General features: G+C 45.8%; 4 protein-coding genes across 7 annotated transcripts; 3 read left to right on the top strand and 1 right to left on the bottom strand.

Annotated features, from left to right (window-relative positions):
- Positions 1-13,542: 13,542 nt before the first annotated feature.
- mybpha (myosin binding protein Ha) lies at positions 13,543-45,752 on the top strand. Of its 2 annotated transcripts, XM_052034754.1 has the most exons (11): positions 13,543-13,818; positions 14,524-14,658; positions 20,066-20,233; positions 23,982-24,070; positions 25,917-26,112; positions 31,495-31,634; positions 33,757-33,916; positions 38,348-38,484; positions 41,002-41,188; positions 42,815-42,869; positions 45,516-45,752. In XM_052034754.1, exons 1-10 carry the CDS (start codon positions 13,794-13,796, stop codon positions 42,832-42,834), a joined length of 1,257 nt encoding a protein of 418 aa, XP_051890714.1. In that variant the 5' UTR covers positions 13,543-13,793; the 3' UTR covers positions 42,835-42,869; positions 45,516-45,752. The 2 variants fall into 2 exon arrangements, with proteins under 2 accessions (XP_051890714.1, XP_051890713.1); XM_052034753.1 differs by lacking the exon at positions 42,815-42,869.
- Positions 45,753-49,668: 3,916 nt separating this feature from the next.
- On the top strand, positions 49,669-84,778 carry LOC127580929 (choline/ethanolaminephosphotransferase 1-like). 2 transcript variants are annotated; one of them, XM_052034903.1, is made up of 8 exons: positions 49,669-50,175; positions 61,667-61,814; positions 69,191-69,332; positions 70,995-71,079; positions 74,084-74,215; positions 75,017-75,175; positions 75,917-76,042; positions 81,449-84,778. In XM_052034903.1, exons 1-8 carry the CDS (start codon positions 49,798-49,800, stop codon positions 81,584-81,586), a joined length of 1,308 nt encoding a protein of 435 aa, XP_051890863.1. In that variant the 5' UTR covers positions 49,669-49,797; the 3' UTR covers positions 81,587-84,778. The 2 variants fall into 2 exon arrangements, with proteins under 2 accessions (XP_051890863.1, XP_051890864.1); XM_052034904.1 differs by lacking the exon at positions 70,995-71,079 and adding an exon at positions 69,791-69,875.
- Positions 84,779-86,658: 1,880 nt separating this feature from the next.
- sycp3 (synaptonemal complex protein 3) lies at positions 86,659-154,604 on the bottom strand. Its single transcript, XM_052035114.1, has 9 exons — positions 154,557-154,604; positions 151,969-152,203; positions 130,581-130,677; positions 111,117-111,151; positions 103,879-103,996; positions 99,212-99,311; positions 97,917-98,015; positions 89,421-89,525; positions 86,659-88,417 (listed from the first exon to the last, which is right to left on the bottom strand). The coding sequence occupies exons 1-9, from the start codon at positions 154,602-154,604 to the stop codon at positions 88,364-88,366; spliced, it is 891 nt and encodes a 296-aa protein (XP_051891074.1). The 3' UTR covers positions 86,659-88,363.
- A 381-nt stretch (positions 154,605-154,985) lies between these two features.
- Positions 154,986-208,893, top strand: dram2b (DNA-damage regulated autophagy modulator 2b). 2 transcript variants are annotated; one of them, XM_052034953.1, is made up of 8 exons: positions 154,986-155,294; positions 162,869-163,055; positions 182,706-182,773; positions 189,856-189,995; positions 198,314-198,491; positions 200,908-200,990; positions 203,558-203,650; positions 208,191-208,893. In XM_052034953.1, exons 2-8 carry the CDS (start codon positions 162,925-162,927, stop codon positions 208,299-208,301), a joined length of 804 nt encoding a protein of 267 aa, XP_051890913.1. In that variant the 5' UTR covers positions 154,986-155,294; positions 162,869-162,924; the 3' UTR covers positions 208,302-208,893. The 2 variants fall into 2 exon arrangements, with proteins under 2 accessions (XP_051890913.1, XP_051890914.1); XM_052034954.1 differs by lacking the exon at positions 154,986-155,294 and adding an exon at positions 162,611-162,773.
- The last annotated feature ends 8,637 nt before the right edge of the window (positions 208,894-217,530 follow it).

Genomic DNA, 217,530 nt, shown 5'->3' with positions numbered 1-217,530 from the left:
TGAGTGGGGAGGGAGGGATGGGGTCCCAGAAAGTGAGGAGGGAGGGTGGGGACCGGCGAGTGGGGAGGGAGGGTGGGGACTGGTTAACACATTTATCCTGACTCTCAGTTTTGCGTTAGGCTAATCCCTGTCCATATCAGTATATCACCCCTGCCTCCCCACCCCTGCCTCCCCCCTCACAATGCCATGAGTTCTCATCTTGAGCAGTAATTTTCTATGTTGAACTTTTGGAAACCACACTGGGACCTTTTTAACCACACTTGTTTGTTGCATCCTAATAAATTTGTCAGACGTGATTTCCCTTTCATAAAACCACAGTGACCCTGAATAGTGGAGTTTTGAGTTTCCAAAGGTCCTGCTGTAACGTCCTTAATAATAGAATCCAGCTACTGTTTCAATTACAGATGTTAGGCTACTGACCTATGGTGTCCTGCTTTCTCTCTCCCTCATTTCTTGACAGAGGTGTTCAGTTTGTGGTCTACAGTCCTCTGCGAGCTCTCCAGTATCCAGGAAATTGTGGAAGATCACGAGCAACGCCTCCACCATCTCTCAGCCCCTCGGATCAGGGGATCAGATTCAGGGCACACGTCAGCATTTAGCACTGTTGCTTTGCCGAGTACTTTTTCTCCAGCGATGGATACTGTCTCTTTATTCCCTGATCTTCACCTATCGTGGAAAGCGTTGATGTCTTCTACCACAGTTACAAATTACCTGTTCACTTCACAATTCCCATTATTAATTCCCTAGCCCCATCCTCTAAGGGGTCAAAGATGACTTACTATCTTCCTCTTTATATACTTGTAGAAGCTCTTGCAGCCTTTTTATTTTTCTTCCTAGTTTACTCTCATGATCTGTCTTTTCCCCTTTTTTTCCAACAGTTTTCTGAAATATTCCTCATTTTCTGCCCTACCACTTTTTTGTGTGCACTTTTTCAATTGGATACCATCCTTGCCTTCGTTATTTTCCTTAGCTTGCCCTCCCAGTCACCTTTAGCCCACTCTACCTTCATATTTCTGTAACTGCCTTTATTTAAGTTTAAGGCACCCTCAGACTGAATGTGAGATTCTGTCATGTTATGATGACTCTTCTCAGGTGGACCCTTTACTCTGAAACCATGACCAGATCCAAAATAACCTGTTTTCTGTTTGTTTCCAAGAAACTGTCTTGAATACATTTTATCAACTCATCCTCACAAATATTTTTGCCAATTTGATTTGTCGAAGTTGAAGATTTGAAGGGACTTATTGTGAAGATTAAGGTTGCCCACAAGTATCGCTGTACCTTTCCAAAAGCTGCCATTATTTCTTACTTTATAGTCTATCCTCTAGCAACTGTGGGGAGGGTCTGTGGCAGTACACACACTCCACCAGTGATTTCTTTACCTTGCTATTTTTTAATCTCCTCTCAAACTGATTCTGCACCTTAATGTTCTGAGTCTGAATCATTTCTCATTGATACCAATCTCCTTTAGTAATTGAGCTACCCTACTTCATTTTTCCTCTCTGTCTGTCCTTCATTAATGTACCTTGGAATGTTTAGTTCTGACCATCGGGCACCATGCATCCAGATCTCTTCATTGGTCTCACCCTATCAGAGATATTCCCTTTGTTCTATCCATCCCTCCCCCAACTTCTCTGCTACCGAAAACCAACTTGCTGTCTCTCTTTCCCAGTCTGATGTAGGGTCCAGAACCCGAAACGTTAACTCTGTTTCTCTCTCCACAGATGCTGCCTGACCTGCTGAATGTTTCCAACATTGTCTGTTTTACCTCTGCAAATGGCTATTGGACCATCCCCGTTTACTTCTGTTTGCGTCCATCAGTGTGTCTACCTTCTTACAAAGGCAACGTGCATTCAGGGAAATTGTTCTTCCCTTTGTCCTTTACCAGTTTCCCCTAATCTGGTCCTATTTGCAGGTGCACTGTTCTGTATGAATTCTCCATCCCTTCCCATCACACTCTGGTTATCATTACCCATATCACTACCCTATACTATTGCCTGAACTTGGCCTCCCACAACTATTCAGTTTAAAGCCTTATCTACAGCCCGAGCTATTCAATTCACCATTACACTACTTCCACTATCTCAATGGAACTCTTTCCTCATTCCCCAGTACTGGTGCCAGTTCCCCATGATTAGAAACCCATCAATCTTTGAGCCACACTTTGAACACTCTGAGTTTATCAGTCCAATGCCAATTTGCATGCGGCTCAAGTAATAATCCAGAGATTATTCCCTTTTGTGGTTCTGATGTTTAATTTAGATCTAGCTGCTCATACTCTCTCAGCAGAACGGTTTCTTCGTCCTATCTATGTCACTGGTACACACTGGATCTTTCTCCTCCCAATTCAAGTTCCTCTCCTGCCCCAAGGAGTGGTCTCACACCAACCTGGCTCCAGCAAAAGGAGGGTTCACTGTTTAGAGGTAGTTGGAAGGCTGCCACTGAGACACACAAGGGTGAATAGTTCATATAGATGCAAGGTTGGTACATTTCATTTGACATTAATGCTCTGAGATTTATGATCCTCAAAATAGTTTGCTCAAATCATCCTCACCTAAATATAGAGAAGCTGTTCCCATTAGTGGATCGTTCAAGGCCAGTAAATTCATCGGCAAAAGATACAGGGGGGAATATGCAGAAGAATTGTTTAATCCAGAGAGTGGTTCTGATCTGGAATTCACTGCCGGTGAGGGTGCTGGAAATGGAGTCAGTCAGGGCTTCGAACAGGATTGTTCCTCGCCCACTCCCAGTTGCTCTCCAACCCCAAGCAGATGCTCTTAACCCTGGCACCTGGCAAGCAGCACAGCCTTCAAGACACACGCTCACAGCTGCAGAGAACGCTGTCTCTCCCCGCCGAACCACTCTTGCCCTCGTCATTATTACATTCCTTTTCATTCCCCAGAACAGAATGGCCCCCTGCACTCCAGCAAAAAGAATTGGCGAGGAAAAGAGAGCGGGACGACTGTGATTGTTGTACATCGAGACACCGTAACGATGACATGATAAGGTGTTCTTACGTAAGGAGCATCAGTGACTTTTCCAATGCCAGGCATGCATGGCGGGGAGCTTGGTATAATCAGCCGCTGCCTGGAATTGTTTGGAAGCCAGTAAATTCAGGGAGGCAGTGACCTTGTCCTCAACAGGCGGGGCAGCCCTGATAGCGGAGCGTGGCTGTAGCTTTACTGGGTCTCTGTTCACATTGGAATGAGAAGACCTTTCTCTTTGGAGAGCTGGAGGGAGCACTGTGGGCTGAGGTGCCCTGTAACCATGCCACTGCAGTGAATAAACCTTTCTTAAACAGGGGAGTGTTGCTTGAAAGACGACATTACTTGGTGCACAAATGATCTTCCAGATGTCTGATATTCTCTGCCACCAGATGTTCTGGGTCAAATTTTGTCAACTGGAGGTCTCACAATTTTCTCTTATAATAAATGAAATTTCATCACAGAACATTGAAGCTGCCATGCTGCACGATAATATTCAGATGCAAAAGACACCGACATGTACCAGCAAAAGGCAGCCACGTGTCAGAGAGAGAGAGGGAGATACATCACCAAGGGATGGGCAGAAAGTGTCTGGAGTTTAATCCAGACAAATATCAGGTGATGCATTTTGGGAGCACTAATGAGATTAGGACATACACCATGAATGGTAGATTGTTGGGGAGTATTGAGGAAGAGGTATGTCCATAGATCTTTGAAAGTGGCATCTCAGGTAGATGATGTGGTCAGCAAGGTACATGGGACACCAGCCTTCATTCGCCAGGGCACTGACTACAAGAGCAGGGAGGTTCTGCTCCAACTTTATAAAACATTGGTCAGACCTCAGCTGGAACACTGGGTGCAGTTCTGGTCACCGGACTATAGGAAGGATGTGATAGTGCTGGACAGGGTGCAGAGGAGATGTTCCCTAAGGTGGAGCAGTTCAGTTGGGAAGAGAGACTTGAGAAGGAAGGTCTGTTCTCCCTGGAGCAGAGGAGGTTAAGAGAGGCTATATAAAATTATGAGGGGTATAGATCGGGTAGACTGCAGGAAACCTTTCCCCATACCAGAGGTAGATAATACTACAAGACATAGGTTTTGGGTAAAGGGGAAGAGATTCAAAGGGGTTCCGAGGAGGACCTTTCTACCCAGAGAGTGGTGAGTACCTGGAATGCACTCCCTGAGAGAGTGGTTGAAGCTGGATCGCTGGCAACAGTTAAGAAGTGTCTAGATGAGCACTTGGATCGCCCAGGCATGGAGGGCTAAAAACCAAGTGCTGGGCAATGGGGTTAATACAGAAGGGTGCCCACTGGTTGTTGTGGACAAGTTGGGCCGAATGGCCCGTTTCCCTGCTGTACGATTCAAAGATTCCGTGAGGGAGACGGCTAAACAAATAACCAGGGACGCCTGTACGAGAAGTAGAGAAACCTGCATCAGAGAGAAAGAAAGAGATTGAGATGCACAGAGAGGGTGAAAGGTGGGGGGTGGCGGGGGGGGGGGGGGGTGGAAGAGAGAGGGAGAGAGGAAAACAGACACCTGTACCTAAAGACAGTGATAGAGAGAGAGAGAGAAAGCAATGGGTGTACAGAGAAAGACACATCGAAACTGGGGCAGCCACACCTGAGAGAGAAGGGAAATGGAAGGTTGGCTCTTGATATGAGGAAAGAAGTGCAAGAGCATAGATCCTTTATGAGACCAACCCTATAGTCCTGGCCTACTTGTGGAAGCTCAGGGAAGGTTCACTGGATTGATTCCTGGGATAAGGGTATCATCTAATGAGAGATGATTTTTTTAGAAGCATAAAGAATCGCGAGGGACCTGACAGGGTAGGTTCTGAGGGAAATCTACAGGAAGGGTCACCATCGTGGTCCATGCAGGACTGAGATGAAAGGGAATGTCTTCTGCCCAGAGGGTTATTGTAGTTTCTGTATTTCCTTCCAATGCTCAAGGGGCCATTTAGCCCATCCAGCCTATGCTGGCTCACAAAGCAATCCCATTCCGTGTTCATTTTCCCTGTAACCTATTTCTCCCTGCGTTCCCATCTGCTCCTACCAGATTACCACTCACCTGCACACTAGGGGCAATTTACAGCAGCCAATTAACCCACCAACCCGCACGTCTTCGGGGTGTGGGAGGAAACCAGAGCGCCCAGGGGAAACCCACGTGGTCACAGGGAGAACATGCAAACTCCACACAGACAGCACCGGAGGTCAGGATTGAACCCAGCTTGCTGGATCTGTGAGGCAGTGGCTCTGCCCTATGCACCGCTGCGTCACCAGCAGTGTAATAAGTGTTGCTGTGAGGCTGTGGCCCATTTAAGGATTGTGTCGTGTAACTAACTGCTCTCTGAACTGCAACAATGTACAGAGAACATACCCTGGGGAAAAACTGCACACACCTTTGCTGAGCTCCATGTTTCTCACAGTGTATCACACCATTCACTCTGCAACGGAGTTAGTTTATAGTTAACAACCCACTGAGCACCCCTGTTGGTGACAGGACGAACAAAGAATGCAGCCCTCAAAGGCGATGGAGGACATCGAGCAACAACTTGACTGCGTTGACTCTGAGAAGGTCACGGTTGAACGCAGCACGACTGAGGTGCAGGTCTGAGCATGAAGGGGGGCTTGCACCTGCAGTGTGGTGTGAACAAAGGCAAGCCTGGTGGCTGTCAAATTAGAAGCCGGCCCAGTCACAGAGGGGTCACAGTGGAAACCTCAGGAGTTAGGTTGAAGCACACACGTCACTTTATTCGTACAGGCAATAGGTGGGGACATTTTTTCAGGATGTGTAACATCACTGAAGCAGAGAGAAAGGGCAAGAATGTTCAGAGTGAGACACAGGGCAATCTGGTTGGTTAATACTGCGACAAATACTTTTGCAACATTGGAAACTTGGTTAACAATCGATGTCCCACTTAACAAAAAATACGCAAAAGCCTTACAATCCGAAACTTTTGGCGGTCTTGAGGAGTTGTAAGTTTGGAACATGCCATCAGAGATTAGGAGAAAAGATTCGAGATTTTCAAATAGAAATCTGTCACAGCTTTGCAACTTTGGTGCATCCTTGGATTGCGCTCCTGGGTACGTTTGTGTAAGACTGCCTGATGAATGCGTCCAGTCCAAGTTGTTCAATAGGCAAATAAAGTCAGAAAGTGCTGGAAACACTCAGCAGGTCAAGCAGCATCTGTGGAGAGAAAAACAGAATCTTAGGTCACGTGACACAATCCTTAAATGGGTGACAGCCTTGCAGCAACAACTGGGTGTTCAACCTAAAACATTAACTCTGCCTTTCCACAGACGCCGCCTGACATACTGAGTAATTCCATCATTTTGTTGTTTTTGTTTCAGATTTCCATCATCTGCAGGTTTTTGTTTTGCAGATGCTGGATGTCTGAAACAAAACAGAAATGGTTTTGTAATGGTTTTGCTGTTTTTCTGTTACTTGGTTAAATGGGACATCAATCGTTAACTGAGTTTCCTATGTTGCAAAAATATTTGCTGCAATATTTACTAACAAGTTTGTCCTGTGTTGTTTTTATGAAACCCACATCTATGGATTTGGCCTCTGAGGACACAAAGGGATTATGTCCAGCACAGAATGTTGGTGTAAGCATAGTATACAGACGAAACGACAGGAGCTCTGACAGTGGATCCAAGTCATGTGAGCATCAGTGACGTAAAAAGTGGATCTGGCTGGAAACCCTGCTACTATTGCTGTGGGTATCATTCAGCACCACTGAGTCAGCAAGATGTTTTAACTGTAGAAAGCAAGGGCACATCACCTCTGTGTGCAGAGCTAAAGAGAGTAGAGCAAGTTATGTCCCAGCAGAGGAGGTACAGGGGGAGACTGGGCAGGTTGGGACTGTTTTCCCCAGAGCGAAGGAGGCTGAGGGGTGACCTTATAGAGGGTTATAAAATCATGAGAGGCATAGATAAGGTGCATAGTCACAGTCATTCCCCCAGAGTAAGGGAGTCTAAAACTAGCGGGCCATCGGTGAGAGGGGAAAGATTTGAAGGGGCACGAGGGGCAAGTTTTTCATACAGAGGGTGGTGGGTATATGAAATGAGCTGCTGGAGGAAGCAGTAGGAGCAGGTACAATCACGGCATTTAGGAAGTATTTGGACAGGTACATGGATAGGAAAGGTTTAGAGGGATATGGGCCAAACACAGGCAAGTAGGATTAGTGTAGATTGGCATCTAGGTCGGCATGGGTAAGTAGGGCCAAAGGGCCTGTTTCCGTGCTGTATTCTCCATGAATCTGTGAGAAACAACTGCAGTGGGGAACCACAGAAAGAAGTTTTACACAGCTGTGCAGAGGGGGAGCAATGCAAGGAGCACATTTTATGTCACAGATATTGCACTAGTAGTGATTATAAAAAACAGCTACTTCCAAACTAATGATGAGTTATCAAGACATCAATGTGCAGAGTGAAACTTCTGCAACAGAGCCATGGTGGGAAGGGTTACACTTCACCAGAAGTTTAGTAAGGTGCCATTAGCAAAAGAACACATCAAAAGTTGAGAGCATATTCTGTTGAAACCCTGAATATGCAGTCATTACGGGGCAAAAGGCAAGACTAATGATTACGATGGCTCTTTATTTGAAGAGACCAATTCTGCTGGGGAAAGACTGGCTGTGAGAGGTGAGGATGGATAAACATATTTAGCATGAATACATCATAACCATGTCTGAGAAAGCTTTTGGAACAATTTGAAGAACTTACAGGCATTAAGGACCACCAAGCTCCCATATGGAGCCAAATACCAAACCCATCCATTGTAACATGTTTGACCCAAATGCCCAGATAGGTACATGGAATGACACAAGGTATTGGTGAGCGATTGGGCAGCACCCATCATAAGGGTACTTAAAGCTGTAGGACCATCAGCTCCAGAGAGGTTACAAAATAACTAATCAATGATGAGCAATAGCCTCTGCCTACAACTCAAGCTCTGCATGGCAGATTTGGCAGGGGCTGAAAACTTCACATCATTAGACCTTCTCTTGCTATTGTAGATGATGGAAGACAACACTTAACAAGGAGTTGTATTCATGTACCAATTTCCCAAATGAAGTGAAATTGTCACCAAAAATATTCCAGGCAACTCAGGAATGATACTGCAGAGGGTCTGTTGTCGGTTGCGCTGCTGTCAAGATGACATCCCAAGTGCACCCATTACAGAGGAAGAAAATTTCGGCCTATCTGAAGTGTTCAGGAAGCATTCAGTGAGTCACGTTCGGCTCAGCTTGGAAGGTAAAGTGGAGGAAAGGCCTTTGGGCAATGTAAGCAACAAGATGTGGGATGGAAGGAGTTTGTATCATAGAGCCAGTGTGCTGAGATCTTGTAGATCAGAGAAGGGATATTGGGGAGATAGTGGAGTTAAGTGGTTCTGGGAATTATGTATTAAAGACTGGCGAGCGTTTCAGAGAAGTCCATGTAGCCTGTTTGATCCTTGTGCTGTTCCTGAAGTGAAGCCTTTCATTGTTGAGGTAGGGCAGGGCAGCACAGCTGGCAGATCCGCTGCCCCACAGCTCCGGCGACCCAGGTTCAACACTGATCTCCAGTGCTGTCTGTGTGGAGTTTGCATGTTCTTCCTGTGTTAGTGAGGTTTCCTCCCACATCCCAAAGAAGTGCGGGTTGGTAGATCAATTTGTCACTGTAAATTACTCCTAGTCTACAGGGTGGTGGTGGAATCGAGGGGAGTTAGTGGGCATGTGAGACATTCCTGGGGGGAGGGATTGATGGGATTGCTTCAAGAGCCTGCATAGACTTGATGGGCCAAATGGCTTGCTTCTATGTCGTAAAGAAATATGGAAAGAAGCAACACATAATATTTCTGATGAGAGATGAGATGACATCTTTGCAGCAGAAATTAGGTGACCCCAATAACATCTGGTGGGTCTGTGAGTTCTACATGGGTCTAGAAAGTTCCAGAGGCAGTCCATGAGGAACCTGTGAATAAACTTTACCCACCTTGTGTGATTTCCTCTGATCTCACCTGTGTCAGTGAGGCTCAGCAGTGGGGCTCATCATTGGCCCAGAGCTCACGGTGCACACTCGCTCCACATGTGAATCTTGGGAACCTCCCACCCTAGAGGTCAGTGTTCTTCTGACAGACCTGAAGCAGAGGAAGGAGAAAGGCAACCAAGAAACAGAGGGAGAGAAAGAGAGGAAGATAGAGAGATGCAGAAATAGAGGGGTTGAGGGAGGAAGTCACAGAGAGGAGACAAGAAGAAGGAAGATAAATGTGTATGAGAAAGTGAATTCAATCCACGGAGAGACAGATTCAAACCAGACAGAGAGGGAGAGATGGGAAGGGATTACTACACCAGAGTGGGTGAGGGACAACTCTACCAGAAAGAGAAATATTGCCAGCTGGAGAGAGAGGTACAGAGGGGAAGAGATTCCTGTCGGAGAGAATGAGCAAGACAAAGAGAGACACACTACAAGAGAGAGGATCTACGGCTGGATCGGAGAAGGGTGTTGCTTGCATGAGAGACAGTGGGAGACTACTGTACCAGAGGGAATCAGAAAAAGTCAGTACAAGGGAGAGAACTTTATGGGGGAATGAGATTTGTATGAGAGAGGGAGACCTGTAGCATTCAGTGAGAAAAAGACACAGGAGAGCCTTCCTCTTTACACACAGAGCAAGACTCCTGCGACAGAGAGTGAGGGAGGGGCTCTGTGTTAGAACCTCAGAAGAAAAAGCTGCAATGTACCAGAAAGAGAGGGAGAGAGAGAGAGAGAGAGAGAGAGAGAGAGAGAGAGAGAGAGAGAGAGAGAGAGAGATACTTGTACTGGGAGGAGAGGGTCAGAGACATCTACATCAGAGACAGAGAAATAGACTGAGAGAGGTGACAGTACCTGAGACTGAAAGAGTGGGAATTCCATCAGAGTGAGAGAGAGAGAAACCTGTCTCAGCAAGAGAGATCTGCTGCAGACTGAGAGAGAGACCAGACCTGCACCAGAGGGAGGCGTCCCTGTGCCTGTCCCCTATTACTTGCCCCTCACTTTTCACCGCACTTTCACTGTGTCATAGAGTGATACAGCAGGGAAACAGGCCCTTCTGCCCAACTGGTCCATGCTGACCCATGTCAGCTGCTTGTTTGTAAATTTTACCCTGCACACCCACACCTGAGTCACTGATATATATCAATGACTCAGCACCGACCCCAGTGGAACACCACAGTCTAGTATCCACCAGTCTGAAAAAAAAACATTTCCCAGGACTCTCTGCTTTCTGCCGCTAAAGCCCCATCCATGAATGTGAACACAATTTGTTGTTTGATTGTCTCTGAAAGCCTCCCTGCCATAAAGGACTGGAGTTACTGGGCATGTCCTTGGACCCATTTGGACCAAGAAGGCCACTCTTGCCAGTTTCCAGTCCTGGATCTGGGGAGGACTGACAGATGATGTCAAGGCCTTCAGCAGCTTTTCCTCTCCAACAACCTGAGGCACATCCCACCTGGAGCTGGTGACTTGTTCATCAGTCTTTCCAATGAACTCCTCCTTATCAAATGTCCACCCCATTCCATTACTTTGACCACCTCCTGTCTGTATGAATATATGGAGCAGGAATGGGCCCCTCGAGCCTGCTCCGCCGTTTATCGAGATCATCACTGATCTACCTCAGCACTATCCCCATAACCCTTTGATTCTCCCACCCCAGAAATCTATCAACCTCTCCCCTGAGATTTTGGCAGCATCTACATTATTGGGTCTGCTCCCCTGCCTCCCTCCACCTGAGCGTCCTGAGCCCTGAACTTCAACCTGTATCCCAATGCTCCACCTCCATTGGTTCCCCTCACCAGCTGCACACACAGATGTTTGGCCACACATTCATTGTCCACCTCTCAAGTTCTCAATGTCAGTTGGGGCATCCATCTAATTGGCTGCCCACCTCATTGGACCTCATCTCTCATTGCTTTGTATGGTCCTTATCAACTCTACATTAGCAGCATAAAAGTCATTCACTGCACAAAACCCATCGGCTGTTGTATCAAGTTTGCCATACGTATTTCATTGCTAGTAGGTGCAATACTGACTGAGATTTTCATTTTGATTGTCTACGTTGGCTCTCTCCGTGGCTGCACATATCTTATCAACTGTCCATTCCTTGTTGACTATACATGCCTGATTGGCTGCATGTCTCTGTTTGCCTGTCCACTTCTCAATGATGGAAAATCTCTCATTGTTCCTATCCAGTCACATTGCAATTATGCTGTTTACACATTTCAGTTTCTTTACGTTTCTGATTAGTTACTTATTTTCTTATTGAATATATATATTTCATTGGCTTCATCATCCCCAGAGGGTGTGCAAAGCTCATTGGAGGCACACATCCCGGGAGGTGAGCAAATTTCATTGGCTGTACATTTCTCATTGGCTGTAATTCTTATTGTCCATTTCTTAATGCTTGTATCTCATTGGTTCCAGATTTCTCATTCTTCTTATTTCAATAGAGTATCAGCTACACACATCTCACTGGTTGTAAATATTATATCGGCGGTTTAAGTCACATATCTCATTATAAGTTGTTATCTCATTGGCTGCACAGATTTGCACCTATCCAGTTGGGTGAACACATCACACTGGCAGTCTGAATGTCCTTAACTGTACTTTTCTCATTGATGGTACATACATACTACCCTTTGGCTGTACGTTTAGTATCAGCTGCATATATTTAATTGATTGTGGCCCTTGTACAGGCTATGGATACCAATCACTGCAGCTGCCCCACAGCTGCCTCCACTGACCCAGGTTCAATCCTGACCTCGGGCGCTGTCTGTGTGGCGTTCCCTGTGACCACATGGGTTTCCTTCAGGTGCTCTGGTTACCTCCCACATCCCAAAGACGGGTGGGTTAGTGGGTCAGTTGTCCACAGTAAATTATTCCTGCTGCAAGTGGCCTCTGGGAGAATTGGGTGGTTAACAGAGGTGTGAGAGAAAATGGGTTACAGGGAAATAAGTGGGGGAATGGGATTAATGGGAATGCTCTGCAAACCAGCATGGACTGGGTGGGCTGAATGGCTTCCTATATCGTTGGGAAATGTTCCACTGGCTGCACTCATTAGCTGAAGAAATCAGATTGTCTGCGTACTTTTCATTGGCGTTATCTGCCTCACTGGCTGCACTCTCGCATTAGCTGCATGTATTACACGACAGTGCTATCTGCAGCAAACTCCCCCTGGCACTGCTCGCTGTTGGCTGTGTATACACATCAGCTGCCCATTCCTAACGCTTCACATATCTCGTTGGCTGTTCGTCCATCATGTGCACACCTGCCTGATGGCACATGATGCTTCATCTGTGAATCTCTCACCTATCTCTGCACATGTGATGCACAGGTCCAAAGATCCTTGAAGGTGGCAGTGCAGGGAGATAACATGGTGAAGGAGGCATATGGGACACTGGCCTTCATTAGCTGGGCCACTGAATACAGGAGCTCAGAGGTTCTGCTCCAACTTTGGTCAGACCTTAGCTGGAGTACTGTCTGTGGTTCTGGTCACCACACTATAGGAAGGATTGTAGATTTAGGGCAAGAGGCTGGAGATTTGGAGTGGATCCGAAGGGGAGTTTTTTCACCCAGAGAGTGGTGAGCACCTGGGATACACGGCAGAAGATAGCCGTGGAAGCAGAGTCACGCTGACAACATTTAAGACGCGTCTAGACGAGCGCTTGGATCACCCAGGCACAGAAGCCAAGGACCAAGTGCTGGGAGATGGGATTAGTAGGGATAGGTGCCCACGGATCGGGGTGTACACGGTGGGCCAAATGGCCTGTTTCCATGCTGTCCGACTCTGTGACTCTATATTCCCAGGGCTGTACATATTGCAGTTTCTGTACTTTTTCAATGGTCACATCTCTCATTGTTGATGCACCTCATTGACGCCAGAATCCTGCAGCTGCACAAAACCAGTTGTACATTTCCCATCGCCTGTAACGTCAACGGCTGCACAAGACCCATCGCCACAGAGTTCCTCACTGGTTCCATGTACCCCAAAGACCGCCAGCATTCCGCCCCGGGGGGGGGGGGGTTTGGCTGCACATTGCTCGGTCTATTTCTGATCAGCTCCACATTGACACAAATCACATGAGCTGCAGATGTTCCATTGGCTGAGCGTCGCCAATTTATTACACTCATGTCAGATTCACATATTTCAGTGACTGCAGAAATCTCATCCGTCAGGATCACGTTGATCGGACGCCTCTACGGATTACATACTTTCATTAGTTGTGTTTATCTTATTCCAAATCCACTCTGGGGTTCCATGTTGTGTTATTTGATGTTGACTTTGGCTGCAAATATTTTCATTGGCTGCAAATATTTTCATTGGCGACATCCACCTGATTGGTTGCAATGCATTGCAACTGTCCCCTGCAAAACTCACGCCGTGTCTACCCATTTCTGGTCGGCTGCGTTTCATTGGTTGCGGATCTGTTATTGTTTATAGATCTCCTGACTGGCCGCAGGTTGGTTGTGTGTGTGTGTGTGTGTGTGTGTGTGTGTGTGTGTGTGTGTGTGTGTGTGTGTGTGTGTGTGTGTGTGAGTGATAGGTGAGAGTGAGCGGGTGGGTGTGGGACGGGACCAGGGTCCAGGGTCCAGGGTTAGAGTGGGCTGACATCGGGGTGGTGTCGCCCACCACTCCCCCAGCGCCCTCGCCCCGCCGGGGCAGCGTCAGTCCCGCTGGGCGGGTCCCCATCTGCCTGCCGACTATTTAAAGAGACCACTTGCCTCTCCAGAGCCGTGGCAGTCCCCCTTCCCCAGCCTTTCCTGCCGCTCGACATCCACAGCTCCCTCACCGCCCATGGATCCAGAGACCCCGAAAGGAGGTAAGAAAGTGGCCGGAGAGAGACGAGGACAGTTCGGTGACTCAGTGTGGAACTTTCTCCCGCTCGTCTCGGTCCGTTCAAGCTCTTTATACATCTGTCTCCGCAATAAGGTCACCTTTCCCTCTGATACCGAGCTCCATTCTTCTGTCTAACAAAATACCCAAAATAACAAAATCAAATTTCCACCAATATATTCCCCTTGATGTTTACAACCACCTCCTGCTGTGATTGTATGTGATCTCCCTCCCCGCTCTGGACATGTAGAACAGGTTGAGTTTCCTTTCTCATAGATTCACCACTGTCCCTCTCTCCTTCACGTTCCCTCCTATTTCGCCCTCTCTAACTCGCTCTCTCTCCCTGTCGCGCTCACTTTCTCTCTATCTATTCTGCTCACTCCCTATCTCTCTCTCTACCACTCTCTATCGCACTCACTAGCGTTGTCTCTCTCTGTCTATCGCTCTCTCTTGCTTTCGCTCTTTCGCTCTCTACTGCGCGCTCTCTGTATTGGGCTCTCTTTCTCTCTCCCCCCACCCCCCCCCCCGTCTGTCGCTTTTTCCCTCTCTGTTGTGCTCTGTGTGTGTCTCTGTCTGTCTGTCTCTCTCTCTGCCTTTCTCTCTGTCTCTCTCTGTCCAAGTGTCAGTATCAGTGACCCGGCAGTGAGCCTGTGACTGGAACCCTGCTGTACTCTCTCTTGTCCCTGTGTAGTTGCTGATGGGGAGCCCACGGACCTGACGGTGGAGGATGTGACCAGCACTTCAGTGACCCTGAACTGGAACTCCCCCAAACACATTGGCACGAGTGGCTTGGCAGGATACATTGTGGAATACTGCAAGGAAGGCAGTGAGTGATGTGCCTCTACCCTCGGGTGAACTTGTACTGACAGCCGTGTCAGCAAGTGTCGGATCAGACAGCAGAACAGCCCAGGGCTGGTGTGAGAGTGTCAGGGGTCAGCCTGGTGCGTGGGGGGGGGGGGGAATGATAAAGGGGTCATGCCTGGGTCTGGGGGCTGAGTGTGAGCCATGGATCAGCCTGGGTGTTGGGGGTTCAGAGGTCACTCAGGATGAGAGAAGGAATCACTCTGGGTGAGGGGCATTCAGGAGTCAGCCTGGGTGTGAGGGTCAGCCTGGGTAAGAGGGAGTTCAGGGATCTGTATGTGTGTGAAAGTCAGGGGTCAGTCTGGGCATTGAGGGGTCAGTGTGTGTTAGGGGGTTCAGGGGTCATTCTGGGTGTGGAGGGTTTCGGGTGTTGGTCTGGGTGTTTGGGGTTCAGGGTTCATAGAACAGTACAGCACAGAATAGGCCTTTCAGTCCACAATGTTGTGCCGACATAGCTAATCCCTCCTACCTACAGAATGTCCATATCCCTCCATTTTCCCCTCATTCATGTGCCCATCCAAGCCCTTCTTAAAAGTCCCCAATGAATTTGCCTCCACCACCCTATCAGGCAACACATTCCAGGCATCCACCAATCTCTGAGTAAAAAAACACCCTTCACGTCTCTTCTGAACCTTCCACCACCACCCCCCTGCCGCCTTAAATGCAAGCCTTCTGGTATTGGATCTCCCAATAATGGGGAAAAAGATATTGCTTGTCCACCCTATCTATGCCCTTCATAATTTTACACACTTCCAACAGATCACCTCTCAGCCTCTGCCACTCCAGAGAAAAGAGCCCAAGTTTGTCCAGCCTCTCCTGATAGCACACTGATGGTTCATTCTGGGCCCAAAGGGAACCATTGGTGTCACTGTTGTCCTGGGTTTAGCCTGGGTGCTGGGGATATGGGGTTGTCCTGTGCTCTGGACTGGGTCGAGGCGGTTCAGATCGGGATGTCAGTTTGCACCAAAGGAATCTCGGAGCACAGGTGGTGAAACCCTAAGGCACAAGTCGGACTTCGTACGTTTGAAGCTGCTGCCCAAGTCCGCGGTGGGTGGAATGGGTTAAAGGAGTCACTCACCTCTTTTAGAAGATGACTGAGCAGAGCAGACTGCGATCTGGAACTGCTGGGTGTCCGCTGTCGACCGTGGTGTCCCAGCACCGGGATTAGAACCAGCTCAGAAACCATTTAAATAAATAATTATATCTTGGAGCCTGCAAGTGGATATATTACTTGGACTAGGATCCCCCACAACCTGAGACCTGTACGTGTGTCCAAGAGGTCAGAGCACCTACAACACCCCATTTCCTGAGAGATCAGCTGGTGATCACAGCTGCAGAATGCGCCCCCTTCACCACCATCCACAATCTGTATCCTTTCTTACATTTATGAAAGTATCAAATCATGTTGCTAGCTTCTCGGAAGCTCTGAGTTAGCTCGGGCGCAGTGAGTGGTGTGGAGGAGAGGAAAAATTGCAGCTAGTGACAGATTCATGTTTCAACAGAACCGTAGCAGAGATGCAGAGACGTGGGCGGTGATCCACTTTGGACCTCGGAAAGATAGATCAGTGTACCCCTAAAAAGATCCAGGAAGTAGATGGAGCAAAGAGGTTCAGGGTCCAAGTAAAGATGTAGCTAGTGAACGAACACAAATAACACCTGTTTTCATTGCTTCATGGGGTGTGGGCATCGCCGGTGAGTGGGCGTTAGATACTTATCCCAAATTCCTCCCGAGAAGCTGGTGATGAATTGCATTCTTGAACTGCTGCTGTTGGTTTAGTGAGCAGACTCCCTCAGAGCTTGGGCAGAAAGCTCAATGACCTTGACCCAGCCACAAGCAAAGAACAGATGTTATTCCAGGTCAGGGTGCTGTGTGACTTGAAGGAGAACGCTGGGGTTGTATAATCCCATGCCTTTTGTAAGTGGTGGAGGTCACATGTTTGGGGGAGGGGTGTTATTAAATAAGCCTTGTGTGTTTCTCTGTGAAGCACTTGCTGTCCATCAGTAATTGCCCTTGAGAAAGTAGTAGTGAGGCATCTTCTCAAACCAAAGCATTCCTTCCAGGGAAAGTACCCCTTCACAGTTGCTGGATAGAGAGTTCCAGGTTTTAGACCCTGTGGTACACATTCCACCCAGGGTGCACCAGAGGTATGAATCTTTAGGTTAGAGGAGGGTTTAAGCCTGATTAGTTGAGGCCACAGTATCACAAACAATGCCGAATGCCTCAACTAATCAGGGTTAAATTGCACGATCAAACAAACAAACAGCTGAAAAAGGCTGGATCCATGGCGCTACCCTGTGGAACTCCTGCAGTGTTGTCCTAGGGCTCGATGAGTGACGTCCAACAACTTTGTGTAGGGTTGGACTCCAACCGGTTTTTCCCCTTGACACCCATTCACTTCCCCTTCAGTGCCACACTTGGACAAATGCTGCCTTACCGCCAGGGGCAGTCACTCTCGCCTCACCTCCAGAACTCAGCTCCTTGGTCCACATCTGGACCAAGGCACCAACAAGGTCTGGATCCAAATGGTCCCAGTGAAACCCAGTCATCACGGACACCTTCCATCACTGCTGATGACTGAGTCGACATTGGCAGAAATATTCTGATGGGGGTTATTCTGCTATTGGTGGGGAATCATCCACTGTGTCTGCGAGGCACCACTGATAGAATTGTCATGGAACAGCTTGGCTGGACAATGAATTCAGCAGGCTGACGTCAGTCTGATGTGACGACACAGGCAGGAAGAGAAGAGCAAGATGGATTAATGGCTTAAGGATGGTTGCAAACCCTTTGGTCTTATCTGTTGGTTTCCGGCATCATTGAGGACAGGGATTTCTACAAAACCTCCTCCTTCTTTACACGTTGATGTGATTGGATCAACTCTGCAGAGCTTTAATCTGATCCATCAGTTGTGGCATCATTCTGCTCTGTCCGTCTCTGTGTTTGCTCAGCCTCGAGTCTTGGATTACAGCCTTTGAAAGTTTGACATATGCCTGGTGCAGGTCCTGGTATGCTCCTCAATGAACCTGTGTCGTTTCCCCTGGCCCTACTGTAGCGGTGGGATGAGGGACGTGTCCAACCACGAGGTTACATATCCAACTGGAATACAGTTCTGTTACCACTGATGTCCGCACTGTCTCACAGCTGCCAGTCATGAGCTGTCGTATCCACTTTGAATCTGGGTGTGGCAGGCTGGAGATGAATCTGTGCAAGACATGACACTGGTAGATTATCAAGGATGAGGCCTGGTATGTTCTGCAGTACCATTGACTACAGCAGCTCCAAGGCCTGTGACCTTGATTACCAGGAAGGATCGGTTACAGAGCACAGGCTCTTCAGCCCATCGAGTTGCGCTGACCACTCAACACACAAAGAGACAAATGCCTTTTGACTCTAGAACAGACCTCTCCTACACTAACAGATGAACTCTTGATCTCCCAATCTACCTCGTTGTGGCCCTTGCACCTTATTGTCTGCCTGCACTGCACCTTCTCTGTAACAGTAACACCATATTCTGCATCCTGTTTTCCTTTTCTACTACCTTGATGCACTTGTGTATGGAATGATCTGTCTGGATGGTACACAAGCAAAGCTTTTCACTGTATCTTGATTCACGTGACAATAATAAACCAATCTCGATCCAGAACCAGTTTTTATTCTCCCCACATCCCCATCAGATAAGGGCAGCACGAGAGTGGGCGGCCACCAAATGCATTGCTTCCCCCAAGTCCCACACGTTACTGTGTTGGACATGTGTCCTCTTTACTTCACTGGCGGGTCAAAACCCTGTGGGTTGTCTTCGAGCCGAGTACATTCGCCAGACCTACTGCCCCATCCTCTTCTCTGGGGCAACTGGGGATGGTCATTAAACACCAGCCATGCAAACAACACCCAGAACCCAAGAGAGGATCTGGGTGTAAACCATAGTTTCTCTTAACTTAGCGCTGGAGAGGGTGCAGAGGAGATTCACCAGGGTATTGCCTGGGATGGAGTGTGCCAGTCATGAGGAGAGACTGGAGAGGTTGGGTCTGTTTTTCCTGGAGCAGAGGAGGTTAAGTGAGGTACATAAGATTATGTGGGGTGTAGATGGGGTCGACTGCAGGAAACTTTTCCCCAAATCAGAGGTAGACAAAACTAGAAGACATAGCTTTAGGGTAGGGGGGGAAGACATTCAGAGGGGGATTCTTCTTCACGCAGAGAGGGGGAGTACCTGGAATACACTGCTGGAGAGAGTGGTGGAAGGAGAGTCACTGACAGCATTTAAGAAGTGTCTGGGCAAGCACTTGAATCACCTCGGCTATGGCCCAAGTCCTGGAGATGTGATTAATACAGGTGGGTCCCCACTAGTCAGTGTGGACGTGATGAGCCGAATGGCCTGCTTCTGTGCTGTATGACTCTGTGACTCTATGAGTACCCACCACAAGCCCAGTTTGGCTGGTGTTCTTCAGGGATCAGTGAGTGATGCTGTTCCTGAACTGTCCTTGGTGAAAGATATTGAAGTGACCTTGCTTCAGTTTACACATGGAGTGTTGTGAGCTTCTACAGCCCATGACTCATATGAATATCTGTAGTCCATGACTTAAAGATCGTCCATGTTTGACCTGACGTTATGAGACTTGTATGGTGCCCGGAGTGATACTGGGTCACCTCTCCAGTGTTAATCTGCCGACTGAGTTTCGAAGTCTATTCAAGAGCCAATCACTTTCACTGTGGATCAGGACTGGACCTGTGACTTATTTCAAGAGGGCTGGAATTTAAAGGGAAAAAGTTTTCATAAAACTCTGGTTAGATCACCTGGACTTTGTAATCCAGGTATATATTCCCTGAGAGAGGGTATAGCTCAAAGTGTTACAGGGGTTGAGAGTTAATTTAAGGGGACAAATCTCACGGATTTAGACATAATTTCTCTTAAACGTAGTAGATTAAGAAATGATTAAGTGGAGCAGTTTAAAATATATAATTTGTAGATAGTTTCTCCCCATTCTGTCCCTTCTGAAGCAGGAGTCCAGAACAAAAGGGCATGTCTTCAAAGTTGGAGCTTGGATGGTTTGCATGGTGCATCAGGAAGTACCCTGGGGTCAGAGAAATCCACCAAACCAGCTGATGATTCGTCATTTGAAACTTGAGCAAGGGGATTGTTGAGATGTGGATCATCTGAAAGTATTGAGACAGTGACAATATCTTTGTTACGAACCATTTTTCAAATTGTGACGAAAGTGTGCGGTGAATTTCCCCAGGGTTTAGTCCAACGGTTCCCACTACTGTGTAGCTGCCCACTTGTGACCAAACAGGCTCTGAGGTTTCCCCAACACATGCAGGAGCTCCTTCCACCACAGCTGAGACGATCTATTAATCCCTACATTTCTTTTCTAAGCTCAGACCTGGGTTGCTGCCAACAAGGAACTGACCACGAAAAACGTCCTGTTGATTAAAGACTTAACGGAGGGAGACAAGCTGCAGGTCCGAGTTAAGGCAGTTCACGGCAGTGGCGGGACTGCCATCGCCACCTTCCCGGACACCATCGTCATCAAGCAGCCCATTGGTAAGTGAAGGGTTAATGCCGGGGAGAATTGGAGCATTTGGCCAAAAACCACTGCTGAAGGAGAGACACCAGGAGGGTGTCGTGTTTCCCTATTCCCGTCAGACTGATGGTGACAAATGGAGAAAAATCCCTCTGCAGATTCCTGAGTCAGGGAGAACGTGTAATCTCAGCTGGCTAAAATACCGGCTGGATCAGCAAAGTTTAAATATTTGCTGCAGAACTTCCGCGAGGTTTCCAAAGGACCTCTCCAGAATTATGAACAGCCCCCACAAACGTACAGCGAGGGACCTCAGCTTCCTCAGGGACTGGGTTTTACCACTCTGGGACGGACTAGGATCGGGTTTCTGGGAGCAGGTGTCAGAGACGCAGCCACAGACACAGGCCCGTTGGCCCTCTGAGTCCGTGCTAACCGTCAGTCACCCATTTACACAAATCGACACCAATCCCATTTTATTCTCCCCACACTCCCATCAACTTCCCTCCCCTCCCCCCAGATTCTACCGTCCACTTACACACTAACGGACATTTACAGCGGTCAACTAACCTACCAACCCGCACGTATGTCTTTGGGACATGGAAGGAAACTGGATCACAAGATCACAAGATCACAAGATCACAAGATCACAAGATCACAAGATCACAAGATCACAAGCCCATTTAGTCTGCTCCACTACCTCACTATTCCCATCTAGCCCCAATTCCCGGCACCCTGGCTACTTAGATACCCACGAATCTCCTCCTTAAATGCCCCCAATGATGGGGCCTCCACAGCTGTATGTGACAACAAATTCCATAAATCCATGACCCTCTGGCTAAAGAAATTTCTTCTCATTTCTGTTTTAAACCAGTACCCTCTAATTCTAAGACTGTGCCCTCTAGTCCTAGACTCACCCACCAAGGGAAACAACTTGGCCACATCTACTCTGTTCAGTCCTTTCAACATTCAGAATGTTTCTATGAAGTCCCCTCTCATTCTTCTGTACTCCAGTGAGTACAGTCCAAGAGCCGACAAACGCTCATCGTATGTAAGCCCTTTCATTCCAGGGTAACCCACGCGGTCTCAGGGAGCAAACTCCACACACACACACACACACACACACACACACACACACACACACACACACACACACACACACACACACACACACACACACACACACACACACACACACAGACACACACACACACACACACACACCACCCGAGGTCAGGATCGAACCTGGGTCACTAGAGCTGTAAGACAGTGGCTCCACATACCACACCGTTCCCCGGCGTCCATCAGTCGGAGTGTAGCGCAGCGCCCCAACTGCACCCACTGGTGTCCCCTGCACCGCCCAGGTGCACCACGGCCTGCAGAGGAGGCTGGTCACATCCTTCACAGCCACCAGCTACCAAAATCTTGCTCGGGGATGCGGCCTACACCGAGGGTTGAACCCATGAGAGGGATCCAGCATTCAACAGCCGGCAGGCTCACACTGTGGACCTCCCTCAACCCACCCCACCCCTCGTTTTAAGGTTCCCCTAATTACTTGCAGGTTTTGCTGGTGATTGATTGGAAGGGATTTTTTTTATTATTATTTCTCGCTTCCCTTGGGCATCGCCACCAGCATTTATTGCCCATCCCCAATTGCCTCTGAGAAGGTGATGGTGAGCCGCCCTCTTGGATGGCTGCAGTCCCTTTGGGTGAAAGTGCTTCCCCACCCCCCCCCACCCCCGGGGAGGGAGTTCCCTGGGATCTAGACCCAGTGGCGATGGCGGGTATGTATTTTCCAAGTGGCTTGAAGGGGAAGCTTTGGGGTCGTAGAGAGTTTTCAAGTTGCACATCTGAGCAACGGCTGGTTACGTGCTCCCTCCTTGGGCAGTGGCTGGGCACAGCCCCAGCTCGGGTGCGCGGCCTACACCGAGCGTTGAACCCATGAGGGGGAATCCAGCATTCAGTGGGACCCATTTCCTTCAGCCCACCCCTTCCACGCCAACCTTTGCGCCCATCTAACCCTTTAGATCGTGGTGCTCCCCTGCAGCTGAGCCCCTTGCCCTTCCTGGTGGTCCGGGTTACGGGTTCAGGGGTCCAGGGGAGCAAGGGGCACTGACTGTAATGTATCTGAATCTTTCCTGCTCACTGTCAGTCACCGTCTCGGATTTATTGTTTTGCACTGTCTGGACTGTCATCTAACTTGGGTCCAAGTCACCACCGTTCGATGATGGATCTCATCGCCTGCTCGCCCCTTGATGTGTGTGACCCCGCAGGATACCACCACTGTCCCCCGTCAGCAGACGCCAGCTGAAGGGCTGCCTGTGGCATCCAAACCAGTGGATGCAGCGGGGCCCACTTTGGTGCCCGATGCACCCACTAACGCTGCACGCTGCACCTGGTGTCCAGTAATACTCAACCACCAGTCAGTGACTTACATCTTACCCTTTGATAACATACATCCATTGACCAACTTGCTGCGTTAGAATAGCCAGTGAGTGCCTGGTATTCCAGTGGGCATTATAGCTGAGCCTCTGGATTAGAGAGCTCCAGCTTCATCCCACTTCAGGTACACCAGCATAACTCAGGCTGACGCTCCACTGCAGTACGGAGGGAGTGCTGCACTGTTGATCAACTGGGAAATCCACCTCAACCTCTGGCTGCCCTCTCAGGGCATGGAAAGGATTCCAGAGGAGCCTTCTCTCCCAACCTACAGCTGCTAACCTGGCCACGATATTATTACTGAGCTCAAGTACTTACAGGCATAGATAAGGAGGATGGTCACAGTCTATTTGCCAGGGTAAAACTAGAAGGCACAGATTTGTGAGAGAGGAAAGATTTAAAAGGGACCTGAGGGGCAGGTTTTTCAGAGGTGGTGGGTATATGGAACGAACTGCGAGAGGAATTAGTAGAGGTGGTACCATTACAATGTTTAAAGGGCATTTGGACAGGTAAAATAAGATATCTTTATTAGTCACATGTAAATCGAAAGACACAGTGAAATGCATCTTCTGTGTAGAGTGTTCTGGGGGCAGCCCGCAAGTGTCGCCACGCTTCCGGCGCCAACGTAGCATGCCCACAACTTCCTAACCCGTACGTCTCTGGAATGTGGGAGGAAACCGGAGCATCCGGAGGAAACCAACGCGGACACAGGGAGAACGTACAAACCCCTTACAGACAGCGGCCGGAATTAAACCCGGGTCGCTGGCACTGTAAAGCGTTACGCTAACCGCTACACTACTGTGCCTTCCCTGGGTAGAAAAAGTTTAGAGGGATATGGACCAAATTCAGGCAAATGGGACCAGGTCAGGTGGGCAAGGACATGTTGGGCTGAAGGGCCTGTTTCCGTGCTCTGTGACTCTGACTCTAGAAGTACCGCAGTGTCTGTAAAGTGCTCTGAGAGGTTGCATAGTAATTAAGCACAGAGACAGGCCCTTCAGCCCACCAGGTCCATGCTGACCATCAAGTACCCATCTGTACTAAATTGCACTTACCAGCACTTGGTCTGTAACCTTCTACACCTTGGCAATTCAAGTGCTCATCTCGATACTTCCTGCATGTTGTGAGATTCTCTGCCTCCACCACCCCCTCAGGCAGTGTGTCCCAGATTCCAACCGCACTCCCGGTGGAAACATTCTTCCTCGGATCCTCTCTGAAACTCTTATCCCTCACCCTAAACCCTCTAGTTTTAGAAATCTCTTGAGGCATATAAATACAGATCTCTCTTCCTTTGACATTCTGACCTTTGCTCATTGCTTCCTTCCTCTGGTTTTGCAGTTCGTCCCAAAATCCGTTTACCCCGCAATCTCAGGGATACTTACATTCGGAAAGTTGGCCAGAAGTTGAACCTGTCCATCCCCGTCCACGTGAGTAACTGGGACTTGGGTGACCCATCGCTGTCTCCACTCCAACCCACGGTTTACACCGATTGGTTTGATCGACACCGTGCTAAAGATGAAACGTTCATTATTATTTGCGTGAAAGTAGTTCCATTGGGACCTGCTGTCCCAACATCTGGAAGTAGTGGACCCAACGTGAAGGGAAAATGAACCTATTTACCCCTGAGCTTGCACTGGATACAGAATGGTCTGCACACTGTGATACCCAAACCTCTTCAAACCAGTGGCAAGTACTGCAGGGTCAGGCTAGAGCTGCCAACTGGCTTTATAAAGTAAACTTCCACCACAGCAAGAATGTATGAGCCCATGAATGCAGCAAACTCAGCACTTGCCAACACCCATACCATAACAATTCAGAAATGTTAACAGTTCAACAACATTTCAACTTGATACAAAGTCTTACATTTGAAATAAACTTCGTAAATCCTTTCCCCAATTAACAACCAGCTATCCAATATGCAAAGGTACGTTATTGAATTCCTTAAAATTTGAAATTAGGTAGATCCTGACCTTCAAGAAAAACACATTTCAATTAAAAACAAATATTCAAGCAAATTCCTGGAACAAATTTTTCTTAGTGGCTTTTATTATCATGGATGTGCTGTCTCCTCATGATCTGTGACTAACGAGTGTTGGACTGAATCAGACTCAGGTTTATGATGACGTGAAATGTGTTGTTTTGCGGCAGCAGTACCGTGCAAAGACATAAACTTCCTCCAAATTAGAAAAATAAATAAATAGTGCAAAAAAGGAGGTGGTGTTCATGGACCATCCAGAAATCTGATGGCGGAGAAGAAGAGGCTGTTTCTGAATCGTTGAGTGTGGGTCTTTAGGCTCCTGTACCTCCTCTGCAGTGGTAGTAACGAGAAGAGGGTCCTGGGTCATGAGGGTCCTTTTGGGTTAGAGTTCCCTGTCCACAGACAGACAGGAAGGTCAGGTGCAGCAGGAAGTCCATCGGAGATGATAGGTGAACAATTAGTGATGTTTCCAGGGAGTGGGTGGGGAGATATCACTGGGCCAGACCTTGTGTGAGGGCGGATCTGTAAACTGCAATAAGCTGTGTTAAGCTATGCTTCGTATCCCAGTACAAGGTGCTGGGTTGAAGACCAGTGCGCTTGCACACACTGGGGGAACTGTGGCAGCCGAAGAGGTCACAAACCTGTCACTGGAGCTGAGCAACGACTGGGTCAGAGTGGGTCAGGTTGCTTACAGGGACGGGTGATGTACTGAGTCATTTTAGTGAGGCCGATGGGTCGGTGTGGGGGTGCAGAGGGGGGCATTGTGGGGGGCGTGGGGTGCAGAGGGGCAGAGGGGGGCAGTGTTTGGGGGATAGAGGGGGCAGTGTGGGGGGGAGAGAAGGGTCAGTGTGCATCAGTGTGGTCTGGGATAGAGTGAGTCAGTGGGTGTGAGTGTGGACAGATATTGACAACCGGGAACTGCACTGGGCCGACTGTAGTTTGGGAAGTGTGTTGGTGAGGGGAAAGGACGGGCTGCGGTCAGAGAACATCACTGACTCCAGCTCAGTAAACACAAGGACACAACCAAACAGCAGCAGGAGCAGGCCCCTCGGCCCCTCGGCCCCTCGAGCCTGCCCCGCCATCCCACATGACCATGGCTGATCCGTGCTGCCCTCGACCCCTCTGCTATACCTGTCCCCCGTTGATTGGTGGGGGTGAGGTCGGCCTGCAACGATCTCCCGGCTCCCGTGAGAGGGTCCTCGGCCTTCCTGTGGCTGTTGTTTTGATCGGAAGCGGAGGGGACCATCCCACCCATCTCCCTCGCTGACAGGGCCTTTGATCTGCCACCCGTACAGTGCAATGCCAAACCCTCCATCTCCTGGAGCAAGGATGACCAGCCTCTCCCTTCAGACCGGGTGAACATCTGTAACAGTGCCACGGACACCATCTTGTTCATCAGGAAGTTGGAGAGGAAGGACTCTGGCAAGTACAAACTGGTGGCCCAGGTGGACACTGCAGTGGATGAAGCAGTCATCGGCATCCAGGTTGTGGGTAAGCCAAATACACACGCTCAAAGGCACGGTTTATCAAAGTGTTGACAAACAGGTCGTCCCCGGGTTACAAGAATTCACCAGGATCCAATAACCTTGTAAATACCATACACCCCAGTGCATGCGAACAAGTGTCTGGAAGATCAGTGGGGTGGACGGGGACGGATTTGCCAACTGCCGCGGGCATCGTCTGCTGGGTGGGAACGGGGGGCATTTCTGTGTGCCTCCTCTCCCCACCACCCCCAAGCCCCAACATTTGGGGGGGTGGGTGGAGCCCAGAGGAGCCGGGCAGAGCCGGGAGTGCTAACCCGCGCCTGGCCGCTCCCCCTGTCACCGCTGTTTCCGTGACCCTCCCTCCAACACGTTGTTGCTCACTTCCGACTGGCGAACGGTTTGGGGTACGAACGGTTCTCAGGAATGGAACCCCCATAACCTGCACACTGCCCGAACATAGAACAGGAACAGCACAGGAACAGGCCTTCGGCCCACAATGTCTGTGCTGAACACGATGCTGACTTAAGCTAAACCTCTTCTGCCTGTGTATGATCCATGTCCCTCCAGTGTACGGAAGTGTACGGTCATGCACTTTGGTAGAAGGAATAAAGGCACAGACTATCTTCTAAACGAGGAGCGAATTCAGAAATCAGAGGTGTAAAGGGACTTGGGAGTCCTGGTGCAGGATTCCCTGAAGGTTAACTTGCAGGTTGAGTCAGTAGTAAGGAAGGCAAATGCAATGTTAGCATTCATTTTGAGACAATTAGAATATAAAAGCAAGGATGTGATGCTAAGGCTTTATAAAGCATTGGTCAGACCACACTTTGTAGTATTGTGAGCAGTTTTGGGCCCCATATCTAAGGAAAGATGTGCTGGTGTTGGAGAGGGTCCCAGAGGAGGTTTATAAGAATGATCCTGGGAATGAAAAGGTTAACGTATGAGGACCGTTTGACGGCTCTGGGCCTATACTCGCTGGAATTTAGAAGGATGAGGAGGGGATCTCATTGAAACCTACTGAATATTGAAAGGCCTGGATAGAGTGGACGTGGAGAGGATGTTTTCAGTAGTGGGAGAGTCTGGGACCAGAGGGCACAGCCTCAGCATAGAAGGATGTCCCTTTAGAACAGAGATGAGGAGGAATTTCTTCAGCCAGAGGGTGATGAATCTGTGGAATTCATTGCCACAGACGGCTGTGGAGGCCAAGTCATTGGGTATATTTAAAGCGGACGTCAATAGGTTCTTGATTAGTGAGGACATCAAAGGTTACGGGGAGAAGGCAGGAGAATGGGGTTGAGAGGAAAAACAAATTAAGCTGCAGCACTGGTGAAAGCTGACGGCCATTCCAATGTCACTGCCATGTTGGTAGAAGTGTCTGACCCATACACTGTAAGTTCACAGGTCTCCTATTCCCGGCTTCAGAGGTGGCAGGGTCCAATGGTGGGGCCATCGGCAGCCACGTTGACTGCATGACTGTATCCCCTGCCTGGTGGGTCTCGGTGCACCGTCTTGTCCTTCTGGGCAGTCGGACAGTCACCGGCAGTGGAAGGTGGCCGAAGATTTAAGCAGGATTGACGTGGTTGGTGTGTGGGGATCCGTGACAACTGAAATGAGTTTTCCAGGACTCCCAAAGGGGCAACCCTTAAAGCTCGGGGACGTCGGACACTGCGGATGCTGGAATCTGGAGCAATCACCCACACACTCCCCCCCTGCCCTCCCTGCCTCCCTTACCTGGTCCCAAGCTCCACCTTTCATTCTGAAAGTTGCACAGAGTGATGTGCTTGGGTGCCTGTGCTTCTGGGGTGAGGAACTCTCTTCCTGTCCCGCCGGGCAGTCTACAACCCGAGGGCATGGGCGGTGAATTCTCCATCTTTGGGTAAACCGTTCCCTTTCTCTCTCTCCTCCTGATCTACCCAGTTCCTCCGACACCCACCCCAGCCCCCCACCACCGTGTCTCCAACCTGTCCATCTGTCCATCGCCCACACACCCCCCCACCTGCCCTCCCCACCTCCCTCACACAATCCCACCTTCCTCTCCCATCAGATTCCACCCTTGGTCACCTCCACCAGTCACCTCCCAGCCTCTGTCGCTCCTCCACACTCCCCTCTCCCCTCCTCCATCTGCCTATCGCCCCTCCTCATCCGGATCCACCTATCACCTCACCTGCCAGCTCTCAATCCACCCCTTCCCCCCATCTTTTTATACCATCTCCCCTCTATGGTCCAGTCCAGATGAAGGGTCTCGGTCTGAAACATCGAATGTCCATTTCCCTCCACAGACGATGCCCGACCCGCTGAGTTCCTCCAGTGGTTTGTTTTCTTGGTCCGAGGTGGGACCCAGTGAGAGAAGCAGCGGACGAGGTGGTGGGCCCCACCAGAAAGTTCCCTGTGCTCGCAGAGGTACCCAGGTGCTGGCATGGAAACATGCCACGGGTCACGTTGTTGACACAAGAACGCAGGAGATGTGGGCCCAGCCATTCAGCAGGATCGTGGCTGATCTGATCTCGGCCCCTGCTCCAGTTTCCTGTCTGCCCCCCCATGACCCTCGACTCCCCTGTAGACCAAACGTCCGTCCGTCTCAGGGACAGTAGGTTTCAGGGAGCCGTGAGAACCTGGAACACACTGTCAGAGAGGTGGAAGCAGAGTGGCCAACAGAGGCGTCCAGATGAGCACCTGGACCAGCCAGACACAGGAGGCTAAGTGCTGCAATGTGGGAGAAATGCGGGTGGGTGCCCACTGGTCGGGGTGTTGATGCAATGGGCTGAACGGCCACCTTCCATGCCGTTATGAGTCTGTAACTCACTGAGTACTGCCACTGCCCAGCCGTTCCGGAAACCAGGGTTCGATCCTGACCTCTGCTGCTGTCAGAGCAGGTTCACCCTGTCAGCGCCTGGGCCAGGTGCTCCGAGTCCTCCCCCGTCCCAAAGACGTGCCAGTGGGTGGGTTAACTGGACACTGTGAATTGCCCCTGGTGTGTTAGTGAGGGGCAGAGTCCGGGGGGGGGGGGGTAGATAGCAATGTGGGATTAACGTAGGATTAGTGTAAATGGATGGTGGATGGTCAACACGGACTCGATGGGCCAAAGGGTATTGGTATTGGTTTATTATTGTCATTTGTACTGAGGTACAGTGAAAAACTTGTGTACCGATCCTACAGATCAATTCATTACACAGTGCAGTTACATTGAGTTAGTACAGAGTCCATTGAGGTAGTACAGGTAAAAACAATAACAATACAGAGTAAAGTGTTACAGCTACAGAGAAAGTGCAGTGCAATAAGATGCAAGGTCACAACAAGATAGATCGTGAGGTCAGAGTCCATCTCATCGTATAAGGGAACTGTTCAATAGTCTTATCACAGTGGGGTAGAAGCTGTCCTTGAGCCTGGTGGTACATGCTCTCAGGCTCAGAAGATACAGATCTTCTGCCTGATGGGAGAGGAGAGAAGAGAGAATGACCCAGGTGGGTGGGGTCTTTGATTATGCTGGCTGCTTCACCAAGGCAGCGAGAGGTAAGTTTCTGGATTCTTGGACGTACTCAATGATTCGACCCCAACAGGGTTAGAGAAATCCAAAGATCCATGATAAGATAAGATATCTTTATTAGTCACACATATATCAAATCACACAGTGAAATGCATCTTTTGTGTAGCGTGTTCTGGGGGCAGCCCACAAATGTCGCCACGCTTCCAGCACCAACATAGCATGCCCACAACTTCCTAACCCGTACGTCTCCGGAATGTGGGAGGAAACTGGAGCACCCGGAGGAAACCCACGCAGTCACACGGGGAGAACGTACAAACTCCTTACAGACAGCAGCCGGAATTGAACCCGGGTCACTGGCACTGTAATAGCATCACGCTAACCGCTACACTACCTGCCCCATAGTCGTCTGGGAGAAGGAATTTCTCCTCGCTTCCATCAGGAATGGACAACCCTTCATTCTGGAATTATGCCCCCTTGTTCTAGGTTTGCCCCCTGAGGGGATTTATCCTCTCAGTACTCACATCCCCCAGGAATCTTCAATCACCTTATTTCACCAAACTCCAAAGTACAGAGGTTCAACCTGCACAGCTTTCCCTCCCAAAACATCCCCTTCATCCCAGGGATTAACCTCCGTGAACTGCTCCCACCACATAGATCCTTCCTTAAACAGGGAGACCAAAGCTGTACGCGGCCCTGCGGGTCTGGTGTCAACAATGCCTTGTGTGGACGCATCAGGACTTCCCTACATTTCCTGGAGTCACAGAGTCATACAGCACGGAAACAGGCCCATTCTGTCCATGCTTGACCACCAGCCACCCAATTACATTAATCCTGCACTAATCCCATTCTACCCTCCCAACATTCCCATCAACTTCCCCCTCACCTACCTACTCAGGGCAATTTGCGGTGGCCAATTAACTTACTGACCTGCGCATCTTTGGGACATGGCAGGAGACCAGTCACCTGGAGGATACCCACATGGTCACCAGGGAGAGCTTGTAAATTCCACTCAACGTTGGAGGTCGGGATTGAAGCCAGGTCGCTGGAGCTGTGAGGCAGCTGCTCTACCAGCTGCACCACGGTGCCAGCCCTGCTGTTTCATTTGCCTTCCTAATTACTTGCTGTAACTGCTTGCTGACCTTCTGTATTACATATCCAGGTCCCTCTAGACTCCAGTCTCCAGTATCTCTCCACGTAAATAATGTTCTGCTCACCTGTTCTTTCTGCCAAGGATAACATCACATTTCCCCACACTTTGCCCAATTGTCTAAGCTATCCAATACCCCTATGACCTCCTGAAACTTCATTCAAGTTCAACTGATTGTGCAGAGGAGATTTACCAGGATGCTGCCTGGATTGGAGAGCATGTCTTATGAGGATAGGTTGAGCGAACTAGGGCTTTTCTCTTTGGAGAGAAGGAGGATGAGAGGTGATTTGATAGAGGTGTACAAGATGATAAGAGGCATAGATCGAGTGGACAGTCAGAGACTTTTTCCCAGGGCGACAATGGCTAACACGAAGGGGCATAATTTTAAGGTGATTGGAGGAAGGTATAAAGGGGACATCAGGGGTAAGTTTTTTACACAGAGAGTGGTGGGTGCGTGGAACACACTGCCAGCAGAGGTTACGGGGACAGATACATTATGGACATTTAAGAGATTCTTAGATAGACGCATGAATGATAGAGAAATGGAGGGCTATGTGGGAGGGAAGGGTTAGATAGATCTTAGAGCTTGATAAAATGTCAGCACAACATTGTGGGCCGAAGGGCCTGTACTGTGCTGTTGTGTTTTATGTTCTGTGTAACCGACTCTGCCCCTTCATCCAAGTCACGGATGCAGATTGCGTGTGACTGTGGCTCCCCCCTGTTGTAACTCAGCTGACGGGGCCGGTGTGTTTGACCCACAGAGAAGCCTGGACCTCCACAGAACTTGAAGCTGGCGAGCGTGTGGGGATCTAACGTGACTCTGGAGTGGCAGCCCCCCAGGGATGACGGGAATGCCGAAATCAGTGGCTACACCATTCAGAAATCAGACAAGAAGACGGGGGTGAGTGGTGAGGGGGGGTCGGGGGGGGGGGTGGGGGGGGCGCAGGGTGTGTGACCGAGCAACCGCTGTGCTCATTAGTCATGATGGGGTAGTGCAATTGCCCAGTGTTCACTCGTTCTCAGAAGAGCCGGCAGTTTGACTTAACCCTTTGGTTGATCTAATCGGTCCCAGAAGTCAACAATCACCCCCTCACCTCAGTGTCCTGAGTCTGGGACTTGGGCCGGTGGTTGAGACACACGGTGAGGTGGATCTGCACCGATGGACTGCCCTGCTTTCGGACGACATGTTACACAAAGTGGGACTGACAACCCTTTCCGTCCTTCTCCCGGTGGAAACAGTAAGACCCAATCCACAACTCCCGGGACAGGAGCAGTGTTGATGTGTCGGTCCAGAGGCCTGCAGGAGAATCTGCTGCCCCTCCGGCCCAGTCCCGGACACTCTGTTGCTCGATCTCCTGACTGCGCCCTCCGGTCCGCATTGCCCTGGGGACCTGGGGCTTCCTCACACTGACCAGAAAGGCCTAGACCATCAGCTGGGTTCCCTATCACGTCAAGAATGGGTGCGTCAGTGAGAGAAGAGACTGGAACCCAAGTTAGGTCTTGCATTCAGGACAGCAGAAAGAGGTAGGTCTTATGAGGATAGGTGGAGCAAGCTCGGGCTTTTCTCCTTGGAGAGCAGAAGGATGAGAGGTGACTTGAAAGAGGTGCAGAAGATGATAAGAGACAGATCGAGTGGACAGTCAGAGACTTTTTCCCAGGGCAACAATGGCTAACACGAGGGGGCATAATTTTAAGGTGATTGGAGGAAGGTATAAGGGAGATGTCAGGGGTAGGTTTTTTACACAGAGAGTGGTGGGTGTGTGGAACACACTGCCGACAGAGGTTGTGGGGGCAGATACATTAGGGACATTTAAGAGACTCTTACGTGGACACGTGAATGATAGAGAAATGGAAGGCTATGTGGGAGGGAAGGGTTGGATAGATATTACAGCAGGATAAAATGTCGGCACAACATTGTGGGCCGAAGGGCCTGTACTGTGCTGTAGTGTTCTATGAGACGGCAGGGTCCTGTTGCCTTGGCAACCTCCAATATAAGATTTGAATGTGGTACATTGTAAGTGCGTGACTATGTTCACACAAGTGCACCCTGTCCTTCCATGTGGTTCTGAGACTTAGACTACCTGCAGTGGTCAGTCTGAGGGGGGGGGAGCAGCAATTAGTGACACTGCCTCACTGCTCCAGAGACCCAGGTTCCAACCCCACCTCCGGCGCTGTCTGTGTGGAGTTTGCATGTTCTCCCTGCGACCGCACAGGTTTCCCCCCTGAGTTCTCTGGTCTCCTCCCACATCCCCAAAACCTGCAGGTTGATGGGTTAATTGGCCGCTAGTGTGAGTGGTAGAACCTGGGGCGGTTGCTGGGAATGTCAGGGAGGATAAAATGGAATGAGATAAGACAAGATTTCTTCATCAGTCACACGTACATCGAAACACACAGTGAAATGCATCTTTTTGCGTAGTGTTCTGGGGACAGCCCACAAGTGTCACCACGTTTCCAGTGCCATCATAGCATGCCCACAACTTCCTAACCCGTACGTCTTTGGAATGTGGAAGGAAACCAGAGCACCCGGAGGAAACCCACGCAGACACAGAGAGAATGTACAAACTCCTTAGAGACAGTGGCCTTTATTGACACAGCACGACATCACGACATAGCCCGTTTCCCCCCCCCCCCCCCCGAAACCTATCCAGCACGGAGATCCTGGAGCCCACGCTAGGGTCGTACTTGTGCCACTGTGACCCCTTCTCCCCCCTACCCAGGAGGAAACTGGAGCACCCAGTGGAAACCCGTGCAGTCACGGGCAGAAGGTGCAAACCCCACACACATAGACAGCACCGGAGGTCGGGATCAAACACGGGTCTCTGGGGCTGTGAGGCAGCGTCTCTAACCGCTGCACCACCGCGTCACGATCAGTGTCAGGTCGGTGTAAATGGGTGGTTGATGGTCGGTGCGGACCCGATGGGCTGAAGGGCCTGTTTCTGTGCTGTGTGACTCTGATATTGCTGCAAACATAAACGCTGTGGTAACGAAGTCTCAGATGACCATCTCTCCTCCTCTTGTGCCAGGAGTGGTTCACTGTGATGGAGAAGTCCCGTGCCACCACCTACACCATCTCCAACCTGGTGATGGGGAATCACTACAACTTCCGCGTCTTCTCCGAGAACCTGTGCGGACTCAGCGAGACAGCAGCGCTGTGCAAGGACACCGTCTATGTCCCTAAAATGGGTAAGGGCCAGACTTGCCGAAGCGGCTGCTGATCAAGTTCTGGCTGCACTTCAGACCGACGCTGTTGATCTACGGTCACCCGGTGCGGCGAAGGGGTGGGTTGCGCAGGGGGATCTCCTGGTGGGTCTTATGCTGGGCCTGGCCAAGCTGGCCACCCATGGGTTGCGGCGGCAGGTGGCCGAGGGTTCCGGCCAGTCTGCCTGCCTGCCCGTCTTCTTTGCTTAAGTGCGCGCGCGGGTGTCCTTGGAGAGGGAGCACGCGGTCTCTGCGGGCACCCTGGTTGAGTTCCGTGCTCAGTGGGCCCCTCAGGGAATCGCGTGTCTCGTGGACAGTGAGAATGCGCTTCTTCTCTGAAGTGGTGCGTTTAGCAGGTGTTGTGTTGCGTGTGTGTTTCGCGGGTGTTTAGTTAGTGTTATTTTGCTGTAGTTACGTAGCTGCTTAGTTTGTTTCTTCTCTTCTGTGTTAGTTGTAGTGTATTGACACTGGTTGTCCTTCTTTGTAGTGCTTTTAGTTAATAAACGTTTATATATAAAGAAAAGGGCCAGATTTGCCACGTGGACCTCTGGCCGAAGATGGGGAATGGGAAAAAGGTGGGGGGGGGGGGGAGGAGGGGGAACGCCGTCCCAAAGCCGCCACTTCCAGTTATCCACCTCGCCCCCCCCCCGGGGCCGAGTGGGCACCTTGCTCTCTGGGGTCAGGCCCGTCACCAAGGAGACAGCGTGCCACCATGTTAGGTTTCTACTCGTGGAGGCTGGAAGTCCTGGTGAGCGAAATGAGGCAGATGATTGGTTGGATGTTCGCCTGGGGTCTTCCCTGGGCCAATGTGACGCCCTCAGTCCCTCAGCAACGTCCTCCACCCGCACACACAAACTTCTGTTCCAATCCGATTGACCCACCTCCCCTCTTACCACCGATGCCCATGGAGCGTTTCGACACTCCCTACTTGTCCTCGCCGCCAGTCTTTCCTCACCTTCACTGCCTAAACACCAGCCCCCAAACCTGCCGTCGACCTTCTCACCACCCTCCCCATTGTGTCTCCTCTTCTCCTCCCACCTCCCCTCTTCCTGCCACCAGTCACATCCATGGGTTGGTTCCCCTCCCTGTTGAACCCTCACCCTGCTGCACTCAGTTCTATCCTCCCTCCATCTTTCCGTCCGGATGAGGGGTCTCGACCCCAAACGTCGACTGTCCGTTTCCCTCCACAGGTGCTGCCCGACCCGCTTGTTCCCCCGGCATCTTGTCTGTTGTCCCGCACAGCGATGTTTGAGCCCTCCTGCACCCCCTTCACCTCCATTCTCGGGTGTCCACGATAAGATCGCACTGACCACCAAGCACCCACGGTGGCACCCGATGAACATTGTCTAGCACCCACCTCGATCTTGGCCTCGGCTGACCCCTCCCACAGGCTCCTGCAATCCGCTTTGCCCCCTCCTCCCACGAGCGGAAACATCTCAACATCCACCCCGTCGTGTTCCCTTCAGATCTTTTATGTTTCAAATAAGATCACCCCTCGTTCTTCCAGAGTTCAAAGTAAACAGAGTCTTGCTCGCCATGATATGACAATCCTCTCATCCCAGGAATTAGCCCCATGAATTTCTTCTGCACTGTCTCCAATGCCAATATAACCTGCCTCAAATAAAGGGAACAAAACTGTACGCAGTACTCAGGGTGCATCCTCACCAATACCTGGTACAATTGCAACAATACTTACCTGTCTCTAACCTCCAAACTCCTTGCAATGAAGGCCAACATGCTACTTGCCTTCCTAACTACTTGCTAACTGATGAAGTTTCGAGCACTACAAGCCCTCAATTCCTCTGTAGCCAATGCATTTGCAGTCTCTCTCCAGTTAGATAATATTCTGCCTTTCGATTTCTCCTACCAAAGTGCAGGACTTCACATCTTTCTGTCCGAAATTTATTTTCCATAGATCTGATCATAAGATTACCATATCTGATCAGGACGTCTTCGGTCACTGACAGACTAACCTGGAGTAGCATCCAAAGCCTTGAGAGAAACATTCCAAGTTTGTCCAACCTCTCCTTATAGCCGATACTCTCTAATCCAGGCAACACCCTGGTGAACCTCTTCTGCACCCTCCCCAAAGCCTCCACATCCTTCCTGCAGTGCGGCGACCAGAACTGCACACAATATCCAAATGTGGCTGAACCAAGTTTTATACAGCTGCAGAATGACTTCCCGACTTTTACCCTTGATGCCCTGACCGATGAAGGCAAGCATGCTGTGTGCCTTCTTTACTACTCTATAATGATGCAGCTCCATAAAGCTCTGGTTAGACCACACTTACTGTGTCCAGTTCTGGTCACCTCGTTATAGGAAGGATGTGGGAGTGTTGGAAAGGATGCAGAGGAGACTTACCAGGATGCTGCCTGGTTTAGAGAGTATGCATTATGAGGAAAGACTAAGGGAGCTAGGGCTTTTCTCTTTGGAGAGAAGGAGGATGAGAGGAGACATGATAGAGGTGTACAAAATATTAAGAGGAATAGATAGAGTAGACAGCCAGCGCCTCTTTCCCAGGGCACCAATGCTCAATACAAGAGGGCATGGCTTTAGGGTAATGGGTGGGAAGTTCAAAGGAGATATCAGAGGAAGGTTTTTTACCCAGAGAGTGGTTGGGGCATGGAATGCGCTGCCTGGGGCGGTGGTGGAGGCAGGTACATTGGTCAAATTCAAGAGATTGCTAGATAAGCATATGGAGGAATTTAAACTAGAGGGATATGTGGGGGGAAGGGGTTAGATAGTCTTAGGCAAGGTTTAAAGGTCGGCACAACATTGTGGGCCGAAAGGCCTGTATTGTGCTGTACTGTTCTATGTTCTATCCACTTGTGTTGCCACGTTCAGGGAGCTATGGACTTGCACCCCAAGGTCCCTCTGTAGATCAGTGGGCAGAGAGGGTTGTCATATCATGGAGAGCTAGACTCTGTTTACTTTGGGGTCTAGAAGAATGAGGGGCAATCCTATTCAAACATAAGGGCCCTGCCATTTACTATACAATTTCCTCTTGCATTTAACCTCTCAAACTGCAACACCTCACACTTGTCTGTTTTAAGCTCCATCTGCCATTTCTCTATCCAAATTTCCAACTGATCTACATCCTGCTGTATCTGTTGACAACTCCTTCACTGTCCACAACTTGTTACAGGGACGTAGGTCCACATGTTGACCATGGGCCGTAGTCAGACACAACCCTGCTCTGGCCCATACGTGAGCCTCCTAGAGGTGGTTCTCCACTGATTATTAAAGTACTAGTCTCTCCATTCCTTCTCCTAGCCCCAGGGTTGGGGCCGTCTGGGAGCGGTAACCTCAGGCAACATCTGGGGAAGGAACCTGTCCACCTCCTGGTCTGCACAGCTCAACAATACATAACAGCTAATTAATATCCTTTTCCCTGGTCCCACCAGGGTGACACAGTGGTTCAGTGCCTCACAACTCCAGTGACACGGGTTCAATCCTGACCTCCGCCGCTGCCTCTGTGGAGATTGCACGCCCTCCCTAAACTCCCGTCGCCCTCAAACGGGGGTCACCTAGATGTCTCCCCGTCGGGCACAGCCGTAGTTTCGTCCGGGTGATCCGGTCTCCTCCCACGTCTCAAAGGCGTGCGGGTTGGCGGATAAGTTGGCTGCTGTAAATTGCCCCCCCCCAGTGTGCAGGTGACAGGTGGAATCTGGGGGGAGCTGATGAGAAAATGGTACGGATTAAAATGGGATCTGTGTAGGATTAAGTGTTGACACAGGAGACTGCAGATGCTGAAATCTGGAGCAAGAAACAAAGAACTGGAGGAAACCCACCCCTTCCTTTTCTCCTTACCTTTCTTTCCCTCTTCCCCCTTTGCCCTCCCTTATTCCTGTGGCTCCCTTCCCCTGCCTTGATGACCTGCCCATCTCCTCCCCTCCCCTCCCCCATCCTTTATTCCCTGGTCCACTGCCCTCTCCGACCAGATTCCTCCTCCTTCAGCCCTTTGCCTCTTCTACCTGTCACCTCTCAGCTTGTTACATCTTCTCCCCCTCCCCCACCCACCTCCCTTCCCCCCTCTCACCTGGACTCACCTCTCCCCTGGACTCACCTCTTCCCCTGCCTGCGTGTGCTCCTCCCCCTCCTCCCCTCCACCTTCTTATTCCGGCTTCTCCCCTCTTCCTTTCCTGTCCTGATGCAGGGTCTCGGCCCGAAATGTCGACTATTTATTTCCCTCCATGGATGCTGCCTGACCTGCTGAGTTCCTCCAGCACTGTTGTGTATTACTGGAGGAACCCAGTGGGTCAGGCAGCATCTGGGGAGGGAAATGGACTGTCGACGTATCGGGTCGTGACCCTTCACCTGGACTCAGTGTGAATGGGCGCTCAATGGTTGGCAGGAACTTGATGGGCCAAAGGGCCTGTATGACTGTATAACAGCTGTCCATCTCTGTCTCAGGTAGGGCATACAATCCCCCTGTGTATAAAGAGAAGGACTTCACCGAACCCCCTAAATTTACGCAGCCACCAGTGGACAAGACCGCAACAGTGGGATATACCACCAAGCTCTTCTGTAGTGTGAGGGGTAATCCCAGGGTAAGTTACGTACAACAGTCCCCAGGTGGAACACCCTTACCCAGGGAGCTACACTCGAGGTCTCACGTCACGAGAGTTGTAATCGTACAGTTGGATGTACCACATCCTATAACCTCACAGTCAGACACTCACACCCCGAGTATAACCGTCTCACATTACACAAGGCAAGGAGGAATCTTGCTTTCATTGCACAGACTGATCTCCCTCAGTTACTGCTCCATGTTGAACTCCACTTGGAAGAAGCAGGGGCACAAAGCTGCCTCAAGGTCAGACTTCAGTACCTATCATCAAGAGCCGTTCTGTCGTACAGCGCAGACTGAGTTATGAAGTGTTTTACCTGAGAACAAAGGAATCCAAGCCAAGAGATAATTGAGTGTGTAAGTTCTGAGAGGCTGAGAGAGGGCTAGCACAGAGGATCAATTTAGCAGAGAGATCAGTAACTAGATTTATGTTCTTTGATAAAAGAATTACAATTAAAAAAATTAATTCACTGAGTGATGAGGTTTGGAATTCACTGTCTAGTGGCTGGTGGGAGCGATCAGATTATAACCAGTTGCAATGTGATGCATTTAAACCAGTCATAATACTTATCCTTGCAAAGCTGTAACCTGCAAGGCTGTGGACCAAGATCTGGGAACCAGGGTTAATAAGAAAATAGGAACAGGAGGAGGCCACTCGGCCCCTCCAGCCTGCCCCACCCTTCAATAAGGTCATGGCTGATCTGCCCCAAGCCTCATTTCTGTACCAGTTCCCCACGGTCCTCGATTCTCTGCTCTCTCAAAAATGTGTCTACTGCTGCTTTCAGTGATCCAGCCTCCAAAACCCTCCAGAGCAGAGAATTCCAGAGCGTAGCAGTTAGCTTGACGCTATTACAGCGCCGGCGACCAGGGTTCGATTCCCGCCACTGTCTGTCAGGAGTTTGTACGTTCTCCCCGTGACTGCGTGGGTTTCCTCCGGGTACTCCAGTTTCCTCCCACATTCCAAAGATGTACGGGTTAGGAAGTTGTGGGCATGCTATGTTGGCGCCAGAAGTGTGGTGACACTTGCGGGCTGCCCCCAGAACACTCTACACAAAAGATGCATTTCACTGTGTGTTTCGATGTACATGTGACTAATAAAGAAATCTTAATCTTAAATCTCAAAATTCCTGCGCACCTCAATTTTAAATGACCACTTCCTAATCTTTTAACTACATCCCCTCTTTCAAGATTCTCCCACAAGCGGGAACATCTCAACATCTCACCCGTAAAGTCCCCTCAGGATCTCTTTTGTTTCAATAAGATCACCCCTCATTCTTCCAGACTCCAAGGATTACAGAGCCAATTTCTTTAGCAGCTCGAGACAGGACAACCCTCTCATCCCAGGAATTATCCCAGTGGATCTGTTTTGGACTGCCATCAGTATATCCTTTGTTAAATAAGAGGGCCAAGCAGAATACGCCATGTGCGGCCTTACCAGTACCCTGTACAATTGCAACGATGCTTCCCTATTTCTAAACTCCATTGAATTTAAGGTCCATTTTGGGAAAGTATGGACCCAATGGGCTTAATCGCCACTTGAAAGCCATGAATTTCTGAGATACACAGTGTCAGGAAGGGTTGGGAGCACGTGATGAGGCACACGGGCACAGCTGGTAGACTACAAAAGACCACTGCACATTGTAACCGGTTATATATTGCACTGTAACGAATGATAAAACATTGCAACACAACTGCACATCATAACTGCTGTAATACATTGCACAACAGTTGATTACAATACATCACACTACGGCCAGTTATTGTAATGTGCATTAAAGATCAATGTTATACAACTGCACCTGATAACTGTTATAATGCATTGCTCTACAGCTTGTAATTCATTGCCCCATAACTGCAAGCTAACTTGCATACAATATATTGCATCACAACTTGTTCTCCTGCCTCACAAGATGACTGCCTGTTACAAATAGTTAAAATACTTCCCATTACAACTGGTTCTAATACCTTGTGCAGCGGCAGGTTATCACTGCATATTACAGCTGATCACAATACCATTGTACTACGGAAGTATATAATCTATTGCTCTATAACTGGCTGTTAGAGTTGGTTATGATTCATTACATATGAGCTCCATATTATGGGTGAGTTGAAACACCGCACTACAATTAGTTACAGTCTAATTGCATCTCAACTCTGTATTACAACGCACTTCACCATAGCTGCAGATTATAATGGGTTATAATATTTTGCACAATAACTAGTTCTAATAAATACACTGTGTTGCAGTTTGTTATAAGCTGAATTATTGCAATGGATTATAATACATTGCATGGCAGCTGGTTATAGCATCAGAGCTGCTCATTCCACTTGGTGATAGCATACCATGTTATTACTGGTTGCAAGATGTTTCAACAGAACTGCATATTAGGTCTAATTATAATACATTGCACCACAACTGGTTATAGTACATTACACTTTGCTACATAACACATTTGGTTATGTTATAAAGCGTCACTTAATTTTTGGTACCTTGCAGCCCAAAATCATTTGGTTGAAGAACAAGGCATTGATTGATGAGAATCCCAAGTTCAGGATCCTGACCAACGAGGGCATCTGCACCCTGGAAATCCGCAAGCCAGGCACTTTCGATGGAGGTGTCTACACCTGCAAAGCAGTGAATGCGTTGGGGGAGGCAGCTGTGGACTGCAAGCTTGATGTGAAGGGTGAGTGAGAAAGGCCTGGAGTTTCACACAGCCCCAGGGTTCCTCAAAGCAGTTCCAAGCCAATGAAGTGTTACTGAGCTGTGGTAATACTGGGGGACCCTTCAAGCACACATAGATGGTTGCCCAGAAGTTGGATAGCGTCTTCCAATGCCATGTGATGGAAAGTTGATGTCCTTCGAGGTAAATTTTGAAAACTTTGTATTCCTTGAGAACCATGCAGTTTGGGAATTTAATCCAGCACGTCTGGTTGAGATGCACTCCAGTACACGTTGTAGCAATTGACACATAGAACACGCATAAAGAAATTATGGGGAGACATAGACAGGGTAGACAGTAGTAACCCCTTCCCCATGGCATAGACTGAAGGGGAAAGAGTGAGAGCTTCAGTGGGGACGTAAGGAAGAACTTCTCCACGCAGGGGGTGGTTGACACTGCCCGAGAGGTGGAGGAGGCAGAGGCTCTCACAACATTTGATAAATATCCAGACGTGCACTTGAATGGTCAAGGCATCGAAATGCTGATAGATTAGTGTAGATGGGTGCTGGATGGTCAGTATGCATGGGATGGGCTGAAGGGCCTGTTTCTGTCCTGCATGGCCCAGTTAGAGCAGTGCCGGGAAACTGGGTCACATATTTCCATTGAAGACAATTATTAGCTATTACTGAGGATAATTGCCAGCAGTGTGATTTAAAGGGACACACACACGCACGTGCGCACGCACACATATACACACAAGCACACACACAGACGTGTGCACACATACACACACATATACACATGCACACACACACATGCACGCACACACACACATGCACAAATACACCCACATATACACATACACATGTGTGGGCACACGCACACGCACATTAGACGCTGACCTTTGCAGTCTGCCAGAGCAGACGTGAGCTCCCACTGACCACAGGGGCAGGGACTCAGATCCATCACCAGTTCTCCACGCAGAATGGTGCACCTGCAGCGTGCTGGTACCACAACCCAGTTATCACTGGACGGACACAGTCCTCTGCTATTGGGCGACACGGTGGCACAGCTGGTAGAGCCGCTGCCTCACAGCACAGGAGACCCGGGTTCAATCCCGACCTTGGACGCTGCACGTTCTCCCTGTTACTGCATGACCATGGAATATGCCCTTAAATCCATCCGTCTCCTGCGAAAATCTGATAATCTGGCAGTCTGAGAACGAGCAAATTTTCTGAACTATAGGATGTTATCATATTATTTCATATTTTTCACATGTTACACAGTATATAATAAATTTTCCAGTGAATCCGCTGAGTTTAAATGGAGCAGGAAATATACAATCACTCCGGACCCCGGATCCAGCTGCAAACCTGCCCACCTTGCTGATCCATGGTATTCTGGACCCCAATCCCAGCTCTGGCCACACCCTCGGCCCACAGCCTGGACCCGGGGTTCTGGCCACACACACGGCTACACACTGGACCCTCGGCTCCCACTCCCACTGATGAGGGAGCCAGATGCCAATCCATCGGGATTTCCCAACAATCGGATGGTGGATTATCAGAGTTTGTCCTCTCTTTCTCCCTCCTCTACCTGTCTACCTGTCTCTCTGTCTCCTCTAACTGTGGCACACTTTTCTCCCTCCAGCTGTTTCTGTGGCGCAGTGAGCAGTGGACCCGTTGGAAGCAGCTTCCTCAGGCAGGTGAGGCTCCCACAGGGTGCGGGCAATGAACCGTCCCCCAGTTGTAATTTGGTTTAAAACACACACACACACACACACACACACACACACACACACACACACACCCAGACATGCACGCACACGCACACACACACACACCCACCCCCAGAGACGCACGCACACACGCACACACACCCACCCCCAGACACGCGCACACAAGCACACACACAGATACCTTAAAAATGAGGAAGGAGGAGGCGCTGTCAATTTGCTGGAATTTAACACTGGAAGAAATGTCAATGGCCCAGAATTTCCGGGAGGGGCCGTACACCTGGCTGGTGACTCCACACGGGCCTTGAGTGGATTGTTAGAGACTGATCCACACACCACCATGTCCTGGCTCCCGTGTCATCAGGAGGACAGGTCACCAGGCAGCCAGAGCACTCTGCCGTCCCCTTTCCAATACAGAGGCCGGGCCCTGTGTGCTGGCTGTCCGAACGTCCCACGCTGCACTGTCCCAGGCCAGCAGGCAGCAGACAGAACTGAATCACTGCCATCCTGACAGGAGGCCGTAGGTTCCTTCTTCCCAAGCTTCACGGCAGCTGTGGCCTCTTGTCACTGGGAGCTTGTGAGGATGGAATTGGCCAAGATCCCCACACTGTGTCGGATTGTGGGCCAGGATGGAGAAAGGCCCCTCCTTCCCCAGGTCTGAGCAGAAACCTAATAAGTGGCCATCCCTTCCACTGAAGATCCAGTTTGTGAGGCTATTGGCCTTCCTTCGAACTCAGCCGGTCAGGCAGCATTTATGGAGGGAAATGGACAGTCAACGTTTCAGGTCGAAACCCTTCATCTGGATTCCATCCTTCGCCTGGACTCTGCCTGACCCAGTATCCTATGTGCTGCTCCAGGTTCCAGCATCTGCAGCCTCCGGTGTCTCAGACCTTCCTCTGAAGCGAATTCTGTTCAGTCACCTGACTCCTCTTCCCTAAAACTAGTGTGTGGCCTTTACCTTCTGCTTGCTGGTAGCTGGTGCTTTTGCACTGTGAGTGTTCATACTTTGCACTAACCTCGACAAAGCACCAGTCTCAGGCTCCTCTGTTGGCGAAGGAAAAGGATGGAGTTTGTCAATAACTGCATTGGCTTTTGTGTGCGCGCGCGTGTGTGTGTGCACGTGTGTGCTCATATGCCTGTGCACACGTGTGCATGTGGGTGTGTGCATGCATGTGCGTGTGCATGCACATGTGTATGAGTGTGCACATGTGTGTGCACATTTGCACACATGTGAGTGTGCACGTGTGTGTGCGCACGTGTGTATGAGTGTGCACATGCGGGTGTGCATGTGTGTGCACATGTATGTGTGCATACAAGATGCCTCAATAGCTGAAGACCCTTGAGATGTGTCTGAAATGTAAGCTGTGCCTATAAAAGGATGCAGTATTCTGTGTGAACTTCAGTGTTAATGCTGAATGAACTGTGTTGAACTTGTGATCTGCTGTGTCTACTGAAAAACATGTTTGTAAGATGGGATCTTAACTTGACCAAGCATGACAAATCATTTCACTTGGTCTGGCACTGGAGACATTGTCCTGCGGCATCGCTCCTGGCTGTGAGGCCCCCAGCCATCTCTGTCCGTATCCATCACAGCTCCCTCCCCATCACCCCGACCACATGTCCCCAGCCACAAACCACTTTGTTGACTTCCTCAGTGGCCCCCTTCCCCTGTGGATGCAGGACCACCCCTCCCCGGGACCCCCGCTGGGACCTCCAGTCCCACATTCGGAGCTCTGTGAGCCCTCACACTCGGTCCCCGAGCTACCCTGGTAAGCGCACACACGTGGCCCACGCCTTCCACACGTGGAGGCTCTGTACAGCAGTCCAGGAAACTGACACTCGATCAGTGCATGAGTGTTAAAACCACAGGTCTCCACCTCAGCGGCTCTTGCACTAAGCTGCAGTGGAGGCTTGTCTTATCAATGCAGCATCCACTCCACCCAACCTGTCCCCAGAATGACCCCATTTCTCTTTTAAACTGATGGGACCTTGTGTCTACCATACAACATCACAGCATCAGTAAATGCCCATAATCAGTTGAACATGCAAGTATACAGCAACAAACAATCTTTTGCTGTTGCTGTATACTTGCATGGTTGGTTGGATGCTGGTTGGTTGGAGAGAGTGACTCTGACCTCACGATCTATCTTGTTGTGACCTTGCACCTTATTGCACTGCACTTTCTCTGTAGCTGTGACACTTTACTCTACTGTTATTGTTCTTACCTGTACTACATCAATGTACTAACTCAATGTAACTGCACTGTGTAATGAATTGACCTGTACGATCGGTATGCAAGACAAGTTTTTCACTGTACCTCGGTACAAGTGACAATAATAAACCAATACTAACCAATACCTTTCCTCCCTCCATCCTAAGACCTCATCTCAATCTCCAAGCTGGGTCAGTGCCAATGGATGACGGTGCCACGTATCCTCACAGCATTGTGCGTCTCACCACTGTCGACACTGTATCTTGTGGATCTGCAATGGGAGTCGTTCCGTTTAAGAGGGGGCGATGAATATGCAACCTGGGCACGTTTTAGTTGGATCGTTGTACAATTGCATCTCAGTGTGTTTGGATGTGATTTTATGTTTTTTTGTTTGTTGTTCACAGATGCGTTCTTTGTCAGCTTTGTAACATCGAAGGATGCGCTCCAGCTATTGCGTGTGAAGTCGGCCGATATTTAGAAGCACAGAGAAGGTTGTGTGTCTGTGAGCCGCGCTGCTGGTCGAATCTCTCTTCATGCGTCCGTTCCCTGACATTTTAAACAGTGTGTGACATTAGTACAGAGTCGTGACATTGAGACTTGGCAATGAACAAATGTACAAATAAAAAAAAACTATAAAAAGGTCCAGGCATGTGTTTATTAAAAAAAAGTGCACACAACACATTCAGCTGGACCGTGCACTTGGTCAGGCAACTTGCAATTCCTGGCAATAACATGTCCACTGTAAGAAACACTCCAAGATCCACAGGGGCAATTTTGACACTGAGCCACATGAAGAATCATTTGGAGAAAAAGTTGATAAAATGATAGACTTTCAAGAGCATCTTAAAAGAGAAATAAAAGTTGCGGAGAAACCTCCAAAGGGAACTCCAAAGCCTTGGTGGTGAGAGGTGACGTGTGACTGGAGCACAGTGCTAGACTCACTGCCTCAGGGTGCCAGAGACCTGGGTTCGATCCTGACCTCCGGTGCTGTCTGTGTGGCATTTGCACATTCTCCCTGTGACCGTGTGGGTTTCCCCCGGGTGCTTCGAGTTTCCTTCCATGTCCCAAAGACACGCAGGTTGGTAGGTCAACTGGCCGTTCTAAATTGCCTCTGGTGCGTAGGTGAGGGGTAAAGTTTAGGGGCGTTGATGAGAATGTGTGCAGGATTAGTATAAAGTGAGAGGCTGATGGTCAGCATAGTCTTGTCAGGCCGAAGGGCCTGTTTCCATGCTAAATCACAAGAACATAAAATAGGAGCAAGGGGAGGCCACTTGGCCCCTCAAGCCTGCCCTGCTATTCAATACGATGATGGCTGATCCGTGCTGACCTCAACTTCTCTTCTGTGCCAGTTCCCTATGACCCCCAACTCTTGGATTGATTTATTATTGGTTGGGTTAGGGTTAGAGTTAGGTTTCCTCAAATATTCTTTTAAATATCTACCTCCACCTTAAATATATCCCATCATCCGGCCTTCACCACCCTTGGGGGCAGAGCAATCCAGAGACCCACCACCCTCCAAGAGAAGGAATTTCTACTCACCTCAGTGTAAAATGACCATTCCCGTTGTTCATGATGCCACCTGTGGTGAAAATACCTCAACATCTACCCTGTTAATCCCATTAGGATTTTATACACTTGAATAAGGTCACAGCTCATTCTTCCAAACTCCGAGGAATACAGAGGTATCCCTCTATGACGCCATGACAACGGTTACAACAGGAGGAGGTGTGAATGGTCCCGCGCAAAAAGAGCCGACACTGTGACTGATCCCGCCAGCCCAGCTCTCAAACACTGCAGGAGGGCACATCCCACCCAGCCACACTCCAACTCTCCAGAATAAAAGCAGAAAATGCTGGAAACACTCGGCAGGTCAGGCAGCATCTGTTGAGAGAGAAGCAGAGTTAATGAGCCTCCGATGAGTGAGTAGCTTTAAGAGTGCTGCCGGTGTGACTGGGCAACGAAAAACTATAAGGTTCAGCCATGTGGTTATTTAATTTAAAAAAACTGCATACATCACACATTCAGTTGGACTGGCTTCCTTCCTGAGGACCATGGCCACACTGCTTGCTGATCTTGCCGAACTCTCGACTAACTTTGGCAACCTCTCCTTTCAGAGAATCCACGTCATGCAGTGTCACACTGGCACCCGCAGAAGATCAGGTGACTGGTCCTCATTTGTTGTGACCATGTCGAGTACACAATCGTTACCAGGACTCGTCACTTCCTACCCCACCTCCACCCCCAGTCCCATCTGCCCATCACCCACACACCTACCTGGGTTTTGTCTCCCTTGGTTCACTTTTCCCATCCCCTCCCCCAACTGGTCCCATCTGCCCATCATCCACCTATAACCTACCGGCCTCCTGTCTCGCCCCTCCCTCACTTCTATGTACTGCCTACACAAGCAAAGGAATGAAGAAGCCGTGAAATGCAGAGCTGTAGCAAGTGGCCAAACACTCCTTTCAGGTGAGACAGAGATTCACCTGCGCCTCCCTTAACATCACCTACTGCATTCGGTGCTCCAAGTGTGGCCTCCTCCACATTGGTGAGACCATACACAGACTAGGTGACCGTTTCGCAGAACACCCGCGCTCTGTCCGTGACTGTGACCTGCATCTCCCCGTTGCCGGCCACTTCAACTCCCCCTCCCACACTATCACTGATATGTCAGTCCCCGGCCTCCTCCGCTGCCAGAATTCCAAGCGCAAACTGGAGGAACAGCACCTCATTTTCCATCTTGGAACCTTGCAGCCTAATGGCATGAACATTGAATTCTCCCAATTTAGGTAATCCCCCCACCTTTCCCACAACCACCGCCCCCCCCCCACCACGCTTCTTCTCTTCTTCCCTTTCCTAGCCTCTTTTTTTTTCCCCTCTCTCTCTCTCTCACCTTTGACCCACCCCCTGGTGGATCTGCTCTCCCCTCCTCCCCTGCCCATCACTATCTCTTACCTGCATCTACCTATCACCACCCTGTGCCCACCCCACCTCCCCTCTTTTGTCCACCTATCACTGCTCTGCTTTTCCCTCCTATATATCGGGCTTCCCCTTTTCCTATCTTCAGTCCTGAAGAAGGGTCCCGACCCCAAACGTTGACCGCCTGCTTTTCCCCACGGGTGCTGCCTGGCCTGCTGAGTTCCTCCAGCATCATGGTGTTTTTCATGTAGGAAGTGGCCAATGGTTCAGGCTGGGCTGGTGGAGAGAAAAAAGTGCGCTCATATCAGAGGGTATCCGAGATCGGGCCAGGGTTCCAGGGAATGAGGCATCAGGAACCGCGGATGACTGACAGAAATGGTCAGTTCTGATGCAGAGAAAATGAGTGACTGGAAGTTGTAAAATTTGATATTGAGTCCAGAGGCTGCAACCTGCTCAGTCGGAAGATGAGGTGCTGTTCCTTAAGCGTGTGTTGAACCTTGTTGTAACGGTGCAGGAGAGCACAGACAGGAGGGCATGCCCTCATGACACAGCTCTTATGTTCCTTTGTTCATGTGGTCTCTAACTTCCTGCATTAACCTATCAACCAGATGATTTAATCTACAGCTTATCCCCATAGCAACATTAGCCTCAACCTATCAGAGATATCCCCTTGGTCTGATTCCCCCTCCCTCATTGTCTGCAACTTAAAAACTAACTTGTTTTCTCTCTTTCCCAGTTCTGACAAAGGCTCTTCAATCCGAAATGATTCTCTTTTGACAGGTGCTGCCTGACCTGCTGAGTGTTTCCAGTGTCTTGTATTTAATTCCCTGATCAAATGCCTGTTGCCACATTCACTGAAACCCCAGCTCAGTGCCTGATGTCCCATTCCCTGAAACCCCAGCACAGTGCCTGATGTCCCATTCCCTGAAACCCCAGCTCAGTGCCTGATGTCCCATTCCCTGAAACCCCAGCCCACTCCCTGATGCCCCATTCCCCAAGAATCTGGTGCAGACGCTGATGCTCCTTCCGATACCCTGCCCATTCTTTGATATCCCATTCCCTGATCCCCTGCTCCCTTCCCTAATGTTCCATTCCCTGACATCCTGCCACATTCGCTAATGCTCCATTCCTTGATATCTGCCCTATTCCCCCATGTCCCATTCCTAGATCCCTGCTCTATTCCCTAATGTCATATTCTCTGATCGCCTGCCCTATTCCCTGATATCCCATTCCCTGATCCCCCACCCCATTTCCTGATCCCCTTCACCATTCCTTGATGATCCCCGTCCCATTCCCTAATGCCCCATTCCCAGATCCCTACCCATTTCCCTAATGCCCCAATCCCAGATCCCACCCCATTTCCTAATGTCCCATTCCCAGATCCCCATCCCATTCCCTAATGCCCTATTCCCAGATCCCTGTCCCATTCCCTAATATCCTTTTCCCAGATCCCATGCCCCATCGGTAGTCCCATTCCCAGATCCCTCCCCATTCCCTAGTTCCATTTCCCAGATCCCTGCCCCATTCCCAGATCCCCGTCCCATACCCTAATGTCCCATTCCCAGATCCCACCCCATTCCCAGATGATCCCTGCCACGTGGTCTGGCCGGATGTATCACGTCACGTCCGGCGGGCCCAGCCTCGACCCGCGGCGAGTGTTTCCGGGGCGCAGGGCTGTGTCCAGGGAGACGGCGAGCGGCGGGGCCGGGGGTCGGGTCGGGTCCCCGGGCGGTGAGCGGGTCCGTCCGTCAGTGACCGAGCGGCGGCCCCATGAACGCGCAGCGACGGCCGCTGCGGCGGAGCGAAGGCGGCGGGGAGCCGAGCCCGGGGCCGGGCCGGGCGCCGGCTGGTGTCTCCCGGCCGGGCGGCGGGGGCCGGAGCTCGGAGGCCGGCCTGGGCCTGGGGCCGGGGCTCGGCGCCCTGCTGCAGCGGCCTCTGTCCCGGCAGCAGCTGAAGCGGCTGGAGGAGCACCGGTACCGGAGCGCCGGCGCCTCGCTGCTGGAGCCGCTGATGCAGGTGTGGTGGGAGTGGCTGGTCGGCCGCCTGCCGCTCTGGATGGCGCCCAACGCCATCACCATCACCGGCCTGGCCCTCAACGTCTGCACCACGCTCGTCCTCATGCTGTACTGCCCGACGGCCACCGAGCAGGTAAATCACCGGAGCGGCGGCCGTCCACATCCCCACGGCACCGCCTGCACGCCGAGCCCCGGACAGCCGGGGTTCCCGGGGTGGGGTGGGAGGGCCCGGGGGGAGGGTGGACGGGGTCCAATGCACCGCCCCACCTGGCCGGGGGCGGGCTGGACGGGGTTGGGTTGGGGGGGGACGGGGTTGGGTTGGGGGGGGGCGGGGCGCCGCCCCACCTGGACGGGGTCGGGTTGGGGGGGGGCGGGGCGCCGCCCCACCTGGACGGGGTCGGGGTGGGGGGGGGGCGGGGCGCCGCCCCACCTGGACGGGGTCGGGTTGGGGGGGGGGCGGGGCGCCGCCCCACCTGGACGGGGTCGGGTTGGGGGGGGGGCGGGGCGCCGCCCCACCTGGACGGGGTCGGGTTGGGGGGGGGGCGGGGCGCCGCCCCACCTGGACGGGGTCGGGTTGGGGGGGGGGCGGGGCGCCGCCCCACCTGGACGGGGTCGGGTTGGGGGGGGGGCGGGGCGCCGCCCCACCTGGACGGGGTCGGGTTGGGGGGGGGGCGGGGCGCCGCCCCACCTGGACGGGGTCGGGTTGGGGGGGGGGCGGGGCGCCGCCCCACCTGGACGGGGTCGGGTTGGGGGGGGGGCGGGGCGCCGCCCCACCTGGACGGGGTCGGGTTGGGGGGGGGGCGGGGCGCCGCCCCACCTGGACGGGGTCGGGGTGGGGGGGGGGCGCCGCCCCACCTGGACGGGGTCGGGGTGGGGGGGTGGCGGGGGGTCGGGGCGGGGGGGGGCGGGGCGCCGCCCCACCTGGGCGGGGGGGGGAGCGGGGCACCGCCCCACCTTGGCGTGGGCAATGGAGAATGCACATAGTTTAATGCAATGTCCCACCTCCATAGTGGTTAATGGAGAGTGTGCAGGGTCTCAAGTGTTGTCCCACCCCCAGTGGTTACTGGACTATGCACAGGATGTCATGCACTGCCTTACCTCCACGTGGTTAATGGAGAATATGCATGATTAAATGCTCTGCCTGACATCCACAGGATGTACTAGCTCCACTGCACTGCTTGCTCTCAAGAGTAGGTAACATGTGCCCCAATACTTGGCCCGATCTTTACAGAACTTCTGACTGTAGAATGTAGAGTGTTTAACACACCACCTGATTGTAATGTGGGTGATTTATGGGTACTTGAAGAATATATGGGATCGATTATACTCCATAGACCCACTATGAAATGTACATGTTCTAACATTATGCCTCTGGACCCCAGAATATATGACTTAAAAAATACATTGGATCCAATATCCACCTTGACCTCATTAGTTTAAATGACTGTTGAAGTTGTATCTGTTCCATGGCCTGGCCTCAACATAGCAGTTGTCTGTCAAAAGCGTAAGATCAAACGTACTCCCTCGCCTCTAGAATGGGTGACTTTAGGATATATGGGATCAGTTACACTGTCACATCTCCATAGAGAAGGTGACTGTGGGATATATAGGATCTAATCCACTGCTTGGTCCTCACAGTGAGGGGCCATGGGGAAAAGAGGGTCAAATATTCTGTCTGGCCTGTGTAGGAGAGGTACTCATGTCCTGTATGGGATCCAATATGTGACCTGACATTCTTGGTGCAGGTGGTCTTAGGATTTATTGGATTTAATACATTTTTCTCCAGTGTGTGTGACTGTACAACACAGGATCCACTGCTGAGGATCTAAATCACTTTTCATGGAGCAAGTGACAATTTGATGTACAGGATTTATTACAATGTCTGACCTCCACCTTGTGGGTAATTATACAGTGTGCAGGATCTAACAAGCAACGTGAGCAGATGACAGAGTATACAAGATCTAGTCCAATGCCTGACCGCCACAGTGAGTGATTGTAGAATGTGAAGGGTCTAGCCCACTTGACTGCTAGGGAGGGTGATCACAGGAAATATGATCTCATAATTGACCTTCAATGGTCAGGTGACTGACTATACAATTTTACACTGCTTGAGCTACCTGTATGCTTAATTGTAGAGTAGGATCTAATACACCACCTGCCACCCACAAGAGTAGGTGTCTATTCAATATATGTATTGTACTACAGTCCCTGACCTCCACAGAATTCAGTACACTTCGTGACTTCAAATAGAGTGCATAACTGTAGTAGACATGGGGTGATTAACATTGCCTGATGGCTACTGAGTGAGTAAATTTATGGAATACCAATGTCAGATCACCATTGAGCTGGTTCATGTAGTCCAACTGTAAGCCGTAGTGTGCAATGTGCCTCCCACTGATCGGAAACCCATGAATAGCAGGATCCCATTTAAGCTCCACTCATCTATTTTGCTGTTCTGGAGGATTGCAGCATATTTCTATGCAAGACTGATCCATTTTTTTTAAACTTTTTTTTTCAACACCTTGCCTTGTAAAAATCTATTATTTAAATTTAGTCATTTAGCTTCTAGTGCTTCTGTGGGAGAGAATCCCATAGTTCATACTTTACATGAAATGCTTCCTAACTGCTACCCTAAAATGAACTGTTTTTGATGATAAAGTTATACCCAGGTGCCTGAGATTCCTTCACCAGCAGATAGGTTCTCCATCTCTTGCAGTGGTTCTCAGACTTGATGTATGGGCAACCTCTTGTGCACATCGCAGAATGTGACCCTTTGATATTGGTTTATTATTGTCACTCGTACCGAGGTATAGTGGAAAAACTTGTACATAGTGCGGTTACATTGAGTTAGTACAGAGTGCATTGAGGTAGTACAGTAAAAACAATAACAGTACAGATTAAAGTGTCACAGCTACAGAGAAAGTGCAGTGCAATAAGGTGCAAGGTCACAACAAGGTAGATCGTGACGTCATAGTCCATCTCATTGTATAAGGGAACCGCTCAATAGTCTTATCACAGTGGGGTAGAAGCTGTCCTTAATCCTGGGGGTACGTGCCCTCAGGCTCCTGTATCTTCTATCTGATGGAAGAGGAGAGAAGAGAGAATGACCCGGGTGGGTGGGGTCTTGGATTATTCTGGCTGCTTCACCAAGACAACGGGAGGTAAAGACAGAGTCCAAGGAGGGGAGGCTGGTGTCCGTGATGCGCTGGGCTGTGTCCACAACTCTCTGCAGTTTCTTGCGGTCCTGGGCAGAGCAGTTGCTGTACCAAGCCATGATACATCCAGATAGGATGCTTTCTATGGTGCATCAGTAAAAGTTGGTGAGAGTCAAAGGGGACAAACCAAATTTCTTTAACCTCCTGAGGAAGTAGAGGCACTGGTGAGCTTTCTTGGCTGTGGCATCTATGTGATTTGACCAGGATAGGCTGTTGGTGATGTTCACTCCCAGGAACTTGAAGCTCTCAACCCTCTTGACCTCAGCACCATTGATGTAGACAGGTGCATGTACACCGCCCGCTTTCCTGAAGTCAATGACCAGCTCTTTTGTTTACGTTCAACTTCTTGAGAAGTATGAGATGTGTTTAATAGGAAATGATGAAGATTCTTGGCAATCCAGTGGATATTCACTTGTAACCTGACACCAGAATTGGTTTGACTAGTGTTGAAATTTGCTTTTGCATTGAGGTCATTGATCATGTCAATGAACCATTCCTATGTATGAATATCCTCAGGAGGTAGCTGCTCAGCTATTGTGCTGAAAGGGTTTTTCATGATGTTCTAAGAAGTGTGTGAGGGCTCTTACTGTAGATTTTAATGCACTGAAAGTTGACATCCTCTCTCTGAATGAGGAATGTGTTGAAAATGCACTGTATCCAGAACTTAATCTGGAAGGCTGATTTTATTCGTCAGTCTATTAATGTCCATCACTTTCCCTAAAGCAAATCTTTGTGCAGATTGAGGGTATCAAAGCTATTAACCAGCTATAGCTATGCTGAGCAGAGAAGCCTTTTCTTGTCACTAAATGTTTTGTTCAGATCATTTTTTTTACAGCAAAGGATCCACCATCCAGTCAAAAAAGCACTTAAAACCAATCTGCTAGAAAAGTGCTGGAGTTCAGCACGGAAAAGTAGGGCTTTGTATTCACTGAAGGAGATGAGGGTTTAATGAAGTTAACTGTATGACAATATCCATCACACCATTAAGGCACTGTGGCAGTGTTTTAGCTGATGGATTCCACAAATTCTGACAGTAACCTGAGGCAACGTGTACTTTACCTTTGGATGTAAGCCTGAATGGTTGAAGTACTCTTAGTATATGTACTCCAAAGATTTCTTCATTCAGTGCCATTGCCTTTTGGAAAGTACTGACCTTATTGAAAATGTCCAGTGCTCTAGGGGTGATTTATTCACAGAATAAGGCTTTTTATTTACATCAGTTGAACACTTTCCATTGTGTAGAGTTGGTAACATCAGTAACTTCAAGTTGTAGGCCGAACACACCAAAACACAGAATGCCTAATTTCATCTACAACTTGTTCTTTGATATCTTCTGACTTTCTGCACATCCTTTGTTTCAGAGTTTCATTCAGGAGAGAAAGCATTGAGTTCTGGCAGTATCCCCACCCAGCACAAGTGACTTTGCATGCTGGCAGAACAAGTTCTTTGTTTATTTCACGTGGTTCCTTGGCACAGGCAGTTTGTAGCGACACTACCCAAGAGACTCAGGCAATGATGTTTGTAGTTGGGATCATTGATGTTGGTTGAGCCTAGCTTTCTTTGTTGCTGCTTTGTTTGAAAAGTCCTCATTTTGATTTTTATACTTGTGCTAGCTAGTTTGTACATGTTGGTGCATTTTGCATGGTTTCATCAATGAAGCAGACAGAACTTGGCAATGATTGATAAATAGTCATTTTTCAATAGCAGAGGTAATCCCAAGGCAGATAAGGGATGGTCAAACAGTGTTTAATCTTGCATCGAACCACATTTGGTATTAGGTTTGAGATGCTTTCATTTTTTTTTAGCAACAGCATCCATTTTGATGCTTTAACTGGTCTGTGGTTTAATGTGGCTTTTGATTTGCTGAGCCCTTCAGTTCCACCTTTTAGCTGCAAGCCAGACATGTGTGTTTTACTTATTTATCTATTAAATATTTACTGAGCTTCAAACACTGTCCTTCCCTTTTGATGTTGCCGAATACACCCTACCTTTCAGTTCGGTCACAAGCCTTCCTGTTTTTTGATGTTAACTGTTAGAACCTATTGGGTTAATCCATGCTGACCTGCCTTGGTTTGCCATCATCTCTTAGCGCCAAAAGCATGGAGGGGATGAGGTGTAATTTGTATGGTCCTGAAACCTTTGGGTGGCAGCGCCTGCAGCCCCACTGAGAAACATGATGACATCAAATCTCTTAATCAGATAACATCTGCCACTTCAGGGAATCACTGGCTGTTTGGCTGGACTCTTTGTTCCCCCACTGCCATCACCTCCAAGTTGAGCACTCTGCCACTGGGAACTGCAGGCTCCTGCATGCACTGGCATCCCCCATGCAGTAACTTTGATTCCTTGCAGTTCTTTAAAATATTAAAAACTTCAGTCAAACCATTTTAGCCTTCTGCATTCCGGGGGTACAAGTGTTTCCCATGCAACCTTTCCTCATGCTCGAACTTGTAAGGGTGTTGTAATATTCCAGTGAGCCATTGGACACCTTTTAAAAGATGCCTATTCTGTGCTGTACTATACTATGCTCTATATTAGAGGGATATGGGCATCCTGTGTAGGTAGGAGGGATTAGCTATGTCAGCACAACATTGTGGCCTGAAGGGCCTGTTCTGTACTGTTTTATGTAGCATATTCTTTCAGAAGAACTCCAGGTGTGTTTAGCCAGAGCTTTGTACTACTGCTGTAACTTTTCTCCTTGTTTCATTTTATTTTTTGACTGCTGTATTTTAGTTATTTGTGTATATGGACCCTGAAACTCTCTGGATTTCTGTTTCTTGTTCCTCATTATTTTCTTTTTATTAAAAAAAATTCTACCTCCTTACTGTAGGATAAATTTCACTAAACTGAATATTTCAGTAACTAATTAAAAAAAACAATCTGGAAATACTCAGCTGGTCAGACAGCATCTGTGGGGAGATAAAAGGTCATCAGCCTGAAACATTAACTCAGTTTCTCTCTTTGTACATGCAGCCGGGTGTATTTTTTTTCCTTCATTCATAGGATCCTTGTATTGTGGGCCAGCATTTGATGTCCTATCCTAATTGCCCTTGAGAAGGTGATGAGCTGCTTTCTTGAACTGCTACAGCCTTGTAGTGAAGGTATTCCCCCAGTGCTGTTTGGTAGGGAGTGCCAGGATTTAGCCACAACATTGATGAAAGACTGATGGTGCATTTCCAAATCGCGATGGTTTGAGATTTTGGGCACTCGGTGGTGGTGTTTCCTAGTGCCTGGTTCTTGTCGTCCTATTAGGAGGTAGAGAGCATGAATTTAGGAGGTGCTGTTAGGGAAGCTTTGGCCGGTTGCTGGAGTGTGTTCTCGATATGGCACACAGTGCACCAGTGCTGAGTGTGGTGTTGGATGGAACCCAGTCAAATGGGCTGCCTTGTCCCAGATGATGCTGAGCTGCTCGATTTATCCAGGCAGGTGGAGAGTATTACATCACTATCCTCGCTTGGAGCTTGGGAATAGACGTGTTGTATGTGGATTGTAGCAACGATGTCCAGGATTTAGAACCAGGTTGTGATGTCAGAATTGAAAAGCTGAAAACAAAATGCAGATGCTGGAAATTAAGAAATAAAATCAGTAGTGCTGCAGGTATTAGGGTTGGGCAGTATCTGTGGTACAAGAAGCGGCATTTAAGCTCGGTTGAGGTTTGGTCAGTGATGTGAATCCTGTCCCCCGGAGAAGACTAGAAGTGAAGCTTTTGAACGTGTTGCACTTTGCAAATCAGGATGGTGAGACTGGGAGGGACATCTGTGGCCTTCCATTCCATCAATGTGAAGGGTGGTCACACCTTCCTTATGTGGTTCATACCCAGTTAAGGGTTATCCAGATTTTGCCTGAAATGTCTAATCCAGGTACTGGTTCTGTAGGGCTCTGGGTTAGGATTTTACCTGGAATGTTGACCCATTGAGCCCTCCCTTGTCCCTCACTTTGTATTATTGGAGTCTCTCCACAATGGTTTCCTGTTTTCAGCCGTGATCTTGGCATGCCTTCCATTCTGTGGGGTAGATGTGATGAATTTGCAAAGGTGTGATTAGCAAAACAAGTGACAAAAGTTTCTTTCCTAACGTCTGGGGGAGTGAAGCTCAGCAGTGTTGGGAGTCAGTTCACCTTGGTGGTTGTAGGTGTGGCTTTGTTCAGTTACACATCCAGTGCGTTGGTTGTGGTGTTCAGAAGCACACCAAGGTCAAGTCAACTGTTCAGAGGGTCTTTGCTCCTGATACTGTGGTTCTTGTGAATTTCTACTGAAGGTTTGTCCAAGCCTTTGTCTTTTCCCTGGGAGTAGAAGGCTGCGGTATTTGGCAGGATATGACCTGACACCTTTGTGTAGACAGGATGTATCTGGTCATTTTTTTTTCCAGATCACAGAATGATTACAGCTTGAAAGGAGGCCATTCAGTCCAGTGAGTTTGTACTAGCTCTGAGGGGAATTCATTAGTTCCATATTCCCGACCCTCTCCTCACAACCCTACAAATTCAATCCTTTTGGAGACTTGTCCAGCTCCTCTTTGAACATGACAATTGAATCTGTGTCCACTACCCAGGCACCATTCCAAACCCTAACCATTCAGTGTGCTTCAGAATAAGTTTTTCTTTCTAGAAGAACACCCCTCGTATTCCACCCAATGGCATGAACACTTAAGTTTTCCAGTTTCAGGTAACCCTTGTTTCTCCTGCTCCCCCCTGTCTGACCCACCTCTGGTCCTCCCATTTAGTTCCCTTTCCCAGACCTTCATGCATTTTCATCCCATCCACCTACCACCCACACACACCTCCCTTATCTGGTTCCATTTTCCCTTCATCTCTCCCTTACGGTTCCCATTATCACCTACGTTACATCAGATTCCAGTACTGGTAGCCTTTGTGTTGCTGCTTGTCACCTTCCAGCCTCGTCTTCACCTGTGCCGTCCCCTCCATCTGCTTTTCTCCCCCCTTGTCTGCTTCCACCTATCACCCACCTGCCTCTGTCTCCCAACTCCACCGCTCTTCCCCCACCACCTGGCTCCTTCTGCCCCTCATCCCTCCTCAGTCCACCTATCACCTGCTGGCCCTGTATTGCCCCCTCCCCTCTTTATACCAGCCCTCTTCCCTCTGTCCTGCTGCAGGGTCTCGACCCGTAACGGTGACACTTCCTTTCCCCCACAGTTGCTGCTCGACCTGCTAAGTTCCGACAGATTGTTATTTGGTTCTTTTGTTGATCGCCTTTATTCTACATCCCCTCGTTCTTGGCCCCTCTGCCAGTGGGTACAGTTTCCCTTTAGCTATTTATAGCCTTCATGGTATTAAATACCTTGGATCCCTTCGTGACTTCCTCTGTTCCAAGAACAAGTAACATCTTCGTGCTTGGATCCATTTTAGTAAATCTTCCACGACTTCTCTGAAAGCCTGCCTGTCTTTTCTGAAGTGTGATGTTTGGTACTGGAAGCAGTATTCTGGTTGTGGCAGTATTTCATGAAGGTTCATTATGCCCTTCTTGCTCTTGTTCTGCCCTCAGTATATAAAAGTCTGGCTTGTGTGCTTTTTAAACCACTTTCTCGAACCAGCCCACTTTCACTGAGCATATACCCTCCCTGACCCTGTACCTAATTATGCCCTGGATTTTGTTGCCCCATTCTGATTCCTCCAACCAAAATATAAACTCTTTGCATTTCTCACATTATCTGCCAGCTTTCCACCCATTCCACCAGTTTGCAATTTGTTATTATCGTCTTCACAGTTTACCACCTCCAGGTTTGTGTCTTCTGCAAATGTGGAAATTCTGGTTGTGTAAATGCTAGTGTTGTAATTGTACTGGAGCAGCTGTTGAGAAGCAGATATCGGTAGTGCATTCAGGATGTTGGGCACCACAGTACTTGCACCTTCCAGTATTTGGTGCTGTGGTGCCCAAATTGTGTTTCTCCTGGGAGTGGAATGGGAATGTATCCAGAGAAGGTGGAATATTGGGCTCATTCCAAAATTATTTATAGTTATACCCACAAAATCAGTGAACCTTTCAGGCTGTTGCTTTCCTAATCTGGCTTCCCCAGTGTGGGTTCAAATTCCCATATCATTGAGGACTTTTCACAAACGGTTAGGTTGTGTCCTCTATTTCAGAATCCATATTAGGCTGATTTTGGCTGGTCTGCTTGCTTTTTGCTTTGATACAACTGGCTGACTTGGCCATTTCAGATAGGAGTTTTTAAAAAATCTATCACCTTACTGTAGACCAGGCTGTGTAAGGGTGGCAGATTTCCTGTCCCGAAAGATATTGGTGAACAAGTCTGTTTGCAATAGCACCTGGTAGTTTCACATTTATCACTATTGAGACTGGCTTTTCATTTCCAGATCACTGAATGGAGCAAACCATCCATTGCCCCAGTATGGCCAGTTGCCTCTACCCCAGGCCATGCTGTCTTGTTCCAATGTGCCTCTTGGTGCTGTCTTCTGCTGGGAGCCTGCATGCTAGCACTTCGTAGCCCAGTGCAGCACGGGGTGTCTCAGCACAGCTGTTCACAGAGCCACCTCGACAGCTGATGAGGCCTCATCTCCATGCTGCAAGGATGTCAGCTTTTGCAAATATCTTTGAACTTCACAAACAATAAACACTTAAGAGTCTTTAGGTTAAATTTTAACTTTTTGCAGAGAATGGAGGGTTATGGGCATTGTGTAGGCAGAAGGGTTCAGTTTAGCAGTTAAGTACTAGTTTAATTAGTTTGATGCAACATCGTGGGCTGAAGGGCCTGTCACCGTGCTGTATTGTTCTGTTCAATATTTTACAATTAGAACACATCCACACATTTAAAAGCAATTTAATGACACTGAAACTAACTTAAATAGGAGAATACATACACAGCTTTTCCCCAGCAGCTGACTTCTATTTGTTTGAATGGGAAGTGCAGTGTTGGTGCCAGATTCAGCAGCTAGTTTTCAAGCTGGGAAGCCACGGAAGGTCACACTGTTCTTTTGGACTCCGGCAAGGAATCCACTGGAGCAGCATGGGTGTGGCAGTAGAGTGCAAAGGCTCAGGCCAACACCAGCACTAAAAACTGGGATACCCACAAGAGTACCAGGGTGTCTTGTCCTCTGAGTGGAAGATCTGTCCCAGTAATTGAATTCAAATTTCTCAGCGGCGGAGATTGAATTCAAGCTTGTATCTGGGCCTCTGAATTACTGAGCCATGTAATTAAATTACTGGCAACATTCCCATTAAATGGAAACCTATTGTGTTCTTAAGGTGCATTTGCAATATAGGAACGGGACAGGCCATTTATTTCATTCACTTACAATGTGACTTCAATCATGTTTATCCCCTGCTAAACCAAATCCTTTGAAAGCTTTTTATTATGAGCGGACTGGGTTGCCGAGGATAGGAACCTGTGCTTCAATTTTGCATAGTCTTGCTCAGACACCATCTGCATTTGGTCTGGCACTGCTCTTTGAGAGGAGTATTCAAACAGATTTATTGGAATAATGTGGAGATCTAAGAAATTTTAGTTTCAATAATCTTTTGACATTTTTAAAATAAAAGACCTAATAAAGATGTGTAGATTTTTAAGCAGATGGAGAAACTGTCTTTGGGATAAATCCTAAATGAGAGACCAGGTTTAAAAATTGAACTAATTATAGAAAATGGAAGAAGTTTTCCACAAGTTCTGGTTTCTTTTGAGTACTGGGGGCCAATTGAAGTTTGAAGGCATGGATTGGGGGGGGGGGGGTGTTGAGGGATGAGAGTCTGAGAGGCGTTCCATGTCTTGTGTTCCACCTTGCTTTTAGTATTGACTAACTTGGTATTTTGATTTGGTTGAAGAACTGAATTATCACTGTGCATGAATTGTATCTCCCACTTTGAATAGTTTCCTACGCTCCCCAAGCTATTCAGGCTCCTTCTTTGCCTCCAGTCCATTGATCACCAAATTCAGGCAATTTTACTGTCTTGCCTCTCATCACCTTTGTTGTAGCTCATCCTATTAGGGCTGTACTGGGGCAACTGTTTGCAATGATTGGGTGAATCTGTTCACTTACAGGTGCTGTGATAGGGTGAAGGAGGGGGAGAGAATGTGCCATCTAATCTCTCATTATTTGGCATGCCTTCAACTCAAAAAACCTAAGTCTAATAAAGTTGATGACTGCAGTTATTTAATGGAAAAGAGAGATCATCCTGCATTTCTATAGTGCCTTTCAGGGTCTTGGGGCACCCGAGCATTACGTGAACCTGTGTCTTCTGTAAGAGTTATGGGGAAATTAAGCTGCTTTTGATTTAATGTGTTTACTATATGGTGAAAACTGGTGCTACTTTAAAGTTATGCCAGTTTTCTGCTTGTATGATCTTCATCCATTCCTTTTCTCTCCCGGTTTGAGGCTTCTCAAGAATATCTGTAATGTTGCTGCTGTCTTCTGGCTCACTGTATTTTCCATACTCTACAGGCACCTCTATGGGCATATCTGGCCTGTGCTCTGGGACTTTTTGTGTACCAGACACTCGACGCAATAGATGGGAAGCAGGCAAGAAGAACACATAGTAGCAGTCCTCTCGGAGAGCTGTTTGACCATGGCTGTGATTCGCTTTCCACAGGTAGGACCTTGTTCTTAATTGGTTGCATTTCACATACAGTACACAGAAATATCTCTTGTGCAGCTACCCCAGTCACTGTAATCAGCATGTTATAAAGCAGTGTGAGCAATATTAGAACCCTAAGGAGGGTGCAAAGAGGAACCAGTGTGGTTTAGACAAGTTGGGTGGGTGGCGCAGGTGTGTGGTAGATGCAGTTAAATGTGAATGTTAAAAGTCCAAGCTCGCTTTTCGTCAGTTGTCAAAAGCAAGCAGTTGGGAAGGCAAAAGGTATGTTGGCCTTCATTGGAAGAGGATTTGAGTACAGGAGCCAGGATGTCTTGCTGCAGCTGTACAGGGTTTTGGTGAGACCCCACTGGAGTTTGTGTGCAGTTTTTGCCTCCTTGTCTGAGGAGGGATGCTCTTGCTGTGGAGAGTGCAACGTGGGTTAACTTCTGGGGCTGATGTGCAAGGAAAAATTGGGTCATTTGTGGCTGTATTCACTGGAGAATACTAGAGTGAGAGGGGATCTCAAAAACCTGTAAGATTCTCATGGGACTTGGCAGACTAGGTACAGGATGTTTTAGGTGGCTGGGAATGCCTGAACCAGAGGTGACGGGCTGTGCATCTGGGGTATGCTAGTTAAAACTTTCTTCTCCCAAAGAATGTTGAACGTGGAATTCTCCACTGCAGTGGCCAAGTCTCCAAATGTATTTGGAGGAGGGAAGCTGTATTTCTTGGTGCCAAATGGATCAAGGGGTATGGGGAGTAGGGTTCTGAAGTGGGTGATCAGCCTTGGTCGTGGTGGAGCAGAACTGATCTGCTTACTCCAACTCTGATCTTCTATCTTTCTGTGAAACAGGGACAAAGTTAATTTTGGGTGTCAGATGAGGTCTTTTATTCCCACTTGGAGGGGAGAAAAGTGTACTTTGATTTTAATCCTGGGTTTAGTGCCATTACTGTTTGTTTTTACATTCACTGCACCATTCGGTTCTTGAACCAACCAGCAGAACACTAATCACTACAGCTTAGCAACACTTTGACCATTTTGCACTAAAATGCACTTTGTTTTTGTTCTAATTGTGCTCTTTCTTGTAAAATTATGATGTTTAGTTTGCTTTTCTTGTGAATGCTGTGTATCTGATGTTATGTGCCTGTGATGCTGCTGCAAGTAAGTTTTTCATTGCACCTGTGCATACATGTACTTGTGCGTATGGCAATAAGCTTGACTTTGTCTTTATTCTCACTGAATGAAGTTGGTCTGTAGAATTCCTTCACTGAACTCCTGTCCTTTTGTCTCCATTTCCTTTTTTTTAAAAAAAAGTGCTTTTAACCAAGGCCCTGGTTGTCTCTATCTCATTTGGCTTGACCTCTACCTTTTGGTTACACCTTGGCTGGCACAGTGGTGGAGCCATTGCCTTGCAGTGCCAGAGATCAGAGTTCAATCCAGACCTCTAGTGCTGTCTCTTTTGGAGTTTGTGCGGTCTCCCTGTGACTGTGTGGATTCAATCCCCCCCAGATGCTCTGGTTTCCTCCCTCATCCCAAAGATGTGTGGGTTGGGAGGTTAATTTGCCACTACAGATTGCCCCTTTTGTGTAGGTGAGGAGTAAAATCTGAGGCAAGGGGATGCAAATATCAGGGAATTGAAAAAAATGTAGGATTAATGTAAATGGGTGATTGTTAGTGTGGATTGTGGGCTGAAGGGCCTCTCTCTCTCAGACTATATGAAGTTACTGAAACAGGCCCTTCGGTGGACTAGTCCACGATGACCTATGTCTTCCTGAACTAGTCCCATTTGCCTACATTTGGCCCTTATCCCTCTAAACCTTTTCTATCCATCCTTGTATAAAGCAGGGCTGTTGGTGAGCAGGGTGCAAGGGCTCCAAAACCAGGAGGGAGGGAGATGGCAGGTTGGGATCCAAGCTTCTGGTCCTAGGGACAAGGCTGATAGTGAGCTGAGTGCTGAGCCTCTGACCCTCTCAACTGGAGCAGTGGTGATCAGGCCTCTGACTACTAGGAGCGGAGCTGTTGGTGAGCCAGTTACTTGGTGTCTTTCTCTGTAAGCTGAGCTGAGGATGAGCTTGGCCTCTTAGTGCATCTCCTGGAAATGTATGGCTCTGTGTGTTCACTTGTTTGTCTGTGTAGTCTGAATCCAATCTCCATGTTGGAAGAGTAGTCAACTCAACGTAACATTTAAAGCAAATCTTGTTGTGGAAAACACAGGTTTTGAGATGGTGCCTTTTAAAAGGCATCTTATTCTCACATGGCTATTTGTGGCTGTAACTTGCCTAACCTTAAATCATATTTTGCATCCTTACTTATCCATTTTCAATCTATTTCTGTCCTTCTCATAGTCACACTTGGGTGGTTACCATACAAAACTGTACCATCTACAATAGTGCTCCTTAATTCCTCTTATGTGCTGGAGCTGCTCCACTTGCTAATTAGCATTCAGCCTTTCCTAGTGATGTTAGTGAACCTCCCAGTTACGATCTTGGCACCATTTTCTCTCCTGCTGCAGAACTAGTTCCAATACCCCAAGACTGTGACACCTTCTTTCAGCCACCATGTCTCCAGCCAGACATTAACCTGCCTTTATTCTTCTACTTCTGTTCTCACTGCTGAGTGGGCACTGGAAGGAATTGAGTTTGCTACCTTCAAACAATTTTTTTAAAACTCTGGAAGCCTGACTGCAGGACGTGAGATTGCTCCCCTGCCCTTGTATCGTTAGCTTTGTCATGGCTTCTGTGTCACTCATTCCCACTCCACTGTGAAATACTCTGACCACCACCCCCCCCCCCCCCCCCCCCCCATGATGTTTGTTTACCATGGTTCCAGGCAACAAATCACCCAGAATCACATTGACAGCTGCAGAATTCCTGTATTGTCCCTGAACTATAGAATTCCCTCTGATTACTACATTGGTGTCCTGCTGAGTCCCATGGTGTTGTGTTCTGGGCTGCACTCCATCACTGTTTAATGTTGAGGCCCATTTTGAGAGAGAGGCACACACCTTCGAGATTCAAAAACATAACAGCTGCTGGAAATGTGATATAAAAACAAAAAATGTTGGAAATACTCAGCAGGTCAGGCAGCATCTCGAGATAAACTAATTCTATGCAATTCTGGTCAGGAAGGTTTACCAGGATGCTGCCTGGGTTAGAGAGTAGGAGCTACAAGGAGAGGTTGGACAAACTTTGGTTGTTTCCCTGGAGTGTTTTAGGCTGAGGAGAGACCTGATAAAAGATTATAAGATTATGGTAAGATTTCTTTATTGGTCGCATGTACATCAAAACACAGTGAAATGCATCTTTTGCTCAGTGTTCTGGGGGCAGCCCCCAAGTGTCGCCATGTTTCTGGCGCCAACATAGCATGCCCACAACTTCCTAACGCGCATATCTTTGGAATGTGGGAGGAATCCGGAGCACCCGGAGGGAATCCATGCAGACGTGGGGAGAACGTACAAACTCCTTACAGCGGCCAGAATTGAACCCAGGTCGCTGGTGCTGTAATAGCGTTACGCTAACCGCTACACTGCCATGCAACATAGTTAAGGGTAGACAGTCAGAATCTTTCCCCCAGGGTAGAAATGTCAAATACTAGAGGACATGCATTTAAGGTGAGAGGGGGAAAGTTTAAAGGAGATGTGCAGGGCAAGTTTTGTTTAGAGTGGTGGATGCCTGGAACAGGCTGCCGGGGGTAGTGGTGGAGGCAGATATCATAGTGCTGTTTGAGGCTTTTGTATAGACACATGAATATGCAGGGAATGAAGGGATATGGATTATTTGCAGGCAGAAGAGATTTGGTTTAATTTGGCATTGTGTTCAGCACAGATATCGTGGGACCAAGGGCCTGTTCCTGTGCTGCACTGTTCTCCGGTCTAAGCAGACTTAACATTTCAGATCAGTGGTTCTTCAGGACCTTCAATTGCTGCTTTCCCTGTTCTTTTATCGTCTGTACTGTACACCACTTACTATCTGTGGAATGGTTGCCTCCTGGAACTTGTGATACAAGAAATCCTCAACCTCCCTGATGCTCTGCAGTGACTTCAAATGCCCCTCAAGCTCAGAAATCCTGAATGCAGTTTGTTGAACACCCTTTTGACTTGGAAAGTGGTGGCTTCATGTTTCACTCGAGAGTTGAGTATGGATTCTGGATACTGTGCTAGTGTAGTATTGGAGATGTGGGCTTTAGGAGCTGTTAAACCAAAGCTGTCTACTAGAGGTGGGTGTAAATGACTCCAAGGCACTGTTTGGGAAAGTGTTAAGGATTGGGGAAGTACTGAGAGGCACAGTCCTGGCTGATGTTTATCTGTCAATCAGCATCACCGGAAAGACCATCTGGTCATTACTATATTGCTGTTTGCGGATCTACTTATGTGTAAATTGGTTGCAGCCTTTCCTGCATTGTAGTAATGACTTCACTTTGTGTACATCACTGTAAAGTGCTTTGGAATGTCCTGTGAAAGGTGCTACATGAATGCAAGTCTTTCTGTTTGTAATTGTTTGACTACAAGAATGGTCTGGGTTGCAGAGGTCACATGGGTACAGAACAGGTGAATATACTGAGGGAACAGCAGTGTGAGTGAATTGATTGAAGTTGGATTTTCAGAAGGCGTTAATTGAAGTTCTACAGCCGAGCATTTCATTCAAACTAAACTGTGGGATTGAAGGTAATTGCTGCACATCTGAGTGAAGAGTAGAAAGCAGGGGTTGTTTGTGTTGGGGGTTGGGAGAGCACTAACTGGGACGCTGCTGTAATGTGCACACAATTTGTATCAATAAATTTCATTCCGAAACCCAGAATATGGTCAAATCAGGGGCTGTAACTCCCTCATCAGAATCAGCAGAACTAAAAATGTACGTGGGCGGTAATTTGTTTCACGCAAGAGTAAAGAAAAATATGGGCACTGTGCGCTTATTTATTCTTTCACTTTTTTTCTTGGGATCTAGGCATCATTGGGAAGGCCAACACCTATTGTCCATCCCCAAGTGCCCAGGTGAAGGGTGGTGGTGAGCTGCTGCCATGAGGCACTGCAGTCCTTCCGGTGAATGTGCTCCCACGGTGTACACCATGTAAAGCGTTGAAGTGGCAAACGATGAAGCTGTGACTGGGAGTTTTGGACTCTAATGGGCCTGACTAGTGCAGTGCTGTCATAACATGGTCGATATGTAAACCATGGAGGAAGTGTTGCTCTGGGGTTATTATAAAGCAACATGAAATTTGCTTATTGCAGACATAAGATGCTCTGCTCAGCATTCAGTGAACCTACCAAAGCAGTGGGGATGTGAAACTTGCACTTTGGCAGTCTCTGTGGCCCAAGATTGCAGGGAGATGGTCCAGTTTTTGTTTAATGAGGAACAGGGAGGGTGGAACTGTCCACAGTGGACCTTGAATGAAAGGATTTGTGTGCAGAAACTCGTTATCTGTGTTTGATTTGAGTGGAAAGTGAACTTTACCCTGTAGATAAGATCCTAAGGATTGGAAGAGTAAATGAGCTTCTCATTAGGACAGATAGGTCACTGGGGCCGGATGGGATCTCTCCAAGCTTATTACAGGAAGCGAGGGAAGAGATTGCTTTGCCTTTGGCGATGATCTTTGCGTCCTCACTGGCCATAGGAGTAGTGCCAGATGATTGGAAGGTGGCAAATGTTGTTCCTTTGTTTAAGAAAAGGAGTAGGGATAACCCTGGGAATTACAGACCAGTGAGTCTCTCTTTAGTGGTGGGCAAATTACTGGAGAAGATTCTTAGAGACAGGATTTATGGGCATTTGGGGAAGCATAGGCTGATTAGGGACAGTCAGCATGGCTTTGTGAGGGACAGGTCGTGCCTCACAAGCCTGATTGAATTGGTGTGACAAAGCACATTGAAGGTAGAGTAGTGGATGTGGTGTACATGAATTATAGTAAGGTGTTTGATAAGGTTCCTCGTGGAAGGCTTATTCAGAAAGTCAGGAGGCATGGGATCCAGGGAAACTTGGCTGTGTGGATTCAGAATTGGCTCGCCCATAGAAGACACGGTGGTGGTAGATGGAGCGTATTCTGCCTGGAGGTCGGTGACCAGTGGTGTTCTGCAGGGATCTGTTCTGGGACGCCTGCTCTTTGTGATTTTTATAAGTGACTTGGATGAGGATGTGGAAGGGTGGGTTAGTAAGTTTGTTGATGATACCAAGATTAGTGGTGTTGTGGATAGTGTCGAAGGTTGCTGCAGATTACAACAGGATATTGATAGAATGCAGACCTGGGCTGAGAAGTGGCAGATGGAGTTCAACCTGGAAAAGTGTGAAGTGATACACTTTGGGAGATCGAATTTGAAGGCAGAATACAAGGTTAATGGCAGGACTCTTAGTGTGGAGGAACAAAGGGATCTTGGGGTCCACGTTCATAGATCCCTCAAGGTTGCCGCACAGGTCCATAGCGTTGTTCAGGAGGCATATGGAGCGTTGGCTGTCATTAGTCGGGGTATTGAGTTCGAGCCGCGAGGTGATGTTGCAGCTCTTTAGAACTTTGGTTAGACCACACTTGGGAGTATTGTGTTCAGTTCTGGTTGCCTCATTATAGGAAGGATGTGGAAGCTTTAGAAAGGGTGCAGAGGAGATTTACTTGGATGCTGCCTGGATTGGAGAACATGTCTTATGAGGATAGGTTGAGTGAGCTGGGGCTTTTCTCCTTGGTGAGGAGGAGGATGAGAGGTGACTTGATAGAGGTGTACAAGATGGTAAGAGGCATAGATCAAGTGGACAGTCAGAGACTTTTTCCCAGGGTGAGAGTGGCTAACACGAGGTGACATAATTTTAAGGAATTGGCAGAAGATATAAGGGGGATGTCAGGGGCAAGTTTTTTTTTACACAGAGTGGTGGGTGCATGGAACGCACTGCCGGCAGAAGTTGTGGGGCAGATACATTAGGGACATTTAAGAGACTCTTGGATAGACACATGCATGATAGAGAAATGGAGGGCTATGTGGGAGGGAGGGGTTAGGTAGATCTTAGAGCAGGATAAAATGTCAGCACAGCATTGTGGGCCGAAGGGCCTGTACTGTGCTGTAATGTTCCATGTTCTGTGTTAAATAGACCAGCACCATCTTCTCAACTTCCACAGCCCTCCAATCTTGCCCTATTCTTAAGCCAACCCTTGGCTTACTAAGAGGAAGAAAGCAAAGCTTTTCCGCCTCAGGACACTTATTTCCCACCCCCACCCCCCACTTCCACCTGTCCCTCTCACTACTGCCTGGTTTAATCCTAAATGATTTGGGAGCTGGATTGACTGTGAGGGATCAGGCCAGAGTTGACCACCTCTGGAGATGGGTGGTGTGTTGGAATTCCAGTGCTCACTGCTGGCAGGATTGCTCTGAGCGTGTTTCGTTTTCAATAAACTCTGTACCCGTTTCTGTCTGCAGTCTTCGTGGTCCTGGGAATATGTATAGCCGTGCAGCTTGGCACCAACCCAGACTGGATGTTTTTCTGCTGTTTTGCTGGAGTTTTCATGTTCTACTGTGCTCACTGGCAGACATACGTCTCTGGGACACTGCGCTTTGGGATGTGAGTATTGTCCAAGTGCTGTGTAGGTAGCAAGACGAGGCATACCAGCTTAGAAAATGCACCAACTTCCCCTGGTGCCTGTCTGGGAGCTCCATGAATACACAGGGTGTAACTGGCCTGTTCTTTCAACTTTGAGCAGTTGTGTTTAACACAGTTGCTCATGGATCCTCAGGCAGAAAATGTTGTTCAAGCACAAGTGATTTCTGTGCAGATGTTTCCTTTTTAACTGGACACACTCGCTGATCTGGCCCTTGCTGCTTGTGTTAAGTCTCTACCTTTGGTAAGGTTACTTTTGTTATTGCCTACTTTGTCCTCTGGGACCCTGTAGTGGGGAAATGGACCCTTGCAGTCCATTGCACTGAGCGAAGCTGCTCAGTGCTGTTTTTTCCTCTTTTATTGGTCTGTTTTTGCTCTGTGTGCGTTGTTTCATTGAATTATAATTATTCCCTAACTGACAGATTCGACATCACAGAAGCTCAACTCTGCATTGTAGTTGTGCAAGTTGCGACGGTGGTTGTGGGGCCTTCAATGTGGAGTATGCCGGTAAACAGCAGTCTTTTGGGTGAACGCACGTTGACTGTAGCCAATCAAACAGCTGTTCTGTCGTGCATCTCAGCCAACCGCTAACGTCCTCATCCCCTCCGATCCACCAGCTGTTCCAATAAACCAGCTAAATCAATAATTAACCCTTGAACAACCAGTAGCATCTTCCATGCAGAAAGGCATGGTTTTCATTACTGCAACACTGTGTCTACACTGTTAAAAGTTGGCAAGGTGAAGTACTCTAATACATTTGAGGCTCCAAGTGTCCCCAGGTAGAGAAGGGTGCAGTAGATGCAGCAGAGAAGGAGGCCTTTCAGTGCAATGATCTGCCACGAACATCAAGCACCAATTTTTGTTCTCCCCACATTCTCATCTACTACCCCCTGGATTCTACCACTTACCTACTCAAAGGGCAATTTATAGCAGTCAATTAATTAATCAACCTCTGCGTTTTTGGATGTGAGAGGAAAGCAGAATACCCAGAGGAAACCCACTCTTTCACAGGGAGCACTTGTAAACTCCACACAGACAGCACTGGGTCATTGGAGCTATGAAGTAGCAGCTCTATTAGTTGTACCTCTGTGCTGCTGGTAAGCTGTGTGAAACCTTTCAGCTATTGCCTCAGCCCTTGGTAGAAAGTGTGGTTCTTCGATCTCTCTCCCTCCCTCCTTTGGAAGTGTTGAGCCCTCTCCTAGGCTGCTTCACCCACCTTGCCCATCCTTCTGGGGCAAGCATCTGGTTATGGGAGCAGGAGAACATGTTAACAACCAAGCAACTCGTCCACTTTGGTAGAGAATGCCTCAAGGATCAGGATCCCTTTCCCCACCCCTGTCAGCTTCCTCTGGTTTAAGGACACTGAGATGCCTGCAATGGTCCCTTCTCTTCCTCGAGCTGAGATTGATTAATTTGGCACAGAGCCTCCCTTTTGGAGGGTTCTGGAGCAGCCCATAAAGGTCAAAGTTACTGATGTCTGGGGGGAAATTGAGCCAAGGAGGAGGGTCTAATGGAGCAAGTTACTCTTGGCGTGATGCATGGCAGAACTGCAGCTGCTTTGCTTGGGGTGAACTAACTTTCACTGAATGGCTCTAACACTGATTTATGCTTTTCTCGCCCAATCAGAATTGATGTGACTGAGGTGCAAATCTTCATAATTGTCCTGTTTTTGTTGGCCGCGAGCGGAGGAACGGCATTTTGGGAATCAATGGTAATTGATCATGTGGCTTAATTCTAATTTGCTTCTTCCTTTTACTTGGGAGGGGGGAAGGGGGCAAGGGAAAGGATAGCAGCAAACAGCAGGTGGTGAGTGGCAGGGGTGGGAGGCAGACCTTTGAGACGAAGGAGATTCTCCAACTCTGCCTTCAGTCTCCAGAGAGGAAAGTGAAGGAAACCTAATGAGTGGTTTCAAAAGCTGTGTCAATTGCCTTGAACCCCTGAGTTTGCTGTTGTCCTTCCAAAATGCATGGAAATCCTTCTCCTGATTCCCACTTGTTCACGTGGATAGCTCTACATTGTGTGATATTTTCTTTTAAATTATTTTAAGCCTTTGCTCTGGTCTTTTAAGTGAAATTTTATAAAATGTGATGTTTGGTTGTTGCATTTTGAGTGCTCTGACTTCTGACGTTTTGGAACCAAGTTCCCAAAGTCTGAGGCAGAAAGCTGTCACCTCTAATTCCTGGTCTGGGAAATAGAAAAACCAGGACATTAACAGTGTGTGGTTCTGGTTGCCCCATTACAGGAAGGTTGTGGAGGCTTTGGAGAGGGTGCTGAAGAGGTTCACCAGGATGTTGCCTGGATTAGAGTATTAGCTATAGAGGGCACAGGTTTAAGATGGGAGGGGGAAAGTTTTAAAGGAGATTTACGAGGTGTTATTTGTAAGAGGCATTTAGACAGGCAGGGAATGGAGGGATGGAGACCATGTGCAGATAGATGTGTGGTTTAAATTGGCATCATGGTCAGCACAGACATGGTGGGCTGAAGAGCCTGTTCCTGTGCTGTACTGTTCCAGCAGTAATGGGAAAGCTTCAGCAAACAGATCAGGAAAATTCAGTCCCTTCATTTGAAAGAATAAAATGTGGGTTACGGACTGGCGCTCTTGAGGCACCTGCTGGTTGAAGTTTCCTGATGCTCGCTGCTCCTTCACCAACACAGACCCCACCACTTGAGCAAGTCTGTGAATATCACCAGCATTGTCATATCTGTATCATGCATAAACCATAGTAAAATATCTCAAAGATTTGAATAATATCTAATAACAAACCATGTGGATGTAACAGGACAGATAATAGAGGGGTGAGCAGAGCTGTAGAGAGGGTTTGCACATCTTGTGTGTCTCCTCTCACAGCTTCCACACCGCCGCCCCCCCCCCCCCCACCCAACCTCAGATTTGCTCCTTGCTCATTGATCTTGCTCTACATCTGGGATCCATTGTGAGACCGTTGTTGTTCCCTAATAACAAATCTGGGCTTCTGTGTTTGGTCGCCGTCGCCTATTTGTACGGAGCACATTTCCAAACCTGGACCATTAAATGGAAACTGGTGTGCCAAGTGCTATTGTACAACAAGCAGGGAAGCTTTGTTTTCCCCCATTCCGGTGGTCCGGGGTGGTGGTGGTAGCAGCTTCCTTATTGTTTTGGCACTTGTCAGATATGACCTCTGGTTTCATTTTGATCGGATATCGGCTCTGAGGAAGGCAGGCTGCAACTGGTTCAGGACCTCCAGCACAGCAGTGGGGGGAAGGAAATATAGCTCCAGTTTCTATCTCCCAGTGTGCCGAAGGGCCTGTTCCTGTGCTGTACTGTTCTATGAATTGCAATTGGTAGTGTTGCAAAGTCTTAGTCCTGAAGGGAAACATTTATGGAAAATAGCCAGGCCGTCCTGCAGGGGTCTTGGTGAATATATGGAGAAGTCTTTGTCCACACCAGTGGAGCTTGTGTATGGGGGCTGGAAGCCAACACTCCAGCTTTAGTGTCCAGGTGTTTTCATGGGTTTATTGACAGATTGAAGTGGACTCTGGGAGCCGCTCCCTGCTGCTGGATATACTGGGTCAGGCACAGTACAATGTAGACAGGGAACGACGTTAATGGCAGCTCCATCAGTTGCAGCAATAGCATTGATTGCGGTCTATGGGCAGCCGAGAAATTTTATCTCCACTTCAAATAGCACAAAGCCTGCTAAATATCACCAGGGCCCAAAAGCTGGGGATGGGCAGTTTGTGTAGTTCACTTGCTGTGAGACTGGGGGCAAAGGGCATTCACTTTGTTCCAAAAAACCAAACTGCTGGAGGAACTCGGCAGGTCAGGCAGCGTCTGTGGAGGGAAAGGGATGGTCGACGTTATAGGTCGAGACCCTTTTTGTGACTGACAACGTAGCAAGATGGCCAGAATAAATGGGAGAGGTGAGGCGGGCTGGCAGGTGATAGGTTGAGGGATGATGGACAGATGGAGCTGGGGGGGGAGGGATGGAGATGGCAGACAGGACGTGTGTGATAGGTGGAAACCAACAAAAGGGCAGGAGCCGCCAGGTTTGGGGGAGAGGAGGTGGAGATGGAGACTGGAGGGTGATAAGTGGAGGAACAAGAGGTGCGAATGTTGGACTGGGTAAGGAAGGTGATAAGTGGAACCGGATGAGAGATGCGCAGCTGGAACTAGATTGGGGAGGGGGATGAGACTGGGCAATTGAAGCAGGACTGGAAGTGGGTGTAAGGGGGAAAAGGTGGGACATCTGAAGTGGGTGGGAAGGAGAGGGGGAACACAAGGAGTTACCAGAAGTTGGAATATTCAAAGTTCATACCATTTGGGCTTGGACTACCCAGATGGAACACGAGGTCACTGTCCAGGTGACTGAGAGCTTTGTGCAAATGGTACCCAGTACGCAGCATGGGATGATGTGCGCCCTTGCTGCCAGTTCGTCAGCAGTGACAGGAAGTAAGGACCATATGACCTCACTACTGATGTAACGGGTGGACGTGTGGTCTGTCATGAAAGAGGGGGAGAAGCCAGTTGAAGTTCCTCACATTGGCGCCAACTGACGTTGTGCCCCACACTTTGGAAGATGTACTGATAGACGCATCACTGTATGATTTGGATGCCTAAAAATTCCTATATAATTGACTTGTATGCTGGAATTTATGGCTTTGTGCATTTTGAACAATGAATTTCTGATGTTTTCTGTCTTTTTTTATATAAAAAAACCTTTTTTGCTCCTGTAAAGATCCCAGTGTTGGAAATTCAAGTTAAAATTGTGCCTGCCCTCTTTGTGGTGGCAGGTGCCATCTTCTCCTGCACCAACTACTTCACCGTGATTTTCACTGGTGGCGTTGGCAAGAACGGCTCAACCATTGCGGTAAGGACACTGGGACTGGGGCGGGATTGGTCTGTGCAGTGTTTGACAATTGGTTAAGTTCCAGAGCTCCTGAATGTGCTGTAACAGCTGTGACGTTGAGATTATCTGGGGACTGAACTTGAGAAGGGTTGTGAGAATGAGGGAGTGTGATGGGCTGTGGGGAGGGGAGGGTTTATGGTTGGTCGGGGGCAGAGTGTTAACATTGATATTGGGGAGCTGAATCATTCAGAAAGGAAACTGGGGGGCTACATGTTAATTCTGATACATGATGCTCCAGGAGGACTGAGGGGAACAGGTGTGTGTACAAACTTCAAGAATTTGCTGTCTCTCTGGAAATATTACTGATTACTGCATAGCTTCCTGATGTGAGTGCTGGGTCTGGGGCGAAACTTCCAAATCTCTGCCCTACCACCTTCCCATGGCCGTGCTGAAGGTAACATCCAGGAGAGAAAATCAATGGATCAAAAGCAGGAAGTGAATTGAGGGCTGGACATGTGTGAAGAAACAGGGGAAAGAGATGCAAAATGAGAGCACAGGAGGTGCCATTCATATTGTGGTGGTAACAGTTTGTTGACAGTTCTCCCTTGTTTCATGTTGGACTAATGAGGTGCAGCTCATTTCCCAGTTGTGAGCCAGTTCCCCAAGGCGGGAGCTGTCTGGACTCAGTGTTTCCTGTCACTGAGTGGGTGCAGAGCTGGACCAGGTCACAAATGCCACTGTCAGTTCTCCCTGCAGTGGTTATGTTAAGGATGTGTGTTCACTGACTGCTCTATTAATCGCATGGATCTTTTGTTTTAACAGGGTACAAGTGTGCTGTCTCCTTTCCTGCACATAGGGACAGTTATAACACTGGCATTGATGATTTACAAGAAATCCACCAGCCGGCTCTTTGAGAATAACCCCTGTCTCTACATCCTCACTTTTGGCTTTGTCTCTGCAAAAATAACCAATAAATTAGTGGTAAGTACCTGCAGTGTAGCAGCTGCCCCAACACCTTCGTTTGAGGACTGGCAGCAGGAGCATCCACTGAACTTTGGGGGCTGTCATCACAGTAATGCACAGTGACAGATGGCCTGTAATAACAGCCACAGGATGGATTGTTGTAGTCTTCAGGCAGTGGGAATCCTCATTAAAGCCTTGACTTTGTAACCTCCAATCTCTGCAATAATGGCTTGCAGCTGAACTGCGAGATTATTCGATAATAAATCTCTCGGTGCAAACTGTTACTTTGAGCTAGCTTTGCCTTTTTGTATTCTGCTTGGCACCTCCACCTCTTTAAGTTGGCAGTTATGGGTTCAATTTCCCTGCCAGGATTTGACCCTGTACACTGGGCAGACCTTTGGCAGGGTAGTGTCAGAGCTGTTGAATTTTGACTGATCCTGTCTACTATTCTGAAGTGCAGGGATATACTCTGCCCTGGCTCGCGTTCACCCCCTCACTTTTTACGTGTAAACAAAAACTGCCATCCTGAGCATTGCTGCTGTTTGCAGAACTTTGCTTTGCACAAACCAGCTGCTGCATCTCCTAAGCTGCAATGGTGACTACACTGCAGAAAAGGCTCCAAGGCCGTTTAGGGCAACACGGATGCATGAAAGATGCTGCAGAATTATGTTCATGTATTCATCTAATAGTTTTGTTTGGCTGACTGTCATCTCAAACCCATTCTGAAGGTAGTAAATAGGTTTTCCCTTCTAATCTCAGGTGGCTCACATGACGAAGAGTGAAATGCATTTGCAGGACACCGCCTTTGTTGGCCCAGGGCTCCTTTTCCTAGACCAGTATTTCAACAGTTTTATCAGCGAGTATTTGGTGCTCTGGATTGCTTTGGTAAGTCGCAAGTATTGGGGCAGTAACTTGTGCTGCCTTAACTGGTGTTCATTTCGTTGCTTTTAGAAGCTTCCAAATTCGGTTGCTTTCAGGTCCACAGGTTAACAAATTTATTGTAGTCGATGCAATTACTTGCTGTTGCCTTGCAATTGGCAGTCGATTTGCAGTGTGGATCTAAAGCTGGGCGTGTGATGTTTTCTGATGTGAATTGGTACTGTGACAGTTACCCCCTCTTGGAACTGCTACAGCAGGAGATAGGTGTGGGTCAGCATCTGGCCTTGCCCTCTTGGGCTCCCTCATTTCCAGATGCCAGGTGTCCCTCACTGCCCACAAGGTGAACCCACCTGGTCATTTGGAGCAGGGAGTTTTCATTAGTTAAGTGGATTTAGATTCAGAAGTTCAGTTATACAGCACAGGACAGGCCCTTTGGCCCAACTCGTCCATGCTGACCAAGTTCCCTATCTGAGCTAGTCCCATTTGCCTGTGTTTGGCCCATATCCCTCTAAACCTTTCCTATCCATATACCTGTCCAAATGCCTTTTAACCATTGTAGTTGTTCCCACCTCTACCACTTCCTCTGGCATTTCGTTCCATATGCCCAGCACCCTCTGTGTGGGGAAAACTTGCCCCTTGGACCCTCTTTAAATCTGCTGTCACCTTAAACCAATGTCCTGTAGTTTTAATCTATGCCCATCATTTTATAAACCTCTGAGGTCACCCCCCGCCCAGCTTCCCTTGTTCCAGGGGAAACAGCCCAGCCCATCCCATCTTTCCTTAACTCAAGTCCTCCGGTCCAGATTTCTGTGGCCAGTAGTATGTCTTGAAGTCCTTTTTCTGCAGAAGGAATGATACAAAATCCCAGCCAGTTCTAGGAAGGATCACAAGTGATTGGGGCAGTGCAGTGGATGGCAGGTGTGGTCTTTTGAATGGAGCCCTGGATTTGTATGGTATTTTGTAATTGGACCTTAGACTTGGTACAGGAATGCTCTTTAGCAAAGAGGCCTTGGACTTCGTACAGGCATGTTCGTTTGTGATTGGACCAGGGCTTGAGACAGAGGCTGGTAAGATGAGGGGGAGGAAAAGAATCGGCAGATGGAAGTGGTTGGGGGAGGGAAGAGTCAGAGGCCGGTAGGTGGAACCAGATAAGGGAAGGATGATTGGCAGATGGATCCAGGGTGATGGGTTGGGATGGAAAAGGTGAACAAACAGAGAGGGGCCGGTGGGAGCAGCAAGGTAACCTGGGATATGGGTTACCTGAATTTGGAAAATTCAATGCTCATACCATTGGGTTGTAAGCTCCCCTGGCTGAATGAGATGTTGTTCTTCCAATTTGTGATTGGCCTCTCTCTAGCAATGGAGAAGGCTGAAGACAGATGGGCTGGTGTGGAGAAAAGAAAGGTGAGTTAAAATGACATGCAAATAGAAGCTCGAGAAGGCTGTTGTGGATGGAGTGCAGACGCCCTGCAAAACAGTTGCCTAGTCTACGCTTGGCTCCATGAATATAGAGGAGGCCACATCACGAGCACCGAATGCAGTAGACCATGTTGGAAGAGATGTTTGGCTCCCTGGATGGTGGTGAGGAGAAGGTGAAGGGACCACCTACAATTGCAGGAGATGGTGTCAGGGAACGGGGAGGGATAACTGGACCAGGGAGTGGTGGTGGGATCCCGTCGGAGCTGGCGGAAATGACGGAGGATATTGTGTGGGTGAAAGGTGAGGACCAAGGGAACTCTAGTGTGCTTCTGCCTGGAGAAGTGGGGAGGGGGTCAGTGGATGTGTGGGAAATGGAGGAAATGTGTATGAGTGCTCCCATCAACTACGGCAGGAGGGAAGCCATGTTTACCGGAGGAGGACGCTTCAGAAATCCGAGAGCAGAAAGCTTCATCTTGAGATCAGATGGAGCGGAGACAGAAATTGGAGATGGCAGGATGGGAGCTGCAGCTGTGGGAGTCCATGGGTTTGTAAATTTTAGAGGCAAGTCTTTCTCCTGAGTTGGAGATGGATCCAGAAGAGGAAGAGCTGGGGTGGGGGTGGCCATCTTGACCTTCCAGTTGTATGTCGCTTTAACTCTCCTTCCCACTCCCACACTGACCTGTCTGTCCTCTGCCTTCACCATTGCTGTGGAAAGACTAACTGCAAATTGGAAGAACATCTCATTATTCTGCCTGGATGGCTTGCAACCCAATGGTATGAACATTGAATTTCACAGTATCAGGTAACCCACACCCCTGATGCTCTCCTTCCACACACTCACCTGTCCACCTAGTTTTCTTCTGTTCATCCTTCCTGTCCCTTCTGTCTCCTGGTTTCATTTGTTCATCATCCCCTCCCCATCTGGTTCCACCTATCACCTTCTCTCGCCCCTCTACTTGTACTGCTATCTACTGGCAATCGTTCCTCTTTCCCTTCTCCTCTTCCTCCTCCTTCCCTGCCCCCACCCCCCAAAAATCCTGATGCAGGGTCTTGACCTGAAATATCAATTAACACCTTTTGCCTCCATGGATGCTGATTGACCTGCTGAGTTCTTCCAGGGTTCTTTTTTTTTCTAGATTCCAGCATCTGCAGGCTTTTGTCTTGGGGTTCTGGTATATTTGGTTGGAAAGGGGTCCTGTAAATTGTGTAGGAAATCCCTCTGTTAGTGCAGTTATCTACACTAATTGATCAATTAATTTGTGGGGCTGGAGGAATTCTACCATGAGTATTGTTACTCACCTCATTTGTTTGCATTTTTCTCCACCTTCCCAGTTGGGTGATTTGTAGACTGTTCCTTTTGTGTGACTGAATGCTGTAATGTGGTTTTGAGCCGGGGAAGGGAGGTGCACTATAATTTGCCCCAGTAGAGGGCAAATCTGTTTTACTGGACTGCTGGCTATGGTGAGCAAGTAGTGGCAATATGTCAGGCCTTGGGCTTGAAGGAGGTGAATGGTGTAATGAGTTCAGGGGTTTACTGAAGAGATGTGTGGAGGAAATGCCATCAGGGGCTTGGGAGTGGGGTTCCGCCCAGCCTTGAAGGAGGGGTATGCCCGGGTAGGGCTGATAGAGGAGTGGTGTGTCCTGCCTTCTCCCATGCAGTCCCAGCGAGTTGTAACTAATTCCTGTCTTTAACATCTAATACCAGGGCTGTTATTGGGAAATAGTTATAAAAGGAGACCACGTTTATTGTTTCCACTGGACACTGATCTTGAATATCCCGGGCTGCCTAGTCTCTTCCTGTCACTGACTGAGTCACAGCACTCTTTGTACTGGTTCACCAACAGTCCTGATGAGAAGGTGGAGGTGCTGCCATCTCAGACCCAGTCCCTCAAACGGGCACATCCTTCATCCTGGATATCTAATGGGCATTTCATTGAATCAGCAATGTGTAGAAGGCCGTTTGGCCTTTGATCTTCCACAGTGCCGGCAGATTCAGTCTGATTTGAACCTTACCTAATCCCTGTATGAATACAGCAATCTAAATGGAGCTTAGCCCAAATTGGCATGGTACCAGTTTAAAATACTGAAATGCCAGTTCTCAACAAAGCAGCCTGCTTGGTTGGTCCCCGACCGCTTCCCTCATCTTCAGTTCCCTCCACCGCAGCACGCAGTGGCTGCATTGTGTGTTGCCTACAAAATATATTCTGGTTGCTCATCTGGGTAACTCCAACACCACCTAACCTGTGACCTTTACCACTAAGGGAATGGGCTTCCTGTGCCCAGGGACAACACCTGCAGCTTCCTCTCTGAGGGCAGACCTTCGTGTCGCAGAAATGTATCACGTGTCCTTCATCAACACTGGGTCTAAATCCAGGAAATCCCGACCCAACAGCACTGGGAATAGTCTCACCAGGAGCACTGTGGCAGGGTTCAAGACAATGGTATAAACTTTGAGGACAGTGGGTTGGGCAAATAGATGCTAGACTAGCTAGTGATGTCCAGATCCCAAAAATAGAATGAATTAGAAAGAAAATCTAAATGAACAATAAGTGGACTGAAATGTACCTATTACAGTCTCTAGCCAAGAATATGCAAAGCCACAGATGCACCCAAGCCCGCAGGCAATTGGTTCATTCTTGCATAAAAGGTGCCATATAGGGAAGGGATGTGTGCTGGCAGATCATTGACCTAAGGTGAAGTGTGCAGTCTGGTGAGAAAATCAAGGACCTCTAGCTGCTGCCAAAGTGAAGATGGACAGTTTTGCTGTGTTTCTGATGAACTGCTTCTTGGCTGGAATAAAACACCAATTCCACGGGAATACAGTCGTTGGTCTGCATCAGGATACTTTGTGTGACACTGTGATTCTCTCACTATATCTCATCTTTATTAAATGTACAGTTAAAATGAACAGTGCTCCGGGTGTGAATAGGATTGATTCCAGTGGGGAAACAAAGGACTGCAGATGCTGGAATCTAGATGAAAAATACAATGGCGCTGGAGGAACTTAACAGGCCAGGCAGCCTCCGTGGAGAAAAGCAGGTGGTCAACGTTTCGGGTCAGGACCCTTCTTCAGGACTGAAGATAGGAAAAGGGGGGAAGCCCGATACATAGGAGGGAAAAGCAGAGCAGTGATAGGTGGACAAAAGAGGGGAGGCGGGGTGGTGATAAGTAGATGCAGGTAAGAGCGATAGGTGCGGGGGAGGAGGGGAGAGCAGATCCACCGGGGGATGGGTCAAAGGTAAGGAGGGCAAAGAGGAGGTAGAAAAAGAGGCGAGGAAAGGGAAGAAAAGGTGTGGGGTGGAGTTGTGGGGATTACTTAAAGTGGAACAGCACCTCATTTTCCGTCTTGGGACCTTGCAGCCTAACGGCATGAACATTGAATATCTCCCACTTTAAGTAATCCCTAAAACCCCCCCCCCCCACACTCGCCCACAACCATGACTCTTTTCTTCTCTTTCCTAGCCTATCTTTTTTCTACCCCCATCTCCTCTTTCCCCCCCCCCCCCCACCTTCGATCCATCCCCCAGTGGATCTGCTCTCTCCTCCTCCCCCACACCTGCCGATCACTATCTCTCACCTGCATCTACCTATCACCACCTTGTGCCCACCGCGCCTCCCCTCTTTTGTCCACCTATCACTGCTCTGCTTTACCCTCCTATATATTGGGCTTCCCCTTTTCCAATCTTCAGTCCTGAGGAAGGGTCCTGACCAGAAATGTAGACTGCCTGGTTTTCTCCACGGATGCTGCCTGGCCTGCTGAGTTTCTCCAGCATCATATTGATTCTAGTGGGGCAGCTCTGTGGCAATTCTTTGTAAAATTATGATCACCTTGAGATTGTAGATACCATTTGAATTTAGAGCTAGGGAGTGAGTGGTCTCTGTCTCTGCATGTTAGGATGTCAAGGGGTTGATTTGTCTGTCCCATTGTGGCCAGTGATGGAGGGGCCACTGCACTGTTTTCCCACTGACTGTTCTCTCTGCTTTGACCCTCAGGCCTGGTCTCTCTTTGACCTAATCCGTTACTCTGTAGGTGTCTGCAATCAGATCGCATCCCATCTTCACATTAACATCTTCAAAATCAGTTCCATCTCCCCGCCAGTTGGCTCCCAGGAGCAAAACCATCATGAGTGACTTAACCACTGTGCTTGACGAAGCAACCCCAGGACGTGACTGAGGAATGTACATAGAGAAAAACACCGAAATGGAAAGTGAACAAATTATTAATTTATGGTTCAATCATTGTGTGCACTTTTGTTTTATTTAAGCCTCAGTTTCTGAATGAAGTCTAGCACTCCTAAAGTAGCAGACTGTGGAAAGAACTGTCTTGCTGCTGCATGCATGTCTCCCTGTAACGCTGGCAGGTCAGGAAGGGACATGGTCCTATACAGGACTTAGATGAGCACATGGGGTATGCTCAGTCTTTTCAGCCCATTTGCTCGACTTGCTGAGTTTCCACTGGTGTAGTACAGTGCTGAAGTTTTGGGCGTGAGCTTAATTTAAGTTCCTACAAGTTAACTGTCTCGAAAACCAGATGAGCCATATTGCAGGTAAGGACTGCAAGGGGTGGGGTTCTTTGTGCCAAGCCAGAGCCTCATGGCTGAGGTGAGTGAACTGCAGACTGTACAGAAAAAACAAATTGTTTAGGCACGTGATCTAATGGGGTGTTTCCTAAAATGAAAAGTGTCAGAAAGGCACTAGCACCTGTGGGTTAGTTTTCCAATGCACTATTTTGTAGCTTGTCCTAATTACACCAGTAAAGCTGTATCAGATTCTGGTATTAACTGCTCAACAATACAGGAGTGTGTAATTAAAGAGGCCTTGGTTGTGCTGGGCTGCCACTTTAAGGAGCAGTGTAATGTGACTGTTTTGTTTGCTATGCTTCATTTTGTTTTTACATGCCAACATGTAAAGGAGTAAATAGCCAGAAACTTTTAACAAGTGCTTTCACTTTCAAAAAAAAAATCATCCCACAAGAGTGAGCCCACAGCTTCCTGACATTCTGAATGCTATTCCTCGTGAATCAGAACTTGCCAAACTAGTCTTAAGCTTGTGCTACTACCAATGGAGCAAATCGGTAATATTCACTGAGGATCCTGCACTGAACAGTTTCTGTTTGGGAAATTCTTCAAATGAATCAAATCACTTCACAGGGTATCAGACTAAGAAAATGTTTCTCCCTTGACCAAGGCTTGTTTTGCACTGATTGTAGAATGACTTATTGGCTTAAACAGTACTGGAAACGTGCACACTAACTACATTAATGCCTAAGGTTTGTAACTTTCTGGCAATGAGAGAATTCCTTGCTGCAGACCCTGGGTTTAACCTGATTCCACGCACCTGCTTATTGCCTGTCAAGTAAGATCATCGTTCATGCTGTGTGCCAGAATAAAGTGCTCCTTTCTACATGTGGGTAATGAGTCAGTACCTTTGTTTAATAAAATGATCTCTACAATGAGACTGCAGTTCATCTCCTGTTGCAGAAAATGGTTTGTCCATCTGAGTTTGGTCTGTCAGCATTTACACCACTGCTGAGAACAAACTTGGCCTTCAACTGTTTGGTAGTTGTCCAGTTACCAACAGCTCACTGACACCTGCTGCACTGGCATGGACAGCACGGGTTTTTTTTTCCATTTGGAAATAAGATGCCAAATATTGTTGAATAATGGTGAGGGTTTTAGATGGGGGACATGGCTTCTCACTTTCAGTACACACCCCACAATGACTTGGGCTCTGTCTAACTTTGAGTATTTCCAATTATTTGGAAAGTGAGTGGTTCCTGGGTTGGGTGTCTGGGATGGATTTGTACTGTTGTACATCAGACACTGCTGTCTTGTGTTCTCCTTTGGCTGTTGGTTTTGGAAAAGCAGGAAGTGACCTGAATAATCAGCTCTTGTACAGAGAGATTCAGTGCTTCTAATAGTTGGTACACAGCAACCATATTTTCATTGGTATCTATCAACAATTCCAATGTTCTCTGGTGCTGAAGGTCTGGGATACTACTATGATCAGGAGAAACAGTGCCTACTCCACCCTGTATCTGCCTGTTTTCTGTAGCAGAGGATTGGTGCTGTAAAATTAACCTGTACCTGTGCACATGCAACTTCTTTTCCTGAGAAATATTGCTATATACAATTTTATGTAGTTTCTTTTGTTTAGGGAATGCCACTTAAAAGGACAATGAAAATGGCAATAAATGGAATCAAAATTTTCATCAGTCATACCAGGGACTTTTGGGTGACCTTTTGTAAACTCCTGTGAATATCAGACAGTAACACAGGAGAACCTTTACCTGATTTGCCTGTAAAGTTTGATCTGTTAAGATTTCAGCTTTGCCAGTAATAACGGCTGACTTTTTTTGCATATGTAATTATTTTGGTAAATATACACAATACTTTTTTGTCCAATGAGTTTTTTTGAGCATATTCAGCTCCTGGTATTATGAATAATACAGGAGTTGGATGAATAATGTATTCATCTTTTGAAGTGAATCCTGAGAGTTTGAAGAGATTTGAAATGATAGTAAATTGCTAAAGACTTGCTTGGTCTCTGAAGAATTTGTTTTAATATGATTTAACATCCTGAATTGTGGGGAAGAAGGCTGCTGAGAACACACAAAGCCAGTTCATGTGAAAATGCCCAAACTATGCAAAAATTTGAAACTAGTATACACATAGCACTGATACTATTTACAGTGGGTTGTTACCATCAATCAGTTGCAACAAAAGTATTATGAATGGATTTGTGGCAGTACTTTAAATCCTTTCTGCAAGGTGTAGGGCTGCCTTGCAATGTTTTCAAGAGTATGGGTGGGAAGGGGCTGTGGGGTTTGTGGATATCTGGGTCCCTGCTCACATTTTGTGTACTCCCAAGAACTTTCCACAAAGGTTCCCTTTGATAGTTAGCAGTGAGAATGGGCTCCTGACCTCACTGACCCACATCTAACCATCTCTAACTACATTTCCAAATGCCAGTTATGATTTACAGAATGAACCAAAGCTTTTTTGCCTTTTCCCCTTTTTCTTGGGCTTAGCTGTTTCTGAAAAAGGTGTTGTAACTGGAAAAATCTATTAAGTTGTCTTGTATCAGGAATAATCTGCTATTTGGGACAAATAAATAATCCAATGAGCAGGCCCTTTTATTGACCACCCTCATTCACTTGGAGCAACTGGATATAATGGCAATGTAATTGTTTTGCACAAATCTAGGTTTATGAAAATACAGAAGGCTTCACCTAATTTTGCCTTTAGTGTAACTGAGCCTCTTGATTTTATTCTTGTAACTTTTCTGTTCTTTCTAAATAAGTGCTGATGTAAATAAAGATTGCTTTATTCATGATAGATGTGTATGTTGTGGTCATTCTGTTCATTTGCATCTTTTTGCTCATAACATGGTGCTGCTTTCTACTGTTGGCCTTCCTTGCCTGTAAATGGCCCTGTTCCCCTTGTGTCTGTGTGTGTGTGCTTTAAAGTGCTTCTACAGTCTCATTCCTCTGAAATCCAGTGTGAATCTACTGCCCTGGCTTCAAATGACCATAATGCATGATTGTTAACATCCTATGTATAAATGAGTGCTAATAAATGTAGCTTTGCCTATGTAACCAGAATTCAAATGGGAATTCTGCATCATTTCACTTTAGCTACCTGATGGAAAAGTGGTTCAGTACCTTATCTATTCCCAGCAGGCTGTAACTAGATCTGGCTTTGGGAAAGGCAGGGCCCTTGTGCCAATGACACAGCTGGCTCAGTATTAGTGAAAATAGGAAACTAAGTGATTTGAGACAAGGTGGCATGGTGGAGCTGTAGGTAATGCAGTTGTCTTGCAGCTCCAGTGATCTGTGTTTCATTCTGATCTTGGTTGCTATCTGTATGGAGTTTGAATGTTATCCCTGTGATTATGGATTTCCTGCATTTCCAGATTCCTCCCACATCCCAAAGGTGTGGTTTGGTAAGTTAAATGGCACTTAAATTACCCCAAGTTAAGTGGAGTGAGGTTAGGTTAAGGCAAAAAAGTGGGGAAATGAGATTGCTCTGCCTGCATAGACTTGATGGGCCAAATAGCCTTCATGGAAATGAAAGAAAGCAAGTACCATGTTATGAAAAATCAAGGGGATCCTTTCCCCATGTCAACATGAGGCTATGGTCCAATCCTGTGGTATTTCCCAGCTTGGGTTGACTACAAAAAAAAAAGCATCACCTTTACAATGAACTGGAGGCATTGTGTGAGCATGAGAATTTTGAACCTTTTGCATTGGTCTGGTGGAAACCTAGTGTGTAAGAGATGGCAATCCTACTGAAGTTAGTGTCAAGGTGGGAAAACCTTAAATTTGGGGTAGAAGAAGCCTATGCCATTTCTTGCAACTTATCTTTTTGACCATGATTTTGGTGATCTGTCCTTGTCTCTTAAAATGGCTTCATGTGAGATATTATTTCTTAATACTCTTGCATTAAAGCAAACAAATTGAGAGCAGCAGAAGTCAACTTGGCCCCTCAAGCCTGCTCAGCCATGACTGATTTGATTATAGTCTCAACTCGGCATTCCTGTGTAAACAGGGTAACCTTTTATCCCCTTGGTTTTAAAGTATCTATCTACCTATCTCTCCTTTAATATTCAAAGATACTTCTTCCACTGCCCCTTTTGAGAGAAATATTTTTGCCTAGAAGGCACGGTAGTGTAGCGGTCAGTGTAATGCTATTATAGTGCCAGCGGCCCAGGTTCACTTCCAGCCACTGTCTGTAAGGAGTTTGTGTGTTCTCCTCGTCTCTGCGTGGGTTTCCTCCCACATTCCAAAGACGTATGGGTTAGGAAATTGTGGGCGTGTTTTGTTGACACTTTGGGCTGCTCCCACAACATGCTATGCAAAAGATGTATTTCACTGTGTTTCAATGTACAGTGGCATGCAAAAGTTTAGGCACCCCTGTTCAAAATTTCTGTTACTGTGAATAGCTAAGCAAGTAAAAGATGACCTGATTTTCAAAAGGCAGAATGTTAAAGATGACACATTTCTTTAATATTTTAAGCAAGATCACTTTTATTTCCATCTTTTACAGTTTCAAGATAAAAAAAAGGAAAAGGGGCCCAAAGCAAAAGTTTGGGCAACCTGCATGGTCAGTACTTAGTAACACTCCCTTTGGCAAGTATCACAGCTTGTAAACTCTGTAGCCAGCTAAGAGTCTTTCAATTGTTTGAGGGTATTTTCACCCATTCTTCCTTGCAAAAGGCTTCTGGTTCTGTGAGATTCTTGGGCTGTCTTGCATGCACTGCTCTTTTGAGGTCTATCCACAGATTTTCAATGATGTTCAGGGGACTGTGAAGGCCATGGCAAAACCTTCAGCTTGTGCCTCTTGAGGTGTGTTCAGGATCATTATCCTGTTCTAGAAGCCATCCTCTTTTCCTCTTAAGCTTTTTTACAGATGGAGTGATGTTTGCTTCCAGAATTTTCTGGTATTTAATTGAATTTATTCTTCCCTCTACCAGTGACGTGTTCCCTGTGCCACTGGCTGCAACACGAGCACAAAGCATGATCGAGCCACCCCTGTGCTCAACAGTTGGAGAGGTGTTCTTTTCATGAAATTCTGCACCCTTTTTTCTCCAAACATTGCAGCCAGAAAGTTCTATTTTAACTTCATCGGTCCACAGGACTTGTTTCCAAAATGCATCAGGCTTGTTTAAATGTTCCTTTGCAAACTTTTGACGCTGAATTTTGTGGTGAGGACGCAGGAGAGGTTTTCTTCTGATGACTCTTCCATGAAGGTCATATTCGTGCAGGTGTTGCTGCACAGTAGAACAGTGCACCACCACTCCAGAGTTTGCTCAATCTTCCTGAACGTCTTTTGCAGTCAAACAGGGGTTTTGATTTCCTTTCTAGCAATCCTATGAGTACTTCTCTCGGAAAGTTTTCTTGGTCTTCCAGACCTCAACTTGACCTCCACCATCCTGTTAACTGCCATTTCTTAATTAGATTACAAACTGAGGAAATGGCTACCTGAAAACGCTTTGCTGTCTTCTTATAGCTTTCTGCTTTATGGGCATCATTTATTTTAATTTTCAGTGCTAGGCAGCTGCTTAGAGGACCTCATGGCTGCTGATTGTTGGGACAAGGTTTGAGGAGTCAGGGTATTTATAAACCTTTGAAATATGCATCACCTGGCCTTTCCTAACGATAACTGAACAAGCCATAGCCCTAACAAGCTTAATGAAGGTCTGAGACCTTAATAAAAATTATCTGAGAGCTCAAATCTCTTGGGGTGCCCAAACTTTTGCATAGTGCTCCTTTCCTGTTTTTTCCACTCTAAAATTGTACAAAACAAAAATAATACACAATATTGAAAAGAATGTTTCATCTTTAACTTTGACTTTCGGAGATCAGTTCACCTTCTACTCACTTAACTATTCACAGTAACAGAAATTTTGACCAGGGGTGCCCAAACTTTTGCATGCCACTGTATATGTGACTAAAGATATATCAAATCCCTTGGTGATTCCTAGTTCTAGCTTCTCTCACATAAGGAACTATCCTCTCCACATCCATGTTGGCAAGACCTCTCAAGATTTTATAAATTTCAGTTGGGCCCCTGATCACAGTTTTCAAATCTGGCAAAAAGGTGTTTTACACCTTTAATCCAACTGAACAATAGTGATGCATGTGGGAGGTTGGGGTAGGAAGAGGATAAGGACAGAACTGTTAACAAAGTGGCAGAGTAAATTAGTTTTTATTCTGCTTAACAACTTCAACATAATGACTGCATTGAAGAGAAACTTCCACTGTTATGTTAATTAAAGGCAGCTTTAAAACCAAGCAGAACTTTGAGAGTCTAACGATAAACTGAGTTTGCTGCTGCAACGTCAAAAAAAAGGTATTAATGGAATGGCTCCTGGGCATTGTGGAGGATTTGTGTTCACTGAATGCCGTCACATCAGCATGGATTGTAGGGACTTCCGCACTGTGGCCATCTCCTGCTGTTGCTGCATGTTAGAGCAAAGACAGGGTTTGTTACAATGGATTTTATATTGTATATCAAAAAATATTCAACTATACCTTAAAAAGAGCCACATTGTAAAGAAATGCACTAATTCTCCTAAGACTGCTGTTGATCTTGCTTTCTGGCACTGAAATCTACTCTTGAGCCTCTGACAAGACAGCAGTCCCAATGCAAGTCAAAAGGAGACACTGGGTCTCAGAAGTTAAGAGTTGTGCTCTTGTCATTTCTTCAGATTAATTTTAATGATTAAATTGATTTTGTGTGTTCATGTTTTCAGCTTTTTAAAAAAATAGTTAATATTTTACACATTTAATGTTCCAAATTTTTGTGGATGTTCAAGTTGTTCACCAATGTTCAAAAGCTATGATCATGGCTGTGACAGCCTGTGAATCTGGGAATGGAGCTTCATTGTCTGCCCTGAGACAGCTCCTGTGGTATACCTGAGACCATGTCAGGACCAGGAGTAAACTGTCTACTAACATGGGTCAATTGTAGGTTTGCCCCTGTCGTACTGCAAACAAGTAACTGTCCAACTGACAAACACTCTTCCAGGACAACTTGCTTTGATTTCAGCTTTGTAGCTTTTGCTCCTCAATAATGAAAAGCCAGCAAGAATTGTTCACCGGTATATCACAAGAGGTTTATCGCTTCATTATAGTATGTATGGTCTTTTCAAATTACCAGCAGCAGATCTACTTACATTTAGGAATTGCTGCATTCAGTTGCAAAGATAACGATAGAAGCAGACATAGTGCTAACTTTCAAGAAAGAATTGGTTAAGTACCTGGAGGGGAAAAATTTGTGTGTTGAGGGAAGGAGCTGTGAAGTGAGCAGCAACCACACATGATGAGCCAGCTGACTGCCTCCTACGCTGTTTCACTCTAGATTTGTTCTGCATGTGAAGATTGGCAGGACTGCACTATATAATGGTGTACTCAACAATCCACATGCTCACTTTTCACATCAAAGAATATTGTACTACTTACAGTATCCATTAAAATTCTTTTCTGAAAAAGGGCCATCTCTTTGCGAAGCTCGCTCTGTACAGCTGACTGCTGCTCTGTGTGACTCTTCTCCAGGTCCTCTAAATTCTGGAAATAATATGAAGTGCATCATTATTTCACCTGCACATCCACAAGGTACAATGCAAGAATCATGTATTAAATCTCCCACAAAGAAGGCGATGCATGAAAAATAAATCAGAAGCTGCATGGGCAAACCAGGCACGTAATGGACCACACAAACCAGGCATCATTGCACAGAGCAATTGATGCACAGGACGATGTATGGAGCAGCTGGTTCAGAACAGGCAGCATACAAAACTAATGATGCATAGTGCAAATAATCTTACATAGAACAGACCACGTCGGCATGTCTGGAGATGAGGTATTGAGCAGATAGTGCGCAAAGCAGAAGGTGCACAAAGCATGGTATTAGTATTGCAGCTTGCAATGAGTCACCATGCTCCAAAGCACAGAGGAGAGGACACAATGGATTGTGCAGGTGATACACAAAATAGATGATGCAGAGACCAGATGATAGCATAAAATACGCTGATAAATAGATGCATGTACAGAGGAGATGATGTAGAAAGCATACGTTTTGCAGAGAAGACATTGCACCAAACAGACAATACACAAAGGGGATGCTTCATGGAGGCAAAATGCATAAAGCAAACATTACACAGTGGTGACGATGCACGGAGAAGATGATGTATAGAGCAGACAGTGCATGGTACAGATGATGTGCAAAGGAGATAATGCGGAAAGAAACAAAGTAGAGAGTAGATAATAGCCCGGAAACTGGATTGCAGATTGGCTGTTTTCAATAGCACAATATGATCTAATTTTTATTCTACCTGAAGTGGATTGTACTGCAGATCATTTTTGGGTGAAATGGTGACAAATGCAAAGTCGGAGCAGGCACTTTCAATTGTGATCCACAACTATGCACCTGCCCTTTTCCTGGCATCAGGGACACACCAAATGATGCTACTAATTTATTTCCAGCTGTACTGACATAAATTGAAGCCAGCTCTGTACTGTGAACATTGTGGAACAGTCTCAGCTATAACAAAGGGATGTTGCTGACATTTGGATTCCTCGTTGCTCAAACACCTTCCAACATCTAGTCTGTACTAAAAGTAACAGCGAGCATTTTTTCCAGCATTTAGCTGCTAAGATATCCATTGCATTGATGTTTCAGCAATGATACCATTGGCAGTATTATATTCCCAGTGGTATCATTATGCTCCTGGCTGGTCACTCAGTGTGAGTTGGGGACTTTGGGATCAGGAAGCATAAACATGCCCATCTGTGAAGAGTCTACTCCCACTGAGTCGCCACAGATGCCATATACTAACTGGTCCTTTCTAGTAGATTGCCAGGCTCAGGCTGATTTTTCGAAACAGCACAGCAGATCTCTGCTACATATCTCTGTGTTCGCTGCTTCATCAGAGAGGTCTGGCAGGCACTGTATTTCTGACAGAATGATTTAATTCACTATGATTTCAATGAAAAATAGTTGACATCTCAGGCTCTGGGATTTGTCAGCATTGCTGGCTTCCCCTTAAGTTCAGGCAGCTACTGAGTGCACTCATGTGCCCATAAGCACTTCTCTTAATAACTTGGACTTTTTTCAGAACTGGGAGATTTCTACTCACTCAATCTGCAAGTCATTGTGGATCATAAGAAGACATCTTCACAGTGAATGTTTCTGGGAAGTACACACAATGCCTCTATTCTGAGGGAGTGCACGACATCAGACATCCTCAGTGCCTTATACTGCTTGAGCGGATGAATCTTGAGGAACAATGGCTACCCATACTTCCCTGGCTCCTCACACCAGTGCAATCTCCAACTACAGCAAGGGCAGATACAAGAGACACACAACTACCAGGATCACAGTGAGAAATACCAGAGGTGTTTGGAAGGTGAGATTTTGTTGTCTACATAAGTGGGACACATCAAGTAGGGAGACTTCAAGACAAAAGAGACTGTAGATGCTGGAACCTGGAACAAAAAACAGGATGCTGGAAGAACTCATGGATAAAGCAGCATCTGTGGAAGGTGTAAGTTGACATTTTAGGTTGAGATCTTGCATCAGGACTGAGAGGGAAGAAGAAAGTGCCCATATATAGATATCAGTACAAGGAGGGCGGGTGGGATAGAGGCTGGTAGGTGGTATGCGGATATATGAAGAGATTTCATTGTTGTCCACCGGCTGCTGCACAACCTTACCAATGCTGCCAGAGAAAGAGAAGCAAGGAGACCCAAATCCTGAGGGCCATGAAGCTGAGCTTGGAGACCAGCTGGAGGAAAAAGGCTGCAGCTGCTGGGAAAGTGCTTGTTCAGCATCAACAGCCTCATCTCCCAGCTGCTTAGAGGAGGCAGGCATTGGCAGCACAAGATATAAAGGAGTGATGATTTTCCTGAGCAGTCTGCAATGTATAAAACCCTAACATAAACCAAGTGATTCCTCCACACTACAATCCTTAACATCAAGATAGTTCATCAATAATCAGCCGGGAGAGCCAAGATGATATTTAAAATCCCCTCAAATCTCACTGGCCAGGTCCACCTGCACTGAAAATGCATGGGTAATTCCCTGATGCTGTTATTTGAATTAGTAACTATGGCCTCTGCACAAAATATATTTTCCTTGGATCAGCTCCACTCTACAAGTTATTTCAACTCCTTAGCCCTTTGAACTGCTACTCAATATTAATGGCTAGTTAGCATTGTAGAGAATGCACACAGCAAAATATTTATCAGATTGGCAGAGTAGAGAGGGTCTAACATTTCAAGCCGATGAAGTCTCCAATCTTTCAGCAATGACAGGTCTCCCATGAGGCTCCAATTTAAGCAATTGCACCAAATGATCACTTCAAGGCACACAGTGGGGCTCAACTGTGTCTTGTGGTAAAAGCATCACAGTTCAGTCAGTTTAAAACAATTGGATCTGATCAATATAATGTCATGCTCCTTCCACACTGTCACCGAATCCTGTTCCTCTTAATCCCCCAATAGAAGAATCAACACAGAACACCCCACCTTATGACATTTCTCAAATTGATTTGCCTCTCATACAAGTTCCTCCCTCAGTTTTGGCCAAGATAAGTATTGTAAGAGCAGACCAGGCAAGGGATAAGAATTGTGAGATTGTACTCAACTTCACTTTGGGGGTTTTATGCAATTACTGCCAGAATGTGCCAGATATGGCATGTCCAAATATTTCACAATCATGTATTCCAGTGCAGTGTAGCTACAATTCATCTGGGAAAAGCATCACTTGTCCAGTCGTAAGGAAGGCTTAGCTCCAAGCATGTTCACCTGATACAGCTGACATTAACAATCTTTCTAGGTGAGGCATGGCAAACCATGCAACAAAGCCAGCAGCTGCCACACCAATGTCATTTATCTTTGCACAATTAAGTATTATTTGCCCTAAATTAGAACACAGTTTCACTGTGCTACTGTCTTGAGAATACATTACACATCTTAGTGCCTTTCCCATTTGACAGCCTTATAAATGGGTTTTGATTTCATACTGCTATGTCGCAATGTCCCCAGTGCGACTGGGGGCTGGCTGCTGGAAAGTCGCTCACCTTCCCTTTGAGATGTATAGATGACCTTCATCACTCCAGCTCTTGGTGAGCTGGTTTCAGACTGCTGCTCAAGGAGCAGTTGAGGAATGCTGACTGCAGTAAGCCTATAGGCATGCTGCCTGAGAGGCCATGGTGCCTTCATGCAACACATCATTGTCCTGAATCTGCACATCAGGTGGCCTCAGGGAACTGGGTAAAAAATGGTGCAGCCATCTGCTGGCATTCAGACTGCATTACCAATTCCAGGACATACAAGCCACAGAGCAGATAAACCATGGAGCAAGCAATCTTAGAGCAGACAAGCTTGGGGCAGACAAACCATGGGGCGGGCGATCATACTGCAGACAAAGCATGGAGCAGACAGTACTCAGAACAGGCAATACAGTGGGTTAGACTTGTTTAGAACTACTAAAATTTGCTGTGATTCCTTTTATTTCTATGTGCAGAAGGGGAACTTTGCATTATTATCTTCACAATAACACCAATTCCTGGAGCAGTGCCATTTTATCACACATGTCAGCACAAGCTGTGCGTCAGCCATGGGTCAATTGGTAATATTCTTGTCTCTGAGTCAGAAGATTGTGGGTTCAAGTTCCACTCCATACTTGAACAAATAACTCTTCGCTGGCACACCCAATGCAGCAGTGAGTGAATGTTACACAACCAGCAACACCACTTCTTAGTTGAGACGTTAAGCCTATTTGCCCTCTCAGGACCCCATCACAATATTTTTAAGCTGATTTGATTCAAGCACTCCTCTTTAAGAGCTGTGTTCCAGTTAACACTTTTCCGTAACTCTGGAAGACTGAATCACACAATCAATGTCCTGTGTCCAAGCAGTGCCCACAGTGTTTGTTCTGGTGTCAGATGTGCTTGCTGCATTTCAGTCACTATCACAAACCAGAGGTGGCAACTAACTACAGGGGTAATTTAAAGGCAGTTTATAGGGTTAACTTACCAATTATTTTTTTTCTGACTGTTGCTACAATTTTATCAGTGCTTGGTGCTCACTATACCTGCTTCAGGTTGTAATAGCCTATGGTGAGTGGCCTAGCGGACGGCAAAGGACACCTTACTTGCTTCAAGAAGGCAGCGTGAAGCAGCTGCTTCCAGGCATGAGTGCACTGATTGGCATTCTCCTGGAATGTAAAGTGATTGAGAAAATAAACAAAGGCATGCAAAACACTACAAGATGCTGGAGGAGGGAAGAAGAGAAGTAGGAGGGCTCTCAACAAGGGTCCACCCTCAGGGAATTCTCAGACCTGAACAAGGAACAGTCTGGGAGTCATCTATGATTTATTATAGCTACCTTAACTGAAATCTGCCATCTGCTTTAACCACAACTGCAAACTCACTCAGAACTAGGAATGAACTACAATATCAGTAACAATCAAGTTGATTGTGGCAATGTACTGTTATGCACCTGGATTCTTCTAGGCAGGAACTGAAGACATCTAGAACATCTTGCTGTTTGCCGTTCGTTGCTGAATAAAGTCACTGAGGCTCTCTATTAAAAGAGAGATAACTACACTTTATCTTTTCAAGGGAGAGAGAACACATAGCTTTGCTGGAATTGCAGGGCCTGACATGGTGCAGACACCCTTGTCTGCATGCACGCCTCCATGCAGGTGTTGCCTATTAAGTCTATAACATACTTCAAACAAAAGGGTACCAGTTCCTAAACATCCAGATGATATGTGACCACAGGCATTGTATCATACAGGTCAATGCCCTTTGCCTAAGTGACAGCCATGATGTCTCTCTTGGAGTCAGCTGTGCTTGCTGCATTTCAACCACCATGGCAAACCTGAAGCGGCTAGCCCTTCTCGACAAGAAGGGCTAGCCACTGACAATACAAGTTGTGACCCTAAAACTTGCACAGCATGCCTATTACGAAAGCCATATTGAACAGATCACTAGTGTGCTGAAATAATGTTTCCACTGTCTCGTCCAATCAGGAGGAGCCTCCACAGTCCTTGCCAAAGTGGGTGCTGTGGCGGGGTGATCTATGATGGTTCTGCCCTTGCCACACAGTGAATGTAAGAACAAGAATTCACCCAACCCAAGATCTCAATGTCCTCATCCCCTGTGAAAGCACCAAATGGTGTCAAAATAGGTTTCAGATCAGCATGTATACATGACTGCAAGCCATGTATAGTGTCAGGAGGTTTAAGGCAAATGCATTTCCTCAGAATAAATGGAGTAATAACATAATTGGAAGATTCCTGCAAGGACAGTTAATCAAGATAAAACAACTGCATGAGCTTCAGAGGGCACTAAGGGTCCAGAAGAGCAGTATAACAATAGCAGTATATACCAAGTGGAAGGTACTCAGAGATCCTTTTGCTCCTTGCCCTCACATACACTCACCTCCTACAAGTAGTAAATGACCTCCCTACTCTTCCAAATGAAATTCAGTACCTCCTATTTTTCTCTGCTGTTGAACTTCATTTGATAATTATTTGCCTTTTGTGTAAGTTTATTTATATCCTGTTAAGTGTTGCCTTCCTCCTCAATATTGTCCATTGGCCACCCCCTTCTGTACCCACACACATAATTTCATATCATCCACTAACTTAGTGAGTGTATTTTTGATTCCAAAGTCTAAATCAGTGTAAGTTGTGAACAGCAGTGGTCCACATGAACCTTTGTACAGAGGATCTTTTTCTACTATGAATAGTTGCCTTTCACTCCCACTCTCTGCTTTCTGTCTTGAAGCCAGCCAGAAATCCATTCCACTATTGTATTCCCTGACTCTGCGTTCCCTGGCTTTTTTCAATGGGGGGGGGGGGGTGCCTCAAAAAAGGCCTTTTGAAAATCTAAAGGACATCTACTGAATTACCATTGTCAACTCTCTCAGTACTAATCAACAAGCTTCAAAACCTGAGCCTCTGTACCTCCTTCTGCAACTGGATCCTTAACTTCCTTATTGGGAGACCACAGTCAGTGCAGACTCGCTGACAATCAACACAGGTGCACCTCAAGCCCACTACTCCACTCTCTCTATATTCGTGATAGTGTGGCTAAGCACAGCTCAATTGCCAACTATAAATTTACCAATGATACCACTATTGTTGGCAGAATTTCAGATGGCGACGAGGAAACATATAGGAGTGAGATAGATCGGCTGGTTGAGTGGTGTCGCAACAATAACCTCGCACTCAACGTCAGCAAAACCAAGGAATTGATTGTGGACTTCAAGAACTGTACCCATTTTATATTCCCAGGCCCTTAAAATCATCTTTTCTTAACCCTATTAATGTTGCTTTTCATCATACTTACATTATTCCTCACTATTATAACGTGTCTTATGCTATGGTTACTACTGCCTACCTATGTTTTCCTACTTTTCCTTTTCTTACCTGCTCTGGTTCAAGCCCCACTACAAGATCCAGCAGTGAATCCTGTCTTGTAGGGTATTTCGCACACTGGATTAGAAAGGAATCCTGTATACATTGTAGGAATCCCATTCCCTTACCCCCTTTACCTATCACTTCTAATTAATCTTGGTATAGTTGATATCTTTCTCGATTATTATTAGTCATAGAGTTTTACGGCACAGAAACGGGACCTTCTGCCCACCATATCCATGCCAATCTTTTCTTCCCATCTACACAAATCCCACTTGCCCACACAAGGACTATATCCTTCTATTTAAGTGCCTGTCCAAATGTTTCTTAAACATTGAGATTGTATCTGACTCCACCACCTCCTCTGGCAGCACGTTCCAACTACGAATCATTTCCTGTCTGAAAACTTTCCCCTCAGATCCCTTTTAAAACCCCTTCCTCTCAACTTAAACTTATGCCCTTTTGTTTTTAATAACTATCATGGGAAAAAAGATTCTGACTATCTACCGTATCCAATCTCTCCCCATAACTGAAGTCCTCCAATCCAGGTAACAGCCTGGTGATTCTCCTCTGCGCTCTCTCCAGCACAACCACATCCTTCCTGTCTGCTCTCCCCATGGGATTTGCTTGATTTATCCTCTACCATTTTCTCTCCACCCGCTGCACTGCTCCTATACTTCCCAGCTCCCTGCCAAATTAGTTTAAACCCTCCTAAGTAGTGTGAGCAAAGCTCCCTGCAAGGATATTGTTTCCCCTTCAGTTTAGGTGCAACCCGTCCTTCTTGTACAGGTCCCACCTACCCCAGAAGCAATCCCAATGATCCAAGCACCTAAAACCCTCCTTCCTGCACTAGTTCATTAGCCATGAGTTCATCTGTCCTATCCTCCTGTTTCTACCCCCACAAGCATGTGGCACAGGGAGCAATCATAAGATTACGACCATGGTCTTGCTATGTTTTCTATTTATTTCCTAACTTCTTTTTGCATATTTTTTCTTCATTTCCCTTTCACTATTAGGTGGTCTGCAGACTAAATTGTATTTGGTAAATTGTGATTGATCCCTTGTTATCCTGTAACTCCTTTATTTTATTATTTGCTTTCCTCTTTTCCGCCCCCCCCCCCCCTTGCTTAAGTTTAGGCTCCATATTCTTCTGTTTGATCCTTCTCCCCTCTTACTTTAAAGGCTTTGTCACCTCCTTCTGTACCCTCAGTGTCAGGGCATGAGTCCCATTTGTATAATGGGTTCCTGTACCAGAACGGATGCCAGTGTCCCATGAAAAAGACCCTTCTTTCCCACACCAGCCTTTTAGCTATACGTTAATTTTCTACAACAATTTAACACAGTTACAGCTTCAAATATGGTACTAAGCAAAGAGGCTAGTGCATGCAGCAGTGGGGTTAGGTGAGAAATAGACAAGCAAAATAATTAACAGTTTCAATAAATAGTATTTTGAATTGGCTTTCATTTATCATTTTTTTAAAAATAGAGAATGAGTGTTTTGATGATCATCTCTCTTCAAGATTTACCTTTAGGAACTGGTCAAACAACTGCTTGATGCTCTTTAGTCTTTGTCCCTGGACTACTCTCATCTGCTGAAAAAGCTTCTGTTGCTGCCTAAACAGGTTCTACAGAAGAAATACATCAAGAAGTTTACATCCCTTTGAAGGATCTCCTCCCTTTTCAAGCAGCATGAATACCCAGGATCTTGACAACATCAGGACAAGCTCTGCAGAAACCCACAGTGCTTTACTAGTCCCAGGGATCCCTGTGGTAACTCCCCAGCCCCATTGTGCAGAACTCTGGGTAAATACTCATTTTCTTCCATACCTACATCAGCTCTTACTCCTCAAAGTTCAAGTACTTCTGTTGCATTGAAGTTTAGTCCGTTCAAGCTACCACAAACCCCACCCCAACCCTCAGAAATTAAAATGTTCCAGTGATCGAGCTGGGATTCACTGTGAATCAATGATCATTATCCAGCCAAACCAGTGTGCTTTTTGCTAATGGATACTGATGGGACTTGCACTCCTGACCATGGCAGAATTCACCTGGCTGATGCATTTACTCTCCATACATGCTTGATTCTCATTTTGAAGTCCAGCAAGGTAATTTGAAACAATACTTCATTCATTGCGAAGCAAACTCTATCACATAGTCATATAATGAGTGTCTCAGGGCAATAACCTCCAACAATATCGTACACAACAGATTTACCTCAAAATTGCTTTGAGGCTAAAAAAAACAATTAAATCAGCCTTGGATAGAAATATTAATTTCATTTCTATCCAAGGCCAATTTGGATCTATCCCTGTGCTACATGGAGCACATGAAAAGAAAAATCCAATGGTTATGCTGGAAAGTGGAGTTCAAATTACCATATTGAGCAGCCAATAATGTTGGCAATGTGTAGTAATTACACATGATGACCACTTCGCTCATTTTAGGGGCTATTTAGCATTTCTACCTCTGAGATATTTCCCATTGCCCTCCAACATCATCTCACAGCTGAGCTGCATCCAGACCTATACCCCCACACCCTGTTTCACAACTATTTCTAGCATATTATTTCTATCTGGACCTATCCCTGTGCTACATATTGGACACTAAATGAAGAAATTGCAATAGTTCTGTTAGAAAGTGAAGTTCCTCTTAAGGAAGCTAATGGTCATGCACAGTTTCTTAATTACTGAATGCTATTTTTCATTATTTGTATTCAGTCATTAAATGGTTTGTTCACTCCTATGTAACATCATGGAGATATTGCAGATGTACAAATCAGTGGGTTAAACAGAAGATGAAGTACTAATATTCAAGACAATACTTCTATTTTCTCTTCTTGGTCTTTGGCCTTCTGAATATCTTTCTCCCATTGCTGGAAGATTCCCGTGAACTGCTTACAGTAATCATCAGACAGCTTTTGCCTATATAAATAAAACAAGAGAGCAGAAAATTATAGCATGGACAATGATTCTGATAACTATTCAGTGATCTCTCCTGGAATCAGCATCAATCACTATCAACACCACCCACTGCCACCTCATATATCAGGAATAGCTTCTAGGCAGCTAATTATGTCAAGCAAATGAGTACTGAACTAATATTCTGTGTGGGACAGCAGACATACGGAACAGATTTCCCCTTAGAACTAACTCATGTTCCTTTCAAGCAGATTTGGGATGGACTGTATAGTGGGATTTAGCCAACCTTGCAGTACCAATCACTGCCCATTAGCAATGTACCCTGGACCACTGGCATCCAGGCAGACAATGCTGGGATATGCACTAGAACTGTATGACATGGAAGTAAAGTCAGACATTGGCAAACCATACAGTTCAGAACCAAAACTACTATTTGTTTTATATTGACACTGAAGTAGCATTTAACTGATGAATCAACATAAAGATACACATTAAGAGCTAAATACAACAGTTCTTCAAAAAGGTCCATAAACAACAATGGTGCTGTAACCTTTTGTTAGTTGGACTCATCTTTGATCTTAAGTTTTCAGGCAGGAGGGACACCACAGAATTTGTACAGTGAGCTCATGACAAAGTGTGATTTTGATTATCTAGGATGCCTGCCCAATTGGTACTTATTTTTGAAGTCAGACTGGTATAACAGAGTTCCTGCCCATGCAATCTGAACACGAACCCAGCATATAGATTTGTAGGGCTAAGGGGAAAGACCATGGGATGGATTGCTGGAATGTTCTACAAAGAGTTGGCACAGACTTCATGGGCCAAATGGCCCCCTTTGCTGCAATGATTTCAGCACTCTCAAGTTGGGGAAACACATGCTATTTGCCACTTCAAACCACAAAACGCCTCCACGTGAAATGTGGGTAAGAAAACAGCTTACTGACAACAAAGGGGCTCACAGGTGTGAGAAGTCTGCAGACTTCCAGCATCTGTGGCTTTTTTTTATTTTCACACAGGTGTGGACTTCTCCAATGGTGCCATTTGTTTGTTTTATGGGATTTATGATTTCTAGCCCTCAATCTCTTTACAGGAATGCACAGCAGCCTGAGGAACTGTTGGCAATTTAGAGTATCTTCCCTGCTTTCTGAGGGTCATTTTAGATGGGTTGTTTCTCTGCAGCTACTAAATGCTGCTACTAACGTTTCAGTATCACTTCAAAGAGGTCTGCCTGACTCTAGTAGCAGGTGGCTCACTAATCAGTATCACAGATGGAAAGATTACCAATGTTACTGTGTCATTTATGTAATCTTTATATCAGGAAACTTGTCTCAGTTTTGGTCCCTTTAAACATTGTGTTGACAGAGTTTAATCGAGAAAGGTGCCTCCTCTTTTCAACAACAGAAGCATTCTTTGTGCCAGATCAAAACAGAACCACCACTGAGACAAAGAGCCAAAATATTTTCAATCTCACTTTAACTGATGGCCTTCAGAAGGATTTGCAGAACACTCCTTGAGTATCCCATTTCATGAATACATGTCATTTTCACAAATATTACCAGCAGTAAATGTACTATTTGCAGTACCCACAGTGTTTAAAGATACATTACTGTTTCCAAGAAATTCCGTATAAAAATGAAGGACACTGAGATTTTTCTATCTGCTGCTGTTTTGACGTGCTCCTGCTAATTTTACTCTTATTATAACTGGTCTACAGCTGTGATATGAGATATGTGGCATGCCAGTGTACTACTTGTTAATCAGGGAGAGCTGGTGATACAGCTTCAATGTACAGGCAGCAACTGGCATACCATTACTCCCACTGCCTGGGCTGAAGGAAATGTCGGGGTTCACCAGTAACTCAGACTTGTGGAATATAATGCTTTTTGTTGGGTAGGGGGAAAAAATGAAGATGTACCAAATACTTGTATGATTCTTTAGGTAGATATTTTTATTTGAATTGTTTTGAGAGGTCAAATGCTCAGTTAAATGGCTGTGCAGTTGCCCATTGGCAATAATTCAAGAAACTAAGGAAAGCTTATTGACAAAGACATCCCTATTAAAATTGCACGTGGAGAGACATCTTCAATGTATGCGCCACTAAGGCTCTCTAACGGATACATAAGAAGTGTTTGCTGAAGAGTGTACATAAGCAAAGGTGCAATGGATGAATGCTGGTGCCCTTGTGCTCAGTGTGATTAATCTTCCATATTCCAGCTTTCCGGGTAGGAAAAGTCTTGATACACCTGTAGTTTGAGGATTCTCCTCACATCGGGAGCTATGCTATGTCTACCTAGGGTGTCATTCCTGGCCACCTGTCTATGGAGAACAATGCAGTCTTTAAGCAGCTTTTGCCCGTGAGTTCCACTGCAGCTGAAGGGATGAGTAACCTTGTCACAGGGTAATACATGGATGTTGCTGAGTGTGCTCCCCTCTTGTTCTATACTGGTAGGGATCCAAAACGCCTGAACTCATGGAGTGGGGTGCTCAGGAAAATCTGGTGGCAATTAGATCATTTCTGACAACACATTTAGAGAGGAGGGATCTCCTTTTTATCTCTCCATGCCCCAAGCAGCTATTTACTGGACCAACTTGACCATCAATCTGTTTCCTGGCTCACCTCCCATCCTACTGATCCCTGTCAGTCAACCAGACCACTCTACTGCTCCCTGATGGCTGACAGGCCTGAGCCCATTTTTGATTCCTTCAATCCTCAACCCCATTTACCTCTGAAGGACGCTACATTATTTTAAGGAGGTTTGGAGAATATCCTTAAGTCTTTTCCACTGTCCACCTAGTAATCTCTTTCCATGAGAGTTCAGAATTGAGTGACTGGTTTGGAAGTCTGGTGTTGGGCACGCAATCAACATGGCCTGCCCAACAGTGTAATTGGGGCACGTTGGCCTGGGAGAGGATGCTGACATGGGTTCACTCATTCTGCAAGTAGATTTGGAGAATTTTGTAAAGCTAGCACTGGCCATACCTCTTCATGGCTTTGAGATGCCTGGTTTTTGTAATCCTCGTCTGAAAAATTATGAAAGGGCTGCCTAATGTTTGAGGTTTTGATCTTTCAACGCTCTGTTCTTCTAATGGCCAAAGGCTGTGCTGCAGCAAGGCCTGTGAAGGTGAATTTAATCTGCTGTTGCTGAGAGGTGGTTCCTGGGATATGGGAAGTGGTCTATGTTTTCCAGCACCTTGTCATGTATCTTCTGGGAAGGCAGTGTTACACATGGGAACAGGTCATTAGTACACCTCTTGAGTGTAAGAGCCATCCTTGCACTTGCCAAAGTGAACAAGTCCATGATGACTTGGGGAATGGAATAGCTTCTGAAGGCATGCAGATAAAGAAGTCTATCTGGACGAATGTGTCTAGATAAAAGAATTGTCAAATCACCAACTAGTGATTATTTTTTTCCTTGCTGGGAGCAAGATATGTTTATTTTGAGGTTAGGATGGCTTTAGGATGCCATGTTTGGTGACAAAAAATAGCAATTGAGGTGATGTGTCTGTGTTGGAGATGGAAATCATTAACCTGAATTAGGTAAATTTTTGCCTATCTTTGCCTGATTAACTAATTGATGGAATCTGGAGGTGGACATTTATCACTAAGAATGCTTTCCACTCTGGACCAAGTAACTCTGCTTGGCAGTGCAATGGATAAAATGCTTCTTCCTTAAAAACTAGCAGAATTCTTAACAATATTATGTGCTGGTAAGCCACATTCGTTTAGAAGGTTAATTCCCAACCATATCCTTATGCAAATTATGGAGAGAGAGAGAGAGAAAGCTGACTGACCCAAATTTTGTTTATTGCAAATCTTGACTGAGTTTTGAATTTAGGCGAATAGAGTTTCGAACTGAGCCTGGTAATTCCACAGAGAGGAATCAGAACCATGCTTATATGATTTACTTGATATTTTGGTTTGGAGGCCATTAAATAGGATGATTACGTAGGTATATCAGATAGCTGGCTTACGAAAAAAAATTAGGAAGTGCTGTAATTTATATATTAGAATCAAATCTTGTATTTCACAAAATTCTAGCTTTGGTTGGAGTCCTTTTGGGTTCAGAACTGCCAGCCAGAGCACTGAAATCTGCAAGATATGCTGCAGTAATCTAAGGATGAAATAGTCTCATCAATAAGAAACATATATCTATTCTATGACACCTGTTGCATCAATTAACTTTTTTATATAATTGCATTGAATTAAATAAACTATTAAGTACTGAAAAATTTTGCTGGAAAAATCCAACAGGTCAAGCAGTATCAGTAGAGAGGAAAAAGGTTTAACAAATCATTAATGCTGTCTCTCTCCCTCTACAGACCTGCCCTTGTTTCAGGTCGAACACCTTTTGTCAGAACTCAAGACCCTTCTGTAGCATTTCTGGCTTTTGTAGCCTGACGAAACCTTTGAAGCAACCTGGAGTTCTGACAAAAGCCTTTGATACTGCCTGACCTGTTATATGTTTCCAGTATTTTCTGTTTTTGTTTCAGATGTGCAGGGTCTGCAATCTTTTTAAAAAAATTTCACTTTGCTTTTACGTTTGTCTGAAATAAATTTTCTCTGCACTACCTTTCTTCTTGTTGCACTTTCCAAACTTGTTCTATCTTTTGGTTGCTGGTCTTTAATGAAGACTTAGTGTACACTTCCAGTCGTTTCTTCTTAGCCAAGATAGCCTTATTAATATCAGCTGCAAAGGAATTAACAGGCAATGAAAAGACCGGTAAAACTGACCTGTCTGCTACTATGCCACAACCATTTAGTAAGAAATCCCCAGCTCTATCTGGAAGTTCTTTGTGAATGCATCTCAATTCTCTGCCACTTGCAAATATCATTATTCCTCAAATTCTCCAGTTGTGTGCCGATTAGTTGATGTTGTCTTACCTGCATGAGAGGAATAGTAGGGGAGCTTCTAAATATTGAATAATAGAAATAGGCTAACCACAGCAGCTTCCTCCCGTCAGTATTTAACCTCTATGTGAACAAATGTTTCTAATTTCAATTATCCACCATGTACTCTTACTTTTTCCTTTATCTGTTTATCCATTTTTTTTCTTGAGTATTGACCACTAACTCAAGAAAGTGAATTCCACATCTTCATGACTCTTTACAGATATTTTCCTTTCTGTTAGTTCTGAGTTTCTCAGATTTGATCTTGCATCCATTGCAGACTGTTCCAAATCCCTCAACTACCATTAACTGCATGCTTCCAAAAACCCTGCCCCTTCCTTTCATAACGCCGTATCTTTCTAGTCATCTCAGTATAAACTTGCATTGTTTGGATGAAAAAAAACTCCCAATCCTTTTGTATTTCCTCATGCCAGGCAGTATCCTGGTGAATCTGTACTGTACCTTTTTTTAAAACCTCAACATCATTTTTGTAGTATGGAGCCCAATGCTACAAACAGGACCCCGTTTACTTCAGCATCATTTTCAATAGGCACATCATTGCCTCTTGGTTTTTGTATTCAGTACCTTGCATGCAATTTTTCAACTTGCCTTAAATGGACAGCAAGGATCTGCCCATCCCTTAACAGAGGATTTAGCATTATGCTTTTTAGCAGTGATATTTCTGTGAAAGTCTCAAGGTATGACCTAGATCCTTTGCTCATAGCAGACGTCATCATGTGAAAAGTTGGTGTACAGAACCAAAATTTGCAGAACAACAACATCATCTGGTTCATTTGAAGTTGAAAGTGGGTGACAATTTTACGCTTTAGTAAGATTGTTGGGCACCCATAGGAAAACAGTGCCTTAAGTTCAGCTGTGTCTATGCATAATCCTTTCCAGTGCTAGGCATATGAAAACCAATCGTTTCTGCAGTACAGCACAACAGTGATGATTTTCATGATATATTGTGCTACTCCAGAAAACATGATTGTGTGGATAACCCATTTTCATATTAGACATGCAATTGCTGGGAGAAATTAGATCACGTTGTGCAAAGCATGCCTGACACACCCCAAACAGATTTCCATGGCGCTCTAGTCAATGCATCTGTACTATTTAAAGGACTACTTAAACCATTTGACTGCTCCCACAGTTTGCTCTAGTGATCACTTGAGGCTGGATGGTCATACAGGAAGCCACTACAAACTAACACAGTGACTCCGGTCGAGGTGCACTGCCAATTCTCCACTTCTTTTTCACGGGTGCTTCTGTGCTAGTCCCATTGGGTGTGCTTTTGGAGGTATAACATTAGTGATAGAGCCTGGGCAGGCATGTCTGGGCACTTCAGGGAGAAGGAATCACGTCAATAGCCCGTTCCCAAACAATGTTCAGGGAGTTGTTCTCCTATCTCCAGCTCTCCAAAGAGCAACGCATCCGTTTTCTACACAGCAGTGATAGATATTTATGATGTTCCACCAGCAGAACTCCAATACACACCTGGACTGTTCCACCTGCAGAGGTCAAGGTCACTGTCACCTTCAACATCTCCACCTCCAGAAAATTCTAAGTGCAGTTGATCAAGCACCATCTGAGAGATCACTGATGATCTCCATAGGAAGTAGGAGCCTTGCTGTTTTTCTTGAGCACAGATCATTAGGCTGAGCGACACATAGATCTGCAAGGACTGAGGATTTTCCATGGATTTAAGGAGGATATACTGCATTCATGCAGTATTTTAGGGTCTCCTTCAGAATCCAGTGTTCAATGTAAACCACAAGGACTATCACTCTCTGCTTGTACATTCTACAAAGGAATAATGAACATGAACATACTCAGCAGAAAGCATAGCCGGAATGAAGATGCTAGTAACAGGGAGAATGCAGAATCAGCTGGTTAGATGTCTGGAACCAAAACAGCCAACAGTCTTTGGCTGTGAAGCTGTTCCACAAAGTACTAGAAAATCTGGATAAGTGTATACTATCTACTGCCAAGATAATGAGAAAAGATAACTGACATATTGGAAGAATATGAGCAATATGTGTAGATAAACATCTTTGGCTTTTCATGATGCTGATGTAGAAGCCAAACTAATTAAGCAGTACCCCTAAATTCAAGTCAACTCTAGCAAATTGGCAAAGGTCAGAGAAACAACACCAAACAATGACATAACTGAATCAACTCATAGTACTTCGGAGTTTCTGATAGTAATGGAACCAAACACAATGGTTCTTTAAGATTTGTTATCAATTACATGTTTAATACAGTTTCATATCTAATGTCAAGACTAAAGAATTGTGTTGACAAGATGGAGAACTTTGCATTTGTTAGTAAGATCGATTTGCTCAAAGGATATTGGCAGATAACCTTAACGAACCAAGCAAAACATGTATCTGCTTTTGTACACCAGATGATCTTTTTTATTGCAAAGTCATGCCACTTAGTACAAAAAGTGCACTGGCAACCTTTCAGAGACTGACCAGTAAGATGATTGCTGGGATGAATAACTGTGGTATACGCTGACCTTTTAGCGTACAGTAATATTTAGAGTGACCATCTCAAATAACTGAAAGCTTTGCTTGACAGGCTGGTCTAGGTCAAAACAGAAGTCTGCTAAGTTCATTTATCTTGGACATGTAATTGATCATGATCAAGTGCTACCATGATAAGTTAATGCCTAAGCGATATTAGACTTCCTGCAATGGCAAAAAATAATGCTGAGACTTCTTGGCGTAAATGGGTTCTACAGGAAGTTTGTTTCATACTTCACTAAAGTAATAGTCCCAAGGACATGTCTGGAAGAAAAGACCTGAAGTTTATCTGGTCAGAATCATGCACGAACACTTGAGAAGTCTGCCATTTTGATAAATATACTGGAATCGGTCGAAGCTGCTCCAAGATGCTAGTATGGAAAGGCCAGTCAGTTATTTCTCAGTGAAGCTCAATAAGTAGTCAAGCATTGAGAAAGGTACCTTAAATCTTATATTAGTTCAACAACTCAATTTATCTCTTCAACAACTTGAAATGCATGTTACAGATGCCGTGGTTTATATTAACCATGATCTACTTAAGTTCTTGAAAAGGTTCAAAATCAAGAACCAAAGGCTGTTTTGGAGTCTGATGCTGCAACCCTTTGCACTAAAAATCATGCATTTGTAGTCAAAAACAATCTGAATGTTGATGTTTTGAAAATGAAGACAGTGTAATGTATAGCAAGTCATTGACAGTAAGAACTCATTGTATGTAAAAATTTTGTGGTAAAGAACTTTACTACAGTAATGCTTTCAGTTTTCTAAGGTGGGGTGTGTGAGGAAGCTAGAGTGTAATCTCATGCTAGAATCATTTAGTTATCTAGATGTGATCCTTTCTGTGCATGACTGGAAAGGAAACGACACTGCAGACCTCCCTCATTCAGCAAACTTGAATGGAGAAACCAATACTATCTCTACCCAGCTAACTCTGCCACCAAGAAAGAACATAAGTAAAAGAAGCAACAATAGGCCACTTGGCCCATCATGCCACTTCTGCTATTCAATAATATGACTGATCTCTTATCTAAGCACCCCTTTCCTACACTATTCCCATTGTCTAGACTCCCTTAATATCCTAGTAATCAATCTGGTGAACCCTCGCTGCACTCCTGGTCCTGCAAGTATATCCTTCCTTAGGTCAGGAGACTGCCCATACACAATATTCTAGATGTGGTTTCATTAGGACTCTACTCAACTGGAGAAATATGTCTCTAATCCTGTGCTCAAATCCTTTCTCATTGAGGCCGACATGCTGCTTGCCTTCCTAAGTGCTTGCCGAACCTTCTGTGATCAGTGTATGAAGACACCTAAGTGTCTCTGAAAGCCAACACTTTTAAATCTCTCACCATTCAAAAGAAAATACCTGCCTTTCTAATTTTTCTATCAAAGTGGATAAACACATATCTTTCCACATTATATCCCATCTGCCCATTCACCTAGTCTGACAATAACCTCCTGAAGGCTCTCTCCTCACAAGACCACCTAGCTTTGTTTCATCAGCAAACTTTGACAGAGACTGTGACAATCCAAGCAGCACTCAACTGTTCAATATCCAACCAGAAAAGATCTGTTTATTCCTGCTCAGTTTTCTGTCCCCTAACCAAATCTCATCCTAATTTCCAAGTGTCCTGTTACTGCCTTCTTAATAATAGATTACATTATCAAGCTGACAGTGGAAAAGATTCAAGGGTTTGCTCAAAGCATCCTTGAAAAATTGCAACCTCCCCAGTGACTCTGGGAATCCCTGGCCCATATGAGCTCAAGATGGGAAATAGCATTTGGGATCATATTGAGAGTCTCAAGTCCATACATCAGGACTGCACAGAAGCCCAACCGAAACAGCAAAAGCAGTGGACCTTCTCACAAACTATCCAAGCACCCTGTGGAAGAGTCTGTGGGTCCTACTTGGCCTCATGAGTCACCTCAGATCTCAAAAAACCAGACTGGAAGCAAGCTGTCCTCAATCTCAAGCGATTGCCCAAGATGAATAGCATTTTGGAGTGGATCATCTCTGAAAGGAAGACATGACAACTTTCTCATTTGATGCAACCTCCCAGGATATACCAGTGGACCTTAAAAAAACAATTTAATTTGAGAACCATGGACAATACCAGATATTAAATTACCTGCTCTTGCATTATTTCCAAAATATCTGATTACCATTTGCCCCATTTTACTTAACTTTCACAGGCGTTACATTTCAGAAAAGAGAGCAGACCTGTGAATACCATTTATTCCCACTGACTCCGGCAGATAACTTTACAAGCATTGTTCGTAAAGATGAGTGAGACCTGTATGCTGGGAAATTTACCCTGAAACCTCTCAAGGTGGTAAGCTGCATGGACACAGGTAAAGGCACCAACTCTGGGCTGTCAGTGGTTCATTTAGTAATTTACTCATAGAGGACGGGGAGAAGTTGTGCTTTTCACCACCTCACTCAAAATTTCACACTTTTAACAATAAAGGAGAAACTTGCCCAGGGATCATCTAGAGAGTCAAATTCGTTACGTTGAATGATTTCCTCATTAGCAGAAGAACCAATAGCTCAAAAGTCTCATTAAGGGGCTGCAAGACTATGTGACATGCATGATGGCAGAGGAATACTGCATCAGTGGGTTTCAACAGTGAATTTGCAAAGCTTAAGGGTTTACTAAATTCTTGAAAGCCTATGTTGCATAATTATAAGTGAAATCTTGTGTGAGGTGATTTTTATTGTGTTGATAGTGGCTTGGATGTTGGCCTTACACTACGATTGTAAGAAACTTTTGTGATAAAATACCATTTCCAACCTGCACCAACAGGAACAGACACAGGCTCAATCAGGAGCGATCCAATTTCTAGGCAATGAAATCCTTGGTTTCATAACAGGACAGAGCAAGTGAAGTTCAAGCTACATAAGATTCTTCCTCAATTCCACCTCCATGCGCATTTCTATGGTCAGGAGTCTTTAGCCCAGACCACAGACCCTTTCTCCTATCTCCAGAATTCCCAATTTATCCTGTGGCCTCTTACCCCCTGTAGATCTATTTATTGTTAAGTGCCACAGCACCATTACCCTTACTCACTCCCTTATGAACTTGCAGCACTCTGTTCAGTAAGAACCACTCCTGATATTGTCATCAAACCTGCCAACAAGGATGAATGCCATTGCGGTCTGGCAAACTGTCTTGCAGAAGTCAAACATCAGCTGTCAGATACCTACTCCTACCCTCTGGATCATGACCCCACCACCAAACATCAGGCCTTTGTCTCCCAGTCACAAATCTCATTTTCAGTCTCTCAGTCCCGTGCAGCCCACTTTGACCTTCTGCCCAAGAGCACAAGCAGGATTGTCCAAGCAGAACCATTATTTCAGTCTGCTCTTTCCCAACCAAACTTATTCCTTCCTTGATTGCATTCTTTCTTCCAGTCCAGTCTCTACCCACTTACATCCATGACACCTCTGATGCTATCTGCCACTTTGACAATTTCTAATTCCCAGCCCCCAACTAGCTAATCTTTATTATGGATGTACGATCCCTTTACATCTTCATCCCACACTAGGAGGGTCTGAGGGCCTTCTGCTTCTGCCTTGAACAGAGGTCCAACTAGTTCCCCTCCACCAGCAATCTCATTCACCTGGCTAAAATTGTTCTCACAGTGAATAACTTCTCCTCCAATCCCACTCGTTCTGGATTAAAGGTGTAGCTATCGAAAGGCATTTCTGCTTCAAGTTCTCAAACTTTGTGAAATATCCACCATAACCATATTATTGCTCTTATTCAATGAAAATATAGCAACTAAGGTAAAGATCATTAACCTGAGAGTAGTTTCTACTCATACATTAAGATGTATCCATTTTTGAAAAATGAGGATAAAGTACTGGGAACACTCAACCAAACACACTTCCTTTTTATTGTATTGGGTATTTTTCCCCTTCACGATGCTCTGTAACTACACCAGTGGTGCTTGAGGGGCTCCTCTTTGTTAGGAGAAAGGATTATTACAAAATGCTATGCTTCTGGCATTTGTTACGTGTTAAATCCCCACTTGGAGGTAGAACAGCTGCTTTAATAAACAAGTGTTTATAGACATTCTGCGAATGTTGTGAGTTCTTGGTTTGCATCATCTGAAATACAATCATGCTATTTTTGGCAAATGTGTGGTGTCTGCATCTGTGCTGCAAAAAATATTGAAGATATTAAACCAATCATAATTCCTTTTAGTTTTTGCAAATACTGACTTAATTTTTAATGTAAGAGGTAATTAACTCAAACAACTCTGAATTAGAGAATTTCATTTCTACACATGACCACACATCAGTTCCTCCATTTATTACAAAACTAAATGTATTAAGGATCATGTTATCTAATAGAAATCCCTGTTACAATATTTTGACATAAAAGCACTCACCTCCAAATCGTTCAAGCATGGTGGCCACATCACTGCTATAAACACAGATAAGAATAGTTAATACAGGTTCATTCACCTGCAGTGTCAGTTAATATCGGTAAAGCACATTCAAATTAAAGCAAAACTAAATGTAAATCTTTTTGAGCTGGAGTGGAGGAACTCCAAAAGGTACAGCAGAAATATAAATTAAATGTATTTGTTGCAATAAAATATAGCATTCACTCTGGTGGAGGAGTCTTGAACAGCTTTCCTGTTGTTCTTCCTCCTACTTTGCCACAATTAGATACAAGATCTGAAAATGCCTATAAAGAGGAGTGTGTACCTTCTGGTCATGGTTCAGGGCACTGTTCTAAATACTGCTCAATTATCTGGATATGTGCAGCTCCAAAAATACACAAAAAGCTCAACACCATCCAGGATAAAGCTTGATTGGCACTGTCTCTACCAGCCTGAACCTTTCACTTCCAGCATTACCTTCTACAAAATGCACTGCAGTTACTTGCCTGGACTACTTGGACAGTGCTTCCCAAATTACTAACTCTGCCACCGATGGCAGCAAGCACATGGGAATCATTTACAGGCTTCCCTCCAAGTCACACACCATCCAGACTTGGATAAATATCACCATTCCTTCATCAGTGCTGGGTCCAAATCCTGTAACTTATATATCAGCACTGTAGGACTACTATCACCAGCATAACTGCACTTCAATAAGATTGCTCAGCACTACCTTTTTAAAGGCAAATGGGGAGAGGCAATAAGTGCTGGTCTTGCTGGTGATGCCCACATCCCATAAATGAATAAAACAAAGTAGTTGACAGAAATAAGATATAGTGTTTACTATGTGAACGAGCTTCCATCATAACTCACAGGCTATAAGAATTCTATAGGATTAACTCATTAGTTCCATAGTTTCCGTTTCTAACTGGATTTCTGTATTTCAGATTTCTTTTACAAAATCTTTCAATAGAGATGTTATTTTTATACTTTTTCTTAGAACTCTTTTGCCAGTCAGTGCAAACTTTAGAGTAGAATGGATTTTAATTTTAACAGGAAATAAACCAAATGGAATGATAGAAGCTTCGGTGAAGCATCCATTTAGCTTCCCATTTCTGATTTAGTAACCAATGCAGTGCTGTCAACAAGCAGGCTCTTTTCTTGCTTGCAAGGAGTCCCTTCATCAAAATGTTTTGATGAGCCTCTACAAACAAAATGGCAGTGGGTAGATATATATACCTGTACAAGTTCAGCTAATACAAGATTGAAAGTAGAAAATTATTGAATGTTATTCAATCATTTAAAAATTTACAGTAAAACTTGGATCACAGTAACTGAAAAGGAAATAAAAATAACTTATTTAGGCATAATTACAATAGTATATGTTAAATATAATTAAAATGGTAAATAGAACTTCAAGCAAACTTCAATGCATCTCACAGGAAGCAATAATATAATTTAGTTATTCTAATAAATAAATAACTCATTTTTTTTGTAAATACATTTGAAATAAAATGAATACAAAAAGTAGGGCAGCTAAAAAGCCTGACAGGTTTGTGTGGAGACACTTGTCAGAATATTTTGATGAATGGGATCCCTTCACACAAAACAGTCACTGTACCTTTCTGACGCTGACAAAACTGGTGCTTATTTGTGACCACTTCCTGTTTTTAGATCATTTCGTGTCGAACCAGGCAGTAGCGGCAGATTATCAGGAAACAGGTTCCATTAATCAATGCTTCTCTTAAATAATGATGCAAAGACTGGGTAAATAATGGAGTTAGTTGTTTTGATCCAGGAATCTTAGACATTCTAGAATCTGCCAAGTACGCTATCACTTTCCAATAAAGTAAAACTGAGCCTGGGAAGTAGAGGCAGGAGCACCGAGTCCAAGTATTCTCATGTGTACTTAATTAATCAATTATAGTTCTGTTTACTGAAGCAGCTGTAAAACATTTAAATACTTTGATTGCATTTTTGACACAGCATACAAAATAATTAAAAGTACTATTTCTGACAGAATTTCAACTATTTAGTTAAAAGCTCTGGGTTTCATATAGCACTGGAGACTCTGGTATTTAGTCATAGAATAATACAGCACAGAAACAGGTCCTTCAGCCCAACTCATCCATGCTAACCAAGGTGCCCATCTAAGCTAGTCCCATTTGCCCATGTTTGGCCCATATTCCTCTAAACATTTCCTATCCATGTATTTATCCAAATGCCTGTTAAATGTTGTTATTGTACCTACCTCAACCTCTGGTAGCTTGTTCCATATACTCACCATCCTCTGTGTGAAGAAGTTGCCCCTCAGGTCCCTTTCGAATTTTTCCCCTCTCACCTTAAACCTATACCTTCTAGTTTTTCGTTCCCTTTTCCTGGGAAATAGACTGTGCATTCACCCTAACTATGCCCTGCATGATTTTATAACCCTTTATAAGGTCACCCCTCAGTTATCTACATTCCAAGGAATAAAGTCCTAGCGTGCCCAACCTCTCCCTATAACTCAGGCTCTCAAGCCCTGGCAATATCCTTGTAAATCTTCTTTGCACTCTGTCTTGCTTAATGACATCTTTCCTATAACAGGGTGACCAAAACTGTACACAATACTCCAAGTGCAGCTTCACCAATGTCTTGTACAAATGCAACATAACATCCCAACTCCTATACTCAATGCCCTCACTGATAAAGGCTGGCACACCAAATGCCTTCTTCACCACCCTATCTATCTACAGCGCCATTTTCAGCAAAGTATGTATTTGCACTCCTAGGTCCCTCTGTTCCACAACACTCCCAAGGGCCCTACCATTCACTATACAAGTCCTACCCTGGTTTGACTTCTCAAAATGCAACACCTCACACTTTGTCTGACACTGTGGAAGACTAATAAGTCTCATGATCAAACTTTGACAGAAGAATGTGGTTGTGGAAGTAAATGATTGAATCAGGAACAATAAGAAGAGGTGTTCTTCATCATGGAATGAAAAGGATATGGCAGTACCAATGCTTTGCTCAGTTTGGAGTGGGTGTGGTGTTCAAACAAGACTGGATAGGCATGGTAATCAGGTCACTATGCAGTTACAGGGTATAAACTATCAGCATACTCATCAGTTCAGGTACAGCCTCCGAAAAACAAATATCAATATTTTTGTGTGAAACATCTACTGGCTTTTGACGAAGGTTCGTTGAACTTAAATGCTAACTTTGTTTCTCTCTCCACAAGTGCTGTCTGATTTGCTGAGTATTTCCAGCACTTTCTATTTTTATCTACCAGTGCAATCTGAATTCTTACAATGACACAAACTCACTTAAATCAAAAAATTCATAACTTGGTTATAGGGGAAATTTAATTTTCCGATGCACTGTGGGGGGGGGGGGGGGGGTTGCTTGCTTTTAGAGGGGAGATCCAATTTCTTTATGTGGCAGGCTTGACAGAGCAAAGCCCATGCAGCCATCCACTGCCACATTTCTTCCATGGTTTCTGATAAAAGAGTTTAACCAAATGTCTGAAATTTGACTGTGAGTGCACAGATTACCTGAGCTCTTGTCTGAAATCCTGTTGACAGCAGAGGAATACTGAGTGGCAGCTGAGGTACTGACAATGTCATCTCAATAAATAATGTGACTTCACATGTTCTCACTTGAATGCCTGTGAATAGTTTTCTTCATACGAGGTGTGCTAATAATTTCTTCAACATACTTTTGAGGAAGTCTTGAGAGAAGTTGCTGTAACCTTGTTGTTCATTATCTACCCTTTTACACTGCTTACCGAGAGTAGCAGGCACAATGACAAATGCATATTTAATAGGACTTTGGAAACAATGTAGTTGCTTGCAATGCCTTACTCGCACCTATAGTTACAGATCAGCTTCACATTATGGAGTACAGTCCCTTCCAACTGATGGATCTGCCAGGCTGTCCTACAAATGCCTTGGCTGCTACTTGAGTGCATTTCAGTACAACACCCAGTGCATCTTGGGAATCCAGCCAGAGCAGCAAATCCAAGTGTTCTCTTATTCAGACCACGATTATCTGCAGAGAAGTTAGGATACATATCAGCCCCATCAAACAAGGGCTGCTGTTACGTGCCTTGTAAATTTGTGTGTGACTATGTCTCCAGTGGAGCTTTTGAATGATTCTGAAGCATTGAGGATAAGGGCCTCGCTACCTGGACTGTATCCACCAGGTCCAGCAAACAGGATATCTTATCCATGGAGGTTACCAGAGATCTCTCCTGAGGCACTGATGTTCTGAAACAAAAACCTGAATCTCTGTATGTAGAGCTATGTACAGGCTCTAACAAGCTGCACCTCTGTCGACAGTCCATCGCTCTTGGACACTCAGGCCACTTCTTCTTTGGTTCCTACAGCACCTAAGTTCTACCTTTGGTAGAGAGCTGCTAACTGTAGTAAGCAGTGTAAGAGGGTAGATAATGAACAACAAGGTTACTGCAACTTCTCTCAAGACTTCCTCAAAAGTATGTTGAAGAAATTATTAGCACACCTCGTATGAAGAAAACTATTCACAGGCATTCAAGTGAGAACATGTGAAGTCGCATTATTTATTGAGATGACATTGTCAGTACCTCAGCTGCCACTCAGTATTCCTCTGCTGTCAACAGGATTTCAGACAAGAGCTCAGGTAATCTGTGCACTCACAGTCAAATTTCAGACATTTGGTTAAACTTGTTATTAATGACTGACATTATACTTAAATTATCAACACTTTTCCTTTAGCATTTCCTGATCGCCAAAATCGTGCTCCAGCTAAATCCAGAATTCAGTGGGCTCATATTGAGTTCTCATCACCCCAACTGCTTTTGCTGATTTAATCTCTCACCTACTACAAAACCCACTCACTCTCAAGAGGTTAAAATGTCATCCATAATCTGAAACTAAAATTCAAGTATCAGTGAAAAATGCTGCCCATGATTTATTCTATGGAACCAGGAACAGGACCAGTTGTTGGCTTGGCAGGTGAATGCCTGAGCAACACAGATTTTAGGAGGCACAAGAGGTTGCAGGTTTTAGGACCAATCCCTGCTCTATAATTAGATAGCAGACTCATGAGGGGCACAAGCATTAAAAATGGCTTCAGTAACTCGAGTGAGGAAGAGATAAAGGTGATGAAAGATGAAATTTAAAAGCAAACAACTTGCATTTCACAGGACCAAACTTAAGTACCACGTGTGCTCATGAAGACCTCTCAGCAGAAAAAAGAGCAAACCTTTAAAAAAAATCAAGTGAATACATTAACAATCAATCATAGATTCATTAAAATTTACAGAAGGAGGCTATTTAACCAATTGTATTCATGCTGACCAAAATTGATTTATGAGACTCCCACTTTCCAGCTCTCGAGTTACACTGACTGCTCTAAAGGAAGAAAGAGACAGAGGTTTAAAGAGAGAATCCTAGAACTAACAGCTTTGCAAGCAGAAGGTTTAATGTTTAATTTCAGGGATGTTCAAAGATAGAATTAAAGAGAAGGCAGGGAGGGGCAAAGCCATAGGGGGATTCAAAAGTAAGCATAAGAATTTCAAAAAGAGGTTGTGACTTACAGAGGAGCTAAAGTAGATCAGCAGGTACAGGGACGCTAAGTGAACAGGGCATGGTTCAAATTAGAACACTGGCAGCACAGTTCTGGAGGGTAGAGCAATGGATAAGTAGTTTGAAACTCATCTTGGGATCTGCTATATTGTGAACATTCTGGTTCAGCTTTAGACGGATGCAAAAGAGAAAATGTGTTGCTCTTGATAGCCATCTTGTCGTCACTGACAGAACTGCATGTTAACTTTGTGGTAATGTGGGAACTGCTTCTGTTATGATAGCCTCAACCGTACAGTCCGTCAATATTCACTGACGATACTCATTCTTAACTGGGTGAAGTATCAGGTAGTTTTCCATGCCTTGGATCAAAGTACAGTAATGAGTCAGGCAGAAGGATGAAGAATTTAGAAACTAAATTCAAGGATAAGGCTACAAAAAGCACAACATACTTTGTACATCTCCTATAAATAAAAGTGCCAGTCCCACCTAAATTCTGTTAAGTTCACAGTTTCTGCCAGTGATTTGAGAAGTAAATTATATGAATAGCTTCAACATCAATACTCACCAATATGTATCATCAGTCAGCTAATGGAGTTGATGCGTATGACAGAAGATTGAGTGTAAAGCAATATTTTTGTATTTCAAGAAAAATGAGAAGAAAATGGATATGATGTAATTATCATTGATTAAATGCAATCCCCTCACCAGAGAAGCAATGCAGGAAAACATGGTACGTATACAAGTCACCATTTTGAACCAGGTGCTATTAGGGACTCTAACTTGTCATCTATTTATAAATCGTTAAATGTGGAAAATGCTTATGTGAGTGAAGCTAACATTACTGTGCACCATATGCTGCTGCTTCAACATCATTAATCCTGCGAGGCTCCATGACTTCCAATAACATTCCAAATAAGCACATACAGTATAAATCATATTGAGTACGCAGTGCCCGTGCACAATACAATAATAGACAAGATTAACGTAAATACCCTGCTGAAATAAAGTCAGGTTTCATTTTGGCCTGGTAATTCTGGATTATTTAAGAGGATTATAAATCAGAAACAAAATGATCCAGTTGAAGAACGGTATGCATAGCTAACAACTGACACCATACTGAAACAAAACTAGACAGCAGCAATACTTTCTCATTAGTCACAGCCTACCACAACATATCAGAAAAACACATTGACTGCAGTGCCCTCAAGCGTCAGGATCTTTTGCCTAGAAACTGGTTTGCTCCTAAACAGCATTAATCCTGTGCTTCTTACTGCTGCCGTAGCCTGGAAACCCATCACAATCTCCCATGCCAATGTCTGTTGGAATGGCTGATGGAGGCACTGGATGCGAGGGGGAATGCCTCTGATTTCTCAGTTGCCAAAATCTCAACGTTCTTATGGTCGAGTGCAGGAGCCAGATCTTGCAGGGGGACACAGAGTTAAGGTAAAGGTAAGCGACAGCTGAGCTACCCTCCTAGAGTGAATAGCCCTACAGTTGGAAGCAGTGCTGAAAGAACTTCTATGAGCTGACAAAATGTATCAAGATATGCCTACGTACATCTGCTCCAAACATCCCATTACCCTCTTTCAGCAATCTCTCTGCCTAATACAAACATTTCCTCTTGCTGCCTCCTGCCCCGCTACCTTTCCCTGTAATTTAAAACTTGCTTCATTTCTATCTCTTATCAGTCTAATAAAAGGGCATTGATCAGAATTCTTAGCTGTTAATTAATTGTCACCACAGATGTTAACAACATTTTCTATTTTTATTTCTGACATTCAGCATTTGCAGCATTCTTCTTAAAGATGTGTCAAGAAGCATTCTAACATTTGCTATCTTCAAACACAACCACTAGCAACACTTGTATCTCTAGACATCAACTCAGACACACCAAACCACGATGACAACCACAAGTTCAGCTGCCCTTTTGCACTCCCCACCTGCATTCATGCATACAGAATTTCTTCTTCTGTCTAAAACTGCCAGTAACAAGCCTCAAGCAACAAAAAGGAGGGGACTCTGCCCTTCATAGAGGCACTTGCAGTCTGAAGAAGAGTGTTCTCATCTGAACAGCAATGGTTTGGCTCAAGCGTCAGGCCTTGGTACAACTGGGTATGACACAAACACACCATCTACTGTATCTACTCAACAATTATCATCCGTTCTTTCCTCTGATCAATGAATTTTCTGCCCAGGTGCATCTACATGTGTGCTGGGCATTTTGCTTATCAGTGTCCCATACTCACCATGGTTAACCTCTTTCTGCCTTAATCACTGCAGACCTTTAAGCAGTAACACCCATACTGTTCCCTGCCCTCACTCCCACCTAGCAGCACATGAAGAGCAGGGGTAGGAGAAGCTGGAATCATTGCCTCAATACCACAAAGCACCAGCTCAGAAACTGGAGAGAGCTGCAAAGACTAGGTCTGACATGCACATTTTATGCAAGGTAACACCTGGTACCAGTGGGCAGCACTTGGGCAGAAGCAAAGGGAGGGAGCATACCAGCTCCTGAGAGGAGATTGAACACCATCACGACTTTAGAGGACCAAGGTGAGGTCTTTTAATTGCAGGGTTGCAGGGAAATAAGGAGTGGGAGGAAATGGGACTGATGTGATTGCTTTGTTGGGGGCCAGAATAGACCCGATGAGCCAAGTGGTCTTCTGCATCATACTAAGCAAGTAAATGAATACTGTACTGTAAATTTTCATGATTCTATGACTGATCCATAATGAATCCACTTGATTATTTGGAAGATTTCTTCTTTATATGCCGAGAGGTCCTCATGAGCACCCTTGGTGATACTGAAGCAACATCTGTTGTACCTGTCAGTAACTATAAACTACCAGGCTGCTTGAAACAGAGAATACTTCCAAAGGCATCATTAAATTCTTTTGCTTGCTGCAAAGGAATGTTCCATTGGAAACAACTCAGTGGAAGCTGCCTGGTAATCATGGTAAACTTTGTGCAATTTGCTGCAAGTCTTATTGTCAACAAGCGTCAAGGCTTTCAGAAGCAACTATACGCGATGTCAACAGCAACTGAAGTGCAATGTGGGAGTTAAATGGTGACCTTTCATCATGGGATCTTGGCAATTGAATACCAAAGACAGGTGTTCTGGACGTGGCCCACCATTTCCACCAGTATTATCTCCCTGCCCGTGAACAGAGTCTGTGCACTGAATCCTCAAGAGAATTACATGGCCACTGGATGAAAATCCTTGGAGAGTTTTGCTTCACCGCTGATTGCCAAGGTCGGTAAGATATAGGAGCAGAATTAGGCCATTTGGCCCATCGAGTCTGCTCTGCCATTTAATCCCATTCTCCCTGTAACCCTTAACCCCTTACCAATCAAGAATCTATCAATTTCTCCCTTAAATAGACCCAATGACTTGGCCTCCACCACCATCTGTGGGAATGAATTCCACAGATTCACCACCCTCTGGCTAAAGAAATTCCTCCTCATCTCAGTTTTAAAGAGAAGTCCCTTTATTCTGAGGCAGTGTCCTCAGATCCGAAACTCTCCTACTAATGGAAACATCCTCCCCACGTCCACTCTATCCAGGCCTTTCAGTATCTGGTAGGTTTCAATGAGATCCCACCACCCCCCCCCCCCCCCCAACCATCCTTCTGAACTCCACTGAATACAGGCCCAGAGACATAAAGCGCTCTTCATATGTCACACCTTTCATTCCTGGGATCATTCTTGTGAACCTCCTCTGGACCCTCTCCAGGGCCTGAACATTCTTCCTTAGATACAGGGCCCAAAATTGTTCATAATATTCCAAAGGCGGTCTGACCAAGGCCTTATAAAGCCTCAGCAGTACATCCTTGCTTTTATATTCTAGTCCTTTCAAAATGAATGCTAACATTGCATTTGCCTTCTTTACTATTGACTCAACCTGCAAGTTAACCTTGAGGGAATCCTGAACTAGGACTCCCAAGTCCCTTTGCACCTCTGATTTCTGAATGTTCTCCCCATTTAGAAAATAGCTTACACCTTTACCCTTCCTACCGAAGTGCATAACCCCTGCCTCTGCGACACTACCTGTACCTCCACCTATCTTGGTATTGTCTGCTGTTACGTACCAGCAACAAAAGAAACACATCAAGTCACGTATAAGTGTCAGAAACTATTTTATTAGTAACTATGTATGATAATAAGAAAAATAAAAGTAAAAATGTTAGAATGTTAAAAGTAAAAATGTTAGATCTTAAACATTAACCCCAAAAACTAAACTCGAAGTGTGCGTGTGGCAAATTCCCAAACTCCAAGTCCAGGAATAGTTCTCAAAGTTCAGTTCAGCAAGCCGTAAGGTGAAACGTGAGCAAAGGTTTCTTCAAAACCACAGTTGACTGAAGAGAAAATGTAGAGAGAAAGAATAGAGACATTATGAAATCCAATGCTCCACGATGGAACCCATACGACACCTCAGTGTCTATTCAGCAGTGGCTACTCCACTGCTTTGTTCCGAAGTATCTGCTATCCCAAAAGCATTTGAGACTTGGCCGTCCACACAAATACCTGTTTCCCTCTACAGGTTAATGACAAAGTGGACTCCTGCACTAAATTACTCCAAAAATCCATACGTGGATTGTAGTGACAGACACAGTTATTGTTTTTCATTCATTGATACAGAGACCAACAGGCAGGGTCTCTCTCTCCCTTCTCTCTCTCCTGACTCTGACTGACTGTCTGCTCCAAAACATCAGTACATCATTATCTCCTGTTGTCGTAATCACGCCACACACACACACACTTCTGTACTATGTCTTAAAGGGACATTCATCAAATAGTAACCTAATCCGTAACACTGCAAACTTGACCACAATGCCATCAGTTCCTTCATCCAGATCATTAACGTGTACAGTGAAAAGTTGTGGTCCCAACACTGACCCCTGTGGAACTCCATTAGTCACTGGCTATCATCCTAAAAAGGACCCCTTCATCCTCATTCTCTGACTTCTGCCAGTCAGCCAATCTTCTACCCATGCTAGTACCTTGCTTCTAACACAATGGACTCTTATCTTGTTTAGCAGCCTCGTGTGTGGCACCATGTCAAAGGCCTTTTGAAAATCCAAGTAAATAACATCCAATGACTCTCCTTTGTCTAACCTGCTTGTTATCTCCTCAAACAATTCTAACAGATTTGTCAGGCAGGGTCACCCCTTAACGAAACCATGCTGATTTCATCCTATTTTATCATATACTTCCATGCACTCTGAAATTTCATCTTTAATTTACAAACCACTGATGTCAGGCTAACCGGCCTATAATTTCCTGTCTTTTGCCTCCCACCCTTCTTAAACGGTGGTGTCACATTTGTGATTTTCCATTCCTCTGGACCCTCCCTGACTCCAGTGATTCTTGAAAGATCATTACTAATGCCTCTACAATCTCTTCAACTACCTCTTTCAGAACTCTGGGATGTAAACCTCTGGTCCAGGTGATTTATCCACCTTCAGGCCTTCCAGCTTCCCCAGCACCTTCTCCTTAGTGATGGACTACAGTCACCTCTGCCTCCGACTCTCTTGAATTTCTGGCATGTTACTGGTGTCTTCCACTGTGAAGAATGACGCAAAGTACTTACCAGCTCCTCTGCCATTTTCCTGTTCCCCATTACTACCCTCCAGCATCATTTTCAAGTGGTCCAATATCCACTCTTGCCTCTCTCTTACTCTATGTATCTAAAATAACTTTTAGAATGTCCTTTTATATTCTTGGCTAGCTTACCCTTGTATTTCATCTTCTCCTCCCTTATAGGTTTGTTTAGTTGTCCTCTGTTTGCTTTTAAAGGATTCCCAATCCTCTGGCTTCCCACTAATCTTTGTCATATTGTATGCCTTCTCCTTTGCTTTTATGCTGTCCCTGACTTCTTTTGTCAGCTCCTCCCTCATGCCTCTGTAGTTACCTTTACTCAACTGGAATACTGTTACATCAGATTTCAGCTTCTCTCTCTCAAACTGCAGGGTGAATTCTATCATATTATGGTCACTGCCTCCTAAGGGTTCCTTCACCTTAAGCTCCCTGATCAAGTCCATTTCATTACACAACACCAAATCCAGAATTGCTGGTTCCCTAGTGGGCTCTACCACAAGCTGCTCTAAAAAGCCATCTCATAGACATGCCACAAGTTCCTTTCCTTGTGGTCCACAATCAACCTAGCAGGCACGGTAGTGTAGCAGTTAGCGTTATGCTGTTACAGCGCCAGTGACCTGGGTTCAATTCCAGCCACTGTCTGTAAGTAGTCTGTACATTCTCCCAGTGTCTGCATAGGTTTCCTCCCACATTCCAAAGATGTACGGGTTAGGAAGTTGTGGGCATGCTATGTTGGCGCCAGAAGCGTGGCAACACTTGCGGGCTGCCCCCAGAACACTCTACGCAAAAGATGTATTTCACTGTGTGTTACGATGTACACATGACTAATAAAGTTATCTCATCTTATCATTAACCTGATTTTCCCAGTCTACCCACATATTGAAGATCCCCGTGATCAATGTAACACTGCCTTTCTCACATGCATTTTCTATGTATATTTTGTACCTCACATCCTGTCTACTATTTGGAGGGCTGTACATAACTCGCATCCTCTGCCACCCGCTCATCTCCCACCTCTTCTGGAAGGGTCTCAGGCAAAAGCTGAGCCCCCATGAGAGTGAGGTTGAGCAGGAGGATAGATGAAATGAATCAGCAAGGAACGCTCCCGGGAGAGAATGGCAGGTCAACCCAGAGCAATTGAGAAACAGAAGCATAATCTGAACAACCCATTGGCATTCACTACACCTGATAATTTTTATACTAGCAATCAGCTTCATTCGCTGGAGTATGGACACAGATCAAAAGCCAAGACAGGGAAAATCCTTATTTCCCAGATCCAGTCTTCTAAATGAACTATGTTTGGGGGAAAAAAGCTGCAATAGAAAGAGTAATACAAACCTCCTAGATACATGGCACTAACCATGAGAAGTTTCATCTCATGCATTTAGGGAATGATAGGCCTTGTAATTCATGCAGGGTGTCAGTTTCTCAAGGGCAGCCCAAAGCTGTACATAAATACAGTGCATCACCCTTTGAACATTCAGGAAGCCTGCAATCCTTGCAAATCTGAAGGCCTCTGACTGACTGTCCATGCTAAAAGAAATACAATAAAGAGAATCAGTGAAATCCACAGTGCTGAAATGTGTAGTAAATTGAGGTACATGGCATTGGTCAATTATGGCCACCTAGAACAGTCTCCCCTCTATCACACCTCCCACCCAGTTTCTGTTACTGATTTACTAGGAAGTGAAATTTTTTTTTTAATTTACCTGATCAAAACCCTCCTTAATTTTAAAATCTTTTACTAAATCTACACTCTTGCTGTAGCAGGAAATCTAGTGCTGTCCTTTCATGACTATAATTTGCTTTTGGGGAACAGTGACCATAACAGGATAGAATTTTAAATTAAGTTTGAAAGTGATGTGGTTTGATTCAAAACTAGGGTCTTAAATCTAAATAAAGAAATCCATGAAGTATGGGAGGAGAGTTGGCTGTAGTTGATTGGGAGAACACATTGAAAGGTGTGACAGTGTACAAGCAATGGTTAACACTGAAAGAAATAATGCATCCTGTGGTTGATAAGAGAAATTAAAGATAGCATTAAATAAAAGAGGTTTATAAAGTTGCCGGAAATAGGCCCAAAGATTGGGAGCATTTTAGAACTCAGCAGAAGAGGGCAAAGAAATTGATGAAAAAAGATGGAAGATGAGAGTAGAGTGGAAAGAAACATGAAAATGAACTGTTAGACTTTCAAATGTATGTAAAAAAAGACCACTACAGACCAAACAGTAGGCCTCATATGGGAAATATGGAAATAGCAGAGAGATTAAGCAATTATCTTGTATTTATCTTCATGGAAGAAGGCAAGCAAAATTTGTCTGCCACATCAGAGAATGCTACACAAGGGGGAGGTCGCAGATACTCTCACAATATTTAACAAGTATCCACATGAGGACTTGCTGGTAAAAGGGATTAGAATACATGGGTATTGTGGTTAGCATGGGCATGGTGGGCCGAAGGGCCTGTTTTGTGCTGTATGACTCTATGAGAATCAAATGGTCCAGTGAGAATGAGAAACTATTAGTCAAAAAATATTACCTGAGAAGTTGGTGAGCTTGAAGGTTGATTAATCCCTTGGACCTGAAGATCTACATTCCAAAGTTTTGAAAGAGGTGAATTTCCAGAGTGTGGTTGCTCTAGTTGTTATTTTCCAGGGTTCTTTTGATTTTGGAACTGCTCCCACGGATTGGAGGGTGGGAAATGTGACCCCACTATTTAAAAAAGGAGGGAAGAGAGAAAATAGCAAACTACTAATGTCATGGGTAGGAAAATGCTGGAATCCATAATAACTTGTCGTAACAGGACACGTTCAGAATAATAATAGGATTGAGCAGGATTAACGTGGATCTATAGAAGAAAAGATGTGTGTGACTAATCTGCTTTGAGGATGTGATTGGTCGAATAGCATATGGAGAAGGTATATTTGGATTTTCAGAAGGCTTTTGATCAAATCCCATACAGAAGGTTAGTCAATACAGGAGAGCACATGGAATCAGGTTATGTATACCAACGTGGATAACAAATTGATTATGATACAGAAAGCAAAAGTGGGAATAAACAGATCATCCTCACAGTGGCAGGCTGTGATTAGTAGAGTGCCATGGGTATGAACACTTGGATCCCATCTGTTCTCAATCTATATCAACAATTTAGTTAAGGGGACCAAATGTCATATTTCCAAGTTTGCTGATAATACTAAACTAGGTAGGATTGTAAGTATGGAAGAGGATGTGAAGAGGCTTTGGGGGATATGGACAAGCTGAGTGGGTGAGAATATGGCAGATGGAATATAATGTGGAAAAATATGAGCTCATCTGCTTTGGTAACATAACTGGAAAGTATTTGTTGCATAAAGTGTGTTGTTGATGTTCAAAGGAACCAGGGTATGCTTGCACGCAAGTCATTTGAAGGCCAATATGTAGGTGCAGCAAGCGATAAGAAGCACAAGTGGTATATTAGCCTTTATAACAAGAGATTTTGATTACAAGAGTAAGGAAGTCTTACTGCAATTGTACAGGACTGTACCTGGAGTATCGTGTAGTTTTGGTCTCCTTACTTAATAGAGGGAGTGCAATAAAGATTCACTAGACTGATCCCAGGGATGATGGGTTTGCCGTAAGATAAAAGATTGAATAGATGCTGATTGTTTTCTCTAGTTTAGATGAATGAGAGGAGATTTCATTGAAACTTACAAAACCGTTATAGAGTTTGATAGGCTAGGGCCAGGGAGGATGTTTCCCCTGACTGAGGCATCTGGGACCAGGGAGTACAATTAGAGAGTGAGGGTAGGATTGAGATAAGGAAAAATTTCTTTACTCAGAGGGTGGTGAATCTTTGGAATTCTCTACCCTGAAGAGCTGTGGAGCCTCAACCATCGACTTCATTCAAAACAGAGATGACAGATTTCTTCTCTCAGAGGTGGTGAATCTCTGAAGTTCTCTGCCCTTGAAAGCGGTGGAGGTCAGATTATTAGATATACTTAAGGTGGAGAGAGATAAATATTTGAGGATTATAGGGAACTGGCACAAAAGAGGAGTTGAGGCCAGCATAGATCAGCCATGATCATACTGTCCTCTTCCTATTTTCTTGAGTTCTTGTATGCATATTAATGGAATCAAGGGATATGGTGATGGCCCTGAAAAATGGCACTGGGGTACATTAGCCATGATCTTGTTGAATGGCAGAGCAGGCTCAAAATGCCAGATGACTTATTCCTCCTCCCATTTCTTACCTCTGTTGAAGCTAGAGAGAGCATTCTGGCTTTAATTTTTTTCATTATGGGACCCTCAAAACCACACAAAGTACTCCTAAAATGGACTGAAAGGCTAATTCTTAAAAATTTGAAACCTATCTCAACTGCATCAATTAACAGTCTGGATGAGGAACCTGCTCTCAGGAGGCAGGTCAGGAATTTAATTTGAAAGCTGAGACAGCATCCTTCAGATCTTTGCAACAGTTTACACTGAATGGCTAAGAGGCCAGGTTTCCACAAGCTTGTGCAGGAGGGTGAGAATGGTCAACTTCTCACTTCAACAGTCTACTGTCCCCATCTGCTTCAAGGAAACCCGTCATTCTATTCCCCAGGAAAAGTGAAGTGTCCTGTCTCAATGACTACTGACCAGTCTCTCTAACATCGACCATAGTGAAGTGCTTTCAGAGACTGGTAATGGCCCACATCAGCACCAGGCTCCCAGACAATCTAGACCCCTGCAATTTGCACACAGGAAAAATCGTGAGGATGCCATCTCCCTCACACTACATTCAGCTCTGAATCACCTCAACAATAAGAATACCCATGTCAGGATGTTATTCACTGATTATAGCTCAGCCTTCAACACTATAATACATAATATGCTCATCTCTAAACTGTTGAACCTTGGTCTTGGGGGCTCTATCTGTAACTGGCTTCTAGACTTTCTGATGAGCAGATCTCTATTGATTAGCATTGGTCATAACACTTCATCTACGCTGACCCTCAACACTGGTGCTCCCCAGGGTGCTCAGTCCCCTGCTCTACTCCCTGTATACCCATGACTTATGGCCAACCAAATACAGCACCAACTTGATATTCATCCACTATCAAAGATCCCCACCATCTGGACACATACTCCTAGGCTCAAGGACAACTTCTGCCTTATGGTGATAAGACTATTAAACGGTTCCCTTATATGATGAAATGGACTCTTGACCTTACAATCTACCATGTTTGACCTTGCACCTTATTGTCTACCTGCAATGCACTTCCCTGTAGCTGTGATACTTTACTCTGTATTCTGTTATTGTTTTTACCCTGTACTACCTCAATGCACTGTGTAATGACTTGATCTGTACGAATGGCATGCAAGACAAGTTTTAAACTGTACCTCAGTACAAGTGACAATAATAAACCAATACCAATGCCTTCTTCTCACAGCTACCATCGGAGAGGAGCTATATAAGCCTGAAGTCCCACATTACCGGGTTTAAGGACAGCTACTTCCCTTCAACTATTTGGTTCTTGAACCAACCCGCAAAACCCTAAATCGCTACAGTTTAGCAACACTATGATCCCTTTGAATTAAAATGGACTGTTTTTTTTTCCTAATTGTGTTCTTTCTTGTAAAAATTGTTTATAATTTATGTTTTTCTTGTGAATGCTGCTTATATGATACTATGTGCTGCAAGTAAGTTTTTCATTGCACCAGTGCATACATATACTTGTGCATATGACAATAAACTCGACTTTGAAGTTCACTGATGACACCATTGTTATAGGCTGGATCAACAACAAAGATGAGACAGAGTACAGGAAAGAGATTGTGAACCATATGAACAACAACCTAGCGATTAACATCAGCAAGATGAAAGTGCTGGTTGTTAACCTAAGGAAGTGGGGGTGGGGTGAACACAACCCTGTCCTCATTAATGGAGCTGCTGTAGAGATGATTGATAGCTTCGACTTCTTAGGCATCCATATCAACAGCAATCTCTCCTGGTCCCTTAATACTGATGCAGTCATCAAGAAAACACATCATATGTACTTTCTTAGGCATCTGGGAAGATTCAGCTTGTCCACAGGGATTCTCTTGAACTTCTACAGATGCACTATAGAAAGTATTCTGACAGGTTGCATCTCAGCCTGGTATGGCAACTGCTCAACTCTGGACTGAGGGATCTTGCAGAGAATGGTAAACACTGCCCAGTCCATCACAGGCTCATCGCTTCCTTTCATCCAGTCCATCTTCACGGTGCATTGCATCAGGAAGGCTAATAGTATCGTCAAGATTGCCTGCCACCCTGGCCATTCCCTTTTCTCTCTTCTACCTTCAAGGAGAAGATTGAGGAACTTGAAAGTTCGAATGGCCAGACTCAAGAACAAGTTCTTCCTCACTGCTACCAGACTTCTGAACTAATCACCCCTTTCAAATCCCCTTCCCAGTGGTGCTGCCATGTTCTCAAACCCTTAAATCTACCTCTTCCATTATTATCACTTTAGCATTTCTTTTTGCACTACTTTTTTGCACGACTATACTTTGCATCGCTCCACTGTTTTGCATTCATCGCTGTTGTTATTGCTGTATTTATTAATACCACCTATGCTGTTTACTCTGTGAGCTTCACACGAGAAAGGAATTTCACTGCACATGACAATAAACTAGTGTACATGATAAATAAGCTCATCTGTATCAGAGATCCTGCATGGGAGTGCTTTCCGAGCCCTGATTTGGACCAGGAGGGGCAAGAATGTTTCCTTCAATCCTTCAAACTACCCAAGCACAACTGGTTTTTGCCTCCTGATTCAATAAAATCTCCACTCTCATTGTGATCTCCAGGCCAACCTCAATGATTTATCACCCCAACAATCACTTCCTTCAGTCCCCAGCCATCCATTCAGGCCTTTCTATGTGACAGCTTCTAATCTGGCTGGGCTGTCAGGAAACAGGACCTTTAACTGTGTTCCTCAAAGTATTGTGTTTCCTACACGGTACGTCTGCCTTCCAGCTGCCTGCCATTAAATAGCAATTTAAGTATTTCTATTTATCAAACTTAAATTGTTGAGGTTGTTTCACTGGTTTTACCTGTTTATATTCATGCTCTCAGGGATTAAATCAAGGTGAAAAAAAGGGAAAGATATGAATATTTTCTCAACAGCATTACTACCAATTATTGAACCTGCCTTAACTTTTATTGAATTTTGAATAACCGGCTGAAGAAAATTATGGTATCAAATAAAAGGTTCAGAAACTACATTAGGCCATTAAAATAATATATACAACCGAACACTTAGGCATTTTCTCTCCATAGTTGTTTGCTGATTTTTTAGAATTTTTTAAAAAACATATCGTCTCTTTCCCCTAATGCTGGTTTCATCCTTGAATTCAATATACATTAGTACCCCGCTTAGTGCTTTGCCAGAGTGCACTGGTTCATTACAAGTCTCTTGGTCCTGTAATCTGAACACTCACAGGTATATTCCACTTGTACTTTTAAAAAAAGACATCTGCTTAGTCTACACTGTGCTCCCACAGCAATGAAATAGTGTGGAGTGAACCATTGAGATAATGTGTAGAGGCTGCACGTGAGAGCTGATGTTGGGTTAGCCATGGCAAGCTGTGTAGCTGCTCAGCACAGAGGTGCAGGGCTCAGGGATACACCAAGAATCCAGAATCTGGGCTCTCCTGAACCCAGAGATTTCCCCATACCAACAAACTCAGTGGTTGTTGTGGGTGTTGAACTTGCTCCATGCACAAGTCACCAGGCTGGGGAGAACTGTGCAGCCAAGCAAAGAAATGGGGGGGACAGTAGCTTCCACCACATCCAACAGGAAATGATGAGAGAGACCATAAGATTCAGGCAGTCTGTCAAAACATGGAGCAGCCACAGAATCCTCACCCAACATGCCAGTCATAAAGAAGCCTTGGGCCCTGCATCTCAGCGTTGAGCAGCTGCACCGCTCACCCCAGCCCACCTAACACCAGCCCTCACAGGCAACCTCTGCACATGGCCTCCTTGGCTCACTTCACACAAAGCCATGTGGCGATAAGATCACTTTAACCTCTCCATTTTTGCAGGTGCCCTCAACCAAATTCCTAGCACAGCAGTGTGCAGCAGGTGAAGGCACTGGCTCGTGCCAGTTTCCAGCACGCAGCTGTTGGTAACACATCTCACTCCATATGTAATGCTATAATGACCTCTTTTACCATTGATTCCATTAGTGCTCTTATTCCCAGGTTACACATCCTAAGCCTTAAGCGAGGTATCAGTGTATCTGTATACATGTGCATGATATATTCTGCATCATCTATAAAATTTATAAAAGCTCAATAAAATTACTGCTCACTTGTCATACCCAACGCCAATGTCGTCTATTTCCTCTTCCTGCTCAGTGCCTGCACTGGATACTGGCCGTTTCCTCCCAAGTGGCAATGCAGCATCCTCTACAAATATAAAAATTCTCCTGAATGAATGCTGGCACAGAGAGGCTATACTACTACTCTGAAGCTGGTTGAATGCAATAACATTTTTAATTTGATAAACTTATGTTCCTTTTTGGTATATTATATTTAAAATTTTATTCAACTCAGAAGATTTTAAGTTTGAATCTTAGTACATTTACTTCTTGGCTGTACTTGTACATTAAAGTCACTTTCTCTTGTGGTTCAATTTTATAAACAAGTCTGCAGCCTCTTAGGTACAGTAGCAATGTAGTTATTTTCTTATTTGCTACTTAGTGAAGACACATCCATCATTAATTTTTAATTAAAAAGCAATGTGCTGGTATGTATTTGCCACTTCAGTTCTGCATGTTGCAGTTTCTTAAAAAAAGTATCCCTGCCATTAAATTCCATTCATCACCAGCTGGAAGTTGCACTCCAGCCACAAGTGATCCTGACGTGGAAGTATATCGCTGTTTCTTCATAGTCACTGGAACTCCCTACAATAACAGCATTTTGGATATACCCAGACCTCAAGGACAGCACCAGTTCAAGGCGGCAGCTCATCACCACCTTCTCAAGGGCAATTATGGATGGGCAATTAAATGCTGGCTTAGCCTGCAAAGCCCACATCCCTTGCATGAATAACGAAAAAAAATAGCTGATAAAACAATCCAAAGTGTCTGCTAGATCGCTGAATAAATTATAGAATTATGTAAGCTTCACAGCACAGGAAGAATCATGCCAGCTCCCTGGTAATTATGCTGATTGCTCGGTCATATGTAGTGTAAAGCCCTCTGTATTTTTGTGTGGCTGCTGGTGCATCCCTGGTAAATAACTGTGAACCTACATATGATGTGTTACTGATCAGGTTTTGTACTCCTGACTTGTAGAATTTGCCTCATTTAAGTTGTTATTAGTCTCAAACACTGAAAATTTGGACTAGACAGCCGTGCAGATAGTGGGTTCATTGGATGACTGGTGCTAGTCCCAAATTGTAGTTACCTATATTGCTACATTTCCGCATTTAGTGGACAATATTGCTTGAACGTGAACAAGAGACTACGTTTTCCCCTCCTCCCAAAGATGGAAGATTACAGTTCTGTTCGACTCCTCCAAGTGACTAATATATAGACAAAACTAGGCAACTGAAATACGCCTGTGTGATCATAATTCCAAAATTATTAGCGTGAAATTTCTCAATATCTTAAAGGTATATGGACTTCGCACAAGCCAAGGGTTCTTTTTCTTTCATATTTTTGGAACACGGTATCACTGCAAAGGCCACTAATTATTGCCCAATCATAATTGCACTGATGTTGGTGAATCAGCTTCCTGAACCACTGTGATCTTCCTGGGAAAGATACACCCATAATGTTATTGGCAAGATTTCGGGTTTCAGGATTTAGCCCTTGTGATGATTAACAAATGGCATGGTATTTCCAAGCCAGGGTAGCAGGTGACATGATGCAGAACTTGTAGATGGTGGCACTCTGATGTGCTGCCATCTTATCTTTCTTGGGATCAAAAATTGAAGATTTGTGAGGTGTTGTTGAAGTAGCTTTATGAGGAACTGCAGTGCACTTTGCAGATTGTACACACTGTTGCCCTGGTGTAACAATATCTTGTGAAGTAAATGGCAGCTGATGGAATGCCAATCCTATGGGCTGCTTTGTCTTGCGTGGTGACTACCTTCTTGAATGTTGTTGGAGCTGCATTCATCCAGGTACATCAAGAGTATTCTGCCACACCCCTAACCTTGTCTTCTAGATGGTGGTAAGCACTGGAGTACAAGGAAGTAGGTCTCTCACTCAGCCTCTGACCTAATCTTGTAGCTATTGTGTTTATTTACATGGTCCAGTTAATTTTCTGGTCAATGGTGACCATTAGGATCTTGATGGTGGGGTTATGGCGAGGCCTTTGGCTGTATGGTTGGATGGTTAGACTCTCTTGTTGGAGATGGTCACTGCCTAACACTTGTGTAGCATAAATGTTACTTGCCGCTCACCAAGCTATTCAGGAATGTTGTCTAGATCTTGCTACATGCAGACCTGTTCTGATTCACTTTCTATGGAGTTGTCAGCATCCCCCTTCTTAACTCTGTGACCCAAAGAAAATCATGGATAAAGGAGTGAAGATGGTTGGATCTAGGACACTGCCTGAAAGCCGCCTGCAATGGTGTCCCGAGGCTGAGATAACTGAACTCCAACACATACAGCAATTTTCCTTTCACTGAGGAACTTCAGCCTCAGCTGCCTTTTGATTTCTACTGCCTTTAGTCTTATTAGAACTCATTAATGCCTTACACTATCAAATATTCCCCTGATGTCAAGCATAGTCACCCAAGATGATACATGACTACATTGGTTTGAGCGTGCAGTGTTTCAACTCTGCCCTCCATTGGAACTAAAAGGAATTCCATTCCTTGTACATCCAGATGGTGTGTTACCTAAACACCAAATCCACCTGCGTCAATTCTCAAAATTAAAGTAGCAGACATGATACCTTCATTCTGCATTATCGTGTTATGCCCCCTTACCATCCCAAACCAAATGCTGACAACTGGGTAATAAGGGATATCCTCTGACAACAGGGCTAATTGGTTGCCAATCTTTTCCATGTGCAAAGCATACATAAAAAGCCACGATGCTGTTCAGAATCTGGGTACTGAAGCAATGCTTGCCGAAACAATGCTTATTCTGCCTGGACAATTCTCAGGAAATGCTCAGAAGAACATGTCAAAATTCACATTGTCTGCTGTGTGGTGCATAACCTTGCAATTTTGAGTCCTTGCCATCAGCTGTAAAATGAGCAGCTGAGAAACAAGAGCATAAGAAAAAGGAAGCAATTGGAACCCTGTTGACTGGAAATACATCCACAGTTGGTAATGCTAAATGCAATATGGCTATTCCTTGATTTATGAAGGAATTACATACTGGAAAAATGTTTTAAGTGAAAATTCATAAATCAATGTGTTTCCTATTAATTTCAATGTAAAAGCTGACTGCTTTCTAGATAATCAAGAAAAATACGTTCAAAATACATCAACACAAGTATCTGAAATAATCAAGTATCACTTTACTAAAATTTAAATCTTAAATTACAAAGTTAAAAATGTACCCTATAATGTACCCTAGGGTACTCACCAAGTGAAACATAAAATTCCTGAGGGGTCTTGACAGATCCTCTTGTGGGAGAATCTAGAACCTGGGGCCACTATTTAAAAGTAAGAGGTAGCCCACTTAAGATAGATGAGCAAAACTTTTTTTTTCCTTCCAGAGGATCAGGTCTTTGAAAATGTTCTTGAAAATATGGCGGAAGCAGACTCTATTTGAAGTCAGAAGTACACATACTTGATTATCAAGGGAGTTAATGTTTACCATGGGTAGATGGGGAAGCAGAATTGAGATTACAAACAGATCACAGCAGACTCAAGGAACCAGGTAGTCTACTTCTGCTCCTAATTCAAGGTGGATCTACATGTTGGGATGGTGGCAGGAGAGGTGAGAGGCAGAGTAATCACTAATGTAGTGACGGTGGTACAAGTACAAGTGAATCTGAGCTGGATGGAGCTGGCAACATTGAAGACATGGGCTTTTCCCGTGACTGCTGCTGGAGGAGGCTTAAGGAAGATCTCAGTTGGATATCTGGACAGCTCTTTTCTTAATCTGACAAAGCTCCTATAACAAAATTTTCCATCATTCAGCCACATCTGTTGCTTCGAACCATATTGGGATTGACATTTTTGAAGATGTCAATCGTTTCTTGACGTGGCAGAATTCCAAAAGCCTCCTTGTGGTGAGCTGTTTAGGCGGCTTTTTGCTTATCCTGTGAGATCTATTGTTCAAGCTCTAACAGACAATTTTTGAGCTCTTCTACATGCGATTCCTTTCCCCCGTCATCCTGGTCTACATCATTACATCCAGTCTCATTTGCCAACTTGACAATGTCTTCTTAGAGATTTTTCAGGTTTGTAAACCTGTGGTGAGTCACGTACACACTCTGGCCATAATTTCCTCCATACGCCGTATGTCGTTGCAAGGACTACATCATTCCAAGAGATAATATGTAGTCAATTGCTACATTGTTCCTGTACTTCTTCCAAATTTTCTGTACAGTGGGTTTGTCATTGCTGCTCAACTCCAAAATTATATGTACTACAGGTAATGAGCCTTGAACATGGGTGGTAGCATCTGGTCCATGTGGTTTTAATAATCAAGTAGCATTAGAAAACACTACCTGGATGTCGTTAGCCAATGTTAACCAGATGTCCAGGCTCCGTAGTTCAGGTTATTCCTCGCGCAATATTAGACAATGAAGGGGAAAGAAACATGATATAATCCCAGAAACATAGTGGTGTCATACAGGCTTGCTACACCACTGGAAGATTGGCCTTTAAAGCCGTTGGGTCTCTGAATGGTAGATTTAACAGAGGCCAAAATTTGCAGTTGCCCTTGGCACCGCCTTCAAGTACAACATCTTTGGTTGCCTTGAAACCTGGAGCAGTTTCCTCACCCCCTTTCAAGAGCCCTGTTTTAAAATATTTATTTAGGACAATAGTGATACGTCTTAGCTTCCATGAAAAAAATTCTGCCAACATGATATCTGCACTTGCTGTCTCTCTGCAAGACAAATACTCTACAGGTATGGAGGCCTCTCAAAGCACTCAAGCTAGCCATGATTAGCCTTCAAAGTTTCAGCATCTTCAGAAGGTCTATCACCTCCCCTCAGATTCTTTCAATAACAATCTTGCCTTTTTCTTGGGATTACCATCAAACTGAACAGCATATTGCCATTGATCTATCTTGTTGTGACCTTGCACCTTATTGCACTGCACTTTCTCTGTAGCTGTGACACTTTATTGTTTTTATCTGTACTACATCAATGCACTTTGTACTAACTCAATGTAACTGCACTGTGTAATGAATTGACCTATACGATTTGTTTGTAAGACAAGCTTTTCACTGTACCTCGGTATGAGTGACAATAATAAACCAATACCAACTCTTTTTCCCTTTCTCTCCATTACAATATTTCTGCTCTTTGTAACACTTCCAGGAGTAACATTTTGCAACAACTGTGCCCAAAATCAATTGTGTGAAGAGACTTATTTATTTCAATATGTAATTATGTCAATAGTCTGCTTAAAGGCAGTGTATTTCAGAGCAGCTGTCAGTGGATTGGATAGCAATCTTCGTTGACACAGCTGCCACCACCTGGGATTTCAATTGCTCCTTATTGCTGATATCAATATAATTTCACTCTGTCCCTTAACATTAAGGATTATTTGTTATAACGAAAAGTTTTGTAGATTGAGCACATGTATGCTAAAGAGTTAACTGCATTACAGCAAACATTTGTAAATTGAATGCTCATAAATCCAGGGATACCTGTACACAGCAGCAATTGCACATTTGTACTATGCCTCTGAAATTCACTCCAGTGGAGTACAAATCACTGACATTTATATATATTGCATGTAGCACCATCAACCAGGGATAAACCTCTGACCAATTCTTGCTAGCCAAGAAGTAGGATTTCTCTCAGTTTTGGTGTGGTAAATGGGTGCAATGATTACCCTCATGCCAAATCAGGCATCACCAAAACAAGTAGGGACATCGTTGCTTTAAGAAATGCCTTTTCTGATTTTCTCCCATTTACAAACTGTAGAACCTGACTTGCGCATTCATCAATGGCAGCTGCTTGCTGAGCTTGCTGCAGCTGTCTTATTCTTGCAGTAACTGTTAGGAGAATAGCATTGTTCAAGGGAAATCTTCATGGTAGGGTAGGCACAAAGGTTGCCATAGAAATGAGGGAAAATGGAAAGGGAGGGGGAAATTAGAGCAGGAGAGAAGGGTTTACAAGATGCAGTGGTGTGGACTAGGTTCTTGCCCTCCATGGAGTCCTGTGCCGCAACTGGCACACCACCAGTAGGGTTACAGATCACAGCATCTTTCACTGTGATGGATAGTATGCAGGTGCTGTGATCTTTATCGGTGCTGCCTGCTCTTCGGAAGGGCAGGGCATGGAGATCAAAGTAAGGCACATGGGAATGATAACACTAACATCCCAGTGAGGCCTTTAAATCACAGATTATTCCCGACTTGCTGCTTTGCTCCTTGTTTTACTGTAAATGAGGAACCAAAGACAAACATTATTTTGATCCCATTCCTGTTGGCAAATAATCAGATGTGCAAAATGGAACAGATTTCAATTTCCAAGACTCTGTATGGGTTGTATGTAAAGTAATAGGGCTAGGAATCCATTTGTACAATGCCAAATAGGGCATTGATGGTTTGCCAAATAGTTTGACTACTAGATGCCACAGTGCACTAAATGACTTTACTTTAGACTGCATTTTGCAACTTTTATGTACTTTTGTTTGTGTTCTGACTCACTAACTGCTCTCATTTCATAGCTATTGTTTATTTTCTCTCTTTCCAACAGTCTCGTTGACCCATCAACCACAACTTATCCCCACAACAATCCTGGCCTCACTCAACGTGCCCTTGGTGGTAGACCATCAGATATTTTCAAGGGTTGATATGCAGGTATGCTCTGTTTCCACAACACATTGATTCTTAACTATCACAGTTACTTATCATTCAAGGGCAGAATGCCTAAAGGACACTTTGATGATAAGGTTATCCTCTGCTTGACTCAGATGAACAAACACCAAAATCACAGCTACACTACTAGCATCAGCTTAGTGGGCATCACAATTTCCCTGTCCGCACCACTCTTGAAGGCTCTCTACAGTATTCAGCAGCAAGGCTGTCAGTGTTTGGACTGCTGTACACAGCATCGTTTGGACTATCAGACAAGTTCAGCCACCATCTGCAAGATCAGGGAAGAGAAGGACGAGCCAGTAAGACATCAGGAGCAGTAGGATGAAGCCTCATGCCAAGACAACGATGAGGAACTTACAAGGAACTTTCTATAAGTAACAAAGGAGGCCACTCAGTCCACACCATCAACAGGCTTCTCAAAGGCAAAATTTTTTGCGAGTGGTGTGTGGCCATCGTGCAGAAGATAAAAAAAACCTGAAAGCATGCACCACCAGGCTCAAGGACAGCTTCTATCCCGCTGTTATAAGACTATTGCATGGTTCCCTAGAACGATAAAATGGACCCTTGACCTCATAATCTACCTCATTATGACCTTGCACCTTATTGTCTATCTGCACGGGATTTTCTCTGTAGCTGTGACACTTTACTCTGCATTCTGTATTGTCTTACCTTGTACTACCTCAATGAACTGTGTAATGAATTGATCTGTATGAATTGATCTGTATGAACAGTATACAAGTTCAGTGTACCTCAGTACAAGTGACAATAATAAACCAATTCCAATAGCATGGCATCCTGGATTAGCTTAATGTATCCAGGCTCAATGTCCTCTCCTTTGGATGATAGTATGAAAGTTGACTGAGCAAATAGACAAGCATCATTTAAGATTAGAACTCTAAACATAATGACAGGGTGAAATTTGCATCCATTTACAAAGGTATTCATCAAAGGTATACAAAGGAATACAAAGACATTCGCCTTGTGCTTTCACAGCAACAGAAACATTCCAATGCATTCAGTTGGTTATTTGGCTTTGTAAGGGTAAAGGGATGTACACCATGAGCATAACTCACAATTAAGTTAAATGGCTTCACTCAGCAGGAGCTGCAGAATTAGAACAATAACAATGGAACAAAATATTTAGTGTACTGGAAACTTAACCGAAACAGTGAATCAAATTCTTCTCATCACTACTGCCTCTTAGTTTCTGTGGTTTTCCCACATGGGTTTGGAAAGCTGCTACTGTGCTGTGGTGCTTCACCCTACACTGTCACCTGGTTTCTGCAAGGCTGGGCTTCCAAGGTGCCCATAGTGAACTCCCTTTTGATGGGCTGAGTGAGTGGAAAGAACACGGCAGGTGTAACGTCGTAGTCAAGTACTTATCTAGAGGCTTTTAAATGTTGCTAATGTGCCTGCCTCAACCACTGTTTCTGGCAGTGCATTCCAAATACCACCAGCCTTTGCGTGAAGAAACTGCTCCTGATGTCCCTTTTAAATCTCTCGCCTCTAATTTTAAACCTATGCCCTCTTCCTTTTAGCACCCCCTCCCTGGTAAAAAAGACAATGTGTTTTCACCCTGTCTATGCCCTTGATGATCTTATATATCTCTATCAGGTCACCCCTCAATTTCCTATGTTCCAGGGAATAGAATCCTAGTCTACACAACCTCTCCTTGTAACTCAGGCCCTCGAGTCCAGGCAACATCCTGGTAAATCTTTTCTGAACTCTTTCTAGTTTAATAACATCTTTCCTATAACAGGGTGAGCAGAACTGTACACAATACTCCAAGTGCGGCCTCAATAACATCTGATATAAATGCAACATAACTTCCCAACTCCTATACTCAGTGCTCCAACTGATGAAGGCCAGCATGCCAAATGTCTTCTTCACCGCCCTATCTACCTATGAAGCCACGTTCAGCAAACTATGCACTTGCACTCCTAGGTCCCTCTGTTCCCAGGGCCCTACCATTCACTGTATAAGTCCTACCCTGGTTTGATCTCCCAAAATGCAATACCTCACATTTATCTGGATTGAAAACCATTTGCCAATCCTCAGCCCACATACCAAGCTGACCAAGATTCACCTGTAATTTTTCATAACCTTCTATACTATCTACAAAACCACCTATTTTAGTATCATCCACAAACTTACTAAACATGCCTTGTACATTCATATCTAAATCGTCCATATAAATTACAAATAACAAAGGTCCCAGCACCGACTCCTGTGGCACATCACTAGACACAGGCCAAGTCTGAGAAACAACCCTTGACCACCACCCTCTCTGTCCTACCACTGAGCCAATTATGAATCCAATCCACTATCTCCCCCTGGATCCCATGGGACCTAACCTTTCAGACTAGGCTGCCACAAGGGACCTTGTCAATAGCCTTGCTAAAGTCCATATAAACAACATTCACTACCCTACCCTTGTCTACCTTCTTGGCTACACCCTCGAAGAACTCCAAGAGATTTGTCAGAAATGACTTCCCACACACAAAGCCATGCTGACTGTCCTGAATCAGATCCTCTCTCTCCAAATGTTGGTAGATCCTGTCCCTCAGAATCCCCTTCAGCAATTTACCCACCACCGATGTCAGACTCACCAGCCTGTAGTTTTCTGGCTTGTTTTTGCTACCTTTTTTAAACAATGGTACATCAACCATTCTCCAGTCCTCCAGAACTCCACCTGTAGCTAGAGATGAAGCAAAAATCTCTGCAAGAGCCTCTGTAATTTCTTCTCTAGTTTCTCACAAGGCCTGAGAATGCAGTAGGTCATGCCCTGGGGACTTATCCACCTTAATGCACTTTAAGGGCTCCAATACCTCCTTCCTGCTAATTCGTATGTGGTCCAAAACACCACTTATCTCCCCCATTTCCTTAGCTTCCATCGTTTTCTCCACAGTAAAAACTGAAGAGAAATATTCATTAAAAATCTCATGAGTTTACCTTGGTTCCATACACAGGCAGCCATGCTGATCTTTTATCTCCAACCATTCCCCTTCTCACAGCATTTTCCCATGCAACCAAAGGAGATACAACACCTGCATCTTTACTTCTTCCCTTCCCACCATCTCGGAACACAAAATGTCCTTCCAGGTTAACCAGCTTGCACTTTTTCCAATCTAGTGTACTGCAAATGGTGCTCATGACATGGTTTCCTCTATTTTGGGAAAACCAAACCCTGATTGAGTGACTACTTTGCCCACCACCTTCATTCAGTCTGCATGGGGGTGACCCTGAGCTTCTTTTTGTCCATCACATTAATTCTTCATCTCACTTCCACTCTGACCTTCTGTTTGTGGCTTCCTGCACTGTTCCAACACTGCCCAATGTAAGCTTGAGGAACAGCATCTCACCTTCCATCTGGGCATGTTGTAGCTATCAGGTCTCAACATCAAATTCAACAATTACAGGTAACTTGTTTTCACTGTCTGTATCAGAATTAACCAGTCCTGCTGTAAGGTTTACTCAGTCTCTCCACAAACACCACAAACACTGACTGATCTGCTGGCATTTCCAGCATTCTTATTTTGATTTCAGTTCCCTGCAGTGGCTCTGACATGCACTTCAAAGCTTTTAACCTGTTCCTTTGTTTTTACCCTCTCTCACAAACTATCAACTATACTTCTTTGTAAACAGCATATCAGCAAGACAATCCTGGTTTTATCCCTTTGTTCTATCCATCACTCCCTGCCCTCTTTTCAACTTGAAACTTGTTTTCTCACTTTTTCAGTTCTAATGAAGGATCTTTCAGCAAAAACATCAACTTAGTGTAGCGGTTAGTGTAACGTTATTACAGCGCCAGCGACCCAGGTTCAATTCTGGCCACTGTCTGTAAAGAGTTTGTACGTTCTCCCCGTCTGTGTGGGTTTCCTCCGGGTGCTCTGGTTTCCTCCCACATTCCAAAGATGTATGGGTTAGGAAGTTGTGGGCATGCTATGTTGGTGCTGGAAGCGTGGCAACACTTTGTGGGCTGCCCCCAGAACACTCTACGCAAAAAGATGAATTTCACTGTGTGTTTCGATGTACATGTGACTAATAAAGGTATCTTTCTGCTGATGCTGCAACCTACTGAGTGTTTCCAGCATCTTCTGTTTTTAATCTTTATTTTCTGGAACTTAGAAAATTGGGAAGTGATCTCAATGACAGGGCTCAACAGGCTCTCCGTCCTCTCCTGTCTGACTGCAGTACACCTGTGCTAAATGCCAGTCCTTATGAAACATGCCATTCTAATCCAATCTATTCCCTTATGGAGCTCTGCAGAGACGGGCACACTTGTACATGGGGTGTTCTTCTGTTTGTGGAAATTGGGGACAACACCCTCTCTAAGTGATTCCAGTGGCATTGCTAGGGCAGTAAGCTGCAGCTCAGCATTCCCTGCCCAGCCAAAACCTGAGAAGTGCGATGAGGCAGCAATCATAGAATCATACAGCGTAGAAACAGCCCTGTGGCCCAGCATTTCCATGCCAGTCATCAAGTACCCATCTATGCTAATCTCATTGTCCAGCATTTAGTCCACAGCCTTCCATGACATGGTGTTTCAGGTGCACTCTTTAAATGTTATGAGAGTATCTACCCCCACCATCCTCTCAACCAGTGTGGTCCAGATTTTAATGACCTTCTGGGTGAAAAAGTTTGTCCCCTCGAAATCTCCTATCCCTTTCTTTAAACCAATGCCTTCTGGACATAGTTTCCTCTACTAAGGAAAATAGTTTCTCACACTCTGTCCTATCTGTACTCCTCAATCAGTTCCCCCTTCAGCCTTCTCCATGCCAAGGAAAGCAAACCCAGCCTATCCAATCTATCTCATTGCTGAAACACTCCAGCATAAGCAACATCCTGGCGAATTTGCCTTGCACTCTCTCTAGTATAATCAAGTCCTTCCAACTGTATGGCAACCACACACAGTACTCCAGCTGTGACCTAACTAGCATTTTTTTATAAAGCTGTACCATAATCTTCTTACTCTTATATTCTAAGCCCCAGCAAATAAAGTCAAATGTTCCTTATGTCTTCTTAACCACCTTATCTCTCTACCTGTGCTGCTCCCTTCCTTGAACGTGTACACCTTGGTCTCGCTGTTCCTTGGTAATTCCTAGGGTCCAACCATTCAATGTGCATAGCAGACTCTTAACAGTTCTCCTGAAATGTATCACCTCATATTTTTCAGGATCAAATTCCTTGCCCACATTACAAACTCATCAATATTGTTTTCACAGCGAAGGGCTACCTTCACTATTAAAAACACCAGCAATTTCCAAAGTCATCCATGAACTTACAAACATACCTACTACATTCAGTTTGTTAATCAGCAAGGGTCCTAGCTCTGGACACGGGCTCCTAATCACAAAAACCCTCCACTATCACTGTTTTCTTCCCATCACCAAGCCAATTTCAGATCCAATTTACCAAAATGCCTTGGATCCTATGGGCCCTTACCTTTTAGATTATTCTCCAATGAAGAACCTTGTCATGGGCTTTAGTGGAGTCCATGCAGGCTACATCAACTGTACTACCCACATCAATACATTTCAAAAGATTCAGATTAGTCAAGGAGAATTTCTCCTGAACAAAGTCTTGTTAATTATTCTTGATTAATCAGTGTCTCTCCTGGTACGGATTAATCCTGTCCCTCGACCATGTTGAACTGCTAATATTATCTCATCACCAAACACACCTCATAACCGTAAAAATGCTTGCACCTTACTGCAGTATGGATTGTTTTGCATACATTGGCCTCTGTGCAACATTTCCATATCTTACATATCTCCTTACAACACAGGCCATTCAGCTCATCGAGTCTATACCAGCTCACAGAGCAAATCCATTCCCCCTCAAATTTTCCCTGTAATCTATCCTCCTCACATTCTCATTAATTCTGCTACCCACCTACAGTAGAGGCAATCTACAGCAGTCAATTAACCTACCAACCCGCACATCTTTGGGACATGGCAAGAAATCAGAGCACCCAGAGGAAACCACTGCGGTCACAGGGAGAACAGCCACATTGTGAGAAGTGTGGGTGCTGAGTGCAGGGAATAGGTCCTGAGACATAGTAAGCAGCAAGTGCAACAGCACTGAAAGAAATGGAGCATGGACTGGGAGAGAGATATGGAGAGAAAGAAAACAGAGTGACATGCTAGGAGAGGCACTGAGAGAGGGAAAGGAAGAGAGGGGAAAAGAAAAAGGCAGAGACAGAAAGAGAGAGGAAGAGGCACAGAGAGCAGCATAGACCTGGAAAGGGAAAAGACATACAGAGAGACATATGAAGGCTTTAGAAAGGGTGCAGGTTTACCAGGATGCTGCCTGGATTAGAGGGTAGGAGCTATGAGGGGAGGTTGGACAAACTTGTTTACTCTGCAGCATCAGAGGCTGAGGGGGCAACCTGTTAGAAGTCTATAAAGTTATGAGAGGTGGACAGTCAGAATCTTTTTCTCAGGATAGAAATGTCAAGTACTAAAGGACATGCATTTAAGGTGAGAGGGGAAAGTTTAGAGGGGAAAATTTAAAGGGGGATGTTTAAAGGAGATGTGTGGGGCAAGTTTTTTTTAAACATCGAGAGTGGTAGATGCCTGGAATGGGCTGCCAGGGGTAGTGGTGGAAGCAGATATGATAGTGGTGTTCAAGAGGCTGTTAGACACACAAATATGCCGGGAATGGAGGGATACAGATCATGTACAGCCAGAAGGGATTTAGTTTAATTTGGCATCGTGTTTGGCGGAGAGTTCGTGGGCCGAAGGGCCTGTTCCTGTGCTGTACTGTTCCACGTTCTGACAGAAAGAGAAACTGCAGAGACTTGTGGACACAGCCCAGCGCATCACGGAAATCAGCCTCCTCTCAATGGACTCTGTCCATACCTCCTGCTGCCTTGGTGAAGCAGCCTGCATAATTAAAGACCCTACCACCTGGGTCATTCTCTCTTCTCTCCTCTCCCATCAGGCAGAAGGTACAGGAGCCTGAGGGAATATACCACCAGGTTCAAGGACAGCTTCTATCCCACTGTGATAAGACTATTGAATGGTTCCCTTATACGATGAGATGGACTCTTGACCTCACAATCTACCTTGTTTGACCTTGCACCTTATTGTCTACCTGCAATGCACTTCCCTGTAGCTGTGACACTTTACTCTGTATTCTGTTATTGCCTTTACCCCGTACTACCTCAATGCACTGTGTAATGAATTGACCTGTGTAATGAATTGATCTGAATTGATCTTTGATCAAGTTTTTCACTGTACCTCGGTACAAGTGACAATAATAAACCAATACATGCAGGGCAGCAGGGAAAGGGAGACAGATACGTGGAGAGGGAGAGCGACAGGGTTATGGCAAGGGAGAGAGACAGAAGGAAGGAAAGACAAAGGGGAGAAGGGAGACGATGTGTGTCTTGTAAGTAAAGATGCCACAGAGTGTGAATGGAGCTGAAGATGCAATGAAGTGGTAGGTTGTGAGGACTCACCTTGAACAATCTTGTGAGATCGTGATTCTTTTTTCAACACAAGTGTTCAGTGTGGGTAATGTTGATCCTAGCCAAGACCCCCTGGTAACCTGTAAGTGTCACCTGCAGTTAGTCTCAAATGGTTATCTATGGGTGTTATGGTCTACCAACCTCTTCAGTAAACCCAAGGCTACACTTCCTGATTTCAAGAATCATTGGCCAGTATCAATTAAACTGCACTTTCCAATAGTTGGAAGACTCTGGGCGATCTTGTGCCTGTGCACTTTCATTGCTTATGAGGTTGTAATTGCAGAGGGCAAAAAACATTACAAGAGCTTTTCAGTAAAGCCTGATGTTTGGAAGCAACATGGCATTTCATAAGATAGCCCAACAACCCTGTTCTTCCCAATTGCATCCTGCAGCATCTCCACCTTTTAAGAGCTTTTAAAAACATCTTTAAGCAACACGTATCACTATTTTGATATCCTGAGTTCAATGCCAATTTCCTGATCACCAACAATTGAGCATCTTTCCTCTGTTGCTGACCAATGCATGTTCCTAGTTATAATGCAAAAAATCCATCACAAAATAAACATTCCGAACTATATTTCTGAAGTATCACATTACATAGTTCAGACCACAATCAAGTGATAGTTCTTGTACATTCTTTAAGAACTAATATTCTGGATGCCTTTGCCTGTCCTAGTGCTTCTACCCAGAAGTTGCTTAGTGAATGTAGCATGGCTCATGGAAGGCTGCTTTCAGTGGAGGAGACTGCATGTGACCTTGAGCAACTCTGGGCCGAGGAGAGAACCTTATTAAGGGCTAGGCGGCAATGATCTGGGCTGGCTGCCTGATTGAGAGGCAACAGCAAAAGGAATAGAGTGGAAGAGGTAAATCAAAGAATGTTGTCATCCTTAAAGTCAGAGAGGAGTGTTGAGGGGCATTTTCTGACTAAGTGCCCTTCAGTGCTGGGACCTCTGTTGTTTGTAATATTAGTGATTTGGATGAAAATCCAAGTGGTCTGAATAGCAATGAAAACACTATGATGCTGGAGGAACTCAGCAGGCCAGGCAGCATCCGTGGAGAAAAGCAGGTAGTCAACGTTTCAGGTCAGGACCCTTCTTCAGGACTGAAGATAGGAAAAGGGGAAGCCAGATATATAGGAGGGAAAAGCAGAGCAGTGATAGGTGGAGAAAAGAGGGTAGGCAGACCACCTTGTGCCCACCCCACCTCCCCTCTTTTGTCCTCTCTCAATGAACACAATGAATGGTAGAGAACACTTGAATGGTGAAATTGCCTTTTCCAGTTCTCAAGTTCCAAAATTCAAGTTATATCTATTCTAAGACTTAGGAGCCAAGAGGAATTTTTATATACTTCCATATCCATAGTGTCTTGCACAATCTCACAAAGTTCCAGAGGCTCCCAACCACCAAAGTACTTTTGAAGTGCATTCACTGTTGGGAAATAGAAACACAGCAGCCAACTTATCCAGAAACAGATGTGACAATGGTGAATCCAATTCCCAGAAAAAGCAAATACCACAGACGATGGAAATCTGAAATAAAATCAGGTCCATCAAGAGTCTAAAATTAATTGCAAATTAATCAGAGCTTTATTTGCACTGTTAAACCAAAGCAAAATGCCAATATTTTTGAATGGTCTGATGGAGAATGTTCTGCCTTTATAACCTCTAAAAATGCAATTTAAAAATCCCAGTTTTACAAAATCCTGTGAGGTGCTCCTGTCTCTGCCATCTCCTCCAATCATTTGTGTACTTACAATCTCAGATTCTCACGTCCAAAACTCCTGATGCGACCCATGATCAAATAGTTTTGTTCCATCCACTGCTAAGCTTACACATTAAGACTTTTTTTTTGAAGTAGCTACAAGAGTAGCTCGGGGAGAGAGAAGCCCAGGAAGGCAGACTGCCCCTGGCTTTCTACCTCCTTTATTTGTCGGTACCAAGCCAGACTGAGGTGAGCTGGTCAGATTCAAGGTGATGCAAAGAATATGAATTAATACTGGAATGGATCCAAATCTTGGGCCTTTGCTGAATCTCCTGCTCCATCTGCATATGCCTCTCTTCGTATCCCATCCACTCCACTCAACCCACTTCTCTGCGAATCTCCTGATGCAGGGTTTCAACTAGAAACATCGACAATTCCTTTCTTCCCATGGATGCTGCTCGACCCGATTATTTCATAGAACATTACAGCACAGTACAGGCCCTTCGGTCCACAATGTTGTGCCAACATTTTATCCTGCTCTGAGATCTATCTAACCCTTCCCTCCCACATAGCCCTCTATTTCTCTATCATTCATGTGTCTAGCTAAGAGTCTCTTAAATGTCCCTAATGTATCTGCCCCCACAACCTCTGCCGGCAGTGTGTTCCACACACCCACCACTCTGTGTAAAAAAAAACTTGCCCCTGACATCCCCCTTATATCTTCCTCCAAGCACCTTAAAATTATGCCCCCTTGTATTAGCCACTGTCGCCCTGGGAAAAAGTTTTTGACTGTCCACTCGATCTATGCCTCTTATCATCTTGTACACCTCTATCAAATCACCTCTCATCCTCCTTCTCTCCAAGGAGAGAAGCCCTAAGCTCATTCAACCTATCCTCATAGGACAGCAAATTTCCTCCAGCAGACTGTTTTTTGCTCTTCTTTTCCTTCCCCTCTGACCACTTTTCTCATTCCTTTTCTCCCCGCTCTTCCTTCCTCGTTCCACCAGCCACCCCCCCGCCCCCCAGGCTTGATTCCCAACAGATTCCACAGGAGCAGCTGAACACCCATTAACTACAATCCCCATTGCGTGTCTACAAGTTAGGTAGGAGACTCCCTACATGTTTCTGTCTTCACCGCCATGATTCATGCTTCTCTCCTCTCTTTTCCTTCCTCTTCCTTTGTCCCATCCTATAACCATCATCTTCCTTCCAAACCTCTCTCCACAATCCTCCCTCATTCTCTTCACCATTCTGGAGCTTCCCATTCACTGCTGCGCTCTTCCTTCTCCCCAAACCTTTTGAATCATTTCATCTAGCTTCCCCCTTCTTGTAATCCATTCTCCCACTTGCTTCCCTTCGTAAATTGTATCTGTTCTCTTTCCTCCCTACTTCATCTACCTGTCATTTTATCACCCACACCCTCCTCCTTTGCTGCCATCGTCCTTCCTTCCTTCTCCTTTTCCTTCACCTCAAAACCCTCTTCTCCCCATTTTCCTCCCACATTCCATCTTCTTTATGCCTCCCTCCACCTCACTCACCCATCCCACAGCTTGTCCCCCTATAGCCCTTCCCTACCTCTTTGCTCTCCTCATTCCACGCACCATTCCACCTTTACTCCTCCTTCCTATAATTTCCACTTCCTACTCTCTCCTCATTTTCCTTCTCAACTTCCACTCTTCAATAATAAGGATATAGTGGCAGTCATTTTGCTCACCTGGCCAAGAATGATAAACATGGATAAAGGAAGATACTAGTCATAATCAGTAACTCCTTGCTCCTCACTAAAAAAAAGCTTTGGATCCACAACCGAACGCAATGAAGCACTCATCGCAGTAGTTAGAGGGGGCAATGTTCAATCACATATTCTCTTTTCCACACCCACTGTCATTCAGGGCCATAGATTAATTACAACACACAGAGCATGCTCATAGAAACTACTGCATTGGCAGAAGGCTCGCCTGTCATAGTCATATGCAAGGGCTACGAGCAGTTTTGGATTTTACTGGCTAGTTCATCTATGGAAAACAGAATAACAAATATAATTAAAAGATTATTTTTAAAGCACAGCTGTGCTTTACCTAGTTTTTCATCGTCATAGCTGCATCCCAAATTTTTCTCATTTTCCTCATTGAACTCATACAATGAATCATAGGTTGTTTTCTCCTTCTGGTTTTTTACAGAATTTCTTCGTCCTGTTGCTTTATGAGCCATTTTTCCAATCAATCAATCAAATCTAGAATAAGTAAAAAGTTATAGCAAAATTATTAATACTTTCATAATGTGGAGAAAAAAACTCCAAAAAACACTTTGCAAAAAATAGTTCCAAAAGTCAACCCGTGACAACATGCGTTCAGCTGATCATTTGATCATTAGCATTACTGAAGTGATAAATTAAAAGCCTTTTTTGAGTACTGTTTTATCAGAAAACAAATGATATTAGCCCTTCCAGGCACATTCCCCACCACAGCCAGAAAGCAGCTAAACATGCATTGGTTGCCAGAGAAGAAAGACAGGCTTTGATGGAGACAGCGAGAGACAGACAGAACTCCCGCATCCACATGGACTCTAATGTACTAATTGTTGGGATCAATAGCAGAAAGGACGTCCTGTGCAGTGGAACAGCCAACTATGAAGAATCTGTCAGGAAGTGGCAGACTTCCTACTATAATATTACCTGCAATTCCATCTGTCCACAATGGCAATCCCAAACAAAGGACCAGATAATATCACAACTTTAGAAGATATCTTAAGGTGAGGTCTACTGCCAATACTACTGCTTCCTACTGACACTAATACTAACCATTAATCTATAGCACGTCCAACACACCAGCCCTCACCCTGAGACATTCCATTCCACACACAGTGACAAGAACAAAAAGGAATCAATATTCTTCACCACTTTCATTTAGGTAAAAAACAATATGGAATTGGAGACGGCCCTCTTAATTTCAGTGCCTCACCAGCATCAGGGAAGTCATAATTTGAGGAAGAGGAGCCTCTGAACCACAAATTGGGAAGCAGATGCCACACCTAATTTGCAAATTATGCTCATCAGAAATGTTTCATACTGATGCTAAAATTCCTTTTTTGTTTTGATCAACTGTACACTGTCTCATTATCATTTGTGCTGCTGTATCTCCATAAAGGTTATTCTGCTGCAGTTTGTAACACACTTAGGCGCGAGATGAGATTCCTTTCTTCAGGAAGTAATGAACTTGTGGAAGGCTAAACCACAGAAACCCACGGAAAGCAAGTTGCTGAATATATTTCAAGAACTAAAATGATTTCTCAACACAAAATACATGAAGGGACACAAGGAGAGAACAGGAACATGGCACTGCAATGTAAAGGCTAAATGGTTGAAGTCTCTTTTAGATGATCACTGCCTGGCACTTGTATACTACAAAGGTAACTTGCCAGTTATGCACACTTGGTTGTTATCTAGGTCTTCCCCCTTAGAGATGTAGTCTATTTAATTTTCCAAGGAGTTACAGATATATTTGATTGGGCAGTTATCAAACAATTGATAGGTGGGACTCAGCCCTCTTCCCTGAGGAACTCATGCAGCAAATCCTATATGAGGCAGGATGACTGCCCTCCAACCACCACAATCATCTTCTTTTGTACAGAGTACAAGACCAATTTGTAGAATGTACAAGGGCCATTAGTTGGGTATAGGTACTAATGCACCGGAGAGCAGTATACTGATGGCCAAACTCCTTGATGCCAAGAATACTCACTGTTACCTCAAATTGGCAATGCAGCTCTTTGGTCTATGTTGGGAGAAAGGGTTTAATAAAGTCTAGAACTGAGTGATCCTGCTGAAATCCAAAGTGGATATATGAATAATAAGGCCATGATGTTTGATAGCTCTGTTCTTTTCACTTCTTTTCACTCTGATGATGGGAGTGTCATCTTATTAGACAGTAATAAACTAGATTAGATTTGGCCTGCTTTTTGGAACAGGACACACCTGGGAATTTTTCCACATTGATTCATAGATACCAATGTTGTAAGTGTTCTGGAACACCTTGGATAGAGACATAGTTCATTCTGTAATGCAACTTTTCAGTGCTGCAGCTGGATGTTGCATGATCTCACAGCCTTTGCTATATTCAGTGCTATCACCATTTCTTGATATCATAAGGAGTAAAATGAATTAGCACAAGACTGGCATATGTGATAGTAGGGACTGCAGGACCATCCACTCAGACTTGTGACTGACGGCAGCCACAGAGCTTTAGCCTTTTGGCACTAATATGCAGGTCCCACTACCATGAGCATGGGGATGTGCTTGGAAATTCTTCATCCCATCAGCTGTTTAATTCTCCTTCAACAGCCATGAAGAGATGTGGCAGGATTGGAATTCTGATCTGATTCCCTGGTTCGCAATGGCGATTAGCTCTGTATGCTGTTAGCACACTGGTGGTTCCATGCTTCCCCTGTTGCAGCTTCACAAGGTTGGCATCTCATCTTTAGAAACATTTGGTCTTGTTTGTGATATGCTCCTCTAAACTGTTCATCGGGCCAGGTTATACACATAGCTTGTCAGTAATGCTACAAAGAGGGACACGTGTCTTCAGTTTGAAGACGCAACTTTGTCACAAGGGCCATTAGTTGGTTACAGGTACCAATGACACATGGACAAATGCATTTGCGAGTGGCACACTGATTTAGACAAACAAGGAGGTTAATGCCTCCTGTATCCTCCTTAAAACATACTTCACTCCAACCACATTTTCCAACACTGGAAATTCACACCATCTCTTCCCAATTTCTCCAGCACCTCACACTCTCTTAATTCTCCTGTCCGCAGCCACCTCCCAGCACCTCATACCTACCTCTCCAACACCTGGCAACCCCCTCCTCTCCCCCGACACCTGGCACCCTCCTCCCCGACACCTTTCACCCTCTCCCCACCTTGCATCCCCTCCCCAACACTTCACAAGCTCTTTTCCTCCCCGACACCTTGTGCTCCTCACCCCCGACACCAGGCACCCTCCCTTTTCCCAACATTCGGAAACCCCTCCTCCCGACACCATATGCTTCCTCTCCAAGGCCTCTCACCCCTCCCCGACACTTCTCAACCCCCATCCTCTCCCCCACACCTCATGCACCCTCCCTGACACCTCGTGCCCCTACCCTCTCTCCCAACACCTCATGCCCCTGACTCCTCATGCCCCCTCCCTGACACTTCTTCCCCCACTCCTCACACCCCTTCCCCCCACACCCCCTCGATGTCCAACACCCCACGCCCCCTCCCCGACACCCTACGCTTCCTCTCCAAGGCCTCTCACCCCTCCCCGACACTTCTCAACCCCCATCCTCTCCCCCACACCTCACGCACCCTCCCTGACACCTCATGCCCCCTCCCTGATACTTCTTCCCCACCCCTCACACCCCTTTCCTCCTCACGCCCCTTCCCCTCCTTTCCACGCCCCCTTACCCTCCGACACCCTTGCCCACCACCACAATATCTCACGCCCCCTCCTGTCAGTCGACGTTTTCCCGCGACCTTTCATCCGTCGCCCATTGCCCGCTCCGCCCTCACCCTGACGCCTAAGGGCGGGAAGCCTCCGCGCCTGCGCCTCCCTCTCCCGCCGCCGCCGCTCCAGCGGAAAGCCGGGCTCGCGCTCCGTCGGCAGCCAATCGGGCAACGCCAGCAGCACACGTGATCTGTACCGACAGCCAATCAGTTGATGCTCCTCAGCATTGGCGCGGCAATGCGTTGAGGGCTCGGCGGCTGCAACCACCTGGTCAACTGCAGAGCCCGGCGCTGGGCTGGTCTAAGGGGCATCGACACTCCATGTCTACACGATGCACCTATTAGTCATTTCAGTCATCAAAGCTGGGATGGGTATTGCATTGGTTTGAATATGAAGAGTGGGTGAGCATCAGTAGGACGTGGTGCTGGTGCAGCTCATTTGCACTCCTTTATACAATGCAAGATCACGATGCTAAAGGGAGTTTTTCAAAGCAGCGTCAGCCGCCGTGTAACACCACTTCAAAAGTAGAAAGGACATTTCTGGGCTAGTGTCCGGAGAAACGAGGTTTAAGACCTCCTCCCTCGAGGTTCCTGGCCGTGCCTCTGATAGCCGGTCTACGAGCTGCAGATCACCCAGGACTAACTGCACAATGTCATGAAGTTCCAAGCCCTGAGGTGGCAGTGGACATCACTCATGGATTCAGGCTGGGAGGAGCAGATTTCGGAATCAGCAATCAATCTCCAGACTGTTGTGAAGCAGAGCAGAGAAGTTAGAATTAATGTGAGTGGCCCTTTAAATCGCGCAGCTGCAGAGCAAACAGATCGGACTGGAAGTGCCCAGAGACAGACGTGCTTCAAAACAATATAATCTCATTTCAACTGATAATGCTCTAAAACAGCATTGCATAAGTAAGAGATGTTGGTGCTTGCTAATATGCAATTCCAGGCGGGTCAGTGTCTGAAGGGAAACCACTTAAAGAGTTTGATTGTTTACTCCTGGGACAATCCCTGGAATTACTGTTCAAAAAAATAAGGGTCATCCATTTATGACAGATATGGCAATTTTCTTTCCGTCAGATGGTCGCTTATAGTAAAACGATCATTGAAGACGTTTGGGATTTTAGTGGTGCTGGATCAGCACATTTTCCGGACCATTGAATATTATTAAAAATACACATTTTAATTTTTTTTTAAGATGTTACACAATCTTATAATAAAATTTGCAGTGAACTGGGTAAGTTTACAGTAAAAGAAGCAAAGGAAACAAGACCCTGGTCCTGGAAAGAGAGTGCGGGAACCGGGGCCCAGTGAATGGAAGGGTGTGTGGCAAACATTACCTGGTGAACCAAATGCCAAACTATCAGGGTTTCTGAATGGGCAGACAACAGATTATCGGAATTATCTTCCTCAAAGGGCAGTGGAAGCAGAATCTTTGAATATTTTAAGGCAGAGGGAGATGAATACTTGATAAACAAAGGGGGTGGGGGTGAGACATTACAAAGGGAAGGCAGGAATGAATAGTTGAGGTTACAATCAAGTGAAATCAAGAATAATTCTCACCCACAAAGTGAGCTTTCAGTATTTGGTCAATGAGATCTTGCATTTACATCTGGAAGGGATATTTGGCTGCAGTGCAGGTTGCCTACGTTCTCACAAACACCTCCCCGGCAATTTCCTGCCATGTGCCCCTTGCACAAGGAGGCTGCCTTTGGAAAGCCCTGCTCTCCAGAAGCTTGTGCAAGTTCTCTGTCCCCCTGTGAGGACTCTACCACATCTTCTCCCATCATCCACTCTTTTCTTGCCAACATCTCTCAGTAGCAAGAAGAATGCTTGGTTGTATTGTACTTGAGTCCATCCATCAAGAGCACACTGAAGCCCTGTGTAATTGGCAGAAGGAGCACTCTGCCTCACAAACTGCCCACCTGCCCATCAGACACTGGGTCTTGACACTAACACTGGGACACCGCCCACTTAACCCAACTGTGAATGACCTGCAGTTCGCTCATCAGCTACTTCAGAATCCACAAGTGGAATTAAGTCACTGTCTATCCTGAGAGACTCCAAGAAGAGAGTTGTAGAGTGATCCTTCCTGAGACCACAGACTTGGGAGGTGCAAATCAACAATAAAAACTGCAGATGCTAGAAATTTGAAATAAAAGCAGAAGATGCTGGAAATACCCACTATTTTCTTTCTGCTTTGCGGGGTGCTCTTGGAGTAACCGGGACTAGTACAACTTCTAATGGCTTGTTCCTGAAACAGTTACTTGAGGGAGTCTAGGCACAGTTGTGGAACCAGAACAAACAGCTTTTGTGATTTTTTTTAAAATAAGAGTTTTTGAAACAGTGTTAGGGAGATTGCCAATACTATTTTTAACTGGGAAAAGTAGCACAAACACGATTCTCTATCATTATGTTGATCACAGAGGTCATTAGGGGCTTGCAGGGATAAATTATGGGGGCATTTGCACAGAAAGGGCTTGTATTTACTGAAGATGAATACATGATATGCGAGGATAATTAGAGTTAACAGGTTAGAGACTAAACATAGAAACAGAACCTACAGCACAATTCAGGCCCTTCGGCCCACAAAGCTGTGCCGAACATGTCCCTACCTTAGAGACCCATAGCCCTCTATTTTTCTCAGCTCCATGTACCCATCCAAAAGTCTCAAAAAACGCTATTGTATCCACCGCCACCACCATTGCCGGTAGCCCATTCCACGCACTCACCACTCTGAGTAAAAAAACTTACCCTGACATCTCCCCTATACCTGCTCCCCAGCACCTTAAACCTGTATCCTCTTGTGGCAACCATTTCAGCCCTGGGAAGAAGCCTCTGACTGAGGCTGATGTCAGGAAGCATTTGCTCACTAAAATGGCCGGGGAAATCTAGAATTCTCTGCTCCAAAATGCTGTTGAAGCAGCTTGTCGTGCTGTTGGGGCAGTCTCCCAGCCCTGCAAATGCTGTTGAAATAAGTCATAGCCCTCTCCTGTAGATGGGGCTAGGAGTTGGAGTAATCACTTGCAGAGCTGTGATATCTCTTGGTATCTTTATTAGATCCATCGGTGATATCCAGGAAGAATGCCATTTGTAGTCCAGTGCAAACAATGAAGTAGCCAAGGCGCGAATGAGAGAGTTACTGGAGGAGGACGTGTTGCAGCAGAGATACAACTGACTTTTTAAAGTGCAGCACTTAACAATACCCGGATCAAATTCACGCTGGAGAACTGGTGCTGGTGGGGATTGGCATCAAAAATCGACCTGAACAGTTTATTTATTTGCACAGCTGAAGAAACTCAGAGCTCAGGAGCAGGACACCAGGAAGCTGCTGCGAATACTGGTACCGTTAGCTCCCAGTGTTTGTGGGGTCTGGTTGCAGGATCCTAGTCCTGGTAAGAAAACTGATATTACGGTGTTTGAGTAACAGGTTAGAATCTGGTCACCTGACTCTCCTGAGCGCTTCAATCCCTGTCAATTCAATCATTAACTCCCTCCTCCCTACAATAGTTCCAGCGATGCAATAAAGTGAAAGCATTAGCACAGAAGGTCCCTTCACGTTGCAGTGAAAGTCCCCGTACCTTGCAGATGAAAGTAAGAGGAAAATGCTTTGATTTATATGATGAAAGAATTTTTGTTACAAGATGTTTCACAGTGCTTCATGAAGAGTATGATCCCTGGAGTTTTCCCCACAGTGGTTGAGATCTTTCGTGTCCACCTGCGGCAGGAAGATCTCCAGTCCAACATCTCATCTAGCGCAAGCAATTCTATTGCAGAATCCTCAACAACCTCACTGGAACGCCAGCCGAGATCATGTGCTCTGGACTCTGGAATTGGGCGAACCCATGACCTTTAGTCTCGGAGGCTGGGCCGACAAGTTGTCTTGAAGGGGAGATTGTATGATCAGAATTGCGACATCCCTGTCCCACAGCCAGGGTTTTAAGGAGGGCAAGGATACAACTAAAAACAAAATAATTTGAAAATGATCAAGCATTGGATATGTTGTGCAGACTTAGTACTACGAGTGTGGAGTGTAATTCATGGATGGAGGACAAGCTACCTCTTGAGGAGAGGCAGGAGACTGTGTTAGGAGCCTTTTGGTCCAGGGAATGGATTTGGGTTCAGTTTCTTAGTTTCCAAGCCTCCAAATTTCGAACTGGATCTTGAGGAGCCGTGGAGGTGAGTTGGAAGAGTGGAGCTGTGATGAGCAGTTAGTGTTTACTCTCCAGTTAAGTCCCAGTGCAGTACTCTGATTCAAACGTAAGTGCCTGATAACTCAGAATGGTTATCACTCTTTCACTCACAGATGAACACTTTCAGTTGGCAAGGAAGCATCTGTGGAGAGAGAAGCAGGGGTAACTTTTCAGACAGCAGGCCCTTAATCACAACTTTTCAAGATGTGAGGCCGAAATATTAAATCTGCTGCCTCACTTGCTGAACACTTCAGCATTTTCTGTCTTTATTTAAAGTTCCCATTATTTGCAGAACTTACTTCTGCATAATGACACACATCCTATTGCCCTTGTGTTCACACTAACTCTCATCACCATCGAGGACATCTTCAAGAGGCGGTGCCTCAAGAAGGTGGCATCCATTATTAAAGGCCCCTCACCATCCGGGACATGCCCTCTTCTAATTACTACCATCAGGGAGGAGGTACAGGAATCTGAAGACCCACACTCAACGTTTCAGGAACAGCTTCTTCCCCTCTGTCATCAGACTTCTGAACTGTCTGTGAACCCATGAACTCTACCTGGTTATTCCTCTTTTGCGCTATTTTATTTACTTATTTTTAGTAACATGTAATTTTTATGTCTTGCACTGTAGTGCTGCTGCAAAACAATGTTTCCTGACACATCAGTGATAATAAACCTGATTCTGTTCACACACCCTTTACACTGTCCTCTTCCTGTTCACACCGACTTCCTACCTCCTGTTCACCCCAACAGTCTGTTCATCAACATTTCCAGTTCAGAGTGCCCTTCTTCATCCTGCTCACACTGAAACACTTGTCTTCCTACTCACGCTGACTCTGTTCACCCAGTTCACGCTCAGTTCTCACAGTCCACTTACAATTCAGTTTACACTAACAGCTCACTATCTTCTTCCTGTTCACTGACTCTTCTTTCTGTCACCTTCCTGTTGACCCTAACTCTTCCTAATGCTTTTCCTGTTCATATTCTCTATTCACTCACAGGTCTCTCTCTCGCTCTCTCTCTCTCCACAAACTAGCTTTTCACTATGCTCTTGTTTACTTTACTCTGTGGTCATACTAACTCTAGTCTTACCATCCTCTACTTGTTCACACTCTTCTAAATCTCCTCTCAACGTTCACACAGACTATTTTCTCAGTTCCCACTTCCTCTTCATGTTGACCAACTTCCTGTTCACACCAGTTCTCCATTCATTATCCTCTTTCTGTTCAGCTCTTCACACAATCCCTTCCCTGTTCACACTGACATTCTCCTTTCTTTTTCACTTTCATTCTCACTTTCTTTTCCAAACACTCTTCCTGTTCTTACTCTTGTCCCATGATCCTCTTATTCACGTGACTCACCTCTCACTCTGCATGTCCTAATCATCCTTCCCTATTCGTACAGGGAGTCAGTGGTTCTTCACATTTTAGAGACACAAGAGACTGCAGATTCTGAAATCTGGAGCAAAATGACAAACTTGGAGGAACTCAGCGGATCAGGCAGCATCTGTGGCGGAGAAATGGAGAGTCGAAGTTTCAGGTCAAGACCCTTCACCTACACTGCTGAAGGGTCTTTACTCGAAACACGGACTGTCCATTTCCCTCCACGGGTGCTGCGTGACCTGTTGAGTTCCTCCAATAGTTTGTTTTTTGCTCTTAATTTCTTTCTTCCTGATCACACAAACGTTGTCCCTATCCACTCAGTATTCCCACTGACTCACTTTCACTTCTCTCTTCTTGGTTGGACTAGTTCTATTCTTACTACACTCTCTCTTTACAGACTTTATTCTCACCATCCTCTATTCACTGAATTGGTATCTATGCAGTGGTCTTCACAGTGCGGACTTTGGTGAGCAATGGGTCTTTGGTGAGTTGGGTGTCTAAGTCATTCTCAACCTTGGCTCTTGCTTCAACAGTGTGACATCAGTACAAGTCTGGTAGATAGGATTATGAATCCTTTCTGGCACTCTTATTATTTGTAAGTCGCTAATAAGGGTGAGGCTTGGTCGAGTGGAATGCACCTCCTGCATCACCTGGGAGGTCCCGGACGTTTCCACTGTTCAGGGCCACATGTGTAGGAAATGTCTCCGGCAGCAGCAGCTCGAGCTCTGCAATATGGAGTTGGAGCAGTGGCTGGAGGCACTGTGGTGCATCTGAGAGCTTTGTGAATAGCACGTTTAGGGAGGCAGTCACACGGCATCTTTAAATGTGAATGGGTAGAGAAGCATGGACAGATTAAGAGGAGCAGGAATGTAGTGCACAAGTCTCACTCTCTAACAGATTTTCCCTTTGTGATACTGTTGGGGGTGACGATCCCTCAGTGATGGGCGTGACACCACTAGTGGCTCAGCTGCACGGGGGGGAGGAAAATGAATCCTCCGTCACCATTGCTCTTTCATTCAATGTCTGGGGGACAGATGGGTGTCTCCGTGTCTACGGATCCAGGAAGGTATGTTTGGTGTCAGGGTCAAGGATGTCACCGAACAACTGCAGAATATCCTGGAGGGGAAGGGTGAACATATTGATATCGATGACATGGGTAGGTAAAAGGGGTGAGGTCCTGCAGGCAGAGTTTAGGGAGTTAAAAGGGGTTCAGAAGCAGGAAGTAATTTCAGGAGTGCCATGTGCCAGGAGTGCCAAGAAAGGAGCACAGAGCAGGTGGGACCTATACGAAATGGACTGGTTGCACCTCAACAGGGCTAGGACCAGTATCCTTACAAGGAGATTTTCTTTCTCCAATGCTGTTCGAGAGGGTTTAAACTGGTTTGCTAGGCAAGGGGACATGAACTTCAAAGGGAATTCAGGGATGAGAGAAATAGTGGGAAGGGGAAGTTATAAAAGTAGTAAGCAAAGTAGACGTTGGCAAACAACAAAATCGGGAAACAAAGGTGGTCAAAGTGCAGAAAATTATTAACATGACAAGATTAATGGCACTGTATCTGGGCGCTCAGAGCATTTACAACCTGGGAGATGAATTAAAGGCACAAATGAGTATGATCTCACTGCCATTACGGGAACTTCATTATGGGAAGTTCCAGGGCAGCTGACACTTAGGAAGGACAGGTAAGGAAAAATGAGTTGTGGAGCATTATTAATAAGTGAAGGGATTGGAGCCGTGGGAAATGATGTTGGCTTGACAGATCACTATGTAGAATTAAAATCAATTCGGAATGACGTGCCCCTTCTGCACCCCCATTCAGTCACCAAGTGGAGATGATGCTTATGCACGTTTAGGGCTGAAATCATTAAGGGAAACATCCATTCAACATCCAACCCATCAGTTCCCCTCAAAATCATTTACATTTCATAAAGACTATCCTCTACCCTAAGGGACTACCTCAGAACAACCTGAACCCAGATCAATGAGGTTGAAAATGACTCTAGGTTAATAACTGGGTGTTGTACCATCGTTGATGCAATTTGAAGGAGGTTTACACCAGAGCCACATTTCCAGTGCTAACAGTGGCCCTGATGGAAAGTCAATTGTTAAATTTCCCATTGGGCACTCAGAGGCATAGAACATTGGTGGGAGTTATTTATAGGCTGACAAATATTAGTATTGGGTGTGCCATAAATCAGAAAATTATGGGTTCTTGTAACGGGTAAAACTGTAATCATGGGAGACTTTAACCTATATAAAAATTGGGTGGATCAATTTGCTATAATAAGGATGATGAAGTCATGGAATGTGTATGAGATGTTTTTCTGGATCAATACGTTGAAGGAGAAGACTACGTTGGATCTGCGGTCAGAGGGAGAATGTACAAACTCCATCTAGACAGCACCGGAGGTCTGGTTTGCACCCAGGTCTGTGGAGCTGTAAGGCAGTGGTTCTACCGGCTGCACCACTGTCATCCTATCTTCCCCTTTAGTTAAAGGGAAGGTGTTGGAGGTCCCTGGGGAAAAGTTTGATCTTCAGTGTGAATGTCTCTGTATCGTGCGACAGGACAGCAGTTTGTTCTCTGACTGCCACACAACAGCTGATCCTCAGACCAGTGTAAGGAAAAGCAGCAGTAAACCGTGTGGCTGCACGTGCCAGCCAGGGGCCTGGTATTAAATGTTGTTAGGAGGATTAGAGGGGAGGTGAGGATTGTATCTTTCACCCAGAGGGTGGTAGTGGTCTGGATTCCTCACCTGAAAGGGGTGACAGAGGCACCACATTTACACAGTACTTGAAGATTCGTGACCCGTGGGGCTACGGACCCGGTGCTCAGAGGTGGGATTCGGCTGGTGAGCTGTCTCATGACCAGCACAGACACAATGGGCCAAGTGGCTTCTTTGTGTGTTGTACATTTTCTGAGATTCTTGTAACGTAATTGTGGACGTCCTCTGTATTCTCTTCAGTGCAATTGCGTTGTTCCTGTAATGTAGTGACCAAAACTGTACATCATAATCCAGCTGTGGACCAATGAGCGTTATATCCAATTCTGGTGTGACCTCCCTACTCTTGTATGCAGTGCCTCAGCATCCAATCTGCCTCTTTAACCTTTTCAACCCATTGTACTACCTTTTGAGGATCAGTGGATATTTACCCTACTGTCCCTTTCTTAATCCACACAACTCAATATCCTCCCATTTATTGTGTATTCCCTTGCCTTATTGCACTCTTCTCTGAATTGAATTCCCACTTTTCTGCCCAACTGACCAGACAATCTATATCTTCCTGTAGTCTAAACTTTTCCTCTTCAACCACTTACCCAATTTTTTTGTATCAGGTGCTGACATCTTAAGTGAAGTCTAAATCATTGATGAGTATTACAAAAAGGACCGGGTGCTGACCCCTGTTGAACACTATAGGTAGCAGCCTTCTGTTCAAAATACAAGTCAACCATAATAGTGAAAGAAACGGTGCTGTGCAGCTAAGAAAAGTTTTAAACTAGAGTAGACCCAGACAGTGTCTATTTCTATGTCTCTGAGTGCCCAACAGGAAATTTGACAATTGACTTTCCATCAGGGCCACTGTTAGCACTGGAAATGTGGCTCTGGTGTAAACCTCCTTCAAATTGCATCAACGATGGTACGACACCCAGTTATTGACCCAGAGTCATTTTCAACCTCATTGATCTGGGTTCAAGTTGTTTTGAGGTAGTCCCTTAGGGTAGAGGATAGTCTTTTTGAAATGTAAATGATTTTGAGGGGAACTGATGGGTTGGATATTGAATGGATGTTTCCCTTAATGATTTCAGCCCTAAACGTGCATGTGCACAAGCATCATCTCCACTTGGTGACTGAATGGGGGTGCAGAGGGGGCAATATAGGTTGAACAGTTTCCTACTTGTCCTGTAGGTTACCTCCAGGCCAGCTTGTTGGAGGTGAGAATGAATGAGAAGCGTGTTCAAGCAGTGATGCGTCCTTCATTTTCCCCCAGAGTACATTGTGATTGAGTGTGCAGTGGACTGTTTAGTTAGAATCATGACATGTAACAGATGTATATTGGAGACAAAATTGTTGAGGGCACCAAATTTAAGCTGGCTTCTTCTCCACTGTCTTCTTCTCCACTGTCTTCATATGACAGGGTTGAAAAAAAGCTGTGCATTATAGTTGGTGGTGTTCTCTGCATTCCTCCTGAAGGTGATGCAGGCTAAAGGTCAAGTCCACTGTGCACCTTAATGTACAGGATCCACACTGCAGCTCTGGAAGTACTTTTACCCACTGAGTGGAAGAGGATGTTTACAAAGACTTTGTCTGTGACACACAGCTGGGAGACCCCTCTCTAGTTACTGCAATAAAAAAACACAATGCTGGAAATACTCAGCAGGTCAAGCAGAATCTGTGAAAAGAGAAACAGAGTTAATGTTTCAGTTCGAAGCCTCTGTCAGAACTGGGAAAGTGAGGGAAAAATGTGTAGCTTTAAATTGCAGAGAAGGTGGCGGGAGGGGTAGAGAGAGCAAAGGGAATATCTGTGAAAGGGTGAGGCTGGGTTTGCTGTGGGGTTGAGCTGAGGGGTTTGATGGGAGTGGTTAGAGGGCGATTACACTTTTTTGTCTGTGTGTGTTACTTCCCACAGCCCTGCTATTAGTGTGTTTCAGTTTCCCAGATTAAAGGTATAATGAATTAAGCCCAGGCGCTCATTGAAAGAACTTTGAGTTCCTTTTTTTTCCAAATATGCAGCTCCTCTTCCTTCACTGGTCTTTCAAATAGCAAAAAAAAACCATTCACCCATTCTCCCCTCTTGTTGCTCTGACAATTATCTGATGTCAGAATTTATTTCCTGCCAACAGAAACAGTTTATTTACATCATTAAAATCTCATGAGATTTTCTTTACATGTCATGTTTCTTCTTAACCTGTTCTGTTTGTTGTGAACACACTTGTTTCTCTAGTCTCGCTGCACAACTGAAGTCCCCTATCCCTGGTACAATTCCAGTAAATCCCCTCTGTACCCATTCCAAGGCACAGTATCTTAATTCCAGTGCCAAGAACTGAACACAGCTGAGGCCGAGCTGGTGTTTTATAAAGACCTTCTAATGATCTTCCGGCTGTTCCCTTGTTTCATAAAGCACAGGACTGTGGTTCTACCTCACTGCCTCATCCAAAGGGTGCAGGTGTGAGGAAAGCCCCTACACCTCTGTGAACTGTACCCAGGGTGAGGGAGGTGAAGTGTTGGGGAGCTGAAGCCTGTTTCCTGTAAATGTGTGGGAGGAGAAAGCTCAATCAGTGAATGAGGAAGTGAGACTGCGGTAAGCTGTTGCTGAGGAAGACTTTTTTTCTCAGTTTTGTCGCTCACCTCGCCTGTACATTGAAGCCCTGTCTTGTGTCTCTTTCCTTCCGATAGATTGAGTTTGGGTGGCGACCTTTTCCCTGGAGGATCAGAGCCCTGGGCTGACGGAGATGTGGTGGTTCCAGCAGGGGATGAGCTTCCTTCCGGCCGCGTTGGTCATCTGGTCAGGAGCTGCCTTTGTCTTCTCCTTCATCACGGCTGTCATGCTGCATCACGTTGACCCGTTGGTGCCGTACATCAGGTCAGTCACGTGGTGGGATGGGGTGAAGGTCAGCTGCAGTCACAGCACTGTGGAGATAGTGGGTAGTCCAGGCACAGAGAGTGACCTTGCAGCAGAGTGAGTGCTGATTGCCCTGTGTCAGCTCGGTGTCTGAGGAAGGCCATCAGGAATCTGCAACACTGCCATGTCTGCTGGACCTTTCCAGCACTATCTGTGCTTTAGTTGAGATTTCCAGCAATCACAGCAATATTTCTGAACCATCTGCTCCAGCATATCTACCAGGAGCTTCCCAATAACCCAGGAACTAATCAATACCCTGTGGGCCAGAAAATGCAGAAGAGAGCAGTCAGAATGCAAGAAAGATGTGTCAACAATTCCAGGATCGCCTGGCTTCTGGTGAAGGGTTGCTTCCAAGAGCTGTGGTTGCTGCTATCCTGCAGCGTTTACCGAATTAGTCTTCCAGCCTCTGCGTCCTTATCTCAACCCCCCACCGAATCTCACATCTGATCTCTGTGCCCATGTTGGCGCTTGCTCCGTTTTAAAGGCTGGGGTGAAGCAAGTGCCAGTACAGGTCTTTGTGGGCTCACCCTGGCTCCCTCTGGACTTGGATATCTCATAGTATTGTGGGAAAGCGTTGTTCCTCCTATCAACCACCAGTGTTCTTCCAGTTCCAGCTGCTTGCCCATTCTGCATTTAGCCTATTGCCTCTGTTGGCTGTACTTCCAGCTGCCTGGGCCCCTCATCCTGGAATTGCCTCTGTGATCATTTAGGTTTATCATCAAAATGTTGCTCTGCCACCAAGATGCTCTGCTGTATGGTGGTTAATAATCAATTCCTTGTAGTACCTCAAGGCAATAATACATAGGGGGTGGCACAGTGGTGGAGCTAGTAGAGCCACTACCTCACAGCTCTAGAGACCCAGGTTCGATCCTGTCCTCTGGCACTGCGTGTGTGGAGTCTGCACATTCCCCCTGTGACCACACAGGTTTCCTCTAGACGCTCTGGTTTCTTCCCACATTCCAAAGACATGGGAGTTGATAGCTTAATTGGCTGCTGTAGATTACCCCTGGTGTGAGTGGTAGAATTTGGAGGGGAGTTGATGGGAATTTGGGGAGAATAAAATGGGATTGGTGGTTGATAGTTAGCATGGACTGAGGTGGGCCAGGTGGCCTGTATGATTCTAAATGCTTTATGGGTGCTTACAGTTTGCTTTTGATAATTATTCAGTGGATGTTTCCATTTATCAGCTGATATCTGGAATCAGTAGAAAGTAAGGCAGAAAATAAGGTAAAAGGATCTTTTTAATTGCAGGCAGAATTCCTGTTACAATAATCTAAGTGTGATCGTTGATGGCAGAAGAGATGGGTGCACGAGTTTGCTGTGCAGCTCTTCACACCCATTCTGTCATTAGCTGAGATCATGACCTGGTTTCTGAAGTCCATTTCCAGCCTGGTCACCAAATTCCCTGATTCCCTTGATATCTGACAGTCTATATATCTCAGACTTGAATATACTCAGATTTGAATGTCCACAGATCTCAGAGGTTGAGAATTTGGCTGACCCTCCATCACAGAGTCATACAGCATGGAAGTAGGCCCTTCAGCCCATCTTGTCCCTGCTGGTCATTGAGCTCCAATTTTTTTTTACTAATTCCCATTTTATTCTCCCTACATTCTCATCAATTTCCTCCCCAGATTCTAAGTTGGGGGCAATGTTCAGCAGACAATTAATCTACCAGTCTGCACGTGTTTGGGATATGGGAGGAAACCTAAAAACCCACGGAGTGACAGGAAAAAGTGCAAACTCCACACAGACAGCAGCCGAGGTGGGGATTGAACCTGGATCGCTGGAGCTGTGAAGCAGCAGCTCTGCCACCTGCACCACTGTGTCACCCTATTGAATATGTCCTGAGAATATTCCTTGCTAGTTCTAGGTTCTCCACCAAGAAGAAACAGTCTCTCACCGTTTAAATGGCGAATCTTTTTGTACAACTCATTCCTTGGCACTCTAATGAATACAGGTCAAATCTCCTCAGTTGCTGAAAAGCAAAACAGTGCAGATACCAAAAACCTGAAATAAAAGCAAACTGACAGAAACACTCGGGATCTGTGGAGAGAGTAATAAAGTTAATGTTTTACATCAATGACCTTTCATCAGAACTGGGGGAATGTTAGAGATTTTAAAGAAAAACAAAGTTTTAAGTTGCAGAGGAAGGAGCAAGGAGAACAAAAGGGAAAGGCCTGTGATAGGGCAGAGGGTGGGAGAGTTTGAATGACAGGTGATGGTGCTGCTGACTGAAAGTGTGGTAAAGGGCCTTGTGAATAACAATAAATGTGTCTGGTGTTGGGTACTTGCCTCCATCGGTTGGAGCATTGAGTATGAGAGTCGGGAAGTCGTGTTGCAGCTGTGTACATGTTTGGAGTGCTGTGTACATGTTTGGAGTACTGTGTGCAGTTCTGGTTGCTGCATTACAGGAAGGATGTGGAGGCTTTGGAGAGGGTGCAGAAGAGGTTCACTCAGATGGAGAGAATTTGCTATAAGGAGAGATTGGACAAACTTGGATTGTTTTCTCTGGCGTGTCAGAGGCTGAGGGGTGACCTGATAGAAGTTTATAAAATCCATAGGTCTAGATATGGTAGATAGGGTCTTCTTCCCAGGGTGGAAATGTCAAGTACTAGAGGGCATAGCTTTAAGGTGGGGTGGGGGGCAGGGAGTGGTGGGGAGAATTTGGAGAAATTTTAAAGGAGATTTGCAAGCTTTTTATACAAAGTGCCAGGTGCCTGGAAATTGCTGCCAGTGGTAGTGGTGGAAGCAGATACAATGGCAACGTTTAAGAGGCACTTAGGGATATGAATATGGAGGAACACCACAGCCAAGAAAGCTCACCAGTGCCTCTACTTCCTCAGGAGGCTAAAGAAATTTGGCATGTCCCCTTTGACATTCACCAACTTTTATCGATGTACCATAGAAAGCATCCTAGCTGGATGCATCACGGCTTGGTATGGCAACTGCTCTGCCCGGCACCGCAGCCAACATAATCACAGACTCCACCCACCCGAGACATTCTCTCTTCTCTCCTCTCTCACCAGGCAGTAGATACAAAAGCCTGAAGGTGCGTACCACCAGGCACAAGGACAGCTTCTACCTCGCTGTTATAAGACATTATAATGGTTCCCTAGAATGATAAGATGGACTCTTAACTATCTTGTTATGACCTTGCACCTTATCGTCTACCTGCACTGCACTTTCTCTGTAGCTGTAACACTTTACTCTGCATTCTGTGTTGTTTTACCTTGTACTGCCTCAATGCACTTGTGTGATGAATTGATCTGTATGAACGGTATACAAGACAAGATTTTCACTGTACCTCGGTACAAGTGACAATAATATTCCAATTCCAACATAGATCACATGAAGGCAGATGGGATTAGTTTAAATTGGCATCATGGTCAGCACAGACATGATGGGTTAGAAGGGCCTGTTCCTTTGCTGTAACTGTTCTATGTTCTACCAGTAGGAAATAGATGAAATCCAAAATAACCAGAGGACGAGAAAGGGAAAAGTCCAGGATGTTGGAAATATAAGGTACAAGGCTAGAGTGGCTGATTATCTGAAATTGTTTATCTCAGTTGTAAAATCAAAACAAAAATACTGCAAATGCTGGTAAAACAAAACTCAGCAGGCCAGTCAGCATCTGTGGAGAGAGAAACTATTAATGTTTTAGGTCAGTGGCCTTTCATCAGGACAGCTGAATTTACTGTTGAATCCTGAAGGCTGTAATATGCCGAATCAGAAGATGAGGTGCTGTTCCTTGCGCTTGCATAAAGCTTTGTGGAACTGTGTAGAAGTCAAAGACAGAGGTCAAAGCGGGAGGGGGTTGGAGGATTATCGCAACAGGTAACTGAAAGCTCAGGATCACACTTTTGGCCGAATTGGCTACTCTGAGCCTTTTCAAAATCCAGATCCAACATCTACAGGCTGCCTCTTGCCTATCCTCCGTGTCACATTCCATAAAATACTAAATTTGTCTAACTTAATTTTCCTTTAATAAAACAGTGTTGATTTTTCCAAATCATATGTATTGTAACTTTCTAAGTGTCCTTACTGATGGATTATAGCATTTTTCTTGGCAACTGATGTCAGACCTACTGGTCTTCAGTTCCCTGTTTTGTCCCTTGCTCTTTAACAGAAAGGCGGGAGAGACAAAAAGAAAGGTTAGAAAACAAATAGGAAAAACCATTTGGGATGATTCCAGTATCTGTAGAATTTTGGAAGATTATCACCAAGTTTACTTGTGTTGTGGCAACACCTCAACATATCTCTGCAACAGTTGCCACAGCACAAGTAAGAAAGAGATATGCAAAGAGAAGTAGCTCATTTATCTATTTCATCAATTAATCTGTGACTCAATTCCCTATCCCTCGAGTTTCATAACCAACAAAAATCTGTTTATCTCGGCCTTGAAAGCACCTATTGTCTCCTCAGTCTTTTCAGAAAAACTTCCAGTTTTCTCCTTGAATTACAGAATGGTTATAGCATGGAAGGAGGCTATTTGTCCCGTGGAGCCTGTCCGAGGTCCGTCAAAGAGTGTTCCACTTCGCCAGCCCCCTTTCCTGTAATTCTTTCCATTCAGATACTTTCAGCTGACTTCTGAACACTGCAGTGGAATCTTCCTCCACCACTACCCCTGGCAGTGCATTCCACACCCTTTACTCATACAAAGTCAATGACATTTGCTCAGAACTACTGATTATTTTCTTCCCCTTAAGAGTTTCTTTCTTCTCCCAGCTTTGACGCCATTGAGTAGTAATCATTATTCAACAATCAAGGGTCACTTTTGCAAAAAAAATAACTTTCAATGTGAGAGCCCCATTAACTACAAAATTAACATATTCCTCGATGCATCTTAATGGCTTTCTCTCCCTCTTACCCCGCCCCTTCAGTGCTTCTTTTATTTCACAAGTAATCTCACTACTTTTTCTGTACCTACCCCTCTAAAATATTTCTCTCTTTCCCTGCCCTCTCTCCCCCTCTTGTTTGACAGTCTATTGGAATATTTTGAGCCTGCAATAGGCTGGGTAGTTAAAAGTGCACCAGTGGGTTTACGGTTTGCAGTAGGATCTGATAAACCACCAGCCAAGAGGTTCCTATTTCAAAATACAGGCTTTTGGGATCGACTGTTGCATGTAGTGCTTGTGTGTGACTTGCCTTGGTGTGTGTTTACGTGCCAGAAGCAGAGGGAGAGAGTCTTCCCTGCAGTGTGACACCAACCTTCAGCATCTTATAGTTTCTCCCCCCTCCACCTCCCAACTCTCTGAACTCCTGCTCTCCCACAGAACCCCCTCTCTTCAATCCTTGCCTCCATCTCTGAGAACAACAGCCCACGTTCCTGCCACAGTCCAGTCCATGGCTCCTTACTGCACACCTGGACCTGCACCCGCTGCCCATTCCTGGCCACACTCCGTTGGCATATTTAGCCCCATTCCTGGCCAAATTCCATCAGTGCATTCATCTTTATTCCCAGCCACACCCTGTTGCACCCTCAACCCTGTTCCTGGCCAAACTCCATCCACACACCAGCCCATGTACCTTGTTGAGCTCTGGTCTTTGGCTTCTGCAGGATCCACATTTGTAGTCACTGGGAGCCATTGCTATCTCACAGGCCACTGCCATAGACGGTCGCTATTCTCCAATTCCTCACTTGTGTGGCTTCTCTGGATATGTGTGTCCAGGCTCTGAGCTTTGGGTGACTTTGGAGGATGGTGGGGAGAGCTAAGCACCAGTGGAGTCGGCCTGTCTTCACCCAATGTCTATGTGCTCTGCTTGAGCTACTGGCTGATGAAGGTCAACTTTCCCTGTCCCATTGGGAAAGGTCTAAAGATCACTTGCAGAAACTGTAAATCCTGTAGTTTTAGAGTTCAGTCATCTCGGGGATAGATCCTCAGATTTTCCTGATCAAAATCTCACAATGAAACGTAGCCAACTGTCCAAGGGAGAAAGAGGTGGATTTCTAATTTTTTTTTAAGCACTTACTGATTTTGGTCTGTATGTTGCCAGTGATTTAGTCACAAACTGCCTGTTATAATACGTAGTACACTCGCAAGTTATTTCAGGCACCAAGGGTTTCATTCATGCGAAGTCTGGAGTATTGCTAAATGTTTGCATAATATTGTTTTGTGAATGACATGGTAATGCTGCTCAGAAAAGGAGTTGGAGGAATGCAAGGGGGTGAGGAAAGGGTTAATTAGTCCGCCTCAAACAGGATGCACAGTGAAACTGAAGACTGAAGTTGTTCCTGTTCCTTTATCTAACTGAGCGTTAAGCCAACAGTTCTTTTCCATCTGTTTCCATCTGGTGCTGATATTTCTCACTCTTGCTCTCCTGTACCCACTAGTTTCTCTCCTCTCTCTGTTATCATAACTGGTATCTCTCTGCACTGTTTTGTCTGTCACTTTATCTTCCTTACTCTTATCGTCTAGCTTCTTCTTGCCGTCGTGTTCTCAGTCTGTTGCATCTTTGTCACTGTCTCTATCTGTTGGGTCTCTGTGCCTCTCCCCACCCTCCCCTATATTTCCCTCTGTCTCTCTCTGTCCTCATAGAATTTTGCCTGATTAGCTGGGCATTTCCTACACACATTTCACAGCTTTTACAAGTTTTCTCTCTCTCGTTCTCTCTCTCTCTCTCTCTCTCTCTCTCTCTCTCTCTCTCTCTCGCTCTCTCTCTCTCTCTCTCTCTCTCTCTCTCTCTCTCTCTCTCTCTCTCTCTCTCTCTCTCTCTCCCACTCTCTCTCTCTCTCGCTAACCTATAAACTGGATGGCTTCATCAAAAACTCATCACCATGGTAACCTGGCCTCCCCTTGTCAGAGATATTCTGTTGTGGTTTCCATCCTTTCACTAACTTCTTTGCGACTTAAAACTTTTTCTCTTCCCTAGTTCTGGTGGAGGGTCTTCGACCTGAAACGTTAATTCTGCTTCTCTCTCCCTGGATGCTGCCTGACCTGCTGAGTGTTTTCTGTTGATTTTTTTTAAATATCTGGATGTGGGTTGGATCAAGTTTAGCAAGTGATACGTTGTAGTCTGATGAACGAGAAGATGCAGCTTTAGCTAAACAACACCTTTATAAAGGAGTGCAGAACCAGACTAGAGGGAGACTGTGGAAGAAGGGTAAGGGACCTCCAGCTTGACACACTGAGCTACAGAGCACAGTACTAATGAACTTCAGCTGCGTCATTGTAAGACATTGTTGGGCCTCAGCTGGAGTATTGTGTTCATTCCCAGCACCATGCTTGTGGAAGGGATGTCAGGATGTAGGAGAGGATGTGGATCGGACTTATTGGGATATCTCCAGTGATAAGGATGTAGATGGGCTGGGGAAGCTGAGTGGAGTGTCCTTCTTAGACATTTTGGATTCCCTAAAGTTAAAACGACTGTCTTCCATTTGCCCATGGAATCACACAGCATAACACAGGCCCTTCAGCCCACAGTGTCATCAACCACCCACTTATACCAATCCCATTTTATTCTACCCAGATTCCCATCAAATCCTACCAGATTTTACCACTCGTCTACACACTAGTGGCAATATACAGCGGCCAAACCACACATCTTTGGGATGTTGGAGGAAACCAGAGCACCTGGAGGAAACCCACACAGTCACAGGGAGAACATGTGAATTCCCCACAGACAGCACGTGAGGTCGGGATCGAACCTGGGTCTCTGGAGCTGGGAGGCAGCGGCTCTACCAGCTGCACCACTGTGCTTCCTGTGTGGACTGCTGCCGCTGTCTGCCCCTGGTTTAATAGGATGCATTTGCAATATGGTGTTCAGTTTTGGTTGCCCTCCTGTAGGAAAGATGCCATTAAAATGGAAAGCGTGCAGAGGTGATTCATAAGGATGTTGCTGGGACTCGAGGGACTGAGTTCTGGAGAGAGGTTGAGCAGGCTGGGATATTTTTCATTGGAGTGTAGGAGAATGAGGGGTGATCTTGTAGAGGAGTATAAAATAATGAGGGGCACAGATAGATAGAGTGAACGCCCACTGTCTTTTTCCCAGGGTTGGGGAATCAAGAACTAGAGGGCATAGGTTTGAGGTGAGAGTGGAGAGATTTAAGAGGAACCTGAGGGCAACCTTTTCACCCAGAGGGTGGTCCGTATGTGGAACAAGCTGCCAGAGGAAGTGGTTGAGGCAGGTACATTAACAACATTTAGAAGACAGTTGGGCAGGTACATGGATAGAAAGGTTTGGTGGGATATGGGACAAATGCTGGCAAGTGAGACAAGCTTGGATGTGCATCTTGATCAGCATGGATGAGTTGGGGGTGAAGGGCCTGTCACAGATGATCCTATGACACTTGGGATGGCACTTTAGAGTAATTTCAATGGTTACATTGGCCTCTGGTAACTTTGAAGCACCCTGTCAGGCTACTCCACCATTTCCTCTTTCCTGAAGAAGAGAGTCCAGGACTGTTCAATCTTGCCTGACACATAAAAACTTAATTTAGGTATCACCATGGTAAAACTCTCTTTCACCTCCTCCAGAAGCCTCTCTCCTTCCTGTAACATGTGTGAACACCATTCCAAATGTGATCTAACCAATGTTTCATAGGTTTCCAAATCAGTCCATCTAGAAGTGATCTCTGGTACTTTGGTCATGGAATCAAAGAGAGTTACAGCACGGGAACAGGCTCTTTGGCCCACTGAGTCCACACCGATTATCAACCACCTATTTACACTAAACCTAAATTCATCCCTTTTTTTGTATTCTCCCCACATTCCTGGAAGGTGCACCCGGGGGAAACCCTTCCCGTCACAGGGAGAACGTGCAAACTCCACACAGATAGCAGCCAAGGTCAGGATTGAACCCGGGGCTCTGGTGCTGTGAGGCAGTGGCTCTACCCGCTGTGCCACCCTTAAAGGTCCTTTGGGACCTCATTGATTTGATTCACAACTTTTAATAGTTTGTGTGCCTGCCTCAGATCTCCAGACCTTTTAGCATGGAGTGTGTTGTCTGATTCTTAAACAGCAACCTTCCACTTATCAATATCAATTAATTTGCCAATTCTTCTATTCTGCGAATTTATTATCAACTTCTTGTACGTAGCCCTTGATGAAAAGCTCAACTCTTGACATGGTTCTTGTGATCTTCAGTCGTAAATTGTTTGTATAAATGGTGAGCAACAAAGGCACCAAATCCAGCAACACAGACTGCCGGTCTCAAAGGGCACTTTTGCCTGGTCGCAGTCTATCAGACTGTCCACTTGTTCTTCCCTCTCTTGTTATGAATGTTGCACTCTTTTTTTTAAAAGAGACAAATGATTTAAATTCGACGTATCTTAGCCATTTCCAAATTATCCAGTGAACGCACAGATAATCAACTGCACCCCCAGAGCATGCACCCACCGTCGCCCAACCCACAGCACGTCATATGTTGAGGAGGATGTGAGGTACAAGGTTAACGTTTGAAGTGTTTTAGATGGCATGGCATGGTATCAGAAGGTCAGCTGTAGTAATTTTCCGGCACGGAAGGAGGCCAGTCAGCCCATCAGGTCTGTGGGGTGGTATTTCTAGCTCGTACTCAGTGTGGTTGTGAATGAGTTGTTGCGCATACTTGTGGACACCAGGGTGGTGTCAGACCCTGGTGACTTAGTTTTGCATGAGATGTCACTGGCACTTGCAAGCATATAATCAGGCTTGTTCTCAGACAATGAATGCTGTGTTCATCACTGTACGTGCTCCAACCCCAGAAGCAACAGATGAGGCCAAGGATCAATTCTACTCTTAGCATTAGAAAATCCTGGGCCACGTGCCAAAGGGAGTCACTCTGACCCTCCTGGGCAACTTAGGTGACACAACCTGCAGTGACCTCAGTGTTGACCAAGCCCAGCGGGGGGTTGCAATGGCCTGACCAGCAGCCAGATGTCCTCACTGAAGGACCAAATTGCGACGGAGATGTACCCTGGTGCACATTCATCAACCCTGTCTCGCTCATCCAGGACGTGGCGAATGCACCAGGGATCTCAGAAGTGATATGATCATGACCGTCTTTGAGAAAGGAGACTAGTCTGATGAGAGGAAATGCTGGAAACACTCAGCAGGTCGGACTGCATCTGTGGGAAGATAAATAGAGTCATCGTTTCTCTATTTTTTTTCTCTGGAGTGGCAGAGGCTGAGGGGTGATCTGTTGGAAGTGTATAAAATTATGAAGGGCATAGATAGGGTGGACAAGCAATGTCTTTTTCCCTATTATTGAGCAATTCAATACCAGAGGGCATGCATTCTAGGTGAGAGGGGGTAGGTTCAGAACAGACGTGAGGGGTATGTTTTTTTTACTGAGAGTGGTGGATGCCTGGAATATGTTGCCTGATAGGGTGGTGGAGGCAGATTCATTGGGGGGCCTTTAAGAAGGGCTTGGATGGGCACATGAATGAGAGGAAAATAGAGGGATATGGGCATTCTGTAGGTAGTAGGGATTAGCTATGTCGGTACAACATTGTGGGCCGAAGGGCCTGTTCTGTGCTGCACTGTTCTATGTTCTGTTTTGGGTCAAAGACCCTCCATCAGAACTGGGAAGGAGAGAAAAGAAGCTGGTTAAGCTGCAGAGAGGAGGAGGATGCTCTGGGGTAAAATTGGGGTGGGGCAATGGTATCTACCACCCCCCCCACCAAAACTTCAGCCAATGAGCAATATGGAGTCTGCATTGTTGACTCGTTCACTGAAGTGAATAAGAGGATGGGCCTTACACTCGACATCTGCCACAGAAAGGTCCTCTAAACCTGCCACCACTGCGCAGCACACCCCTCTGGAAACAAAGGTCAACACGGAGACCTGGTAAACAGGTCAACGCTGTGTTTTGGCAGACATTGATGATGAAACTCACTGTCACCTGTGTGTCTGCACAGCCTCTGGCCATTCGGGGGAAAGAGTGTTTGAAGATCAAATCCACAAAGCCAACGTAAACTCACGATCTACAGAGCAGCAGGGATCCCTGCCCCCCTAAGACGTGGATCCACCACAGATGCCTCAAAGCACTGGAGAAGTACCACTGATCCTGTAAATCCATTGGTAGGATCAGTGAAACAATGTCAATGTCCTCTTCCAGGCCAGGATTCCCAAAACTAAGAGCCTCATTTACCTACCTCCATAGGGCAAACCACTCAGTTAGTGTGCCTGACTCTGAGCTCCCAAATCAGGCATTGCACATGCCATCTTGGTAATAAATTAGCAAAACAGAAGGAAATATTGAAGTGTGTTCTCGAAGTCTCCTTTGGGAAAATAGAGACACGAGACTGCAGATGCTGGAAACCGGAGGGGAAAAAAAAACAACTGCTGGAAGAACTCGGCGGGTCGAGAAGCATCTGTGGAGGCAGAGGGGTGGTCAACATTTCAGGTTGCAACCCTGCATCAGGACATCGACCATCCTTTTGTCTCCTTGGAAGAAGTCCATAGTCTTTCCATCTGTGGGGGTCCCAAGGTTGTGATTGATTAAAATGGTGGACGTTCAGGAAGGCACAGTGAACCTTAAGTCTCTTCAGTAGCATTAGGAAGGTGGAGGAGAAAGGTGGTGACTGGAGTGCGCCGCCTGTGGTAGACTCGTGATGCCACACTGCCTTCTCAGAGCCCACAGGACTGGAGAGAAAGCAAAAAATCCTCGACCCCACCAGCATGTCTGAGAGCGAGAGCGACTGTTGTAGAATGGGAAACAGCGGCTGTTTTGCACAATCCCACAAACTGCGGTGAGATAAAGACCAGATAAACTGGAGTGGTTTTGGTTGAGGGATACTTATTGGCCTGGGCACCAGGAAGGACTCCCCATGGCTCACCCAGCTGAGAGGGGCGATGGTTTAATGTCCCACCTGAAAGACGGCGCCTCTGACAATGCAGCATCCCTCAGCACTGCAGTTGATTTGGCCAACATTATGTGGCTGGACGTGGACTTTGTGCTCTGACCCCAGTCAGCTGAATGTGACCGATCAGTGCCGAGCCCCAGTGTGGATCTTGCTGATCTCCGGGAATTCTCTCCCTAATTCAAAGGCTCAATCCAATTTAAGAGGAGCCGAAGGAGAGAGGACCTGCATGGAATGTAGAGGGAAGGCAAGTGTAAGGGTGGCAGAGCTGCTTCCTCACAGCACCAGAGACCTGGATTCAATCCTGACCTCGGGTGCTGTCTGTGTGGAGTTTGCACATTCTCCCCGTAATCCCTGTGGGTTTCCTTTGGACACTCTGGTTTCCTTCCACAACCCACAGACAGGTGGGTTGGTAGATTAATTGTCCACTGTCAATGTGTCAGTGGATGGTAGAATCTGGGAGGAGGTGATGAGAATGTGGGGAGAATAAAAATAAAACAGAATTAATGTAAGATGAGGTTAAATTGGTGGTTGGCAGGAACTCAGTGAGCCGAAGAGCCTGTTTCTGTGCTGCATCTCTAAGCAAGGTTTGAATGTAAAGTGATAGCAAGAGAAGGGATTGGGTATGGATCAGGAAGGGTGAGGTTTTGAGCGCTGCTGGAGGTGGTCTGTGGACGCAGTGAGTGCAGGCACCATTTAACAATTTGCTGTTACTGTGGTCGCTCCAACAGTCGGACACAAAGTCCTCTCCCATCTGTACCATTCTAGCCAGGCACCTGCAGCTGCTCCCCAGTGCAGCACCTGGGCCACACAGGAAGTGAAACATTGGCATCCGTTGGTACTTGAAATAGACCCGACACCAGGGAATAACCAAGCCGAGCCAAAGCTCACACTCAACTTCTGCTGATCAGCTTGCTGCACGCGCGTCACTTGTGATCGCACTGGGCGAAGTTCCGCACGCCTGGGCTTGATTAGGACCTCGATCAGTTCTCGGGTAGAGGGCCAGCATGGACATGATCGGCTGAATGGCCTCTGTCTGTGCTGTGACCATTGTGTTTCCGCTGAGACCGGCGTGGCGCGCGGAGAGAATGTGGTGGACGCTGTGCAATGACTGACAATTATACAGGAGTTTAAGGAGACCACTGCGGTATTCTCATAGGCTCGTACAGCACAGAAGCAGGCCCTTCGGCCCATCTACACCAATCCCATTTGCCTGCATTAGCGCTGTATCCCTCTATGCCTTGCTTATTTAAGTATCTGTCTAAATGCCCCTTAAATGCAGTGATTGTATCTGATTCCACCATCTCCTCTGGAAGCACGTTCCAGATATCAACCACCCTCAATGTAAAATACTTACCCCTCAGATCTCCTTTTTAAAACTCATTCATCTCACCTTAAACCCTTTGCTCTTTTTTTTTGATACCCCTACCATGGGGAAATGATTCTGACTATTTACCCTACCTATGCTTCTCATCATCTTGTATACTTCTGTCAGGTCACCCCTCAGCCTCCTTCGATCCAGGGAAAACAAGTTCAGCCTCTCTACTCTCTCCCCATGACTAAAGTCATGCAATCCAGGCAATGTCCCAGTGAATCTCCTCTGCACCCTCTCCAGCACAATCGCATCCTTCCTATAGTGTGGTGACCAAAACCGCACACAATACTCTGAGCTGAGTAACCGGTGTTTTGTAAAGTTGCAACATAACATCCCAACTCTTGTATTCTGTGCCCTGACCTATGAAGGTAAGCATGCTATATTCTTTCTTCACCACCTTAGCCACTTATGTACCGCTTAAAGAAAGGATTTTTTTATATCTCTCATGTCCTTGTACAGTGTTGAGGGAGGTCCATAAAGTCTATGCCAGCTCTCAAAGCAATTCTGTCACTCAATTCCCCACTGATTTCCACGTAACCTGTTCTCTCACAGGCCCATCAGCTCCCTCCAATTCCCCTGCCACCCATCTACACTAGGGCCAATTAACTTTCCAACATGTCTTTGGGATGTGGGAGGAAACTGGAGCACCTGTAGGAAATCCATCTGGTCACAGGAAGAACATGCAAACGCCACACACACTGCACCAGATGTTAGGCTTGAACCTGGGTCACTGGAACGGTATAGCAGGACTACCTGCTGTGCCATTGTGGTGACAACTTGCCACAGAGGGAGTGCAGCAAAAGTTCACCGGACTTGTTCCTGGGATGACAGGATTGTTGTTCAGGTAACAGTTGGGTTGATTTTGCCATCCCCGGGTTACAAATGCCTGACTTACAGACACTCCTACATAAGAACGAGCTCCCGCAATATTATTAAATTCAAAAGTCCAACATATGTTTGTTCCTGTGAACAGCGGAACTAGTTTCCTCTTTCTTCACTTCTAATAGTTGTTCTTTCTCATCGGTCTTGTGTGCTTTTGATGCCATTCATTACAACTCTGATGTTACAGTGTCGAGTGTTTTGTGCGTATTTTCTGATTTATGGACAAAGTCGACTTGTGGACACCTGTTTCAGAAAAAAGCAGAACCCTTTTGTTACCCAGGGGCAGGCTGTTTTAACTGGATCTTAGACAAATGAGAGATCTCTTTAAAACGTACAAACTTTTGCCAGGCTCTACGTGGGGTGGATGTTTCTCCAGGAGACTGGCACAAGAGGTTGCAGTCTCAGAATATGTGGTAAGACACTTAGGACTGAGATTAGAAGAAATTTCTTCTCAAGAGGGTGGAATTCTCAACTACAGAAACCAGTGGAGACCTAGTTGCTAATCGTATGTGAGAAAGAGATGGGTGGATTTGTACATACAAAAGGTATCGAAGAGTTTGGTGAGAGAGTGGGAATATGGCATTGAGATAGGGCATCAACCAGGATTCTATCTAATGGCAGAGTGTACTCTAAGGGCCTGTTGTTTCTCTATGAACCTGTTCTGAGAGGCTCTGCTGTCTCGGGGTATACAGGAAGGTTTGGCTCTGCATCATTCTCCTTCTCTCAGGGGCTCTTTAGACCTTGGGAACTCTTCCTTGATTCCTGTAATGGGAGAGCTGTTGTTTAAGTAGCGACAGAGTCTTTGAATATTTTTAAGGCAGAGGTAGATTGATAAGCAAGGGAGGTGGGGGGGGCGGGGTAAGGTTACCGCAGGTTGACAGGAATGTGGAGTTGAGGTCAAGTTCTGATCAGCTGTGATCTTATTAAATGGTGGAGCAGAATTGAGGAGCTGAATTACCTACTGTTCCTTCGTATGGTCTTGTGTCCTCCCACTCCCCAGCCACTCTCCAAGAGGTGGTGCAGCAGCCGCTGAATAACTGAGCAGTGAGTGCCTTCAAACAGCACAGCTGGTGTGGGTGGGGCACTGTGAAACCCTGGCTCGCTGTGAATGGGTTTCTAAACCAGAAGAAACTGGACCCAGTTTCAGCTGCAAATGCACCAAGTAGGCACTGCCCACTGGTGGGCACTGTCTGTGCACATCCTACTTGCCAAACCCACATTGCCTGTACAAAGCGGTGGATGGAACTCTGTGATGGAGGCTTGAGGAATTGTGCAAAATGGTACCCGAAACCTCAAACCTCGCTCATCCCACGCACAAGAACACAGTAACGCAAAGGAAGTTTTTGGCACCTATCTTTCCTTCCAAAATGGAAGTGACACTTGTGATGGATGACCTGTGTCTACTGACAACCTGGTATCACACTTTTTTAAGGTCTATTTAAAGTGTCCCCACTGGAGGATGGGGTCCCCTGTACGTCTCACTAGGAATGTTCATGTGTTGTGCTTGCTTTCATTTTCCATCCTTTGCTAAGTAGAGCACTTAAGAATGCTGTTAGATTGACAGGAAAAGCTTACAACATTCTGACGAATAAGGATGAGTGAAGATATTGATGTAGAGGAAGATCACAAGGCAAAGGAGCAGAAGTAGGCCATTTGGCCCATCGAGTCTGCTCCAAGCTAATACCATTTCTCTCTCACCCCAATTTCCGGCCTTATCCCCATACCCCTTGATACCTTGACTAATTAGATACCTATCAATCTCCTCCTTAAATACCCCCAATGATCGGGCCTCCTCAGCTGTATGTGGCAAAGAATTCCATAATTTCACTACCCTCTGGCTAAAGAAATTTCTCCTCATTTCTGTTTTAAACTGGTACCCTCTAATTCTAAGACTGTGCCCTCTAGTCCTGGACTCACCCACCAGAGGGAACAGCTTAGCCACATCTACTCTGTCCAGTCCTTTCAATATTTTAAATGTTTCTATGAGGTCCCCTCTCATTCTTCTGTACTCCAATGAATACAGTCCAAGAGCTGACAAACGCTCATCATAAGTAAGCCCTTTCATTTCCAGGAATCATCCTCGTAAATCGTTTCTGAACCCTCTCCAACAGAATAAACTAGTGACAAATAAAAACAGATTGGGAGCTTCTACAAGGACATGAAGAGAAAGAGTATCAGATGTAGTCGTGGATTTTAGAAATAAACATCAGTACCTTTCAAGCTGAGACTGATGTAATAGTGAGGAATAAGGAAACAGCAGACATGTTAAGTAAATATTTTTCTGGAAAATACTAAAAGACGCAGAAACAAAGGAGGAAGAGGAACTTAAAACTATCTTCCATCTGCAGCAAAAGGAGCAAACTAATGGCACTAAAGACTGATCTCCTGGACCTTTTACTTGGACTTTAAAGGTGATGGATGCAGAGATAATGGATCCATTGGTTGTCATCTTTCAAAATGTCCTAGATTCTGGAAAGGTGCTTGCAGGTTGTTAGCAAAATGTACAGTGATGCTCTCCATAAAAGGAGGGAGTGGGAAAGCAGGGAATTTCTAACCTAATCTCAGTCATTGGGAAAATGTTGGAATTAATATTTATGGAAGTATTAACAGGACACACAAAACTATAATGTGATGAGATAATACCCACATGGATTTATGAAAGGGAAGTCATATTTATTAGAGTTCTTTGAGGATATAACTAGCATTGGATGGATGAGAATCTCTGACTTTGGATCTCCAAAAGGCTGCGAAAGATGCTAAGTAAAAGCTAATAACACAAAATAAAAGCTTATGATGTTGGTGGTAATATATTTACATGAATGGAGGATTAGTTAACTGATGGAAAACATGGCAGGGTCAAGTGTGTCCTCTCCATTGTCAGACTGTAATGGGTTGCACAATACAGAGGCCATGCTGGAGCTAAGATGTTTATAACTCTTGTCTGTAACAGCACGCATTTTGGTCTCCTTTACATAAGGAAAAGTATCTAAGAAAGGCAGTGTGTAAGAGTTCACGAGACTGGTTCTTGAACATGGGCTTTGTCTTTTGAGGGAAGCTTCGGGAGTTCAGAAGGATAGGTTTGCTGGTGGTTCTGTGGGGAACTACCACTATTAATGCTGCTCAGTGCTGGTAACTTCAGGATCCCCATGTAGATGCAGAAGGCTCAGGCTCACGGGCTGAGTTGCAGGTGGAGAATTCCCACCCTCGCTCTCCACTAGACCCCCGCGTGGTCCATCGGTGGAGGCACATTTTGCGGAGATTCTCCCGCACTGACACTGGAGAATCTGAGCCCCTGCACCAAGTTGGACCCTGTGCAGGATCCGTGAGCCCATTCATTTGAGTAGGGATTTGTTGTTGCAGGGAGGAAAGCTAAGAAGGAGGACATAAGAAATTGAAGCAGGAATAGGCTATTCGGCCCCTTGTGTCTTCTGCGATGTCTTGTACAATAATGGCTGAGTTATTTACCTCCGTGCCACTTTCCTGTAATAACACCATATCTCTTTATGCCCCTAACATCTAAAATCTATTGATCTCTGTCCTGAATAAACTCAGCAACTGAGCTTCTTGGTTGGAGAACTGGAGATTCACTATCCTCTGGATGAATACATTTCTTATCAATGGCTGACCCTCATTTTGAGACTGTGACCTTTGGCTCTAGACACCCCAGCCAATGGAAACGTTATTCCTGCATTCACCCTGTATGTTTCAATGAGATCACCTCTCCTCTGAACTCCAGAGGTTATAGTCACAGTTGGCTAAATCTTTCCTTGTAGAACAATCCCTTCCATCCCAGGAATCGTTCTGCTTGAAATCCCTCTATCCCAAGTATATTTTTCCTTGAGTAGGGACACCACATCTGTACACAATATTCCAGTTGCAGTCTAACCAAGACCCTCCATAATTCAGAATGAATTGCATCTTTTTAAATTATTAGTGATTTTTGTTATGTTTTAATTACTTAAGTGTTTTGTGTGATATTATATTCTACAAAATTTTGTTTATATCCTTTTCAGTACTTCTTAAATGTTTTTGATCGTCAGGGGTGATTGATAAACATTGACATCTTTTGATGGTTGTTCAGAGAGGTTTTGTGGGTAGGGGTGGATTAGTGGCAGCATATTGGTGCAGCTGGTAGAGTCACTACCTCAGAGCTCCAGAAACTCTGTTCAGTGATGCTGCCTATGTGGAGTTTGCACATTCTCCCTGTGTCAGCACGGGTTTCCTCGCACAGCCCAAAGATGTGTGGGCCAGTGGGTTAATTGGCTGCTGTAGATTGCCCCAAATTTATAGATGAGTGGTAAAATCTGGGGGCAATTGATGAGAATGTGGGGAGAATAGATTAGTACAAAAATGGGAGCTTGATAGTTGGAGTGGTCTTGATGGGCTGAATGGCCTTCTTTCCGCACTGATCCAGTTATATCGTGGGAGCTCTCGGCGTGTGGAAGGTCTCCAATGATGATGTCAACCATAAAGATTTACCTCACTGGGAGGTGGGCAAGGTAAATGAACAACATCGAGAGCAGTAAGTAGGTGCAGCTGGTAGGATCCACAACAAATCCAGGCCTGAAGATTCTGGGGAGGGAGGATCAACAGAGTAGACTATACTCCTTCCCTGGGGGAATGTAGAATGAGGGGGACATAGTCTCAGATTAAGTCGTAGCACATTTAAGACTTTGATGAAGTCTTTTTTTTTCTCTCTGAGGGTTCCAAGCCTTTGGAAATCCCCATGCTGAGAACCGTGGAGGCAGAGTCATTGACAGGGAAGTTTTGGGACCAAGTGGGGTTGAGTTATGGGCAGGATAATGGAGCGGGTTCCAAGGATGAAATGAGCCGTGATCTGACTGAATGGCTTCAGGAGCTGTGTGATCTACTGCTCCAATGACCTATGTTCTGAATCTCTGGAATTCTCTGCCCACGAGGGTGAAGGAGACCAGATCACCAGGTATATTTAAGATGGAGGTGGATGAAGATTTGAAAGATTGAGGAGTTGAGGGTCATGTGGAACTGGTACAGAAGAGGAGCTGAGGCCAGCATAGATCAACCATGATAACATTGAATGATGGGGCAGTCTTGGATAAACCTGGTGGCCTACTCCTGCTCCTATTTTATTGTGTTCTTCATGGAACAATGCTTCCCATCCAGGAACTGATCTGCTTGAACCCCCTCTATCCTAAGTAGAACTTTCCTGTCTCCAGGATTTAGTCTGCAGTTGTGATGGTGTGTTTTCCCATTTATAAGATTTCTTTATTAGTCACATGTACATCGAAACACAGTGAAATGCATCTTTGTATAGAAGGTTCTGGGGGCAGCCTGCAAGTGTCGCCACAGTTCCGGCACCAGCGTAGCATGCCCACAACTTCCTAATCCATACGTCCTTGGAATGTGGGAGGAAACTGGAGCACCTGGAGGAAACCCATGCAGACATGGGGAGAACGTATAAACTCCTTACAGACAGTGGCGGGAATTGAACCTGGGTCGCTGGCACTGTAATAGCGTTACGCTAACTGCTACACTACTGTGCCTGCCCTTAAATGTTTCTGAATGCTCACCACTATTTGTTTATCCCTCACAGTGACACTGGGACATCTCCGCCTGAACGCTGCTTGTTTGGGATCATGTTGACTATTTCTGCATTCCTGGGTAAGGGCCAACTCCATTTGCACTCTGATACACCTGCTTTAACTCCAGAATTCTCCAGTGTAAAGAGCTCTGTCGTGTATTTAATTCTGCATAATTGATTGGTGAGTTAGAGTTGGGGAAAGGGGTTTGGAAGGAGATTAAATTCTTTCACTTCTGCCATAATAGGTACTGAGTATTCTTCCCCAAGTCTGCTGTATAATCATAGAGCAGTTCAAGGTGATTTCAGTCATTTAAAGCTTTGGGATTACTGGTCGGGGATCAGTGAGGGTGAACATCTGGGTGACTTACTCCTATGACCATGTGTCAAGATAATGGGTGATGACTGGGTTTCTCAGTTGTCTGACCAGACGTTAATGCCTGCATCCGTCCCGAGCAAAGGAATGTTATTTGGCTGCAGGCATAATCCTTTCTTGTGGATGAAATACATTTTTCAGACTAATATGCCCCCACTAGCTGACTTCAATGTTGGGTACACTATTTAATCTATCATGTGTAATAATTTGATAAAATTGACAAAACAAAACTAATAACTTTATTGTGTTAAATATTTTTTTAACAAGGCTTAAACTGCATCCAGCAGTGCACAGGTGTGTCCGAGGTCAGATGGCTCGGAAACAGGTCCTTCTGCAAACTGAGTCCGCGCCAACCAGCAAGTTCCTGATCATACTAATCCCATTTTATTCTCCCCACTATCCCATCAACTCCCAGATTCACCCACACATGCACACTAGGGGCCAATTTACAGCAGCTGATTAATCTACCAACCTGCACGTCTTTGGGATGTGGGAGGAAACCGGAGCATCCAGAGGAAACCCACAAAGTCACAGGGAGAACGTGCAACACACACAGACACCCCCCACCCCCACCCGCCCGGATTGAGTCTGCTGGAGCTGTGAAGCAGTGGCTCTACCTGCTGCGCCACTTGTCCAGTCCTGAACCTCGCTGTTTTCCCTATCCAGCCCAATTTTATACTGTTGCAGGCTCACACAATGAATGCTTACCTACTTGAAATGAAGAGTAGACCTTGAACACTCCAGGCACAAAACGAAAAAGTCACACAGTTCACGGGGCATATGTATCTGAAGTGGAACGGAGTGTTCAATGCCACAGTACAGACTGGGATGTATTAATGTCATAGTGTGGAACAGGACAGGCCCCAGCCCAGCCTGGGGTGGGACAGGCATCTCCCCTGGGGTAGGGAGGCCATCTCCAGGGTACGGTGTTGGATGCATTGAAACTCAAACTGGGATAAAAGGGGCATTGATGGTGTGGGTACAAAGTTGGTTAAGTAGCAGGCAAAAGAGTGTGATGGTGAATGTTTATTTTTTTTCAACTGAGGAAAGTGCATATTGGGGTATTCCACTGGTATCGATGATGGTGCCATTGTTTCTTTTGGAGTCATACAGCATAGAAACAGGCCCTTTAGTCCAACTCATCCATGGCTACTGTGTGGTCTGGCGAGCTAGTCCTATCTGCCCACATTTGGCCCATAGCTAAACCTCTCCTATCCATGTACTTATCTAGATGGCTTTTAAACATTGCTAATGTGCCTGCCTCAACCACTATTTCTGGCAGCTCATTCCAAATATACACCACCCTTTGTGTGAAGAAGCTGCCCCTGATGTACCTTATAAATCTCTCGCCTCTGATCTTAAACCTGTGCTCTCTTGTCGTTTTTACCCCCTCCTTTAGAAAAAGACTGTGTGCTTTCACCCGTCTGTGCCCCTCATGATCTTGTATACCTCTATCAGGTCACCTCTCAATCTCCTATGTTCCAGGGAATAAAGTCCCAGTCTATGCAACCTCTCCTTGTAACTCAGGCCCCCAAGTCCAGGCAACACCCTGGTAAATCTTTTCTGCACTCTTTCTAGTTTAATAACATCTTTCCTATAACAGGGTGACTAAAACTGTTCACAACATTCCAACTGTGGCCTCACCACCACCTTGTATAGCTGCAACGTAACTTCCCAACTCCTATACTCAATGCCCTGACTGATGAAGGCCAGCATGCCAAATGTCGTCTTCACCACCCTATCTACCTATGATGCTGCTTTCAGCAAACTGTGCACATGCACTCCTAGGTCCCTCTGTTTCATAACATTTCCCAGGGCCCTACCATTCACGGTATAAGTCCTACACTGGTTTGATCTCCCAAAATGCAATACCTCACATTTATCTAGATTGAAAACCATTTGCCAATCCTCAGCCCACATACCTAGCTGATCAAGATCCCCTGTAATTTTTCATAACCTTCTACAATGTCTACAACATCTGCAAACTTACCATGCCTTGTACATTCACATCCAAATTGTTTATATAAATTAGAAACAACAAAGGTCCCAGCACCGACCCCTGTGGCACACCTCTGGACACAGGCATCCAGTTCGAGAAACAACACTCGACCACCACCCTCTGCTTCCTACCACTGAACCAATTATGAATCCAATCTACTATCTCCCCCTGGATCCCACACGATCTAACCTTCCAGACTAGGCTGCCATGAGGGACCTTGTCAATGGCCTTGCTAAAGTTGTTGTAGACAACATCCACTGTCCTACCCTCATTTACCCTCTTAGTTACCTCCTGGAAGAATTGCGAGAGATTTGTCAGACATGACATCCCATGCACAAAGCAGTGTTGCCTGTCCCGAATCAGACTTTCTCTCCAAATGTTGGTAGATCCTGTCCCTCAGAATCCCCTCCAGCAATTTACTCACCACCGATGTCAGACTCACCGGCCTGTAGTTTCCTGGCTTGTTTTTGCTACCCTTTTCAATCAATGATACCATATTAGCCACTCTCCAGTCCTCCAGAACCTCACCTGTGGCCAGAGATGAAGCAAAAATCTCTGCAAGAGCCTCTGCAATTTCTTCTTCAAAGTTTCCCACAAGGATCGAGAATGCACCAGGTCAGGCCCTGGGGATTTATCCACCTCAATGCACTTTAAGGCCTCCAATACCTGTCTTCGTTATGACCAGGGCTTGTGAGGGAAGCCATAATTTCAAAATTTGTGTTTGGGGGGAGAAAATAATTGGCAGTGTTGTGGACGGTAATAAGAAAGTGTAGCTGGATATAAACAGGCTGGTGGAGTGGGCAGACACAGGGTGGATGAAGTTTAATGTGGAAAAAGTGAGGCGATGCATTTTAGTAGCAAGGGGACAGACTATATGCGAGAAGGTATAGAGTTCTTAAAAATGTACAGAAGCAGAGGTACCCTGGGGGCCTGTGTGCACAGATCACTGAAAGTGGCAGGGCAGGTGGAGAAAGTGCTTGATGAGCCACATACAATTCTGTGCTTACACAGGTGTAAATAACAACAGCAGGGATGTCATGCCGAACCTTTGTAAGTCATGCTCTGGCCTCCACTGGATTATTGTGTTCAATTCTGGTTGCCACATTTGAGGGAGGGTTTAGAGGGGTCCAGACAGATCTACAGATTTGATTCCTAGGATGAAGGACTGCAGTTAACAAGGATAAAGTAGAGAGGGCTGATGGGGTGATTGCATAGATGTATCTAAACTGATGAGGGATCAAGATGGATTGGAGGGGGGCGGGGAAGTGGAAGGCTATTCCCTTGACTGGAGGGTTTGAGGAATAGAGGTCACACAGGATGAGAACTAAGAGTGGCATGAGGGAAAACCTTTTTTTAAACAGTTTATGGTTGGAATCTGGGATGCAGTGTCTGCAGATGTGAAGGAGGGAAGTTCCACTGTGGACTTCCAAGAGGGAATATGATGAATACTGTATATGGTGGAGAATAATTTGCAAGGCTAGCGAGAGTGGGCTAAGGGTGGGTGGAACAAGTGAGTTGCTTTGGGAGACAGCTAGCACAGATATGATGGAGCGAATGTCCTCCTACTGTGCTGTAGGCATTCCATGATTTTAGGTGGAAGAAATATCAGTGGCAGAGCATTTATGTGGGAGTAATCATAATTCAGTAAAATTTTTAGCATTGTTACAGAAAAGAACACATTATTGGAATCAGTTCTAAGGGACAGAATAAACCATTTGAAGAAGCACAGATTGACAGGGACGGTCAGTGTGGATTTGCAGAGGGGAGGTCTTGATTGAATTTTTGTGGAGGCAACAAAAATGATTGATGTAGTCGTGGATTTTGGCAAAGTTTTTGACATGGTGCCACGTGACTCATCGAAGAAAGCAAAAGCCCATGGGATCCAAGGAGAGGGGCAGATTGAATCTGCAGTTGGCTCAGTAGCAGGAAGAGAGGTGTATGTGTGTTTTTGTGACCCAAAGGCAGTTTCCAGTTGGGGTTCCACCGGGCTCTGTTCTCAGTCCCTTGTATCTTGTAATATTTATTAATGATATAGACTGAAAAGTAAGGTTACGATAAAGACGCAGGTAATACAAAAAAACTGGTTGTGTGGTTGACAGTGAGGTTAGACTGCAGGAAGATGGAGACGGTCTGGTCAGTTGGGAAGACTAGTGTCAAATGGACCTGAGAAGAGGACATGCATTAGTGAAGATGGAACAAGGTATAGGAAATAAATGGGAGAGTAAAAGAACAGGGGGACTTTGGAGTGCATGTCCACAGATTTGTCAGTGTAGCAAGAGCGTTCAGTAGGGTGGTTATAAAGGCAGGTGCGGTACTTTCCTATGTAAGCCACGATGGGTATGTGTATGACCCACGTTGGGCCACAGCCTGTGTAGTGTGTACGGTTCTGTCCTGCACATTACTGGGATGATGCAATTGCACTGATAGGGTGCGGAGGAGATTTACAAAGATGTCGGCAGAGCCGTGGAAAATTTACAACCCAGGAAGAGGCTATTCTGCCCATCGTGTCCCTGCCAGCCAAGAAAAGAGCTACTTGGCCTAGACCCACTTTCCCAGCACTTGGTCCATGGCCCTGCAGGTCACGGCTCCAGTGCACGTCCAGGTACTGTTTAAATCTGGGGAGGATTCCTGCCTTTACCACAAGCAACTAGGAGCAGGAGTAGGCCATCGGCCCCTGGAGCCTGCCCAGCCATTCAATGTGATCATGGCTGATCTGTGCTGGCCTCAACTCCTCGTCTGTACCTGTTTCCCATAACCCTCAATTCCTTGATCTTTCAAATATTTATCTACCTAATGATCTGGCCTCCACCACCCTCGGGGACAGAGAATTCCAGAGGTTCACTACTCTCTAAAAGAAGTAGTTTCTGTACATCTCTATTTTAAATGACTGGCTCCCCATTTAGCAGCTATGTCCCCTTCGTTATAACTCTCCACTAGGGAAACCATCTCAACACCTACTCTGTCAAGCCCCATTAGGATCTTAGATGTTTGAATAAGGCTATCCTTTCAGGCAGTGAATTCCAGACGCCCTAGCATGATCTGGATAAAAAAAAAGATTTTTACCTCATTTCCCCTTAATCCTTCTAATGTTGTTTACATCCACGCTCTTGGTTTTTGACCCCTCCAAATTTTAGTTATGGAGAATGATTGGATAGGCTGGGATTGTTCTCTTTGGAACAGGGGAGGGCTGAGGGGAGACTTGATTGAAGTGTACAATCTGGTGAAGAGCCCAGGTGAACAGGAAAGACCCGTATCCCATAGCAGAGGGACTCAGGGTGCATTGATTTAAAGTCATTGGTAGAAAGATTCAAGGGGAAATGGGTGGTGGGGGGAAGAAATAATCACTTAGGTGGTGGCAGGGCTCTCAAACCCATTGCCTGAAAGGATGGTAGTGGCAGAAACCTTCATCACATTTAAACGGTACTTGGACGTGCACTTCCAGAGTCACTCTGGAAAGTAGTGCTAGACTGAGCAGCTCTTCTACAACCGATGGGCCAAACAGCCTCCTGGGTTGTGAACCTGTTTTAATTCTGGGATCTGCTTTCATAAACTGGAGCAGACGAGACAATAACAAAAGGGCCTTCACATCTGGAGTCTGTATATGAATCTGGCATTACTTCAGCACCGCGATGATCAGGCATCTGATTAGAAATCTGATGGTCTTGCATCTGGCTCGCTCATTAGTCTGGAAATGTGAGCCAGGGGTCCAGAGTGCAAGAGGGGTGTACAGTCAGAGCCAGGGGTCCTGGGTGCAGCCAGGGTCAGCACTGTGGGCTGGGTGTGTGTGTCCGGAGCCAGGGTTGAAGTCCAGAATACGAGAGGTCAGGAAGGTGGGGGGTTTACAGCTGGGTCCGGACTCCAGAGTGCTTGTATATTCCCTGCTCCTTTTAAACTCACTGGAAAATGTGTTACATACGGTGTAACATGTAAGACAAAAAGTGTGCTTGGACAGTAAAAGGAGTAACATCCAATAGTCAGAAAATCTGCCAGTCTGGCACCACCAAAGTCCCAAGGATGCTGATGGTCAGAGTTTCACTGCATTAACAATCCCATGCACAGACCTCAATATCCCATGAGTTGAGATAAATGATCTCAACCCCGTGCCTTGTGCTCCCTCCTTCCTGGAACATGATTCAATGCACACCGTCCAACAACTCAGAGCGTAGATTGATGCCCTTGGATGTTGACAGGCTATTTGACCAAAGAAGCACCATCTCGCCACTGATCCTGTTGTCTCCTGTCACCCACATGTAATGGATGCAGGTTGCATTTTTTATTCTATTCAAATAAAATCAATTTGTTATTTGATATTGAGCCATTGTGAATTTAAAACGAGGCAAAGTTAGTTGTTTAATTGAACGAAGAGGAAGTCAGCACCATTTTCCGTTACTTTTATCATGGGCTGAGGTTTACACACAACCACCAGCTTACGGGATGTCTCTTTCTGATGGTGGTTAAGAGTTGATTATGTTGGCATGGGTCTAGCTTTACTGGGTAAAGTTGCCAAGTTTCCTTCTTTAAAGGACATGGTGAACTAGTTAAGTATTTTATGGCAAGTGTGCATCTGGTCACATTTACCAACACTAGCTTTTTCTGACCATATTTTTAATATTACCACAGTGGGATTTAAACTGGTCTTGATTAGCCCAGGTGAAGTTACAAGTCCAGTTTCATAACCATTGCTCAATCAAATTCAACTGTGCTTCACTGTACTTTAAAGTCAGAATTGAGGTAAAGTTGCAAGTAGTTTGCAGTTCACCTCGTCGTTACCTGGTCCTTTTATCCCACAGGTGTCGGAACGATGTATGTGCGATACAAACAGGTGGAGGCTTTGAACCGGGGGGAAGTCACCATTTTCAGACTGAATCGGATAGGCCTTGCCCTGGGTCTGGTCAGCTGCCTGGGACTCTGCATAGTGGCAAACTTCCAGGTAAGAAAAGATGCATGGATGTGGGGTTTCTCAATGCAGTGATGTTACAGAGTGGAGTGGAGCAATGGGTTAGTTTGGACATCAATACTCAGTGGTCTCCAGGGAAGCGCATTATGTCTGTATTCTGAGAAGAATGAGGTCCAGCTGTCTGTTAAAAGATTTAAAAGTTGATTTCTGGATAAAGGCACTGAGTGTGAGTTCTTGTTATCTGGTAATCATATATTGTATATGGGAATGTCTGAATAGAGGAAACTTTATATCTAAATAATTTTATACCCGGCTTGGGAGTGCTTTATGGACAGTGTAGAGGGAGTTTGACTCTCTAACAAGCACAATACCTGCCCTAATGGCGTTTGAACATTGCTTGGAGGCAGAATTCTTTTATGTACAAACCCCTACTATTCTTGGAGACACAAGAGACTGCAGATGCTGAAAATCTGGAGCAACACAAAAAGCTGGAGGAACTCTGGTCAGGCAGCATCTATGGAGGGAAATGGACAGTGAGACCTTCATTAGGACTGGAAAGAAAGGGTGAGATGGCCAGTATAAAAAGGTGGAGAGAAGGGGTGGAGCAAGATCTGGCAGGTGATGGGTGGGTCCCGGTGAGGGGGGTGATAGGCAGGAGAGGGATGGGGAGAGTAGGAATGATGTAAGAAGCTGGGAGGTGAGAGGTTGAAGTAACAAAGGTCTGAAGATAGAATCTGGTTGTAGAGGACAGTGGACCATGGAATAAAGGGAAGGAGGTGAGGAGGAGAACTGGAGGGAGGAATGTGTGGGTGATGGGCAGATGGAGAGGGAGGAGGAGGGGAAAGTGATGGGGGCTGGTGGGAAAAGGAGGGGGGAGGGGGAGAGGGGAGTGGTTACCAGAAGTTAGAGAAATCAACGTTCTTTCCGTCAGATTGGAGACTACCAAGGCGGAATATGAGGTGCTGTTCCTCTAATCTGTGTCTAGCCTCCACTTGGCCTTAGAGGAGGCTGTGGACAGACATGTCAGTGTGGGAACGGGAAGTGGAATTAAAATGGCTGGTCACCGAGAGATCCTGGTTGGTACAGCGGAAGGAACAAATGTGCTTGACAAAGCCATTTCCCCCAATCTGCGTTGGGCCTCACCGATGTAGAGGAGGCCGCACCAAATGCAATAAATGACACCGATGGATTTGCATGTGAAATTCATCCATTCTTGTTGTGGGAGTTGTTTGCTGCAATAATGTAGAATGATCTACACTCATCCTATACCTTATCTGGGACAGTGTGGAGGGAGACTGACTCGCTATCTCACCTGTACTATTCTTGTCGTGGGAGTACAAGCGGCCCAGGGTTTCTATCCTCGATCCCTGGGATCTGCAGGTTCCCTGAGTGGAGGAAGCTTGGTATTCCATGCGAGTACCGAGTTAGATGCAGAATAAAGGTCCGTCTACATTCTTCCATGGGACAATTAGAGTCATGGTGTCATACAGCACAGAAATGGCCCCTTTAGCCTACCACATCCATGCCGACCTTTATACCTATCTACACTAATCCCATTTGCCTACATTAGGACTGTAACTTTCCGTGCCTGAAGAGGACGTATACAGAACTCAGTCCTATCATCACTAATGTAGAGTGGCCGCATTGCAGTTACTCACCAAAATCTGTTTGACAGCAGCTCCCAAAGCTGTGGACTCCTCCCACCTAGAAGGACAAGAGCAGGAGGCTCCCCTCCAAGACACACACCACCCTGAGCTGAAGATGTATTGCTGTTTCGTCATCTTTGCTGTGTCTAAATCCAGGAGTTCCCCACTTCAACAGCAGCCCCACCTCAAGGGCTGTAGCTGTGTTCAAAATGTTGGTTTGGCACCTTCTCGAGGCAAATTACAGAAGGGCAATGAATGCATGTCTTGCTAGTAGTTCCTCTGTCCTTTAATGAAAAAATTGTGAAAAAAAGAGGCCAGCCAGAGCTCGGAGTGTGTAGCCAAAGGCCGGCTCTGGGGACAGAAAAATCACATGCATGGTCATGAGCATCATTCTGAACTCATCTGCTACATCGCTGTGCTCAGGACCTGACAGGTGCGGGTTAAAATTTTTTAGGCAATTTATAGTGTTAGAAATTTACAAAGCCATGACATTAGTCCAACCATTCACTCATTCCACCACTGATGCACAGTAGCAGCACTTTATGCCACCTACAGGATGAACTGTAGCAACTCACCAAGGCTCCGTAGGCAGCACCTTCCAAACCCACCACCTCTACCAGTCGGACAAAGGCAGCAAAATCCTGGGGAACACCGCGAGCTGGAAGTTGCCATCCAAGCCACACACCATCCCGACTTGGAAATACATCGCTGTTCCTTCACCGTCACTGGGTCAAAATCCAGGAACTTCCTCCCTAACAGCATTTTGGGTGTACCCACACCTCAAGGACTGCAGCAGTTCGAGAAGGCAGCTCACCACCACCTCAAGGGCAAATAGGGATGGACCATTAAGTGCTGGCTCAGCCTGCGAAACCCACGTCCCTTGAATGGGGGGGGAGGGGGGGGAAAGCAAATATCTGTTATTTCATCTTTCAAGTGCCAGGTGCTTGAGTTGAAGGGCAGTGTGAAAAGCACTGCAATTTTTTCATGTAATCTGTTATGTTTTTGCCTCTGTTAAATGGTTTACCTGGACTTTGCACCCTATGTCAATAGCAGAGAGTTCCTTCAGTTGGAAAGATTTATGCAGTTGACTGCTGCATGTCCTTGGTTGAGGTCAAACAAATAATAAATAGCACTTGTTCCAAAGCACAGGGTGTTTTCCAGTTGTTACCAATTAACTTTGGCAAGTGTCCCTGTCAAGAATTCTGATGGATTTTTCCCCTTATGGGAGAACAGAGGGATGGGGAGAAGCTAAACCGGACACAGTGAATTAAATTCCAATGTCCCAAGTTCTAGCATGTTCCAAGTAATGACTATCCCTGTCAAAACTACCGAGTGCCAGACTGGGAGCAGGTTCTGTGAACAGAGGAAGGAACATAAGAAATTTCACCGGTGATATTGGACTGATACAGGGGAAAGAGATAACATGGAATTAGAAACGTTACAGATTTCTTGGAAAAAAAAGTCAATTACACATGTTTTCGTGTGTGGCAATGGGAGAGTTCTAAAAAGCAAGCTCCTATAAGAAGGGAAAGTATGACTTGCCGATGGCTCCGCTGTAAGGGCAGGACTTCTTATCTGTCTGAAAGTACTAAATACTAATGCTAAAGATGCAAGCAGCGCTCTCAGAATAGAGGTGAGTCACATGCTTGTCAGTCAGAGTGGGTCGCATGCTCCAGTGGGTTTGGCTTGGTCACATGATTCAGTGAGTCATATGATCGGGTCAGAACACCCAGGAGGCTTCATCCTGATTTTCCTGCATCTAATTGCAATTCAGTCAGTGTCTGTGTGCCCTCTGTGTCTCTTTCAGTCTGTGGAGCTCAAATTCAACAGCAAGTAGGCTGGTTCTGTCAGATAGAGAGCTGTGAATCTCGATTGTTTTCCCAGAATTGGTGACTGAAGGAAGGACACATCAATGTTAAGTTTCTTTGTTGAAAGGAAGGGATGTAGAAGTGTGGGGTGAGGATCATTGTTGGTACAGTAAATACCGATATGACTTTGTTAGATTTAATTTCTTTGTAAGGGCCTCCTGTTATTCTGAGAATGTTGTAAATACAGCAGATTTTTAGACATACCATCAGCAGAGTTAGGATTGTCCAGTTGACCAACTACTGCCCTCTGCTGTCTGTGTGATTCACTGCCTGCCCTTCCTCACTCATTACACATCTACCTATTGCAGTGGACTAAAAGCACAAGAAAATAGGGGCAAGGGTTGGTCACTAGAAACCTCAAGCCTGTCCCTCCATTCAACATAGCTCAGAGGCTCATCTGGTGGAGCCGCTGCCTCATGGTGCCAGAGACCCAGGCTCAATCCTGTGTGGAGTTTGCACATTCTCCCTATGACCACGTGCATTTCCTCTGGTGCTCCAGTTTCCTCCCACATGCCTTTGGTTAATTGGCCACTGTAAATTGCCCCTGGTGTGTAGATGAGTGGTGGAATGTGGAGGGAGTTGATGAGGATGTGGGGAGAATAAAAAAAATAGGATTAATGTAGGATTAGTGTAAATGGGTAATCAATGGTTGGTGTGGACTTGGCCTGTTTCTGTGCCGTATCTCTCTGACTCTTTGCATCTATGCTCATGGTTGATCTTCCTCAGACCTCATCTGTGCCAGTTCCATAGAGTCATACAGCACAGAAACGGGACCCACGGCCCAACTGGTCCCTGCTTGTCCCAGTTGCCTGCAGTCAGCCCATAACCCACCAAGCCCCTTCCCTCCATGTACCTATCCAAATGCCTCTTAAATATTGCAACTATACCCACCTTAACCACTTCCTCTGGCAGCTCGTTCCAGGTACTCACTACCCTCTGTGTTAAGAAGTTACCTCTCAAGTCTGTTTTAAATCTCTCCCCTCTTATCTTGTATCTTTGCCCTCTAGTTATGGACTCCCCAGATCTCGGGAAAAGACTATGACCATCTACCTTATCCATACCCCTCATGATTTTATAAACTTCTATGAGGTCGTCCCTTGTTCTCCTGCGTTCCAAGGAATAAAGTTCCAATGTGGCCAACCTCTTCCTATAACTCAGGCTCTCTGGTCCAGGCAGCATCCTCTTAAATCTCTTCTGCCCCCTGTCCAGCTTGGCAATGTCTTTCCTATAACAGGGTGACCAAAACTGTACACCATACTCCCAAGTGTGGCCTCGTCAACCACTTGTGTAACTGCAACATAATGTCCCTACTCCTGAACTCGAAGCCCTAACTGATGAAGGCCAGCATGCTAACGCCTTCTTCACCACCCTATCTACTTGTGCAGCCACTTTCAGCAAACTGTGCACTTATACTCCCAGGTCCCTCTGTTCCACAACACTTGTCAGTGCCCTGCCATTCACTGTACAAGTCCTACCCTGGTCTGAATGTCCAAAATGCATCACCTCACACTTAACTAAGTTGAAATCCATTTGCCATTGCTCAGCCCATCTCCCTAACTGATCAAGATCTCTTTGCAATTCATTGTAAGCTGCTTCACTATCAACAAGATCCCCTAATTTAGTATAATCAGCAAACTTGCTAATTGTGCCATGTACATTCATATCCAAATCATTTATATATTTGATGATTAACAGAGGTCCCAACACTGACCCCTGGGCTACCCCACTAGTCACAGGCCTCCAGTCGGAGAATGGACCTTCAACCATCACTGCTTCCTATCATCGAGCTAATTCTGAATCCAGCTCACTAGCTCTCCCTGAATCCCATGCAGCCTAACCTTTCAGATCAGCCTGCCATGTGGGACCTTGTCAAAGGCCTTACTGAACTCCATATAGACAACATCCACTGCCCTATGTTCATCTATGACCTTAGTTACCACTTCGAAAAACGCCAAAAGATTTGTCAGATATGACCTCCCACGCACAAAACCGTGCTAACTATCCTGACTCTCCAAGTGATGGTAGGTCTTGTCCCTCAGAATTCCATCCAGTAGCTTTCCTCCTACTCAAGTCAGGCTTACTAGCCTGTAGATCCCTGGCCTGTCCTTGCTACCTTTCTTGAACAATGGAATAATATTAGCCACTTTCCAGTTTTCTGGAGCTTCACCAGCAGCTAATGACAAAGCAAATACCTCTACAGGGGCCTCCGCAGTTTTCCACATAGCCATCAAATCCCCTATCTTACAAAGCATTATTTACTTCCTCTTTCAATACCCCCATTAATCCAGCCTTGATAACTCTCCGGGTTTAGAGAATTCTGGAGACTCGCCACCCTCTGTGTGTGAAGAAGTTCCTGTGTACCTCGGTGTTCAATGACCACATGAGTAGGTGCATCCTGTCCCCGCTCAATCAGATGGCTTCAAGACAGAGCTACGGTGAAATGAATTGAAGCAAGTGTACAGACACTAAGTGTGATGTGTGGAGTCAGACCAATAAAAACTTTGAATCCCAGTGTTCACAGTCAGGAGGGCAGTAGTGATGGGGGAACATTTGAGGCTACCTGTGACTGCAACACAGACCGAAACTGTGCAGCTCCAAAGCAAAGGCATAGAAACTGAAGGGACCTAGAACACCATCAGAACTGTGCAACAGCTGGACCTGAAGTGGGTGTAAAGTGTTGGCAGATGGAATTTAATCCTGAAAAGTGTGAGGTGATGTATTTTGGGAAGTCAAATAAGGGTAGGACATGTATAGTAAATGGTAGGAATGTGGATGAACAAAGAAAGAGGACTGAGTTATAGGAAGAGGTTGGACAGGTTAGGACTTTTATTCCTTGGAGCATAGGAGACTGAGAAGTGATGTTGAAGTGTACAAAATCACGAGGGCATTGATAGAGTGAATGCAGTCTGTCTTTTTCCCAGGGTTGGGGAAGCAAGAACGAGAGGGCATGGGTTTAAGGTGAGAAGGAAAAGATTTAATAAGAACTTGAGGAGCAACTTTTTTTACATCAAGGGTGGTATGTATGTGGAATGAACTTCCAGAGGAAGTGGTTGAGGCAGGTACAATAACAACTTTTAGAAGACAGTTGGACAGGTATGTGGGTAGGACGGGTTTTGAAGGTTATGGGCCAAATGCTGGCAAATGGGATTAAGCTTGATAGGGCATCTTGGTCGGCATGGACCAGATGGGCTGAAGGGCCTCTTTCCATGCTGTATATCTCTGACTCTATGGTCTAGGGGTCCAAGTCCAGATTCCCTGAAGTAGAAACATGGGTCAATGGGGTGGTGAAGAAGGCACGCAGCAGCTTGTCTTCATAGCTCAGGGCATAGAATATCGGAGCTGGGACATTTTATTGCAACTTTACAAAACTCTGTTTAGACTACTCTTGGAGTATAGTATGTAGTTCTGGTCGCCACACTACAGGAAGGATGTGATTGTGCTGGAGAGAGTGCAGAGGAGATTCACCAGGATGTTGCCTGGATTGGAGGCTTCAGTTCTGGGGAGAGATTGGAAAGGCTGGGCTTGTTTTCCCTGGAGCGAAGGAGGCTGAGGGGGTGACCTGATAGAAGGTGATTATGAAGGGCATAGATAGGGTGGACAAGCAATATCTTTTTCCCATTATTGAGCAATCCAATACCAGAGGGCATGCATTCTAGGTGAGAGGGGGAAGGTTCAGAAGAGACGTGAGGAATATGTTTTTTTACTGAGAGAGTGGTGGATGCCTGGAATGCATTGCCTGATAGGGTGGTGGAGGCAAATTCATTGGGGGCTTTTAAGAGTGGCTTGGATGGGCACATGAATGAGAGGAAAATGGAGGGATATGGGCATTCTGTAGGTAGGAGGGATTAACTATGTCGGCACAACACTGTGGGCCGAAGGGCCTGTTCTGTGCTGTACTGTTCTATGTTCTAAGCATATAAGTTTATGAGAGGCATGGATACAGTAGAGAGTCAGAATCTTTTTCCCATCGCAGCGGTATCAAAAACAAGAAGACATAGGTTTAAGGTGAGAGAAAGGAGCTTTAAAGGGGATCTGAGGGGCAAGTGTTTATTTTAAACACTGGCTGATGTCTGTAACTTGCTGCCAGAGGAGGTGGTAGAGTCACATAGAATCACTATGTTTAAGAGGTATTTATGCAAACACTTAAACATACAAAGCACAGAAGGATATAGACATAATGCAGGCAAATAGGCATAGTGTACAGTGGCATGCAAAAGTTTGGGCACCCCTGGTCAAAATTTCTTTTGCTGTGAATAGTTAAGTGAGTAAAAAAAGACCTGTAAAAAAGATGACGTGTTTAAAAAAAAATCTCTCAGAACTAGAAGGCTTTTGCAAGGAAGAATGGGCGAAAATCCTCCAAACAAGAATTGAAAGACTCTTAGCTGGCTACAGAAAGTGTTTACAAGCTGTGATACTTGCCAAAGGGAGTGTTACTGAGCACTAACCATGCAGGGTGCCCAAACTTTTGCTTCGGGCCCTTTTCCTTTTTTGTTATTTTGAAACTGTAAAAGATGGAAATAAAAAAGTAATCTTGCTTAAAATATTGAAGAAATGTGTCATCTTTAACTTTATGCCTGTTGGAAGTCAGGCTTAGCTATTCACAGTAACAGAAATTTTGATCGGGGTGCCTAAACATTTGCATGCCACTGTAGGTGGGCAAGGAAGGGCGTGGTGGGCCAAAGGGCCTGTTTCTGTGCTCTGTGACTGTATACAAGTGAACCCAATGCAGTGCCCCAGGCCTGAGAGAGCTGCTACCCGAGGTGTCCAATGGACTTGTAAGTGTCAAATTTTATTTCTTCTTCCACCCGTTTCCCTCCCCTCCCCCCCCCCCCCGCAGAAGACCACGTTAATTCAAGCCCACGTCGCTGGTGCCGTGTTGACCTTTGGGATGGGAATCATCTACCTCCTGCTCCACACCATTATATCCTACAAGATGCAGCCTGCTATCCATGGAATAGGAATCTTCCGGATCCGGTGTGTGCTCCTAATCTGGTGTGCAGCAAGCATCCTCAGCAGTATCCTTCAGCAGCACTTCAATGCTTTGGAGATCCCCAGCAGGAGAGACTCCCTCACGACTAGCAATTCCTCTGTGGAGAAACTCCCCAATGATTAGTAAAATACTCCCTTTAAGAATAATTGGGGAGATTTTTCCAAGATTTCCTTTTGGAAACACTTCCAGGATCAGTTAGAGATTCTTTAGTCTGCGACTTGAAACATTTAGAATTACTGTTTTCCTTTCCTCCGACACTGACTCAGTGGCTGAAAGTTTCCACCGTTTTCTTTCATTTCAGTTGTAGTTTCCCCTCAGACAAGAAATTCCCTGGGTAAGGTGAAAATTCCCAACAGGGCAGACTCCAACGGCAGCTGGAATTTCCCTATCAAGAGGATTTCAAGGAAGGGCAGTATGAATTTTCATCGGAAGGGATTTCCCCAGGGTCAGTTTAACAGAGATTTTCTGGAAGAGGCTGGGAAATTTGCCGTAATTACTGGAATGTGTTGTGGATGTGCTGTTGTTGGGACTGTACTGCAAGTCAATGCATACCCACTTCCAGTGGTATCTTGGCATTTGTATTCCACAGGAAGGGAAATGGGTGTTTAGAAGAAAACTGGGATATTTGAAATAAGGGCAAATATTAGAGATTCATTTGAAATGGAGCCCTATTTTGTTCCTGTATGAAGTGGAACACAGATCCCTGATCTACCTCTCCACACACTCTCTGGCATGCTTCCTATTTCTGGCTCTCATTCGCTTTTCACTCCCTTTCAATTTTTTTCTCCTTCTTCTCCCCCCTCCTCTCCCCCCTCCTCTCTCTCCTTCTCTCCCCTTCTCTCTCTCCTTCTCTCCCCTTCTCTCTCTCCTTCTCTCCCCTTCTCTCTCTCTCCTTCTCTCCCCTTCTCTCTCTCTCCTTCTCTCCCCTTCTCTCTCTCTCCTTCTCTCCCCTTCTCTCTCTCCTCTCCCCCTTCTCTTTCTCCTTCTCTCCCCTTCTCTCTCTCCCCCTTCTCTCTCTCTCTCCCCCTTCTCTCTCTCTCCCCGTCTCTCTCTCCCCGTCTCTCTCTCTCTCCCCCCTCTCTCCCCCCTCTCTCTCCCCCTCTCTCTCCCCCTCTCTCTCCTCCCCTCTCTCCCCCCTCCCCCCTCTCTCCCCCCTCTCCCCCCTCTCTCCCCGCTCTCTCTCTCCCCGCTCTCTCTCCCCGCTCTCTCTCCCCACTCTCTCTCCCCCCTCTCTCCCCCCTCTCTCCCCCCTCTCTCCCCCCTCTCTCTCCCCCCCTCTCTCTCCCCCCCTCTCTCTCCCCCCCTCTCTCTCCCCCCCTCTCTCTCCCCTCTCTCTCTCCCCCCTCTCTCTCTCCACCTCTTCTCTCTCCCTCTCCCTCCCCCTCCTCCTCCCCTCCCACCTCCCCCCCTCCTCTCCCTCCCCTCCTCTCCCTCCCCTCCTCTCCCCCAACCTCTCTCTCCCCCCCTCCTACTCTCCCCCCCCCCACTCTCTTTCCCTGTGACATTCACTGAGAAAACTATACTGATCAATGTTTTAAAGATTCATGCGAATCCAACAGCACCCAAAGTAGTTTCCCACACATACCCTGAAGGCCTCATCCAGTTAACATGATTCTCACGAGTTCACTTTGCCAATTTTTGTCAAGGTGAATAAAGTCGAGGTTTCTTAAAAACATCTAACATCAAATGCCAATGTGCATTAAAACAAAACACTCTGGAAATCTGAAACTAAAACCGAAAACTCAACCGGTCAATCAGCACCTGTGGAAAGGTGCTGACTGATCTACTCAAAACTCATCCTGCCGCAAACATTCCCTTTGTTCCACATTTCCTATCTCCTACAAAAATTAATGTGCATCTCTCTCTTTCTCAATTCTGACAAAGTCGTAGACCCAAAACTGTTTCTCTTTCCACAGATGCTGACCTGTTATGTGGAGCAAAGGGAATGTTTGTTGTAGGATGTGTTGAAATGGCTTAATGGGGACAATTATCAGCACCAGACGTGCGTAGTGAGTTGTGCAGGGTGAGGTGATGGGCTTGCCTTGTGTGTGTGGGATAAGAAAATAAAAAAATAGAAAATGCTGGAGACACTCAGCAGGTCAGGCAGCATCTGTGGAGAGAGGAACAGTTAATGTTTCAGATCAAAGACCCTTTATCAGAACTGAAAAAAAGAAATAAGTTGGTCTGAGTAGCATCAAAATGTGGGTGAAAACAAGGGAATGTCTCTGGAGTGAACACATGGCAGGTGGGAGAAGGTACAATGGTTGTGTGCAGGACAAGTTCAGCAGGCCAGAACTGTACACAGAGAGAGGGGAAATTAGAATGGCAAGTGGGAATGGTTGTATGCAGACAAGAAGGAAGAGTATTTTACCTAAAGTTGGAGAATTAGATCTTAAGTCTTTAAGTGCTGAACGTCATTTCTTTGACTCTTTCCTGCGCAGTGTTTGTTTCCTCTGTAACTCTCTACACTACAATCCCTACCATTGAGATGGCAATGAAGTTACATTGGAACCCTTCAGAAAAGGTAAGGTTTGAAGGAGTAAATGTAGCAATCCATGATGCATCTCGTGCAGGTTGTCGTCATCTTAAACCTCCAAAGATCCTAGAACCGTTCCCACAGATCGGAAGGCAGCAATTGTACCCACACTACTTAAGGAAGGTGGGGGAAGTGGTAAAGTGGATCTCTCAACCTGTTAGCCTGAGATCAGTTGTAGGGAAAATGCTGAAATTTGTTATTAAGGAAGTGGTGATGGGATATCGGGAAAATAATGATGGGATCAGGCATATTTGTTTGCAAATCTGTTAGTTTTTAAGATGACTAGTAGGATGAAGGTGAGCCAGTTGATGTCTATATGAGCCTTCACAGGCTTTTGAGAAGTGCCACACACTAGATTACTAAACAAAATTGGAATTCGTGGTGTCGGGGTTACAGATGTGCAGAGTTCTTGGGCGAGGCCAGCAGGGTGTGCTCTTCTTCTCGTCTGGGCTTAAGCTCCTGTGAGTTTCAGCCCTTGAGCTGAGCAATGAGACTACTTGACGCACAAATATTCAAGCAATTCACATAAACGTGGATGTCATTTTTTGTTTGGTGCATGGCTTGCCCAGTATGTAAAATTTGGAACCACTTGGTAGGAGAAGCTCCAGCATGTGAAATCCCTAATGATTAGAGTCATGGAGACGCACAACATGGAAACAGACCCTTTGGCACAACTGGTCCATGCCGATAAGATGCCCATCTAAGCTGGTTCTATTTGGCCCATACCCACCTAACCCTCGTGAGGCTTGCTGTTGAATGAGGTGAAGCATCCCGCCTGGCCAATCAAGAGTGCTTGAGACAGGTACTGAATGTTAGAACCAATTGCACTGGGACCTGAAAGAACGAACTAGCGATGGAGCCCAAGAAGCTGGTGAGGGCAACCAGGAAATCTGGGAACAAAGTGTGTGGAAAAACGGGCCACTCAGCCCCTTGAGCCTAGTACATAGGAGCAGGGATGAGGTCACATTGCTGGTCAAACCAGCAAAAACTACTATTAGTTTAAAAGCCATTTGGACAGGTACGTGGATAGGAAAGGTGTGGTGGGATATGGGCCAGACACACGGGACTAGCTCAGGTAGGCACCTTGATTGGCATGGACGAGTTGGGCCAGAGGGGGCTGTTTCTGTGCTGTATGACTCCGACTCATTCACCCTGTCAAGCCCACTAACTAGGAACAGGATGAGGACACTGAGCCCCTCAATCCTCTCAACTAGGAATAGGATGAGGAATGATTTAATTTAATTAAATATTTAGTATGTAGTTATTATGTTAAATCATAAAAGGAATGGCCCTTCTGGCCCTCGAGCTGTTTGACCCCTTGAGCAGACTCCACGATGTGTTAGCTGTGGGTATGGCTGGGTGGGATGGACCAGTTGTAAGAGGAGCAGAACGAGGCCACTCTGCTCGTCAACTCTGCAACAAAAGCTCTTGGTCAGCCTGCTGCCCGGGAACTGGTAGAAAAATACTGGGCATCTCTGTATTGAATGCAATGCCAGTGGTGACAGTTTGTGACTGGACATCTGTAAGGTATTTTCCAGTAAGACCATAAGATACAGGAGCAGAACTAGGCCATTTGGCCCATCGAGTCTGCTCCACCATTCAATCATGGCTGTTTTGTTTTTAACCCCATTTTCCCACCTTCTCCCTGTAACCCTTAACTGCCTTTCCCAGTCAAGAACCTATCAATCTTTGCCTTAAATACACCCAATGACTTGGCCTCCGCAGCCCTCTGTGGCAACGAATTCCACAGATTCACCATCCTCTGGCGGAAGAAATTCCTCCTCATCTCAGTTTTCTGAGGCTATGCCCTCTGATCCTCGACTCACCTACTGATGGAAACATCCTCTCCACGTCCACTCTATCCAGGCCTTCCCGTATCCGGTAGGTTTCAATGAGATCGCCCCCCCCCAACTTCCCCCATCCTTCTGAAATCCCATCGCATACAAACCCAGAGACATCAAATGCTCGTCATATGTCAAGCCTTTCATTCCTGTGACCCTTGCCTGGACTCTGTCCAGGACCAGAACATCCTTCCTTAGATACCGGACCCAAAATTGCTCACAATATTCCATACGCAGTCTGACCAATGCCTTGTAAAGACTCAGCAGTACATCCTTGCTCTTATGTTCTAGTCCTCTCGAAATGAATGCTAACATTGCATTTGCCTTCCTTACTACTGACTCAACCTGCAAGTTAATGTTGAGGGAACTTGCTCGAGGACTCCCAAGTCCGTTTGCACCTCTGATTTCTGAATTCTCTCCCTGTTTAGAAAACAATCTACAATAGAGTCGTACAGCAGGGAAACAGGCCGTTCAGCCCACCACATACATGCTGACCTGTGGCCACATTCATCCCATCTTCCAGCAATTGGCTTTCTATGCCTAGTGCTTGTCGAGACACTTAAATGCTGTCAGTGACTCCGCTTCTACCCCCCTCTCAGGCAGTGTATTCCCGGTACTCACCACAATGGAGAAAATAGAACTGATGGTGTGCAAGTTGGTGTGTCTGGGTCAGAGGAAACGATGCTAACTGGTGGTCTCACTGTTTTTTTCCAGGGTTACACATTGCACTTGGTCAGTACCATCTCTGAATGGTCCCTCGCCTTCTCCTTCCTCAGTTTCTTCCTGACTTACATCCGGGATTTTCAGGTGAGCTGCGCTGAGCGATGGAGAGGGAGAGCTGTGTCCTGAAGCCCCAGGTGGTCTTCGATAGGATAGGACCATTAACTCACCTGTGAGGGTCTGAAGACTGAGTGGTGAGGACATTGTGCATCAGTGCATCGCCAGACTACGCCAGGGAGTCTTCACCAGGGCATGGATGAAGATCTGGGCTGAGCTTAGACAGTGCAGGAATAGTGATCCGGCGGGACTGAGATGTTAACGAAGTGACCCAGGAGGACTGAAGTATTAAATGATTGGTATGGCGTGATTAACTGAGTGATCTGGGAAACTGAGGTATTATCCGAGTGATCCAAGGGTGGAGTTGGGGGGGGGGGGGTTGGTGGGGGGGTGGGAAAGAGGATGGCTATGATTTTAACCGAGTTATTGGGGGGTTGGGGGGGAGATACGGGAGGGGAAGATTTTAACTGAGTGATCCTAGGGGAGTCAGACATTAACCAAGTGATTTGGGGGATTGAGGTAGTAACCACAGCCCTTGGTGTTTGGTATTCCAAAGTGTGACTAGAAATGTTGCTCATTTCTCCTCATCGTGTTCCGGTGTGCGCTGAATGGCGTCCTCCTCCACCTGCATAGTTTAGGAAACCTTGTTAAAAGATCTCCTGAGTGCCTGGAAGGCACAGGCAGGGGGTGATTGACCCGGCCAGGGGTTGTGTACCGAGAAATGTCATCAAAGGTTCCACGTGATGGCTGGAAATAACATGGTGTGGACGTGAGGACCATTCCTGCCCACACACCTGGTGTAGGATTCATCGAGGGGTTTCCTGCCAAACTCTGGGAGTGTGGGGAGGGGTTGATAACGGTGCACACTGCAACTGTGTGGATGAAAGCCGCTGTAATCCTCTGTGAACTTGTCACCATTACCAGCTGCATTGGAAACAGCCAACGTAACTTGTCCCATTGGACCGCATCTCCCAACCCGCTGTGCAATTGCTTTTCTCTCTCCAATCACAGCTACAGTGTACACCGTCATCGAACCCTCCCTGACTTCAAAGCACTCCCAGTGGAGGTTGTCCGTCCATCTTATTGTGAGTCCTATGCCACGTCAACATGTGTGTGTGTGTGTGTCTATCTGTGTGTGTGTGTGTGAGTGTGTGTGTGTGTGAGTGTATCTCTAGGTGTGTGTGTGTGTGTGTCGGACTGATCTTCAAGTCTGTCCTTAACATGATTTCCTTAACGTCACGGGAACTGTTTCTCAGCTGTGTTGTTCCTGTTTGGGTGGTGGGTGAGTATGTGGTTCCCTACCCAGATCACTCAGTCCAACAGGGTGAAAGGTACAACTGACAAGATGCTGGACGAACTCAGCAGGTCAGACAGCATCCAGGGAGGGAAATGGACAGTCGACGTTTCGGGTCAAGACCCTTCCTCTAGACAGAGAGAGAGAGGGGAGATGGTCGGTATAAAAAGGTGGAGGGAGGGGGTGTAGCAGGAGCTGGCAGGCGATAGGTGGATCCAGGTGAGGAGGGGCGATAGGCAGATGGAGGAGAGAGGGAGTAGCGACAGAGGCTGGGAGGTGACAGGTGGAGCTGACAAAGGGCTGCAGATGGTGGAATCTGATGGGAGAGGAAGGTGGAATCGTGTGAGGGAGATGGGGAGGGCAGGTGGGAACAGTGTGGGGGGGGGAGGGAGGGGAACCAGTGGGAGGAGTGTGTGGGTGATGGGCAGATAGTAGGTGGAGGAAGGGAAAGAAACAGGGTGGTGGGGGGCTGGGGTGGGTGTTGGAGGAACTGGGTAAATCAGGAGGAGTGAGAAAAGGGACTGAGGGGGAGCAGTTTACCTGAAGTTAGACAATTCAGCGTTAGTGCCATCACAGGGCGAGAGGTACAATGCATAGCCCAGGGGTCATTCCAGAAATTTGGAAGTACATTTTAAAAACTGGATAAAAAGTTTAGCAGGCTTCCAGGCACAATTTGGCTATCAGCAATGCAGCTGTTTGTAAGTGGATAGGAAGAAGTGGCCAGATACTCTGGTGAGCTCAGCAGTACAGATCTTACTTCCTCTCCCTCCCTGCACCCTCCTCTGATTTCCAGACTGGGCCAGAGACCACGTTCCTTCCCTGGGCTCTCACTGGGAGAATGACCTGCCCCCATCAGCCACCCCAGTGTGCCAGAAGTTCTTGGTACTTCCTCTGTGGCTATTGATTCTGGTCATCTGTGGGGGCAGAGATTGGGAGGTTCCAAGCTCGACGGGGACTCAGCGAGGGTCCAACCTGAAAGGTGCATGGGGCGGTCAGAGGGGCAGCTCTCGCCTCTGCCAAAGTGCCCATCTTCTGACCCAAAAGCAGATGGATTTCAGCAGTCACTTCCTCACTAGTTAGCACCTCAGATCCAGAAATTGTAGTTGTGGCCTCCTACTAGAGGTGGGGCTGAAAGCTGAACCAACTGCATGGATCCCCTGTGGTCTAATTAATTCCACTCCTCTTTCCCAAATATACATAAAGCTCTCTATTTAATTATAATGTCGTCTTTAAATTCCTGTGGCCACCCTCCACTTCATCTCCAGTCTGTTTGCCCTCCTAATGTCTCTGCTTTCTTCCAATTCTAGTTAGAGTCACAGAGTCAAACAGCATGGAAGCAGGCCCTTCGGCCCAACTGGTCCATGCACACCAAGATTCCCATCTAAACTAGTTCCATTTGCCCGCATTTGGCCCATATTCCACTAAACCTGTCCAAGTACCTTTTTAAATGTTGTTACTGTACCTGCCTCAACCACTTCCATATACTGACCACCCTCTGGGTGAAAAAGTTGCCCCTCAGGTTCCTATTAAATCTCTCCCCTCTCACCTTAAATCTATGCCCTCTAGTTCTTAATTCCCCAACCCTGGGGATAAAGACTATGTGCATTGACCATGTCTATGCCCCTCATGATTTTATACACCTCTACAGGATCATTCTCCTCCACTCCAATGAATAAAGTCAAAACCTGCTCAATCTCTTTCCATAACTCAGTCCCTCGAGTCTTGGCAACATCCTCCTAAATCTCCTCTGCACTCTTTCCAGCTTAATGGCATCTTTCCTACAGCAAAACTGAACACAATATTCTAAACGTGGCCTCGCCAATGTCTTGTACAACTGCAACATAACTTCCCAACCTCTATACTCAATGCCCTGACTGATGAAGGCCAGCGTGCCAAAAGCCGCCTTCACCACCGTCTACTTGCGATGCCATCTAAGGTCTCAGCTTTCTTCCTATTCCGGTTACTTGTGCATCTCCCATTTTCCTTATTCCAATGTTAGCAGGTTGAGTCTTGATGCTCCTCACTGTTCTCCTCCTGGAGGTCTTGGATTGAGTTCTGGGTTAACCATTCATATGGATCCTAAATTGGCTTGGTATCGCAATTGGTAATAAAAACAAATTTCGTAATTAAAAATAACCTCCTTGTGGGACAAAGTGATTATCTGCACTGTTAAAGCTGCTGTATAAATGCAAGTTGTTATATAATTTCGAAGGACAAACAGAAGGCAATGGAAAACAGGCTCTATTAAGGGCAGGACAGTGGCACAGCTGGTAGAGCCACTGCCTCACAGCTCCAGAGACCCGGGTTTGATTCCGACCTCGGATGCTATCTGTGTGGTGTTTGCACATTCTCCCTGTAGCCGCGTGGGTTTCCTTGTGTGCTCTGGTTTCCTCCTACATCCAAAGGCTCAATTGGCCACTGTTAATTCTCCCTAGTGTGGTTAGGTGAGTGCTAGAATCTGGGGGGAAGGTTGATGGGAATGTGGGGAGAAGACAATGGGATTGATGTGGTGGGTGCTGGCTGGCATGGACTTGGTGGGCCGAAGGGCCTGTTTCTTGCTGTGTAACTCCATGGTTCTAGTTAACCTTCCAGATTAAACAATATTAACATTATGGTGGAGTTAGGTAGTTTCGACCTTTTGAAGGGGTTGAGTCCTCTGGTGTGTTGGTCGACAGGACCTCAATTTAATGTCCCATCCAAAGAGCTCCACCCCCAGCAGTGTTGCCCTCCCTCCATTCACACTATATGTATGGATCAAGTTCAGCTTTGAGTTTATTGTCGTGAGAGTACCTAACCGGGCTACAAATGCCATGAAAATTAGCTTTTTGCAGCAGCAGGACAGTACATTACAAACATAAATTACATAAACTTAAGTTAACATAAATTATACATAACTAACATGATAAGATAAACATAATGACATACTGCAAGTTGAGGGAAATATAGTCTGAGGTAGAATTAGGGTATTTCAGGTCAGTTCAAGAACCTGATGGCAGTGGGGAAGAAGCAGTTCTTGGACCTTGAGATGAGGGTCTTCGGGGTCCTGTACCTCCTGCCTGATGGCAGCAACGAGAAGAGGGCACGGCCCGGATGGTGGGGGTCCTTAAAGGGGATCTGGATGGTGGGGTCAGTAACGTCATATCTGAAGGGATATCTATGGGGCAAAGATACAGGGCCAAGAAAGAATCATAAATACTGGTGCTCCATTTGAAGTCTGCCGTGCATCACTGTGTATATGACCTCTAATTCCTCTCTTCCTTTCTTCCCTTTGAGCAGAAGATCACCCTGCACACTGAAGTGAATTTGTACAGCGACACTCTTCACGACACATTTCATGGACTAGAGCGCAACGGAGAGCGCAGTGCACTGCTGGCGGGGAGCTTGTGAACACAATACCACCCCCTCTCCAAGCCCTCCTCCAAGCCACCCCCCATCTCCTCCTCGGGATCGAATTTTTTAATGCAGTTCTGCCACAAGTCCACTTATGATGTGTATGGAACCTCCCCTCCAATTTTATACAATGTTAACAAGACAGATTACAATTTAATTATGAACTGAATGTAATAATCACTATTTTGCTGATGTTTTTAACCGTCCTTTCTGGAAGTCCGTTGAGCAGAGGCACGGTGACTTCACCAATGCTGGTCGACCCAAATTCAAGAGCAAGACCAAAGAATATTTTAAGGTTTTGAAGGGGCAGCAGGTCAGTAATTCTTCGGAAAACCGCTAACAGCACTTGGCAAGGTGAATTGGCCTGACCTCCTGGTTTGGAAGGAGAATTCTCTGGATCACTTGCTTGACCATCAGTATGAAATTGGGACAGAATTTATCAGCATAGCTCCAGATGCTCAACTGGATTGAGACCGGCAGCTCAGGCTTTGTGTGTTGTCACGGAGATGTGGTCTAACCTATCGGTGTGTGAACTGCCAGATTTGATGTTCCAATAGTCTGACTTTAATAAATAATAATTTGGTCATTATCCAGTGTCTGGGAATCATCAGAGGGTTGAAGACCTAACCTCCCTGGTCTTGTCTCCATCCAAAACAAAATGTTGGCATCTTGACTGTTTCATAGGGTGTTGGTTACTGGTCTGGAGATGAGGTGTAATGGTATGTAAATGGCTCTGTGTCCACCGCGTGTCGATGTACATTGTCAACTCGGCAGTGTCTGAGGGAACGGTACTCTGTGTCCAGCCAGTGGTGGTTCTGAACTGGCCATGGTTTATCGGGCAGTAGACAGTGGCTGTAGTCATCAAGTACTAAAGCAAGTGAGCCTAGAAATTCAACTGTGCATCATTTTTCAGCACGAAGCCATTGTAAGTTTATATTGGCAGAGTTAAACATGAGTGAGTAGTTTAACTTAGGGTTTTGTGTCACTCGGCTCCTTACTAAGTTGCCCTGTGCAGGATAATTTCCATCCCCCTTCCCCCACTTCACACACTTCATCTGTCTGTCTCTCTGTTTCACACACACTCCAGTACATCCCATCATCCTATCAATTTTGAGGACCTGGCAGTCTGCCAACCTGAGAACAAACTGGGAGATGGAGGAAGGGCAACCGTTCTTGCTTTATTCCCGAGCTCTCCCTTGTGGGGGGTGGGATTGAAAGAGCACATGAGCTGTGGAGGGAGATTAACTGCAGAGCCTGTGGTGAGGAAGGTTTATTTGTGCTGTGGGAGGGGAGATGTTTGCAGGTTAGAGCCTGTGATAGGGGAAAGTGTACATAGATGACAGGAGGATATTCATTGCTGGGTAAAGTCTAGGCTAGAGGAAACTGTATGTGGGCTGTGGGAATGTGAATTTGATGGTAAAAGGATGTTTTCATCCACTTACTGTGGTCTGGTTAATCAAACAGCTAGTGCCAAGCTGTAACTTGCTGGGAGAAGGAGAAGCTGGCAGTTCCCTTTGGCCTGAGACACTGCATGGTGATTGTAGAGATAATGCAGTCACACTGCACTTGGTAAACGCAGCTGTTACCTGCAGCAGAAAGCAGAGCATGTCCAGCCTCTGTACCTGACCCTTGTTCAGTCAAAACAAAGGCAGAGACGTTTTACAGTCTATCTCCATGATGTCAAGGTGTACTGAAATACTTCACAGACAATGCAGTGTTTCTGAGTGTAGTCTCTGTTGTAATATAAGAAACACAACTGCCAGCTTATGTGGAGCAAGATTTCACAAAATAATTTCTAATCAGTGTGGTTGTATCGCTAACGTTGCCAATTTAACCTGCTTGTAGGGATTCTGCGTCTAGTCTCCAACTGGTGCAGTAAAACTCCAATAATCCAATATATCGATGGTTTGGCATCTGGCTCTCTGGGTGAAGTTTGTGGTGCTCTCTGTCCACTCACGGGGGCCCCGGTTCCTGCTCTCCCTTTCAACTTATGGTTCACTAGAAAATTTATCATCATACTGTGTGACATGTAAAAGAGTGTTGCGGCATTAACCAACATCCCGAGTGCTGGATTATCAGAATTTTACTGTTCCTGATCCTTTATCCGTACCACTCATGCAAGGGAATCTGAATAATGGCTGTAACACCAGGGACCGCTCCCCTGTTCTACTTCAGATTGTTCTGTGGGTTCTTTCACTTCTTCTGTAGAGAGTAGCCAGGGAAAGAAACCACTTCTGAAGGATAGTACAGCCCCTCCTCCCCCCTCCAGGCATTGTCCAGGATGACATCCCAATGCAGTGCTGAGTGTCTGGAGTGTTTGAGCCCACAGCCTCTGACTCTCAGCATCACTGAGTCACCGGTAACACCACCCGGTTCTCCGGCTGTATGGGGGGACCCTTCCTGCAAGTACCCTGCCCAACAAGCCCAGGAGATGGGCGCATTGCAACAAGGCAGAGGGAGTTGGGCAAGGTCGCCTTTCTGTAACTGTGCATCGTACAGAATGAGGATCTTAGTTCTTGTTATCTGATGTGCTTCTAACTGAAAAGGGACTTGCGGATAAATTCACCTTCACATGAAAACAGCTTCCTCAATCGTCTGGACCCTCTTTTAAATTGACTTTAGGCCATGGGCTCTCTTCTTGAGCAGTTGCAGTTCCCAGCGATTTGGGAAGGTGTCCTGGCATCTTGACCATGAAGGGATGCTGGTATGTTTCCAAGAAAGAATGTTGCATGATCTGAGTTTTGGAGGTGTACTCAGAGAAGTCCTGGTAGTTTGGTGGATGGTACACAGTGCAACGACAGGGTCGAGTGAGTTTCCAGGATCACTTGACCTCTGGGCAGCCCCCCAGTCACAGATTCCACAGGACTTCTGATGTGAGGTGACGGATGTTGTCTGTGGGTCCTTCCTGGCATGGCCTGAAGGATAGAGATGGCTGTCAACATGCCCAGATGAGACCGCAGTTACACTGCAGAGCACAATGCTGCTTGGGGTCTGTGTCAGGTTTCTCCTATGGAAGCAGGTTCTCTGCCATTAAATCAACCTTTCCAATTGCCACTCCCTGTTCTCTCCGCACTGGTTTCAACACCTCGGAGTGGGGAGGTTTGCAGTTCTTTGTGAAGGAAGTCAGGCATCAGTGAAGCACCACCCTGGAGCACCCTTGATGTGGAGTTGGTCTGAGTTGTGAGGAGTCAAGATCATGAGGGGCAGAGACAGGGTGAAAGCACGTAGTCTTTTTCCCAGGGAGGGGGTGCTAAAAACAAGAGGGCATAGGTTTATGATCAGAGGTGAGAGATTTAAAAGGGACATCAGGGGCAGCTTCTTCACGCAAAGGGTGGTGCGTATTTGGAACGAGCTGCCAGAAATGGTGGTTGAGGCAGGCACATTAGCAATGTTTAAGAGCCACCTCAATAAGTGCATGGATAGGAGAGGTTTAGAGGGCTCTGTGTAGATGGGTCTAGTTCACTGGGCAGCACGGTCAGTGTGGACCAGTTGTGCTGAAGGGCCTGTTTCCATGCTCTGACTTCGACTCTCTGAGTCACTGAGAGACCTGCCAACATCGGCCCAAATACAAGTGCTGGACCCCTCTGGTTAAAGCTGGATACTGAGGTTGATGCAACAAACAAGATGCTGGAGAACTCAGCGGATCAGATGAAGGGTCTTGGCCCAAAATGTCGACTATCCATTTCCCTCCACAGATGCTGCCTGACCCACTGAGTTCCTCCAGCAGTTTGTATGTTGCTCCAGGTTCCAGCATCTGCAGCCTCCTGTGTCTCCACTGAGGTTGATCCCACCACTTCCTCCAACCTGACCTCCTGCAACAATGACTGATCTTCACAAGAACAGCTGGAATGCCAACATCTGTAGCCCGCCAACATCTGTAGTCCACCAACTCTCCAGCATCAACCCTGGAACCTCACCATAGCAAGAGATGCCATAATAGAGACCAGGACACTCAAATGAAATAATATTAAACAAAAGCTCCATGAAGTGACTCCAAAGGAGTGCAACGACAGTGTAGAGAGCTGGGGAACTAGATGTGCAATTCAGACAAAGTTACAGGAGGCAAGAACACAAAAGGAAGGATGCTTCCACTGTGAAGCGGTCTGAGGAAGCAGGGATGGTTCCATTGTAAAAGTGGACCACAGGGTAGGTGGATGGGGAGTGGTATTGGGCTCAGAGCTGGGACCCATTGCTTTGTTCTGATGCAAGTGACTTGGATGTGGGCGTGCAGGGTAAAAGTTCAAAATGCCTCAACGAGCTGCTGTGGTAAGCCGTGGCCGATGGTGGGACTAGATTACCAAACTGGGTTGGTGGCTGGGGAAGTTGAACAGAGAGTGTGCAGCAATACATTTTGATAGAAAGAATAAGGAGGGATTATATTTACCATGGCACCGTGTTACACAGTGTGCTGGGGGACTCGGATATGTGCGTATAAATCTTTGAGAGAAACAGGATGTTGAAAGAGGGTTTGTGAATAGAGGCATGGGGTACAAGAAGAGTAGAAAATGGGAGTAGGAGGAAGCCACTCAAGCCTGTCCCGCCATTTAGTATGATCATGGCTGGTCTGCCCCAGACCCCATCACCTCTTCTATAAGATCTCTTTATTAGTCACATGTACATCGAAACACACAGTGAAATGCACCTTTTGCGTACAGTGTTCTGGGGGCAACCCGCAAGTGTCACCACGCTTCCGGCGCCAACGTAGCATGCCCACAACTTCCTAACTCCTACGTCTTTGGAATGTGGGAGGAAACCGGAGCACCCGGAGGAAACCCACGCAGACACTGGGAGAACGTACAAACTCCTTACAGACAGCAGCCGGAATTGTAGCTAACTACTACACTACTGTGCCTGTTCTCTGCCAATTCTCCAAAGTCCTCAATTCCCTGCTACGTCAAGAAATTAGCCTCTTCCTCTTTAAGTACCCACAGCCTCTACCACTCTGGGGGGGCAGAGAATATTCCAGAGATTCGCCACCCTCACACACACACCTCAAGTTTTAAATGACCACCCCCTCATCTTGTAAGCGTGACCCTCATTCAAGGTTCTCCCTCCAGTGGCAGCAGCTGGATGCAGCAGATTGAGGTTCACGGCAGTTCTGGCCGGAGGGAAGTCTCCAGCACCGCAGCAGGGATTTGTTCTGGTCCCATCACCTTTGAAAGGTAGTGGGGAGAAATGTGAAGTGTTACATTTTGGGAAGAAGAATGAGAAGGGGCTGTATAAACCAGAGGGCACGATTTCTAAAAGGGCTACACGATGAGAGAGATCTGGTATACATAATGTTTAATGAAAGTGATGAGGCAGATAGAGAAAGTGGTTGAGAAAAATGTACAGAACCCTGAACTTGATAAAGAGAAGCATGGTGTACAAAGGCAAGGAAAGTCACTGAACCTTTATAAAATTTAATTCAGTCACACCTGGCGTGCTGTTTCCAGTTCTGGATGACGTGCTGTAGGCAAGATGTCAAGGCTTTGGCGAGGGCGCAGCAGAGATCTATCAAAATGTTTCCATGATGAGGGACTCTGTTTATGTTGATGGAAAGGAAAAGCTGGGGGTTGTGAAGTATTTGACGTCAATACTCAACACAAGGTCTTTTGGTCAAACCTCCCGCAGTCTTTAACTTGCACCAGTCTCTCTGGTACCCTGAGAGGTCACTTCCCGAAGGTACAAGTCGCAAACCCTTTTATCTGTCACATCGTCATCTTAAATCAGCAACTACTCAGTGCACCTCGCACCACTCCATTTGTTCATCTCAGTTTTTAATTCCTTACACCACAAGCAGTAATTACATTCCTCCTTATCTGAGGTAGTTTATCTTGCCTGGGCTCGGATCATCTTGATGTACATGTAACCCTTGGGAGTTTGTGTCTAAGACTTCATTGACACTGGTCAATGCCCCTGGTACCCATTAATCCAGAATGGACACGTTGCTCTGTCAGCTCCACTTCCATTCCCTTGGCAAGCTGTGCTCATTACTAGCTCAGTGTTTCATGCCGGCATCCTCTTCCCCAACACATGTTTCATACAATATGTCTCCATTTGCAACTTGATGTTGCTTGATACTAATTTTAACCCCCTTCAAGGGGTAGTTGTTCTTGGAACAGAGAAGGTCGTCAGGAGGTCTGATGAAGGTAGCTGGAGAGAAGCTGCTCCCGTCGGCAGAAGGGTCAAGAACTGGGCGACTTAGAGCCAAGGTGATTGGCTGAAGAACCAAACAAGTTTGCATGCAGCAAGTGGTTGGGTGAGGAATGCGCTGCTGGGGGAAGTAGTGGAGGCAGATTCAGTTGTAAGATTTGCTGATTCATATTTAATTTAACCTAACTCAAGAGACCTAGAGTCATAGATACTGCACAGAAATAGACCCTTCAGCCCACTGAATCCATACCAGCCATCAACCAGCCATTTACACCAATCCTTAAGTTATTCCAATTTTTTTTTATTCTCCCCACATTCTCTTCAACTCCCCCAAATTCTACCATTCACTCCATGCTAGGGGTAACTTACAGCACCGAATTAACCTACCAACCTGCACGTCTATGGGGTGTGGGAGGAAACTGGAGACCCCGAGGAAACCCGCAAGGTCACGGGGAGAACGTGCAAGCCCTGCACAGACCCAAGGTCAGGATCGAACCCAGGTCCCTGGCGTCGTGAGGCAACGGCTCTACCAGCTGTGCCATTTGTTGGTGACTAGTGACAAATCGCTATGTGTGCGAGTGTGTTAGCTATATGCCAAAGGGTTATCAAATAAGTTGCATCTGATACCACAAAGCAATGCTTAGCAAAGGCAATAGTTACAGTCTGTCCCTCGAGCCCTTGTAAGTCCCCATTCTGTGAACGCGCTCCCGTGCTCTCATTTCCCCTCCATCTGTCCTGTTAACTGCATGTTCTCTTCCTTCTGCCCGTGCTCACTCGGTATTAGAACATGGAACAGTACAGCAGAGGAACAGGCCCTTCAGCTCACGATGTCTGTGCTGAACACAATACCACATTAAACTAAATCTCTTCTGCCTGCACGTGATCCGTATCCCTCCATTCCCTGCATATTCATGTGACTATCTAAAAGCCTCTTAAACACCACTATCGTACCTGCTTCCACCACTCCCCCTGGCAGCCTGTTCCAGGCACCCACCGCTCTCTGTATGTTTAAAAAAAGCCTGCCCCCACACATCTCCTTTCAACTTTCCCCCTCTCAACTTAAACGCATGTCCTCTGGTATTTGACATTTCTACCCTGAGAGAAAGATGCTGAATACTCTATCTATGCCTCTCATAATTTTATCAGCTTCTGACGGTCCAGAGAAAACATCCCAAGTTTGTCTTCTCTTCCAACTTCTCCATGTAGCACATTCCCTGGAATCCAGGCAGCATCCCGGTAAACCTCTTCTGCATCCTTTCCAAAGCCTCCATATCCTTCCTTTAATGCAACGACTAGGATTGCACACAATGCTCCATGTGCAGACTAACCAAAGTTTTACATTGTTGTAACATGACTTCCTGACTCTTGAACTCAGTGCCCTGACCAATGAAGACCAGTATGCCATATGCCTATTTTACCACTTGATCTAGCTGCGTGGCCACTTTCAGTGAGCTAAGGACTTGGATCGCAAGATGCTGCTGTACATCATTGTTGTTAGAGGTCCTGCCATTAACTGTACACGTTCCCCATACATTTGACTTCCCACCTCACACTTGCCTGGAATAAACTCCAGATTACGTGGGATGTCACTGCTGGGTGTCACCTCAGCCAGTGGGCCTGGCTGTTGCCTCACCCAGCCTTGTTGATGAGCTCCCATATAAGTTTGCAGCCCCTGTGGGTGAATCTGGGTTTGCTTCCTCCCCGCCCCTCTCCTGAAGCACACCACCACCTCTCAGAAAGGGTATCTGAATTGCAGGAGTCTCTGCAGCTGGAGCCTTGAGCTCAGAACTGTGGCCAAGTGCCAGCAGTGGAAAATTCCACTTAAGGCTTTATGTACGGTACATCAATCAGTGCTTCCCACAGGATCATGGTTGAAGATGACAATTCAACGACTCTTAAAGCCAGCACGCTGTTTTAATAATCAGTCTCAGATTGAATGTATTTCTAGACCGTGATAGATAGACACTTCAGTATGACCAATGAAACAAAAGGTTTTGCTGAGGTTCTGGTTGCATAAATATCCTCTTGAGGTCTACTCCAAATGCCTAAAAGTCCATATATACCATATCAACTACCTTTCCCTCATTGACTCTCTCAAAGAAGGTTCTATCAGGTTGGTTAAACATGATTTGTCTTTAGGAAATCCATGCTGGCTTTCTTGAATCAATTCTCATTTGTCCAACTGACTACATTTCTTGCACTGGAGGGCAAGTTGATCCTATGGTGGAGACTTCAAACAGGTAAGGGGCACTTGGTTGGCACAGTTGGTGCAACTGGTAGAGACTCTCACAGCTCAAGAGGCCTGGGTTCAATCCTGACCTCGGCTGCTGTCTGCGTGGAGTTTGCAATGTTCCCCCTGTGACAGCTGAGTTTCCTTTGAGTGCTCCGGTTTCCTCCCACATCCCAAAGACGTGCGGGTTGGTAGGTTAATTGGCTGCTGTAAGTTGACCCTGGTGTGCAGGTGAGTGGTAGAACCTTAGGGGAGTTGATGGGAATGTGGGGAGAATAAAAGATAAGTTAGTGTAGGATGAGTGTAAACAGGTGGTTGATGGTAAGACTTGGAACCAAAGGGACTGTTTCCCTGCTGTATGTCTTTATAACGCGACAACCTTAAAATGTGTGATCCCAGATGAAGCAGGTGAAGACAAGTGGGCTCAGGACACTCACCTGGCCTCTGGTGATGGCCTCCAGCAAGAACAGCCAGCTTCCTGTAGAGGCCACTGAGGAATTTCCTCTTCGAGCCCCAGTGACCAACTTTTAAGCAGACGTCCTCGACCACGTGCTCAGCTGGACATTGACAAAGGCAGGAATCCCGGAAACGTTCCCATTATTGAAGCCAGTCATGATGTCCGATTAATTATTCCAGGTGTATATGGTCCTTGAAACACTGACCTTGTCCAGTGGGTGATCCACAGGGAGAATAGGTTGCAGGAAAAATTAGTGGGAATGGGATTGCTGTGACATGGCATAGACTCAATGGGTTGAATGGCCTCATTCTCTGTGTATTTACTGTGGGGTCTTCCACAGTACTTGAGTGGAAATGCAACGTGATTGATCCAAAATGCATGAACAGTCACAGAAATATAGCAAT

Source organism: Pristis pectinata, chromosome 20 (assembly GCF_009764475.1).
Source record: "Pristis pectinata isolate sPriPec2 chromosome 20, sPriPec2.1.pri, whole genome shotgun sequence".
In the NCBI taxonomy this organism is placed as follows: Eukaryota; Metazoa; Chordata; class Chondrichthyes; order Rhinopristiformes; family Pristidae; genus Pristis; species Pristis pectinata.
Note: the sequence above shows the minus strand (reverse complement) of the source record. Positions and strands in the feature narration are given on the sequence as shown.

Coding starts and splice junctions, on each gene's coding strand:
- mybpha (XM_052034753.1), top strand. CDS start 13,794: ATGGATCCAGAGACCCCGAAAGGAG. Junction 26,113..31,494: donor CATCGGCATCCAGGTTGTGG/GTAAGCCAAATA, acceptor TTTGACCCACAG/AGAAGCCTGGACCTCCACAG. Junction 33,917..38,347: donor CGTCTATGTCCCTAAAATGG/GTAAGGGCCAGA, acceptor TCTCTGTCTCAG/GTAGGGCATACAATCCCCCT.
- LOC127580929 (XM_052034903.1), top strand. CDS start 49,798: ATGAACGCGCAGCGACGGCCGCTGCGGCGGAGCGAAGGCGGCGGGGAG. Junction 61,815..69,190: donor CTGTGATTCGCTTTCCACAG/GTAGGACCTTGT, acceptor TTCTGTCTGCAG/TCTTCGTGGTCCTGGGAATA. Junction 76,043..81,448: donor TGGTGCTCTGGATTGCTTTG/GTAAGTCGCAAG, acceptor TTTGACCCTCAG/GCCTGGTCTCTCTTTGACCT.
- sycp3 (XM_052035114.1), bottom strand. CDS start 154,604: ATGGTGGTGGCGGTGGATACAATAGCGTTTTTTGAGACTTTTGGATGG. Junction 103,997..111,116: donor CATGCTTGAACGATTTGGAG/GTGAGTGCTTTT, acceptor ATTCCTTTGCAG/CTGATATTAATAAGGCTATC. Junction 88,418..89,420: donor AAAGAATTTTAATGGATACT/GTAAGTAGTACA, acceptor TCTAACATGCAG/CAACAGCAGGAGATGGCCAC.
- dram2b (XM_052034953.1), top strand. CDS start 162,925: ATGTGGTGGTTCCAGCAGGGGATGAGCTTCCTTCCGGCCGCGTTGGTC. Junction 198,492..200,907: donor TGCAGCAAGCATCCTCAGCA/GTATCCTTCAGC, acceptor TTTCCTGCGCAG/TGTTTGTTTCCTCTGTAACT. Junction 200,991..203,557: donor ATTGGAACCCTTCAGAAAAG/GTAAGGTTTGAA, acceptor GTTTTTTTCCAG/GGTTACACATTGCACTTGGT.